General features: G+C 43.6%; 1 protein-coding gene across 1 annotated transcript; it reads right to left on the bottom strand.

Annotated features, from left to right (window-relative positions):
• Positions 1 to 158,826: 158,826 nt before the first annotated feature.
• On the bottom strand, positions 158,827 to 283,158 carry PLPP3 (phospholipid phosphatase 3). Its single transcript, XM_033916693.1, has 6 exons — positions 283,020 to 283,158; positions 209,066 to 209,223; positions 186,010 to 186,290; positions 183,242 to 183,299; positions 175,764 to 175,940; positions 158,827 to 160,759 (listed from the first exon to the last, which is right to left on the bottom strand). The coding sequence occupies exons 1-6, from the start codon at positions 283,156 to 283,158 to the stop codon at positions 160,637 to 160,639; spliced, it is 936 nt and encodes a 311-aa protein (XP_033772584.1). The 3' UTR covers positions 158,827 to 160,636.
• Between the last annotated feature and the right edge of the window lie 5,200 nt (positions 283,159 to 288,358).

Raw genomic sequence — 288,358 nt, 5'->3', positions numbered from 1 at the left:
TTCTTACTTTAATGCAAAGACACCCCTCCCCCCCACGCTCTATTTATTTTTATCTGTAAGTTTCAAGTTTATTATTTATTTTATATACTGCCTATCATTACAATAATTTTTTTTAAAAAACAGTTTACACTTGATATATTATGTAAAATTAATAAATAAATATATATTTTTTAACATAACTAAAAAAACAGGGGGTTTAAAAATAAAATAAAAACATCAGACTGAAATACATAATCAGAGTGACATAGTGACCTCAGACAAAAGGTGGGAGGGGGAAAATACAAAATTTTTAATAAATAAATAAATAATAAAGGTCACAAGTACACATCTATGTCCCAGATTCATTTTAGACTGACACATAGAAAAAACCTTTACTAGAAAGACTTAATAGATAGGGAAGCCGAGTAATGTGATCATAGGTGGTACAGGTAGATGACAGAATGTCTTTGATTATTCCAAGTGATTGTGGATTATGTGTTGATTTCTTATTTTCCTATTTAATGCCTCTCTTCCTTCTGTGAGCTGTATTTGACTTCTTGATAAAGTGCTTATTGTACTGATGCAGTAAAAATTGTAAAGAAAAACAACTTTATTCATCATCTGTTTTAGATTTTCACCCTACATTATGACTAGTTTAAATAGCTAGAAGGTTCATAAATACATTTTTTTTTTATTCCTTGAAGGTGGAGGCAAAAAATGATGGTCACTGGGGGAGGGCAGGGTGGGGTTGAGGAAGAAACGCCAATCATCGGAGATCATGGTTTATATTCAAATATATATGGTATGTGACTCCTTATGAGGCATTCTTACTGAAACACAGCCATGTTAAGCTCTTAATTTCAACTTCATTGATGTATAATTTGGTGTTCGTCATAAGACATATGGGGACAGACTTAAAGATCTCAATCTGTATACTGTACTTTGGAGGAAAGGTGAGAAAGGGAAGATATGATAGAGATGTTTAAATCCCAAAATTTAACTACAAAATATTACTCACCAGAGATGGGTTACACTCCCCCAAAAACCATTTCACAAACCAGTGGAGAAAAAGCCTCAAAAATTTCAATGCAGCAGTAAACAGCTTCAATACTGTTTAAAGTCCAAGCTGCTTATGTACTATCACTGGCAAAAAACTCCACCACCACTGAAATGTAATTATCAAAAAGGTAATATACCCATCACTGTGCACAGGAAAAGCAAAAAAAGTTTTACTTAGCTTGGGACCATGGTCTGAAACGCCGTGATATGCTGGTAGAAAATGTCTGGCCAGAATGTAGGTTTACTGCTGCATTGAAATTTTTGAGGCTTTTTCTCCACTGGTTTGTGAAATGGTTATCGGGGGAAGTGTAACCCATCTCTGGTGAGTAATATTTTATAGTTAAATTTTGGGATTTTTTTCTATTACTCTTTGTTTTTTTCTTGGGAGATGTTTAAATACCTACCTGATGTAAATGCGCATGAATCGAGTCTCTTTCAATTGAAAGGAAGCTCTGGAATGAGAGGGTATAGGATGAAGTTAAGAGGTGATAGTCTCAGGAGTAATCTAAGGAAATACTTTTTTACAGAAAGGGTAGTGGATGCGTGGAACGGTCTCCTGGAAGAGCTGGTGGAGACTGAGACTGTATCTGAATTCAAGAAGGCATGGGATAAGCACATGAGAGGAAGAGATAATGGTTATTGTGGGTGGGCAGACTAGATGGGCCATTTGGCTTTTATCTGTCGTCATATTTCTATACTATACACTAGAGATATGAATTCAGCTTTTGTCCAGAACTTCAGGAAAATCCCCAAATTTCAGGGGTTTTTTCTGAATTGTAATAGAGTGTTGTCTTCCAAAAGAGTGTGGGTTGTGTAGCCCAAAAATGTTTATTCTGTTTAGTTTCTTGTGTAGTTTATAAGAATTTTTATTTGGGGCATGGTTTCTTAATCCCCTCTTTTTATGCTTTGTAAACTCTTTCTCTTCTCTCTTCCCATATTTTTTAAACTCTGTAAACCGTGTCGAGCTCCACTTCAGTGGAGAAGATGCGGTATATAAACCTAAGGCTTAATTTAGTTTAATTTAGTTTAATTCAATTTTTAAAGGATAAAGGGTCATGGACTCGATATACCACTTTACATATTCCATGTAGGTACTTTCTCTGTCCCTACTGGCAGGGCTGGCAAACAGGGCAATTGCCCTGGACCTCCTATCACTGGGGGCCTCAAACCTATCTGAAATTGAAACAACGGCAACCTGCAAGTAAGCTTTGGGGACCCTGAACTCCACAATGGCTAGCACCAGCCCTTCCTACTGGATCATAAGACTCATATTCAGACCGCAGGAGATCACCAGCGATATCCTGTGATCAGTGGCGATATTGGAAATTCAATGCCAGCACTGCATCCAGCTACTGGCATTGAATTTCTGGTCTGTTTTTGGCAGGCTGAGATAAGTATTCAGCAGCTCGCTGGCTAAGTCTCAACACTCTTTTAGGTGGTTGGCTTTGTCTGCCGAACTTAGCCAGTGAGCTGCTGAATATTGCTGGTGACCAGCTATGTCATACAATATAGACATTTATAGACCAATCCTCTAAACCAGATAGTCAGTGGGATATAGCTAGCTACCCCCTTCCCCCTCTTGCAGAATATCAGCAGATGTCCAGCTATGTGCTAGTTAGATGGCCAGGAGCCATTTCTGGCTGTCTAAATAGCGCAGCATATTGGGGCCATAATCTATTTTTGTATCTGGGACAATAGAGGGTAAAGTGACTTGCCTAGAGTCACACAAAGTAGCAGTGGGAATTGAACCCAGTTCCCCAGTTTCTCAACTGGCCGCACTGACCATTAGGCTAGTCCTTAGTTCAGGAGAAGTATTGTTAATAGGGCAAACTCTTTTGGAAAGAGTGCAAACATTTTTGAAAGTGCGCACTATTTGTAAAAATGTGCACTATTGGGAAATAATAAATTCTTAAGAACTTAAGAATTACTATTCTGGGGCTGACCGAAGGTCCATCAAACCCAGTATCCTGTTTCCAACAGTGGCTAACCCAGGTCCGAAGTATCTGGCAGAATCTCAAATAGTAGCAACATTCCAGAACTGAGATTGTGATGTCACAATACCTCCTTCCATCAATGCCTAAGAACTAAACTCATCGGTGATGTCACAATGGCTTGATTTCCTATACTTGGCTCACATAAGAGCATAGCAATTGCCTTACTAGGATAGACCGAAGGTCCATCAAGCCTAGTATCCTGTTTTCAACAGTGTTCAACCGAGGTCCCAAGTACCTAGCTAGGTCCCAAGTAGTAAAACAGATTTTATGCTGCTTATTCTAAGAGTAAGCGGTGGATTTCCCCAAGCCATCTCAATAATGGCCTATGGGTTTCTCTATCCAAACCTTTTTAAAATTCCGCTACACTAACTGATTTCACCACATTCTCCGACAATGAATTCCAGAGTTTAATTCCACGTGTGAAGAAATATTTTCTCCAGTTTGTTTTAAATCTACTACTTAGTAGCTTCATCACATGCCCCCTAGTCCTAGTATTTTTGGAAAGAGTGAACAAATGATTCCCATCTACCCTTTTTCAATAGTGCGTGCATGTGCAAGCAGTGTACAGATTGTGCAGTATCAGGAAAGAGTATGCTCTCTTCTGAAAGAGTGCATACTCCCAAATGTGCACACTATTTCCCAATAGTGCACAGATACGAATACTGTGCACGCTTCCCTAATAGTGTTCGAACATTTGAAAGATTGCAGTCTTTCTCAATAGTTTGTGCATCTTCAAATATTGTGCAGATATATATATACTGTCCGGAAAGAGTATGCACACTTCAGAGTGGAGTAGAACGGGTACAAGTGGATCGATTTTTCAATTACAAAGACTAGGGGACACTCGATGAAGTTACAGGAAAATGCTTTTAAAACCAATAGGAGAAAATATTTTTTCACTCAGAGAATAGTTAAGCTCTGGAACGCGTTGCCAGAGGTTGTGGTAAGAGCGGATAGCGTAGCTGTTTTTAAGAAAGGTTTGGACAAGTTCCTGGAGGAAAAGTCCACAGTTTGTTATTGAGAAAGGCATGGGGGAAGCCACTGCTTGCCCTGGATCGATGGCATGGCATGTTGCTACTCTTTGCGGATTCCCCATGGAATGTTGCTACTCCTTTGGATTTGGCTAGGTAGTGGTGACCTGGATTGGCCACCGTGAGAACAGGCTACTGGGCTTGATGGACCATTGGTCTGACCCAGTAAGGCTATTCTTATGTTCTTACTTCCAAAAGTGCACACTTATAGTGAAGAGTGTGCATTCCTTCCCAACAGTTCACATTTGTTTGGAATCCTTTTTGAAAGAGTGTACACCAGGGCTGCCCAGGTCCGGTCCTCGAGATCTACAGGCAGGCCAGGTTTTCAGGATATCCACAATGAACATGCATGAGAGAGAGATTTGCATACCAAGAAGGCAGTGCAGGCAAATCTTTCTCATGCATATTCATTGTGGATATCCTGAAAACCTGGCCTGACAGTAGATCTCGAGGATCGGACTTGGGCAGCCCTGGTGTACACTATTAAATGATATTGCTCCTGAAACGATAAAACTTAAAACAAACAAGTAAACCAAAAATTCCCATAAATGGCATGAGAAACTAAATGAAATGTACATTTTTGAGCTGCACATCATGATCCAGTGTATAAACATCATATAATCTGGAATAAATCTGTGGCCCATAATTATGTGACTCTGGGTATGATTGTGAAACCAAACTACTGGCTATTTGTGAATGCTTCCTGACTTCTGTGCTTGAGCATATTATGGATACCACTGTGTATTGTCTTCTCACTGTGTGTGGTATTGTACTGGCTCAGGCCTGCTTTCTCTTGATTCACAGCGAAGACCCACCCCCCACCCCACTCGGATCCTGTGCTTTCTCAATTTAACAGTTCGAGTGGGTCCTTTTCAGTCTTGACAGATGAAAACCCATCCCAGCGGCTAAAAAGCGAGCAGGATTTTCTCTCTTTCTTACATCATTACCACCAAAGTTTCATTAAGCCCTGCATGAGAATTCTGAATACAATTCTCATTTGCTTTCTCTGTAATAGTTAAAACCAGAATGCATATGTCTCTTATGTAATAGGGTAAGTGCAATGTTAGACTTTATTTTTTTAACCAAGGGCTATGTTCTAAAAGGCTTTCTTATTTCCAGGTTTGGAAAAGTCCATAGTCTGCTGTTGAGAAAGACATGGGGAAAGCCACTGCTTGCCCTGGATTGGTAGCATGGAATGTTGCTACTATTTGGGGTTCCGGAATCTTGCTATTCTTTGAGATTCTGTCTGGAATCTTGATACTCTTTGGGGTTCTAGAATCTTTTGTTAGTCTTTGAGATTTTGGAATGCTGCTACTCTTTGGGTTTTGACCAGGTACTAGTGACCTGGATTGGCCACCGTGCGAACAGGCTACTGGGCTTGATGGACCATTAGTCCGACCCAGTAAGGAATGTTGGTTGAAATCTCTCCATTTTAACGCAGTAGTGCAGAATAACTACTGTGTAAAAATAAACATGCACTCCCCAAAGTTTTCTTCCCAAGCTTTCAGTTTCTTAAGTTGTAAGCCTACCATATATACAGCAGGTGGTGGTCAGTGAGTACCTGCCCTGAAATCGGGGGTCTTTGGCAGCATCTGAAAGTTTTCAGGGCATGGGTAATATTCAGTGCCCTGCCTATAGACAGGACCTGCAAAATCCTGAGTGTTGTAGAACGGGTATAAGTGAATCAATATTTTACGCCATCAAAAATGACAAAGACTAGGGAACACTCGATGAATTGATTATTAGATCTACACATTACAGAAAAACTTTTTTCTGTGCATTATTACATTAAGTTGCAGAGAAATACTTTTACAAATAATAGGAGGAGGAAATATATTTTCACCTAGTAAATAGTTAAAACTTGTAACTGCAGTTAATGTAGCTGGGCTTTAAAAAGGTTTGGATAAGTTCCTGGAGAAAAAGTCCATAATCTGCTATTGAGACCGACGTAGGGGAAGCCACTGCTTGCCCTGGGATTAGTAGCATGGAATCTTGCTACTATTTTGTTTTTTTTTTTGCCAGGTACTTGTGACCTGAATTGGCCACTGTGAAAACAGGATACTAGGCTAGATCGACCATTGGTCTGATCCAATATAGCTACTCTTATGTTGACCACATTGCTCTTTACTAAAGTTCATTGGGAAATTAGGACCAGATTCAGTACAATACAATACAACAGTGTTCTTCAACCACCAGTACATGGACCAGTGCCGGTCCACAGAAATTTCCTGCCTGTCCACAGGGAGGGAGGTAACATAGAACGCACACTTAACTTACGGGAGCTTAGGTGGATGTTCGATTTACAGACAATGGCTCCATCCGGTCTGAATGAAAGCTCGGACTGGATGGCCCAGGTGGATTCTTAACAATGGGGGGGGGGGGGGGGGGTTTTCTCTCGCTGGGAAGAATATGACAAGTTGTTAGGAGACTAATTGTGACGTCATGGGAGGGGCTTATTTAACGCTCTGGATAGATGCCGCGGCCATCTTTCGATCGCCAGTGGCAGACAAAAATGGGAAGAGTTACTCCTTAATTCAGGTATGTTAAGAAGGGTTTTAGAGGTACAAAACATGGGATTGTGAAATAGATACTAACTAAGTGTTATTTGATTCTGTTTTGTAGTTCCCCCGACCTTGAAAAAGACGAACGACACGCGTCGGGAAGGGGAACCCACAATGACAATAAGATAAGTTCCTTTGATTCTTATAAGCTATAATATAAAAAGAAAAAAGTTTAAAAAAATATATAAAGAAGATGCCATAATAGTTCTGAGGAGACTAACGAAGAGTACCACTACTGCCAACTTCGTAAGAATTGGTGGATTCTGAACTCCCATATAGCTATTATTGGAGTGTTTGAATATTGGCTGGTTTATATATATCAGTATGTCTTTGAAGTTGGATTGATGGTCCACAGGGCCGGCATGTGTATTAGGCCCAAAACAGTGTTTTTCAACCGCTGGTTCGCGGTGCGACTGATGCGGCGTTATCTTCGGGCCGGCTCCCTCTTCCTCACTGACTCAGTGCACAAAGCCACGGGCAGCGGCTCCTACGCACGTCCTGCGCCTGAACTGGAAGCCTTCTCTCTGATGTCGCAACATCAGAGGGAAGGCTTCCAGATGGCCCACATCTTAGCTCAGTGTTCTTCAACCGCCAGGCCGCAGACCAATGCCAGTCCATCAAATAATTATTTTATTTCTGCCGGTCCATAGGTGTAAAAAGGTTGAAGAACACTGCAATACAACACAATTCAATTCTTTCATTCTGTATGATTCTGTTTGATACCTACACAGCTCAACACAGATAACAAGCACAAGAAACTGGAATAACCAGGACAATTACATATTATTAGGCAAATTGTACCTATTCAAAATATAACCTTCATCAAAACCCTAATGTAGATATTCCTTAAAAATAATGGATTTAACCTTCTTTTTAAAAATGAAATAACTGGATACCTACCTCACATATAGTGGGAGACCATTCCAAGCAACAACCGATTGGTACGGGAAATATTATGTAAACAAAATCCTATTATTTGAACTAGACTATAAGCTCCAAGACACAGAGATGGCCTCTGTACACCCAGTGTACGCTGTACCATTTCTAACAATATACCGGTAATATTTTAATGTTGAGGTTCCCAAATCTGCCAGAACTGCCATTAGTAAGGGGCATCACTGGAAACATGACTAACAAGGCAAAATATGACTGGATCCGATTCAGAAACTTTTCTGCAGACAATGGAAGAGGCATCCATCATATTTTCACTAATCTTCCTTGTATCGATCTCTGGTACGGCTGCACCTCGAATACTGTGTGCAATTCTGGACGCCGCATCTCAGAAAAGATATAGCAGAGTTAGAAAAGGTACAGAGAAGGACAAAACGAAAAAAGGGATGGGCTAACTTCCCTATGAGGGAAGGCTAAAGTGGATAGGGCTCTTCAGCTTAGAGAAGAGACGACTCAAGGGTGATATGATAGAGGTCTATAAAATACTGAATGGCCTGGAAAGGGTAGATGTCAGTTGCTTGTTCACTCTTTCCAAAAGTACTAGGACTAGGGACATTTGATGAAGCTACTAAGTAGTAGATTTAATACAAACTGGAGAAAATATTTATTCACACAACATGTAATTAAACTTTGGAATTTGTTACCAAAGAATGTGGTAAAAATCAGTTAGCTTAGCGGGGTTTAAAAAAGGTTTGGATAATTTCCTGAATGAAAAGTCCTTAGGCCATTATTCATAGGATAAGCAGTTTTACTAGTTGGGATCTTGCTAGGTACTTGCTAAGTACTTACTAGGGGTTGAACAAAAAGTAGTATGAGAAGAGACTGGAAGACCTAAATATGTATACTCTGGAGGAGAGGAAGGACAGGGGAGATATGATACAGACATTTAAATACTTGAAAGGTATTAATATAGAACCAAATATTTTCCAGAGAAGAGAAATTGGTAAAACTAGAGGGCAGTAGGTTGTAGGGAGGAAGACTTAGAGCAATGTTAGGAGAGAGTGGTAGATGTCTGGAATGCCTTCCCAAGGGAAGTGGTGGTATCTTTGTCAGCCTATCTTAAAGATGGTCTTCTGTTTAAGCCCAGCAGCGTCAGTGTTGTATATGTGCTTCATGTGGCCTGATCCAAGCTTTTCTTCTGACATATCCTGTCCATGCCATGCCAAAATAGGAATAGGACAGGAAAATGGTAATGGAATTCAAACAAGCGCGGGATAAACATAGAGGATCTCTAATTATAAAATGAAGGATGTAAATTAAAGAACTAAGGCCGGTATTGGACAGACTTGCACGGTCTGTGTCCTATATATGGTGATTCGGTGTAGGACGGACTGGGGTGGGCATCAATGGAACTCCATTAACTTGGAACATGAGTATGTTACTGGTCAGACTTTACGGTAGATGTCCTGCAAACAACAGGATGATTGGATAGGCTGGAGTGAGCTTGGACGGCAGCTTCAGCATTTGGAACCTAGGACAATACCAGAGTTTACTGTCTATGGCCCAGAAATATCAAAGAAGAGATAAGTTAATTTAATCACGTATTTTTTAATGGACTGGATGGACCATTCAGGTCTTTATCTGCCGTCATTTACTATGTTCTTGGCAGAAACCCAAAGAGTAGCAACATTCCAGAGCTGAGATTGTGAAGTCATAATGCCTTACTCCACCAATGCCTAAGAGCCAACATCAGCAGTGATGTCACAATGGCTTGATTAGATGGCAGCTTCAGCATTTGGAACTTAGGACAATACCAGACTTTACAGTCTATGGCCCAGAAATATCAAAGAAGAGACAAGTTAATTTAATCATGTATTTTTAATGGGTATAACTACTGGGCAGACTGGATGGACCATTCAAGCCTTTATCTGCCGTCATTTACTATGTTACTATGTTACTTGGGACCTGGGTTGGCCACTGTTGGAAACTGGGCTTGATGGACCTTCGGTCTGCCCTAGAATGACAATTCTTATGTTCTTATGCTCCTCATTTCCATTAACAAGGGGCATCACTGGAAATGTGAGTAATAAGGAAAAAAATACGACTGGACCTGATTCAGAAACATTTCTGCAAACAATGGGCCTCCTCCATGTTTCCACTTCTGCGACACTTCCTGGGAAAAATAATCCAATTACTATTGTTCTAATTAGATCTGGGAATGGGAGCATCACAAGGCAAAAATATCTCAGCAGTTTCAGAAATATATTAGTCACTGTAACTACAGAGAGCCATGAAATATATAAGAAAGTTATTTTTATTACCGGCTACGGCATTCAGGAAATAGGAAGGTCACTTCTGAGAAGGGTCTAGCTGGGTAATGGAGAGATTAGCAGGCGAAGTCCCCCTGCGTGTGTAAACACAGCCACCAAGCTGTTTGAGGTAAAAAGGCATTCTGACAGCGTGTTTAGGTGATGCGGGAGGGAGGAGGGGGAATGCACAGGTAGAGATACATTTTATAAAGATATTTACGCTTGCATATGACAGCATGCCTGAGAATCACTGCATGGATGCAAAGAGTGTAATTTGCCATGCTAAGGAGTGAAATTGAAGGCCAAAGAAACAGTACATCCAGGTTATACAGATCTGTAATAATAATAATAACAACTTTATTTTTATATACCACAATACCACAAACAGTTCAGAGCGGTTTACAGAGGAAGAGACTGTATACAGACAGCAATATTACAGAAAACTTTTGAAATTACATTAGCATGTTAAGGTTAATCAAATTTGTCTGGAAATGTTTTAGAAATACATCAAGGCAGAAGTGGGGTCAGAGAAATTTATCAAAGAGATAAGTTTTGATCGCCTTACTAAAAGTTTGATAAGAAAGTGTGTTTGAAATTAAGTTGGTTAAACATTTATTCCATTTGCCTGCTTGGAATGATAATGTTCTATCAAGGAATCTCATGTAGATGCAGCCTTTCAAGGGTGGAAAAGCGAACAAGTCAGCACATATGTCTACAAGTTGTGTCTGGAAATTTGAAATGATGAGACAGATAGATTGGGGATGGAACTGTTATGGTTTTGAAGCAGAGGCAAGAATGGTTTACCACATATACTCGAATATAAGTCGATCAGAATATAAGTCGAGGCCCACTTCCCCCCCCCAAAGGAGGAAAAATGGTTGACTCGAATATAAGTCGGGTGGCTTAATATTCAAGTGCCCTGCCCTGTCAGGCTCTGTACCCAGCCTTCTTCCCTCCCTCCCCTATCAGGCACTGCACCCAGCTCCTTTCCTGCCAGGCAACTCACCCATCACCCTACCCTCCCTCCCCTGTCAGGCTCTGCTCCCAGCACCCTTCCATCCCTCCACCTGTCAGGCACTGCTCCCAGCACCCTTCCTTCCCTCCTTCCCCTGTCAGGCACTGCACCCAGTACCCTTCCCTCCCTCCCCTGTCAGGCTCTGCTTCCAGCACCCTTCCCTCCCTCCCCCTGTCAGGCACTGCACCCAGCACCCTTCCCTCCTTCCCCTGTCGGGCACTACACCCAGCACCCTTCCCTCCTTCCCCTGTCAGGCACTACACCCAGCACCCTTCCTTCTTTCCCTCCATCATCAGGCTCTGCACCCAGCGCCCTTCCTTCCTTCCCCTTTCAGACTCTGCACCCTCCCTCCCAGGCTCTGCCCTCTGTCCCCCCCCCTCCCTGCCCTATCCTCATACCTCTGCTGATCCCTATCCTCATACCTCTGCGAGAATTCACGGGAGCCAGTAAGGAAGCCGCTCAGCACTCAGCAGCAGCGCCAAATCACACTCCTGCTGGTACCGCTCACAAGCCAAAGAAACTCGATCTGCGGCAGTGGGGCAGAAGTTCAGAAAGCTTGCTCCTGTCTGCTGCACCTCCACCAGGGATCAGCTGAGGTATGAGGTTAGGGCAGGGAGGAGGGGGGCAGAGCCTGGCAGCAGCAGTGGACTTGATAATTCTGGGAGGGGGCATTAGCTCAGATATAAACTGGGACCCCCCATTTTTGGGCCAATTTTTTTGCAGCACAGTCCCGGTTTATATTCAAGTATATACGGTAAATGTAGTACTGCTTTGTAAATTAATCAAGGTAGCATTAAATGATATTGGCTTTTCTTTGGAGCCTCTGAAAGAATACAAAGTGGGGTATGATTTTTAAGCTGAAAAAATTGTCTTCCAATCAGGTTTTTAAAAGATTTTTTGTAATGATGTTTTATTGTTTTATCGTATTTTAACTGGATGTGGCTTTGTTCCCCACTTAGATTTGTGGATAGGCGGGTTATAAATACTTTTAAACAAATAAATAAATAAAATTAAAAGTATGTAAACAGTGGCATAGTGAGGGTGTGAGGCGCCCAGGAAAGTGGTGCCCCCCCGCCCTCTTCTCCACCCTGCTCCTTCCCTGCTCCCCCCCCCCCCTGCAGTGCATATATGCCCCTTCCGTTCCCCTGTACCTCTTTAACTTCACTGGCACAAGCATCATCTGCAACCTGCTGTTCACGCCAGCCTCGGCTCTCCCTCTGATGTCATTTCCTGGTCCTGCATAGTAAAGTATCGATCTGTGAAGTAGGTGTTTTTTGAACCTTCTCATCTAATATCTTTTCTATCCATGAAATGCTTCAAGGGAGAATGAAGTTTGAGCTCTTAAAGATTTTTGATCTCTTAAACCAGGCATCAGATTATTTGCTTTTTTTTATTCTCGAAATTGAACTAGTAATTTCTTCAAATTCTGCTTTAATGCAATCTTGGATCCATCATTTTCAGAAGGCGTTTGACTAAGTTCCACATGAACGACTACTTCGGAAAATTGCATGCCATGGAATCGTGGGTGAAATACTCACGTGGATTAAAAACTGGCATGAGCATAGGAAACAGAGAGTGGGGGGTAAATGGACAATTCTCAGCCTGGAAGAGCGTCACCAGTGGGGTGCCGCAGGGCTCGGTGCTTGGACCTTTGCTCTTCAACACCTTTATAAATGATCTGGACATTGGTACGAGTGAGGTGATTAAATTTGCGGACGATATGAAGTTATACAGAGTAGTGAAGACACAGGGGATTGCGAAGATCTGCAACGTGACATAATCAAGCTCGAGAAATGGGTATCGACATGGCAGATGAGGTTCAATGTGGATAAGTGCAAAGTGATGCATGTCGGGAACAAAAATCTCATGCACAAATACAGGATGTCTGGGGCGGTACTTGTAGAGACCTCCCAGGACTTGGGAGTTCTAATCGACAAGTCCATGAAGCCATCTACACAATGGGCTATGGCGGCGAAAAGGGCAAACAGAATGCTAGGAATGATCAAGAAGGGGATCACGAACAGATCAGAGAAGGTTATCATGCCGCTGTACCAGGCCATGGTGCGCCCTCACCAGGAGTACTGCGTCCAGCACTGGTAGCCGTACATGAAGAAGGACACAGTACTACTCAAAAGGGTCCAGAGAAGAGCGACTAAAATGGTTAAGGGGATGGAGGAGTTGCCGTACAGTGAAAGATTGGAGAAACTGGGCCTCTTCTCCCTTGAAAAGAAGGAGACTGCGAGGGGACATGATCGAAACATTCAAAATACTGAAGAGAATAGACTTAGTAGATAAGGACAGGTTGTTTACCCTTTCCAAGGTAGAGAGAATGAGAGGGCATTTTCTAAGGTTGAAAGGGGATAGATTCCGTACAAACATAAGGAAGTTCTTCTTCACCCAGAGAGTGGTAGAAAACTGGAACGCTCTTCCGGAGTCTGTTATAGGGGAAAACACCCTCCAGGGTTTCAAGACAAAGTTGGACAAGTTCATGCTAAATTGGTGAGACTGGACTCATTTGGAGCACTGGTCTTGACCTTGGGGCCGCCTTGTGAGGGGACTGCTGGGCAGGATGGACCATTGGTCTAACCCAGCAGTGTCAATTCTTCTGTTGTTATGTTCTTGAGAATGATTAGTTAATAATATTTCTTTAATTTTTTTTGCTTTTGAGGAATTATGTAATTAGATCACTCTTTTCTGTACAAGATGTAAATGCCTGATAAATAATTGAAATTTGATAAATAAAAAGTTTTTTTTTAAAAGAGAAGGGAAAGCCTTAAAAAAAAAAAAAATATCAGAGGTCACATTTTATATTTTGTAACATTTCCAGGGCCAAGAAATGCTTCTACATGCACAGACACACACTCATGACCTCTCTCTCATTTAACCCCCCCAGTTTCTCTCCCATGTACCCCCTCCCCAGCCTTCGCCCAATTTCTCTCTTGTATTCTCCTCTTCAGCCTTAACAATCTCAGTCTCCTTCTCTTTCCCATGTATCCCCCCTCACCTGGCTTTAACAAAAAAAGACTTGTAAATCAAGAATTTAAGAGGTATAATCAGCCTGTACTCTCAGATACCTGCTTGGTAGATCATCAATCTATTATCTATTTATATCTATATATATCCTTCTTTTAATGGGTTTAAGATGGTTTTAATAATATATATATATTTTTTTTTGCGTTGTAGAAAATAGACCCCTGAAGAAGCCAAGTTATGGTGAAACGGGTCCCCGTAGGGTTGCATTAACTACACTACACTAAGATAAGTTCATTTATTTATTTATTTTCAATTCTTAGTTTGAGCACTTTAGTACACTTTTTGAGTTTTCACTCTGTACTCAATGATTGATATCTGAACCTGCAAAATTTGGTCATTGAGATCTTTGATGATCTACCAAGCAGGTATCTGAGAGTACAGGCTGATTATACCTCTTAAATTCTTGATTTACAAGTCTATTTGAATTTTAATCTTGGGATTCCTTGACTTGGTACATTGAAATTTGTGATTTAACAAAAAAAGAAACAGCACGGATTCTTGCTTCCCCGCCATGACCTGACTTCCTGCAAGCTTGACTTGTGTGCAGCTGGAAATTCAGGTTGCTCTCACGGGAAGGGCCCACTGCCCACCCATTAACTCTGGGTGCACGCAAAATACCAGATCCGGCTATGCTACCGGTCAAAAAGGTCAGAGCTTAGTGATAAGGGAAAGCAGTGAGAGATTTGGCAGAGCTTAAACAATTCCCGAAGGTGGCTTCTCTGCTGTCTATCATGAAGCAAGTTCTTGAACTGATCTTCTTTAAAAGCGAATTAAAGGCCAAAGGTTGACTTTTCTACGGCCCTTAATTTACTCTTTGTTGTCAAATGTGGCATATAGTTTGCCTGGAGCCCCAGACAAGGGAGCTGTGCTGGAAGTGCTTCGTCCACAGTCTGTACTGTAACTTCAGATAGTTAGAGATGATGAAGCATGCAGACGGGATTGTTTTTCAGGAGACGCTTCTGCAGTATCTCCAAGGAAGGCACATTTAAGAATATGAAATAATGCAAGGCAATGTTCTACTACTACTATTAATTATTTCTCTAGCGCTATCAGACATACGCAGCGCTGTACAGTCGCAAAGAAGACATTCCCTCAAAACAGCTTACAATCTAAACAGACAAGACAGACAAACAGGATGTCATGGATACAGTTAAGGGGAACAGGTAATCAGCTGGCTGGGTTGGAAGGCAGAGAGGAGTCCAGGACAATCAGTTTAAAGAGACTCACCTCCTATACTTTTATGCTATGTAGATGTTAGAGAATGACAAGGGGACAAATTTTTCCCCATCCCCGCAGGAACTCAATTTCCCTGTCCCCATGAGTTTTGTCGCTGTCTGTGTCCCATTCCTGTAAGCGCTGCTTTAATCACACAGGCCTCAAACAATTATGATTTTAAAGTATTTGAGGCTTGTGCAGATGAGGACAGAGCTTAGGCATTGGTGGAATGAGGCATTATGACATCACAATCTGAGCTCTAGAATGTTGCTACTTAGGATTTTCAAGTGTTTGAGGCTTGTGCAGATGAGGACGGAGCTTAGGCATTGGTGGAATGAGGCATTATGACATCACAATCTGAGCTCTAGAATGTTGCTACTTAGGATTTTCAAGTGTTTGAGGCTTGTGCAGATGAGGACGGAGCTTAGGCATTGGTGGAATGAGGCATTATGACATCACAATCTGAGCTCTAGAATGTTGCTACTTAGGATTTTCAAGTGTTTGAGGCTTGCGCAGATGAGGACGGAGCTTAGGCATTGGTGGAATGAGGCATTATGACATCACAATCTGAGCTCTAGAATGTTGCTACTTAGGATTTGAAAGTGTTTGAGGCTTGCGCAGATGATGACAGAGCTTCCATGAATGGGGCAGGGACAGGAAAAGAACTTGTGGGGCCAGGCCGGGAAAATGAGTTCCTGCGGGGACGGGGAAAATTTGTCCCCCGTGTCATTCTCTAATAGATATTTAATATCGCTATCATATCTCCCCTCTCTCATCTTTCTTCCAAAGTATTACTACTGTTATTTATCATTTCTATAGCGTTGAAAGGTGTATGCAGTGCTGTACATTTAACATGCAATAATATATGGTTCCTGCTCTGAAGAGCTTACAATTTAATTTGGACAGGCAGGACATATAGGGGTTGGGCAGTTTCTTGCAGAGAAAATGATAGGATGGACATAGGTGTTTTACAGTGAGTGGGAGTTAGGAGTTAAAAACAGCCTCAAAAAAGTGTGCCTTTAACTTGGATTTGAATACTGCTAGAGACAAAACCTGATGTAATGACTCAGGCAGTCTGTTCTAAATGAGGTCATAAGAACATAAGCATTGCCGCTGCTGGGTCAGACCAGTGGTTCATCGTGCCCAGCAGTCCACTCACTCGGCTCCAAAGACCAGTGCCCAGAGTCTTGTACAGGGGTATCATAATCTCCTTTTTCCTATTGGCCATTCCTCTCCCTATGCACCAAAGCATCGTTCTAGCTTTTGCTGTCACCTTTTCTACCTATTCGGCTACCTTAAAATCATCACATATGATCACACCCACGTCCGGCTCCTGTTTCATGAACAAAAGCTCTTCACCCCCTAGACTGTACCATTCTCTCAGATTTCTGCAACCTAAATGCATGACCTTGCATTTCTTAGCATTAAATCTTAGCTGTCAAATTCCAGACTATTCCTAAAGCTTCACTAGGTCCTTCTTCATGTTATCCATGCCATCAGTGTATCTACCTTATTACAAATTTGGTATCATCCTCAGAGGCAATCTTTACCAGGTGATTGGATTAGGGGAGTCTTCTCTGGAGAAGGGGGGGGGGGGAGAGAGGGAGAGAGGCTTGAGTTGCAGGCTCCACGCTATTGGCCACACAGGCTTTGCACCTAACATACATTAGTAAAAGACTCCTTAAGACAAATATGAAAAGTCAAGATTAAGAATTGCTCTTGACTACATATATTCAATGGAATCTCTCATAAATGCACATATTAAAAAAAAAGATGAGAACTATTATTAAAAGAACAATGTGTATATTAGGAATCATACAGAATAAATGTAGGCTTAGAATTGTTTTACGCAGAAATTCTGTATCTTTCAATAGCTTAATTATAGCCTGTCACCATAATAACATCTCCAGATCCCTACAGTGGTATTAAGGATTTCCTTAATCACATTTTCAAGCTGATCCAATATTCATAATGCTTAAACCTGTGGTACCTTGGATACCTTGCCAAGAAAGCTTTATGATTTAACAAATTTACATTTTGTTTAGTACTGAATTTAGAGTCATACAAATGGCATACTGTCATGTGATCTTATCCAAAAATTGCAAAAGATTCCAAGGCGTATCTTTCCTTATCAAAGTTAAGTCATTAGGCACATGGGGACAGACTTAAAAATCTCAATATATTTGTATATACTTTGGAGAAAAGGCGGGAGAGACGAGATATGATAGAGATGTTTAAATACCTGTGTGGCCCAAATGTCTAGACACAAATGACTGGTCTACACTGCTTCCACTATCAATCCCACCACGCTGGAAGGTTCTCGTTAGAGAATGACATGTGACAAAATTCATCACTATTCCCGTCCCCGCGGATAACCGCGGGAAACCATCTTCATGTCATTCTTTAAGGAGAGAGGGAAGAATCAGAGTATGAATGGGCACAACCTCTGACCCTCAAGCCTTGCACTGAAGAATGCTGGTGTAGAAGGACTCAGGTTGGGATAGAATGACAGTCTCTGGTATCCAGAGCAGATATTGTGATGTCATAATGCCTCATTCCACCAGTGCCTAAGAGCCAATCACATCAGTGATGTCACAATGGCTTCATTATCCTTGGCTCACATAAGAATCAGAGTATGAATGGCCACAACCACTGACCCGCAAGCTTTGCTTTGAAGAATGCTGGTGTCGAAGGACCGAGGTTGAAATAGACACTAGAAAATGAAATGGGATTATTTCCCGCGGTTATCCACGGGGACGGTGATGAATTTTATCACTGTGTCATTCTCTAGTTCTCGTGCCAAGGAACCGCAGGACTGTCAGCAGCTTCATTAGTTCAGGCACTGCATCGGACTGAGCTGTGGATAAATCAATATCCGCTCTGATCTCCTCACATAGACCTAATATCGCAGGCCCGCTTTCAATGGTAATCATTCACTACCTTCTGGTCTGACATCTGTTCCAAGGCCACCCGCATGCAGTGCGCGTGGGGATGCGCACGCGCTAAAGTCCTCTGCGGCTGCTGTACCTCCCTCCTCCCATCATTATTGCCGTCATGTCCTATCATGCGGTGTCGTCTCATCATGGCAAGTTTCAGAAAGCAGGGGTAAAAATCACCATCCGTAATGTTGTCCGTTGTAGCGGCTCACAAACACATATAATTCATGAGCCGTTTTACAATCCAAACATGCTTGCTTGGCGGACCCTTCTTGCCGTAAAGCAGGGGTGTCCAACCTGCGGCCCGAGGGCCGCATGCGGCCCCGTGAAGTATTTTGTGCAGCCCTTGTCGAGGGCGATGCAGTGTTTTCCTCTGCTGCCCCCAGGCGTTTACCATCTTGCCAGCTCCCTCCTCTGTCTTGCTGCAATGTTTGCATGTTTGTGCGGCCCAGGGAAGCCAAAAGGTTGGACACCCCTGCCGTAAAGCAAGCCCAGTGCCAATGAACGTCATGCACGTGTCTGTCCAGTAGGGGGTGGAGAAATACTGCAAATAATAATGCTTTTTTTATATACCGCTTCTGCGGTACATATATGCTGTCCACCCACCCCCATTTTTGTTTGTTTGTTAAAAAATATTTGTTTAACATATTTTTTTAAACTGAACTTTTCAAACCACCCTCATATGTATGAAACTGATTTGTATGCTCTACCTTCCTAATTTGCCAATTTTAAGGTGAAGTTAAAGACATTTCTCTTTCTTGATGCTTTTGTAACTTAAACTGTCCTTTTAAGGGCGACTTAGATTCAAGAAAGGTTTTTATTTTCAGTTTTCCCTCCCTTTGTTATTCTTCCCCTTGCGTGTTCTCTTTCTCTCTATCAATTGTAGTTCTAACCCTTCTTCCTTTTGTTCCCGTTAGAGAATGACACGGTGGCAGTTTACCCGCGGCCACCGCATTTTAGCCGCGGGTCACCCGCCGAAAACGGGGAAGAAAACTAGCAGTCGCTGCGGCGACGGGGCAAGGCCATTCACCGCCCGCGGGGCGGTGAATGGTTTTGTCCCCGCAGTGAGGCATGAAGGATCGCGCGGTCCCCGCAGTTCACACCCGCCTGCCCAATCGATTCTAGTGTTTAGCCAGCTCTCTCCCTTCTCCTCACCTTAGTTTGTAGATTTTCTTTTTCGGCGACCCGCACGCTATCAGAGAGCCGCGCACGCGCGGTTGCTCAGTGTTCAATCTTCTGCTCTGACGCAACCGGAAACAGGAAGTTGCAGCAGAGCAGAAGATTGAACACTGAGCAGCCGCGCGTGCGCGGCTCTCTGATAGCGTGCGGGTCGCCGAAAAAGAAAATCTACAAACTAAGGTGAGGAGAAGGGAGAGAGCTGGCTAAACACTAGAATCGATTGGGCAGGCGGGTGTGAGCTGCGGGGACTGTGCGATCGCTAGTGTTCCCGGCTCAAATTGGAAGGAGGGAGTGAAAGGGAAAATGATTCTGGGCCAAGGGGATGAAGTCGGAAAGAAAAACCCACAGCAGGAAAGAAAGGGAAGGACTGGCAGGTGAGCCAGATGCTAGAAGCAGGGGGGGGGGGAAGAAAGAGGGAAAAAAGCTAGATGGGGTTGAAAAGAAGAGACACACTGGTATGGAAGAGGAAGATAGGGGAAATCTGGACACAGGAAGGTAACAGAAAGAGGGGAAATTATGTGCATGGGGCATAGGGACAGAGACATAAAGGGGACATGCCATGGGGATGGTATATGGACACAGGGGGGGCAATGACAGATACATAGGGGAGATATTAGAAATGGAGAAAATAGGAGCACAGAAGCGAGATGGTTTGTGGGGATGGGACAGGGACCGAGCTTGCAGGCTCCAGTGGCTTGCCATGAAAATAAGAGGAAGGAAGGTAGATAGGCCACGCGAGAGGAGCTGAAGGGTAGTAGAAAGGAACAGATGGTAAAGGAGGGAGGGAAGGGTGGTGGTGGAAAGGAATAGAACAGACATTGAAGGAGGGTGGAGAGGAACAGACCCCCAAGGGAAATGTGGAAGACAGAGTGGGAAGAAGACAGATGCCAGACTATGCGGGAGCGGAGGGAAGAAGATGGGTGCTAGACCAATTGGGGGGGGGGGGGTTAAGGGAGAGGCACAGTAACAGCAAATGGAAGACGCAGAGAGAAGACACACAGTGGATGGAAGGAATTCAATGAGAAGATGTGGAAAGCAGAAACCAGACAACAAAGGTAGAAAAAAAAATTATATTTATTTATTTATTTTTTGCTTTAGGATAAAATAGTATATTAGTTGTGTTGATAAAAATTTATAAACAAAGCCCTGCCAGCTGAACATCTCTTTCTCTAGTTCAGCAGCAGGAACTTTGATTTATAAGAAAGGAATAAGCTAAATATTACAGTACTAAGGCTTATATGGATGCAGCGGGGACGGTGACGGGGCGGTGAATGGGATGGCAGTGGCGGTGACGGGGCGGTGAAAGGGATGGCGGTGACGGTGACGGGGCGGTGAAGGGAATGGCGGTGACGGGGCGGTGCAGAGGATGGTGGGCCAGTGACGGGGCGGTGACGGGGACAGATTTTTTCCCCGTGTCATTCTCTAGTTCCCGTTTGTCAACGTCTTTAAAAATTGTCATTACCCCTGGTCTGTTTCTGTTTAAAATGTACAGTATTTTATTTGGCACATTGTTTTGGCGTTTTTGTACACGACCTAGAAGGCTTGATTGGGCAGTATAAGAAATGTTAAATAAACTTGAAACCTGAAACTTTGCAAATCTTTCTCATACACAGTCATTACAGATATCCTAAAATCCCAACTGGCTGGTATGTCCCAAGGACTGGGTGTCAAGAACCACTAATCCAGTTTATACATGTTTATTACCATTTTTTTTTCCTGCTTATGAGTAAGCAAATCACAATAAAATGTATACAAATAAAATATACGGTAATTATATTGCCAAAATTAGAACAAACACAACTAAGCAGTCGGCAGCGAGCCTGGATTTTCAAAGCCAGGGTCGTATCTGGCCACCGACACTGAATTTTTAGGTACGAGAGTTAAGAGAAGACAGAGGAAAGCAGAAAGCATAGACTGAATAAAGTACAAAACTCACAACTGAAAGTTTGATATATGATAAGGAAGGGGGGGGGCAGTGCAAGAAAGGATGGGGTACAATTATAGCTTGCTACGGCCCTGACTGCACACAGCAAGCAACCGCCTAGTGGAAAGGCGGAACTGGGGGAGTGGCCAGGGGCAGAGCTGGGGCGTGGCCTTGTGACCTCTTTTTTGACTTCACAAATATGGTAACCCCAAGTCTACCGCAAAGCCAACTTATGACGGTTGTAGACAAAAACAACAACAACCAGTACGTACTTTCTGTTCAAATTAGATGCCAGTGGGAAAGCATATTATTTTGTCTTTAGGGTCAATTCTAATTTCATTGGAAGAGCCAGACAAGTATAAGTTTGCGGTGTGAAAAAAAAAAAATCTATTTAAAGTAATTTTATGCTTGTAAGGCCTCATTATGAAAGCAGACTGCAGGCAACAGCTTGCTCTGGTGGTATCCAATGAACAGCTTTTTGTCACACTCTCCAGCTCCCTAATTTCATGGGATCACCTTGGTTAGAAGGCCTCAATAGTTACCCTAGCAACGTCTTCCTTCCTGGATGTTGACCTGGAATGACTCAGGCATCTAAAACCCAGGAGAGGCCTTGTTTAAACAGGAAAGAACACATAGTTTAATGGACAGCTTTTTCAGCTCTATTCCTCCTCAGTTTATAGTGGTTTGAGGGCAATAAAATTCAGAATGAGTGCCTCTTTAATTTACAGTAAACTTTTGGTTGTGGTTATTGTTTTTTTTAAATGAAATATTATGATTCTGCACAGGTTTAAAAATTTACTTTTTCTGTCTGTATTTTGCACTGTTCAGGAAGAAATGCATTTGTTTCTGTTTCTCTAGGGTCGTACTGCATGTAGAGTTGCATCTTAGAGTTTGTTTGTATATATTAGTAGGTTTTGGTCCTATATTTGCATAGGGATTATCTGTGTTCTGGTAGGAATGTTGAGAAGCATACAGTGTGCTTTGTATAGTTTAATTTTGTGGTTAACCATTATGTGTTGTTAATAAGATTATATTGTGTCTATATATGAAAAATGAATGCAAAACATAGTGTTACAATTAGTACTACTATGGGGGCAGGGTCTAGGGCAGAGATGGGCGGGGTCTGGCCCACAACTTAGCCCAGTGTTCTTCAATAGCCAGTCCGCAAAATTCAAGCGCACACTTCTGAAAAGGGGGCAAGATTATGAGTGGATTGTGGGCAAACTTGTAGGTTGTGGGCAGGTTTTTGACTTTTGTGCTAATGTGTGCTTGCAGGCATTTAGGTTTGGCCTAAATGTGTGGGCCTAAAACTTAGGCCACATAGTGCCCATAAGCAGCGCTAAGCGTGATTCTATAAGCTGCAAATGACTTTTATAGAATTGCGCTAGTTGGAACCAATTATATAGGTAATCAATCATAAGAGAATCCATTATTCCAATAAAATCATATCATTTAATTCAAACAATAATTTAATAAAATCATAATATCATAATATAAAGCAGTAACAATAAAAGAGAACAATTCAGAGGAAGGAACAGAAAAATTTCAGAGCATTTCACAGCATTTACAGACCTATTTTCAGACAGCCATAAATAGCTAATGAATAAATAAATAGTCACTTAGCTTGAAAAGTAGTTAAGATGAAATTCAGACTATTATATTTTTGGTCCGAAAAGGTATTGAAGAGCAGAATGTTCGTCCTTAACCATCTGAGGAATATTTATATTCAAAAGTCTATGGGGTCCTTTTATCAAGCTACGGTAGGGGTTTAACGTGTGTAATACCACACATTAAACCGCCTGCCTAACACCTGCAATGAGCAGGCGTTAGTTTTTTAGCCGGCCACGGGGATTAGCGCGTGATGAAATGTCCGACGCGCTAACCCCGCTAGCGCAGCTTGATAAAAGGAGCCCCATGTGTAATCAGTTATCTAGGTGCCATTTGAGAATTTGGGCCATAACTTTTAAGCTTCCAAGTTAAGATGAATTTTCAGCTGACAATGTATGCTGCTAAATTTAGATGAAAATAGGCACAGATTTGGGATGCATATATTCCTCCTCTTTGATAGCTACATCGCAGCTATGAACCATGATAATTCTCATATGACTTACTTCTCCACTGCCTGGGCTTAGGAGGATCACAATCAATCAAAGATTTTTCAAACTATTATTTAAATTTATATCTTGCTTTATGAAGCAGCTTATAATGCTGATGATGTCATCAGGGGGGTGTATATCATGCAGTAACTGAATGTCGCGGCCATATTTAGATGACATAAGAACATAAGAAACGCCTTCACCGGATCAGACCGAGGTCCATCTAGTCCGGCGATCCGCACACGCAGCGGCCCATTTAGGTACTCCTTTATGGAGACGCGGATTTACCGTATCCCTCAATGATATGCAAGAAGGTGTGCATCCAACTTGCGCTTGAATCCCAGTACAGTAGTCTCCTCCACAACCTCCTCCGGGAGCGCATTCCAAGCATCCACCACGCGCTGTGTGAAAGAAAACTTCCTGACATTTGTCCTGAACCTGCTGCCACTCAGTTTCAGGCTATGACCTCTTGTCCGTGTCACATCTGAAAATGTCAGTAATGCTGCTTCTTGGTCTATTTTATCAAATCCTTTTAATATTTTAAAAGTCTCAATCAAATCCCCTCTCAGTCTTCTCTTCTCAAGGGTAAACAGCCCCAGCTTCCTGAGTCGATCTTTGTAGGTCAAATTTTCCATTCCTTTGACAAGTTTCGTGGCTCGCCTCTGCACTTTCTCCAGCAGTTATATCCTTTTTAAGGTATGGAGACCAGTGTTGGACACAGTATTCCAAGTGCGGTCTGATCATTGTTCTATAAAGTGGCATTATGACATCTTCCGATCTACTCGTAATCCCCTTTTTAATTATGCCCAACATCATATTGCAAGCAGCGTGAGAAAGCAAATGAATGAAATGTAGTTGCTAAGGCACTTCCCCCGTCCTGAGGAAGATACGAAACGCGTTGGTGGGGCGTAATGTAACAGCGACATCGCACTAACAAAGCTAAGTTATCTAGGGGATAAGAACTGTTCAGTATATTACTTGAAAATGAATCAGATAGAATGATAAATTATTGAAATGAATGAAATGGCTGAGAAAACATATGGAAGAGATAAAAATTCAATGAATTGAGATTTTGGAAATGGCTTTAAAGATATTAGCATATTTATTTATTTATTAAACAGCACAGAAACAGTATGAAAAATTAGAATTAGAAACTGTGAAGAATCTAAAAAAGAAAAAAAGAGATTAGAATAGATTAGAGGGCACATTTGAGTGAGCCAGTGACGAGCGCTGCCACATTGTACTGCAGGAGCCAACAAGTGGCATTCAGACAAGTGGCATTCGGAGATTTAAAAGTATTATAAGCTGCTTCATAAAGCATGATATACATTTAAATAATAGTTTGAAAAATCTTTGATTGATTGGGCTTAGGAGGAACATTCTACATTTTATTTTATTTTATTTTTTATATATCTTTATTCATTTTTAAAGCTACACTTGTGCATAATACATTATTTACATATAATATTAAAATTAAAGCACAATACACTTACCAAGATTAATAACAAAAATTATTTTCCCCCTCCCTTCCACTACTTAATCAATGAATAAATTCCAATAAGAACATAACAATATATCCCTTAAACACTTCCGCAAAAACCCCAACCCCCCCACCTCCTCCCAGGATGTGTATGATTCCCCATTTATCCAGATTCTACATTTTAGACGCAGTTGGTATTACGAAGGGGTGCTAAAAAGTTCTCGGCCCAACCAACCAACTTCCTAAATTCTGAGCATTATTTTGCCACTGTAGCTGAAAGAGTATTTTATTTCATTAAGTGTCAATTTGCAGAAACTAAATTTTATGTTTTGACATTGTTTCAGATCATTGATTGAACCATATCCACGTCATGCTCTCCTTAGCTGGGCTGACAACTTTTCAGCACCCCCTCATACTGAGAAGAGTCTCAGTCTCTGGTAGCCAGAGCTGAGATTGCGATGTCATAATGCCTCATTCCACCAATAAGAGCCAACCTCATTAGTGAAGTCACAATGGCTCGATTGAACCATACTTGGCTCACTTTTATTACAAACGAGGGAGTGCTGAAAAGTTCTCAGCCCAACCGAGAATGACGTGGATATGGTTAAATCAATGATCTGAAGCAATGTCGAAAACATATAATTTTGTTTCTAAAAATTGGCACATAACAAAATAAGATCATACTCTTTTCAGCTACAGGGACCAAATAACGCTCAGAATTTAGGAAGTTGGTTGCTCGGGCTGAGGACTTTTCAGCACCCTCTCGTATTATGACTACTTGGCATCATAAATATTGACTCATGTAAGTTAGTTTTCCGAGAGCTCTGCTTATGAACATATTGCTATTGATCCCATGCCAATTTAAACTTCCTCTTTTGTGGTGTTTCTTCTTTCAATATTGAATGTGCATATTTCATATTTGGATTTTGGAGTGTAAACAGCAATAAAAATATTGATTTGCTATTTCTGAAGTGGACTTTAACAAAATAATATTGAATAATGGGGTATGTCTATACAATTCAGAATCACAGGGGGCAAACTTACATAAGCTAAAACTTATTTTATTTTTTTTAAAAACAATACTTACTTGTTTTTTGTTATAAGTTTTAGCTTATGTAAGTTTGCCCCCTTTGATTCTAAATATACAGTGTTCCCCCAGGTCATTCGTGGTTGGCGGTTCGCGGTCCCTGTCATTCATGGTATTTTCCGACCGTGAACTGCTGACAAGGAGAGGACAGCTGGAGAGGCAGGAGAAAGCAGCCGGAGCGCAGACGAGTGATCACTTGCTGTATGCTCCGACCGCCTCTTCCTGCACTAAGTCGGGCCTTACCAATCAGTGGGAGCTCACGGCAGCCATTTCCTATTGGCGATCTACACGGGGCAGGAGCGTAGGAAGATTGTTCCTGCCCCGAAAGTTTGCTAGACCACCAGGGAAGGCCGGGATGCCAGGAGGAAGGCGGGAGAGAGGCGGGAACATGATAAAAAATGGGTTTCCCCCCCCCAAAAAATTGCGAATTTGTGAAACCGCGAGTGTGGAAACCGCGAATGGGGAGGGGGAGAATTTTCAATATTTTTATTTTACTTTCAAACAAAGTTCAATAGAAAAAAAAGTAAAACAGAAGGAAATATTAATTCACTGTATACTAAAATGTGATACTTTTATGACCAGTAAGAAGTGGATTTCATGAGAGTTGCCTCATTTGTTAACATTGTCGCCATCAGCAAAAGCCACAAACATTTTTAAAGTGTCCACATGTAATGGACTTGAGTGACCAGCTATCTGACAGTTATCTGTACTGATCGAGATAAAACCAATAAATCTTCACTACTCAAAACAGGATTCCTGATAACAGCAATCAGAGCTAATCCCTGGATCCTCATCTATCAAATTATGCTTGAAATAATGCAGAGAATCAGTTTGCATCTCCTAAAATCCAATAATGATGGCTTTAAATGCTGGATTAAGGGGGGGGGGAATACAAGTAATGCCTGTAATAGGCAATAACGACATCCACATGAGTATTGAGAAAATATTTGATTGCAGCGGCAAAGCCTAAGAGGTTCCATATCTGTTTACACCCCTAATTGCATCTAATCTCTCAATTCTGAAGAGAAGCTTTAGCAATCCAACTACTGCAAGCATAGTAACCTGTCCCTAACATATCTTTTCACTTACTACTGCAGGGGCTGAGCTAGGTTTACAGGCACCCCCTGCAACCTTTACTGTGCCCTCCCCCCTTCTTCCCATCCTGGCATTTTTGTCACTTTCACTGTCTCCACCTGGGCCTCCCACCACTACTGATGTTGTCACTCCTTCTCAGGTCCATCAGTACTGCCAGAACCTGCCCTTGATAACTTCTTTTCAGCAGAGGCGGGACACACAGCCATGGAACACTGGTCTGGCCCCATTGAAAGCCAAGCATGCAAAAGAGGGGTGGGGGGAGTGGCATGGCGGCAGCCAATGGAAAGTGCCACTAACTTTCAGTACTGGAAAGTTTCTGGCTACCAAAAAAAGGACCCCTTCCATTGGCTGAGCATGAAAATTCTCACCAGCCATAGCAACAGTAGTGCTATAATTTTTTTTTTTTTTTTGGGGGGGGTAGCCTGAACCCAGAGTGGGAGAGACCAGGTCCCCTACCCCCATCATAAGAACATAAGAATAACCTTACTGGGTCACACCAATGGTCCATCAAGCCCAGTAGCCCGTTCTCATGGTGGCCAATCCAGGTCACTAGTACCAAAACCCAAAGAGTAGCAACATTCCATGCTACCAATCCAAGGCAAGCAGTGGCTTTCCTCTTGTCTTTCTCAATGACAAACTTTTCCTCCAGGAACTTGTCCAAACCTTTCTTAAAACCAGCTACGCTATCCGCTCTTACCACATCCTCTGGCAATGCATTCCAGAGCTTAACTATTCTCTGAGTGAAAAATATTTCCTCCTATTGGTTTTAAAAGTATTTCCCTGCAACTTCATCGAGTGTCCCTAGCATATTTAATTGTTGGCACTTACACATATAAATTGATGTTTCATAATCTAGACCTAATAAACTGCAACACTTAGATGTGCATTTCTGCCGTTTTGGAAACCTATTAATTAAATCAAACATAAAAACCACCAAAACGACACTGAAGGCGTTTTTATATAAATATAAGGGAACAAGCCTCAGAACATGGAGTTTCACCCATTCTGGGTTTTCTCAAAGAGACAAACAAATCTGTTCTCTTACTCCTGCTTACATCACCATCTTGAACCCATCCTCCCTACCTTTAACTCAACTAATAATTTATTTCTTTAATTCATTACTTTAATTCCTTACTCTTTAATCTATAATAAAATTCATCTAGTTTAAATCTCTTAATTCATACTAAACTCAACCACTTGACTACTTAATAACCTAACAGCTCATTTAAGTGCTTTTAAGTGCTGTATTAGAAAGTGCATTTGTGTTGTAAACTGCTTCAATTCTTTTTCAGCTTTTAAAGCTTAAAGTGCTTAGCTCCTGCTCTAGCTAACCAGGGCCATTGCTTATTACTTTCAATCATCCTACGCTACACCCTCGCGGCGCCAGCGAAAAGTCTCTCTAGCAACGCTTCTCTGGGCTATAAACATACTCCTGCCGGTTCTGAGCTACCTACACATTGAAATGCTCCCAATTAAATACAGAGATCAGAATCATCTGGCACTATTAATTTTGGGGGTGGGGGGGTGGGGGGGAGAATACTTCCTATAGAGCGCTGCCAAAATAAACTCTTTTACACTGGAGCTGTTGTGAACTGTGACACTGGTCGACTGTAGTCCCCTTCCACGCAGTTTTTGACCCCATCTTAATCCTGCCCAAACCACATCCTCTTGCCATATGCTTGTAGTAGAGAATGACACGGTGACAAAATTCATCACCGTTCCCCAAAAAAACCCCCAAAAAACTTGGCAGGATTTTCTTGACGTTTTGCTACAGCAATGAGCAGCTTCCAGTTGCAGTGGGCACAAAACCACTTGATCTGCAAGATATCCCTAATGAATATAGAGAAGATATTTATAAACAAGTCTTATCTCATGCATATTCATTAGGGATATCCTGAATACCTGAGTGGACGGGTGTGTGTGGAGAGTGGAGGTTGACCATCACTGTTTGTTTTCTATGACATCAAAAGTATTTGGACTACGCAGTGGGCGTGGCCTCCATAAACTCTGCCCAGCAGTTTTCAAGTTTTTGGTTTTTTTAATAATAATTTATATTCCACGGATTACAAATTATTCACATGTTTACAAATGATGTACATGTTTACATATGTGCACAAGTTGTTTGAACAGGCACTTTTAAACCACATGACTGTTTCTGGAGATGGAATTTATGCTGACGTTAAAAATACACATGGCATTTTGCACAGCACAATTCAACTCTAAGAGAGAGGGATTCCCAACCGTGGACCTACAAGAGCCACAACCCTGTGGCATTGCAGCATTTCTGCAATGAATATTCATGAGATCTGTTGTACTGCAGTGGAGGCACAGTAGGCGGCAAATAGATCTCACGCGGATTCGTTCTGGAACTCAACCGGGTTGTGGCTCTCAAAGACAGCTTAGAGGGGGGACTTACACAGTTTCCAGCCTATTTTATGAAAGGCCATTGAACACGTGAGCCTTTTGTCAAATATATAGGCAATGGGCGCAACCGTTTCTAGAAAAACCAGAGCTGCGTCGCTAGGCAGCTTGCACATAAAAACATCATCATATCTACGGAGTTAGGGAAGGTAGAAGTGAAGTGGAGCTTGTAGTTAGATATGGGAGGAGAGGGGTGTTGGGTCTGAACTAAATGTGCAACCTTAAATGCTCACCTAAGCAGCAAGTACATCCATAGTAGTGGAGTGGAGGAGGAGCCTAATGGTTAGCGCACCCAGGCTCGACATCCCGGCGTGCCTGGTTCAAGTCCCATTGCTGCTCCTTGAAAGCCTGGGCAAGCCGCTTGATTCTCCATTGCTTCCGGTACAAAATTAGATCCTGAGCCCGGAAATACCTGGATGTAAATCACCTTGAGTTACTATAGAAAAGGTGTGAACATTTAAGTACCTCACGGGACGTGTTGAAGTGGAAGATGATATTTTCTTTCTCAAGGGACCCTCGGCCACAAGAGGGCACCCGCTCAAACTCAGGGGCGGAAAATTTCATGGCGGACACCAGAAAGTATTTCTTCACAGAGAGAGTGGTTGATCATTGGAACAAGCTTCCAGTGCAGGTGATCGAGGCAGACAGCGTGCCAGACTTTAAGAATAAATGGGATACCCATGTGGGATCCCTACGAGGGTCAAGATAAGGAAATTGGGTCATTAGGGCATAGACAGGGGGTGGGTAAGCAGAGTGGGCAGACTTGATGGGCTGTAGCCCTTTTCTGCCATCATGTTTCTATAATCAGAAAGTTCTATGACATCACAATGCAGGTGTAAAGAGCCTTAGCCTATAGGAAGAGGAGATGCAAATGTTAAGAGCCTTAGCCAATAGGGAGAGGAGGAGAGAGTGGCTGCTGCAGACACCAGAAAGTATTTCTTCACAGAGAGAGTGGTTGATCATTGGAACAAGTTTCCAGTGCAGGTGATCGAGGCAGACAGCGTGCCAGACTTTAAGAATAAATGGGATACCCATGTGGGATCCCTACGAGGGTCAAGATAAGGAAATTGGGTCATTAAGGCATAGACAGGGGGTGGGTAAGCAGAGTGGGCAGACTTGACGGGTTGTAGCCCTTTTCTGCCGTCATCTTCTATATTTCTATGTTTCTATGATGAGTCATTTGGCCTTTATCTGCCATCATGTATCTATAATCAGAAAGTTCTATGACATCACAATGCAGGTGTAAAGAGCCTTAGCCTATAGGAAGAGGAGATGCAAATGTTAAGAGCCTTAGCCAATAGGGAGAGGAGGAGAGAGTGGCTGCTGCAGACACCAGAAAGTATTTCTTCACAGAGAGAGTGGTTGATCATTGGAACAAGCTTCCAGTGCAGGTGATCGAGGCAGACAGCGTGCCAGACTTTAAGAATAAATGAGATACCCATGTGGGATCCCTACGAGGGTCAAGATAAGGAAATTGGGTCATTAGGGCATAGACAGGGGGTGGGTAAGCAGAGTGGGCAGACTTGATGGGCTGTAGCCCTTTTCTGCTGTCATCTTCTATGTTTCTATGTTTCCCGTCCCCGTCGATAACCACGGTAAATAATCCCATGTCATTTTCTAGTGTCTATTTCAACCTCAGTCCTTCTACACCAGCATTCTTCAAAGCAAAGCTTGCGGGTCAGTGGTTATGGCCATTCATACTCTGATTCTTATGTGAGCCAAGGATAATGAAGCCATTGTGACATCACTGATGTGATTGGCTCTTAGGCACTGGTGGAATGAGGCATTATGACATCACAATCTCAGCTCTGGAATGTTGCTGCTCAATGTCAGCATTCTTCAGAGCAAAGCTTGCGTGTCAGTGGTTGGGAATGGTGATGAATTTTGTCACCGTGTCATTCTCTAGCTTGTAGCTCAGAATTTCATGTTTAAAGCCTGGCTTTCTAAAATTGGGGTTTCCACATTTGTTGTGTTGGGCGCCATCGGCTCGTGTTCGAGTCCTAGCGACTTGACGAACATCATCAAGTTTTCGTGGCAGAATACAAAGTAGATTGCTGGGCCTTTTGCGCAGTATAAATTGGATGTTGTTGCATCAAACGCGATCCTGCGCCTCCAAAGCTGCCCATCTGCTGCTGTCCAGATAGATGGCACTTGGTTAGGCCCTGCAGGTAGTGAAACTATCGATGGCATAGCTTTCAGCTTCTCAGATGCGCGCAAGCCCCAGTGGCATGACAAGCCCACGCACCGCATTTATTTGGCGTATACTTTTACATGTCAACCTTTGAAGAGCGCTTTTTCAAAACTCACTCAGTCCATAACAAAAAAAGAATTAAGGCACCTCCAAATTGTGCAAAACACAGCAATAAAATATTACATTTAACGCTAAAAAATATGACCACGTTTCCACCCCCCCCCTCCTCTTGCGCAACGCACATTGGCTACCTGTTGCACATAGAATCTATATATATAAAATCGGATGTATGTATGTATGTGCCGCGATCACGCAAAAACGGCTTGACCGATTTGAACGAAACTTGGTATGCAGATCCCTCACTACCCGGGATGATATGTTCTGGGGGTCTCGCGGCCCACCTGCACACGTGGGAAGGGTGGGTTCACCCAATAATGTATATGTTCTTGCTCCTGGAGGTGAAACTAAAAATGTTGTTTATAATCAAGTTTTGTGTTAGTTGTATTGTATTCATTTTGTCAAATATTTCACATTATAATTTGAATATTGTACTTTTTATAAAGTAAAAAAATATTTTCATTCACCACTATAAAGTATCTTTATTTGAATCCATTTACAGTGTTATTGCTATAATTAAATACCCGTGCAACGCCAGGCCATCAGCTAGTTGGTTATAAAATTCTACTACCTACATTCAAGACACGACAAAGTAATCAACCTGAATTTATCAATTGCCTACTCATTCCTTATTGTCCATCAAAAGCATTCTATTCTATGACACAAAACCTCTTCGCAGTACCATCCTTAAAGCATATTAACACAATAAGATCAAATAACTTTGCAGTGACCGCTCCATCTCTTTGGAAATCTATTCCCAATTATCTTTGTGAAGAATTCTCTCTGCCCAATTTTAAAACAAAGCTGAAAACATTCTTGTTCCAAGATGCCTTTGATACCTAACCGCCCTTGTAAGGGCCAAATACTTGCTGACTGCTGTAGGTAAACCCCTCCCCGTATTTTATCAAAATATTAAAAAAAAAAATCTTTATTAATTTTCAAATATGAACAGTGCATTGCAAAAACTGTAAACATAAACGAATCAGGAAAAGCACTTTAAATATACAAGCTCTGAGACTAATCTACTCATTGAGAAAACACGACCATATTACAGAAGCATACATCAACTCACATTGGCTACCAAGCCAAGAAAGAATACTATTTAAATTCTACTGTATGTTATTTAAAGCCTTAAACGGAGACAGCCCAACCTATCTGAACAACCGCATCATCCAAACCACCTCAATCAGACATAGAAAAACACACACCCCATTCACACACCCCTCGATCAAAGAAGTAAAATGGAAAAAAAACTATACGATGGCCTCCTGGCCACTAGAGATCTGCACGGGAACGGGGATCGCGGGAAACCCGCGGGTCCTGCGGGGTTCCCGTGGGAATCCCCCCCTAACCCACGGGACTCCCACGGGGACCCCACTCTGGCCCACGGGACTCCCACGGGGACCCCCCTCTAGCCAATGAGACTCCCACGGGGATGGAAGGCTTTAGATGCAGGGTTCATCCAAATAATATAATGGACACATCAGCCTTAGTAAAAGAGGGGGTTTATAAGTTAATTACCTGAACAGAAAACAAAAAAAGGGTTCCACCAAAGAGATTCCACAAGGAAAACAGCAGCGCAAACACAAAAGAAACGTGGAATTGATGATCCTGTCAGAAGTAATTGCTGTTTTTTATGGGGACAGATGGGGATGGAAGTAATTCCTTGCGGGGATGGATGGGGACGGAGAGGATCCTGGCGGGGACGGGTGGGGATGGAGAGGATTCTGACAGGGACGGGTGGGGACGGAGAGGATCCTGGCGGGGACGGGCGGGGATGGGTGGGATTTCTGTCCCCGTGCAACTCTCTACTGGCCACTCAAGCAGCTAAACTAGATAACCAAATCTCCAATCTACTGATAACGACACCAGAAAAGAAATAAAAACTACATTCTTTAAGAAGTTCCTGAAACAGCCCTAACTTCAAACTTACTGTCCTTCCCCCCTCCCTCTTACCGCCACACAGAAACTACATAACCTACTCATTATCTCTCTGGAAAGGACAAATGTTCTTCCATTGTAACCCTCCATTTATTTTAAATCTCTTTTGTAACCCACCTTGAACCGCAAGGTAATGGCGGAATAGAAATCTCTAATGTAATGTAATGTAACATTCTGAAAAACAATCATTTTCTCCCCCCCTTCCTCCCATTCATCCATAAAAGTATAACCACATATAGAATTTCAATAAACTAAATACAAGAAATAATGATGCCTTCCCACCTCCCTCCCAACCTGGATGTGTAAGGAAATTAACTAAAAAGAAAAGGTACACGACAACTATTTTATCAAAATATTGTAGTTCTTCCCCTTTTTCCACTTGTTCCCATTTGTTTTTGTCTGCGTTTTTTGTCCTTCTAAACTCCCTTGTCAAGTTCTAACCTTGTTTTATCTGTTGAAAGCTGTATTTTTATTGTACACCGCTCAGAAGTCTGATTGAGCGGTAGAAGAAATTTTAAATCAACTTGAAACTTATTCATTGTTAAAACAGATCTAGCCCAAACGTCCCAATCGTACCCTGGTTGTTTTCTAAAATGTTTGATTATTGCAGAAAAATATCCAAATCATAAGCTCGCCCTAGTCCCACCCAAGCCACGCCCTCTTGAGATTGAGGGGCTCCTTTTACAAAGACGCGCTAGCGGTTTTAGCGTGTGCTTAGCGCACGCTAAAATGCAGTGCATGCTAGCTGCTACCGCCTCCTTTTAAGCAGACGGTCATTTTTCAGCTAGCGCATGCTATAGCACACTATAGCGTGCACTAAGAACGCTAGCGCACCTTAGTAAAAGGAGCCCTTCGACTTACTGCAGACAGCCACCGTAGAAATCTGTCTAGAAAATGGGTTTCACAAATAGCAAATTGGGAAGATTTGGTGAGAAAAACGTTCACTTGCTAGACGTTTTTCTTTTTTTTGAAAATGAACCCATAATGAAATACTATAGACCAGGTACAAAAAATGTCATATACAACGTAAACAGTGCTGCTTTGGTTTAAATAGGATGTGTTTCAAAAAAATGGAGGAAAAGCCTCAGACTGAAGCCCTCCCACCACCACAATGGTGGTCCAAGGTGGTTGGGTGATAACCTCACTGGCAAAAAACCTCCATTGCACTCCCAAAGTATAAAAACCTTAAGCAGGGCTGTCTATGCAAGGCGATAGAAGAAAGAAACTTTCAACTTATCTTCAGTTGATCGGTACACCTGATCAGGAGATACGTTTCGGCGTCCCGTTTAAAAGTTTGATCGGTTTGTTTTACACCCTGAGGCAGCAGACTCGTGAAACGCTGGCCACCGTCGGTGTACCGATGAACTGAAGATAAGTTGAAAGATTCTTTCTTCTATCACCTTGCATAGACAGCCTTGCTTAAGGTTTTTATATTTTGGGAGTGCAATGGAGGTTTTTTGCCAATGAGGTTATCACCCAACCACCTTGGACCACCATTGTGGTGGTGGGAGGGCTTCAGTCTAAATTTTCCTCCATTTCTTGAAACACATCCTATTTAAACCAAAGCAGCACTGTTTACGTTGTATATGACATTTTTTTTGTATCTTTCTTGTGAAAGTGTGTTTTGGAACATTATTGAGTTTTCACATATCCAAGTTTATCTTGCTATATACTATATACCAGGGACATAAAAAAATCTCTTGCATTTTTCTCAGTATGTTGGGATTAGATAGAATGATATCATATATAATTACATCTATTAAGAAGCACCTATTGCATTCTTCAGAAAAACCGTGGGAGTTAATGGTATAATTGACCTAAAGCCATAGATATAAAGTAGGATTGTGTTTAAATCTTATGTGATGGAAGCCTACTTTTATAATCATGCAATGCATTACTATTTACAGAGAAAGTTACAGTAGAGAAAATCCATAAGCACCATGTAATATACACTTTTTTAAGTACGTAGATTTCTTCTGTTGATTATTTGCTAGCTTTTGGGAAAAAGCTGAAAACAAGTTCTTTTTATCTGCCCATATATATTTTTTCTTTATTTAGTTTTTAAAGCCAACAAAAAGTGCAATACAGTACTCCCTCGATATTCGCGGGGGTTCCATTCCAGGATCCCCCGCGAATCTTGAAAAACCGCGAATACGGTTTTTCATGGGGTGAGACTGGAGAGGGCAGCGGGAGAGGCATTAGAGAGCAGCCGGAGCGCCAGCGAGTGCAGGAAATCATTCACTGTATGCTCCAACCGCCTCTTCCTGTACTAAGTCGGGCCTAACCAATCAGGAGCTGCATGTAAAGAGAGGAAACGTTTGCCAGAACTGCTTAAAATTCCCAGTATTTGGCTGCGGGGGGGAGGGGGGGTGATATTCATCAAAGGGTGCTACTGGCTTAGCACATATTAATCAAGTTAGTATGTGCTAATCATATTAGCATGCACTATGGGCCATATTCTATAAACTGTGGCTACATTAGATGCCACTAGGAGTCCTAATTGCAGCCAAACTTAATTTTTTTTAAATTGGCTTAATCGGTGTAGTAATTGACTGCACTGGTTACACTGGACAACACATTTTTACAAATGTTTTGCTTCCTTAAAACAAGCTGGTGATTATAGACCCATTCAAAATAAACAAAATATAATTTCCCACTGACTAACCTTTTTGGATGCCAAAAAATTAATGCAATAAGAACATAAGAACATAAGCAGTGCCTCTGCCGGGTCAGACCAGAGGTCCATCCTGCCCAGCAGTCCGCCCCTGCGGCGGCCCAACAGGTCATGACCTGCCTTAATCACCAGAAGGGGCCCCCTTGCCCCCTAGGTTTCTCTTCGAAGTCCTATCTTCCCATCAATGTCCTAACCCTCCGGCCTTGCACCTGCACGACCTGGTGAGCTATCTATACTTATGCAACACCCCAGCACCTCCCTCAGTACCCCACTATCCCCTTTTCCCTCAGGAATCTGTCCAATCCCTGTTTGAATCCCTGTACTGTACTCTGCCGGGATCACTTCCTCCGGGAGCGCATTCCATTTGTCCACGACCCTTTGGGTGAAGAAAAACTTCCTTGCATTTGATTTGAACCTATCTCCCTTCAGTTTCTCTGAGTGCCCCCTCGTACCTGTCGTCCCTTTTAGTCTGAAGAACCTGTCCCTGTCCACCCTCTCTATGCCCCTAAGTATTTTGAAGGTCTCTATCATATCCCCCCTCATATCATATCCCCCCCAATAGTACTAGAGCTGTAAAGAAATGAGGGCCGGTTTAAACTGCGTTAAGCCTTATTAGTATTCCTTTTTCTTTTTATAATAAGAGATCTCTCTATCTTTCTTATTTGTTTCTCCAGAGTATGGTGTGGTCTAAGGAAGACTTATAATGTTTTTTTCTCACTGACTGTATCACGTAGGAATTTTGGGAAACATGATGGTATCTATAACTGCTTAATGCACAAAGTGCCTGATACGCTGTGATAGTTCACCGCGGCCAAAAGTGTTTTCCTTCTGATTTTCATTTGTACTCAGTGTCTGGCGCTTTTCGTTCCAGTGTGCAACAATAGTCGGCCAACATTGATGGATTCCAGTTGTCCCGATATCTTCTTTTCCACAGTGGCAATGTCCTGATGAAACCTTTCGCCATGTTCGTCGCTGGCTGCACCAAGATTTGTGGGGAAGAAGTCCAAGTTTGAATGTAGAAAGTGCAACTTCAGTGACATGTTGCACTTCATGGTTTTGTATGCTCTCAGAAATTTGTCAACCAGTTGACTATAGTTTGGTGCTCTGTAACTGCCAAGAAAATTCACAACGACATCTTTGAATGCTTTCCAGGCGATTCTCTCTGGGCCGACTAACAGATCTTCAAATCTCTCATTGATGACGTGTCTGATCCGTGGACTGACAAAAATGCCTTCCTTAATCTTGGCATCAAGTTATTATTAATTGCATTTGCCTGAAAGTACAACTAGAAATTGTAAAAATGTACTTTTTTTTGTTAAAAATAGTACGTGATACATAATTTAAAACATGATTTTCATGATCAGCAACTAATAATCTGTAAGATAAATCTGAAGAAAGAAAATCTTTGTTGTCCAGTGTTATAATCCAATTTTAAAAAAACACATTAATTAAGCAATTTAAGAGTTTGGTGCACATAAATTTTCACACCCTATTTGAAAAGTGTAAAACCTGGTGGAAATTATTACCAAAAGATAGGCTCATGGTCACAAACCCTGGCATGTCCTCTTTTTAGAGGACAGTCTGGGCGCCCAGAGGGATTTCCAAAACCTGGCAGTTTGTACGGGTTTTGGAAGTCCTGAGCTCAGAGGCCGCGTCTGGGAAGCCTTTAGACATGCGCGGCCACCATGCATGTGATGTCATTGTGTCGACGTCCGAACTTGCACGAAGGCTTCCAAATGTGGCCTCCTAGCTCGGGGAGGTTCGTGTGGGAGTGAGGCTGGTGAGGAACAGGGTGGAGCCAGGGGTGGAATGGGGCGGGGCCAGGAATTTTCTTTTTTTTCAAAGAGAAATCTGGCAACCCTAGTCACAAGCAAAACTAAGGCTGAATGATGTAATGATTCCGATTGGAGATTGGTTGAATGCAAATGGATTAATGTTGAATATCTCCAAAACAAAGATAATGTTTCTCTGAAGAGATCCAGTTTTAGATCTCCAAATTCCATTAAATGTGTTGGGCACAGTTATGAATCTCTCTAGATAAGTTTGTCATCTGGGTCTGATTTTAGATCCACAGTTAACATTTAAGCTGCATATTTAAATTGTGATAAGAAAGACCTATTTTAAGCAATCTCAGAAAATACATTTCCAGCAGTGCCTATAAGCAGGTCCTCCACGTTGTAGTATTATCCAGCATGGATAATATTGTTGTTCTAGGAATGCCTTCCTCGACTATGCATGCGTTGCAAGTCACTCAAAATTCTATTATTTGTGCTTTGTTTGGAGTGAGAAAAAAATGATCATGTTTCCTCATATTATATCACCTTATATTGGTTGACGATGGAGTATAGAGTTCAATATAAGTTGTTATTGTTAGTTTACACTTCTCCCTCCATATTCGCTGTGATAGGGGATTAACAGAACCGCAAATACAGAAAAACCGTGAATAACTTTTTCATATTTTATTCGCTGTAATATCCCCCTAAGACTCAATGTAACCAGCATCTACTCTGCAACTATCTCGTAAATTTCCAGCTCCTTCCGACGTTCTCCTTATCTTTCCACTTATCTTGTAACCTCTCCTCAAAATTGAATTATGTAACCAGCTCCATTAATTGTAATCTTCTTCCTGGAAATGTCCAGTTTTCTTCTGATGTAATCCGCTTAGAACTGCAAGGTACAGGCGGAATAGAAGTCAGTAATATAATGTAATGTAAAAACCATCGTGAATATAGTGAAACCACGAATAACATGGTGGGAGACCTGGTCTGTTCCTGAAGGAGAGGCAAAACACGGTGAAGAAAGTGCTGGGAATCAGTGATTTTCTCTGTAAACGCTTGGAATCAGCGATTTCTCTATGCAAGCTGATGTAATTTTGGGGGGGAGGAGCCAGCAAGCTAAAAAACGTGAATAATCAAAACCGCGAATGCTGAAACCACGAATACTGGCATTAGTTCTAGAAGCGTAGCATGCGGCAATTTCCTGCGCGCGCTAGAAACGCTAGCGCACCTTAATAAAAGGAGCCCTACAGATGCCCATTATATTCCTAGAGGCATCTTTTAGCGCGCACTAACGCAGTAGCGTCCATTGATGAATTCACCCCTTAGTGGCCACAAAGTATAGTCACTAAAAACATTTTCATATTGCCCTTTATACAGTCAGCCACATAGAGACAAAATAGCATACAGAGATATTTGGAAACGGAATGTACATATATTCAAGGGGCCGCTGAAAACTTCTCAGCCCAACCAAGAAGAGTTAGAGGTGGATCCATGAAACTTACAAGTTATTCCACACTTTTCTTGACACTTCATTTCAATGAGGCAAATGCATCTAGCAAATGGGCACAAGTATAGGGAAACCAAGCCATTGTGACATCACCCATGAGGCTGGCTCTTAGGCATTGGTAGAATGAGGCATTATGACATCACAATAGGAAGGACTCCTGAAAAGTTCTCAGCCCACCTAAGAAGAGAATGATGTGGAGCCATGAAACTTACAAGTTATTCCATACTGTTCTTGACACTTTTTTGTTTCAATGATATGAAATGAAACGAAAAGCGTCAGTAAAAGTGAGGAATAACTTGTAGGTTTTGTGGCTCCACATCATTCTCTTCTTGGTTGGGCTGAGAACTTTTCAGCAGCCCCTCGTATATGGTTTCATTCCCATGACCTAAACATACCCATGGGAACACCATTTTCAAGGTGGCCTGAAATGCATGTGCTGGAGAAGCCTATATGGACTTTTAACTGGGCAGATGTAGGCAATTTTCTGTCAGGGCAATTAATTTACCCCAGTAAATCACTACTTCCCTAGGTAAATAGCTTTGAATATTAAATCTCTGTAACATAAATGCAGAGATCTAGAATAATCAATTGCACGGTGTAGAATGTGACAGCTTATAAAGGTATGTTGACTTTTTAAAGGCGTTTGGCTGTTTTGCGGTTTACGAGGTCCTTTGTGCACGCTAGAACTGGTATGTGACAACATAGCTTTACATAGACCATCAAAATGAAAACATTGATTTTTCAGGCCCTACTAATTTCCAGGCTTCACACTCTTTATGAATTGCTTCCTGAGCTTCAGATCTGCTTCTCAGTAAATGCTTGAATGAAAAAGAAGTACAGTTAGGTCAGTCGAGATGCATTTCAGTTGTGCTGATTTGCAAATATATAACACTTAAACATCTAGAAAGAATGTCAAGAATGTAGCTGGAGAATATATATTTTCGTAACAAATCTAAATAATAATATTAACACACCTAATCAGGAAACAGGCTCACCTTTATATTATATACTGTGTCAAGCCCAGGAGTATTTGTGCCAAGAACCATTTCACATTAGGGATAAGAACATAATATCCTCCCAGACTCATTCCTTTTCACAGTAAATCACACCATGCATTGCCTCCTCCCTCCCCCTGCCTCCTCCCCCCCCCCCCCCCCCCCCCCCCTCACCGCCACCACCATTCTCCCAAGGGTTTAAAAAGAAATAAAGCCCTTTATGGATAAGGAGCGAGGGCTCGGTTCACTCCAAATCTGCACTTATGAAACCTTACCACCATAAAAAAAATCCCCCCCCATTTAGCATATAACCCCCCGCCTTTTACTAAACCGCGATAGCGGTTATTAGCGCAGGGAGCCTCGCTGAATGCTCCGCGCTGCTCCCAACGCTCATAGGAACTCTATGAGTATTGGGAGCAGCGTGGAGCATTCAGCACGGCTCCCTGAGCTAATAACTGTTATCGCGGTTTAGTGAAAGGGGTGGGGGGGGAATCTAAGATGTCTCTTGGGGAGGAAATGTGGCTCAGAGGGTCTGCATAGTTTGAAAATGGCACATTAATACATTTTACATAAGCACAGCAGAGATCAGAAAAGATCACTATATTTCTTGAGCCTATATTTCCACAAAATGTTTCCAAAAAGGATGTATTAAAGCTGCACAAATGCTGGTATTTTATCATTTTTTGGTGTGTGTTTGCCAACATTCTAGGTCACGAACATGTGATGACATCTAACAAGCTCATTTGCATGGGAAGCCATTTGAGAATTGATCGCTGTTGGGAAATCGGACAAAAAAATCGGCCCACAGCGACCCACGCGGTCTTAACAACCATTTTTAGTCTTATGGGACTGTTTTTATTGTTTCCCTTGTTCTCTAAGCATACTGGGCTAGAAGCCCTTTCCGCTCACCCTTTCTCTCTCCATCGGGTCTATATGAATAGTCTACAGCGTATTTCTTCTGTGAACTAAAACTACCATGCTGTAGTATATTTGGGTTGCATGAACCCTTTAAGTCCATCAACTTTACCAATGGAAACATATAAACAGCATTACTTCTCGGTGTGTTGCTGAAAGCACCCAGCCTCTCATTACATGGAGAGAGCTGGCTGAGAACAGACTCCCAGTTTGCAAGGCAAAAACTCTTGCCTAGCACATCTGAGTTGTAAGTTATTTTTTCCTTCTTTGATTTCTGCATTCGAGAAGATAATGGTTCAAGAGTTCAGTGTCTTCTTACAGTAATGCTCTATACCAGCCGGCACATAAACATATATGTTGTTTAGTTGGCTTTGTTGGTATTGTAGACAGTGTCGTTGCAGAATGGGCATTGCTGCCGCTTGGAGCCAGTGCAATACACATCCGTTCTTTCATGCGTTTAAGAAAGATTCATACACCTAATTCAAATTGACTTTAATTGATCATTTTAGAAATGGATCTGCTAATGTTGAATCTTTCTTAAAACATCACTTCAAAAACTTGCGTAACACACTATTCCCTTCCAAAAAGTAGGCTGATGTTAAACCCAAAGATTCATACACCTAATTCAAATTGACTTTAACTGATGAATTAGGATCTCAAGCGCTCGCAGTTACGAGTTAACAGAACTAGTCTTGGCTCATAACTATTTTGCGAGCTATCATCGGTCCTTACTTCTTTTTCATTCAATTTAAAGTGCATGAAAATTTTTCTTTTTTCAATTAAAATTGAAATAAGGATAAAAAATGAACTTAAGAAATAGTATTATACAAGATTAGTATCTAAAAGAATAGTATTAAAAAGTATAGAAAAAGTAATTGAAAAAAGAAAAATTTTCATGCACTTTAAATTGAATGAAAAAGAAGTAAGGACCGATGATAGCTCGCGAAATAGTTATGAGCCAAGACTAGTTCTGTTAACTCGTAACTGCGAGCGCTTGAGATCCTAATTCATCAACTAAAGTCAATTCGAATTAGGTTTATGAATCTTTGGGTTTAACATCTGCCTACTTTTTGAACGGGAATAGTGTGTTACATAAGTTTTTTGAAGTGATGTTTTAAGAAAGATTCAACATTAGCAGATCCATTTCAAAAATGCTAAAGGTATTTGACATATCCTGATGTGGATGTTTCAGTTCTGATACCAATGTTCTATCTAAAATCCACCTTTAAGTCAACAAAACATCAGCACAGTTAAGTTGAGCTTAAACAGGATAGAGTTAGGTAAGTTATGGCTTCTTTGCATAGGCCATTACAGGTGGAAGGTTGAATGATATTAAGATGCTGAAATACCCTGTCTCTGTGTCTTAGGCGTCGGAACAGGGGAGGCCACAGGGGCCATGGCCTCAGTTATGGCTCTACTCCCCCACCCACCTCCTCCCGGCCACTGTAATTTTAAATCTTTGGCCAGCTGCCGCACAGCCTTGCTGCAGAATGAAGACTTATGAGGCAGGCTTACTCGGTGTTGCTGCCAGGCGGCAGCCAGAAGATTTAAAATTACAGCGACAGGGGAAGATAGATGGGGGAGTCGGGAGCTGGAGGGAGAAATTGTGCCACAGGATCCTGCTGGGGCTAGGGCAGAGCCTTTGAGCCACCCCCCCCCCAACGAAAAAGCGTTCCGCTGATTAATGCGCTGTGACAAAGCAAGTATTCTGTCCAACCTGCTTATATTCTGTATACTAGCTGATGCCCCGGCGTTGCACGGGTATTTAATTATAGCAATAACACTGTAAATGGATTCAAATAAAGATACTTTATAGTGGTGAATGAAATTATTTTTTTACAGCTTAATAAAAAGTACAATATTCAAATTATAAAGTGAAATATTTGACAAAATGAATACAATACAACTAACGCAAAACGTGATTATAAACAACATTTTTAGTTTCACCTCCTGGAGCAAGAACATATAAATTGCTGGGTGAACCCAGCCTTGAGCAAGCAACATAGAGTTGTGGGCCGCGAGACCCCCAGAACATATCACCCCAGGTAGTGAGGGATCTGCATACCAAGTTTCGTTCAAATCGGTCAAGACGTTTTTGCGTGATCGCGGCACATACACACACACATACATACACACACACATACCTCCGATTTTATATATATAGATTAGTACACCTTCTAAAATATTTAAAAAGCTACTACTTTACATTACATTACATTACATTAGGGATTTCTATTCCGCCTGTGCCTTGCGGTTCTAGGCGGATTACAATATAGAAATATCTGGGATATTCCAGTAGAGTTACATTTCAGGATAAGAGTAAGTTACAGGAACAGTAATGAGATATGATACTACAATTTCACAGAAGATAATACTTGTTACAGAAGATAATACATATAACGGAAGATAATGCATTTAACAGAGGTAATACATGTTAACTCGATCGGTTGAATCGGGTGTAGTGTAGCAGAATTACAGTACATTCTAGATCGCAGATAAAAAGATAATATAGGTGGGTATTTCCGAAGTCGTTGATTGGGAGGTCATTGGGTGGCGGTTAGAGTGATGGGAGATATTTTTTGAACAGTAATGTTTTTATTTCTTTGCGGAACTCTTTTATGTCTGTTGTTTTGGTCAGTAATTTTGAGATGTCAGAGTCTATTTTAGCTGCCTGTGTCCCCAGGAGGTTGTCGTAAAGTTTCTTACGACGAGTACCGTTGAGTGGTGGATAGGTGAAAAGGTTCTGTGTTCTCCTTTTTCTTGGTGGGTGGTAGTGATGAAAACGGTTAATTAGGTAACTGGGTGCCGTGCCATGGGTTACTTTGAAAATGAGACAGTAGAGTTTGAATTGTGTTCTTGCTTTTATTGGTAGCCAGTGGGATTCAAGGTATGCATTGGTAATGTGGTCGTGTTTGCTGAGTGAGTATATGAATCTGAGGGCTGTGTTCTGGATGGTCTGTAGTTTTTTTATTGTGTTGGTCGTGCAAGGTAAGTAGAGGCTGTTGCAATAGTCTACAATACTTAGCACAAGGGATTGGACAATGATCCTGAATTGCTCTTTATTAAAGAATTTTCTGATTTTTCTTAGATTTCGCATTGTGAAGAATGCTTTTTGGGTGATTTTTTGGATTTGTGTTTGCATTGTGCAGCGTCTGTCTAAATGTATACCTAGGATTTTGAGGGCGCTTTGTATAGGGTACTTGATTGAGTTTACTTCCAGTTCTGTTAGGGATGATTTTTTGTCCTTCTCTAGTAATAAGAATTTAGTTTTGTCGGAATTCAGCTTCAACTTGTGATCTGTCATCCATTTTTCCACTGTTTCCAATGTAGTTTTCAGGCGTTCTGAGGAGATTGGGTTGTTTATGTCGAATGGGAGGAGGATGGTTATGTCGTCCGCATAGCTGAAAGAAGTAATATTTAGGGCATCCAGGGTGGTGCCTAGGGAAGCTATGAATAGGTTGAAAAGTGTGGGAGAGAGGGGAGAACCTTGTGGTACTCCGCATGGATTGGACCATGGTTCAGATAGAATGTCTTTTGATTTGACTCTGTATGTTCTAGTTTTAAGGAAGCCTTGAAACCAGTTATGAACTTTACCTGATATTCCTATTGCGTCTAGTATTTGGAGAAGTATGGAGTGGTCCACTAGATCGAATGCAGCTGAGAGATCAAATTGGATGATTAGCAGTCTTTTTCCTTGGCTGAGGTGACTTCGAGCTATGTCTAGTAGAGATACAATTGCAGTTGAATGATTTGAAAGATTTTCCGCTTCTGCAGTTCCTAATCTGCAGAGTATAACTGATTAAAGCTTTATACTGATATTTTGTTGCATGTGATTGAATTAGTTGATCCAGATAACCTGTTGGATCAAAGGTTGCAGACAAATGTTAAGAGTAATATTTATGGTCATTTCTCCTCCCCCCATTGGAGGTTCCGTGTGCCCGTCTCCTGACTCAAAATGGTCCCTCCTTTTCCCCCATGCAGGTTATCTTCCAGAAGTTGTTTCCTCTCAACAGTATATCCCTATTGCAGACAAAGGGTTCTAAGTTGATCTTGCATCCCAAGAGCATGCGACTCTTTTCACACTGAATTCAGACCATCAAGTATCCAAACCCCCAATTTTCTATAGCTCTCCTTAATTCCATTTCATTTTACAGAAAGTCCTTGTTTATTCTGAAACTGTAAGCAAGTCATTTTGTACATTAAGGAGTGAGTCAGCTGAATAGTTAACATTGAGTCAGATGTTTAATTTTCTGCAATAACTCATGGGGCCAGAGCAGATCGACCATTGTCTTTTCTAAATTATTTCATGCTTCTTTTAAAGTGTTTAATCGTCTTGATTTCAAATGTTGAGCATAATGATAGTGTTCCTGTTTACCCGGTAAAATATTTAGTTCAGAAATGTCACTTAGGGTCTGAAATTGGCACAAGTATCGTGAGAGGCTATGATGACTTGGCCTTGATCCTTTGAGAATTTTATCATTTCATTATGTAATTCAGTTATGCCCTTCCTAAGGGACTGCAATAGGCAGTGAAAAGTCATAGCAGGAAAGCAAACACAATGGACCACTGCTTGCCCTGGATCGGATGCATGGAAAGTTGCTACTATTTGGGGTTTTGCCAGGTACAATGTGACCTGGATTGGCCACGGCGAAGATGGAATACTGGGCTAAATGGATCCTTATATGACCAAATATGACATAAGAACATAAAAATTGCCGCTGCTGGATCAGACCAGTGGTTCATCATGCCCAGCAGTCCACTCACACCGCGGCACTTAGGTCAAAGACCAGTGCCCCGAGTCTAGCCTTACCTGCATATGTTCTAGTTCAGCAGGAACTTGTCTAACTTTGTCTTGAATCCCTGGAGGGTGTTTTCCCCTATGACAGCCTCCGGAAGAGCGTTCCAGTTTTCTACCACTCTCTGTGTGAAGAAGAACTTCCTTACGTTTGTACGGAATCTGTCCTCTTTTAACTTTAGAGAGTGCCCTCTCGTTCTCCCTTCCTTGGAGAGGATGAACAACCTGTCTTTATCTACTAAGTCTATTCCCTTCATTATCTTGAGTGTTTCAATCATGTCCCATCTCAGTCTCCTCTTTTCAAGGGAGAAGAGGCCAATTTCTCTAATCTTTCACTGTACAGCAACTCCTCCAGCCCCTTAACCATTTTATTCACTCTTCTTTGGACCCTCTCGAGTAGTACCGTGTCCTTCTTCATGTACGGCAACCAGTGCTGGATGCAGTATTCCAGGTGGGGGTGTACCATGGCTTGGTACGCGGCATGATAACCTTCTCTGATCTGTTTGTGATCCCCTTCTTAATCATTCCTAGCATTCTGTTCACTCTTTTTGCCGCCGCCGCACATTGCACAGATGGCTTCATTGACTTGTCGACCAGCACTCCCAAGTCTCTTTCCAGGGGAGTCTCTCCAAGTACTGCATCGGACATCCTGTATTTGTGTATAATATTTTTGTTACCAACATGCATCACTATAGAGTGTGTTGCATTTTGTTGGTGGTGGGAAAAGCATTTTTAATATAGATATACATATCAAATGTACCGTTTATGATATATCACCTGCGTTTTACTATTAAAACCTTTGGGTAAAGGACTTCTTTGTTCTCAGCAAAAAGTGAAAGTTCTGTCCATACTGTTTGGGAGATTCAGGTTTGGAGAGACTGAAATGATGAGAACATTTCCCATTTCCCAAAATAGGCAGTTACATAATCCAACTGCTCAAAACAATCTTCAGTATTCTCTCACTTAGCAAATCCACAGGACTCACAGATCAGTTTATCCTTTTATTATTCAGAAAATAGTTCTACACCTTGGGTTTTGGCCAGGTACTAGGGACCTGGATTGGACACCGTGAGAACGGGGTACTGGGCTTGATGGACCTTTGGTCTGACCCAGTATGGCCGTTCTTATGCTCTTATGTGTGCCAAGAATAGGACAATCAAGCCATTGTGACATCACTGATGAGGTTGGCTCTGAGGCATTATGACATCACAATCTCATCTCTAGAATGTTGCTCTCATTGTGGTTCCGGAATCTTGCTACTCTTTGAGATGCTGGAATGTTGCTACTCCTTGGGTTTTGGCAAGGTACTAGGGACCTGGATTGGCCACCGTGAGAATGGGGTACTGGGCTTGATGGACCATTGGTCTGGGCCAGTAAGGCTATTCTTATGTTCAATTCAGTACCCTGCCAAAAATGGCTACCCATAATACTTGGTTTCCTAATTGGCTATTGTTTTACATGCAGTTTTCTGTATACTAATGTTTTCACATACAAGCTGTCCAGTGATGCTGCTATTTTTATTTTTTAATATGTATTTTTACAAGATGCTTGCTCCCATTGAATTATTAGGGAATGCATGTATATTTCCCACTGACATATGAATTTTACAAAAGGCTCTAATGTTCAGTGAACCTTTTGTAAAATAGCCATACAGTTGTAAAGTCCCAACTTGGAGGTCCCATTTTTATAAAAGGGCCTTCTTTATCTGAGGACCGGATTCTGTAACCAGTGCCCAAGTCGGTGGCCACCTTAAAAGCAGCCACTGATCGCCTATCATTCCAGGGTACCGGTTACAGAATTGTGCCAAGATAGATGGCTGAAATGTAGGCCAGGAAAACCCAGGCCTACATTTCAGCCGCTTATTTTGGCCACTAGACCGCAGTAGCCAAGAGTGGCAGGGGGATTCCCTCCTCACCCCCATCAGTTGAGCGGCAGGGACTCCCCCAAAGCTGCAATTCTGTAACTGGTACCCAATTTTGGGTGCCAGTTACAGAATTGCAACTTTGGGAAGTCCCTGCTGCTCAGCTTATGGGGGAGGGGGAATTCCCCTGCCACAATCAGCTGAGAGTGGCCACAGCAGGGAACCCCCGAACCCCACTGCAAGTCAGCCGGCAAGAGAGATTCCCATTCCCTCATACCAGAACACCCCCCTAACATCCCCAGCAGGACAGATGCCTAATCTCTCCTGCTTCCCTCCCCCGCTAACATCCCCAGCAGGAGGGATGTCCAATCCCTCATGCTGCCAACCCCCGTTAACGTCCCCGGCAGGAAGGATACCCAATCCCTCCTGGCACCTCCCCCAAACATTCTAGGTAGGAGGGATGCCCAATCCCTCCTGCTGGCACCTCCCCCAAACATCCCAGGTAGGAGGGATGCCCAATTCCTCCTGCCGCCAACCCCTGTTAACTTCCCCAGCAGGAGGATGCCCAATCCATCCTGCTAGCATCCCCCAGACACCCCCATCCCCCAAAACCCACCCTCCCCGCACCTTTTTGTAGAAGGCCAGCCGGAGGGATGCCCACTCCCTTTGGCCAGCAGGCCCATCTCTTCCAAATGATGGCCTTCCCCTTCCCAGTGTATTATGGGATGCACCCAGGAGGGATTGGCCTAGATGCCTAAGGCCCCTCCCATAGGAGGGGCTATAAGCACTTGGACTAACCGGAGTCTTAGGCCTCCTTCTCACTGCATTCTGGGATTCATTGGGAGTAGCCTAAGACTCCGATTGGCCAGATCCCTAAGACCCCTCCCATTGGGAATGTAGCAATGATATTTTCTTATTTATGCTTAGGGGACAGCCTTGATACAGCCTGTGGGGCAAAACATGTAAGCAAGTCCCCAGCCGACTGAACTTCAGCTTAATAAGATAAGTGTTTAACACATTGGCTAAATGTTTTAAAACACTACAATAGAAAAGTATATTAAGCATATGGAAAAAATATATAAAAGATATACAAAAAGGATTGATGATTTGAGCAGTATTTAAAAAAAAAAAATAGATAGAGGATTACTACGTTAGACGCCGATGATCCTTGAATAGCAATAAAGTGCATGTTGAAAATAATTAAGTTGAGAACGATTGTATAATATTATGATACTACTGCTTAATTAAAGCTATGGCACACACAGACAGTGCACGTATCTGACATGAAATTAGTGCCCTAGTTCTACACCTAAAATGCTGCTTTATGAAAAGAAATGGCTTCTAAAGCCCCTCTAAATTAGCATCTGCATTTTTTTAAACTAATTTCAAACAGATAAAGGGTAAAGGATTTGATATACTCCTTTTTTCTGTGTGGTTACAATCAATGCAGTTTACATATTTTAGACAGGTTCTTATTTTGCACCTGGGGCAATGAAGTGTACAGGGGGCTGTGGTAAGAACTGAGCTCATGACTTTGGGGATGCTGAGATAGCAACGCTAACCACTAGGCCAGTCCTCCACTATGGTGTCGGAGTCAAAATATCACTTTTCTTAACTCTGAATTCTGCCCATCCAGGAAATGTCATGCAAGATTTGTGATATACAAATTGGGATCAATAAACTTCCTAATTAGTGGTCATTATTTTACATTCTGCAGTCAAACCCTGTCATTAAAATGATGTGAACCATATCTTGTGATTTACCTATCATGGAGGTACAGGTTTGGATTAATATGAAGTGATTTGGTTCTTGTGTGCTATACATATAATTATATTTACTGGGATTTTGGGAGAAGATCTTTGGGGAGGGCGGAGAGTGTGGCGTAATGGTTAGAGCTACAGTCTTTGCATCCTAAGGTTGTGGATTCAAATCCTACACTGCTCCCTGTGACCCTGAGCAAGTTACCTAATCCTCCACTGCCCCAGGTACATTAAATTGTAAGCCCATTGGGACAGAGAAGGAAGATGCTGGAAGTACCTTTATACTGCTTTGAGTGGGGTTGTAAAACTACAAAAAGGCAGTATACAAGTCCCTATTTTTCTTTATCTAAGGCAGGGGTGTCAAAGTCCCTCCTCGAGGGCCACAATCCAGTCGGATTTTCAGGATTTCCCCAATGAGTTTGCATGAGATCTATTAGCATACAATGAAAGCAGTGCATGCAAATAGATCTCATGCATATTCATTGGGGAAATCCTGAAAACCCGACTGGATTGCGGCCCTCGAGGAGGGACTTTGACACCCCTGATCTAAGGCATTTCTTCTATAAAAGTTTCAAAAAGGCTTCACCACTCAAACTTAATAAATTTAAGGTTTATCTCTGTTGCAAAATTCTATAGATAACCACCTTAAATAAGCTTTTTTGTTAGACCTCAGCGGTGTAACTGTGCACAGAGCAAACTCCACACTAGAGAGTTGTACGGGGACAGAAATCCCACCCATCCCCGCCAGGATCCTCTCCGTCCTCGCCAGGATCCTTTCCGTCCCCGCCAGGATCCTCTCCGTCCCGACCCATCCCCGCATGGAATTACCTCCATCCCCGCCCGTCCCCATAAAAAGCAGCAATTACTTCTGACAGGATCATCAATTCCACAGTTTCTTTTGTGTTTGCGCTGCTGTTTTCCTTGTGGAATCTCTTTGGTGGAACCCTTTTTTTGTTTTCTGTTTAGGTAATTAACTTATAACCCCCTCTTTTACTAAGACTGACATGTCCATTATATTATATGGACGACCCCTGCTTCCAAAGCCTTCTATCCCCGTGGGAGTCCCGTTGGCTAGAGGGGGTCCCCATGGGAGTCCCGTGGGCCAGAGGGGGGTCCCCGTGGGAGTCCCGTTGGCTAGAGGGGGGTCCCCGTGGGAGTCCCGTGAGCCAGAGGGGGATTCCCGCGGGACCACCATGGGACCCGCGGGATTCCCGCGATCCCCGTTCCCATGCAGACCTCTACTCCACACACAGATTAGCAGCACCAACTTCTTCATCGGTCTAATATTCTTTAAAGTGCTAGCGTTTAATAGTGCATTTAAAGTTTTAAAATTATTTGGTATTAAATAAATAAATAGTCATCTTATAAACATGGCTAGGGGTACATATTCCGACATAGGACTAAATTTCGCCACAAGCTGTTTCAAGGAAATCACCCTCTAGATTGCCGGTTTCATATCACCCATATTGTTCAGTTCTATCAGTGTTGCTAATCTGTGTGTGGAATTTGCTATGCGCACATTTACACCGCTGAGGTCTAACAAAAAAGCTTATTTAAGGTAGTTATCTATAGAATTTCTTCTACATAAACATTCTGAATGCAAGAACAATACAAGCGAAACCCTGAAAAGGACCCTAATTCTAACTCTTCATTTCCGTAGTTGATCTGAGCGGCCTGCAGTTTGTCAGCCAAAGACCTGGGCAGTAACAAACTGGAATAAATTGTCCTAACCTTCCTACCTCCCAGCTAAACAAACCTCTCTGTTTTATTTTCTCTTTTAATTAGAGATTCTGCTTGGTCTCTCCTTTGACCTTGTCCAAATTTTCTGTTTCTGACAGAGAAGCCGTTGTTATGTCAAATAAAGACTATTAATTTTGAAAGTTGTCTTTTCAGCGATACGAATATATATCTTCTGAGTCCAAAGAGGAGTTGTAACTCTCGCTAAAAAATGACAAGAGCTCAAATATTGTATAGCTAGAACTGGAGAGGGAAATGATTAAAAGTTTTAAGGGTAGTCTTACTTAGGCCTACTGCCTCTCTGCAGGCCCCAGTCTACTTTCCAAGCAACTCAAACTGTAAATTATATTTGTATAACCCAGGCAAGTGGCAGACACCGTGATAAATAGAATATGTCCTAGGGATATGCTTTCATTTGTAATGAAATAGGAAATCTCCTATTTCACTTTAGAATTGGTAAAAGTAAAACGATTTTTCACTCTTTCAAAAAGTAAAGTCCAAAGGATACTCAATGAAATTACATGGGAATATTTTTAAAACAAATAGGAGGATATATATTTTTTTTTTCTCAAAGAATAGTTAAGCTCTGCAACACATTGCCAGAGGATGTGATAACAGCGGTTAGCATAGCTCTGTTAAAAAATGTTTTGAACAAGTTGCCGGAAGAAAAGTCCATAGTCTGCTATTGAGACAGACATGGGGGGAACATGGAATGTTGCTACTCTTTTTGGGTTTCTGCCAAGTACTTGTGACATAGGTTGTCCAGTGTTGGAAACAGGTTACTTGGCTAGATAGACCATTGGTCAGAACTAGAGAATGAGACGGGGACAAATTTTTTCTCATCCCTGCCGGAACTCATTTGCCTGTCACGTGCCCACGAGTTTGTTTCCTGCCCTGCCCCATTCCTGCAAGCTCTTTCCTCATCTGCACAAGCCTCAAACACTTAAAATCATAAGGGTTTGAGGCTTATGCAGTTAAGACAAAGCTTACAGGAATTTATTTATTTACCACTTTTACATTTAGGTACTTTATCATATTTCCCTATCTGTCCCAGCAGGCTCAAACTCTATCTAATGTACCTGGGGCAATGGGGGGGATTGCATGACTTGCCCAGGGTCACAAGGAGTAGCAAGGAATTTGAATCCACAACCTCAGGGTACTAAGGCTGTAGCTCTAACCACTGCACCACACACTCCCAAGGCAAGGACAGTGACAAAACTTATGGGGACAGGATGGGGAAATTGAGTTCCTGAGGGGGGTGGGGAAAATTTGTCCCCAAGTCATTCTCTACACTGCAACACTCTAGAAATCAAAAGTGGGTCAAGTACACAAGCCATTGTGACCTCACTGATGAGGTTGGCTCTTAGGCATTGGTGGAATGAGGCATTGTGATGTCACAAAAGCAGCTCTGGTGATGAGAGGCTGAAACTTTTCACAGTATTCATTAATTCAATTTTCTATACTATTTTCCCAAGTAAAGAATGACACGGGGACAAATTTTTCCCCGTCCACGCCAGAACTCATTTTCTCATCCCATCCCAGAGAGTTCTTTTCCTATCCTTGCCCCGTTCCTGCAAGCCTCATAGAAACATAGAAAATGAAGGCAGAAAAGGGCCACGGCCCATCAAGTCTGCCCACTCTAATGACCCACCCCCCTAATTTCTTCCATGAAGAGATCCCACATGCTTATCCCATTTTTTCTTAAAATCTGGCTGGCCTCGATTACCTGCAGAGGAAGATCATTCCAATGATCAAACACCCTTTCGATGAAGAAATACTTCCTGGTGTCGCCACGAAGTTTCCCACCCCTGATTTTCAACGGATGCTCTCTTGTTGCCATGGGTCCTTTAAGAAAAAAGAAAATAGAAACGGGGACAAAGTGCGAAGTTATCAAGTTCGCAGATGACACAAAACTCTCCAGCAGGGCCAGAACTGTTGAGGAATGCAAAGAACTGCAGAGCGACCTGAACAAACTGAGTGAGTGGGCAAAAAAATGGCAGATGAGCTTCAATGTGGAGAAATGTAAGGTCTTGCACATAGGGAAGGGGAACCCCATGTACAGCTATATGATGGGAGGGAGGGTACTCGGGGAAGGCAGCTAAGAAAAAGATCTGGGGGTATTGGTGGATAACACAATGAAGCCGGCGGCACAATGTGCAGCGGCCTCAAAAAAAGCGAACAGAATGTTGGGCATTATCAAAAAAGGTATCACTACCAGAACAAAAGAAGTTATCCTGCCACTGTATCGAGCAATGGTGCGCCCACATCTGGAATACTGCGTCCAATACTGGTCGCCATACCTCAAGAAGGACATGGCAATACTCGAGAGGGTCCAGAGGAGAGCAACGAGGATGATAAAGGGTATGGAGAACCTTTCATATGCCGAACGGTTAGACAGGCTGGGTCTCTTTACCCTGGAGAAGCGGAGACTGAGAGGGGACATGATAGAAACTTATAAAATCATGAAAGGCATAGAGAAGGTGGAGAGGGACAGATTCTTTAGACTAGCAGGGACAACTAAAACAAGAGGTCATTCAGAAAAACTGAGAGGAGACAGATTCATAACGAATGCAAGGAGGTTCTTCTTCACTCAGAGGGTGGTGGACACCTGGAACGCGCTTCCCGGAGAGGTGATAAGACAGAGTACAATTCTGGGGTTCAAAAAGGGACTGGATGACTTCCTGGAAGCGAAGGGGATAACAGGGTACAGATAGAGGTTTACCTTACAGGACATTGAGCGAATAGGGTATGGATATTTTAGGTTAGGTAGGGAACACTTTCAGGTCATGGACCTGGGGGGCCGCCGCGGGAGCGGATTGCCGGGCACGATGGACCCCTGGTCTGACCCAGCAGAGGCAACGCTTATGTTCTTATGTTATGTTCTTCCACCTCGATACGGCCCGTGACATATTTGAACGTCTCAATCATGTCTCCCCTCTCTCTGCGCTCCTCGAGTGAGCATAGCTGCAACTTACCCAGCCGTTCCTCAAACACTTTTAAATCATAAGTGTTCGAGGCTTGTTCAGTTAAGGCGGAGCTTACAGGAATGGGACAGGGAAATTGAGTTCCTGTGGGGGCGGGGACAAATTTGGCATGAATTGGGCAGAATGGGCGTGGATGGGTGGAACTGGGCGGGCCTGGAGGAGGGACCATGGGTCGTGATTGTTGCAGTTGTCCAGGTCTTGTCATGTCTGGATAGATAAAACTGGTGTTTCAGCCAGCAGGCGCCTTTCATGGCGAGAGGCACGTCCTGTAGTCAGTCCGCCTGTGCCTTTCCTCCTCGCCATTGCCTCTCCTTCAGCACCCCTACCACCAGCGTAGTGGCCATGACTGCAGGGCTTCCGCACATGCACAGATGTCGACGTGATGGCATCACACATGCGCGTGACATCATCGCATTGATGGCTGCACATTTCCGGATGCGCTGCAGCTGCGGCCCCGAGCTTACCATGCCACACCGTTCTGTCATCTAGAGCAGTGATTCCCAACCCTGTCCTGGAGGAACACCAGGCCCATCGGGTTTTCAGGCTAGCCCTAATGAATATGCATGAGAGAGATTTGCATAGGATGGAAGTGATAGGCATGCAAATTTGCTTCATGCATATTCATTAGAGCTAGCCTGAAAACCCAATTGGCCTGGTGTTCCTCCAGGACAGGGTTGGGAATCACTGCTCTAGAGACTGACTTGCAACAGACTGGCATGAAATCTAGCACTTCTTACAAAAACAAGTTTGTTGATTTTTGTTCTGGACCACTGACATTGTGAAGCACATTTTTAGAAAAAAAAATGTTACCATGGAGGACCCGCATTAGACGCATCAAACCTGCACGGTTAGGAAAATAACATTTGTTTGTCTTTTCGCAGAAGCCAAAACAGGGAATTATCTTGCAAGCAAGGAAACTACAGAACACAGTAGTTTTTTTAAAAAATGACAGCAGAAACACAGTGGTGGAAAAACTTCATATCAAAATGGGCTTTTTTAACATACCTATTTCATTGTTCAGTTTTACAGTGCTATGGGGACGCCAAACAACTGGGTTTATATCACTGTCAACGAATTGTCGAACAATAGCTAATCTGAAGCCTTGTCAAGTCGCTCCTGTAAACTTTTTTTTATTTATTTTTTTAAATAAATCTTTACTCATTTTAAAGTCAAAAATAACTGCAACATATTATACAGTCATTTTATACTTTAACATCACTTAAATTCAATCAAAATTATATTCTATGATAAATACATATACCACCCCACTCCCCCACTACCTATCCAACAATTTGCACTCAAATTAAAAATATATCTTCCCACCCATCCACCCTGGATGTGTATTATCAATGGGCAAAATGAACAATCACTCCTGTAAACTTTTAACAATATATTTGGACAACCATCTCTTGAGGTTTATTGAACTGCCACTCAATTAAAAAGTAGACAGACCTTGTTAAAGATCTTATTACTTCTCAACAGCTTAATAGCTTATGTCTTACCAAAACCTGGCTTAACCCAATGGAGGAAGGACTGTTATCCCCATGTCTTCCTCCAGAATTTACTTTATTCATAGTAACATAGTACTGTATATACTCAAATATAAACTGAGGTTTTGGGGCCAAAAAAAAAGGCCCCAAAATGGGGGTCTCGGTTTACATTCATGTCATTACCCACACGCCCCCCTCCCAAACTTGTTACAAGCCTCCGCCGGGCCTGCTGTATGGCCTGGTATGGTGAGCCGAGACAGGAGGGATCCCTCCCGTCTCCTGTCCCTACCAAATTTTTTTTACCTCCCTCCCGCCTACCCCCTTTCAAGTGTTCGAGGCTTCTGCGGTTAAGGCAGAGCTTACAGGAATGGGGCAGGGACAGGACAGGGACCAAACTCGTGGGGACGGAGAAAAATTTGTCCCCGTGTCATTCTCTAATTCCACCAGAAAAACCAGGAAAGAACCTCCACATTTCAAACAGAAACAAAAAAACTACAGGAGATATTCAGTAATATTGGTGTGCAATTTTATTCCGCAGTTATTCTCTTGCGTGGTGTAGCCTATAGCAGATGAGAAGCCTCAGCAAAATGCAATGAATGCTAGTGGAGATTCCTTATGGATTCTCGCATATGTAGAAATCCATAAGGAATTCCCACTAGCATTCATTGCATTTTGCTGAGGCTTCTCATCTGCTATAGGCTACACCACGCAAGAGAATAACTGCGGAATAAAATTGCACAGTTATAAAAATTGCCTATTTGCACAAAGTGTTTGCACTACTTTGCTGCTATTTTCTGTGCTTTATATACTTGCACAATCTCATCGTTGCTTATTTGCACAAGAGGTTTTTTTGCTGGTTCACATATTTCCAGTGACTATAAATCAGCTGCTATCTAATTTTTTGCGAGTTTGCACAGTTATAAAAATTGCCTATTTGCACAAATAGATTTATGCTTCTTTGCACTCTCCTTAAATATTTTTTGCAAAATTTGCACAAAGAAAAAGAAATTTTATAAAAATTATTTAAAATATAAAATCATTGTATAAGACAGATATTTATATAACAAGAGTAATGGTTAGATATTTACAATTTAGACAAAATTAGTCATATGTTTATCATGAAGGTTTTATAGATCAATGAAAGAAAACCACGCCACCAATCCATATGTGGGCTATAACAATATAATCCGCAGGAGTGGCATATCTGAGATCATTTTCCTTCATGTAAACTCAAATATATTGGTCAATTAATATTATGACTCTTTAGTTTTTGGCTTTTTTGATTAACCTTTTTTGTGAATAAAATTGCACACCAACATTACTGAATATCTCCACTGTAGGTTTTTTTTTTTGTTTTTGATTCACTAGTTCCAGCCCTGACTGTCTGACCTTGAGATAGCTTGCAAAGAAACACTGAGTTTTACAGACCCTTCAAATCAAAAATATAAATGTTCTAACCTTGAGTTTATGGCTGTTTTGAGAAGACCCTGAACTAGAGAAATAAACCAGGCTGAATTCTGCCAAACTGACTCCAGGTAGGAATTCAACCACGGTGAGGAATCTTGCCACTTTTGGAAACAGGATACTGGATTAGATGGACCTTCAGTCTGACCCAGTATAGAAGTGCTTTTTTGCTCTTATGAACTTAAGCAATCGAGGTGGTTATAGGAACACTAAGGGCTCTTTTTATTAAGGTGCGTTAGTGGTTTTAGCGCATGCTACATGGCCGCACGTGCTAGATGCTACTACCTCCATCGAGCTGGCATTAGTGTCTCTGCGTAGCGATGGGGCTAGCATTCGCTAAAAAAGCCACCGCAGCTTAGTAAAAGGAACCCTAGGTTGAAGAGAAGACTTTTCATATATGGTATACAGTACATCAAGTAATAATTATCCTATATAAAATGGAAAATTGCTCAGAATTGTTAAAAATTGAAACTAGTCTCACATCAGTCAGACTGAGTATGTGTGAGGTAACAGGCTTATTCACCAGTCTCCCACAGTTGTGTGGCCATGGGAGAGGCCACATAATTAACATTTCACCACAGAATAAACAAAGTACCACAAAATACACAAACCGGCTGGTTTTCTGCTGTAAAGCTCAATTCTGGAACCTCTGAAATTAAGACCAACTGCCAGTGCTATGCTGCAATTGGCTACTCTTTCCTCACCGCGGAGTAATATTATGCCACAGGCTAATTGACTTTCTCATGTCCAATCAGATTCCCACTAGTCAGAGCCAATGACTGCTGTCGAGTGAAGAAGTTCAAAGTAAAGAAGCTATTCTCTGGCCTGAGCATTTCACTCCTTCCCTCCCTCCCCAACCCCCCAGTGGTCCAACATCTCTTTCACCCCCTCCCCCCCCAGTGGTCTGACATCTCTCTCCTTCCCTCCGTCCCTCCCCCCCAGTGGTCCAACACCTCTTTCACCCCCTCCCCCCCAGTGGTCCGACATCTCTCTCCTTCCCTCCCTCCCCCCCCAGTGATCCAACATCTCTTTCACCCCCTCCCCCCAGTGGTCCGACATCTCTCTTCTTCCCTCCCCCCCCTCCCCGTCAGGCCTATAGCTGCTGATTCAACAAAAGTAACGATGAAAGCACGCTGCTTTTCCTGAATGTTATTTTTCTTCTTTTTGTGCTTTCTCTACTGCTTGGAAAATATTTTCATTTATATAGACATATTTTATGATATTTGTTTCCCTTTCCTATGGTTTTTCTTTATCCTGTGGTCTCTGACCTCACTTATCTTCCTCAAAATGCTGGCTCATGGGTCAAAGAGTGGCTCATGGGTCAAAGAGTAGTACAGGCTTCACCTTTGAGATGCATCCTCGGTGCTATTGGCCAGTTGGCAAGGGTGACAGTGGAAGCAACTGTATCAATTGTAAACATGCTGGTGTAAGTATGGTTGGAACCACCATTCAGACAAACATGAAATAAAAGACAAAAGTGGAGAAAACCAGACCTCAATACATTGGCTCATGGACTCACAAGGTGTCCTGTGGAACCCATAATAAACTCTACATAACAAAAATAATAATCATTCACAGTAGGGTTACTAGATTTTACGGAACTAAAATCCAGACCCATGGCCCTGCCCCCAGGCCTGCCCAGTTCCGCCCGAGTCATTCTTAACTAACACCCCTGTCAACCAGTGCCAGTTAGAGAATTACCCACTCCCTCCTGCCTGAGCCCCCCCCCCCAACATCCCTCTCCTCTGAGATTGGCAAGAGGGATGCCCATTCCCTCCTGCTGCTGGGCCCCCTCTAACCCCATCACCCCAAACCCCCGACAAGGTCTCATTTTGTATGATTTTGACATATTAAAATGTTTTGATTTTTATGTATTCTAATGTTGTGCATGTTCATATTTTAATTGGCAATATTTTTGTTTTAGCATTTTTATCGTTTTGTATGATTCTTTTATGATTGTCTCTTAGCATAGTGGATGCATACCAAATGGCCAGATTTTCTTCGACATGATTATATGTATTTTAATGTAAATGTTTACATTACATTAGTGATTTCTATTCTGCCATTACCTTGCGGTTCAAGGCGGATTACACAAGAGTTGTCAAGAGGTTACAAGAATTGTAACATTACATAAGAATTGTCATAAGAATTACATAAGAATTGTTGAGAAGTTAAGGAGATACATGTTAAGTTAAGTTAAGTTAAGGAGACACCTGGAACGCGCTTCCAGAGGACGTTATAGGGCAGAGAACAGTTTTAGGGTTTAAGAAAGGATTGGACAATTTCCTTCTGGAAAAGGGGATAGAAGGGTATAGATAGAGGTTTACTACACAGGTCCTGGACCTGTTGGGCCGCCGCGTGAGCGGACTGCTGGGCGCGATGGACCTCAGGTCTGACCCAGCAGAGGCATTGCTTATGTTCTTATGTTCTTATGTTGGATAATTAGAAACATTTTAGATTAGATATGGGTGGAGTGTGTGGTAGGTGGAGTTTGGGAAGGATCTGGTCGTGTTAGATAGGTTTTATGTATTTTTTTGAAGAGTAGGGTTTTGTTTTCTTTTTTGAAGGTTTTGTAGTTTGTGGTCGAAGACAGCAGATTGGTGATTTGTCTGTCTAGTTTAGCTGCTTTGGTGGCCATTAGGTTGTCATATAGTTTTCCTCGTTTAACATTTTTGGTTGGTGGGTGTGTGAATAGAGAGTGGGTTCTCCTATGCCTGGTTGAGGTGGATTGGGTTAGTCGATTGTTCCAGTAGGTTGGGCTTTCTCCATTAATAGCTTTGACTAGTAGGTAGTAGAATTTGAAGTGTACTCTTGATTGTATTGGGAGCCAGTGTGAGTCGTGGTATGCTGCTGTGATGTGGTCATATTTTTTCAATGAGTAGATGAGTCTTAGGGCTGTATTTTGTATTGTTTGTAATTGCTTTATCATGGTCGCTGGGCAGGGGAGGTATAGTATGTTGCAATAGTCTATTAGTCCAAGGATAAGAGATTGTACCAAAAGTTGGAATTGTTTCCTGTCTAAGAATTTTTGGATTTGTCTTAGGCTTCTCATAGTTACGAATGATGCTTTTATTACTTTGTTGATTTGTGGTTGCAGTACTCCAAGAAGTTTTAGTGTGGGTTGAATGGGGTATGAGATCGAGTTTATTACTAGGTTTGTTAAGGTTGGAGTTTTGCTGTTTTCTAGGAAGATGAATTTTGTTTTGTCAAAGTTAAGTTTTAGTTTGTGTTCTGTCTTCCATGTTGCTACTGTTTCGAGTGTTCTGTGTATTGTGCCTGTCATGGTGGATTCTGGGTGATCGAAGGGGAGAATGGTGATGTCATCTGCATAACTGTATGAGGTTATGCCATGTTTGTCTAGGTATAAGCTGAGGGAGGCTATGTATAAATTGATAGTGTGGGAGAAAGAGGTGATCCCTGGGGAACTCCGCAGGGGTTGGACCATGGTTCTGATTTTTCTTTATTTGTTTTAACCCTTTATTTGTTTTAACCCTGGATTGTTTGAAGCCTTTAAATCATAAGAGTACCTTGCCTGAGATTCCTACGGAGTCTAGTGTTTGTAGGAGGATGTCATGGTCTACCAGGTCAAAGGCTGCAGAGAGGTCTAGTTGTATGAGAAGGATTTTCTTGCCTGTAAAGAGATGTTGTTTAGCTGTGTTTATGAGTGTTCCTAGTAGGGTCTCAGTGCTGTAGTTGGTTCTGAAGCCAGACTGTGTGGGGTGGAGTAAGTTGTGGTTTTCTAGGAATGAGGTTCACACATGGCTATGAAGCCTTCCATCAGCTTGACGTACAGTGGGATTGAGGCAATGGGTCTGTAGTGGGATGGTTGGTCCGTTGTTCCTTTGGGATCTTTTAGTATCGGAGTTATGATGATTTCACTGAGGTCTTGTGGGAAATGTCCATCTAACAGTAGAGATTGTATCCATTGTAGGAGCAGGAAGCGGAATAGTGTACTTGAGGCTTTCAATAGATATGGGGGACAGTGGTTAAGGTCACAGGCTGCGTGGCTGTATTTATTATATAGTTTGTTGAAGTCTGGGTGAGACGTGGGACCAGGTTCTGTCTGCTACAACTGATTCTTTTTCTGTGGGGGGAAATGAGGTCTCTTCTATGTGAGTGGGAATTCCATTGAGCGTGGCTCTGATGTTTGCGGTCTTGCTTTTGAAGTATGTGGCTAAGAGGGTGGCTGAGGGAGGAGGGGAGTTGCTGTTGACTAGGTAGGGTGTGGGGTCTGTGAGATCTTTTAGTAGCTGGAATAGCTTTTTTGTGTCTTGGGGTCCTTCTCCTATTTGCTTTGAGTAGTATGTCTTTCTTTTTTCTTTCAGTTTTTGTTTGTATTTTTGGTTCGTTATTCTCCATGCTGTTTTTGTGGATTCTTGGCTGCTTTTTCTCCATTTTCTTTCTAGTTGTCTGCATTGTCTTTTGAGTTGGAGCAGTTCGTTGTCGAACCACTTGTCTGATTTTCTGTGGATTTTGGTTTGGGGTTTTTCTGGGACTAGTTTGTCCAGGGTTGCAGTACTTAAATGATTCCATTGTGAGATGAAGTCTTTGGGTGTGTAGTATTGGATTATGGTGTCTGCTTTTGTCCAGAATATGGTGGGATCAATATGTTTGCATGAGTTGTAGGTTATTTTTTGAGTAATTGGAATGCTTTTGTTATTGGTCCAATTGATTTCGAAGGAGTATGTGTAGTGATCAGACCAGAGGGAATGGTTCCATTTTCCGTTCGGATCTCTGGTTGTGTGGGTTGTTGGGACATGTAGGCTGCGATGTCGAGTTGGTGTCCTTTTTCGTGTGTGGTTTGAGGATCTAAGATTTTATATGTTAATGCCTCGAGGTATGATAGTAAGGTTTCTACATGTTTGCAGGATTGGTTTTCGAGGTGGAGGTTGAGGTCTCCTAGGATTAGGTTGTAGGTTGTCATTAGTGAGTTTTGATATATGAATTCTTCAATTATTGGTTTTGCTGTGTTCCAGTTACTTGGGGTTATGTAGCAGAGTATGCATGTTAGTGTTCCTTTGAGTGATGTGCTTGAAGGTTCACAGGCTAGTAAATCCATGAATGGGTTGGTTGTTTTGTCTTGTATTTTTAGGTTTATGATGTTTCTGGCTATGATGGCAATTCCTCCTCCTCTTTTATTTTCTCTGCAGACCATTGTTAACTTGTGGCTCTTTGGGCAAACTTCAGTTATTCTGGGGTCCAAGTCAGAGGTAAGCCAGGTCTCTGTGAGGAAAGGCAGTCTAGGTTATCTTTTTCTATCCAGTTTTTTATGCATTCTGTTTTGGGGTTTATGGCTCTGATATTCACATATGCACATTTGAGAGTGGTGTAGTCTGTTGGTGTGTTGTGAGTTGTTTTCGGGTATATGAGTGATCTTTGGTGGGGTTGTATTTTGGTCTTGTATGGGTTTGTCGGTTTTCTTCTTGTTGATTGTGGAGCAGGTTGGTATGTGTAAGTCTGATGGTTTGAGTTTCTGTCTATTGTGAGATGCCAGGTTGGTTGGGTAATTACCTTGGAATTTGCGATAGTTGGTATTGGAAAGATGTTGTTTGCAGTTGCTTTCCAATTGATTAGGAGCAGGGTTATTAGTAGGATTGCTTGTGGGTATATTGGTGGTATGGTGCTAAGTGTGGCGACCATTGTATTGGTGGGTAGACTTGGAGTGCCCTCCTGCGCCTCGATGGAAGAGGGTTTCAGGGTACGGAGAAGGCTCAGCGACTAGCAGCGGTGGGGAGGGGCGGAGTTCTCTCCCACTCCCGAGTCCTGTCTCGGTCTGTCGATGGAATGGGGTTGCAGGGTCAGGAGAAGGCAGGAAGTGTTTAAACTTGAGTTGCTGGGCCTTCCACCTGGCTCAGTGACTAGCAGTGGTGGGGAGGGGCGGAGTGCTCTCCCATGCCCGAGTCCCGTTTTGGTCAGTTGATGGGAGAAGGTGGCTGTGTCTGGAGAGGTAAGAAGGATCAAAATTGAGTCTCTGAGCCTTCCAACTGGCTCAGCAACTAGCGGTGGTGGGGAGTCCCATCTCAGTCCATTGATGGAAGAGGGTTGCAGGGTCAGGAGATGCAGGAGGTTCAAAATTGAAATTAGATAAAGTAAATTAAAATTGAAATTAAATGAAGTAGAATTGAAATTAAATAAAGTAAATTAAATGAAGTAAATTAAAGTAAAAATACGAGATGGAGGTGGTAGAAAAAAAAAATTCTGGATACAGGTGATAGAAAAAAGAAAAAAATTGAGGTGCAGGTGATAGAAAAAATAAATAAATAAATAGGTAAATGAAATAAAGTAAGATAAAGTACAAATTCGAGTTTGGTCAGGTAGATGGATCCTGCAGCTTCGATTGGGCCTTCAGTGGGCTTCGTTCCCTAGGTGATGGGCAGGGGCCGCTGCCTAAATCCTCTCCCTCTCTTCCGCGATGGCTTTTCAGTGGAGATCGGTGCTGCTGAAGGTGGCAGTGGCCTCCACGGCGCTTCCGGTTCGGCTCTCTGTCGTGGCGCCTGGGTGCACGGTCGTTCCTCTCAGCCTCAGTCCAGGTTCCTCTGCTCCACGACTGCTCCCGGTTGGAGAGTGATGCTGTTGTGGGCGGTGGCGGCAGCGTTCGGGTGGAGAGTGACGCTGTCGCAAGCAGCGGTGGTCTCCGTGGCATCCTGGCCTTGGTTCTCTGTCGCGCCCCGGTTCTGACTCTTTGCAGTTTTCTGCAGCGGCGTGTGAACAAATGGTTGCCGATCAGGCCCAGTGGGTGGATAGTCGGATAGACGTTAAAGAAGGCTTTGCCGGTAAGCACGAAAGAAAAGATTAGAGGCGGTTAAGTGAACACTTAAATGAAATAAAAATAAAAGCGAGTAGCGCGACTTGCTCATGCGTCCATCCTCAACGCCATTGCAATCTGTGCCGAGTCTTTGCTTTATATTGACTTTTTTTAAAATGGAGTTAACCATTAATTCAAGGCTACATTTTGTGGAAGCTTTCCTTCCCCCCACTTCCTAATTCACTAACAATGGCTAGAAGAGGGCCGGATGCATAGAGCTCCGGCAACCCGGTGGAAAACACTGGGTTGGGAGCAATTTTCATGTGCCGGGCGATGTCTATTCATGATTGTCCTTTTCTTTTGATGTTTTACTGTAAACCGCCTAGAAGTCGCAAGATAGCTGGCGGACATACTGTTTGCTTTTTTGTGTGTTTTTTTAGATTTCATAAGCACACCCCTGAGGAAGGCTTTCATAGCCGAAACACGGAAAGTGTTGGGGTCCAGTACAAAAAGGATAAAAGACTCTCCGATAGGTTTGCATTGTTATTTTTTTGGTAGATGTTTTACCCATTTATATGCTTTTATTATTTAATTTCTTTTTAGCTATATTTATAAAGCAAAATATTAGTCCTACTAATAATAGCAGGACTTTCAAAAATTAAATGAAACTCATTAATGGTCCTTTCGAGGAGCCCAGAACGGGTTACAAGAGTACATTCATAGTATGGTTAGGACAACCTTTAGTGAGAAATACAGACTTTACAGCATTTACAGTATAGACAACTGGGGTTTAGATTACATTATAGACATAACATGCAGACTTAGCGGACATAGGGTAGATTAAATTGCAGTATATTCAATGTACATATCAAACGGAGGTAAAACAGCTTTCTTAGCAAGTAGGTGCATGTTTGTTGTCGGAGAATGTAGTTGTAATTCAGGTCATATTTGCGGTTGCATGCGAGTATTAGGTCATGTCTTTTGAGATCCATCCGCCAGGAGTGAAGACGTGGATCTTCAAAGAGCTGGGTTTGTAGAGGAAGGTTTTCACGTCTTTTCTGAAGTTCCAAAGACTGTCTAGTGATCTAATACAGTGGTTCATAACCCTGTCCTGGAGGACCACCAGGCCAATCGGGTTTTCAGGCTAGCCCTAATGAATATGCATGGAGCAGATTTGCAAGCCTGTCACTTCCATTATATGCAAATCTCTCTCATGCATATTCATTAGGGCTAGCCTGAAAACCCGATTGGCCTGGTGGTCCTCCAGGACAGGGTTGGGAAACACTGATCTCATAGATGGGGGGGATGATGTGCCACATTCTGGGTATGTAGTGAGAATATGAGCATCTGCAGGCTGTCTCAGACGTGAGTGAGCGGGCAGGTGGCAGGACCAGCTGTTTTTCTGTTTGAGATCTCAGTGGTCGGTTGGGGACATAAATTTGAAGTTTTGATGCTATGCAGTTTGGTGTCATTTTGTGGAAAGTCTTGAAGGCCAACTCCAAGGCTTTAAATTGTCCTTGTGGCTGACATACTGTGTCCTTTCCCCACTCTCTTATGCATCTCACTTTGTACAGAGGGCATACATTGCTCCCAAAATGACATCTCCAAAACCAAAATGTCCGTACTCGACATTAGAAATGACACGGAACGAATATCTGCCCATCCCTAGTATAAACATAGTTATGCTAGTGGGCACCTACATTCCTTTATAGAATAAAAATCAGATGCCAGTATGATGGAGTTACCCTTCAATGTGCTTACAAGCATCATCTGTTTCTTCCGAATTTCTTGTGCAATGTATGGATTTTTTTCCTTTGCTGCTTCACAGTTTAATAATGTCTGCAGTCATGGTTTATGGAAATCATTAGAGAACAAAATGAGCAAAGGAAAAAAAAAACATAGTTCTCAGAGGATTAAAACTGCGGGTTGGTTATAATTTCATAAGGAGGCAATTTAACGACAGCTTTAAGACAGCTTTAAGTAACTGCCATAAGAATTATGAATTCATTTTGGAAGGAGGCGAAATTAGTGAATAATCCATAGAAGAAGAGTAAGTAGATTCTACAGAAAGTAACCACTAGAACCTCTGGAATTTTATGCCTGGGTTGGGAGAGAATTTCTAAATGTACATTTAACATTTGTTCTCATAGAGCTGGCAAAATACTGAAGAACATTGGCATGCATTGCGGCTTCCTTCAGTTTCAGATCAGAAGTAAATGTGCTAAATTGCAATGACTTCAACTATCAGTCTTGGAGAACAATCATCTTATTGATAGTTAAATGTCACATCTAAATATGAAGAACACTGGACATTTTTCTGTCTAAACGTTTAACACCATGTGTTCTGAATCACTACCCGGCAACCGCCTTTAAGAGTTCAACGTCACCCTTTGAGCTCATCATTTGATAACTCAAGTTGGAGCCAAGACTATTTTAGAACGACCAAAGAACCGATGAATCCTTCAGTTCTCTTGACACGGGGTACGTTTGTTCTGCTGGATCACCAAAATGGAATTCCTGTACTAAAGAGGCAATTTTAAATGTGGAACAAGAAAACTGTAGATACCAATGAGACGATGACTTTCACAGAACATGAACCTTGTTGTTCAAGAGTTCTCTGGAATGAAAGCCATCATTATTTAGAGTTGACTTTTGGTGCAAAGAAGGTCATAGTAGGAAAGAATATGACCCTTCCCCCCTCCCCCCGCCCGCCTCTGTTTGTCTCCAAATAAGGCATGGAAGAACTATCTACTAACACAGTTTCCTAAGTTTCAATGAGGTTGTATCTTGAACAAGGCTATTATTCCTGATGCATTACATAAGCAAGAGTGTCCACAGGATGGCTTGGTAATGCGAATTAATTATGCGAACAGTCGCATAATGTAAGCCCAAGGCCAGAGTCATTAGCAAGGAGAGCCAATGCCTGATAATGGTTTTTGTCAGGGGTATTATTGTTTTTAGGACACCCTAAAAATATTGGTTTGAGGTTTAAATTTATTTTTTTTTAATTGCCTCTTATGCTCTTAGTTAATGTCCTCTGTGGCTGGAGTGAAACTATGGAATAGGTTGATTGGAACGTTAAGGATGACAACTAACTTATAGCAATTTAAAAAGTTCTTGAAAACCTCGTTATTTGGTTTGGTTTATTTATTTATATCCCGCCCTTATCCAGGGAGAGTTACAAACTACGTACAAAATTACATCTAAAAATACAAAACCGGCAAAATACCAGACAAACAAACATCGGTGACCAGCACCTTCCTATCAGCAATCTGTGGCGCAGTGGTTACAGCTACAGCCTCAGCACCCTGAGGTCGCCCACGCTGCTCCTTGTGACCCTGGGTAAGCCACTTAATCCTCCCATTGCTCCAGGCACATTAGATAGATTGTGAGCCCACTGGGACAGATGGAGAAAAATGCTTGAGTACCTGAATAAATGCATGTAAACCGTTTTGAGCTTCCCTGGGAGAACGGTATAGAAAATTGAATAAATAAATTCATTGAATCTCATGCCCTGTATTTGTTGAAACGTTTTCTTGAAAAGAGGTTGGTTCAATGTATGTTAAGGTATTTTTGGAAAATATTTTCTTGTAGTGATGTGTCATGGGCGGAGAATGGGTGAGAAAGCGTTAACAAGCCAGTACGTTCGGATTACCACATTCTAACCGGCTAACGCAGAGTTAACCCTTTCAGGACCATAAGGATCGTAGGCCAATTTTTGTGGTTTTGACGACATTTTTATGGTAAAAAGGGCTTGCAGATGCCAAAAAATTGATTTTTTTTGTGAAATATCATTATTTTTATTTAAAAAAATCAAACTTCTGGCTTATGGACAGTGTGGCAAGTGAATCTTCTCGTCAATCTAGCAACGACGCTAATGAATGAATGTCGGAACCAGTTTGTTTGCATAAAGGCAGTATCATATGGAATCCGTACATATCAAATTTAGAACTGTAGACTATCCCAATCAAAATTTATAGGATTTTAAAGTTATGGGACAAATATGTCCCTTGGTCCTGAAAGGGTTAAGGCAGGAGCACTATAAACTATTCTATAGGTTTATCAAGTTTTTATTATTTCTTGATATCACACAAATCGCCGAGTAACTAAGCAGCTTACAATAAAATTAACACCATTTAACAAAGTATACAACAAGGCTTTCAATTTTAAAAAGTTAGCGTTATGGAAAAGTCCTGCGTTAAGATGTGCTAAGCCCAGATTCTAACGCACCAAAGTAAAAGGGTCCCTAAGTTCAACATTTGAAAAGGTTGAATCTTATAAACTAGGAAACCTTATTTAAACCAGATGTTGGCCAATGGTATTTGAAAACTGGAGTCGAATTTTCTTTGTTTCTTAAACCAACAACTGAGACACCCTTAATGTTTCATGCACATCTGGCTGCCGCTGACCCCTGGAATCCAAAATTTCATACTTCACTGCTACAGGCGAACATGCCTAGGTTATTCTTGCTGTGTTTATGAAAGATCTGGTCTCTTCGAGACTGGCATGTCTCCCGATGAGGTGCCGATTAGGAAAATACACAGGGGCTGATCCATCAAGTCTCTCTTTTTGAAAATAATTACAGAATTGGTCTAGGAACATGAGAAGAAGAAAAGAAAAAAAACAAACAAACCTGGGACAAAGCGATCTAGTTAATACTGAAGACTGACTGTGTTGTCTGTCAAACAAGAATATACATGTCAGATGAGACGAGACGTGTAGACAGTGTCATCGAACCTCAGCAGTTTTTGGATTATGACTCAGGTTCATGAAGAAAGGAAGCAAATCCCAGAGATAGTCAGCAGTTTGCTTCCCTAATTCATGCAACAAATCTGCCTAGAGAGTTGTTGGAGCATTTTTTTTTCTGGATGACCTGCAGGAAAAACCTTCATTGTTTTCCACAGGTCCATCATCTGCGGAGTACGTGGTCACTAAGAGACATCAATCAGGTTGCTGAATTTTACATTACAGAACCAAGTAACAGACTCTACTGGAGGCCTAATTCTAACAGGAAAATATCTACTGTCCATCAGCACTCATTCGGTACTTGGAAGCTGTAAGGAAATAGGGGTGCGGATGTCAATTGTTTTTTTTAGGATTTTTCTTATCTGAATTTTATTTCATTATTTTTTTTAATTATTATTATTTCATTAAACCGCCCCTTTAACAAAGCCATGCAAGGCTTTTTTTTATCGCTAGTCGTGGTGGTGTTAGCTCTAACGCCCATAGGAATTCTATGAGCATTGAAGCTAATACTGCCACAGCCGGTGATTTTTTAAAAACCTTAACGCAGCTTCATAAAAGGAGGGGGGAAGGTAAATTTTCATTTTTAGTGTGCATAATTTGCAAATAATGCAGATGCTAAAAACATAAACTGTTTAATGATTTTTTTTTTCCTGTTTATTTTTATTTGAAACAAAACAAGTCTGTTTTGTACTTTTCATTTTATTTCAAAATAAATGTGCCTCCCTGTGAGAAAAAATAAACCAGGAAATTACTCATAATGGAGTCATTTTGTCTGGAGAGCTGCAGTATTGTGACGTCAGATAAGAGTTGGTGAATCCAGTCAAGAATGGGCTCATTTTTTTTTTTGTCACGGTTTGGATGGAAGATTGGAACTTAAACCCTCCTTTACACAGCTGTGCTAGCATTTTTAGCGCCAGCTGCCGCGGAAACAACTCCGATGCTCATAGAATTCCTGGCACTGAAAACGCTAGTGCGGCTTTGTAAAGGAGGGGTTTAGAGAGGATAGTTATTAATGCATTTTTTCACCACAGCAAATTTATCATGCCTGAGTATCACAAGTTAGTGACTGGCGTGGTAAATTTAATTTTGCCTTGCTGCGGCTGGGCACATCACACATTCATGGTCTCAACAATGTAAAGCACAAAAAAGAAGCAGAAGGGTCCTTCAAGTTCCGAGCAATCAAAAATCTATTTATTAAAGGACCCAACTCGGTCCGTGTTTCAGCGTGTCCACCTGCATCAGGAGTCAGTCAATGCAATCCGCACAAGATTAGCTAAACAAGTAACACCCTTGTTTGCTTTCCAGTGCGCCACAGCCTCAAGGAAAGCAAACAAAATGTTGGGTATCATTAAAAAGGGTATCACGACCAGGACGAAGGAAGTCATCCTGCCACTGTATCGTGCAATGGTGCGCCCGCATCTGGAATACTGTGTCCAGTGCTGGTCGCCGTACCTCAAGAAGGACATGGCAGTGCTTGAGGGAGTCCAGAGAAGAGCAACTAAGCTGATTAAGGGTATGGAAAATCTCTCATATACTGACAGATTGAAACAGCTAGGGCTGTTCTCCCTGGAGAAGCGGAGACTTAGAGGAGATTGATAGAAACCTTCAAGATCCTGAAAGGCATAGAAAAAGTAGACAGGGACAGATTTTTCAAATGATGGGGAACCACAAGTACAAGGGGGCACTCGGAGAAATTGAAAGGGGACAGGTTTAGAACAAACGCTAGGAAGTTCTTTTTCACCCAGAGGGTGGTGGATACATGGAACGCGCTTCCGGAAGCTGTGGTAAGCAGGAGCACGTTACAGGGCTTCAAAGAAGGTTTGGACAGGTTCCTAGAGGACAAAGAGATTGAGGGGTATAGATAGGAGTAGAGGTAGGTTATAGGGATAGGAGTAGAGGTAGGTTATAGAAATAGTCAGGGACCACTGCTCAGGCAATGGCCCTGATGGGCCGCCACGGGAGCGGACCACTGGGCGAGATGGACCTCTGGTCTGCCTCAGCGGAGGCAACTTCTTATGTTCTTATGTTCTTAATACTGATGCGCTCAACAAGCAGTATCCTTGGCACGGTGAAAATGAAAAGTGCGCACATGCGCACTAACTACTGAGTGGCTGATCTTGTGTGGATTGCATTGAATGATCCCTGACGCAGGTGGACACTCCCAAAACATGGACCATGTTCTTGGAACTTGAAGGCCCCTTGTGATTTTTTGTGTTTCTTGTTTGGTCTTGACTTTGACCTCTCCATTTTGATTGCCTCAACAATGTAAAGACAGTGGGCCCACTATGTTTTAAAAAGTTAGTGCAGGTTCTAAACGCCCCCCTCCCTCATATTCTTTGATAAAAGCCCTCCTATCATTTGCTACCTCTGATCAGAGCCCCTCCACCCTCCTGAAAGCCCCTTCTTAGAAAGCCTCCTTCCTCCAAAATCCCTAGCATCCACTGGGGCTCTCCCTGGTAGCTAGTTGAGGGCAGTAGATGCAAGAGTGATTCCACCCTGTTCACCCATGTATTGTCAGTATCTAGGTTCAAAATGGTGGCCAAATGCCCCTAGTGGTAGTTTTCCAGTTCTACTGCTAGAGTCAAGCTGCAAAAAAGTGGCCCAATGCTCTAAAATCAACTAAACTGAATCAGTCCTGGTGATTCTTCACACCAAGCAAGGTGTTTGTTTGTTTTTTTTTTTGGGGGGGGAGCCTTAAGTGGTGAAAAGGGAGAAACTGAAGACACAATACAAGTACAGTAATTTGATAAATAACTTTTTGAAGTTTCTTCTCGTGCAAAGTACAACTAGGCATGAAATAGATTTTGTTTTCTATTTTGTTAAAACACCCTAGACTAGAGCTTTACCACAGCTGGGAATCCTGTCTTTGCAAATATTTAAACTTTTTTTGTTTCCACTTTGGGTACTTATTCCACATGTCAAGCTCATCACAGTTGAGTTCAAACCACTTCATGAATCAGTTTAAGCATATTTAGTAAAAATGAGAAACAGTTTGCAAGCGCCTTTTGAGATAACATTTAGCCAGACAAACCTCTCGCCTTTCACATTGACGTGAGTGCATATTTGCCTAGTTCTCTGTTTATGTGAAGCTCTCCAAGATTAACTAGTGTTTGTCTACCTCTGCAATTGAAAGCAAAGAACATTTAGATTAACTATTCAGAACAAGGGTTGGGAGTGGATGAGAGCAGAAGAGATGTTTGGAGGAGGCAGAAGATGCTGCAACCTTGAATTAATCATTAATCACAATTTTTTTTAAATTGTGATTAATCACAGAGTTAACTGCACTTTATTTGTAGCCCTATTACTGACATACATGCATTGGCTATACTTTTACTCATTTTTATGTGTTACTGCTCAAAGATTTCCCTCCTTTACCCAAAAGCATGAATTTATATTACAGTATTTACCAACCAAGCACAATATTGTAACGCTTTCCAGCCTCGTAATGGCTCTATCATGTCATCTCTCTCCTTTTCGCTAGTGCATTGGCTCCCAACCCTGTCCTGGAGGACCACCAGCCAGTCAGGTTCTCAGGATAGACCTAATGAATATGCATGGAGTAGATTTGCATGCCTTTCACCTAGAGCAACTAGAGGTATGGGGGAAGGAAAGGGGGCACGCGTGTGGCAAGGGGAGGAGTGCGAAGAGGCGGAGGCAGAAAGGAGGAGGGGTACAGGTACCCCCACCAACATGGCACCCAGGGCAGACCTCCCCCCCTCCCTTGCTACGCCACTGAACAGGGATCCTTGGAGGGATTTAGACATGATTTTGTGCTCAGACAAGTGAACTTGTTTCTGTGTTTTCACGCCTATGAGTTTTGGAGCTCCTACTTGTCCACATTCAATTTAAAGAGGTATTTCCTTGACTATCATTCTCAGCTAGAATTTTAAGTATGAAGTTTTATTGTGACTGATGGTTGAATAAATCCATCCTGGATAGTTTTCATAATGTATTTATTTATTCTATTTTCTATACCATTCTCCCAGAGGAGCTCTGAACATTTTACATTTTTCCCTGTCTGTCTTTGCGGGCTCACAGTCTATTTAATGTACCTGGGGCAGTGGAGGATTAAGGCCCAAATTCTGTAACCAGCGCCTAATGTTAGGCCCCTGTTTTGGAGTGCCCAACTAGATAGATTAACAATCTCAATTAAGCTTTTTAAATCAGGGAGAATGAATTACAACTTAATTTGAGACAGTGGGATGTTGCCCGTACTTTAAGAGCGACACCTGGGGTGACATCTTGTTCATGGTTAAGAGAAACATATTATAGGGTTACATTACGTGCCTATTACACACGAACGCAATTGTTTTATAGTGGAGGTCTTCCTACTCCTTTGTGTCATAAATGTGGGAAGGAAAGTCATACATTAGGTCATGCATTTTGGTTTTGTCCCATAATTCAGCACTTCTGGAAGCGAATAATAAATGATATGTCAAAAATAATTGGTAGATCATTGCGCTGTTCTCCTTCTTTCTTTATTTTGGATTTGCCAGAAGCTCTTGCCCATTTACCAAAAGGAAATAGGGTGTTGTGTAGAAAAATGAGTCTCTTGGCTAGCAAATGTATATTACAATATTGGACGATCCCTGATCCTCCGAGGTTTTGGCATTGGCGGAACCAATTACATCAGTTGGCCATTTGGGAAGCTAGAGATGCAGGAATGGTAAGAAAACGAAAGATGTTATTTATACAAATTTGGGACTCATATTTGCAAGATTTGCATCCTAAGGGTCGTAATGCGATTTTAAGTTGGATTTCTTAATTGGGCTTTTATTAAGTTTCAAGTTTCAAGTTTCAAGTTTATTAGGATTTTATATACCGCCTATCAAGGTTATCTAAGCGGTTTTTACAATCAGGTACTCAAGCATTTTCCCTCTCTGTCCCGGTGGGCTCACAATCTATCTAACGTACCTGGGGCTATGGAGGACTGAGTGACCTGCCCAGGGTCACAAGGAGCAGCGCAGGGTTTGAACCCACAACCCCTGGGTGCTGAGGCTGTAGCTCCAACCACTGCGCCACACACTCCTCCTAAGTTAAATGAAGAGAGTAACATTGGGTAGAGAGTACTATTGGATGAGAAGGGGTGGGTGTGGAGAGGGATGATTAAGGTTCAAATTCATATAGATAAGTGGGTTGTTTTTTTTTATGTATAATAATAATTGATGTATTATTGATGTCTTTTGATGCTGTATTCATTTGCAAGTTTTGTACTCTAAGGGCTGTAATGAGATTTTAAGTTAGATTTCTTTATTTATGAGAATATCATTGGCTAGAGAGTACTATTGGGTGGGTAGGGGTGGGTATAGAGAGGGATGATAAAGGTTCAAACTAATATAGATAAGTGGGGGTTTATTGATATTGGAATTTGTCTTTTATTATGTTTATTAATAAGTGATGCATATTGATGTCTTTTAATGCTATATTTATTGTATTTGATGGTATTTGCGTCAATAAAAACTGTTTGAATCTAAATCAGCAATAATTGAAACTAAGGCGCCTATCGAGAAAGAGCGATTCTGCAATAAGGCGCCTCTAAAAATTTAGGTGGCCTTTAAAAATTTAGGCGTGGACATGGCTACTTGTAAGGCGCCTTGTTGAAGAATCGCTGCTCTTAAGCGTGCTTAAGCGCTCAGCTGGGTGCCTAACTTCTAGTTGTGCCTAGAGCTGGCCTATTTCTTGGGCGCCTCCAAAATAGGTTCCGCTCAGCGTGATTCGTTAAACAGCACCCAATATTACTTGAATTGCGCTGAACAGTGCCGAATTAGGTGCCTAACTTTTGGGCGCTTCTTATAGAATTTGCCCTTAATTGACTTGCCCAGGGTCGCAGAGAGCAGCATGGGGTTTGAACCCTCAATCTCAGGGTGCTGAGGCTGTAGCTTTAACCACTGCACCACTCTAGAAATCAAAATGTTGCAAAAGTGAGCCAAGTTTAGTACCATCAAGCCATTGTGACATCACTGATGAAGTTGGCTTTTATTGGTGGAATGAGGCATTATGATGTCACAATATGAGCTCTGGTTATCATAGCCTGAAGCTTTTTACACTATTTATTTAGGAGCTCTGAACATTTTACATGAATTTATTCAGGTACTCAAGCATTTTTCCCTGTCTATCTTGGTGGGCTCACAATCAATCTAATGTACCTGGGGCAATGAGGGGATTAAGTGACTTGCCCAGGGTCACAAGGAGCAACATGGATTTGAACCCACAACCTCAGGGTGCTGAGGCTGTAGCTTTAACCGCACTTGGTTGGCCTCTGAGGTCTTTTTTTTTTTTTTATCCATATTTGTCATTCTTGAAAATTGATTGATTTGGGGATATAAATGCCAATCATTTTTTTCTGTTTGTATAGCGACTGTAAAATAAACCGATTTTTGTAGCAGATTTTGTGACTTTGCAATTGTGAACATCCCAGCTGGGCCTCCCAATTCCTACATCAACATCCTATGCAAAATGGAGCGCCACATCTGTCGACTATGCACATAATTAACTTTGAAATTAAACATTTTCAGCTGAGTATTTATTTCTGAAAAATAGCTGTCCTGTTCTATCCTTAGATATCACATTTGGTTTGCATCACTTTTTTTTTTTTTTTGCCATCCTTTTTAATTCCCAGAATCACATTTTGAGTGATTTATGTCCATTTAGTTTGATGCGATTCCAGTGGTAAATAAACCGAGACCTTCAAAGAATATGAGCTCATGTTTGGTTAAATGACAGCATATTCCCCTGCTTCCCTTCCGCGTGGGGAAAAATCGACATGACATGTTCTGAATCTTTTCAAAAATCAATGGCAACTGAATTAGACTTTGTTTTTTTTCTCTTTTTCTTGTAACATGTCAAATTAAGAGATTGCATAATGGACTGAGGTTTTATCGTTTCGAGCTTGCAATGAGGTGCCAGTGAGGTCTACAGGACCACAGCTAAATGAATGAAAATAAAACCTTGGCAACTCCTCCTCCTCTGAAACACTGCTTTCTCCGCTTTCAGAAGCATTTTGACATTTAGGCCCTGGTTCTAGACAAAGCGCCTACTGTCAGGTGCCTAGATTAGCACCGCCTAGCTCGATCCAAGCTCCTAGCTTAATTTTTAAATTGGCTCAATTGGCACTGTTAATTGAACGGTACCATTAAAAAAAAAAAACAATTAAAAAATAATAATTGGGGGGTAGGCACCATGTAGGAAGTGGCGTAGGAAGGGGGTGGGGCAGACTATCCTATGCGCCATCTTGGTGGGGGGGGGGTGCCGGCACCTCTCTGCCCCCATGCTATGTTCGCGTCCTCCCTTTCCCGCCCCTGTACCTCTTTAAAAACCTTTTCAAGTGCAAACCTGCTCGCGTCAGCCTGGCTCCCTCTGCAATTGCTTCCAGGTAGAGAGTTGCGCGAGGACAGAAATCCCACCCATCCCCGCCCCTCCCCGCCAGGATCCTTCCGTCCCCACCCGTCCCCCGTCAGGTTCCTCTCTGTCCCCACCCATCCCCGTCAGGATCCTCTCCATCCCCACCCATCCCCGCAAGGAATTATCTCCATCCCCGCCCGTCCCCATAAAAAGCAGCAATTACTTCTGACAGGATCATCAATTCCACGGTTTCTTTTGTGTTTGCGCTGCTGTTTTCCTTGTGGAATCTCTTTGGTGGAACCCTTTTTTTGTTTTCTGTTCAGGTAATTAACTTATAAACCCCCCTCTTTTACTAAGGCTGAGGTGTCCATTATATTATATGGACGACCCCTGCTTCCAAAGCCTTCCATCCCCGTGGGAGTCCCGTGGGTCAGAGGGGGGTCCCCGTGGGAGTCACGTGGGTTAGGAGGGATTCCCGCGGGACCCGCGGGATTCCCGGAATCCTCGTTCCCGTGCTGACCTCTACTTCCAGGTCACGAAGCCAGAAAGTGATGTCAGAGGGAATGCCGGCGTGAGCAGGCTAAACTGGAACGTACGCAGATGAGGCTGGACTCATTTAGAGCACTGGTCTTTGGCCTAGGGACCGCCGCATGAGCGGACTGCCGGGCACGATGGACCGCTGGTCTGACCCAGCAGCAGCAATTCTTATGTTCGTCCAAGTGCAGATGATTGAAACAGGTTTTAGATGTATCTAAAAACAGCTTATGCCTTTTCAGTGCCGCTGTATGCCTAGAGCTGAAAGGGGCATTTTAGGAGGAGTGGTAAGGGCGGGATTTGGGTGGGACATGGGCTGACCTAGACTTAGTCATACTGCAAGTATAACCGAACGTTTAACAAGACTGCCTAGACAGAGAAAGGTAGGGGAGGGTCATTGGGGTGGGCAGACTAGATGGGCCGTGGCCTTTATCTGCCGTCTATTTCTATGTTTCTATAACTTGTACGTTGTGACTTAGGCGATCTAAAAACAGGTCTAAGTGCCCAGAATTTATCCAAAGTGACCAGATAACCACTGCAGACACAAAGTACAGACCTCCACACGCTGCTCCAGTGATCACTGACCCCCTCCCCCCATACCATAAAAACATTCATACCTGCCTGCAGAACATCAGCACCTGGCATTGGAAAGCCTAGTAGAGCTGCACAGAGGTGGCTTAAGTAGTCTGGGGGTGGGCTAGTGAACCACAGAGAGGAGGAACCAGGCCCATAAGCCACTCTAACCACTGCATTCTTGGTGAAACATGTTCACCCCCCCAACCTCCCAAAACACTATTGTACTGCCATATAGGTGCCTCCTGCAGCCATAAGGGCTATTGGGGTGGTAGACAGGTGGGTATAGTATGTTTTAGGGGTATTATAAGGAGTATTATAAGGGGTATTATAAGGGAGTTGTGGTGAGATTTTTATGTGGCACCCTTTTTGTGAAGTTCGCAGCAATGCTATGTAAGGTGTCCCACTACTCTGTTGCCATGTCTGGGTGTCCAGTCCATTACTTTGCTGACCCCGCCAAAGTACAAAATGTCTTGTTCGAGGCGTTTTTGACTTGGACGAATTTTGGATGAGAATTGGGTATAAAGATAGATGACTTAGCGGTCTGGACAATCAAATGGCTGGACGTAGAATAGATGATTCTCGAAAAAAAACAAAAAACAAATTGGACATACTGTGTTTCCTCGAAAATAAGACCTACCCCGAAAATAAGCCCTAGCATCATTTTAGAGGTAGGTCTTAATATAAGCCCTACCCCAAAAATAAGCCCTAGTCCCGGGATTCGCCAGCAGCTCTTCAACCCCCCTCCCCCACCACTACCACGCTGCCGAACCCCTGCTGACCCTTCATCCTTCCCTCCCCGCCGACCGAGCCCTACCTTCAACCAAAGCAGCGTCAGGCCGGCAGCACTCTAAACAGGCTGCTTGGCCTTGTCCCGTTGTAGGCTCGAGAGACCACAGGAACTCACAGCACGGCACAGCACAGCACAGCACTGCTCTGCATGGGGCAGGAGTGTAGGAAGATTGCTCCTGCCCTGCGTCACCACTAGACTACCAGGTAAGGTCCGTGCATGAAGTTGCCACTGGAGCTGCGTCCACGGCTGAGGGCTGTGCTCCTGGGGTGGCTGCTCGCCTCGATCACCTCCTCCTCTTCTGATTGCCCCTTCCTCCTCCGATCGCCTCCTCCTCCTCGCCCCGATCCAAGTCCCAGGGCCAGTTCTGGTCGATGCGAGCTGCCTCCGAGCGATTCTCTAGGCGGGGCCCGGGCAAAAAAATTGTGAATAGTCGAAACCACGTTTGCCGAAACTGCAACTAGGGAGGGGGCAGTGTATTTAGCATCAGGTCATACCTGACTGGTACCTAACTGGATAAAGTTGGAACAGACATTTTGCTGTCCTAACTTTATCCAGACACATACCAAGGTAGCAGTCTGAAAATTGCTGCTGAGTAAATGCCAGTTCCGCCCAGACTCTATCACCAGACCCTCTCACCCCTAACTGGATAGACAAATGCGTTCACGTCAATTGCGCCCTGACAAATGCACCCCGACAATTGCGTGCGCGAACAAATGTGCCCCAACAATTGCACGCATGACAAATGCGCGCACTGAGTGGGAGGTGTCAAATGCGGCCCAACAATTGCATTCCATACTGTCCCGATCACAATCAACATGTGGATACTATTTTGTCTTTTTGGGGGGGAGCCTCCCCACTACACTTAAAAGATTCACATGGTATCTAGAGTTAGGGTAAGGTTTACATTATGATTATGGGAACCCTGTACATAAGTGGATATCTGGAAGGCCGTGATTTGCTCAGACTCCTCAAGCCCCTCCCAAGGGACGGGGCCTGAGGAGTCTGAGCAAATCAGGGCCTTCCGGATATCCACTTATGGCAAATTCAGAGTAGCACAATGTATATATACCTTTCAAACGTACTGGGCATAATTGTCATGCGCGCACTTGTCCATGCACGCAATGGTCAGGGCACATTTGTTGGTATGCCGTGCCATAGCGGTCTGCTCAGATTTTCAATGGCACTATCTAAAACAGAAGCTGGGAAGCATGTGAAGCTGTTCTAGCTATGGAGTTGTTATTGTAAAGTTTGAAGACTTTACCACTGCTAGATTTTTGTTTTGGGGGGAGAGGAGGCTTTTTAATATTTCGTGCACATGTTACAAAAGGACAAACAGAATACATTAAGGCCCGGATTCTATATACATCGGCGGCTGCCTTACAATGGCCGCCAATCGTGGGCCAATCGGGCGATGGCGCTAGTTGGGAGATATATGATCAAGTATTCATTAATGTCCTCCACAAAGGATTTTGGGAGTAATTTTATTGTTTATTGTAAGCTTTTATACCGCTGCTAATGACTGGGGAGTCAATTCTGAGCAGTTTGCATGAGCTTTAGTAAAGATGTTACAATACCTAAGCTAAATATATGTGAATCTGTAAGTTAAAGCACACCTAATTTAGTGGCCTTGTAGCTTTTAATGTTCGAATGGATCTTTAAAGAGAAAGCATTTAAGATTTCCTTTAAATCTATCTAAATTAGTTTCTTCTTTCAAATGTGCAGGCAATGAGTTCCATATATAGGGAGCCGTCACTGAAAAGATCGTATCCCGCCTAGTGTTAATAGTTCTTAAAGAGCGAACTGAGCGTAAATGTTTATCCTCGAATCTTAATGATCTAAATGGAGCATAGGGAGTATTCTTTCCAAAAATGAAGGCGATTTTGACATTTGAACTTTGACAGTTAGTAGGGCTATTTTGTGTGTTATATTCTATGGTTTATGGGCAGCCGGTGTGACATGATCAAATTTCCTCTTTTTGGTGATAATTTTTATTGCGGTATTTTGAATGATCTGAAGGCGTCTTAATTCTCTTTGCATGATCCCCTCATATAATGAATGACAACAAATGATCAGAGAGTGGATTAGCGTATTTAGAGAAGATGTGTCAAGAAAATTGGCCAGCGATCTGATCATCTACAGAACCAGCTTTTGACTACGGCACTAATTTGATTATGGTAGTTTAATTTGTAATCAATGATCACACCTAGGATTTTAATTTTGTCAACTTCTTGAAGTGTATTTAATTTTATCTTCGATTCTGATAGGTGCTACAATTTTTATACTATCTCTCTAGGGAAAAACCATGGATTTTGTTTTTGCGACATTCAATGATAACATATTTTCGCTTAGCCATTGGCAAATTTTGACTAGTTTCTGATTAATATTGGAAATCTCTTCTGCTGTATTTGAGTGTAGTAGATGGATGAGCTGTAAATCATCTTCATAAGCGAAAACTGTAAATCCAATTGATTGGCAGAGTGTTAATAAAGGGGCCAAGAACATGTTGAATAATAGTGGAGACAGTATGGAACCTTAGGGAATGCCATAGTAATTTGGATAAGATTTGGATGATGAGTTATTAAATATAATTTTTGAAGTTCAATCTGAAAAATAAGATTGAAACCATAATAGAACTTGATTGTTAAGCCCATGGATGAGAGTCTATTTAATAAGAAATGATGATCAATGGTATCAAATGCGGCAGAGAGGTCTAGGGATATTAGAAGGACAAATTGATGGCCTAGAAAACAGATGATCGAGGATGTCAGACCGATCATGGAGTGTTCTGCCAAAAACCTATTGAGAAAGATGCCTAAATATACAAGTGGTACTAGCCAGTATGTACTTGCTCAGTATGCATGCTGAGTGGTAGAGAAGTGTCACCATTTACACATGCATGTTACAGAAGTATGTGCTATTACATGTATTGGGCCAGATTATGTAAATGGCTTCCTTCATCTCACTTGTTAACTATGCCAATTGCCATTTAGTCTTCCTTCTTTCTTTTTTAATACGTGGAGTATATTTGGTCTGGGCTTCCAGGATGGTCTTTTAGAATAACATCCATACCAGATGTAACCTTTTGACCTTTGCAGCTGCTCCTCTAAGTTTCTTTTTTTTTTTACCATTCTCCTCAAGTTATCATAGACTTCTTTTTTAAAGTTAAATGCTATTGTCTTGGATTTCCTGTGTGCACTTACCCCAGAGATTATATCAAATCTGATCATGCTATGATCACTGTTATCAAGTGAGTCCCAGCACCGTTACCTCTTGCACAAAATCATGTGCTCCACTAAGAACTAGTCTAGAATTGCTTCTCCTCTTATTTATTGGTGGTATGTTTTGCACAAATAATTTAAGAAGAAAAAAAAAAGTTAATAAAGGATCCAGTGAAGAAAATGACTCATACTATCCTTATATGAATTGCATGTAAAAAAGAGGAGGAGCCAGCTGAGGATGCTACAGAAAAAAAGCATTGATATATATATATATATATATATATATATATAAAGTGGGGTTAAAGTAAGATATGAAATAATGTAAAGATTTGCACTGGGTTGTTGTGTGTTATATAGATCTTTGTGTCTTCCCAGTTGAAAATTAGGCAACAGAACATTGAGCACATTTTGTGTGAAGATCCTTTCAACTGACTGCATGGACAAGCTAAAGTGCTTCTTTAATCAGTGGATTTTTGTGATCCTTTTTTCAAACCCAGGGATGGCTCCTTCCTCTTTTTGAATGAGTAGGGCGCGTCTCACAGTCCCAGGTCCATTTTGAGAGAAGCCAGCTTTTTTGTTGTGTTGCTAAGAAGCGTGGAAGTAACCTGAATAATATGGATCCCCTGAAGTAGCCTGCTTTTAGGCGAAACAGAAAGCCTTTTCTGTCGGGACTAAGAAGTTTTTCATCTCCAAATGAGTGATACATTTTCTTAGAGATATTAATACTCTGGTCTTACAAGCTACGCAGCTTAACCGTTTTTGAATACTTATAGCTGAGCTGACTGCCATAGTTTAGTTAGTTTGGGATTCAGTTACCAACATTTTTGAATGTTGTCATTGCAAATATTGAAAATACTGAAAGTAGATCTCTCTCTTGGACATTTTTTGAACAGTGTCATTGAAAATATTGAACACATTGAAAGTGAGATTATAGAAACATAGAAACATAGAAAGATGACGGCAGAAAAGGGCTACAGCCCATCAAGTCTGCCCACTCTACTGACCCACCCCATTAAGTCTGGGTGCTAATGACTTAGTTCTTTAGCTCGACCCTCGTAGTGATCCTACGTGGATGTCCCATTTATTCTTAAAGTCGAGCACGCTGGTGGCCTTGATCACCTGCATCGGAAGTTTGTTCCAGTGATCCACCACCCTTTCTGTGAAGAAGTACCTCCTGGTGTCACCATTAAAGTTCCCTCCTCTGAGTTTGAGTTCGTGCCCTCTTGTGACCGATGGTCCTTTGAGAAGGAAGATGTCGTTTTCCACCTCGACACATCCTGTGACATATTTAAATGTCTCAATCATGTCCCCCCTTTCCCTGCGCTCCTCTAGAGTATAGAGCTGCAATTTGCCCAGTCTTTCTTCGTATGAGAGACCCTTGAGTCCGGAGACCATTCTAGTGGCCATCCGCTGGACCGACTCGGCTCGAAGCACATCTTAACGGTAATGTGGCCTCCAGAATTGCACACAGTACTCCAGATGAGGTCTCACCATGGCTCTGTAAAGTGGCATTATGACTTCAGGCTTGCGGCTGACGAAGCTTCTCTTGATACATCCCATCATTTGCCTTGCCTTGGATGAGGCCTTCTCCACTTGTTTGGCCGCCTTCATGTCTGCACTGATGATTACTCCCAAATCCCGTTCTTCTGAAGTCCTAGCTAGTGCTACTCCATTCAAGGTGTATGTTCTGCATGGATTTCTGCTGCCGAGATGCATGACTTTACACTTCTTAGCGTTGAAGCCCAGCTGCCATGTTGAGGACCAGTTTTCCAACATGATCAGATCCTGCGTCATACTACCCTTGAGACTGCTTTCACTTACTATATTACACAGTTTGGCGTCGTCGGCGAACAGTGCTACCTTACCCTGAAGCCCCCAGGTTAAATCCCTTATGAATATGTTGAAAAGAGATGGTCCCAGGACTGATCCTTGCGGCACTCCGCTAGTCACCTCCGATGTCTCAGAGAGGGTGCCGTTGACCACCACCCTCTGAAGTCTTCCACTCAGCCAATCATTGACCCATGCAGTTAGTTTCTCACCTAACCCCATCGATTTCATCTTGTTTAATAGTCTACGGTGCGGGACACTGTCAAAAGCTTTACTGAAATCCAAGTATACCACGTCCAGAGACTCTCCCGAGTCTAGCTTTCCTGTCACCCAGTCAAAGAAGCTGATAAGATTGGATTGGCATGACCTGCCCCTAGTGAATCCATGTTGACAGGGATCCCTCAGATTTTCCTCATCCAATATCATGTCCAATTTACCTTTAAGTAAAGTTTCCATAAGTTTACACACAATTGATGTGAGACTCACCGGTCTGTAATTCGCAGCCTCTGCTCTGCAACCCTTTTTGTGCAGAGGGACAACGTTGGCTGTTTTCCAGTCCATATTTCGACGTATGAGAGCGATTTATATCTGTACGGAGTTTTTTTTTTTTAATAAACCTGTGATGATGTGGGGGGCTTAGGGCACTTGTGTAGTCCCGGCAACCCACAATTGAGGTTTATTTTTTCTCCGTTTTTCTTATGATTTTGTCAACAGTTCTTTCTGTCTTTGTGGTATGAATGAATCCCTGCTGCTATATATTATTTACAATACGTTTGCAACCACACTTTGTCTTTGATTAGATACGATTGTACCTCTGGATATATTTAGTTGAGTTTGAAACTACACGTGGGTTTGAAACCAAACACGGCTGGTTTTTCTCCATGACAGGTGATTATTCAGTTTTACGAATCAAACCAAACTCTACCCAGACTGATTAGTTAAGAAAGGAATACGTACTGCACATCTATCCAAGGTAGAGTTAAAGGAAATTTTCCACAGGGGTACCTTAAATTTTTTTTTTCTATACTCTTCTCCCAGGAGAGCTCAGAACAGTTTACATGAATTTATGCAGGTACTCATAGAAACATAGAAAAAAGCAGCAGAAAAGGGCTATAGCCCACCAAGTCTGCCCATTCCAAGTATCTCCTCCCCTGAATTTACTCCCTTAAAGATCCCACGTGAGTATCCCATTTTCTCTTAAAATCCGTCACACTGCTGGCCTTTATCACCTGGAGTGGGAGTCTGTTTCTATAACCATAAAGCCCTATGACCTCACAATGCAGATGTAAAGAGCTTTAGCCAATAGGAAGAGGAGATGCAAATGTTAAGAGCCTTAGCCAATAGGGAGAGGAGGAGATAGTGGATGCTGTGGCCATTTGGCCTTTATCTGCCATCATAGAAACATAGAAACATAGAAAAAAGCAGCAGAAAAGGGCTATAGCCCACCAAGTCTGCCCATTCCAAGTATCTCCTCCCCTGAATTTACTCCCTTAAAGATCCCACGTGAGTATCCCATTTTCTCTTAAAATCCGTCACACTGCTGGCCTTTATCACCTGGAGTGGGAGTCTGTTTCTATAACCATAAAGCCCTATGACCTCACAATGCAGATGTAAAGAGCTTTAGCTAATAGGAAGAGGAGATGCAAATGTTAAGAGCCTTAGCCAATAGGGAGAGGAGGAGATAGTGGATGCTGTGGCCATTTGGCCTTTATCTGCCATCATAGAAACATAGAAACATAGAAAAAAGCAGCAGAAAAGGGCTATAGCCCACCAAGTCTGCCCATTCCAAGTATCCCCTCCCCTGAATTTACTCCCTTAAAGATTCCACGTGAGTATCCCATTTTCTCTTTAAAACATTTTTCCCTGTCTGTCCTGGAAGGCTCACAATCTATCTAATGTACCTGGGGCAATGGGGGATTACGTGACCTGCCCAGGTCAAAAGGAGCAGCGTGAGTTTGAGCCCACAAACCCATGGTGTTGAGGCTATAGCTTTAGCCACTGCGCCACACTCTCCCCCGTTGAAAGTACAGAAACAAAGTACAGTGTACTCTGCATGTCGGCATCGCCAGAAGATATTTCCATGGGAGAAGGCAAGATTCCAAACCAGCAGACCACACCGTGCCCTACCACCAGGGATTCCCCCTTTTTTTTTTTTTTAAAGAACCACAATTATTGATGTAGTCTGGAGCGTGTTATAGAACAGGAGTAAACCTCATCTCTACAAACTGATCTTTAAGTGTGAGCTGCCAAAGAAAAAAGCTCGTTTTTAAAAAATTACTAGTCTGTATTACATGGAGCTGCGCTAAAGCAAAATTACCACAAAATGTCAACCAGGAATCTAATACAGTTTAATCTAAAAATGAGCAATACAAAAATCCTGATTTCCTTTCTGCAGTGCTTCTCCTGAGACAATGAAGTAAAACTAGCTTATAAGATGGATATTCAAGATCACTGTTCCATTAATAGTCTACAGTACAGTTCATCACAACTTCAAAACATCAGTCCTCAATACTAGAATAGACATACTAGGTCAGACCAATAGAAACATGACGGCAGATAAAGGCCAAATGGTCCATCCAGTCTGCCCATCCGCAGTAACCATTATCTCTTCCTCTCCCTAGGAGATCCCACGTGCTTGTCCCGCACTTTCACAAATTCAGACAGAGTCTTTGTCTCCTCCACCTCTACTGGTAGACTATTCAATGCATCTACCACCCTCTCTGTAAAAAAGTATTTCCTTAGGTTCCTCCTGAGCCTATCACCTCTTAAATCCATCTCATTCCCTCTCACTCTGGAGTTTTCTTTCAATTGAAAAAGTCTCATCTCATACATATTTATGCCAGGTAGGTATTTAATTTAATTTAATGTAGTGTCTTATGCTAAATCTCCCAAAGGATTTGAAGGGGTTTACAAAACCATTAAATTGACTTCAGTAATGGCCAAAAATCTAATCAAAGGGTTCACAATCAGCTTCTAATTCCATGTCTCCAATCGAGCCAGGCCAGTACCACAAAAGCGACTTCTCCTCTTCAATTTTGCTGTTCCTGAAAAGCTGGAACCAATCGCTGCAGCTCCGCCAACCCACTCTGTGATGTCAGAACCAAGAGAGGTGGGCTGTCCTCCTATGTGACTCCAGAAAAAGTTGTGAGCTGGGAGCTGGCTGCAAGCGGAGGCTCTGGGCTGAAAGCCAGGTGTAAGAGGCATCCTCCATGCCATTAGGGCAGTGCCGAGGCTGGTTCATTTTAGCTGGTTTGTTAGAAGACCCCCTTTTTGGATTGTAGATCACAGATCTGAGTCCGTCCGTGCTACTGTGTTGAACCAGCTGACAGAATCCCCAGGAAGAGCATCCGTTAGGAGAGATGAAAGAAAACACAGTTCCTTCAGGACCTGGCACGCTTTCTCTCCTTGTCACACGTGACCAGTGGGAGGATCTTAAAGCAGTCCCTCTGTGCTGCTGTGTTCAACCAGCTGATAGAAACATCTCTATCTTCTCTCCCCTCTCCTGCCTTTCCTCCAAAGTATACATGCTGAGATCTTTCAGCCTGTCCTCGTATGCTTTATGACGAAGACCATTTTAGTAGGCCATTTAGTAGACCATTTTAGTAGCCTTTTAGTAGAATGGTCTACTAAATGGCTACTAAAATGGTCTACTAAATGGCCTACTAAAATGGTCTACTAAATGCAGGTACTCAAGCATTTTAGTAGGCCATTTAGTAGACCATTTTAGTAGCCTTTTAGTAGACCATTTTAGTAGGCCATTTAGTAGACCATTTTAGTAGCCTTTTAGTAGACCATTTTAGTAGCCTTTTAGTAGACCATTTTAGTAGGCCATTTAGTAGACCATTTTAGTGGCCTTTTAGTAGACCATTTTAGTAGGCCATTTAGTAGACCATTTTAGTAGCCTTTTAGTAGACCATTTTAGTAGGCCATTTAGTAGACCATTTTAGTAGCCTTTTAGTAGACCATTTTAGTAGCCTTTTAGTAGACCATTTTAGTAGGCCATTTAGTAGACCATTTTAGTGGCCTTTTAGTAGACCATTTTAGTAGGCCATTTAGTAGACCATTTTAGTAGCTTTTTAGTAGACCATTTTAGTAGGTCATTTAGTAGACCATTTTAGTAGACCATTTTAGTAGGCCATTTAGTAGACCATTTTAGTAGCCTTTTAGTAGACCATTTTAGTAGGCCATTTAGTAGACCATTTTAGTAGCCTTTTAGTAGACCATTTTAGTAGGCCATTTAGTAGACCATTTTAGTAGCCTTTTAGTAGACCATTTTAGTAGGCCATTTAGTAGACCATTTTAGTAGCCTTTTAGTAGACCATTTTAGTAGGCCATTTAGTAGACCATTTTAGTAGCCTTTTAGTAGACCATTTTAGTAGGCCATTTAGTAGACCATTTTAGTAGGCCATTTAGTAGACCATTTTAGTAGCCTTTTAGTAGACCATTTTAGTAGGCCATTTAGTAGACCATTTTAGTAGCCGTTCTCTGGACTGACTCCATCCTATTTATATCTTTTTGAAGGTGTGGTCTCCGAAACTGTACACGACATTCTAAATGAGATCTCGCCAGAATCTTATACAGGGATACCTCCTTTTTCCTACTGGCCATTCCTCTCCCTATACACCCATGCATTCTAGTTTTTGCCATTGCTTTTTCAGTCTATATGGCCACCTTAAGATCATTTAGCCCAATATATTGTTTTCATAGTGGCTAATCTAGGTCACAAGTACCTAGCAAAAACCCAAATAATAGCAACATTCCATGCTACTAATCCCAGGGCAAGAAGTGACTTCTCCTATGTCAATCTCCAGGAAATTGCCCAAACTTTTTTAAACCCATCCAGATTAACTGCAGTTACCACATACTCTGTCAACACATTTCACAGCCTAACTCTTCTCTGAGTGAAAATAATAGTTCCTTCTATTGGTTTTAAACATATTTCCCTGAAACTTCCTTGCGCATCCCCTAGTCTTTGTAATTTTTGATGGAAGAAAAGAATCGATTCACCTGTACCCATTCCACACCACTCAGGATTTTGTAGACTTCAATCATGTCTCCCCTCAGCTGTCTCTTTTCTAAGCTGAAGAGCCCTAACCGTTTTAGTCTTTCCTCATTCAAGAGAGTTCCATCCCATTTACCATCTTGGTCGCTCTTCTTTGAACCTTTTCTAATTCCGCTATATCTTTTTTGAGATACGGCAACCAAAATTGAATGGAATGCGCAAGATGAGGTTGCACCACGGAGCAATGCAGAGGCATTATAATATTCTTCGTCTTATTTACCATCCCTTTTCTAGTAATTCCTAGCATCCTGTTTGCTTTTTTGGCTGCCACCACACATTGGACAGAAGGTTTCCACATATTGTATACAATGACCCTTAAAATGGACCCTAGCATCTGGTAATTATGATTTGGATTATTCTTCCCAATGTGCATCACTTTGCATTTGTCCACATTAAATTTCATCTGCCATTTTGATACCCAGTCTTCCAGTTTCCTAAGGTCTTCCTTCAATTTTTCACAGTCTGCAAGCATTTTAACAACTTTGAACAGTTTAGAATTATCTGCAAATTTAATCGCCTCACTTGTCGTTCCAATTTCCAGATCATGCTGTTGATTTTATTGAGCCATGGAAGACCCCAGGCTTACCCACTGCAGTGACGCCACCAATTTGAATAACCAGGCTAAACATTATGGCTGTCCTCTTACCTTCTCCTATACATCCCTCTTTTCTTTATTCAGAAGTTCACCATTCTAAATGTTCTTTGAGGTCTGAAAATCACTCTTTACATTTCTATCTTTGGGTAACCCTTCTTTCAATTTGATTACAAGGCTTTACCCCTGCTAGCAGCACATTCAATTTTCTTCCAATCAAAAGGTAACGTATTGTCAAACACTTTTTTTAACCTATCCCATTCTTACTAGAATCTAGTCCAGGGATAGGCAATTCCAGTCCTCGAGAGCTGGAGCCAGGTCTGGTTTTCAGGATATCCACGATGAGTATGTATGAGATGGATTTGCATGCACTGCTTCCTTGAGATGCAAATCTATCTCATGCATATTTATTAAGAACATAAGAATTGCCGCTGCTGGGTCAGACTGGTGGTCCATTGTGCCCAGCAGTCTGCTCACACGGCGGCCCTCTGGTCAAAGACCAGTGCCCTAACTGAGACTAGCCCTACCTGCGCACGTTCTGATTCAGCATAAACTTGTCTAACTTTGTCTTGAATCCCTGGAGGGTGTTTTCTCCTATAACAGACTCTGAAAGAGCATTCCAGTTTTCTACCACTCTCTGGGTGAAGAAGAACTTCCTTACGTTTGTACGGAATCTATCCCCTTTCAATTTTAGAGAGTGCCTTCTCGTTCTCCCTTCCTTGAAGAGGGTGAACAACCTGTCCTTATCTACCAAGTCTATTCCCTTCAGTACCTTGAATGTTTTGATCATGTCCCCTCTCAATCTCCTCTGTTCGAGGGAGAAGAGGCCCAGTTTCTCTAATCTTTCACTGTACGGCAACTCCTCCAGCCCCTTAACCATCTTAATCGCTCTTCTCTGGACCCTTTCAAGTAGTACCGTGTCCTTTTTCATGTACGGCGACCAATGCTGGATGCAGTACTCCAGGTGAGGGCGCACCATAGTCCGGTACAACAGCATGATATCCTTCTCCGATCTGTTCTTGATCCCCTTCTTTATCATTCCTAGCATTCTGTTCGCCCTTTTCACCACCGCCGCACATTACGCAGACGGCTTCATCGATTGTGGATAACCTGAAAACCTGGCCTCTCCTGGTAATCACATCTGCAAATCAGAGTCTTTTTTTTCTCTTTTTGATGAACCTTCAATGGTCCCTCTTTCTCCTCGATGGTGTCTGCTCTTTTGCAAATGCTTGCGTACATTTTCTCCCCTCTGCACCAGGGCTCTGGCGGGAGATCGTGGTAACCAAAGCCTTGAATTCACTCCTTCCTTCCCTTTTACCTAGGGTTGCCAGATTTTACGATTATAAAATCCGGACACCCTAGACCCGCCCCCAGTCCCGCCCATCTCTGCCCCAGTCCCGCTCCAGCTCCATCCCCCGCTGCCTGCTTTGGTCATGCAGGAGGCAATCCACGCATTCGTGGGTGTCACGCGATGATGTCACGCGCACGCACATGTGCATGTGATGTCATCGCGTGAGACCCGTGCATGTGCAGATTGCCTCCTGCCTGACACGATTGAGAGGAGGCTTTTCAAAACCCGGACAAAGTGCCGGGTTTAGAAAAGCTGTCCGGATCCCCGGACATGTCCTCAAAAGGAGGACATATCCGGGAAAATCCGGACGTTTGGTAACCCTACTTTTACCACGCAGGCAACGGGACCTCTGCTCTTTACTATCCACACACTCATACAACTCAGTGACTGTAGCAAAGGCACTTTTCAGGGAGGCCACGTTTGTTAATGTGCTCTGTCAGCAGAAATTAGACATGAAAACAATATAACGTAAAAAGCAAAACCACTGCGTGGTTAACCAGAACCTTTTCTAAATAATTACTGATAGTTCCAGTTTGTTTTGAAGCTGAGGGCTTTTTCCAATTTGGGGTTTTGGGCCGTTCTGCTTCATTTTTCTGGGGGGCTATTAAGCCGATAATAAGAGTCTGTGCTGCAGAAACGCAGAGTTTAAAGCGGCCTTTGAGCCGACGTCTATGCTTGTTGAGCCTTTGAGGCTTTTTGTGTATTAATTTTCTAGCTCCCTCTCGCATTAAGAGCAGAAATTTAATTCCAGTCTCTGCCACCCACATACTGTATACCTGTACCACATACAAAGTTTTAAACTTAAATACAGTGGTGCCTCACACAACGAACTTAATTCGTTCCAGGAGCAAGTTTGTTATGCGAAAAGTTCGTTATGTGAAACGCGTTAAGCGCAGTGACTAACGACTGCCTGCAGTGCCTGCGCGGAAGGATGCAATACATCGGCAGCGATCGTGGAAGCTCGGGCGACTTCGTTGTGTGAAACGAAGTTCGTTGTATGAATCATGACATGAAGTTCGTTGTGTGCAGCGTTCGCTGTGCGAGGCGTTCTTTATGCGAGGCACCACTGTATATCTATCCTTGTATACAAAAGATTCCTCCCAGAGTTACTAAGTTATCCAGTTCCAGGCTGCTCTCATGTTTCTCAGTTTCTGGTTTTCTCTTTATTTTTTTTTTTTTCTAGTACATATCTGCAGACTTTTACTATATCACTTCCCTCAATAGACTTCTGGGGATTGTATGTGACCAAATTATAGTCACTCCCTTTAACATATCTTTTATTAAAACCTGCTTTTAATTTTTAAAATCAAATCAATCTTTCTGGTTCTGCAAGAGCCATTTCACACATTTCCCTTCCATGGTATTACTAACATCCCCAGAGCTTGCTCGTGTCTTTTGCCCAAATAATTGTGGGCAGCCGCTGCTTCCAGCACATTCTTAACTTGCCATCCTATGAATCACCAAAACTTTACTTGCAAGCCCCACATTCTTACCAGTGGATATGGACCCCGCCCTCTTCATTAGCTAAAACAATGAAAGAACTGCCATAGTCAGAATTATGCACATTTTGGGGATAATTATGTAAAGTAGGCACCAACATTTACATATTAATCAGTGGCGTAGTCCCACAGGCCCACCCACTTTGAACTTAGCCCAAGCCCCGCCAACTGGAGACTCCCAGCATCTCTCCCTCCACTCCCCCAGGCAATCGTGGATCTTTTAACTCCATTTCCCCAACCAGGAGTAGACACTTCCGTGAAACCTTAAGAAGTGAAGCCGGGCAAGGAGACGAGAGTGATCTACGATGCCAAAAGCTGAAGGGGAGATCGAGAGAAACAATGATGGCAGAGCGGCATGCATCCAAAGAAGAAAGGGCAGGGGGGTGGTGTTCTCAAGCCCACCCAAAATTGGGTATCTGGTATGCCCTGATTCCAGTTATGTCTGCAAATGTTTAGACTACCAACATATACATTGCAAATATGTGTTCTATAACCATTCACATATCTTTGATAGCACGTAGTTTGCAGGTGAGTGACACTTGAGTGGGCTCTGGGTGGTACATGTAGAGTTACCAGATGGGATGGAGAGCAGAGGGCAACCACTGGATGGCCCGAGGCATTTTGCCAGAGCTGCTCAATGGTAACTATGCTCCTGCCCATGACACAGATTTCTTCTGCTGGCTGACCTGACCTCTCCGCCACCCTTCTGCTTCCTCCCAGCTCTGCTTTAGGCATAGGCTTGTTTGCACATGCACAAATGGATGGACAAGATAGACAAAGAAAGCAATGACATGACTGAGGCCTGCAAAATCCTGAGTGGTGTAAAACGAGGAAAAGTGAATCAAATTTGTACTTTTTCAAAGAGGACAAAGACTAGAGGCACTCAACGAAGTTATAAGGAAAGACTTTTCAAACAAGTAGGAAGAAATATTTTTCACTCAACGTTGCCGGAGGAACTGGTAACAGCGGTTAGTATGGTCTGCTATTCAGACAGACATGAGGGAAGCCGCTGCTTGCCCTGGAATTGGTAGCATGGAATGTTGCTACTCTTTGGGTTTCTGCCAGGTACGTATGACCTGGATTAGCCAATGCCACTGCCTTAGCATTCAGGGCGCACTAATCTTTGGCATACGCTAAATTGGTTAACACGCCTTAATAAAAGTACCCCTTAGGGCTCCTTTTACTAAGCTGCGTTAGGGCATTAGCGCGCGGAATAGTGCGCGCTACAATGCCGGGCATGCTAGACGCTAACGCCAGCATTAAGCTGGCGTTAGTTCTAGCTGCATAGTGCGGGGTTAGTGCGCTAATCCGCTGCATGCGCTAAAAACGCTAGCGCACCTTAGTAAAAGGAGCCCTTAAAACATTTTTGCTTGCTGATGCTTATTTTTTTAAAATATTTTCCTTTTTATCACTTTAATTTTGCATCACCATAGCAGATTTTAGCTCTTCAGTTCACCTCTTTCCCCACACTTTTATGTTACATCCTAACCCAATTTGGGGTTTCTTTTGTTTTATAGCTATTTTAATATTTTATATAAGCCACTTAGACAGTTTTTGATAGAGGAATATCAAATCTTAATAAAGCTTGGAAACTTGGTAAATGGAACAGGAAATGAGATCATATCTAAAAGGAAAAAGGCACAAATCAAATCCATAACAAGAGTTGTTTTGCAATTTTTGTTGTCCAAAGTAGAAAAGGATTCCAGCCCTCGTCAAATTTTACCATATGATTTTTTAGTTCAGATCTTCATTTTTCCATCTTGTAAATCAACCAAGTCTTACTGAGCCGTTCTATGATAGATAGTGGAAAAGGTCTCAGCTGTCTGGAATTATCATAGCGTTCTCTCACTGATATGGGGATAAATAAGCTCTAGTTCTGGCTACACGAATAAAAGTTCTCTGATATACTGGTGAATCGGATATTATCATTTTTGCTGACCAGGCTCATTCGCTCTGCAGAAACGTAAAGATTTTCAACCACTTGCACAATTTCTCAGAGAGAAAGGAATCGGATACAGATGAGGGGTCCCTTTTGCCATCATTTTTGAGTATAAACGAGATCTTCGGTGAATTCAGAATACTGTCACGCCATTAGAAATCACGGCAGAAAAAATGGGATATAGCACCTAGGCCATGGGTATTAATATATATAGAACCAATGCATACATCATGACTGCACCTAAGCTCATCCAAACTCCACCTCTGGACACACCCACTACACAAGTATGCAACGGCCGTCACCACTTGCATCTTTCTGCATGACCTAATTTTAAAAGAGGCCTTTTATAATAATCTTTATTCTTGTATACCACCCAACCATGAGTTCCATGCAGTTCACATCAAAGAAGGATTGTACAATTAGTGAAACATACATATAAAAGAGATACAACAATAATCAAATTACAAACTTATCAAACAAATAAGTTTTTAATAACTTCCTAAAAGAATAATGTGATTGTGCTTGTGGAATCAGAGAACTTAACCAGGGTGTCAGGTCATAAGCGCGCCGGGACAAAGGCGCGAGCAGACAACTGAGTGCAGCGCGGAGGCGTGCGCCGAAGAAAAAGACTGTTTTTAGGGGCTACGACAGGAGGTGTGGGGGGAACCCCCCCCCCCCACTTTACTTTATACAGATCGCGCCGCGTTGTGGGGGCGTTGTGGGAGGTTTGGGGGGTTGTAACCCCCCACATTTTAGTGAAAACTTAACTTTTTCCCTGTTTTTAGGGAAAAAGTTATGTTTTCACTAAAATGTGGGGAGTTACAACCCCTCAAACCCCCCACAACGCCGCCGCGATCTGTATTAAGTAAAATGGGGGAGCTCCCCAACAAACCCCCCCCTGTCGCAGCCCCTAAAAACAGTCTTTTTCTTCAGCGCGCGCCTCTGTCTTGCGTTCAGTTGTCGGCGCGCGCCTTTGTCTTCCGCGTTACTGTCTATGAACCCTTAACCAGGAATTCATTTTTCCTAACTGAAATGCAAAAGAATTGTTCTGAAATCTCTTATAGTGACAAGCTTTTAAAGATGGATACTTGAACAAACAATTATTTTGAGTATTTTTATTTGACTTATGCAACTTAAATTGGGAGGATAGGTGTCCTGGACCCAAATCAAACAGAGCTTTAAATCAAATGCAACCAGATTTAAACAAAGATCTTGCCTCAAATGGCAACCAATAAAGCCGTTGATAAAAAGGGCTCACATGGTCACATATTTTTAGCCCAAAACCCAAACGCACCACCATATTTTGTATTACTGGTATTCGATTTAAGATTTTTTTATAAGATGCCAGGTAAATGATATTGCAGTAATCAAGGGCAGACAGAAATGACGACTGAACCACTAATCTAAGTCAAAATATTTCTTTTTTAATTCTTTATTGATTTTCCAAACTACAATAGTGCAATATATACATCAATTACATACATTTAGTCAAGAAAAGCACATTCAACTTACAAATATTCATAACCAAAACCATTTTCTCCCACCCACCCAATGATTATTCAATACAACACATAAACATAGATTTTCTCAATAGCCTTATCCTATTCTAATTATTAATAATAATAATAATAATAACTTTATTCTTGTATACCGCAATACCATGGAAGTTCAATGCGGTTAACAATAGAAGAGACTGTACATTTACAGCGATGATACATATTATATTATAGTATACCCTCCCATCCTCCCACCCACCCCAATGTAAATACTCAAAGGTCAAAATTAGGACAGAAATACTGCCCCCCCCCCTTCCCTGGATGCGTACAAAAATAAACAAACTAACAAAATATTTTTTTAATAGTTTGACATTTCCAAAGAATCCCAAAGCATTTTTTATCATTATGCCTACAGTGGCATTGTAAGGGGGGAGGGGTGCTTCCCCCCCCCCCGGGCGCCATCAAGGTGGGGAGCGCTGGCACTCTTCGTCCTCTCCACCTCCTGCCTCTTCCCACTCCTCTCCGCTGCATGCATTCCCCCCTCTTCCCTTCCTCGTACCTCTGACTGTTCACCATATGCTGACATCACTTCCGGATGCCACGCATAGGAAGTGATGTCAGGGAGAGCTGATGCAGTCGTGAGGAGCATGTTAAAGTTGTTGGTCATGGCGATGAACTAGAGGTGCGGGGGAAGGGAAGGGGCGCGCGCAAGGCAGGGGGTGGGGAAAGGAGCATGTGGCAGAGATGAGGGTGGGGGAAGGGAGCCACCACTCTGGATTCCTCTCATCCTCGCTACGCCATTGTATGCATATAAAACAGCATGTTCCCTCAAATTCTATGTCTGGAGGAACTGAATGAGTCCTCCATGAGAACAAATAGAACGTTTCAGTTCATGGCTGACCAGCGAGACGATTTCTCAAATCACAGTGACTTACACAGAAGATTTTATAACTTCACTCATGCAGTTGTGTGCTGTCAGATCGTATGACCCCCGATGTAGACTTCTGATCGTGGAAACACGGTTCTATGTTGGGTCCTAGTGGCGCTAGTGGCGAAGGCAGGAGTCCCGGCATACGCGACGGTAGCAGGCAGTTCCAAGTCAGCTGACGCCGGAGCCTCTCTTCCTGCCCAAAATGCGGGATCGGGTGCTAGACTGCGAGCCGCAAAATAGCACTCGAGGAGCCGTATGCGGCCCATGGACTGCGAGTTTGAAACCGCTGATGTAGAGTCATGAAACTTACAAGTTATTCCACACTTTTCTTGACACTTTTCATTTCATATCATTGATTGGGGTGAGAACTTTTCAGGCTCCCCTTGTATTGTGATGTCATAATGCCTCATTGCACCAATGCCTAAGAGCCAGCCTCACATGTGATGTCACAATGGCTTGGTTTCCCTATACTTGTGCCCATTTGCTAGATGCATTTGCCTCATTGAAACAAAAAAAGTCAAGAAACGTGTGGAATAACTCCACATCATTCTCTTCTTGGTTGGGCTGAGAACTTTTCAGCCTTCCCTTGTATTGTGATGTCATAATGCCTCATTGCACCAATGCCTAAGAACCAACCGCATCAGTGATGTCACAATGGCTTGGTTTCCCTATACTTGTGCCCATTTGCTAGATGCATTTGCCTCATTGAAATTAAACGTGTCAAGAAAAACTTGTAAGTTTCATGGCTCCATATCATTTTCTTCTTGGTTGGGCCAAGAACTTTTCAGCAACCCCTCATATATGGCAGGTGTGGCACTTACTTCACATAACTGCAAAAGCTGATTACACACTAATAAATATTGGTTAAATGCTAAGAGTTGTGAAACCTCTCCCTAATGGCATTTATGGGTAATATTATATATCATTTGATTAAGAGTTTTCAATAGTGTATTATGCAACAGATTCTACATTGCCCAAACATAATTAATATAATTACAGACATTAATAACAGGCAATTCCCTAATATACACTTTTGTGTGGGAATAAAACTATTATTTGCATCTTAATAAATAACAAATTTACAGTAATGTTGGAGGGAGCGAGAGCTGCTGGCAAGAAGATGTGTTTTCAGAGGAGCTAGAGAATGTTTTGCAATCTGCATTTTCAAATATTTATTAACACTCCTTCTTCTTGATTTTTTTTATAGGGGGGTGTATATTTCGGCACACCGATAAATCCGTGCACAATTGCGCCCCGACAATTGTGCACACGGACAAGTGCGGGCGTGACAATTGCGCCCCGTGAAATGGGTTCACCAATCTGAATCTGCGATAGGTGGATATCTGGAAGGCCCTGATTTGCTCAACCCCCCCCTCCTCAAAAAAGGAGGTTACTTTGTCACCCTCAAAAAGACAAAATAGTATCCGCCGTGGATTGTGATCGGGAAGCGCAATTGTCGGGGCGCATTTGATGGGTCATCTCCCATTCAGTGTGTGCTTTTGTCATGCGCGCAATTGTTGGCGTACAATTGTCTGCAAGCATTTGACAGGTCACCCTATGTTTCACATTAGAGAATGACACGGTGACAAAATTCATCACTGTTCCCGTCCCCGCGGATAACCGCTGGAAACCATTTTCATGTCATTCTTTAAGGAGAGAGGGAAGAATCAGAGTATGAATGGCCACAACCACTGACCCGCAAGCTTTGCTTTGAAGAATGCTGGTGTAGAAGGACCGAGGTTGAAACAGACACTACAGAATGACAGTCTCTGGTATCCAGAGCAGATATTGTGATGTCATAATGCCTCATTCCACCAGTGCCTAAGAGCCAATCACATCAGTGATGTCACAATGGCTTCATTATCCTTGGCTCACATAAGAATCAGGGTATGAATGGCCACAACCACTGACCTGCAAGCTTTGCTTTGAAGAATGCTGGTGTAAAAGGATTGAGATTGAAATAGACACTAGAAAATGACATGGGATTATTTCCCGCGGTTATCCGCGGGGACGGGAACGGTGATGAATTTTGTCACCTTGTCATTCTCTATTTCACATATGAGAGTCCTAGCCTGAATCAGGGCTTGAAATGTAAGTTGCAGGCATGACATTTAAAAGCTTCTCCGGATTCTAAACATAGTCAAACTGCTGAGGGAGATAAATGCAGAAAGCGGGTCGGGGGGGGGGGAGTCCAGCTTGTGTTTTCAGTACAGTTGTGTTTGTATACACAACATACACTATGAACTTCAGACCCGGGGAACAGTCTGAGCCAGAAAAGGAGTTCTCTCGAGTTCCTTGGTTTTGTTTTTCAGATGGAAAGCCTTTTTTTTTTTTTTGTTACAAAGTGCTGGAGTGTGAGCTGACGACTGCAGAGCATTGCCTGAGTTTGGAGCAAGTCCAGGTTTTCATTAACCCCCCTCCCTTATAAAGTGAAAACGTGGTGCTGTGAGGCTACATCTGGCAAAAGGAGCCATATGTGATTCATACCGTTTTGCTCCAACAAAATGACAACAGTGTGAAAAAAACTCTTCTCTCTGGTCCGCAGTGAACTGTAAAAGTAATATTAGGAATAGCTTGACACTGGCTGAAAGCAAAACCCACAGCTGCACGTTTTGAACCGGAGCTCATTCGTTCCAACCCTCCAGTCTGGGTCAGAGATAGTTAATGGAACGCTGAGACAGCCCCTCGTAATAAACCGATCTGTTTGTCTAAACATTGCTAAACCAATTACGTAGGAAAAGCCTCGGAAAAGATGCCTGAAATGCAAACAACACTTCCCAGTAAAGTGGAGGCCGCTTGACTTCTGATCCGCATTTTTATGGTTGGGAAAACTGCAGTTTTGTGAAAAGAGACTGCAACGAGAACTCCTAATTACCTGAAGTCAAAGGACAAATTTCTTCTATAATGGCAAGTGCAGCAAAATTGCCATTATAAATTAGAGCATAAGAATATGATCCAAATCTTGTTCAGGTTGAGAGATGGGGGGGAGGGAGTTACCGGGGGGAGGAGGAGGGGATGTGGTGTTGTATGGGGGCACGTTGAAGAACCCACTACGTGCCCCGTTTTTGCAATACTGGAGGGACCGGGTAGGGAGTGGTCTTGGTTGTGTTATACGGGTGGGGGTATGTTTTTTTGGGGGGGAGGGTTGGGAGTTTTGTGCTGGGCAGGGCAGGATTAACCAATAGGCCCAATGGAGGGCATCAACGTTGTTTTTTCCAAACGGCGATGGGCCCCTCCAGCATTGATCACCAAAGTGGGCTCCCCCCCCCTCGATCAGCAATGCGTCTCCTCCCCTCCCCCCATCGACGGAAAGTAAGACAAGCAACGCGGGTAAGAAAGGCAAGGGGAACTGTAATTTTGCAAGCGGTGCTGCTTGCCCAAAGCTTCCCTCTGACGCAGCTTCCTGTTTCCGCCTGGGCGCATGGTGGGGTTGGGCGGGGCAGGGGGCCCAGTGAACTTGTGTGCCTAGGGGCCCTTGATGAATTAATCCTGCCCTGCCCCACTACGTGCCCCCTTTTTGCTGGGTAGGGACTGGGTAGGGAGTGGTCTTGGTTGTGTTATACGGGTGGGGGTATGTTTTTTGTGGGGGACGATTGGGAGTTTTGTGCTGGGGTGATGTTCCTTTGCTAGTCAGGATTTTCCTGTATTAGGTAGTGCTTGTGGGGGTATTGGAGGATCAAGCTTTGCATATTGAGTTCTATTGTATGTGGCATTTGTATTGTTTTTTGAAAATCTTTAATAAAAATGTAAAATATTAAAAAAAAAAAGACTATAGCTGTGCTTAACTTACACCATGTCAAAGGCTGGTGTAAATGCTGACAGCTAGCGTTGGCAGTATTCTGTGCCTGCAACTGCAAGACACGCCCCCAGACACAACCTCGGGCACGCCTCCTTTGCAGTTCCAAACTATTGCATTCCGGAGCTAAGTTTATGAAATAGTACCTAAGTGCAGTTATGCACATAACCACAAATCAGTTCCAATTAGCACCAATTAATGCCACGTAAGGGCTATTATCTGCTTCTTAAGGTCAACTGGCGTCTAATTCAACAAATAAGTTACGCTCACAACTGGCGCACCCGAATTTGTGTGCAAGACAGAAATCAGGGAGCCAAACTTTACAGAATCTGGGGCTTACTGTACAATATTTATAAAATATGCCAAAGTGTATAATTTAGTGAGAAATACATAAATAAGCTCTCCCAAACTCAAGATAAATACCCGTTATCTCTCTTTCTGTGATTGAGAGCTTATATAGATATCTTAGGATTTGGTGAAGTAAGCCTATATGGAGCTCATTCTTTAAATGAGTGTTCCAATTGTAGACAGCGATAAACATCCTACCGCTGTATACCAGCCAATCGGGATGCACGTTTAAAAAAAAAAACCCGGGGCAGGATGCCAACACTGTAGGCATTTGTCATAGTTGAGGGAGATGCGTTGGGACAGTGAAGCTCACCCAAAGCTAGGCATGAGCCTTAGGTGAGCTTAAGTGGCCCTAGGCATCTACCTAGGGCTGCAACAGAAGCCTGAAATGTAGGCCAGCAAAATGTTGGCCTACATTTCAAGTTTTATTTAAAATTTGATATACACGCATTGTCCTAATTTCAAAGCGTATTACAAATCTAAAAACAGGGGAGTAGTAATATACGTGTACAAAATTTGGACAAACATAAAAATAACATACCTGATACAAAAGGAGAAGGGGAGGAACTACAAATGTTATAGTAAAGAAAGAACAAATAGACGTTTCAAATAGACGTGGCAGCTGAGCTGATCGCGGCCAGGAAATTCCCCCCCAAAGTCCCCCGGCAGGAGGCTATGCTCACTTCCTCCTGCCAGGACTGTCAACCCCTCCCCCCTCCAAGATGTCCCTCAGAAGGAGGGATGCCCACTCCCTCCTGCTGCTACCCCCACTGGAATTTCCCAACCCCCCAACCGGCGACACTCTCCCAAACTTATGTTCACCCCCCCAGCACCCCCAAACTTATGGCCACCCCCACCCCCCATACATTACAGCCAGAGAAATGCTTACATCCTCCAAAATGGCAGGCCTTCCCTTTCCTGATGCATTCTGGGATGCACCAGGGAAGGGCTTAAGGCCCCAAATGGCTCATATGTCTAAAGCCTCTACCATAGGAGGAGCCTTAGGCACCTGGGCCAATTGGAGTTTAGGCCTCCTTCCCAGAGCATCTCTGGGTTCTTTAAGGATAGAATACCCTGAAATTTTCCACCCAGTGTGCAGCAGCAGTCAAAACAGCAAGCAGAATAAGACAAAAAATATTATAATGCCTCTGCATCACTCCATGGTGTGACCTCACCTTGAGTATTCCATGCAATTCTGATCACCATATCTCAGAAAATATATAACGGAATTAGAAAAGGTTCTAAGAAGAGCAACCAAAATGATAAGAGATGGAATTTGTCTTATATGAGGAAGGCTTAAGATGTTAGGGTTCTTCAGCTCTGAAAAAGAGATGGATGAGGGGGGATATGTTTGTGATCTACAGAATCTTGAGTGGTATAAAATGGGTAAAAGTGAATCAATTTTTTATTTCTCTTTCAAAAAGTAGAAAGACTGGGGTATACTCAATGAAGTTGAATGGTAATACTTTTTAAATGAATAGGAAGAAATATTTTTCAATCAACAAACAGTTAAGCTCTGGAACTCATTAGCAGAGGATGTGGTAACCTATCTGGGTTTAAAAACATTTTGGACAAGTTTCTGGAGGAAAAATCCATAGTCTGCTATTGAGCTAGAAATGGGGAAGCCACTGCTATCCCTGGAATCAATCGCATGGAATCTTGCTACTCTTTGCTTTACTTTGGGATTCTGCCAGGTACTTGTAACCTGGACTGGCTGGATAGCAAAAGAACAGTGGAGAGGGATCTGTACACATCAACCTATGATGGTATTGAGTCTCAAATCATTTACTGAATACAATGCATATGCAAATGAATAAACAAATAGCAGTTCGTGAAAGGCCCAGCTACGCAGCTCCTTGAGCGATAGTTGAACTTGCGACCGTCCAATATTTTCTCCATAGATGCAAAGTGTTTTAACGCCATCTAGTGGATTGTTTAACCACACCCCTGATGATGGCTTCAGTGTCTTAGCCGAAACACGGACCGTGTCGAGTATAAGAGAGTTTGAAAGGATTGACAAGACAAATTTCTTATACTGCCTAATCAGCCTTCTAGGCGGTGTACAAAATCCTAAAAGCAAACAATAGTTAAAATACAAATTTAAGAAGACAAAGGGGGGCCGACAAAGACTTTTGGAAATATAAAACCATAACAGGTAGAAACAAGAAGATAATGAGTAAGAACTACAATTTAAAGATAAAAGAGTTCTCCCTCATTTATCAACTTTCCATAAAGTTTCCAAGTTTATTATTTTCTGGATATATGTAGACGGTTTACAGTCAATAAAATAAATTTAAAAGCAGAAAAAATTATTTACATTGTCCAATTCGACACGGACAAGAGGACACGGAATGAAGCTAAGGGGGGACAAGTTCAGGACAAATATCAGGAAGTTCTACTTCACGCAGAGAGTGGTTGACACCTGGAATGCTCTTCCAGAGGAGGTTATTGCAGAATCGACCGTCCTAGGTTTCGAAAGCAAACTAGATGCACATCTCCATACGAGAGGCATAGAAGGATATGGATGACTAAAAATTACATCAGGTGTACACCTGGCAGGGCCTCTGCGTGTGTGGATTGCCGGACTTGATGGACCGAACGTCTGATCCGGAGATGGCGCTTCTTACGTTCTTATGAAAATAAAAAAAAACATCACAAAATTTTGTGAGGGGGGAGGTAACATGATTTAAGACTAACAACACGAGGAAGGAAGGTACAAGAGGTGGCAAAAAAATACATCGAGATTCAAAAATATATATAAAAGGAGAGGAGTGGATAGAACATTAGGGACTAGTTTGCCTCTAGAGAGATGTTTGAAGATGAGAACCTGAAGGGAAAATTATTTCAGGGAAAGCAAACGGGATCCTTGATTAGGTATTGTAGGTGTCTTTGAATAAGAAAGTTTTGAGTTTTGTCTTGAATAGTGAGAGAGAGGATTCTTGCTTTATATGTAGGGGAAGAGTGTTCCAAAGTGAAGGCGTCATGACTGAGAAGATGGAATTTCTGGTGGTGTCATAGAAGATTTCTCGGATGGAGACGGACAACAAGAAAATCTTGATCGTTTGAACGGAGTGTATGGGAAGAGGCGTAAGGGATTAGATGTTTGTCTATAAAGGAGGGGTATGGTGTTGTTTGATTTTAAAGGTGAGCTATAGAGTTTTGAATGTAATACGATGGGGGATTTGGAGCTTATGACTATAAAAGATCAAGTTTTTGTTCTAATCCCTTGTATATTTTACATTTTGTTAACCGAGTCGAGCCCTCTTGTAGGGATGAATCGGTAAATAAGATTAAAGATTACATTAGACTATAAGGAGATGCCATATGGACTGATATTTATTTATTCATTCATATATGTGTTGTATTCAATAAATGATTTGAGGCTCAACACCGTCACAGAGAGTGGTAGAAATCTGGGACACTCTTCCAGAGGCTGTTATAGGGGAAAGCACCCTCCAGGGATTCAAGAAAAGGTTAGATATGTTTCTGCTAAACGCAGGTAAGACTAGACTCAAGTAGGGCACTGGTCTTTGACCTAAGGGCCGCCGTGTGCGAGGACTGCTGGGCACGATGGAAAACTGGTCTGACCCAGCAGTGGTAATTCTTATGTTCTTATGTGTCCAGTACCCTCCCCACTTTTCTTTTGCTGTTATTTATCTTGGGGTTGTTGGCTCCTTTTTTGGTGTGTGTTCCACTGCGGTTTTCCCTAGTATGGCTATTCATATTTTCTTTTAAAAAATTGCTACTTATTGATATTTTCACACCTACGGTATCACTGCCAGATACCTTTTTCAGTGGAGTTAATCACATCCAGTGCATTTGTATCACCTAAGAGTCATTAGCCCAGCAAAAGTAAAATAATTGAGAAACAGATACAAAACTAGCCAAAGAGGTGAGAGAATGTACTACGGAAAGTAGCGATTTACAGTATTTATTAAATATCTATTTTAAATATTTATTGGATAACTAGTCTTTAAGCCTGTTTCATTAACGGGTGCTAGAATAGATGTGTCTGTCTGTCTTTCTGTCTCTCTGTCTCCATAGCCGCTGTCTGTCTTTCTTTCTGTCTCTCTCTCTCCTTGGCTGCTGTCTGTCTGTCTTTTTTTTTTTTAAATTTCTCTCTCTTTGGCCTCTGGCCGTCTGTCTGTCTTTCTGTCTGTCTCTCTGGCCCCCTGTCTGTCTGTAATTCTTTCTTTCTGTGTCTCTCCCTGGCCCCCTGTCTGTCTGTTTTTCTTTCTTTCTCGCTCCGTGGCCGCTGTCTGTCTGTCTGTTTGTCTCTCTGGCCCCCTGTCTGTTTGTCATTCTTTCTGTCTGTGTCTCTCCCTGGCCCCTTGTCTGTCTGTCTTTCTTTCTTGCTTGCTCCTTGGCTGCTGTCTGTCTGTCTGTCTCTCTGGCCCCCTGTCTGTTTGTCATTCTTTTTGTCTTTGTCTCTCCCTGGCCCCTTGTCTGTCTGTCTTTCTTTCTGTCTGTCTCTCTCTCTCTGGCCCCCCGAGCAAACCATGATTGCTGCCTGCCCCCCAGCATACCCCTCCTCCCCAAGCAGCTACTTTTCCCCCTTCCACTTTTTTCTGTTTCTCTCCCTGGCCCCATGCCTATCACTCTCTGCTCCCCCCGAGCAAACCAAGATTGCTGCCTGCCCCCCAGTACACCCCTCCCCCCAAAGCATCCCCTTTTCCCTCCCCCCTCCACTTCCCTGTGTAGCAGTAGCAGCTGGACACCTCACAGCACCTCGAAGGGCACCCTCCTGCCGTTGCTCTCACCGCCAAACACGCCACAAGCCACCACGCGTCGCAAATGGAACACGGCACAGAAGCACAAATCATGGCGGCAGAGATCACGCTATTTCAACTGCACATGCACGGGTAAGGGTTTTATTATAGAGGACATTTAAGCCAAAAGCCCATACTGTCTTCAGATTCCACATACAGAATGCCATACAAAGAAGGCGTGGCAATTGATCACGATGGAAAAGCTAGCTCTGTCAGAAACAAGTCAAAGGCCTTTTCAGTTTTTGTTGTTGTGGCTAAAAAAACTTGTTTTTATCTTTAAAGCCTAACCTAGTACTTAACAATTTTACTTGCTTCCATGCCAGTGGATTAACTACTTAAAATTTTTACATTTCTTATCTGCGGCGCTCCTGTTACATTCATAGTGTCACATTGAAAGAAGCCAGCTTTCAATAAAATCAAAGGCAAGAAAGCCAGTGGCTATAACTGTGGATATACTGCAAGAAGCAGAGGCCAGGACTTGAATTCCTCCACAGCCCATCCCCCTATGAGACAGACTGCTATTTTGTTTGCTTAGGTGGAGACAGTCAAACTCATATTGCCAACCGAGTTAGACAGTTCCTTGGCCTACCTCTAAGACGGAGTGAGACTCAGAGCTGGAAGGAATTTGTGGACCAAGCTAATCCTTTGGGAAGGTTTAAGTGTGTTTTGGGGGAGAGGGGTGCAGAGAGTAATGTCACATGCAAGTGTAGTCATTCACAAGTAGAGGGTAAGAGAAGCATTGAAGAACCTGACACGGCCTGTGTTTCAGTGAATCGCCTCCATCATGGCTCATTCATAGGTCTCACACTCAGAATGCTTTCTGTAACAACTACTGACTATATCAATCCAATGTTTGGGAAACAGAGAAGACCAACTACAATGGGCCGCTGAAATGTTATAAGCCCAACCATCAAAGGTGGGGCAATCTCCATCGAGGGCTATACACTCGGTGTAGCGATTTTTTTTTACTTTTTTTTGTTCTGTATTTTTTCCAACAGAATGAAAAGAAGTGGAAAATCACTGGTCTAGGTATATAACCCTTGATGGAGACTGCCCCAACTTTGTTGGTTGGGCTTATAACATTTCAGCGACCCCCTAGTAAAATCATCACTATCACCATTTATTAATAAATAGATTACATCCACCCATCAGTCAGGAAAGTACTCTTTAGTGCTATATTCTGCCCTTGATACGGATATAATTCTAAACCTCTGTGCATACATCTTGGTGCTCAGCACCCACTGGCACCCACAGAGCTGGCACCTATGGCCTCCCAGTAGGATAGAAAAACACACCTGGAATTCCTGGCTTTCTTTGGAAAGTAGCAGTTGATCCAGCCTCAATTTTCTTCAGCTAGGCCGGTTGCCTTATCTCAAGAAAGCGGAACTAGAAAAAGTTCAAAGAAGAGTGACCAAGACGATAAAGGGGATGAGCTCCTCTCATATGAAAACCTCCCTTCCTCTGTCATATTAAAAACAGGTATTTCACTACATATAGATTTTTCATCTAGAGTCCTGGGTGTCATCTTGGACTCATCACTTACATCTCATGAACAGATAAATTCCTTGACTAAAAAGTATTTTTTTTAGTCTGCGCATGTTGAGGAAGGTCAGATCACTATTCCATCAAGAACATTTCTCAGTGTTGGTACAATCCACTGGGCTTTCTCCGCTAGATTATTGTAACTCGGTTTATCTGGGCATTAAGCAGAGCAGTCTAAAACGACTTCAGTTAATACAGAATAATAATAATAATAACTTTATTTTTACATACCGCTATACCACAAACAGTTCAAAGCGGTTTACAGAGGAAGAGACTGTACATATATATACAAAGAGTAATTGTCAAGTGTATTGGTAACCAGTTTTCAATTACAAGGAGAGACAGGAAAAGGAGGGGAGATGGTTAGAGTTTGGTAGTTTGGCCAGGAGGGAAGGGGTTAGAGAAATTTATCAAAGAGGTATGAGTTGAGAGATTTCCTGAAGGATAGGTAGGATGGAGCATATGAAATGAGGGTGGTCAGGCAATCATTCCATCTGTCAGCTTGGAATGAGAGAATACTGCAGTTAAGCTCATTTTTGGGAAACAAAAGTATGATCATGTTTCCCCTTTGTTGAAAAAGCTTCACCGGCTCCCAGTTCTTTTTAGGATCCAGTTCAAATGTGCATGCATAATCTTCAAGCTTCTCTACGGAATATTTGATCCTTTTGTCCCCTTATGTTGGAATACCCTTAGACTTTGCCATTGGAGAAATACGCAAAGATATAAGCTATCCTTTCCTTCTTTTAAGGGAATTAAATCTGCTGGGAAGCTCAGTCGATCTTTTGTTTTCAAGTTTGTAGAGATCTGGGATGAACTTCCCGACTCCATTAGGCTTTTAGGCCAGCTGCAATTATTTCGTAAATCCTTGAAAACTTTGCTGTTCTTGCAATTTTTAAATGGTTTAACTACAGCCTCAACGAAATGATCATATTATAGTTATTTTTCTCATGCTCTTGTACTATGTACTCTAGTTTTTAATTATAGCTCTTCTTTCTCCTATGATTTTTTTTTTGCTATGTACTCTAGTCTTAATCACATGTGAACCGAATCGAGCTCTGAAGATTAGATTAGATATGAGGAAAGAGGAAAGAGGTTAGGCCTCTATAGCTTGGCTGAGGGGAGATATGATTGAGGTCTACTAAATCCTGAGTGGATTGATTTTTTACTCCATCAAAAATGACAAAGACTAGGGGGACACTCTATGAAGTTACAGGGGAATACTTTTAAAACCAATAGGAGGAAATAATTTTTCACTCAGCGAATAGAAGGGTCAGTGTGACACCCTGAGTTTGTGGGTTCAAACCCACCCTGTTCCTTGTGATCCCAGGCAAGTCACCCAATCCAATTGCTCCAGGTACATTGGATAAATTGAGAACCCACTGGGACAGACAGGGAAAAATGCACGAGTACCTGAATAAATTCATGCAATCCATGGGAGAATGGTATAGAAAACTGAATAAATAAATATTATAAACTAATTTAAATTTCAAATATCCTCGGGGACCAGAGAGTTTAACTAAAGTGATTTCAGATGGCTTCAAGAAAACAACTTACATTGGATACTGTATTTGCTACAGACGGGAAAAGTAAAAGACCAAAACCCAACCCTATAACACCATCTAACACCATTCCAGCAGGGGAGAGCCAACGGAGGAGGGCTGCAGTCCGGCCATTGGTCCAACGGTCGGCTCGGGGGCCCGTTCCAGCCGCACCCGACACTGTCTTCGCTCTTCCCCCATGCCAGCAGGGGAGAGCCAACGGAGGAGGGCTGCAGTCCGGCCATCGGTCCAACGGTCGGCTCGGGGGCCCGTTCCAGCGGGGCACCTGACATTGTCTTCGCTCCTCCCCCATTCTAGCAGGGGAGAGCCGACGGAGGAGGGCTGCAGTCCGGCCATTGGTCCAACGGTCGGCTCGGGGGCCCGTTCCAGCCGCACCCAACACTGTCTTCGCTCCTCCCCCATGCCAGCAGGGGAGAGCCAACGGAGGAGGGCTGCAGTCCGGCCATCGGACCAACAGTTGGCTCAGGGGCCTGTTCAAGCTGGACTTCAGTTTTGACTGTTTTGATTTTATTTTCAATTCTTTTTAGTTTATGATATATTTTTTAATCTCACTTATTGTTTTACCACTTATTTTGTTTTATTTTATCATTCAAATTTCATTTAAATTTCCCCAGAATTCTATTGCTTCAACGGTTCTCCCTCTGCATCTATTCTTATCTCCCCTCTTTTTTCAACCTTTCAAAGTCCTTTAGATCATTGTAGTCTTATTAGAATGTTTATTTTCTTATTTTTCTCATCTATTCTCTATTTTATTTCTTCATTACTCTACTAATTGTCATTTTTCCAGGTACTTTAGTTAGATTGTGAGCCTTCGGGACAGTAAGGGAATTTCTAAGTACCTATTTTACTTATAATTTTAATGCACCCTATTGTCTATTTTTCTGTAAACCGCTTAGAATCCTAACGGAGTTTAGCGGTATATAAGAAATAAATTACATTACATTACATTACATAACTTGGAGTCAGCTGAGTAGATTAGACTTTTGGCCTTTAGCATTCAGTTTGTTTTCCCCTTTCTACCATTTGCCTTACAGTTTGTTAACCCTTTCATGCTGTTGGGGGTGGTGAGTGGATTCCTCCTGCAGCAACAAATTTGCAATCTAATATAATAAAATGGTAAGCCGCGCATGCGCACTTCCTTTGTGGGCGCCGGTTTCCCGTGAGCTGTAGCGACACATAGGAAGTGCGCATGCGCGGCTTACGGTTCTTTGAAAGACGCGGCGGTGGCTGCTCTCACGATCCCCGCCTGCGTCGGACTTCCGACGCAGGTGGGGATCCATGAGAGGAGCCACCGCCGCGTCTTTCAACTAAAAAAAAAAAAAAAAATCAAGACGGATGTCGGCCGCCGCGGCTGTCGGCGGCTGCAGGCCGCGGCAGCTGTAGCCTGCCGCAGCCGAGCACGGAGACGAGCCGAAGTTTTTTTTTTCAACTTCAGAGTTAGACTGCTGGAGGCTCGGGCTGTTAGGTCCAACACGCGAAAAGAAAAGAAAACAAAATAAAGAAAACGTTGGCCCCTGCCGAAGAAGCGGAAGGTGGAGGAGGGGCGTGAGGAGCCGGAGAGCTATATGTAAGTGTGTGTGTGCGTGTGTATAGCCGAGGAGGAAGTGCAGCAGGAGCAAGGAGGTGGGGAGAGTGGATTTCCCCTACTTGGATGTCAGGCATCAAGAGGATTGGAGTAAAAGCTTTGGTCCTGTGATCCTCACTCTTTTCCTGGGGCTACTGCTGGACAGAGGGGGGGGGGGGAGGAGGACATAAAAGAGAAGAGCTACTGCTGGACAGGGGGAGGAGGGAATGGCAGGGGTGCTGCTGGACAGGGGGAGATAAAAGGAGAAGGGCTACTGCTAAATGGGGGGAGCAGGGAAAGGGGGGGAGGTGTTGCTGGGCAGGGAGGAGGTAAAAATAAGGTAAAAGGGCTGCTAGCACCCATTAATGTAACGGGCTAAACAACTAGTATCAATATACTATACTACTATTACTACGACTATTTATCATTTCTATAACGCTGAAAGGCATACGCAGTGCTGTACATTTAACATTCAATAGGCAGTCCCTGCTCAGAAGAGCTTACACTCTAATTTGGACAGACAGGAAATCTCAGGGTTGGGGTGTTTCTAGCAGAAGGAATGATACAATGGGTAAAGGTGGCTGATAGTAAGTGAGTTAAGAGTTGAAAAGAGCTATGAGGAAGATTGTTGTACTGTTTTCTGTTAAAAATTGGCAAAACATTTATAAAGCACGCTTAAGGAATGATATAACAGCTCTGCACAGAATTATATCTTAGTTTTGTGCTGCCAGTCCAATGTGGATTGCTCCATGGCTGTCATAATGAATCACGTCAATATAGCTCGTCTTAAGTACTGGAAGATCAAGGAGTTTATAGCAGCTACAAACTGCTGGATTCATTACAACAATTTACTTAAAACACTTAGGATTTTGTAATATACTGAATACCTTTCAACCGCAATATGCACGAACTAATAAAGCAGGCATGCATTCTTAAATATTTGATTGTTATTTTTATTTGACTATTAACGTCCAAAGCTGTACTTTGTCTGGTTTTAGAGTTGTTTATTTATGCTATGCTGATGCAGAAAAGCAATTACAGGGCCCGGTATTTGGGGGTACGTTACGTATTTGGGTAGGAGCAGCATTACTTGGATAAAGCCACTAAAACGTTTCTTTAGCTGCCCTGTCAGTATTGAGATGGTTTAGATGAGGTAGAGCCATGGCCATGCTGGAAATTATCCGAGCCAGTATTCACCCAAAGAAGCAAATCTTCCAGACCCTGCAATCTCTAGCATCATCCATCTTAGACAAAAACAATACCCAGTGCCTCCCTGCAAAAACTCTGGCACAATGCTTCTCTTCTAAAGTACAGACCCTAGAAGCCTCATGTCCGTCCATTTCAGATCAAACACCCCCTCCCCCCCTTTACTTTAAATGCAGATATATCTAGTTCATCCTGGCAGGCACCCAACATCTCTTCTCCAGACACCATTACTACATACTGAGTAGAGTGGAATGAGTAGATGTGAATCACTTGTTTACTCTTTCCAAAAATATTAGGACCAGGGGGCATGTGATGAAACTACTAAGTAGTAGATTTAAAACAAAGAGGAGAAAATATTTCTTCACTCAGTGAGTAATTAAACTCTGGAATTTGTTGCCGGAGAATGTAGTAAAAGTGGTTAGATTATCAGGGTTTAAAAAAGGTTTAGATAATGTCCTAAAAGAGAAGCCCATAAGCCATTATTAAGATGGCTTGGTAAAATACACTGCTTATTTCTAGGGTAAGCAGCATAAAATATGTTTTTGCCCTTGGGATCTTCCCAGATACTTGTAACTTGGGTTGACCATTATTGGAAACAGGATACTGAGCTTTGTGGATCTTTGGTCTGTCCCAATATGGCAACTCCTATATTCTTTTGTTTTTAACTCCATTAAAAATAGAACAGACCTTACACATGCTTACTAGGAATCCATTCACACTCCCACTCTATCATTCTATAGCACGAAAAGTCTCCCACATTGAATGGGAATGTCCCACTTTGGAGGGCCATCTCCCACACAATATGGGAGACTTTGGGGGTCATCCAGTTTCTTCTCTGCCTGCACGTGACCAAGAGCAACTTCAAATCTCAAGGCCACCTAAATTACGGTTACCTGGCCATGTCCTCTTTTTTAGAGGGTGGGTTTTCAAAACCCAGACAAAGGGCCAAGACAGGACTTTGTACAGGTTTTGAACACCATTTTGCTCAGGGCCCCATGTGGAAGGCATCTACGCATGCACAGATGCAACGTGATGACATCACGTGCATGCACGCATGTGCGTAACTTTATCGGGTTGCATCCACATATGTGCAGATGCTCTCCAGATGCAGCCCCAAAGAGACAGGTTTGTGTGGGGCCGGAGTTGGGGGGGGGGTGGAATGGGGGGGGGGGCTGTGGTTAGAATGGGGCGGGGCCACACACCCTCTTTAAGGACAAAATCTGGCAACCCAAACTTAAATTAACAGACAGAAAGCCTCAAGCTGATCTTCTCAAAACGCAAATCTGATCATGCCTCCCCAATCCTTGCCAAACTTCACTGGCTCCCAATAATCCCCAGAATCCATTTCAAATGTTCCTGCCTGGCTTTTAAGATCATTCATGGCATCCTCCCTCCTCTTATCCCACTGTCTTTCAACTCCTCCAGTCCCGACTCCTCCAGAACTGCCTAAAGGTATAAACTTGCCTTCCCCTCCCTACGCGGCATCCACTATGCAGGCAAACTGGGAAAATCCCTTCTCTTCAAAATCACAGGTCTTTGGAACGACCTCACCTCCCTGTTGCTGAACCTGAGCTCCCTTCAGTTATTCCGCAAACAACTGAAAACCTGGCTTTTCAGCAAATTGTAACTCTATCCTTCACCCCCTTCCCCCCCCCTTCTTCATATAAATTCATGTAATCCTTTTTTTTTCTTCCTCTCTACCTACTATTTTAAGTTCTTGTAAACCGTGTCGAGCTCCATACTCATGGAGATGATGCGGTATATAAACTTAAGGTTTAGATTAGATTAGATCTGAAGTTGCTTATGGACACGGTGAAGGCAGAGAAGTGTTGCAGAGGGGTGGAGGATGGGGCATGAGTTGGGTTGGAGGCGATAGTCAAAATCTCTAGCTTATCATTTACAGCTTGGTCAGTTAGGAATGTTTGAGAGTGTAGGCCCAAATATTCAGCCAGCAGCACTGTTGGCATTATCCCTGTAAATGTCCAGGCTCCAGCACTGAATTTCTGGGTTCACGGGGGCAGTGAAAACATATCCAGTTAAGTGTGATCCACATAAAGATAGCACTGACTTTTATGCGCTCCTATATAAGTGGTTACCTTGGCTGGTTAAATACTGAATATTTGAGAGTTGGGAGGTTCGACGTTCACCTAGAAAAACTCGTCTTGAAATCCTTATATTCAGAATCTTTCACCAAGAATAAGAAGTTTGGTTCTCAATGATTTACGATGAAAATTAGGTTTTCTAATTTCATTCCAGTTATTTATTTTAATTCTTTATTTTTGTCAACTTTCATCCGGGGTGAGGGATTTCATTTTGGGGGAAAGATAGGGGGTAGGGGATGGAATTAAGGGGGGTGTAGATAAGATTGGATTAGTTCATATGGAAATTAAATTTGAAGGAATGATATAAATTTGTATGAAATATTATTATTGTGATTCTTATTGTATAGAATGTATTTTTGTATTATCCTATTGTATTGATTATTTGATTCTTTCAATACAAATTAAATACTGAATATAAGCACTTAATCAGCCAACTGCTGACTCTGCCACAGAATGCCCCCAAAATAGCTGGTTTCAGTTTGGGACCTATCCAATTAAGTGACAGCCAATTTAAACAGGCCATTTTAAATTGTTTTAAATATCAGGTTCATAGTTTATGGTCAGTTGAAAGGTAAAATCAGGAGTAACATTCCGAATACAAATATTTTTCTACAGTTCTTTACTGCGCTTTTACTGGATAAGAGATCACAGGGCATCCTGAATGCTAACAGCTTTTTGAAACATTAAGCATTTTTCCATGGCCCATATTATGTTTCCAAAAATGGTCAGGGTCTGACAGAAGAGGAGAAACAGTAAAAGCAGCTTCTCGTTTTTTACTTAATTCCTGCCTGGTCCCTCTTCTGTTTCTAGGAACTGATAAAAAATTAAACTTTTTCACCAAACAACTAGTTGTTTCTGGGAGCAATTTTTATTGTAGCTGGGGACTTTAATTCCTTCTTTTCTAAAAAAAAAAAAAAAAAAATTTTTTCCTTATATGGCCAACTAAATCGAAAAAAAATATACAGTATATAATTGAATATAAACTGAGATTTTTGAACCGAAAAAATGGCTCAAAAATCGGGCTCTCAATTTATATTTGAGTCTTCCCCCTCTGCCCCCGCTGCATGCCCTCCCAAACCATCAGACATTTGCTGCCATGATCAGCACATGCCCGCACCCATGCCCATGCCCCAACCCCCACTGGAGCGTCAGCTAGTGCTCTCTTCCTTCCTCCCTCCCAAGTGAGAGTAACACCTGCACCCCTGCCTGTACCAGAACCCTCACCTGAACATCAGCCAGCATTCCTTCCCGCCCTTCCAAGAAGCGTAACACCCTCCAGGCCTACCATGATTCTCTGGTGGTTTGGCGCCATGTTGAGGCAGGAGCGTTCCCTCGCTCGCTCCTGCCCATTCTTCCTCTGCAATAAAAATGGTGCCGAGGCTTCCCGCAGCAATCTAATTCCATGGTACATTTTCAGAGTGGAAAAGCATTTCTAACAGCTGCAAGGATCTGAAAAAAGGCAGAAATACCAGATCTGCGTGAAAACACACTTACTTGCCCATTTATACAATAATGCCAAAATAAGTAGGTGTCTAACTTAATTAATAAAATGGCTTCGTAATTGAAAAAAAATAAAAATTAATTGGGCAAAAGGTGCCTCTCTTTTAGGTATGATTCTACAAAAGATAGGTGCCTAACTCAAAAGTAGGCATGCTTAGGGACAGAGAAGGACTTAGCCACCACTAGGCGTGATCCTCTAAACAACTTATGTGCCTATAATAATAATAATAGCTTTATTTATGTCCCGTCATACCTTTCATTTCAAGACGGTTTACAACAAGAGAGGCTGCTGGAATGCAACGAAATTACCTCAAGAGCATGAAGTAGGCGTCAACAAACAGGCATGTGACATAATTATATATATCAGAAGGCAGGAGCATGCTAATAGACGTAGAGGAAATCGTTTGAGGAAGTTTAAACAAATTTATCAAATAAATGGGTTATCAGTGATCTTCTGAATGATTGGTGTGACGATGAGTTAAGGAGTAATTATAATAATAATAACTTTATTTTTCTATACCGCCATAGTCAAACGACTTCTAGGCGGTTCACATCGAAAGAAGGCTGGACAATCAGAGAAATACAGAATGCATGAAGAGAAATGTTACATAAGAAATCGGGGGTTACATGGGGAAAGAATAAATGAGGGATTGGAGACACGTGAGAGGTTACATTTGGGTTTGCAGCGGGGAAATAGCATAGTGAGAGAAAGTCATCTGTTTAGGTAATGAATTTGTCAAACAGAGCAGTTTTAATTGGGGCTCCTTTTACAAAGGTGTGTTAGGGCCTCAACGCGCACGCTAAAATGCCCCGCGCGCTAGCTGCTACCGCCTCCTCTTGAGCAGGCAGTAGTTTTTCAGGTAGTGCACGCTAATCCAGTGCGTGCGCTAAAAACGCTAGCGCATCTTTGTAAAAGGAGCCCTTAGAGTATTGTTCCACCTTCCTGCTTGGAAGGAAAGTTTCTTTAAAACTCTGGCCTACTTTACAGGTGCCTAAGTTTTAAGTTAAGCGTGATTCTCTAATAAGCGCCTAAGTGTAATAGACAAGAGCTAGACACGTATATTATAGGCGCCTATCTTGTCAGATGCTATTTACAGAATTCCCCCCCTAAGTGCTGCCATGTGGATCAGCAAAGGCAGTGAGGCCATGAGAGGGGAATGGGCAGGGCAGGATTAACCAATAGGCCAAGTAGGCACCTGCCTAGGGCCTGAAATAGTTAGGGGGGCCCGATGAAGGAGGGCATCAACGTTGTTTTTTCCAAACGGTGATGGGCCCCTCCAGCATCGATCGACAAGATTAAGCGAACAGCGGTGTTTTGTACGAATCTCAATTTTTTACAGTTTTTTGTGGGCTACCCAGGTAGATGATGTTACAGTAGTCAAGGATTATTATTATTATTATTTCAATAGCACCAATAGGTGTTTCTAGGTACTTTTTCTGTCCCTAAGGGGTTCACAAGCTTAGGTGGGGTTTTTTTTTGTGTCTGAGGCAACAGAGGGTTAAGTGACTTGCCCAGGGTCACAAGTGGCTGCAGTAGGAATTAAACCCAGTTCCTCAGGATCTTGGCTCGCTACGCGAACCATCGGGTTACTCCTCCACTCCACTATTCCACCTAGCCCAGTATCCTGTTTCCAACAGTGGCCAATTCAGGTCATAAGTACCTGGCAGAAACCCAAATAATAGCAACGTTCCATGCTACCGATCCCAGATTTTATCCTTTCTTCACCTTCCTGCCCTGCCTGCAGCTTTTTTTCTCTGCCACGCTTCTCAGTATATACAGAACTGCTGAATCCTACTTTATCTACACGAGCTGCAGTGAAATGATGTGAGAGATAAAGACCGCTGGGAAGCTGAGATTTTTTTTTTTTTATGTGCCGATTGTTACATGATACAATTGAATGGATAATTGCCTAAAAAGTTAAACGATCTTAACAAAGGGGTCCTTTTATTAAGGCACGCTAACTGATTTATTGCGCACCAATTTAGCACACGCTAAATGCTAAGGCATCCATTATATTCTATGGGCAGTTTAGCATTTAGTGCGCGCGGGCGCTAAATTGGTTAGCACATGCTAAATCGATTAGCGCGCCTTAACTGTAATACTTGCTCTTTTACATTATTCTTAGGGCTCCTTTTATCAAGCCGCGCTAGCGGGGGTTAACGCGCGTGACTTTTCATCACGCGTTAACCCCCCGCGCTGGCCAAAAACTAACGCCTGCTCAAGAGGTGGCGGTAGCAGCTAGCGCGTTCCGCGGTTTAGCGCACGCTATTAAGCGCGTTAAACCGCTAGCGCAGCTTGATACAAGGAGCCCTTAGTTTATTATTGTGTTTTCTTTTTTCATTTCTGTAAACCGTGACGAGCTCTATCTTTATAGAGAAGATGCAGTATGTAAGCTTAAGGTTTAGTTTAGTTTAATAAAAGGACCCCCAAAGTTTTTTTTTTCAGCTTTTCTCATTTACCGTATTTTCTCGCATATAACACGCGCATTATACATGGTTTTTACAAACCGCGCATACCCTTGCGTGTTATACGCGTGAGCGCGTTGTACAAAATTTTTTTTACATAGTTCCCCCCCCCCCCAACGCCCGATTCATCACCCGGAAGGAGCGCTCGCACTCCCACCCCGAAGGTCCGCTCACACCCCCACCCGAAGGACCACTCGCACCCCCACAGCCTCCCCCCCCATGGAGAAGCTGTCTACCTTGTTTCCGGATGCCAGCCCAGCTGCTTCCTCTGCCGGCGGTCCTGCCCCTTCTCAGAGCCCTGTGCTGCGCTGCTTCCTCTTCAGGAGGTCCCGCCCTTTCTCTGATGTCAGAGAAAGGGCGGGACCGCCGGAAGAAAAAGCAGCACAGCAGGGCTCAGAGAAGGGGCGGGACCGCCGGCAGAGGAAACAGCTGGGCTCGCTGGCATCCAGAAACAAGGTAGACAGCTTCTCCATGGGGGAGGGGGGTGAAGCTGTGGGGGTGCGAGCGGTTCTTCGGGTGGGGGTGCGAGCGGTCCTTCGGGGTGGGGGTACGAGCGGTCCTGCGGGGGGGGGGGTGAATCGGACGTCGGGGGGGCATCAGGCTTTCAGGGTAGGGACAGGACTTCAAGGAGGAAAGGAGAGTCAGGGCGGGCGAAAACAGAGTCAGGGTCTCCAGAGGAGAGTCGGGGCGGGCGAAAGGAGAGTCGGGCAGCATGCGCGGTATACGGGTGTGCGCGGTATATAAAAATTTATGTACATAAATATGTGTTTTTTGCGCGCTATACCCGTGTGCGCGTTTTACACGGGTGCGCGTTATCTGTGTGAAAATACGGTACTCCCTCTGCAGTAGCTACTGCCCAATCCCTCTTGGGCCCTTCCAGGCAACATGCCCTAGTAACTCAAGTGATCCTCAGCAGCCCAAGGGCTGAGAGCCTGCCTCTTTCTATATGTACCCTCAGCCCTGTTTGCTGGCCAGCAGGAGCTGCCATAGTAATGCAGATCTTTTTTGATAGCCAGCGGCAGTAAGAATAAGGTTGAGGATTACCCTTATCTTTTGTTCCCCCGACCTTGAAAAAGAGTTCCGAAACGCGTCGGGAAGGGGAACCGATAAGGATTTAAGATGCGATACACTTTTAAATCTATATCTAAATTAAATAAGCTATAATTAAGCTATAAATTATTAATAAGTTATAAATAAAAGGAAAAGAAAATAAGAAAAAATTAAAAATACAAATTTAGTACTTTCCATCTGTGGGGAATGATGAAGAATCCCAATATCGCTGACTCGTTTTGAGGAAGTGGAATCAGAATTCCCATTGGATTGTACAGCCTGTTCCGAGTGGAATTTTTGTTCAGGTTATTTATTGATAGCTTGAAGTGAGTCAATTAAGTTTGGTAGATAGTAATGCAGAAACATAGAAGCAGAGATCATAACGGCAGATAAAGGCCATATAGCCTATCTAGTCGTCCCATCAATATCATCTAATCTAATCTTCTATTTCTGTGTCGCACATATCTAAGCAGGCTCAAGCCGACTTACAAAGAGAAGAGAGAGAAGAGAGCAGGGAAGGAGAAAAGGGGAAACATGGGGCAAGGGAAGATCTGAGAAGTTTAAGTGTCAAAGAGGCTGGTTTTCAGTTTTTTCCGGGAATGTGGTGTAGTTGGGTTCTGTTCTGGTCATTCTAGGTTTTCACTCCAAGGAAGTTGAGCATGGAGTGAAAGATTTGCTTGTATTGGAGATTCTTTGTTGAAGGGAGGTTCAGTACTATCTCTTCCTCCCTCTGTTAGTGGCCATCTTTCATCACTGGCATACCCAGGCCCAAAAGTCCTCAATACAAGGGATCTGTAGCCAGATCCCTTGCGCCACTGTAACATGAGATGATCAAAGAGCTGAAGCTCAACAGCGGAGTATGGCATAAGCACTCATTCATAATCCGTGGATGAACAAACATTAAACCTAATGCAGCTGCATTTTGGCAATTACCTGCATCAGGGTACACACGATCCTTCGTCTTTGTCACAGATGTCACAGGCACCATGGGGAGGTTAAAATACGTACACACTGTACCGATATTATCCCCCCTTTTACTAAGGTTTGCGATGCTTTTTAGCACGCGGTAAATATTAGCGCACGCTAATCACATGCTAAACGCTAACGCGTGCATGTCATCCTATGGACACGTTAGCGGTTAGTGCACACGCTGATTTAGCGCACCTTAGTAAAAGAGGGCCTATGTTACTTCCCAAAGTTTGATTGTAACTCATAGTAAATATGGATGGTTGTGAGTAATAAATTTTTAAAATAAATACAAACTCCAATTTAAGATAAAGACTTGTTGAGAAGTCAGTAGGGAAGAACTGAAACAAATCTTGGTGAACCTGGAAGATTTAATAAGTCAAGTCAACAAGCTAAAGAACAGTTAATCACCTAGACTGGATACTAAACATCTCAGAGTACTGAAAGACCTCAAAAATGATATTGCAGATCTATTATTTGGAACTAGTGTTTAAGCCCGTTACATTAACGGGTGCTAGAATATATGCCTGTCTGTCTTTCTTTATTTATGTCTCTCTCCCTGCTCCTGTCTCTTTCTTCCTTTCTTTCCGTCTCTCTCCCTCCTGCTATTTTTCTCTCTCTCTCCCTGGCACCCTTTGTCTGTCTGTCTTTCTTTCTGTCTGACTGTCTGGTCCCCTGTCTGTCTTTATTTCTGTCTGTCTCTCTCCCTGGCCTCCTTTGTCTGTCTGTATTTCTTTCTGTCTCTCTCCCCCCCCCCCCTTTCCTTTGCAGAAGCAGCAGCGGTATTTCCCTTCCCCTCCAGGTCCCTGTGAAGTAGTAGCAGCATTTTCCCCCACCCCCCATTTCCTTCTCCCCCCCCCCACACACTTTCCTTTGCAGAAGCAGCAGCGGTATTTCCCTTCCCCTCCAGGTCCCCTTGCTGCCACAAATGCAGGACTCTATTTTTTGGCGATTGTGGTGGCTGATCCTCCTCTAAAGAGCAGCCTGCGATGGTGGCTGGCTTTAGCGAACCTCGCAGGCCGCTCTCCAACTTGGTAGCACGTTCCCTCTGACACAATCCCGTGCGTCAGAGGAAACGTGCTACCGAGGTTGGAGAGCGGCCTGCGAGGTTTGCTAAAGCCGGCCACCATCGCAGGCTGCTCTGAAGAGGAGGATCAGCAGCAGCAGCGGCGAGTGAGGGCGGGAGGTGTGTTCCCTGCCGAGGACGTGGGCAGGGAGAGAGCTTGCCTGGCTTCCATGGTGAGTGAAGGCGGGAGGAGGGGAGTGGCCAGAATGCTCCCTGCCGCCGGGTTGGCGGCCACGGATCACACACCACAGCGGCAGGGAACACGAAATCCTAAGTGCGCATGTGCGCTTTTATTATATAGGATGCTTGTCTTACCAATCTGCTAAATTTTATGGAGGCATGAATACACATGTGGATAAAGGGGAGCCAGTTGATGCAGTATATCTAGATTTTCAGAAACATTTTGATAAATTTTCTAATGAGATGCTCCTGAGGAAATTAAAAAAGGCAGAGGAAAGGAGGAATTGTGAGTTGTGAATTGGGAACTGGTTGAAAGACAGAAAACAGAGAGTACAATGAAATAGACAATTCTTTCAGGGTAGGAAGGTGAAAAATGAAGTGTCGCAGGGTTCTGTGCTGGGACCAGTGCTTTTCAATACATTTATAAATGATCCGGAAGTAGGAATGACAAGTGAGGTGATCAACTCTTCAGATGATTCAAAGTTATTACATTTCATAAAGATTGTGAGAAATTGCAGGAGGGCCTTACAAGACTGAAAGAGTAGGCATCCAAATCTGAACGAGACAAGTGCATTGGATCTCTGAGGGAAAGAAAGGGATAGCAGATGGCATGGATAGGCAGAATAGATAGGCCATATGGCCTTTATCTGCTTCTCTGTTTCAAATGGCAGATGAAATTTCATGTATAGAAATGTGACGTACAATGCAAAGAATAACCCAAATTATAGCTACACGGTGCTAAGTTCCACATTAGGAATCACCATACTGGAAAACAGAGGGGAGGGTATCAGAGGGTTGCTTGGCAGTGGGAGGGAGTGGGCATCTCTCCAGCTGCTGGGCGGGTATTGGGTGGGGCTGCTTGGAGGCGGGAGGTAGTGGATATCTCTCCTGCTGCCGGAGGGGGGAGGGGAGGGAGGTGTCAGGGGGGTTGCTTAACAGCAGTGGTGGGAGGAAGTGGCCACCCCTCCCGTTGCTGGGGGGAGGGGAGGTGTCAGGGGGGGGGTTGCTTAATAGCGACAAAATTTTCTGGCAGGTCTGAGCCAAAAAAGTAAAGCTAGGACAGCTCAAGCCTGCCGGAAAATTTTGCTTCCAAATGTAGAACAGCGAGATTAGGGAATCACTCTTCAATAATAGAGAATCACCCAGAGTGCTTGTTAAAATATTAATGACCTCATTGTAATACATTTGCACGACAGAGTCGGAGACTGCTAAGAAGATGGAAAAGACCATTCTGAGGTGTGTCAGCCTAGTTGGTTTGCTGCTTGAACGCGTTTGGATATATGGATGTGGCAGTGAGAAGATTTTCTCCCTGATGTAGCCTAGATAAGGCGAAACAGAAGTGGGAAGAAGCTGTTTGAAAGACTATATGAGACACAACTAATCCCTTGAGAGAAGTAACTTCAAGATAAGTTTGGCACGCTTGTTCACATCATTTAATATGAACTGAAACTTTTTCTGCTCCAGGCTGTAGTCATTGTAATTTATTTTTGGCAGATTTAACCTCTTGTTCCATTTTATAATAATAATGATGACAGAAATTGAACTCTGAAAAGTGAAGCTTGAATGAATGAAATGAAAAATTGACAATATAAATGAACTGAGTTTTTTCAGACCAGCTATCCAGACCTATGGATAGCTTAGGGTACTGTATAGTCCCGGCTGCCCAAGTATGAGGTCTGTTTTCTCCATTCTTTTTGTATCTATTATTAGTTTTCTGTCTTTTTCCATTTATTTTTGACTAGTCTTTAAGCCCGTTACATTAACGGGTGCTAGAATAGATGTGTCTGTCTGTCTGTGTTTTTTTATCTCTCTCTCCTTGGCCGCTGTGTCCTTCTGTCTCCCCCCATCCCCCTCGAGCAAAGCTATCTGTCCCCAGCACACACCTCCCCCCAAAGCAGCCCCCTTTCCCTCTCCTTAACTATCTCTCCATGGCCCTCTTCTGTCTTCCCCCCAGAGCAAAGCTGTTTGCCCCAAGCACACCCCTCCCCCCAAAGCAACCTCCTTTCCCTCTCCCTGTCTCTCCGTGAACCCTTCTGTCTTCCCCCCAGAGCAAAGCTGTTTGCCCCAAGCACACCCCTCCCCCCAAAGCAGCCCCCTTTCCCTCTCCCTATCTCTCCATGGCCCCTTCTGTCTTCCCCCCAGAGCAAAGCTGTCTATCCCCAGCACACCTCCCCCCCAAAGCAGCCCTCTTTCCCTCTCCCTACCTCTCCATGGCCCCTTCTGTCTCCCCGCAGCACACCGCTCCCCCCAAAGCAGCCCCCTTTCCCTCTCCCCCTGGCCCCCTGTATTGATCCCCTTCTTAATCTCCCTCCATCCCGGCGTCTTCTGGCCTGCTCTTCTTCAAAGCAGCCTGCGATCGTGGTGGCTGGCTTTAGCGAACCTCGCAGGCCGCTCTCCAACTCGGTAGCACATTCCCTCTGACGCGATCCCGTGTGTCAGAGGGAATGTGCTACTGAGGTTGGAGAGCGGCCTGCGAGGTTATTTAAAGCTAGCAACGATCGCAGGCTGCTCTGAAGAGGAGGATCAGTGGTGGCGGCGGCAGCGGTGAGCGAGGGCGGGAGGTGTGTTCCCTGCCGAGGACGCGGGCAGGGAGAGAGCTTGCCTGCGCTTCCGGTTGGTGAGTGAGGGCAGGAGGAGGGAAGTGGCCAGAATGTTCCCTGCCGCCGGGTTCTAAAATGGAACATGGCCACGGATCACACACCACAGCGGCAGGGATCATGCTGTTTTAACAGTGCATGCGCCGGTAAGGTTTTATTATATAGGATGGTATAGTGTGAATATGGTTTCTCTGCTAAAATCATCATACAGTACGTTTTCTTTTTGAGTCTGTGCTTGATATAGACGACTGTACCCTCATACTATTGGAAAGACCATGGTAAGCCATTTTGATAATCCACCGCTAAAATATATGCATGCTAAACTGGCTGGAACCGGTGTAATGACCACGTTAAAGTTTAGAGAGTCTTCCCTTTTATGTTTCAGAAGTGATCCCCAGGAGAGGACAGAGAGTGTGAACGTGTGAAGTTCCTGCGCCATCTGCCTATTTTGGACCAGATTAAATTTGTGTGCGAAAAGGAGCCGTAAAGAGTTCTGCACCGACTCTTCGATCAAGTTTCGATTAAAAGTTCTCGTTATAAATTTGCATCCTGGTCCCAGCTTGATTCCTGGCCAGTAATTAACAATTGGGTTTTACTGAACAGCACTAGAGGTTTTTAGTGTGGGCCGGCAAGGTAAACGCTCCGACGTCCATAGGCGTTCTATGAGCGTTGAAGCGTTTACCTTGCTGGCCAATATTATAAAAACCTCTAGCGCCGTGTAGTAAAAGGAGCCCTGAGTGAAGAACTGAGTGAGTGTGATTGAATCCCGGAATTGCAATCTTTCGGCCTACCGGACTAAGTCCGGCCCCGGCCTATGCCCAGTTCAGTGAACTTTAGGAATTGTGCTCCACTAAAGAAATTCTTTTTTTTTTTTTTTTGTGAACCCTGATTGCGGGTACACCCAGTGGCATAGTAAGGGTGAGCGGCGCCTGGGGCTGTGGTGCCCCTCCCCTGCCCTCTTCCCCACCCCCTGCCGTGCGTGTGCTCCCTTCTCTTTTCCCGTACCTTTATAGCTCCTCTGGCATGAGCAGCATGCCCGCGTCGATATTCGCTCGCCCTTTAACGTCACTTCCTTTCTCTTTATTATTATTCATCATTACCTCTTCCTTTTAGGACCCTGAGGAAGGCGTGTTTGCCGAAACACAGACCGTGTAGGGTCCGGTTGGATTTTTATCACTGTATTTTTTATCATTGTACTCTTTTAATTGAAATTTCATGGTTTTATATGTCAGTGTTTAATAAATTATCTCCAGAACATCTGTATCCACAGTTTTTGTTTTTGTTTTCATTGACGGATCCCAGAAGGGACATCAGAGAGAGCACCAATGCCGACACAGGCAGCAACCTCGCACTGAGGAAAATGAAAAAAGGTAAAGGGCTCGTGTGCACAGCAAGGAGAGGAGCGTGGGGGGTGGGGGCAGCGAGGAGGAGGAGTTCCGCGCCCTTTGGAAGACCGCACCAGGGGTGGACTGCCTCTCCCCCCACACACACACTCCTTACCACGCCACTGGGTGCACCGATTCGTTGAGCTGGCCAGAGCTCCAGACTAGCTGCGAGGTGGGACCAGGGTTGCACAGCTAACTCACTACCACTTCACTTTCACTAAAGTAGTATTACTGTGATTCAGCTAAGTGTAAGCTGTTATGCTTCATCTAGACCAGTGGTCCTCAGGGTTCCTCGGATCAGTTTGCTTTTCAGGATATCCACTATGAATATATATGAGATGTACATACAGGAAATGGAGCGCACACAAAGGCTTCAAAAACGTTTGACTGTAGATATGCCAAAATCCAGACTGATCAATGGATCCCTAGAGATCGGGTTCAGGGCCACTGTTTCAGACTTTTTCTCTTTCTTCTGCTAGATTTTCACTAAGCCACAGAGAGACAAAACCACAAAGTGACAGTAAATTTCAAAAATTGATTAATGAACCTCACTCGACAGGACAAACGAGTGAAAATGCAATATAAGTGAAAGGTCTAAATTGGACATCTTGTAAAAGGGGTCTGTGTTGATGCTGAAGGAGATTTTTTAAAGAATTTTTTTTTTTTTTTTTCTTTCAGGCAAAGCCTGAAAGCCTTTCGTGCCAAAAGGTTATCTGAAATATGGTCCACTTCAAGGCACAATGCTGACAATTGCTCTAGTCTAAGCTAGGTGAAGTGATTTCTACAAATCCTGTTATAAGCATTACCTCATTTGACGGGGAATATTTAGTGCTGTTCCTAGGACGTAACACTCTATCCCTCGGTGCCCCTGACTACTTTGCCTTGCTCTGCATTTCATCTTAAAATAACTTTTCCTGTCATTTGGCTTCGTGAATGAAAATATTAAAACCCTATGGTAATAAAATACAGCTCAGAAGATCTGTGTATCCTACAAAAAAAAAAATAAATAAAACCCCCAGCTATATCCCCTTTGTGCTGTATTTTAAGCCAACTCGCCCCCTCGACCTTGCATCACATAATAAATTATAAGACCCCTTGCAATAGGTATTAGCTTCTTAATCCTTTCCTTGATATGCAATCACTTTCCTGATAGCAGTAACATCTGGATCTGGCAGAAAGTGTTATCTCTGTGCAAAAGAGTCTTTGGCCCTTTGTACCAGGTCTACATATGCAGAGAGCATATGGATAGCCAAGTCAGTACTCTAAGACTAGTAAAGCATTCCCTTGGTTGGTAGGGTGGTCTCTCAGGTGCTGTGACAGCCTTAGCAATGATGTCCCACAGTTGTTCATGAGAGAGAAAAAGGACTGGAGGACAGGAGGGGAGGGAAAAAGGAGGAAATAGCAAAGGGGGAGAAGAAGAGGATTGAGTGGAAGGTAGAGGTGGAAGGAGATGCTGGGATGTGGAGTGAGAAAGGGGGGCAGAAGGAAGGGGGGATAGAGGATGAGAGAGAAAGAAAGAAAGAAAAAGAAAGAGAGGATAGTGGAAAACTGATTGTAGGGAAGCATTCTTGGTTTTGCCATGTGCCATCAAGTACAGGATGGGCCACGGAAAAGTAGCCTGCTTTCTGTGATAGTATGACAAGATGTTTTTATTCACTTACCCACAAGTTCAACAGATGGTGAAAGTGGTCCCCGTTCACGTTTATGCACCTTTGGGCCGATACTGCTTGCACCTCTTCAACAGTGATGCTGGTGATGGTGTTCGTGATGTTTTACTTGAGTTCATCCAGGGTATGTGGATTGTTGGCATACAATTTCTGCTTTAAATTTCTCCACAGATAAAAATTATGAATTGATTTCCGGGGGATAATTGCAATCCACTGCTGATGGAGGCCTCGATTTCTTCATGTTTGCGACAGAGCCGGTTTGACGCCATTTCCGAACCAGACTCTGAATAAAACGTTCAGCTGGTGGTTTCGTTCCTGGGCACTTGCCGGTGAAGACCTCTTGTGTTTCTGTAATCGATCCGCTTCGCACATAGCCTTCCACAATCACTATTCGCTGTTCCAGGGAGAACATCATCTTTCTGGCACTGGTATTAGAGACGGGCTACTTTTCCGTGACCCACCTATATAATGAGATAGAGGAGGGAGGAGAAATAAAATCCAGAGTTTATTACTGTAGAAGTCTGTTGAAGCAGTATCTAGCCACGCAGAGCACTTTATGATGGGATGTAACAGCCTGGACTCCTTGTTACCATGCCTATATTATTGTTAAGTTTGTTTCTGATTAATATGTGTGTTTTATTTTTGTACCCCCACCTCGGGATAAGGCAAGCTATAAATCCTAATAAAAATGAAATGAAAAGAGGAAGAGGTGAAACATCTTTTGCACCATTCTCTTTCCGCACTATGAAGGTGGGATTTGAGAAACTGAAGGGCTGAGAACCACAGGTAGAGACCGACCTGAAAAGGACATGAGTGTCGATGATAGCAGAGAGAGAGAGAGAGAGAGAGAGCAATTGAGTTCACAAAGTTGTTACGACAGGGGATCAGATGGAAAGGGAGAGGAGCCAAGGAATTCAGGGAGGCACCGATGCAAGCAACGTTGATGCCAATAAGGGTATAGGAAGGAGGCTCGGGCGGCACTGTAGGTGGGGGAAGCCAAGGGAGAGCGAGAAAGAAAAGTGAGACGAAAGTGATCGGGATATGGGAGGGGCTTGGTAGAGATGAAGGAGGGCAGGATGTCAAGGCTAGACAAGGTGAAGATAAGGTCAAGGTAGTTACCTGCCACATGCGTCGGGATCATCCTAAGTCACGGCAAGTTAACACGATTCATAGTAGATTCTTTATTTGTATGACACATGCTGCCATGGAATATCACAAACCAGCTTTGTTTACGTTTTTAGACAATGTGGGATCTTTTTCTTAAAGCGCGCTAACTGATTTAGCACATGCTAAATGCTAAGGCGCCCATTATATTCTATGGGCGCCTTAGCATTTAGTGTGCACTACATTGATTAGTGCACGCTACATCGGTTAGCTCAGCTTAGTAAAAGGACACGCCAGCTATCAAGCTATTCAGCTGGGTTATTTTGCCATTAAATCATGCTTTTTTAGCACAGGTTCCATTGTACGCAATGAGACCTAATTACTATAACCAGGGTTAATATGAAATAACATGTCTAAGCAGTAGCCTGTGTTGATAACTCCCCCCCTCAATGACTCTGTGAGTCCAAGCATGGAAGCCACTGAGATGAAGCCAATGCCCAAGTGGCTAAGGGCAGCTGTTTGCTTAGCAAGAAGAGGAATTTTCACACAAACAGCTGGGAAATAAATACCTCCCCTGGGCAGGAGACATAACTAAACAAGTGTAAGCATTTCATTAGGTGCTAGCTGTCTAGTACATTTCCATCACTTTAATCCCGGCTTCTATAAACAGTTCTGTTGCTCTTGAAAATCTGGCCAACCTGAAAGACAAAAGATTATTTTTTTCTTTGTAAACCTAGAAAAAAACTTAACAAACTTCCAGTTCTGTAACCAATATTTCTCTCCCATGTGCAGTGTCTCACTAACCTTAAAACTGAGGGACACTTAAAAATATTAATTAGCCGATAGATGCCTACCACTTTGAGGTAGGCGTCTACACCAAGGCACCTACCAGCAAATAGACATGTTTAGAGGCAGATTCAGGGTGGATTTGGAGCAGAGTTTGTGCGTGGTTTCACATAGGCATACTCATTTAGGCCAAGAAAACCCTGGCCTAAAAGGATCTGGGTATCATCATAGACAATACAATAAGACCTTCCGTCCAATGTGTGGTGGTGGCCAAAAAAGCAAACAGGATGCTAGGAATTATTAAAAAAGGGATGGTTAACAAGACTAAGAATGACCTTGTATTACTCCATGGTGTGGCCTCACCTGGAGTATTTTGTTCAATTCTGGTCTCCTTAACTCAAGAAAGATATAGCGGTACTAGAAAAGGTTCAAAAAAAGAGCAACCAAGATGATAAAGGGGATGGAATTCCTCTCATATGAGGAAAGACTAAAACGGTTAGGGCTCTTCAGCTTGAAAAAGAGACAGCTGAGGGGAGATATGATTGAAGTCTACAAACTCCTGAGTAGAGTAGAACGGGTACAAGTGGATCGATTTTTCTTTCTATCAGAAATTATAAGGGCTAGGGGACACTCAATGAAGTTACAGGAAAATACTTTTAAAACCAATAGGAGGAAATTTGTTTTCACTCAGAGAATAGTTAAGTTCTGGAACATGTTGCCAGAGGTTGTGTTAAGAGTGGATAGCGAAGCTGGTTTTAAAAAAGGTTTGGACAAGTTCCTGGAGGAAAAGTCCATAGTCTGTTATTGAGAAAGACATGGAGGAAGCCACTGCTTGCCCCGGATCGGTAGCATGGAATGTTGCTACTGTTTGGAGTTCCGGAATATTTTGTTACTCTTTGGGATTCCAGAATCTTGTTATTCTTTAGGATTCTGAATGGAAAGTTGCTACTCTTTTGGTTTTGGCCAGGTACTAGTGACCTGGATTGGACACCGTGAGAACAGGCTACTGGGCTTGATGGACCATTGGTCTGACCCAGTAAGGCTATTCTTATGTTTCCCACATGCTAAGCCAATTTCTAACACTATAGGCAGCGGAACACTTTTTTGTTTGGGGGGGGGAGGGGCCAAAAGCTCCATCCTAGCTCCAACAGGATCTTGCAGCATAATGACTCCTCCATCTACCTTCCCCAGTCATTGTAATTTTTAACTCTTCGGGCAGCCGCCGTGCAGCATTAATGAGCAGTCTTCATTCTACAGCGATGTTGCGCAGCGGTTTCTTGAAGATTTAAAATTAAAGCAGCTGGGAGCTGGTGGGTGGGGGAGTAGAGCCATAACTGACTCTTCTGAGTGCCAATTTTGGGAGAGACCATGGCCCCTGTGGCCCCCCCCTTGTTCCGACGCTTATATCTAACACAACAGTATTTAAGGCATCTTCAGTTATTATTTTCAGGTCATTCACTAATGTTCACATTAGCACAAGTTACCTGAAAAAAAGGCAATGCCGGAGCACTTACTGCTCCTATTGAGGAGATGCCTAGTGCTCTTGCACTAACTCTGCTTCAGTGGCGTCTTGGTGGGGGTACCAGCATCCGTCCTCCTCCCCCACCTCCACCTTATCATACACACTCACCGCCTCCCTTCCCCCGTACTTTACACTTTTGCAGCGCGAGGAGCAACCTCAACCACTATTCACGTCAGCATCAGCTCTTCCTCTGATGTCACTTCCTGAGCTCGCACCAAGGAAGTGACATCAGAGGAAGAGCCAACGCCGGCGTGAGCAGCAGGTTGGGATTAAATAACGTTAAAGAGGTCCAGGGGAAGGGAATTGGTTCATGCACAGGAGGGGGCGGGGAAGGAGCAGATGGGGGGTGGAGAAGAGGGACGCCTCTCACCCTTGCTACGCCAGTTAGCATGTGTCAATGTGAGCACACTAGCTGAATAATTCTTCCACGCCCATTCCCCACCCATGACACAGACCCTCCCAAAAACGATTAAAAAATAATAATGCGCAATTACTTTGTTAGAGTTTGACCCGGTTTAGTAAAAGGGCCCTTAATTGATTTTCCCAGGGTTACAAGGAGTTATAGTGAGGATCGAACCCAGTCCTCCTGGGGCTCAGCCTACTGCACGAAGCACGAGTCTGCTCCCTGGACAAAATGACGGTGGCTGTTCAATATTGGGGCTCCTCGGCCTCTATATTGACAGTGAAGTTGGGGAATAACCATGCAAGCAATAAAGCCAGCAGATAACTTGCATTTCCCTTCCTGCTGTAACACAGCATGTATAGATGCCCCTATGAGAGAGGCTCACGTGACTCTGGTATCAGATTGTTACAGATGGCCAAGACTTCTTATTATCCTTGTGATGAAGCCACAGAGCCTGCAAACTTCGTTTTAGGGTGGTCTAGACTCTATGGAGCCACTCGTGAGGTCAACATACAAGAAAATGGAGAAAGGAAGCTTCAGCCAAGAAAATTAGGAATCTTAGAACAGTAAACAACCTTATATTTGTTTCTCAAATTCAGAGGAGGATTTTTTTTTTTTACTATTCTTTGGCTTGAAAGCAAGAAAAATGCCTTGAAAAAAATGACAGGTCTTGCATAAACCTGCTGATGGGGGTTTATAGTATTTTTCAACCTTTATCTCCTGCAATGTTTACTTCCTGTTAGTTGACTGCTGCATGAAGTCCTTAGAAAGAGACCTTTGGCGAAGGAAACCCTGGATTTTTTAATTCACTGCACCAAATAGGATTTCAGTCCCCAGAAAATCTCACATTATCCAACTAGGCACTTCATATTTAATCAGAGTTCTGTTTCATTCCAGAAACCAGTTCCAGAGAAAACACTGGATAATATTTTTGACAAGAAACATTGGATCTCAGGATGGAAAAGGCCCTTCGTGCCGTACAGAAGAAAAGCTTATGAGCACTTTTCCTAATGTGTGAAACATAGATAGTCTATAATGTGTAAAGTTGTTTGTAGGTGGGCGTTTCCACTGTCTTGGATCTGTGTCCACAGAAAGGTTAAGAGTTTCTGCTCATTTGCAAATGACCAGATATCTAGCAGTTCCCTTTTGAAGGTCAGCAAGAGTTTGAGGCTCAAGTTACTGCGATAAAATGATTCCAGATTTTTTAAAAGCAACTTAGCCATGTTCTTCAGTTCCTTTTGTTGCATTTGTGCATCGGCCTATCGGGAAAGTCTGTCCGGGAACCCAGACAGCTCTCTTAAAAGAGGACATGTCCGGGCTTTTCCGGACATCTGGTAAACCTTGGTTTCGCCTATGTTCACAAAGAAAGCAAGCACAAATTTTAAGCCTCCTTTACGAAGCTGCACTACCAAGTGCTGCATGGCAAAAGCTTCGAAGCCCTTTACATCCCTATGGGCTTTGGAGCAGTGTACACAGTGGCCTATGCTAATCGGCTTTGTAAAAGAGGCCATGTGTGCGCACAGTTGCTAGGGATGTGCACTTCAGTGTGGATACAACTTTTTTTTTCAGATCTAGTTTCAGTTTCTCTTTTGATTTTCTTCATTTTTCCTTTGTTTGTGGTTTCTCAGCTTGCTTAGATCTGCCTAAAGTGTCTTAATTTTCAATTCCAAGTGAATTTTCTATTTAGGTCTGCCTTTCTTGGCTTGCTTTTGCTGTTTTAATGTCCTATCCAAGTTCCTTAGTGACAATATAAGCAGCATAATATATTGGCTCGCTCATGTCACCAAGGGTTGATGTTGGAATGGTCTCTAGAGCCTTGTTCCTGTCACGAAGGATTGTAGATAACATCTACTGCTTATTTGCCTTCACACTGGTGGTCTCAGTCTTGATGTCAATTCAGATCATTTTTCTCTGACTTTTTCAGCCAATTCTTTTTTTTCCTTACTCAGTTCAGGTTGCTTGTCTCCACCAATTGCTGCATTTTCTTGCCTAGAAAAATTAGTTTCTTGCAAATCCCGGTTTTCTTTCCAGCTTCCTTTTCCAGACTACAAGAGTCACTATCATGGATTTCCATCTGCTCAGCTTTTTCTATTTGGCTATTTGATTCACGTTCCAATGCTTCTAGTTCCATTTCTGTGTAGCCAATGGTGCAGTGAGTGGGAGGGTAGACTGCCCCAGATGCCGTCTTGGCGGGGGGGGGGGGCACTAGCACCCCTAGCACCCCTCCTCCTCTCCACCCACCCACCCACCTCTTCAAAATCTTTGGTGGCAGAAAGCAGCATCTCCTAGGTGCTGCTCATACCCGCCTCAGCACTCCTTCTGATGTAACTTCCTAGTCGCAGAACCAGGAAGTGATGTCAGAGGGAGAACTGAGGCTGGCACAAGCAGCAGCTGCTCGTCGATGCAGAAGATTTTGAAAAGTTACGTCAGGGCACACAACGCAGAAGAGTACGGGGTAGGGAGTGCATGGCACGGCAATGCCAGGCGCCACCATCCCAGGCACCTCCATCTCTCACTAACCACTGTTGTAGACATTTAAGGATACACCACCATTGATTGACCAACACCTAGAACATAACACCCTAGACATTGCTGTCATTGAAAAGAACCATATTTGGTTTATTGATATAGACATCTGAGCGACAGTAATTCGGAAGAAGTTAAGATTTGCAAATTGAAATTGTGAAAATTTGGGGAAAGAAATCGACAGTGTCATTGGAATACTAGGTGCAATACCACAAGGATTCAAGAATTTTCAACTGTTTAAAATTAAACAATGTGGGTGGTGAGGAAATAAGGGGTGGAAGAGGTTAAGGGGGGTTGGAAATTGAGGGAATGTTTTGAGAGATGTAATAGGTAATTTGAAAAATTTATTTTGAAGGAATGATAGATATATATTAGAAGTTAATATGGTAAATTTAAATGGAATGACTATTTTAATATATTATATCATTATATATTTATGGCAATTCTTCAAAAAATGTTATAAATGAAATAAAAAGAATGAGGGGGAAAAGGGGAAGGGATCAAGGGGGCAGGTATAGAAAGGAATGGATTAGGTATATGGAAATATATTTTGGAGGAATGATAAAAATATGTATGGAAATATTATTATTGTGAATTTAATTGTAATGAATATCTATTTGTATCTTATTATTGTATATTTATTTGATTCCTTCAATAACATGTTATAAATTAAAATTGGAACAAATTACAACGGCCCAGCTATAGACAGCAGCACTGTTGGGCACCTCAAATATTATTGGGTGCTACCTTCATTATTCCAAAGTCCTTGGGTAGGGCTCAAATCATGATGAAAGGAACTGACCAACATTAGCTAGAACACACTATTTGTGAACTGTGGATAAAAACAACAATAATAATATGACCCTTCTCCATGGACTCATCTGATCGTACCTGCTACCAATCTCTCTACTCCACTGTCATTATAACTTTCCCTCTGGCACATCTCTTCCCAATGTTTTTGCTGGTTAATATATTCAAATCCAGCTTTTCGCTCTCTTCTGTACATGTAGTCTACAGCATGATCTCCATGTCCCAGAATAACCTGTAGCAAACCAACACCATCTTGCCCTTGTTCCCAATACCTTTCCTTGGATGGACTCCCTTCAGTGACCGTGACTTCCTGAATCCTCCCTTTGCGATTCCTAAATGAACAATGCTAAACAAATCCTTATCGGCTGGTACTTCCCCTATAGCAAATCTCCTCCAAAGTGGTTTCCTATTGCTTTCAAGTTATTTCTTCCCTTACAGTTTGGAGATGCAGACATGGTGTTTACAGACTTATTATAAAACTTGCAGTAGTTCATGCTTGACTGCAGCAACATTTGTGGGGTGTTGGTGCAAAAGTAGACTGGTATCTCATCCTTCCCCTTCGCTTCGGTTCCTGCTGCCACCCTACTTCTTCCCAGCTGCAACAACGGTACTCAGGAGAGAGCAGGACACAGCAACCCTTGAGCACAGGCTGCTTCGTAAGGGTCCTGCGCTAACACTGAGTACCGTACCTTTGCAGTGCCTGAGAAAAGGTAGGGAAGCGGGAAAGGGAAGTTGCTGGACATGGGGGTTATGGTAGGCATGGGGTGATGGGAGGTAAAGGAGATATGCTAGACCTAAAGGCATGTTAGGAGGGTAAGGGGAGATGCTGGATCTTGTGGGGGGAGGTTGGGAGGGAAAGAGACTGGTCAACTTGGAGGAACAGGTAGAGAGAAAAATGGGATTGCAAGTCACCTGGAGGATGGGGAAAGGAAGCAGTGATACTGAACACCAGGAGGTAGAGATGGGAATGGAAGGTGCTAGACTGGTGGGGTCAGAAGGGGAAAGAGTGATGATAGACCTGGAAGGATGGTAAGGGAAGAGAAAGGCTACTTGGGGAGAAGTCAAGAGGAAAGGGGATTGATGGACCAGGAGGAAGGGCATGACTTTCAGATATCCCTGAGGGTTAGAAGGAGGCACTACCTGAAAATTTGCCTATGACAGGTGTAGGCAATTCCGGTCTTCGAGAGCCAGAGCCAGGTCAGGTTTTCAGGATATCCACAATAAATATGCATGAGATAGATTTGCATCTCAAGGAGGCAGTGCATGCACATCCATCTCATACATATTCATTGTGGATATCCTGAAAACCTGACCTGGCTCTAGCTCTTGAGGACCGGAATTGCCTACCCCTGGCCTAGGACATCTAATACCCTTGGGCCAGCCCTGGCCATTTTATTGCCTTCTTCCTTCAGATTGGGCTTGTGTTCAACTAATCCAAAATATTGCAATTTGATTAACATAAGAATAGCCTTAATGGGTCAGACCAATGGTCCATCAAGCCCAGTAGCCCGTTCTCACAGTGGCCAATCCAGGTCACTAGTACCTGGCCAAAACCCAAGGTGTAGCAATATTCCGTGCTACCAATACAGGGCAATCAGTGGCTTCCCCCATGTCTTTCTCAATAACAGACTATGGACTTTTCCTCCAGGAACTTGTCCAAACCTTTCTTAAAACCTTGTCCAAACCTACTATATAATGCCATAGATAATGATCATGCCACTCTACTACTTAAAGAGTAACACTACAAGCTATTCCACACGTTTCTACTTCTATGCTTTGTCGCCACCATTTTGATCTTGGGTGCCCAACAGAGTAGAAGCAACAAGGGGGTACTTTTGTAAGAAAGAGTTTTGGGAGAGTGAGTTAGGAGCCATTATCTGGTTCCAGAGTAGTGTGAGGGGGTATACAAGGTGCTATTGGGGGGATCCCAGAGAGGGAAGCGGGGTTTAAGAGGTGCTGTGGAGAAATCCAGGGATGAATGATGGGGTATGGTGAATGTTAGAAGGCTCCTTTTCCAGTCTGAGTTGCTGCAGCCAAGCATCCACAGTGTTCGCGAGTGCAGAACACAAAGGTATGGGATGGAGACAGTCTCTTTCAGCATGTCCATTTCTAAAACAATAGCTCCCACATGCACTCCTACAGGTGTCAGGTCAAAAGCGCGCCGGGACAAATGAACCCTACAGGTGTCAGGTCAAAAGCGCGCCGAGACAAATGAACCCTACAGGTGTCAGGTCAAAAGCGCGCCGGGACAAATGAACCCTACAGGTGTCAGGTCAAAAGCGCGCCGGGACAAAGGCGCGTGCAGACAATTGAGCGCAGCGCGGAGGCGCGCGCCGCAGAAAATTACTGTTTTTAGGGCTCCGATGGGGGGGGCGTGGGGGGAACCCCCCAGTTTACTTAATAGAGATCGCGCTGCGTTGTGGGGGCGTTGTGGGGGGTTTGGGGGGTTGTAACCCCCCACATTTTACTGAAAACTTCACTTTTTCCCTGTTTTTAGGGAAAAAGTTAAGTTTACAGTAAAATGTGGAGGGTTACAACCCCCCAAACCCCTCACAACGCCGGCACGATCTCTATTAAGTAAACTGGGGGGGCTCCCCAACAAAACCCCCCGTCGGAGCCCCTAAAAACTGTAATTTTCTTCGGCGCGCGCCTCTGTCTTGCGCTCAGTTGTCGGCGCGCGCCTTTGTCTTTCACGGGGTTGTCTATGAACCCTCCTACATGTCCTTCAGCGTATTATACCAAAGGCTCCACGTCCAATATCATATGTTCTAATCAGTATAATTGCATCTGCTATCAGGAGAAGTGCCACTTGCCAGGGATGTTCATCGATTTTTATCAGTGCTATCCAGATATTGCTACTGAAAATCATTACATAACTTCCAGTGCTCTCCAGATAGTGATGGGATGATATGAAGGCAGTGTAAAATAGTCAGTCTTCTAACCAAATACTGTAACTGGCTTTCCTAACTTGATCCACTTTGCTGTTGGGCTCAATATCAAGTGGCCCCGGCCACTATCGCATTACCAGCACTGAATGTCTAGACTTGTTTGGAACTATGCTACCGATTCTGGTGTCTGGATATTGGCCTGTCCATTTCTGATAGAGTCTTTTTGTAAAATACAGGGGAAACTGAACATCCCGACGTGGATATCTCAATTCCCCTCTCCACATTCTATCTGAAATGAGCCTTCACATGTTGTTCTTGCCCGTAGCGCAGAAGAATTTGAACAAACAGCTGAGCCATAAGCTCGGAGTCCTGTCCAAGGCAAAGTTGTCCTGCATGTGAGCTGGAGCTCTTATCTCAACTTGGCTTCAAATCTCCTTCAGCTATAGACAAAGCATGCAAACTATTTTGTTTTGCTTTTCTCGTTCGCCCCTTTTCTTTAATTAAAACTTGTCCTTGAGAAAGTAAGAAACATGAGTTGATATGAATAGTCCTTTGGCAACAGGCCTGTGTAATGGCAGCAACTAAAGCAAGCCATTCATTCTCTCTGTTACAGGAGAATTAATTCTCGATGCATCGTAGCCGTAACTATTTCTGTACATCTATTATAAGCTCTTTGAAGTAAGGACCTATCACTTGCTTGTATGTGTTTTCTTTATGAATTAGAAATTATTAGGTCAATACCTGAAAAACAACCTGTTATCTAATTAAAGGCTCCTTTACAAGGCCGCGATAGCAATTTTCGGCACGGCAAATGCAAAGAAGCCCATTCAATTTCTATTACCGCTACTATAATTATCATTTCTATAGCATTACCAGGTAGAGAATAACACGGGGGAAAAAATCTGTCCCTGTCACCGGACCACCGTCCCCTTCACCGCCCCATCCCCGCTGTCCCCTTCACCGTCCCTGCAGCATACACCCTACCCTCTCGCCACCTCACCGCCCTTTAGCGGCCTGAGAATCTCCCTCTCTCCTCCCCTTACCTTTGCGGCGTAAAGAAACTTAAGGGAGGGAAGGCGCGCGGTCCCCAATAGCTCGCGCAGACCCTTCCCTCCCTACCTCCGGCTAAATCTATCTCCCTCCCCCTTACCTTCCGGTGCTTTAGAAAAGAAACTGAAGCCAGCGAAGCCTGCCTGTGCTTCCCTGCAGTCGCGTGTGTGTGGGCGGAAGCTTCTTCTCTGACACAACTGGCACAGGCAGGCTTCGCTTTTCTAAAGCGCCGCAAAGGTAAGGGGGAGGGAGGGAGGGAGATAGATTTGGCCAGAGGTAGGGAGGTGGCCGCAAGCGATCGGTGACCTCGCGCCTTCCCTCCCTTAACTGCGAGGACAAGGCCATTCACCGCTCCACAGGGCTAGCCGCGGGTAACTGCCAACGTGTCATTCTCTATTACCAGGCATACGCAGCACTGTACATGGAAGAGATAGTCCCTGTTCAAAAGAGCTTACAATCTAAATAAGACAGACAAAATGGACAAAAAGGAACGTCTATACACAGTGCTTCAAGTTTCAATTTAATAAAAATTTGATTAATTGCCTATCATATATATTTCTATCATTCCTCCAAAATATATTTCCATATGACCTAATCCATTCCTTTCTACACCCCCCTTGATCCCTTTCCCTTCCCTCCTACCCTTCCCCCCCCCTTCATTCTTATTTTATAACATTTTATTGAAGGAATGTATAAGCATACAAAAATAAATACATATTAAACTTATAACAATTCAATTTATAAAACAATTTATTAAAATATTATTGTGAATCTAATTGTAATGAATATCTCTTTGTATTATATTATTGTATATTTATTTTGATTCCTTCAATAAAATGTTATAAATTAATCACCTATCATGGATTCTAGACGATATACAATATCGGTTAAATTAAAAAAACAAACAAATTACGTGAACAACGATGAACAACATACAGGTAAATGAGAGGGAGAGGGTTGAACTACAATAAAATCAAGTAATGAGAACATTAAGAGAGAAGGAAAAGAGGAAGAGGGAAGAGCTTCTTCATGGCTGCCAGTTACTTGATTGCGGAAGGTGGGCTAACATAAGTACTCAAAGGCGTCTTTGAACAGGAAACATTTCAAAGCCCCCTTACATTTTTCCAAATTTATTTCCTCACTGATATGAAGGGGCCAAAGAGTTCCAAGTAAAGGGGGGGGAGGGCAGTTACTGCAAATGTTGTTGTGCTCAGGTGGGGGAATTCCAGTGGGAACGATAAGACAGGTGTGGGTGCTTAGCAGGTGGGTCGGAGTTTGGAATTGAAAACAGCTTCGAGCCTGGATTCAAATACTGGAGTGGAGTTCCCGGGGCAGAGAAATGGGAGAGATTTCTATGGGCTTCGTTGCATTTGCCAGAGCAGGAATCACTACTACAACTTTGTAAAAGGGCCTTAAGTGGCTTAGCTAGTGTGGGTCATGGATTTGATATACATAGATACTTCTTCTGTCCCTAATGGGCTAACAATCTAAGGTGGGGTTTTGGGGTTTTTTTGGGTTTTTTTTTAATACCTAGAGTAATGGAAAGTTAAGTGACTTACCCAGGATCATTGAGGGAGGGGGGGGGGGTGTCCTGCAGTGGGAATTGAACTCCCCTGGGTCTCGGGACATTGCACTAACCATTAGACCTCTCTTCCACTCCCTTGCTAGCTGTTTGATACCACTATAAAGTCTTACAGATCACTGTGGTAGTGCACATGAAGAGCTGGCAGTTATCCACAGAGATTTGATATTCGAACCACTACCCAGATAGCCAACCCAACTAATTCTATAAATGTGTTCTAATGGTAGGGACGGGAGAAAATAAACTGCAGTCATTATTATCAAGATGGAGTCATCGTCTAATGCGCAGTGCAGTTCCCTGAGAAGAAGAGCTCCTTCCGACTCTGAGCAAGTCATAATAAAGCAAAATAAGCACCTGTATATAAACCGCTTTGATTGCAACCACAGAAAGGTGCTATATCAAATCCTATCCCCTTGTCCTAAATGAAACCATGTAAAGGTAGGACCGAGTTGCGTGCAGTCCTTTATGTCTGGTGCAGCCCTTAACTGCCGAAGTGCCAGCTCCACTCTTGGATCACCCTCAAAATCACCAGCTATCCCCTTAGTGATTAGAGCTGATAGTCAATGACACCAATGAGTTAAGTGTTGTCGAGTATCAGCAGATAGCCCCACACAAGAGATTATCCAACCGGGAATATCTCCTTCTTGATTAAATGAATAAATTGCTTGGAATATCAACCGCATCATTGTTTAATCAGAACTGGTATGCAAGGTTAGCAATTCTGACAGAAGTATGTAAGAATCAATAAACATCATGTTTTAGGTGACACCTATTTAATAGGAATAGATATTGACAGTTCTCCTTATTTTCGATGTTGCCTCTCATGTTTAAGTTCAGTGTAGCTTTTCTGTCTCTTCTCTGATCCAGTGAGAGCAGCACAGCTCTCAAAACTAGAACGCCTCGGAAAACTGGGATTGTTCACCCTCAAGAAGAGAAGACTGCGAGGGGATATGATAGAGACTTTTAAAATACTAAAAGAATTCGACAAAATAGAGCAAGAAACATCGTTATTCACATTGTCAAATGTGACTCGGATAAGAGGTCATGGACTGAAACTGAGGGGCAACAGGCCCAGGACAAATTTCAGGAAGTTCTGTTTCACACAGCGAGTGGTGGACGCTTGGAATGCTCTCCCGGAGGAGGTTGTGACGGAGACCACCATTCTAGGATTCAAGGACAAGTTGGATGCACACCTTCTTGCAAATCACATTGAGGGATACGGGTAAACAAGGTCTTCATCAGAGAACACCTAGCTTAGCCTCCGCGTGTGCGGGTCGCCGGACTAGATGGACCTAAGGTCTGATCCGGTGAAGGCATTTCTTATGTTCTTATGTTCTATTGCCTACAACTAGGAGAACTGTTCCAGCAGTCGGTAATGGAACCCACTTGGGATGGTGCCATACTGGACTTGGTGCTTACAAACAGGGAAAATGTTTTTGATGTTATAGTGGGTGATCATCTGGCATCCAGGGATCACTGCATGGTACAGTTTAATATTAAGATGGGTATAGAGAGGGCTCATTCAAAAGCAAAGGTTCTAGACTTTTAAAAAAACTAACTTTGTTCGGATGGGGGTTTACGTCAAGGAATTGTTGTCTGGATGGGAACGTCTGGAAGGAGTGAAAATGCGGTGGGCAAAACTGAAAGGAGCGGTTGTAAGGGCGACAAACCTTTTTGTGAGGCAAGTAAGTAAAAGTAAGAGGAAAAGAAGGCCTCTTTGGTTCTCAAAAGTAGTAGCTGAGAAGGTAAGGAATAAGAGGGTAGCTTTCATAAACCACAAAATTTGGCAGTATCATCCTGTGTTCCAGAATATGCCTAGGTTTGCTTTCTCCAAGGGTCCCCGTTTGAAACAAAGATTGGCAAAGTCTTCATTAGCACCTCTTTCGGCAGCTCTGAACGCTCTACATTGTGTCCATCGGTGTTGTGGTCACTATAAGTGTTTGTGCACAGAGTCTTCCGATTGATAAACTAAAGCTACCCGATTGGGCTTCCAAAAGAGCAACACGATCGTCATCTGATTGCAACACAAGAGGAGTTGTGTATATAATACAATGCCCATGCTGTTTAAACTATAAAGGGCAAACAACCAGAATCATAAAGACACGCATAGGTGAACATTTTAGGTCATAGAAGCTCCGTTAGTCCAACATTGGATAGATCAACAACATAGCACAAATGATCTTCGTTTTTCAGTTTTGGAAGTCCTTGTTATGAAGAGGGCAGGAGGCATTGCTAAATTATTGTGGACCAGTGAAGAGCGCTGGATTTACAAACATGACGCTCTTCAGCCTAATGGTCTTAATTCTGAGATAGAGCGGCAAGCATTTTTGTAGCCTGCCTGCATGAGTTTTGTAACTTCAACGATCCCCTTTAATGTCAATTCCCTCTGGGAAATTTTTTGAATGTGACCCAACTTAAGCGTTATTTTGTGAGCTGGGGTGTTGATCTGACAGTTCTTTGCTAGCTATTTAAAGATGGCATCAGCGCGGCGCTCAGCACGGTGCAGGTTGATGCATGGAAGGGCATAATCAAAAGCTAAGTCCATTTACGTCCATCTCGCAAGTCGTCGAAAGTAAGAAAACAGCTTAAGACACATTTTCGAAAAATACGTCCAACTTTTTTTTGTTTTGAAAATCGTCTAATTATACGTCCTGCCGATCTGAACGTCCAAGCTGCTAAATCGTCCATCTTTATACCACATTTTTGTCCAAGTCCAAAACACCTAGAACAAGCCCTGTTGGACATGGGAGGGGTCTGCAAAGTGATGGACTGTACACCCAAACATGCCACCTAAATAGTGGGGTACCTTATAGGGCAGTGCTGTGAACTTCACAAAAAGGGTGCCATGTCTTCTCCTCACTACAGTTCCCTTATAGGTCATGGTGAGCCCCCCAAACCACCTCCAGAATCCCCTAGACCCACTTATCTACCACCCCAATAGCACTTATGGCTGCAGGAGCCACTTATATGCCAGTAAAAAAAGGGTTTTGGGGGTGTATAGGGGAGTGCACATGTTTCATTATCAATGCAGTGATTACAGGGGCTTATGGGCATGGGTCCTCCTCTCTATGGGTCCCTAACCCACCCCCAAGATGACTTAAGCTGCCTCTGTGCTGGACGACTAGGCTTTCCTATGCCACGCGGCCAGGTGATGATGGTCTGGAGGCTGAATTTTAAAGGTTTGATTAATATTTATATGGGGGGGGGGTCAGTGATCACTGGGGTAGTGTGTAGGGGTCTGTTTTATGTGTTTGCAGTGCTTATCTGTTGAGTTTAGGTGTTGTTTTGTGACTTAGATCATGTTTTACATGGTCTAAGTCACAACGTCCAAGTTCCGTCGATCGTGGGCTGTATAACTTTCGGTTATACATGCTGTACAACTAAGTCTAAGCCGGCCCACATCCCGCCCAACTCCCACCCTCAACACTCCTCCCAAAATGCCCCGTTTACCTTTGGTCATTCAGCGGCACTATGAAGGCCAAGGTCATTTAGAAATACGCCCAAAACCCGTTTTTATTATCGGCACTTGGATGTATTTGGGAAATGTTTGTCTAAGTGCCAACTTAAGCTGGTTTTTGGACGTGTTTCTCTTTCGATTATGAGCCCCAAAGCATTTAAAAACTCACAGCGGCTTTTTCCGTCGGTTGCACATCTTTGAATTAGAAGAAGTCTCATACACATATTCTAATGGCAGGTACCCACTCTACATGATTGCTTTTTATTGATTATACCATTTTTTTTTTTTTTTAGATATTTTAGTCACAATGTAATGTTTTGTTCATAGATTAATCCGCAACCAGAGTGCATCCACCACGCCACTTGTAAGTGGGTTATCAATATTGTGGGTCCCTTGAGAAAGATTGCAAAACGTGGTCCGCGTTGGGACCTTTAAGAATCTTTTAAGAGCTAAGTGGTGTTTTTCACAAATATTTTTGATATTTAGAAAGTAAGATTTGAAAACGTACACTTGAGATTTTGATTTACCACAATTTCAATGATTGGGTGGTGGGTCCTGCTACAGGGGCTAAGGCTCTTGGCAAAGGTACACATCTCTGAGCATTTGGTTTCAAAAGATAATAAGCTATTTTTTCCAGTATATTTACGTAGTAATAGCTATATTTTCATAAGAGATCTCTTAAATAATTACGCAGTATACCTTGGATCTCAATTTTTCACAATAGTGACCAGCATCCATCTGGCTACAGCCACCACCTTGTCACACCATTTTCTTGCAATCAGATCCTCAGACACTATCACCTCTTGGTTCCTCTCCCCATCCGTGCATATAATAATAATAACAGCTTATATACCGCAATACCGTGAAGTTCTATGCTATTTACAGAAGATTAACCCTTTCAGGACCATAAGGATCGTAGGCCAATTTTTGTGCTTTTGACGACATTTTTATGGTAAAAAGGGCTTGCAGATGCCAAAAAATTGATTTTTTTTTTTGTGAAATATCATTATTTTTATTTAAAAAAATCACACTTCTGGCTTATGGACAGTGTGGCAAGTGAATCTTCTCGTCAATCTAGCAACGACGCTAATGAATGAATGTCGGAACCAGTTTGTTTACATAAAGGCAGTATCATATGGAATCCGTACATATCAAATTTAGAACCGTAGACTATCCCAATCAAAATTTATAGGATTTTAAAGTTATGGGACAAATATGTCCCTTGGTCCTGAAAGGGTTAAGCAAAGGTAACAAATTGAATTGACTTTAAGAGGGGAGGAAGAAAGAGAATTAATAGGCATATCAGTTTCTCACCTTTCAGCACACATGGTTCATCTCTTCTGCTCTCACTCTTTTTCTGTGGAGTGTGTGGTGTAGTGGTTAGAGCTTCAGCCTCAACACCCTGAGGTTGTGGGTTCAAATCCCATGCTTCTCCTTGTAACCTTGGGTAAGTCACTTAGGCCTAGATTCACTAAACTTACCATCTGGATCATTATTGGGCGATTTGTGGCCAAGTTCTGCCGGGCGACCGATTCACTACAGAGTCCTCATGCAAATTATCTGATCAGACACGCCCACAAGCGATCCCACGCATGCGTGGACCATCCTGGTTGGCGGTAGATACGATCTGCGCATGCTCTCCACACAAACAAAGTCAAAACAAAGGGGGAGGGGTGGCTGCAGTTTACTTCACATGATGTTTGAATTTAATGAAACAGAACATGCTTTAGCCAGATCATGGAACAGAACGTGCTTTTAACCCGCGGGTTAAAACCACGGGCTCGCACTGCACTGCGCTTTATGCAGAACTGGGGAGTAATGTGCAGTTTTATTTTTTTTTATTTTGAGGGTTGCTTTGTAACCTTGCTACCGGGATTTCAAGGCAGCAGAGAGCAGGAGAGTCGGCAAGGACAGTAGCGACCGGTCCTCGGCAGGGGCTTCATTTTGGATCGGCAAACCCAGTCGGTGTTTCTTCTTCTGTTTAGTGAATCGATGTCTTCCTACTTAACGCAGGCAATTTCCCCTCATCTGCATGGGCGGATCGGGCGGGAGATGGATCGGGCACAAAGTTAGTGAATCGGGTCGGAGAACGATGGCAAACTGGGTCGGGACACGATCGCGTGGAATCTGGCCCTTAATCCTCCACTGCCCCAGGTACATTAGATTGTGAGCCCCCCCAGGACAGATCGGTAATAATGCTTGAAGCAAACCGCTTTGAGTGTGGTTGTATAACTACAAAAGGTGATATACAAGACCCAATCCCTTTCCAGACAGCTGGCCAATCACATAATTAAGCATTACATTCAGGTAAAACTTGACATACTGTGAGAAAGCCAGGCCTTAGCTAAACCAAAGAGCTGCTGACATTAACACAGACATCCTCTCATCAACTTGCAGTAAATAGCCTCAAGCCATGGGAGACAGAGGAGCACTTATCTAATCCTCCTAAGCACTTGAGCAAGGAGCAAGGCAAACAGTGGTAATTTTCTGTGAAGGCACATGTGGACTTATCACATTTTCCAATTGTCAGTGCAGTTACTCAATGTCGTATTGTTTCATTTGCACGGAGGCAGCTCTGTAATGATCTCATTAGACAGCTGGGTCTTGAGGTTCACGGGCAGGAGATGTTCTGTTATTTTCCAAAACGTTATCAGCACACACTCAGGATTCACTAAAGTCCCGAAATCTATCCTATTCGTGTCCAATCCGTTTCCGAAGTCATTGTAGCCGATCGATTCGGTAAAGCTTGTCCATGCAAATGATCCAGTCGTAAACACCGCCGCTATTAGCGCTGAAACATCGATCGACGCGCCTGCGCACTGTATCCTTGTTGGTTTTGAAGCTCATAACGCATGCGCTAGCTCTTTCGGACTTCACTGCGTAGAAATGGGGAGTGGTTTAATCGCAGACGTCATTAGTTATATCTGCCGTGAAGCACGAAGCAACAACTAGCGACACACATCCATGCGACAAACTAGCTGGGCGGAGGGATAGCTGGCCCTTAAAAGTTATATTTGATTTAGGATTTTTTTTTTTGTTATTTGGCATTGATATTTGAAATTGTATTATATGAAAGAATTTTGTTAAAATGTTAGTCTCTTTGTACTATACTCTATTTTTAATTTTGTTCATCGCTTAGTAATTCTAATAAGCGATTCATCAAATATACTAATAAACTTGAAACAATGCGCAAGGAGATCATGGGGTTAATCTGTGATTTTCTCGCCATGCACATTATAAAGCCGAGATTCACTCCCGCGCTTGCTATGCGCATTCCAAAAAAATATATACATTTCTAACGCTTATGTACATGAAAGTTTACATATATTTAAAAGTTTAGATATATTTTGGATTTTTGTAGGGGAAGATATATATTTTTAATGGCGTTCTTAACACGCACGCGTCGGTTGCTAGGCAGAAATAGCCGGCGAAGATGTAAAGCGACTGGTCCTTAGCAGTCGTAACTTTTTGGACAGGAAAGGCCAGTCGGTTTGGACGACTTGAAAAGCGCGTTAAGAAATTTACATGCCTTTTTACTCATTTGCATGCGCAGATCGGATGGGGTGCGGATGGGGTCTGGAGGAAGGTTAGTGAATCGAGCCAGAGTCGGAAAGTGAGCGCAAACCGAGCGGTACACGATCGGTTTGCTTAGTGAATCTAGCCCATGGAATCCTAAAGGACACCCTCAGTGCAAGGAGAAAGACAATCCATGCGGTCTGAATCTTCCTACATACATTTCCTGCCTAATAGGAAAATATACTTTCTAAATCATAACCAAACCTTCTACGTACAGTATATGCTGAAACCAAGAACTTGTAATTCATGTTTTATGTACGTGTTCTAACTACCTATCAAATTGACCAACCTGACCATCCTTGGTGATCTAATGGATCATCGGGCTGTAAAATTGTGCCTGCAGCCTCTAGCCATAGTCTCGTAGTTTTATTGCCTCCCCCAATCCCCTGGCTGTTAATCATATCTCCCTAGAGTTACCATATTTTAGTCTGGAAAACATTGGGCACGTGACCCAGCCTTGTTCTGCCTTCAGCCCCACCTGTGCCACCCCAGCCACGCCCAGCTCCATCTCCAGACACACCCCCATTTAAAAAACACTGTACACTTCTCCCTCCGTATTTGCGGTGGATACAGGCAGACCACAGCGCGAATATGGAAAAAACACTAATAACTTTTTAATGTTATTCGTGATTTTTAGAAAAAGCCGTCGTTTTTATTATTGAAACCGTGAATAACTGGGCTTGGATTAGGCAAGCATGCTGGGAAGAAGCCTTTCTCTCTAAGGATGCTGGGAAGCAGCGTTTTTCTCAGTGCACACTGAGGCGCATGGAAGCAGCGAATTTGTGGGAGAAAGCATGGTAGCAGCGATTATCAGAGTGAATGGTTAAGCGGGTCTAGGGTGTCCGGATTTTACAATCATAAAATCTGGCAACCCTAATGTGGAGGAACGTGAAGCTGCATGCAGAGGCTCATTGCGATGCCTCATTTGCATAAGTCAGTAAGGGCTGAAATATAGGGCCCCTTTTACATGGCACGTGGCACAGCCTGTGCAGTTCCTATGGGGTTCATTGCATTTGCCGCACCGGGAATCATTACTGTGACTTTGTAAACGGGGCCCATAGCAATGAAAAGTGAGGTCATGGGAGAAAAACAGTCGCTCAATGGTAGGGCTAGGCCTGCACAAGGTAGCTGCAGCGCGGGAAGACACGCTAAACGCATGTCTAGGGGGTACCGGATTTCCCCAGACATGTCCTCTTTTTAGAGGGCTGTCCAGGCATCCAGATGGCTTTTCAAAGCCCAGCACTTTGGCCAGATTGTGAAAAGCACTGAGATCGGGGGCCGTGCACGGAGGGCACCTGTACGTTTGCGACACAGTGATGCAACACGCATGCGCACATGTATGTGACATGCACCGATTCCCTCCAGCCGCGGCCTCTGAAGAGATGAGGTTTGTGTGGGGCCAGGGTTGGGGACAGAACAGGGCAGGGCTGGGGGTGGGACACACCCATTCTTTTTTTCGAGGCAAAATCTGGTAAAGCTATGCATGTCTGTCTAAGCCACAGGTGCCAAACTCAAGGCCCGTGGGGCAAATCCGGCCCGCCTGGTCATTTTATGTGGCCCGATGCCCCCAGTGTTACCTTATGGCCGGCTCCCTCCTCCTCACAGCCGTGGCATGCAGTGGCTCCTTGTGTGTCCCACACCTCATCCAGAAGCATTCCCTCTGACGTTGCAACATCAGAGAGAAGGCTTCCATTTCAGGTGCAGGGCACGTGGCTCCGTGCACACTATGGCTATGAGGAGGAGGGAGCCGGCCACAAGGTAACACTGGGCCGCATAAACGACCAGGTTGGAGCAGGGCAGAAGGTTAGACACCTGCCGGAGGGAGGCACAGAATGGAGGGACAGAGACAACAAAGGTAGGAGGAATGATTTTAAATTGGTACCTCGGTTTGCGAGGGCACCGGTTTGCGAGTGTTTTGCAAGACGAGCAAAACATTTGCAAAATCGATACCTCGGAAACCGAGCGTGCCTCGATTTACGAGGGCCCCCCCGTGATCCAGCACCCTCCCCCCGCGATCCGGCACCCTCCACTCTCGTCGCACTCCCTCCCCGCCACGATCCGGCATCCCCCAGGCATCCACCCACCCACCCGATCACATTTCTTACCCCCATTTGGCATCGGCACCAACGCAAAGGACATGCCGGTGCCCAAAGATCTTCCTCCTTCATGCTGGGCCTTGAGCATCTGCGCATGCTCAAGGCCTTCGGGTTCCCGTTCTCTCTGAGATTCTCAGATCTCTGAGAATCTCGGAGAGAACGGGAACCCGAAGGCCTTGAGCATGCGCAGATGCTCAAGGCCCAGCACGAAGGAGGCAGATCTTCAGGCATCGGCACCGGCATGTTCTGTGCATTGGTGCCGGTGCCAAATTGGGGTAAGAAATGTGATCAGGTGGGTGGATGCCTGGGTGATGCCGGATCGCGGCGGGGGGTGGGATGTGTGCAATGCGAGCAGGGGGGGGTCACCAGATCACGGGGGGGGGGGGTGTCGCCGGATTGCAGGGGGGGGGGGGCAAAATGAGTGGGAGGATGGCGGATCACGCGGGGGGGGGGCCTTCATGAGCGGGGGGGGAGCAATGCTGGTTCTTAGGGGGGTAGAGCAGCGCCGCTGGCCTCGAGGGATGGGGGTGGGTGGGAAAGAATCAAGCGAGTTTACCTTAGTTCCTATGGGGAAACTCGCTTTGATATGCAAGTATTTTGGTTTACGAGCATGCTTCTGGAACGAATTATGCTCGTAAACCAAGGTACCACTGTGCTTTCAAGTTAGTATTTGAATTGTGTCAATTTTGAGCATTTTAATCTGCTGTCTATCTTTTGCACGGCTCAGTCATAAAGAAATACATTTGTTTCTTTTTCTCTGGGGGTTGTACTGCATGCAGAATCTTGAATCTTATGATGTTTTTAAAAAAATATATTAGTACTTTTAGTTTTTGGTCCCATATTGCATAGGGTTTATCTGTGTTCTGGTAGGAATGAATGTTGAGAAGCATAGTGTGTTTTGTGTAGTTTAATTTTGTGGTTAACCATTACCATTATGTGTATATTGTGTGTGTGTATATGAAAAATGAATGGAAAAAATGATGTTATAATTAGTATTATTATGGGGGCGGGGTCTGGCCCACGATTTCAGCCCCTTAATGTGATTGAGTTTGACACCCCTGGTCTAAACCAAGTCTATTTGATCTATTTCCTGATGGGAGTGGTAGAACAGGAGGAGAAGGAGAAGTGGGCAGAGTGCAGTAGCTTCGAAATCTCGAGTGATTTTGACAATATGCCCACTTCAGGTATTCCCTTATGAAGCAGCATTTTGTTTTACACATGGGGTTAAGGAACGACCATTTTCCTGGTTTCGAAGCATCCCTCAGACTTTCCCTGTTTGTGTGTGTAAATATCAAATTATAGCAAACTTCACCAGCGCATGGCTTTGTGACATGCTGGGTTCCTAGAGACAAAAGTACTAGTTGAATCTAACTGTTCTGCAGACCAGAAGGAATCCACAAGACCACACAGAAAACCTCAAGCATCTTAGACATCATCAGAGTGCCCAAATCATGTAGGTTTTTACTTTATATAACCAATACATGTAGGGCAGTGGTCTCAAACTTGCAGCCCGGGGGCCACATGCGGCCTGCCAGGTACTATTTTGAGGCCCTCGGTTTATTTATCATAATCAGAAAAGTAAAATAAAATAGTTTCTTGATCATACGTCTCTTTAGCTATAAACTAAAGAGACTTCACCTACCTCCAGATAATTCACCTACCTCCACTGAATTCATCTACCACCAGATCCCACCAGATCAGGTACCACCACCAGATCAGGTACCACCTGATCCCACCAGATCAGGTACCACCAGATCAGGTACCACCAGATTAGGTGTGATACCCAAATATCACACCTAATCACCCTTCAAGTAAACAGACCCCTAAAAAAGATTGTAATCTTGCCTACTCTAACTGTATTCCATTTGCTAATATCACACAGCTAGGCACTGTCAGTTTACTATCCAACCCGTAAGATCCCCTAGAAAAAAAAAAAAATTGTATCCTCACTGGAAAATGTCCAGTAAAATCCTCTGTAATGTGATCATCACTGGAAATGTCCAGTCAAATCTTTTGTAATCCGCCTTGAACTGCAAGGTATAGGCGGAATAGAAATCCGTAATGTAATGTAATGTAAACTATAATATTATTATTAGGACTTAGCCAAAAGGAAAGATTTATAAACTATAAAGAGTTTTACCTCATGCAAAATTGTCATTTCTTTAATAAGACATTCGCTATTTTTTTCTGAGGCCCTCCAAGGACCTACAAATCCAAAATGTGGCCCTGCAAAGGGTATGAGTTTGAGACCACTGATGTAGGGTGACCAGAAACCCGGATTTATCCAGACTTGCCTTCCTTTTCGGGGACATGTCCGGGGGGGGGGGGTCTGGGACCCAGCACTTCGGGCTCCTTTTACGAAGGTGCGCCAGCGGTTTTGGCGTGCGCTAGCCGCTACCGCCTCCTTTTAAGCAGGCGGTAGTTTTTCGTCTAGCGTGCGCTAAAAACACTAGCGCACCTTCGTAAAAGGAGCTCTTTATCTGGGTTTTAAATTGCGTCGGGCATGAAGGCACCTGCGCATGCGCGGATGCCCTCCTGCCCGACGAGAGCAGGCAGTGGGGAGGGGGGGGGGGGGGGGGTCAGAGGTGGGTGGAACTGGGGGGCGAGTCTAGGGGTCCAGATTTTACTAAAGTAAAAATCTGGTAACCCTAAATACATGTGAAACAGAAGAACCTGGCTCTAAATTTATTTCTCAGGCTAAAGGGCTTCAGAAATCACTATTTTAACTGATCGAACTGAAAAATATGTGTACATAGAGCAGACAAACAAATGTAAATTTTCAAACAACTAAATTGGGGGAGGGGGACAGGAAGGAGAGAGGATATTCCTGGCAGTCTTTTTTTTTTTTTTTTTTTTTTTGAGCATGTGAAGAGGTCAGATTGGTCCCAGATATTTTATTTCCTGTTGTCCTCTCTCAATTTATTGTGGTCTATATCAGTGTTTTTCAACCTTTTTTGGGCAAAGGCACACTTGTTTCATGAAAAAAATCACGAGGCACACCACCATTAGAAAATGTTAAAAAATTTAACTCTGTGCCTATATTGACTATATATAAAGTAATTCTCTTGAATAGGAATCAAATAAACACAAAGAAAGTATTTTATAATGCTGCCACCGCCAACAACACCGTTGGCGGCGGTGGCACTCAATGGCTAAAGAGCCGCAGTTTGCCGGCCTAGGGACAACACTGGAGGGTGGCCAGCTGTGCACCCCCTTGGGACGTAAACCTGGGGTGGGGCAGACCGCCCCCCCCCCCCCACCCTGGTATGCCACTATCTGTACCTCACTCCCTCCCTATGACCAAAAGTTCTCCTTTCTTCTATTCCCCGTGTACACAACCATCTCTTTCCCTCCCTTCCTCTCTCCAAAGTCCATACCTTCTGTGTCCAAACACTCATTCCCTCCCCCACCTCAGCATCTCTTTCCCTCCCTTCCTCTCTCCCATTTCTTCTGTGTCCAAAAACGCATTCCCTCCCCCACCTCAGCATCTCTTTCCCTCCCTTCCTCTCTCCCAAGTCCATGCCTTCTGTGTCCAAAAACCCATTCCCTCCCCCACCTCAGCATCTCTTTCCCTCCCTTCCTCTCTCCCAAGTTCATGCCTTGTGTCCAAAACGCACTCCCTCCCCCCTTTTGTGTTCCGTGTTTGCCTCCCAGCCCATCTTTGCAATTTTCTCAGCAAAACGAAGTTCAAGCCGCGAGGCTTGTCTTCTGCTTCCTGCCTGCCCTGCCGCGCACAAATAGCCGAACGGAAGTATTCTCCAACGTCAGCGCTGACGTCGGAGGGCAGGCTTTGCTTAAGCCCTCCCTCCGACGTCAGCGCTGACATCGGGGAACGCTTGCGATCGGCTATATGTTAGCTGCAGGGCAGGCAGGAACAGAAGACGAGCCTCGCGGCTCGAGATGTATTGAACTCCGCGGGTCCCTCGTCCAGCTCTCTCCTGTCCATGTGGGGCGAACCGCCTCTCTCCCTAGACTGGTGGTACTGCCCTGATGGCGGCCCTGACCGTACGGCACACCAGGCAACATCTCGCGGCACAGCGGTTGAAAAACACTGGTCTATATAAATGAATAGATATTTCTTTTTCCTTTGGAAATTATGGATCTGATTCAAGTTGTAATTATACTTGGTTCTAAATAAGAAATGTGATAAATAAAGAATTAAAAAAGAAAAAAAAAAATGATTGGTCCCAGATACTCTTTTTAAGGAAAAAAAAAGAATTACGGCCAAGAGTCCTAGCCTTGGGAGCAAATTTTATGTTGAAATTTCCTTAAAAATGTTTTGTTTCACATCAGAATAAGAATTACTTATTTTTTGAACCTAAACAACTGATAGGATTTATAGAATCTAAAGAGCAAGTAGTGCCTGTAGCTGAAAATGAGTAACCTGCCATGAATGGCTGTAGCACCGCAGAAAAGTGCCGCTTTCTAAGTTGGATAAGATTTGTCTTATTTCTTATTTTTACTTTTTCTTAAGTCTCCCTCAAATAGTTGTGGACTAAATAACTTGAATTATAATTGAGTAACCAAAACACTGTATTAAGTGGATTTGGGGTTATAGATTTTACTTTCAATAATTTTTGTAAATCTGTGTACAAGTATGTTTATTGCTTGTTTGTATTAAATAAATTGAATAAATAAATAATAATTAAAAAAAAAATAGTTTGAAAGAAAAGGGAGATCCGAGAACAGTTACTTTTATTCATATAGTATGTATGTACAGGTTCACGTGAGGCTTGTCAATGAGTAGCCGATTTTACGAAGCAAAACCTCCAGCGGGTGCAGTGGCTGAAAGAATCAAGATCAAAAAAATAATAAGAAGAAACAGATAAGAAGATATTTGTTCTATGTGTTAAGGTTTTCTGGCAATACGGGACTTAAAAAGTGCTGTGATGATCCCGAGAGCTACCACCGCTCGAACCTATTGAGCACATTGGTGGAAGGTCTGAGCACTTCACAAAATTATTAATGTAGGGTTTTGTTCATGAATATGTTCCTCTGTGATTTGTAGTCGGTTGTTAGAATTAGCGTGTGGACATTAATTCAGAAAATGGGAAAAATAAACCAAAGCGGCCTTAGCACGTGGGACAGACCCGTGTACGGAGTGCGCTAAGGCCACTTTTGCCGCGGCTTTAGGCAAAGGGACCATATGTGAGCAATAGATCTCCTATTAATCCGTTAGACAGCAATTACATGTACAACAGCCAGTGAATCAGATTTGTTTAATAATAATAATAATAATAATAACAGTTTATATACCGCAATACCGTTAAGTTCTATGCGGTTTACAGAAGATTAGTGGGGTACAAGTTGAGTTGACGTACAAGTTGAGTTAACTTAAGGGATGTGGGAACAATGGGGAAAAAGGGCAAGAGAGGGGAAGGAGGGAAGTGGGTCAGCTGTTTAGGTATAACATAATGTTATAGGCAAACTTGTAGAAATCTAAAGCAATTAGAGTAAAGCCTTAGTTTGCAAACATAAATTCGTTCCAGAAGCATGCATGTAATCCAAAGCACTCGTATATCAAAGCTAATTTCCCTATAGGAAATAATGGAAACTCAGACGATTCGTTCCACAACCCAAAAATGTTAATACAAAATACTATACGTACTCGTATTGCAAGACCTCACTCATTTAGAACAGTCACTACACTCTTGCAGTGTCAGAGAGAGAGAACAATTGGCTCAGTTGTGCTATGTGTACTTGTATTGCAAGACATTGCTTGTATATCAAGTTAAAATTTAATAAAATGTTTTGCTTGCCTTGCAAAACGCTTGCAAACCAAGTTACTTGCAATCTAAGGTTTTACTGTACTCAGTTATATCCCTTATGCAATGGATAGTAAAACCATATATTTGGGAGTTGCAACCAGGAAGGCGGAGGGGGGAACCCTATCTATGTGCTAGTTAGCTCAGGGGCCCACAAATTTGAGATCTGTCCCTGCTTCTAGTCACACTTGAGTCTCAGGTATGGTTTCAGGTAGGGTTACCAGATTTCCCAGGCCCGCCCCACTCCACCCATCCTCGGCCTCGATCCCGCCCCAGCCCCGCCTCTAATCCCGCCCCCTGCTGCCTGTTCTCATCGGGCAGCGCATGTGTGGATGTGACAAAATGATGTCACACGCATGTGCATGAAACATCATTCGCGGCATATCCGTGCATGCGCGGATACCCTCCTGCTCGAAAGGAAAGGTTTTTCTAAACCCGGACAAAGTGCCAGGTTTTGAAAAGCCGTCCAGAGCCCCGGACATGTCCTCAAAAGGAGGACATGTCCGGGAAAATCCAGACGTCTGGTAACCCTAGTTCCAGGCAGCCCTTAGGAAAGAAAGACTATGGATTTGTAGTACAGAATGACACGGTGACAAAATTCATCACCGTTCCCGTCCCCGTGGATAACAGCGGGAAACCATCTTCATGTCATTCTTTAAGGAGACAGGGAAGAATCAATGGCCACAACCACTGACCCGCAAGCTTTGCTTTGAAGAATGCTGGTGTAGAAAGACTGAGGTTGAAACAGACACTACAGAATGACAGTCTCTGGTATCCAGAGCAGATATTGTGATGTCATAATGTCTCATTCCACCAGTGCCTAAGAGCCAATCATATCAGTGATGTCACAATGGCTTCATTATCCTTGGCTCACATAAGAATCAGAGTATAAATGGCCACAACCACTGACCCGCAAGCTTTGCTTTGAAGAATGCTGGTGTAGAAGGACTGAGGTTGAAATAGACACTAGAAAATGACATGGGATTATTTCCCGCGGTTATCCATGGGGACAGGAACGGTGATGAATTTTGTCACTGTGTCATTCTCTAATTTGTAGCAAAACCCAGAAGGAAGAATAAGTGCTTTAAATCAGGATCTTTCTAGACCAAAAATCCTTTAGCTAGTGCATACTGTCCTTGACTAGCACTGCTTCTTAACAAACAACTCGCTCTTCATTCTGTTCCAACCAGCAGCCTTCCCACAAAAAGGTCCAAACAAACGAAGAAGGGGGAGGGGGAAGAAGGAGGGAGAGGAATGCGAGGGCAATGTGATTTTGAACTACTCTGTGAGAAAAGGCAGAGGTACAGCCTTCTCACAGGATAATCCGGGAAGCTTTATTAATAGATGGTGATGAGTTCTCACAGCTCGACAGAGATTTCTGTCACTGAACGAAACCGCTTTGGTCACCATTATTCCTCAGCTAGAATTCATGCCACCACAAAGAATGGGAGAAAATTTATGGTGCCCCCGCCAGACTTGAATAGCCAGAGACAGTGCCTTGGCTACGGTCTTCTTCTCAGTAGTTAGCGGCTGTACGGCTTTGCAATTTCAATAGCCAACAGCAGTGATTTGGCCACCATTTGTGATGAGAGAAGATAGGACAGAAGTTTATAAAATCATGAGAGGAGTACACTCGTTAAATAGAGATCCATTGTTTTACTTTCAAACAACACAAAAGCTTGAAGATGTGCCATGAAGCGAATAATCAGCAGAGTGAAAACAAATTGTAGGCATTTTTTTTTTTTACCAGACAGCCTGTAATTAAGCTGTGGAAGCTGTTGCTGGAGGATATAGTCAAAGATGACCAACGTAAAGGGATTCAAGAAAGGTTGGGACAAGTTCTTGGAGGAAAAAAAAAATTCATATAAAATATTAGCCAGGTAGATTTGGAAAGGAACTATGGGAAATCTTTTTTAGAATCTGCTGAACTGGTCACTATTACTGGACGCTGGGCTAGGTCAGGGGTAGGCAATTCCGGTCCTCGAGAGCGTGCCTTAGTACAAGAGGGGGTAAGTTAGGTGCTTAAATTGTCTATGCATGCTGATCTAGTCACCTCACTTTAGGCACCATTTATAGAAACTGGGCTTTCACGTTTTTTTTCTTTTCTTTTATCAATTTTAAACATTATCATTTTATACAAATAATAATAAGAAAAGAGAAAAAGAAAAACCAAAATTTTTTACAGACATTGAAGGATATTCCTTACAACATTACCCTTTTATCTCCTCTAATTCACATAGCGGGAGAACATTCCTGATATTAACTTAAAAATACAATGAAATATAATCATGATCTAATCTAAGATCAAATTTTATAGTGCAAAATACTCCTCTTTCACGTTTTTTTCATTTGCCGATAATAGTGTGCATTTCTTTTTCGAAGGAGTGTGCACTTTTTTCCCAAGGGTGCACCAGCTTAGATCATCGTGCATGCCGAACCCCAGCACATAGGCACAATATCGGGAAACAAGTGTGTACTCTTTCCAAAAGAATTTCCCCGGACACATCCTCGGATCCGGTCTGCTTTTCAAAACTCGGCAATTTATCTGGGTTTTGAAAAGATTCTGGTAATGAGCGACGTCGGACGGAATTTGTGCATGCGCTGGCAGAACGCAATGATGTCATGCGCATGCACGTGACAATCACCACATTGCATCCATGCATGCGTGAATGCCGTCTGAAGTCGTTTGTTGCTCATGCAATGCTGCACATGATCTGGGGGTTTGAGAGAGGGAGAATGTTAGAAGTAACAGTAGAGGGGGTAGGAAAGATACCTGGATCTCTCAAGACAGATGGACAGTGAGAGAGAGAGAGAAATTTGTTACCAATAGGAGTAAAGGAGAGAGGAAGAAGAGTTGGACTCATGGAGTGAGAGAGAGATGTTGGTTGGGGAAGGGAATGAGGTCTGGAGGAGAGGAAATGTGCAGGAGGAAAAGTGTTGGATTCATGGAGAGATAGATGGATGGGGATAGAAGAAAGGAGGGAAGGAGAAATGTCTTACTCAGGGAAAGGGGAGAGGGCAGAGAGTAAAAAGTTGAACTCATGGAGGGAGAGAGAGATGTTGGGGGAGGGAATGAGGATTGGGGGAGAGTAAGCGTGCAGGAGGCGGAAAGAAAAAAATATTGGATGCACAACCAGAAGGAAGTGCAACCAGAGACTCATGAAATCACTAGCCAGCAAAGATAGGAAAATGATTTTATTTTCAATTTAGTGATCAAAATGTAAGTTTTGAGAATTTATATGTTGTCTATATTTTGCACTATATTTGTCCATTTTTCTATAGTTGCTACTGAGGCGATATTGCATATTTTAAAGTCATCTGCCTTGACCTCTTTGAAAAAAAAAAATGAATATAAATGATAGGTAACATTTTCTCTGCGTACAGTGTGCTTTGTGTTTTTTTAATTTTGTGGTTGCCATTATATATTAAGATTATAGTGTGTGTATGTGAAAAATGGATTGAGGAAATTGCACTACAATTAGTACTATTAGTATGGGGTGGGGTCAGGGGCAGAGCCTGGGTGAGGATACTCAGTTGATATTTATTAGACTTAGGGGGTACTTGGCTGAAGTTGAGAAACACTGAAATAGAGAATTTGATTTTAATAAAAGGACCAATTCATGAGCATATCTCCCCATTGCTCATTGAGCTTCATTAGCTTCCAGTAGTTTCGAGAATTCAATTTGAGATCTTGGTCTTAGTATACAAAGTCATGCATCAAAGTTTACCAAAAGTAGTTGCTTCCTTACTTGAGTCATATGTGCCTGCTCGCTCCTTGAGATCTCAGTCAAAACAATTATTAGTTGTTCTATCTGTATGATCAATAGTTAAGGCAACCAATCGTTCCCATATTTTTAATATGCTGGGTCCTCAGTTATGGAACACTCTTCCAGATACTGTTCGTCAGATCTCTTCCTTTTTATCTTTTCGTAAGTGTTTGAAGGCCTATTTTCTTTCAAAAGGCTTTCCAGGTTTAGTGAAGGCAAATTATTTTTATTGTTTTTATCATTTTATTTCTATGTGAATGATTTTTTTATTGAGTTATGGAAGAATGTCTGTATTAAGAAATTAAAAGGATGTCTTGTTTAATTCTATTATTGAATGTTATTTTGTAACCAAGCATAGATTCTGGATATGCAGGATATAAATCTTTTCAATACATACATAAAAAAATTTTTTTAATGTGCATACCTGGGCTAACTTTGCAAAAGCTTAATTCTGCACATAAAGCACTGCTAGACCCAAAGAAATGAGTTTAAAAATTGTGCTTCTAATTATCAAAGGTATAAAGAAGAGTGACCAAGATGGTAAAGGGGATGGAACTCCTCTTGTATGAGGAAAGACTAGGCTTGGAAAAGAGACTGCTGAGGGGGAGATATGATTGAAGTCTACAAACTCCTGAGTGGAGTATAACGTGTACAAGTGGATCGATTTTTCATTCTGTCAAAAATTACAAAGATTAGGAGACACTCAAAGTTACAGGGAAATACTTTTAAAATCAATAGGAAGAATTTTTTTAAACTCAGAAAATAGTTAAGTTGTCAGAGGATGTGGTAAGAATGGATAGTGTAGCTGGTTTTAAGAAAGGTTTGGACAAGTTCCTGGAGGAAAAGTCCATAGTCTGCTGTTGAGAAAGACATGGGGGAAGACACTGCTTGCCTTGCATCAGTAGTATGGAATGTTGCTACTGTTTGGGGTTCCGGAATCTTTTGTTACTCTTTGGGATTCCAGAATCTTGCTATTCTTTAGGATTCTGAATAGAATATTGCTACTCTTTGGGCTTTGGCCAGGTACCAGTGGCCTGGATTGGCCACTGTGAGAATGGGCTACTGGGTTTGATGGACCATTGGTCTGACCCAGTAAGGCTGCTACACTTCTCCCTCCATATTTGCTGTGATAGGGGATTAACAGAACCGCAAATACAGAAAAACCGCAAATAACTTTTTCATATGTTATATATAGTGAATATAGTGAAACCGCAAATAACATGGTGGAAGACCTGGTCTGTTCCTGAAGGAGAGACAAAACACGGTGAAGAAAGTGCTGGGAATCAGCGATTTTCTCTGTAAACGCTTGGAATCAGCGATTTCTCTGTGCAAGCTGTTGTAATTTGGGGGGAGGAGCCAGCAAGCTAAAAACCATGAATAATCGAAACCACGAATGCTGAAACTGCGAATATGGAGGGAGAAGTGCATCACATTCTTATGTTCTAAAAAGGAGGTTTATTTCTCCTATTTTATACTTCTGTGAAAATTTTTTTTAAAATCAGGCTCTCCGTTAGCTTGATATATGTACAAGCAAAACACACATAAGCACATGAATTCAGTACAAAGTTCATTAGTCATGTGAGCTTTTATTTAAAAAGCACATTTATACAGCACGGATTTTGCAAATACAAATCTTTATTTTTGTATTCTACAAAAAAGTCTTTCAATAATTTTTTTTTCTTTTTTTTATACAAAATGAAACCTTACAAAAATACTGACAATTTAATATGATTTTTAATACCATTGTCTCTAGCTGCAGTTACTTCCTGGGACTACCCCAGGACTACAGTATTTTAGTTGGCAGTAACACACTAGATCAATGCTTTCATTTTTTTTTTTAAGCAGCACAGGTCAAGACACTGTTTATAATCATAGTGGATATATCTAAAAAAATTATTTCAGAAATAATATTTTACATAGTTAATTTTAATGCTTTATACATTATTTATATAATATATATATATATATATAAAATCATAGCTTGCTATAATTGAAATGATAGGGATGAATTCTGTAATGAGGATGTGCAAATGGACGGTGTAAATGGTTAACAGGATAATCCCTTTTCAACACAAAATGTTAGACCTTTAAAAATGTAGATACATTGGCATGTACAAGAAAATACTTTGAGACATTCACTTAACTAGAGTTAAGTCTAAGGCCTAGATAGGTCTACCTGATGACGAAAAGGGCAAACTGTAATGGGAAATCTAGGTTTGGATGCACTGCCCAGCAGCACATCTGCAGACGGCAGGGCCATGATTTATTGGGAATCAATCCCAATTGTATTGCGTTAGCACTCTACTATAACCTCACGCCAAGTGGCCTCCTAGGGCGACGCTGACAGTACTGAAAACACTCTGCTGCATTGTTATTTTGGAGGGAGAGGATGGATTTCTCCTCTCCTCGTTATAGATAGGATATATGCACTCACTGCTGGAAGAATTCTAGGCGTTGGAAGATGACCTGGGATGAACAGAGAGGTTGCCATTCCTGGTCTGCAGAAGAAGTGAGAGGAAAGCTGCAGGGGAGTTAAAATAAAGTTGGGGGGGGGGTGCGTAACAAACATCAAAAGAAAAATAAGACAGAAACCCAAATAAAAAGTAAAAAAAAATTAAAAGCATAAAACACCTAAAAATATTTTCCTTTTCAATTTGAAAAATTTGGGTTGGTTAAGTTTTCAAAAAATAAAAAAAAATTCACACTTGGATACAGTTAATAAAATTCATGTTAAAAAAAAAAATGTTACTGCAGTCAGAAAAGTGTTACATGTAGGCTGTGAAAGCACAAGGCGTAGAAATTATATTTCTGTGTAGTCAAGATATACGCAGTTCTTCTGTTCTTTTTTTTTACCTTGGGATGCAGAAGCCCCTCCAATAGACTCAGCTGTATGAATTTCTCTCTGAATCAAGGCCACAGTATGCAGCTGAGCCACAGGAAGTGGTGTCGGAAGAGAGGCGACTCTAGAGGAAGCAAATCCCAAATCTAATTCAGTGCTATTTCTAAATAGTGCTATCATTGGATCAGAGTTTCTCACGTGCATAAAAAAAACAAAACAAAAAAAACCTCTTCATCGTGGGATGTGGGTGACTCACTTCAGATCAAAAAGTTAAGTATTCACCATGGCAAGAGCAGTGCGGCATTCATTATAACATGAACACTTCAGCGACTGCACATCCTGAGCAGCAGCTCCACTTTTCCTGTTTTTTATTCAGCCGAATACCACCCATTTCACACAAGGCTGCAAGTTAAAAGGCCTCAGAGCGACACTTTTTGGCTGGGTAAAAAAAAAATAAGTCCCTACATTCTACTGTTCGATGAGATATCCAAGCAGCAAACAGCTGCCGCCAGCAGTCTGTTTGCCATCCGATATGCCAGGTTCACACCATGTTATGGTGATTGTTTCGGTCAATGATGTCCACGGGTGAAATGATTTCCTTTTTGATGGGAAGAGGCAGAGAAATCTTTGTCTTGGGCCTGAAGATGTCAGACACGTAGAAGACCTGCAAAAAACAAAACCACATATCCAAAGAAATTTAGTGATTGCGCTACTGTGGCATCATTTTGCATTTGGCAGTGGTGTGCATAAGACTGATAAGACATGTTCCCTCAAGGCGCAACTCAATTGCTTGTAAAAATACACGGCAATAGCGCGCATAAACCCCCCTCCCCCTTTTTTTTTTTTTTACAAAACCGTAGTGCGGTTTTTAACGCCGGCCGCGGCAGTAACAGCTCCGATGCTCATAGAATTCCTATGAGCGTTTGAGGTGTTACCGGCACTAAAATCCGCGGTACAGTTTGGTGAAAAAGGGGGGGGGGGGGAGAGAATATTATTAGTATACCTTAATGCTCATAAACTTGGACATGAGTTGTACATTTTTTCAAAAAAAGTAATGAATCCAGATCAGGAAAAAGAAGACCCCCCCCCCCCAACATTGCTACTGAGAAGTATCAAACATTTTCTATGAGGGAAAAAACAAGTTTATTCAACATTTGGTTTTAGAAGGGGTAGGTGCCAAATATTGGGGATTAGGTATCTAAATTGATCCTTTAGAAAACTGATTGAGGCTGACCATCTATGCTAAAAAATAGGCAGCCATAGGGGTAGAGTTAAGGCAGAGAAAAAACATTACACATTTGCATTAATTTCCAGCAGGAGGGATACTACTACTATTTATAATTTCTATAGCACTGAAAGGTGTACGCAGTGATGTATATTTAACATGTAATAGGCAGTTCCTTCTCAGAACAGCTTGCAGTCTAATTTGGACAGACAGGACATATAGGGGTTGGGGAGTTTCCTGCAGAGAGAATTGTAGGATGGACATAGGTATCTTACGGTGAGTGGGAGTTAGATGAAAAAATGGGCTTTTAAGTTTGGATTTAAATACTGCCGGAGATGGAGCCTGGCGTAATGACTCAGGAAGTCTGTTCCATGCATATGGTGCAGCTAGAAGGGGCGGAGTCTGGAGTTGGCACTGAAGGAGAAGGGTATGGACTTGTCTAATGAATGAAGTTCATGGGGGAGCATAGGGGGAGATAAGTGAGGAGAGATATTGAGGGGCTGCAGAGTGAATGAACTTGTAGGTCAATAAGTGGAATTTGAATTGCATTTGGAAATGGATGGGGAGCCAATCTAGTGAGTTGAGGAGAGGGGTAATCTGAGTATGGCGGAGCTCATGAAATATAAGTCATGCAGCAGAATTTCGAACAGACTGAAGGGGAAAGAGATGGTTGAGCGGAAGTTGCAGTAGTCTAAGCAAGAGGTGAGGAGAGTAAAGATAAGGGTTTTGGTAGCATGCTTGGAAAGGAGAGGTTGGATTTTGGTAATATTACAGAGGAAGAAGTGAAAGGCTTTAGTGGTTTTTTGGATTTGAGCGGGAGAGAGAGAGAGGAGTCAAAGATGACCCTGAGGTTGTGAGCTGACAAGACAGGAAGGCGGAAAAAGAGAAACGTGACGGCAGACAAAGGCCAAATGGCCCATCAAGTCTGCCTGTCCATATCATCCACTATCTCCTCCGCTCCCTAAGAGATCCCATGTGCTTGTCCCATACTTTCTTGAATGGGTGTCCACAGAGATAGAGAATGGGGGAGCAGGGTGTGGATGGCCATATTTAGTTTTCGACGGTGGTGAGACATCCAAGCGGCCATGTCGGACAGGCAGGCTGAGACTCGGGCCTGGATTCTTGTAGAAGTATCTGGTGTGGAGAGGCACTTAATGCTCCTAATTCTAGGCAGATGAACGTTAGAATTTGCAGCTGAAAAATTCAGGCTCTATTTCCAAATGCATAATCATGCATACTAATGTGCATAAACTTGAGTTAGGAGGGCAAATTGTAAAAAGGCCTCAATGAAAATAAGGAGCTTTGTGTTAATGTGCAAAGAATTATATTAACTGTGTATATGTATACTTATACCCTGCCTAGAATTGAGGATGGAGTGGGTTATTCATTTTTAAATAAAGAATAACACACGTGAGTAAATAGGATTTTAAATTCAGTTGAAGATCTAGTCTCAAAATTTAAGAGTCCGGTTTAGGCACCCCCTCCCCCCCCCCCCCCCGATATTCAAAGCTATTTAACTGGCCAGAACCCACTAACTGCGAATATTCAGTGTGAGAAAACTGGCTATCTCCGAGGAATATTCATGGTTAGCAGTTAAAAGTTAACTGGTTATCTTCCACAATAACCGGCAATATTCAGCACTGATTGGCTGGGTTTAGCAGCCAGGTGGGGGCCGTCTGTGGCTGCTATTAACTTAACCAGCCAGTGCCGGACATAAACTTAGGGTCCTTTTACAATGGCGCGGTAGCGGTTTAACGCACGGAATACCACGCATCAAACCGCCTGCAGCGCTAGTACCTAACGCCTCCATTGACGAGGCGTTAGGATTTTAGGCTGCCGCGGGGGTTTGCACGTGATGAAATGTCCGACGCGCTAATCCCCATAGCGCGCCTTGATAAAAGGAGCCCTTAGCCAATTATGTTATCACCGGTTACAAATAACCGAATATTCAATTCCAAGTCACCGGAAACAGCCCAGCATTGAAAATCTGGGCTCACCCCTGACTGTGGGATTTAACTGGGCTGCCTCCTATGGTCTGAATTAGAGAATGACATGGTGGCAAAATTCATCACCGTTCCCGTCCCCGCGGATAACCGCGGGAAATAATCCCATGTCATTTTCTAGTGTCTATTTCAGCCTCAGTCCTTCTACACCAGCATTCTTCAAAGCAAAGCTTGTGGGTCAGTGGTTGTGGCTATTCATACTCCGATTCTTATGTGAGCCAAGGATAATGAAGCCATTGTGACATCACTGATGTGATTGGCTCTTAGGCACTGGTGGAATGAGGCATTATGACATCACAATCTCAGCTCTGGAATGTTGCTGCTCAATCTCAGCATTCTTCAAAGCAAAGCTTGCGGGTCAGTGGTTGTGCCCAATTATACTCCGATTCTTCCCTCTCTCCTTAAAGAATGACATGAAGGTGGTTTCCCGCGGGGACGGGAACGGTGATGAATTTTTTCACCGTGTCATTCTCTAGTCTGTATATCAACTCCCATTTAATTTTTCAGACTTGAGCCCTTACAGCAGCAGTCTCCAGTCTTTCTTCAAGTAAAGGGCTGCAATGTGAATACAAGATAGCTCTGAGAGCCACCAAAAGATTTCAAGTTTACATATACTACTAATATTGTAAACCACCTAGGCCTGCTCGTTCAGACTGGGTATTTAAAGATTAAAAAATTAATATTGCTCCGACAACACTTCAAGGCTATAGTTTAAAAACTCACAAGAGAATCTACTATTGCTTCCAAAATCAAGACTGATGCAATGTATTCCTTCTAGATATGACACTAGAATTTCTATATGATATGAAAAAAGGTTAGCACGATTAATACCATTTTTTGTTCTCATGTACTTTATAATTATAAATCAACACTTTCACTCCCAACAGTAGTCTAGAAGTGTTTAAACTATATTCTAAATAAAGCAGCGTCTTGGAATGAGTCATGGCTGTCTGGTGTCCTCTGATGTCCCCTTTCTCACCGACACTCAAGGTTCAGTCACCATGACTTGCCAGTTGAAGCCAATGGAAGGAAGAGATATTAAGCCACCTTTTCCTGGATAGCCTATGTTATAAGCTGCCTGCAGGATGTGAAAGGGCCAGTAGTGGACCATTTCAGAGGGCAGTGCTGCAGCAAGAAAACCTAAGTAAATAATGAGAGGAAACCCCCGGCAACCTCTACAAAGCAGTTTCCGAAAGGACCACACTTTGCCAACTGAGCAAGGTTTTGGAATCTCTCTGCGGCCTAATTTATACATCATATGAAAACAAAAACCCACACGTTTGTCTTTAAAGCCAGGATATAAATACCCAATATATTTCTGCAAATGATTATAGGAAAGAAATAAAGCTGCAACTCTATATTGAAAACTAAAATAAGCAAAATCAAACCTATTTTTTAGTTAACCTTTGGACAAAATGGTAAATATATGAGGCAGCCTACTACCTAACTGAACTGGAAGCGACGGGCTGCCCAGTGATGATATACAAGGAAGCTGGGAAGGCCAAATTCTAAAACTGCCTTAAACTGCACAGGAAGACAAATTAGGAGGCCACAGAGGCGTGTACCAGCTTTCCTCAGTCCATAAAGCCAGCCAGGCTTGAAATAGTTAAATTTAACTAATGCTCTAGCCTTCACCTTTTCTTGCAGTCTAACCCACATCTGCATTTTTCCATGCCATAGCCAGGGTTATCCAAACACTCGCATGAATTGTGAAACACAACCTCCCAAGGTTAAAATGCTGTTCAGTATCCCGGGCCCTTGAATTATTCAGCACCGCAATACAGTAGGGCAGAAAAGGTTCCCAGCTCAGGCTTGTTCCCATTTCCTGTAGTAGGTGCTCTCCACCCACAAAGAAAACTGACAGCAAAGGGTTTGGAATGCACTGCAGAAACTAAGCCCGCATCTTATATTTCCTGTAAGCAACTCTTTTCCACTCTGATGTAAAAGGTTAAGTAATCTTGGAGAACTTAAAAAAAAAAAAAAAAGAATGATAAAGGAAAGGAAAAGACACACCCGTCTCTTTAATTAAAGGCTCACATTTTTATCTTCCCCCCCCAAAAAAAAAAAATAGATAAAGGCTATATTTATACAATCCACTACATTTAAAGATGTACATTGAACACACTAAACTGTAAAAAAAATTATGTGGAAAATTTATAATAAAATATTGATGAAGTACTTGAAGATGAGTTATACAGCTTGGCTAAAATTATACAGTAATCACTCCTGAACATGGCCCTTGTGATGATAACAAGAATGAGTTGGAAGTGCCTCCAGCATCCTTGTGAGTCACGGTGTGCATCTATTCAGAAGAATACAATGATGATCACCATCAGAGATCACCATGGTTCACATGAGCTAATGACTCCAGTCTCCAGTCATTATATCAAAATGCATTTCTCAACAAGAAAAAAAAAGAGAAAGGGAATCGGCAATCTAACCCCAAACCGCTTATTATAGGCAAGATATCTCTGACGTATGAGCTTAAGTTTAGGAACTAAAGGATTAAAAGTAAGATTCTTTTTTTTCTCAGCTAGCAAGATGCATTATGAGTTCAATTAATAGAAGGACAATGAACCTAAAGGATGGGGCACTGTTCCCTCTAAGCTGAGTAGAAGTCCTCCAATTGTATTGCTGCCAGTAGGAGGTGGTACTTCCATATTGTGCTTTCAATCACTAGGGGCAGGCAGATTCCCCAGAGTCCTGCGGAGATTGCCCATTACCTCCACTATTGAAAATGTGCTAGTGAAACAGTGCTCCCCACTGGATGGAGGACTCCTGCTCTGCTGAGAGGAAACAGTGGGATAGGGCGTGGAGTTTTTTCTCAGCCATTGGACACAAAGACATTTAATTGCTATATATTTTTTCTGTCTACTTATTAATTTATTTTTATTATTATATATATATTTTTATTATACGAGTACTTCAATTTAAATGTATGAAGTTTGTTTTAATTCTATTTAAGTAGATGAGTCAAGTTATGCATGTGACATATTTTGATGTTTGTATTGTTTTTCACAATTTTTGTAGATGAGTCAAGTCATATATGCAATGTATTTTGAATTTATAGATTCTTGCTTCTACATGTTCAGTTTTTTATATGTGCATCTTTTAGCCATGTACACTATCTGACACGGTTTTATGTCATTTCATTTACATGTATTCATATTTTATAGTTTGGACCCCTGAGGCAGGCATTTTGTGCCAAAACACGGCCCGGGTTGTGTCTGTCAATAACGTGAACTCTCCTATCCCAATCTGTGAGGCCCTTGGTGCTTTCTTTTGTCCTCTGCTTTGAAAGAGACGGGGGACTCTTCCATGTCAATACTCAAGTGCCAGGGTCATTTGTTTTTAAACACTGGACATGGTATTTAATTGTACATGTATATTCAGTGCCATTATCCTCCTGTGTAGTGATGCTCAATATTCATACCCAGGAGTGAGTGATGATGGCTAAATAGACAGTGGTGCTATGAAGCCACTATACAGAAGGCTATGCAGTTAGAGTTACCAGATTTACCCGGGCATGTCCGGGCGTCCGGCCAGCTTTTCAAAACCTAGCACTTTGTCCGGGTTTTCATTCATTCATTCAATTTTCTATACCGTTCTCCCATGGGAGCTCAGAACGGTTTACATGAATTTCTTCAGGTACTCAAGCATTTTTCCCTGTCTGTCCCGGTGGGCTCACAGTCTGTCTAATGTACCTGGGGCAATGGGGGGATTAAGTGACTTGCCCAGGGTCACAAGGAGCAGTGTGGATTTGAACCCACAACCTGAGGGTGCTGAGGCTGTAGCTTTAACCACTGCACCACTCTAGAAATCAAAGCATAGTAAAAGTGAGACAAGTATGGGACAATCAAGCCATTGTGACATCACTGATGAGGTTGGCTCTTATTGGTGGAATGAGGCATTATGATGTCACAATACCAGCTCTGGTTATGAGAGGCTGAGACTTTTCACATTATTTATTTATTTATTCAGTTTCCTATAGTGTTCTCCCAGGTGAGCTCAGAACAGTTTACATGAGTTTATTCAGGTACTCAAGCATTCTTCCCTGGTGGGCTCACAATCTATCTAATGTACCTGGTGCAATGGGGGAATTAAGTGACTCGCCCAGGGTCACAAGGAGCAGCGTTGGTTTGAACCCACAACCTCAGGGTGCTGAGGCTGTAGCTTTAACCACTGTGCCACACACTCCCCTTTTGAAAAGGAAATCACATTGGGAGAGGCATCCACGCATGCAACGCGGTGATGTCACGAGCACGTGCCGTCATTGCATAGCATCCGTGCATGCGCAGACGCCCTTCCCCACCGAGATGAGCAGGCCGAGGGAGCAGGGCTAAGGGTGAGGCTGGAGTGTGGGCGTAATGGGGCAGGGATGGGTGGAAATGAGCGGGCCTGGTGGGCGGGTCTAGGGATCTGGATTTTACACACGTAAAATCTGGTAACCCTATATGCAGCTTAAGTTAGTTCAGTCATTTTGCCGTCTTAATTTTATCCACCTAGCTACCTGGACAGTGAATATTGTGATAGAGAGAGGTAGAACGCCCACATTCCGTCCTCAGTCTGCCTTCAATAGTGCCTGGGTGGTCTCTGCAAAGCCTGAAGAGGTTATTTATCTGGACCGCGGTTGTCACTATCCGGATAAGTGAATATCAGGGTCTTTGTTTCTGGAGTAAACGCTGTTGAGGAAATAAGAAAAAGAAAAGACTAAAGACCGTAAACATCTGTTACTCTTTTTCTCTTGGCCTTCTAACTGCCCTCACGGCTGCAGGCTCTACGTCTCATTAACGCTCTTGAAACAGCAGCAGCTCTGCTCTTACGGAGCTGGAGTTTTACTGCAGCTGACAGGGAGTGATCAGACAGCGATATCTGTAATCGCATACTAATGCTTAGCAAAAGTGTCTCCTACTCAGTGTAAAACTGCAAAAAAAAAAAAAAAAAAAAAAAAAAGCCAGTTAAAAGCAATTCACCCTCCTCTACCCTCAAACAATGTCCCTTTAGGTCTATATTTAGGACTTAACAGGAAATATTAACAACAATTTTCAAATGATTTTACCTAGCTAACTAAACCATACTCGTTTTCTCAGTGGTCAATTACAGAGGCGAAAGCTGGACACTACGGAAATAGGACAGAAAGAAGATTTGGTGCTGGAGAAGGATTTTGTGCGTGCCGTGGACCACCAGAAGAACTAACAAATCGATTCTGGAAAAGATCAAACCAGCAATGTCACTCGAAGCCCAAACGACTGTCTTGTTTTTGTCACACCGTCAGAAGAGAAAGATCAATGGAGAAGGACATCATGTTTGGGAAGTTTAAAGAGGGCAACCTGCAATCAGATGGATGGACACTTTTTTTAAACAACCATGGGGATGACCGGACTAGCGCAAAACGGATTTCTTTTTAGATTTGTAATTCATCAACTCACTAGGACTTAAAAAAAGAGTTGATGGCATCTAACAAATAAAACCATTCCTTGCTGAAAAACGGTGGTTGGAAACTGCCATCACTTGGTAAATACATGCGGCCTTTCCCTATGTGTAGGAAGGACTTTTCATTTGAAAAGAAGGTGTGTGATTTTTTTTTTTTTTTTTAACGTTCCTCCATCCCAGCACAGGGCAAAAGTGTATGATGGGTATTTTGTTCTCATTCATTCATCCACCTCTGGCCTCTGCTACTCTGTTCACTTTCTGAAATCACAGAGGAGAAACGCCTTCGAATTTCTTCCAAACTCACTACTTGTTCCTCTAACTCCATTCTCATTTAGCTCTTTGGTTTTTTTTCACTTCTTCAGTCACTCCGTTCATATCACAGACTCAGTTATCATTCCCTCTTCCTTCACACACAGTGATTACATCACTCCTCAAAAGAACATAAAAACACAAGAATAACCTTACTGGGTCAGACCAATGGTCCATCAAGCCCCAATAGCTCGTTCTCATGGTGGCCACTGTTGCGTAGTGCTTGCTCGTACAAGCACTTTAGAACTCAATTGAAAACTCATCTTGTTCCAAAATATTAAGCAAATTAATTTAAATCATCCTTAGGTTATGTTATTTTTAATCTTTTGTTCACCGCATTGAACTTACGGTTATGCGATTTATACGATGTTATGTTAGGTCACAAGTACCTGGCCAAAACCCAAGGAGTAGCAATATTCCCTACTACCAATCCAGGGCAAGCAGTGGCTTTCCCCCCTGTCTTTGTCAATAACAGACTATGGACTTTTTCTCCAGGAATTTGTCCAAACCTTTCTTAAAACCAGCCACGCTATCCGCTCTTACCACAACCTCTGGCAATACGTTCCGGAGCTTAACTATTTTCTCTGAGTGAAAAAAAAATTTCCTCCTATCAGTTTTAAAAGTATTTCATCGAGGGTCCCCCTAGTCTTTGTAAGTTTTGACGGAGTGAAAAATCGATCCACTTGTACCCGTTCTTGTACTCAGGATTTTGTTCCTTCATTGAATGCTATTGTTCCATCTCCTTTCTCCTCTTCAATATCCAACTGCAAGAACATGCTGTTCACATTCAATGTCCTGACAAAACTGCTCTTGCCAAAGTTTCATCATGCTGCTCTTGATACCATTGATTACCATCTATTCCTTGACACGCTGTAGCCAACTGGATTGGGAGGCTCTGTTTTTTCTTCTTTTACTTCTCCCATTGTGCTTTCAGCGTTTCCTCTGGTGCTTCCTCTTCCCTTGTTATTTTGTAGTGTACCTCAAAGCTTGGCCATAGGCCTTCTTCTCTTTATTTTCTACGCTTGTTCACTCTCTTTATTTTCTACGCTTGATCTCCTCTCATGAAGACTGTGAAAAATTGCAGGCAGACCATAGGAAATTGGAAGACTGAGCGTCCAAATGGCAGATGAAATTTAATGTGGACAAATGCAAAGTGATGCACACTGGGAAGAATAACCCAAATTATAGTTCCAGGATGCTAGGGTCCACCTTGGGGGGTCAGCGCTCAAGAAACAAATTTGGGTGTCATCGCTGACAAATTACTGAAAACATTCGCCCAATGTGCGACAGCGGCCAAGAAAGCAAACAAATGCTAGGAATTATTTTAAAAGGAATGGTTAACAAGACTAAGAATGTTATAATGCCCCTGTATCGCTCAATGGTGCAACCTCACCTTGAGTACTGTGTTCAGTTCTGGTCTCCTTATCTCAAAAAAGATATAGCGGCACAAGAAAAGGTTCAAAGAAGAGCGACCAAGATGATAAAAGGGGATGGAACTCCTCTCGTATGAGGAAAGACTAAAGAGGTTAGGGCTCTTCAGCTTGGAAAAAAGTTGGCTAAGGGGAGATATGATTGAAGTCTACAAAAATCCTGAGTAGTGTAGAACGGGAACAAATGGATTATTATTATTATTTTTTTTTTTACTGCATCAAGATTTAAAGCTACAGAGTAATATTTTTAAACCAATAGGAGAAAATATTTTTTTCACTCAGAGAATTGTTAAGCTCTGGAATGCGTTGCCAGAGGATGTGGTAAGAGCGGCTAATGTAGCTGGTTTTAAAAAAGGTTTGGACAAGTTCCTGGAGGAAAAGTCCATAGCTTGCCCTGGATCGGTGGCATGGAATGCTGCTATTTGGGTTTTTGCCAGGTACTGGTGACTTGGATTGGACTCTAGGAAGACGGGCTACTGGACAAGATGGACCATTGGTCTGACCCAGTAAGGATATTCTTATGTTCTTAGGTTTTTATATATTCAAAGATATGATTTTGTATGCTGTGTTTCTTAATTCATTTTCTCCATCTTAACCTCTCATCAAACTTTACAGGGATAGAAAAGGGGATGGGGATATGATTTGATACTGCTTTTCTATGGTTACAATCAAAACAAGTTCCATAATATGCACAGGTACTTATTTTGTGCCTGGAGCAATGAAGGGTTAAGTGACTTGCCCAGAGTCATAGGAACTACAGTAAGAATTGAATTCAGCTCCCCTGGTTCTCAGGCCACTGCACTAATCATTACGCTACTCCTCCGCTCCTCAATATTTCCTGGAATGTCCACATCATTAGAGATTCTAATGCCATCTGCAAAAAAAAAAAAAAAAAAAAAAACCCACCAAATTTTCCCAAGCAGATCCTCTGCAGTCCCTCCAGATGGAAAGTCTTCTAAGGCCTGAATCTGAGTAAAGTGAGCCTACAATGGTATCTTCACTGTGGATTTGAATGTTTTTTGCAGGTCTTTAGGGAGCTGCTGGTTTAAACATTGAGGAAAAAAATGCATAACCTTTTCAAAATAGTTTAAAAAAAAAAAAACCAAAAAACTCTCAACTAACAGTGTCGTCGTTCCCATGATGCTCGCATTAAACGGTAGCCTATGCCACTTCCAGTTAGAGCTGGACAATTCATTCACCAGAAGACTGCAAGACAGCAACTTGTATTAAAAAAAATAAAAATAAAAAAAAATCAGCAATCTCAGCTTTCGCAACCTATTTTCTCACAACTGTTTTACTATAGCAAAATGGTCCCAGTCAAAACAGCCAACCCATATATCATGTTCCCACAAAACAACCTCAGGTTTAACTATGAAGAGGACATGTACACACTGACAGACTCTTCAGACTGCCTGCTTGGCTATCGAATGCACAGAGGAACAGTGGGAAAACAGAGCCTAGAAATTGGTTTGGCGCTTGCAAATTACAGTGGTTTGCTAGCTCTGGCATCAGTGAAAAAGACAAAATTCTGCTCCGAGTGAATGTGCTGAGCCTCACAGAGAGAAAGTCCCATGACTGTTTATGCTTTAGCATCCCTGGGCTGCCCCGGATTGCGGGGCTAATTTGCCTAGGCTGGCAAGAGTTCAGCTGAATGTTAGTCCCACCCCCTTTCCAGATCCCACTGAATATAATGCAGAAATGAAAATACAGAAAGCTGGTTCAACAGCCAAGACAGGCCTTGATATATACACCTTTCCAAACACAAAGGTGAATCTGTAGAAGGGATGGGATGTCCTTTGTAATGACACAGGAAATACCAAAAATATATCCTTTTTTAAAAAATGTTGTTGCCAAATGAAAATAAGCTGGGGAAAAAAAAAAAAAATCAAAAGAAACTGTGGGAAAAGATGTTCTTGATGTAGGTTTTATTCAGTCAAGGGTCCTTTTATTAATGCGCGCTAATCTTTAGCAGGCGCTAAATCGGTTAGCGCACCTTATTAAAAGGACCCCTCTGAATTAAAAATATAGATAAAATCCACATATGCATAAGGTGAAACGGATCCAACACGGTCTGTGTTTCGACGAACACGTCTTTCACAGGGGTCCTAATGTCTTAGCGGAGCGCAGACTTTGCAGTCCATTCTACGCACTTGGGTTTATGTTGATTTCCCAACCTCCACATTTGTTTTTTGATCCAATAGCCAACATTAGCACCCCTGAGGAATATGCGCTCGTCGAAACACAGACCGTTGGGTCCCTTTCACCTTATGCATATGTGGATTGCTTCTATATTTTCAATGCAGACTGAATAAAAAGCCTGCATCGTGAAAATCTTTTTTTTTTCCACCGTTTCTTTTGTTTTGGTTTCTCCATTCACTGTGGAGCTGCTGGATTTTCTTTTGCTACCAGAAAAAAAACCCTACATGATACCAACACACAAATCACTCCATTAAACCAGTACACACCAACGCCAGAGAAAGCAATTTAAAGCGAAAGAAAAGCCTCAGACACGGAGAGGTGTACTCGCTCTCTTCCACCCAAGCATCACTGGCAAAAAATTTTTCGAAAATAACTTATTACTGGCAGGTGGGAGCTTGAAAATAGTCAGAACTAGCTCAAAAAGAACAAAATAGTTAGAAAAGAGCCAGGCCAACGATCGTTTCATGGCTTACTGCTTCAGGGCCGTGACAATAGCGCTCCAGACTATCGATTCGCAGAGCGAGACTCCTGTTTGCTACCACACCATTTTGGTTTTGTCAGTCACTGACAATAGTGCACCCTATCTGGGAAGAGGGCACACTATTTGAAAGGAGGGCATACTCTTTCCCAATAATGGGATCACCGCGCAAGTGTGATCAACTGCGTTTGTGCAAAGTTGTGCACGCATGCATGCCCTGTCGAGAAAAAAAGTGCACTCTGTCCATATTCCCCCTGATTCTACATATGGCGCCCAAAGTTGCATATGAAACTTAATTAACGAGCCCTTAACAAGCAATTATTGGGCCCCAACAACTTCATTTATAATGCGCAGGGGTGGTGTTTAAACAGAAGCCCCAGCAGCGGGGAAGTGAAGACGACGCCGGACTGACTTCTACAGTCTGTGTCCTGCATATTGCGAGACGGATCGGGAGGGGCTGGAGTTGGCTTTGATGGCGACTCCAGCAGTGGGGGGCCGTTTAGCCGGTGCCGGAAAGACTCCTATGTGGAAAGACGGATCAGGAGCAATTATTCATATTTTATATTGCATCGTCCGAGTATAGGTCTTAACTGTCTCAGGGGGGAGGGGAAGACATTTTATGCAGGAACTTAGTAAGACAAAACCTACGCCTTCCAAGCCGCCAAACTAAACCCTTGGCTAGCTCAAATGGTCCTCCAGGCCTACAACTACCTCGACTTTAGAAAATTACTCAAAACTCACCTATTCCGAGACCAAGACCCTTTTCTACCCTTTTCTACCCTCCTCCTCCCCCCGTCCTGATCTACTCCCCTCCCCCTTCTCCCTCCTCTCCCCCCACTTCGCTCCTTGCTGTTCGCAACTCTATGATCAATTCGATATGCAACCACTTGTAACTACTCTCTCCTTGCTGTTTGCAACTCTATAATCTATTTGATATGTAACCACTTGTAATATCTGTTTAACTAATGTGAACCGCCTAGAACTCTTCGGGGTATGGCAGTATACAAAAATAAAGTTGTTATTATTATTATTATAAAATGAATAATTATTGCTTTGTTGCTTCAGCGGTGCCTTGAAAATGAATGTAACTGTTGAGCAGACTGGATGGACGATGCAGGCCTTTATCTGCCATCATTTACTATGTTACTATGTAATTATTGCAGTTAATTTGCACCAATTAGGATTTTCATGTGCATCTGGCTGTACGCTATTCTATAAAGCTTGACGCCCCACTTTTACAGTGTGTATCTGAAAAGGTGGCATCGCAAAATGTTATGCGCAGATTTAGAGAATACGGCCTGAGCACGCCAAAGCTCGGCACCAGCATTTACACCTGGTTTCTACCAGGCATAAGTCCAGCGCCCAAAAAGTTTGATGTGGAACCAGCGTGAAGCGCGATTCCATAAAAGTGCACACGTCCTTTGTAGAATCGCGCTCAGCGCCAACGCTTTTGGGCACCAAATTTTGAGCACCATTTACTGGATCCAGTCCATAGTGTGCACTGTTTACAAAGAACGCACAGTATTATTTACAACTGACACAACGACAAAATAGCCATATAAAAATGAACACAAAAATTTCCAGAAAATGACCTGGGCTGCCCATCCATAACCTGTAGTTGTATTTGGACCTGGGTCAAAGCCTCTCTCCAAGACCAAATGTTTGAAAGAAGACATCGTATTGGGTGTTAGCTACCGAAATCCACCGCATGTGCTGAGTTTACCACCTTGATTATTTTTCACATGTCAGTAAAAACTGTTTGCATAATAAAAATCAAGCCAGATCCCACAGATCAAGTCAAAAAGAAATGCAGGGGTAACTTGTTCAAATGAAAATTACTATCGAGTGACTAAAGAGGTCAATAGAACAAAAAATAAAGTCACCACTGATTCATCAATACACTTAGAAAACTTATTTTATGTTTAGAACTCTGCTCAGAGACATGAAGGCTGATTACTCGGCCTCACCTACCAATCATTGCAGTGTTCAAAAAAAGATTATTAATTTAAAGTACTTATTAATGCGCTAGCCAAAAAGCTATGCTGAACATATAAATGCTTTCATGAGGTTTATAATGATGAAAGAAAACTTAACTTTGAATAGTGACTGGTTCCGACGTGCACGTTTCGTGGCTGCGTCAGGGAACCGACAATACAGCTGGATTTAGAGCTGGTAGTGAAGTCACATGCAATTGAAAAGCTAGGTCTCTCAGAAAAATATTTCTTCTCAAATGTCTCAAATATTTTTCTGAGAGACCTAGCTTTTCAATTGCATGTGACTTCACTACCAGCTCTAAATCCAGCTGTATTGTCGGTTCCCTGACGCAGCCACGAAACGTGCACGTCGGAACCAGTCACTATTCAAAGTTAAGTTTTCTTTCATCATTATAAACCTCATGAAAGCATTTATATGTTCAGCATAGCTTTTTGGCTAGCGCATTAATAAGTACTTTAAATTAATAATCTTTTTTTGAACACTGCAATGATTGGTAGGTGAGGCCGAGTAATCAGCCTTCATGTCTCTGAGCAGAGTTCTAAACATAAAATAAGAGATCCCACAGATCGGCAAAGGAATTAATACAATACACTTACTATGCAATAAGCCACCAAAGCTCCTTGTGCAAATCCTGCTACCACATCGCTAGGGTGATGCTTGTGGTCAGAAACACGGGAGAGTCCGGTGTACAGCGCCATCATGAGGAGAGTGAATTGAATAAGGGGACGCAGGAGTCGAGCTCCCCTCCATGTGAACCTCGCCTGCAGGTAGAACTAGACAAAGAAAATTTGGAGAGACCAATTAGGATCATCAAAGCCCAAAAGTAATGAAAAAAGAAGCAACACTGAAGCTTTGCGTTCATACGTAACCTTATCCAATGCGGCATGCGCAAAAGACCCTGTTAAAGACAAAAAGTCCTAAATTACAGCTATCCTGCCAGTGGATAAGGCCCGGATTCTCTATAGGGTGCTGATATTAGCAGCCGCCGATCGCATGTCAGATTGTGCAATGGCGCCCTATTGAGAACCGCACCTCCACGAAAAACAGACGCCGGAAATATAGGCCAAGGGTTTTTCAGGCCTACATTTCCTGCACCTATCTTTGTAGTGGATCACACCTACGTAGGCGCTTTATGACGCTCAACACCGTTTTCAGCGTTAGTCACGCCCACAGTGGTGTTAAGCGCCGTAAAGCACCTACATAGGCGCGATTCCAGCGCCTTTTATTTAAGAGCCGGTAGACACTTTAATTTTTTAACATTTTTCACCATTTTAAATGGCCTAAGTTTCAGCGCTGTTTCTAGAATATCCCCCTAACTGTAAACACCTAGAACTGGTACCAATTTTGATTGCAAAGTCTCTGGAGACAGGAAAATAAATGCCTACTTTGCCTGACTATAACTCACCTTGAACTACCACTGGAAAAGACAAGTGCTACCTCTCCCTCCACCCCCCACCCCCGCCAAAGAAAAAGTGAATGCTTCTAAATCACTTAGGGATCCATTCATTAAGCTGTGGCAACAAGTGGCTTTATTGCACCCTTACCTGGATCTTTCCGATATGCTAAGGCCGTTTTTACCGCAACTACAAAAATGGCCTTTTTTTGTATCAACGGCTATGAGCTAATGTTGCCATTAGAACACAGCCATTAAACCATTTGCCATGTGAGGTGTTGCCACTACCCATTTTGTAGGCAATAAGGGCTAATGTGGTATCCGTGTGCTACCAAATTTGTGCACGCAAATCTGTGCGCATCGCCGATTTGTGCGTGCAACTTAACTGGTCTGTTTACTGTGCCAATAATTGCCGATTAACCCACAATTTACTGGCACAAATCAGAATTTATGTGCACAACTTTCTGTGTGTCTCCTGCACTAACTGGCTGGCACAGGAATGCCCACTCTCTGCCCCCCTGACACGCCCCCCAATTTCTACTTCTCATGCCTTCTCTAAGGGCCTGTTTTACAAAGCTGCACTAGCGGCTGCTGTGCGGTAACGGCCCCGAAGCCCATAGAGATTTAAAGGTCTTTGGGGCTGTTGCCGTGCGGCTTTGTAAAACAGGCTGTGTCGTTTGTTTCAAATATTTTTATTATTATTTTATTGGGATTTATGTTTTTATATTTTTCAGACCCCTATTACAGGTAATGACCAAAGTAAGGACATGTTAGGCCCCTTTTTTTTTTTTTTCCAAATCTTTATTCATTTTAACATATACATCAAGTGTGCATTAAAATATGAACACAACATATTACATTATCACTTGATAATTCCATAACAATATATACTTAAAAGATTTATATCCCACCCCCATCTCATATCAATACATGAATAATATAATTCCTATACATATTAATCAATTAAATTATGCACATATATATTAAATTATCATGACCCACCCATCCCCCCATCCCGTCAATTATCATATAAGGAAAAAGAATAATAAATTAAAATTAATCATTATGATAATTTATTATTGGCCTCCACACATCTTTAAATCTATTAAAATGATCATTTTGTATTGCAAGTAAACGTTCCATTTTGTACAGATGACACACTGAGTTCCACCAGAATCTTTTTAAATCAGTTTAGTAAAAGGTCCCCTAACATAACTGAACCTATTCCATAACTACTTGCCAATTGTACACCTAACTTAGGATACCATTCATAGAACTGGAGGTATGTGTTTATTCACCTGTGAAAAGTAGTAACAGTCATTTTAGGACACGTGAAATCTGCTTCCATGCAGAAAATGTTTTATAGAATGATCTCTGTAAGGTGTAACTTGATGAGGAAGAGAGACCAAGATCAGACATAGTGATATTGGAATGGCAGGACCTATGGAGAACATCAGTACAGGAAAAGCCGGAAAGCACAAGAGGAGAAATGAATGCCAAGGCGATAGCTAGCGGCCTCAGTCAAGACAGCAGGCAAAACACGACATGTCAGTGCAAAGAATAAGGGACTTGAACTGCCGAAGTGACGTCAACCGGGTATTGTCCACTGACACTTATCTAGGATTTGTTTTCCGGCGAAACCTCGGACACAACCCACTTCCCAGGTTCCTGTGGGAAACAAGGGACCGAAGGGGAAACACTAACAGGAAAACCACAGCAGTCTATTCCAAAACTGTCTAAGCGCAGCCAACAGAGAAAGTTTAGGGGGAAGCTAGATGGGACACTTTGACAGGCAGCGGCCTTCCTGTGAGCAAGGAAGGAAGAGGAGTGGGCCTAGAGCTGCCCGAGAAAAGGTTGCGCACCAGATAGCAGTGTACTGCTACCTACACAGACACATGGAAAGGGCATGGAAGAAGAATGCCTGAGAAACAGATTCTCACAATTCCTGAAGCAGCGCTCTTACGTAATAAAACTCCACTTAAGACTGGACATGCAGAGAAGCTGTACAACAGCATAAGAACATAAGAACAGCCCCACTGGGTCAGACCTATGGTCCATTAAGCCCAGTAGCCACGCTGGCCAATCCAGGTCACCAGTACTTGGCCAAAACCCAAGGTGTAGCAGTATTCCATGCAACCGATACAGGGCTTCCCCCGTGTCTTTCTCAATAACAGACTATGGACTTTTCCTCCAGGAACTTGTCCAAACCTTTCTTAAAACCAGCTACGCTATCCGCTCTTACCACATCCTTTGGCAAATGCATTCCAGAGCTTAACCATTCTCTCTGAGTGAAAAAAAAAAATTCCTCCTATTGATTTTAAAAAAGTATTTCCCTGTAACTTCATCGAGTGTCCCCTAGTCTTTGTAAGTTTGGACGGAGCAAAAAAAAAAAATCGATCCACTTGTACCCGTTCTACTCCACTCAGGAGCTTAAAGCCTAATTTATTTTCTGAGGAGATACCCATTTCTGTTTAATTAAATGTGCACCGGTGTGCTAACTAGCAACTCAGAAGACCACCTAGGCCACAAAAGCTCCGATTTAAGGGCATTTTCTGATTTTGTGTCTCAAATCCAGCATCTCAGTTGAGGAGAGCTTGCTATATTCTCCCCCACACACATTAACAAACGGCTGAAAGAGCGTGTGTTGTGGGAAAGTAGCCAATGAGAGGATGGCAAGAGGAAACAACTCAAAAGAGAAGAATAAACAGACAAGGGGCAGGGAGACGTCACAGTTTCCATCGGGATAAAAGAAGAAAGCAGAGAGATAAAAAAAAAGATAAAATCAAATCCTGTTGAAAAACCTTGGAGCTAAGAAAGATCAGAATCACGCCAGCAAAGCTGCAGCCGCCTTGCACACGCCAAAGTTTCAAGAAAAACAAACTACACAGCCCCTGGACTCAGATCCCATCACTGGGGATTAACTTCCGTACAAATATACAAACATCTGAATAGGAGCGAAGCTTAGATTCCCATGAGCATGCTGGCATTTTCTGTTCATTTTTTTGACATTTTACGGAACACTTGAAGTGTGGGCCCGACACCGGGGTGGGTGAGGGAGGCAGGAAAGGAGTGTTGTGTCAGACATAACATTAACAACTGATAAAAAGATGGTGCCTGGGTGTCCCTGAAGGCGCCTGGTCAGCGGCAAAGTTTGAAACATGTATTGTTAAAGCGAGAAAGCCGGGTGCTGAACAGAGACACCAACAGTCAACAACCCCAAGGGCAAGAGACCTCCGGGCATACAGGGCTTTGCTTTTTTTTTTTTTTTTTAAACCATATTTATGTATATCCATCAAGTCACGAATCTAGGAGTTGAAATGTCCTATAAAAGACTGGTGGATTCAATCTATTTCAAAAATGTCCTTTTATTCATCCAATGACTCGACATGTACATGTTTCGGCCAAACTGGCCTGCCTTAGGAGTGGCAACAATCGCTGGAGCCAAAATAGTCCTTAGGACTATTTTGGCTCTCCCTCTGATGTCACCTCTGATGTCAGAGGGAGAGCCGAGGTTGGCACGAGCAGCAGGTTGGAGCTGCTGCTCCTACCAGTGAAGAGCTAGAGGTACAGGGGGAGGAATGGAAGGCGCACACTTGGCGGGGGGTGAGGAGAAGAGATGTCGGCGCTCATGGTGGTCCGCTCTACTTCCCCCTCCCCTTATTACTCCACTGTCTATTTCACACTAACGGGTTTTCCACTAAATGCGCTAAATTTTTGCATGTAACATGCCTGAACAGCAAAAATGAACATGCCTTAAATGCAAAAGCTGCACACTCATCTTCTGCAATTACGGCATGTTAACACTGCTTGCAAATATTGAAGACACTTAACACCACTAAACCCATCTCTTCAATTGAACAGTGCTGGACTACCTCCACCCAACTCCCCTTCCTTTCTCCTCTCTCCTCCTTCCTCTCCTGTTCCCTGCTCCCCTTCCTCTAACGCAGTGGTTCTCAAACCTGTCCTGGGGGACCCCCAGCCAGTCAGGTTTTCAAGATATCCCTAATGAATATGCATGAGAGAGATTTGCATATAATGGAAGTGACAGGTATGCAAATCTCTCTCATGCATATTCATTAGGGATATCTTGAAAACCTGACTGGCTGGGGGTCCCCCAGAACAGGTTTGGGAACCACTGCTCTAACGCCTCATTACCTTACCGCACCCCCATCTCTGCCCTCCTCCCCTCCCTTTCTCCCCCTCCCCTTCTCTCTCTATGTCCCCTCACCTGCCTCGTCTTCGAATGCCTACAAATTTTTTGTCCTGTAACTTTACTGTGAATGTCAATTGCAACCCGTTCTGAGCTCCGGGGAGAACAGGACAGAAATCTACTGTGTTGAATTATGTGCATGTGCTAATTTGCTGGTAAGTGCATAACACCCTTTAATTGAAAGGCTCCTAAGTCAAATGAAGATATGAAGATAGGAGGAAAACTGAAATCCTGGGTGTCTTGCATAAGCCTCTGTACAATAATTCTCTTTTTGTTATTTTGTTTCTGGCTCAGGAATACTTGGAGGGGGGTAGCACAGATGTGCTGAACATGGTGAGCGTTTCATCGGCAGGTAATCTTTTACTTATTTTCGCCTAATGTCGTACAAGCATCCATTATGCTGGAAATTGTTTACAGATGTTCTAGAACTCTCAGAGTCATTGTGCAATAGGTTCTTTTCAAGAATGAAGCGGAAAGAAATTTCTAAATGCACGATTGCAAACTTTAGTCGGGGTGTAGACTGGAACCCTATCAAGGCTTGGATGATGATGGAAAATTCAGACCTCCAGGTTTTAGTTATGATCAAAGGCCATATCCATAAAATGGACTGCTACAAAAACAGAATCTTTAATTCTATTTGCTCTAGTTCAGAAGGCTCTTAAAGAAGTTAACCAAGTGCTCGGGCAGCAATACCAACTTTATGGAGGCTAATAATTCTACAGAAGGCTATTTTCAAAACTATTTAGAAACTGTCCTCCCTCAACCCAGCCAATATCCGTGCATCGATCCTCCAATGTCTGGCCTACTTTCAGTGCCACTGAAAAGGGTTCATAGACAACGGCGCGAAAGACAAAGGCGCACCCGGACAATTGAGCGCAGCGTGGAGGCGCGTGCCGCTCTAAATTACAGTTTTTAGGGGCTCCGACGGGGGTTTTTGTTCGGGAATCCCCCCCACTTTACTTAATAGGCATCAAGCCGGCGTTATGGGGGGTTGTAACCCTCCACATTTTACTGTAAACTTAACTTTTTCCCTAAAAAACAGGGAAAAAGTGAAGTTTTCAGTAAAATGTGGGGGGTTACAACCCCCCACACCCCCCACAACGCCCCCACAACGCAGCGCGATGTCTATTAAGTAAAGTGGGGGGGTTCCCCCCCACGCCCCCCTGTCGGAGCCCTAAAAACAGTAATTTAGAGCGGCGCGCGCCTCCACGCTGCGCTCAATTGTCTAGGCGCGCCTTTGTTCCGGCGTGCTTTTGACCTGACACCCTGAAAAGAGGCATGATTAACGTGACCATTTATTTTTTTCCTCAAAATGGGACATCTACTAATTTTCAGGTGGCCGTGAGTACCTGAAGGCTTAAAGGACGCTCTGATCTGCTCGTTGGAATTGAAATTTTTTCCATGCCTTTTTTTGTGTAGTGAGCTCTGCTCAACAATTATAATGCCAAAGAGAAGGGATAGATGCGCCGCTGGCACCTCGCGGCGCCCTGAAAATCCCCCTTCTATTACAATTGATCAGGTCCCGAGTCGTCTTCAGTTGTGACGCCGGGGAATCGCCCGCTAGTTCTGATGGCACAAAGTGACGCCATAATGGAAGCTTCAGGGCTGGAGGTCACGCTGAGCCCCGTAGTGTGAGATCCACCCCCATGCCGCAGGCAACTAGCTCCCCGCGGCGAGAAAACATGTCTGGAGAGGCAGAGCTTTCAAACCGAGAGGCCAATTCAGCTGAGATACTGGAAGAGGATTCTCTGATGGACCTTTCAGGTCCCAAGGAAGGTCCTGAAGTCGGAACAACTATGAGGCAGGAGCAGCAAGCCCAGAGAATGTGGGAAAAGTACAAGGTGAGATTCCTGAAACTAAATATGGAAGCATATTTTTACTACCGAGAACCCTACCGATGCTCTCTTTCTGAAAATGGGACATTTTTGAATTCCGAAGCTGTGCTTGGGGGACAATGGGACGGGCTACCTAAAAATGGGATGGTCCCGTTCAAAATGGGACGTATGATCATGTTAGGCATGATCAAAGCCGGGGAAGAAGATAACAGACATGAATTTTATTTTCAGTGAAAAATCCGCAGAAAAAAAGTGTGTTCAAATGCCCATGGGTATTTTATGTAGGATTACCAGATTTTCTGACATAGAAACCCGGACACATGGCCCCGCCCATTCTTCCCCAGACACGCCTTGTTCCACCTCCAGCCTCTCTCCCACCCCCATATTAGGAATAAGAAGTGGATTTCCCAAAGTCCATCTTAATAATAGCTTATGGACTTTTCTTTTAGAAAATTATCCAAACCTTTTTTAAACCCTGCTAAGCCAACTGCTTTCACCACATTCTCTGCCAATGAATTCCAGAGTTGAATTACATGTTGCAAGTGACTTTCACTTTGAAAACTGCCCTTCGTACAGAGTACTGAAAGTGCTTCTCTACAAAAAATTGATAATTATAAAGAAATGTCAACCACTTACCACCAAATACAGCATGGTGTACATGGAGAAGGAAGCGTGTCCTGAGAAGAAGGATTTTCTGTGAAAGAAGATCAAGAAAGCTATTAACACTCACATGAGGCAAAAGATGGAATAATCCATAGCATGAATGATTAACTATGTCTCCTAGGACTAAAAGGACATAACAGATTTTTCAGGACACCCCCAACTGTATCATACATGTCAGACTTATCTTCAAAGATATGAGTTCAAGAACAACCAAATCAAGTTTACCCCAAGGACTCCTTGCAAGAGGCTTGTACCACCTATTCCAGGGGTGTTCAACCTTGGCCTTCGCCAGGTCAGGTTTTCAGGACTTCCACAATAAATATGCATGAGATCCACATGCATACAGTGCATACAAATAGCTCTCATGAATATTCATTGGAAAAAACTCAACTGATGGCGGCATCGAGGACCGAGGTTGGACATCCCTGAATTATCACTATTTATTATTTCTATAGCGCTGAAAGGCATACGCAGTGCTGTACATTAGACAGTCCCTGCTCACAGGAGCTTACAATCTAATTTAGGCAGGACGTTTCAGGGTTGGGGAGATTATAGTGGGTCTAGGTCTCCGACAGCAGTGAGTGGGAGTTAAGAGTTGAAGGCAGTTTAAAAAAAAAGTGGGCCTTTAGCTTGGATTTGAACACTGCCATGGAACGGAGCACAACGTATTGATTCAGGCAGCCTGTTCCAGGTATACGGTGCCGCAAGAAAGAAGGGATGGAGTCTGGAGTTGGCAGTGGAAGAGAAGGGTACAGATAAAATGGGCTTGCCCGATGAGCGGAGATCATAGGGGGGAAGCATAGGGAGAGATAAGTGAGGAGAGATATTGGTGGGGAGGGCTTCAGAGCGAGTGCACTTGTAAGTCAGCGAGAGGAGTTTAAACTGTATTCGTAAATGGACGGGGAGCCAATGAAATGACTTGAGGAGAGGGGTAATGTGAGAATAGCGGCTCTTACGGAATATGAGTCGTGCAGCAGAATTCAAAAAGAACCTGTTCTAGACATGGTGCACTCCAACATATTCTGTTTCGTATTAGTAAAGCCTCACAACTTTAACTCATAGTGGTTCTAAATACTGTAGAAAGGGTTGCCAGATTTTCCTCCATCCCCGCCCCCAAGCCCACACTAGCCCCGCCCCCCACTGCCTGTTTTAAATGAATAAATATATATATGAGCTTAAATAGGAGTAGGGTTGCCAGATTTTACAATTGTAAAATCCGGACACCCTAGACCTGCCCCCTGGCCCTGCCCCCTGGCCCACCCATCTACACCCCAGTCCTGTCCTAGCTCTGCCCCCCCCCATCCCCCTCCCCCGCTGCCTGCTTTGGTCAGGCAGGAGGCAATCCGCGCATGCACGGATTGCCTCCTGCCCAACGCGATTGAGAGGAGGCTTTTCAAAACCCGGACAAAAGTGACGGGTTTTGAAAAGCTGTCCAGACCCCCGGACATGTCCTCAAAAGGAGGACATGTCCGAGGAAATCCAGACATCTGGTAACCTAAAGTAGGAGTATTAAGCTTCTACAGGCGCATGCGAGGATTGCCTCATGCCCGACCAAACAGGCAGCGGGGGGCAGGTCTAAGGTGTTGTAAAATCTGGCAACCCTACTCCTACTTAAACTCATATATATATAGTTATTAATTTCAAATACCTTATAGATCACAAAAGTGATCAATGAGCAGTATCAAAAGATGCAATTTCATACGAACTCTTTTTCACATTGGAGACGTGCTTTTCACATTGGAAAAGTTTTTCAAAAATTATCCCCTCTATGTTAATAAAATACACTTAAGTTAACTATACATTCCCCACGAGGTCCATTTTCAAAGTCTTTGATTTACTTTAGTCTGCTGTTTTTAGGAATATTTTCATCTTTGGTAGCTACATGCAGCAAGCTCAGAACTAATTACATAATAACATCACGGTTCCCTCTAAGCTGCCAGTAGGGGGTGGTGTTTCAATATTGTGCTTTCAATCGCTAAGGGCAGACAGGTTCCCTAGAGCGTCCTGTGGAGCTCATCTGCTCTTCGATACACTCCCCCCTCCGTATTTACAGGGTTAGGTTCATAGGCCCCTTACGAATCAGAAAAAAAAAAAAAATAATAAATCACAAATAATTTTTAGGGCTGGCTCTGAACCACCCCTGCCTACCGGAGCTTACTTTTCAATCATGGTGGTCTAGCAGTGAAGCAGGCAAGAGTGATCTTCTTACGCTCCTGCCCCTTGCATAGCCACAATCAAAAATGGCTGCCATGAGGTTTGTTTTTTTTTATTCGCCATGGCGGAGTATTCCAAGAGATTGTCTAATTGCTGTTGTCGTTTCTTTCAAAGGCTAAGTTTTTGTTTGCGGTTTGATTCGATACCTTATCCACCTCGAACCCCTGATGAAGGCGTGTTTACTGAAATATGGACCGTGTCGGGTCCTTTGGTTTCGTTCAAAGTGGTAACATTAACCGCATTCATGATTTTGGTTTAATAAATTTAGCCCTGCATCTTTGTAAACCTGTCTGCAGTTTTCTTTGTTTTGGTTTGCGTTCTATTCACTGCAGACTGTGTTTGATTTTTTCCCTTTGTTGTTTGCCATGAGTACATGCTGCAGTCTTGCGAGACTGCAGGAACTCACGGCTGCCACTTTTTTTAAATCACAGCCATCTGGCAGTTAAATCATTTTGAATATTGACCTCTACCTGTATAGTTATCTTACACTGAATATCGGTCCCCAGACATTTAATTTTTTTTTTTACCTGGCTTCCATAACTTTGCTTGCCAGACCTCTGCACTCATAATCTTCCACATAACCCACAGAGCAATTGATCTCAGTGAAATCTGGGTCGCAGACTGCCAGGAAGTGGGGGCGGAGGCGGCCGACAGACACTTTGGCAATATCCGTGAAGGACTGGCTGATGGCACAGCCAAAAGCGAAGCAGCCAACTTGCTTGTAGAGAGCTGAGATATATGGGTTCTGGATAAAGGAATGGGATTTTTCCTTCATGAAGCGGATCCGGTACAACTCACCTATTATAATCTGAAGGAAGATCATTAGAAAAATCATTAGGAAAAAGACTACTGCTCGTTATTTCTATAATGCTACCAGATGTATGCAGTGCTATATACATTATACACAGGTACTTTCTCTAGGGTTACCAGATTTTCTGTTTGAAAAATCCGGACCTCCTTAGACCCGCCCCCAGGCCTGCCCAGTTCCATCCAACCCCATACCCATCACGTCCCAGTCCCGCCCCCTGCAGCCTGCTCTGGTTGGGCAGGAGGGCATGCGTGTCGCGTTGCCCTCCTGTCCAACAGTGATTTTGAGGGAGGCTTTTCAAAACCCGGAAAAGCTGTCCTGAAATCCAGACATCTGGTAACCCTAGACATGGAAAAGCCAGTATAACTTAGACCATCCAAGCCAAATGTTTAACTTATACATAACCTTTCCTTAGAAAACCAGGGATCAATTTGTGATGAGAAGTCAGAAAAATAGTTCAATATATACAAATAGACCGACTCCAAAAATAGAATACTGTCTACAGAGAGTGGTCAAATCATATATACTCCGCTCAGAGATATGAAACTCAAAAAAGGAAGGCTAGAAGCCTTTGTGAAAAGAGTTCAGCTTCCAGTCATTGCGATGTTTACAACAGATCACTCTCCAAGACTAGATGGAAATTTTGTATCAAATGATTCAATAAGTTATATATGCTATAAGCTAAGTGCCTTTATTTACATGCATCTATTTTTTGTCAATGTATCCTATGCATACTATGATTGTTGGAAGCAATTGAAGAATTTCTAAAGCTATTGCCTATTGAAACAGTTGCAATTAACTTTATTGAATCATCTGATACAAAATTTCCATCTAGTCTTGGAGAGTGATCTGTTGTAAACATCGCAATGACTGGAAGGTGAACTCTTTTCACAAAGGTGGCTTTTAGCCTTCCTTTTTTGAGTTTCATATCTCTGAGCGGAGTATATATGCTGGGAATCAGCGATTTCTCTATGCAAGCTGACGTAATTTGGGGGAAGGAGCCAGCAAGCTAAAAACCATAAATAATCGAAAACTGCGATTGCTGAAACTGCGAATACGGAGGGAGAAGTATATTCTGTGTGTGTGTGCTTAACTTAGAAATGCCTGCAGCCTGCCCATGTTCCTCCCCTGACCACACCCCCACAACCTGCCCATGCTCCTCTCCTGACCACACCCCCTTTTGAGATCCACACAGAAGAATCTGCATGTACAAACCTTTATAGGATTCTAATTATTACTGATAATTGCTTGTTAAGTGAAAATGATCAGTGCTGATTGGCTTGCAACCAATTAAGCTCTGCAAGCAAATCAGCAATCTGCTTAAATTTGCATGAGCAACTTCAGTTGCCATATACTGTATATAGGGTTACCATATTTTTCTCTGGGGAAAATGACCCCACTCCATTCCCACCTTGTTCCGCCTCCAGCCCCGCCCCCACAAAGCCATGTCTGGAGGGCCTTGAGCATGTGCGGATGTCTGCAACGTCATCCACGCATGCTCAGAGGCTCTTCAGATGTGGCTGGAGCTCGTTGGAGTTTTCCAAAACCCGAACAAATGCCAGGTTTTGGAAAGTCCGTCAGGGAGCCCAGGCAGTCCTCTAAAAAGAGGACATCCAGGTGTTCCCAAACGACTGGTAACCATATATATATATATAATCCGGGAGTTTATTGCCAGAAGAGAACAGACTTGCGTGTGAAGGGAAAAATCTTCTGTTTCAATTTTGGGGTATTTTGGCCAAGTTTTGGGCATGTTCATTTCATTTCAGAAATTAATAGGTATAAATATTTAGCAAGACGCACACAAAAAAATGTTTTTAACACACGTAAATCAACTCTACTGTAGACGCTATTTCACAGGTTTTATGTGGATAGGGTTAATTCAGGATGCATTCTTTATGGGCACAGCATTTTCCAACCCAAACCTGAAAAAGAGGAATCCCTAAGAGGAAAAGAAAGTGGATGCGCTCCCTCTAATGACAGTGGGAAAGGTCAGCTGGCTGCCAGGAGTTTTAGGGGGAGGGGATCAATGCCTTCTTTGAGACATCAGTGTCAGCAATATTGATTACCTCCATGATTGAGCTTACAAGATGCTGAGAACAAACGCCGAACACAGGCCACCACGCCAGTGTTTGTCCTTTGGGTCATCAAAGACTGATCCCTGAACCCTAGATTACATCAATACTCTTAATGGTGTATTTGGCACTTCTCAAGTCTAAAAAAGCTGCGCAAATACAAGCGTCTTTCTCTCTTTTTCTGTTGTGGCCTTAATCATTTCACTAATTAAGCTGTAGGTGAAAGAATTAGGTCTCTAATAAGTATAACAGTATATAGGTACAATTATAGGTTTTAACTATTTTTTTTTTTTTTTTTTAAAGATTTTTACTTATAAGAGGTTAAACAGAGGTGAAGTCTGATGGCAGATTTTAAAAATAATAGTGTATCCGTGTTGCTTTTCTTGGTGTCTCAGATATTGTGGGATTCTAATTCAACACAGATGTCCTTGAAACCTCATCCAGCATAAACACATTTTAAAGACGGAGTTGACCATCCGCTTATGTTCATTAATTATAGTGTTTTTTTGTTTTTTTTTTTTACTGTACTTACCCATTTTTATAAAAGTTGGCAGCTATTGTGTAAAAATAAAAGGCTTAAAACAATTTTTTTTTTTGTCTCTCTGTGCATTTCCTGCAAGTTTTTCCCTCACGGAACTTCTTGTTATCCGTTTCTTAAATATAGAGGTCCTTTTACAAAGGCGCGGTAGCGGTTTAATGGGCGGAATACCACGCATTAAACCGCCTGCCGCGCTAGTACCTAACGCCTCCGTTGACGAGGCGATAGGATTTTAGGCTACCGCGGGGGTTAGCGCGTGATGAAATGTCCGACGCGCTAACCCCCGTAGCGTGCCTTGATAAAAAAGGAGCCCATAGGCTTTCCTTATACTGTACTTTTCAATTCAGTCACTCTTCGCGGGTCCTAAAAGCTGCTCACAGCTTTTCTAATTCAAACGGAATGACTTTTCTTTTTAGTCTATATATATATATATATATATATATATATATATATATATATATATAAAATCGGAGGTATGTATGTGTGTATGTATGTGTGTGTGTGTGTGTATGTGCCGCGATCACGCAAAAACGGCTTGACCGATTTGAACGAAACTTGGTATGCTGATCCCTCACTACCTGGGGTGATATGTTCTGGGGGTCTCGCGGCCCACAACTCTATGTTGCTTGCTCAAGGCTGGGTTCACCCAATAATTTATATGTTCTTGCTCCAGGAGGTGAAACTAAAATTGTTGTTTATAATCACGTTTTGCGTTAGTTGTATTGTATTCATTTTGTCAAATATTTCACATTATCATTTGAATATTGTACTTTTTATTAAGCTGTAAAAAAATAATTTCATTCACCACTATAAAGTATCTTTATTTGAATCCATTTACAGTGTTATTGCTATAATTAAATACCCGTGCAACGCCGGGGCATCAGCTAGTATTAAAATAAAAATGTGCTCCTGCAATTTGTGGTTTCAAAATTACCACAATGTAATTACATCTTGCAGGCCATTATCATATTTTGCAGAAAATGTGTGTGTGGGGGGGGGAGGGGGGGATAGGGGGCTAACGGGGAAAGGCGTTATACATTTTTGGAATGTTTCATGATGACCAAAACCCATAAGAAAATATTTATATAAAAGGAAGGGTCTTTAGTCAACACATGCGTGGTTAGGGGCACGTTCTTTGACTTTTTGTTTTAAAAGAGCTCCGGGGGTCCAGAAGCCTATAAAAGTTGAACCTGGACCTGCCACTCAAGCCTGATTCGGTTTAATGATGCCTTTCCAAGGCCTAGAGAGTTCAGTTTATTACTTTAAAGGTTGCCTCAAAATCTCCAACCACAGAGCAGCCTTTAACAGCCTCACATACTTCAAATGAATGGTGAGGCATGTGTTCCCTCTTTGACACAGGAAGAATTCATTTTTAAAATCTTGTTATTTTGGACTATACGAGTTGTTTCTTTTTTTTAAAATATATCTTCTGTCACGGAAAGTCTCAGTTAATAAAATGATGGTCAATTTTGGATGACCAAACAGTTTACCTTTGTTGTGGTCATAATGTTACCTGTAAGGAGTTCCCTGAGTTCCAAGCTACTTATTCTAAATGTTTTGTGCTGGAATGGTTATGGATTAAATATCTTAATTAGATTTTCTACCTTCTGTAAGTTTTCTTTCTTGTATCCAGTAAGAAGATAGGTCAGGGCCTTAGGCACTTTGTCCAGGGTTTTGAAAAGCTTTCCTTCGGGCAGCAGGGTATCTGCGCATTCGACACGATGATGTCACGCATGTGTGTGACATCATTGAGTTTTATCCACTAGTTTTAACTTGTCAGTCCTACTCAATTTGTAGCATTTTTAATCATTGTAAACCGGTCCTGTGGTATATAAACTGTTATTATTATTATTATTATCCGCACATGCGCTGATGTCCTGCCTGATGATAGCAGGCAGGGAAGGGTGGGATCGGAGGCGGGGCTGGGGTGGGCCTGGGGGGCGGGTCTAGGGGACTCTGGTTTTTCATTTTTGTAAACCGTGTCGAGCTCTATATTTATAGAGAAGATGCGATATATAATTTTAAGGTTTAGTTTAGTTTGGGTGGTGCATACAGATTGTTCACCCTCTCCAAGGTAGAATGAATGAGAGGGCACTCTCTAATGTTGAAAGGGGATAGATTCCGTACAAACATAAGGAAGTTCTTCTTCACCCAGAGAGTGGTAGAAAACTGGAAAGCTCTTCCGGAGGCTGTTATAAGAGAAAACACCCTCCAGGGACTCAAGACAAAGTAGATAAAGACAGATTGTTCACCCTCTCCAAGGTAGGAAGAATGAGAGGGCACTCTCTAAAGTTGAAAGGGGATAGATTCCGTACAAACGTAAGGAAGTTCTTCTTCACCCAGAGAGTGGTAGAAAACTGGAAAGCTCTTCCGGAGACTGTTATAGGGGAAAACACCCTCCAGGGATTCAAGACAAAATTGGACAAGCTCCTGCTAAACTAGAACGTACGCAGGTGAGGCTGGACTCATTTAGAGCACTGGTCTTTGACCTAGGCGGACTGCTGGGCACGATGGACCACTGGTCTGACTCAGCAGCAGCAATTCTTATGTTCACAGATTATAAACTAGAGTTTGGGGCATTCAATTAGATAATTTCTTGAGTTTGGAGCATCAAGTTAATCTGGTTAGTAAAAAAATATTTTTTTTTTCTTTTAAGGAAATTGCAAGTAGTTCGGAAATATTCTGATTAGGTCAGTTTTTGCACTTGCGGTTCTATCGCTTATTTTTTCCCCAGATAGACTACAGTAAAGCAATGTTACTTACCGTAACAGTTGTTATCCAGGGACAGCAGGCAGCTATTCTCACTAGTGGGTGATGTCATCAGACAGAGCCCCGGTACGGACGTCTCACAAGCACGTGTTGCTTGTAGAAACTTAAAAGTTTCTAGATGCCCGCACCGCGCATGCGCCGGTGCCTTCCCGCCCGGAGGTCCGGGCGTGTCTCCTCAGTTCAGGTAGCTAGCCTGAGAAGCCAACCCAGGGGAGGTGGGTGGGACGTGAGAATAGCTGCCTGCTGTCCCTGGATAACAACTGTTACGGTAAGTAACATTGCTTTATCCCAGGACAAGCAGGCAGGTATTCTCACTAGTGGGTGACCTCCAAGCTAACCTCAGTGGGATGGAGGGGGAGTTGGCGACTTAAGAGAATAAATTTTTCAATACTGTTTGGCCAAACTGTCCATCCCGTCTGGAGAGAGTATCCAGACGATAATGTGAGGTGAATGTGTGAACCGAGGACCAGGTGGCAGCCTTACAAATTTCCTCGATTGGTGTTGATCTGAGGAATGCTACTGAGGCTGCCATTGCTCTGACCTTATGGGCTGTGACCTTACAAGGAAGTGATAATCCAGCCTGGGCATAGCAGAAAGAGATACAAGCCGCCATCCAATTAGAGATGGTGCGCTTTGATACGGGTCTTCCCAACTTATTAGGGTCGAAGGAGACAAAAAGTTGAGGAGTGGTTCTGTGTGGCTTGGTGCGATCCAGGTAGAAAGCCAACGCACGTTTACAGTCTAGAGTGTGAAGGGCCGATTCTCCGTGGTGAGAATGGGGCTTAGGGAAGAATACTGGAAGTACAATGGATTGGTTGAGATGAAATTCTGAGACCACCTTAGGCAGGAATTTCGGGTGAGTGCGGAGGACCACCTTGTCATGATGGAATACTGTGAATGGTGGATCCGCCATCAATGCCTGGAGTTCGCTGACTCTGCGAGCGGACGTAAGGGCTACCAGGAAAAGCACTTTCCAGGTGAGATACTTAAGAGGGGCCCTGTTGAGTGGTTCAAACGGGGGCTTCATGAGACGGGAAAGGACTACATTGAGGTCCCAAACTACTGGGGGTGGTTTGAGAGGAGGGTTAACATGGAAGAGTCCTTTCATAAATCTGGCGACCACCGGATGGGCCGAGAGGGGTTTCCCTTGTAGGGGCTGGTGGAACGCCGCAATAGCGCTCAGGTGGACTCGTATGGATGTAGACTTGAGCCCGGATTGAGATAGGTGTAGGAGATAGTCCAGCACGGAGGATAAGGAAGCTCGCTGAGGTTCCTTTGATTTAGAAACACACCATGAGGAGAATCTAGTCCATTTCTGGGAGTAGCATTGTCGAGTGGCGGGCTTCCTGGAAGCTTCCAAGACCTCCCTCACTTCTTGAGAGAATTGGTGAGGGGTTACGTTGAGAGGAACCAAGCTGTCAGGTGGAGAGACTGCAGGTTGGGATGAAGCAGTGATCCTTGATGTTGAGTAAGTAGTGAAGGAAACACTGGAAGTGGTACTGGTTCCCTGCTGCTGAGTTGAAGTAGGAGGGAGAACCAAGGTTGTCTGGGCCACCGAGGAGCTATTAGAATCATGGTGGCCTGTTCGAGTTTCAGCTTGACCAGAGTCTTCTGGATCAGCGGGAATGGTGGGAACGCATATAGAAATCGTTTCCCCCAGTTCAGTAGAAAAGCATCTGCCTCGAGGCGATGAGGGGTGTAGATCCTGGAGCAAAACTGAGGCAGTTTGGAGTTGTGGGGAGCCGCAAAGAGGTCTATCTGAGGCGTCCCCCACTGTGTGAAGATTTGGTGAAGGGGGCTGGAATGGAGAGTCCATTCGTGCGGTTGTAGTAGACGACTCAGTTTGTCTGCTAAGACGTTGTTCTCCCCCTGAATGTAGACTGCTCTGAGGAAGGCGTTGTGGCGCACCGCCCAGTCCCAGACTCGTAGAGCTTCCTGGCAAAGGAGGGCCGAGCCCGTGCCTCCTTGCTTGTTGATATAATACATGGCGGCCTGATTGTCTGTGCGAATGAGGATCACCATGTCGTGAAGTAGGTGTTGGAAAGCTTGGAGCGCATTGAAGATGGCTCTGAGTTCCAGTAGATTGATTTGGTGTAGTCTTTCCGCACTGGTCCAGAATCCTTGGGTGCGGAGACCATCCAGGTGGGCCCCCCATGCATAATTCGACGAATCGGTTGTGAGAACTTTCTGATGGGGGGGAGAGTGCATCAGCAAACCTCTGGATAGATTCGAAGAGGTCATCCACCAAAGTAGAGACTGCCGAAGAGCAGGTGTGACTAAGATGTGTTTGGATAGTGGATCGGGCGTCTGATTCCACTGTGATGCCAGGGTCCACTGGGGGATCCTGAGATGGAGTCTGGCAAAGGGTGTCACATGTACTGTGGAGGCCATATGGCCCAGGAGCACCATCAGTTGTCTCGCCGGTAGGGTTTGGCGAGAAGACACCGACTGGCAGAGATGAAGAAGAGACTCCATGCGTTGCAGAGGCAGGAATGCTCGGAGTCGGGTGGTGTCCAGGACCGCTCCGATGAAGGGGAGGGACTGGGTGGGTTGTAGATGAGACTTGGAAAAGTTGATCTCGAAGCCCAAATTCTGGAGGAAGTAGGTTGTAGCCAAGGTCGCCGAAGTGACCTCTGGGGCTGACGGGGCCTTGATGAGCCAGTCGTCGAGGTATGGGAACACCTGTAGACCCCTGTCCCGGAGTGCCGCAGCCACTACCACCAGGCACTTTGTGAAGACTCTGGGGGACGAAGATAGGCCGAATGGTAGCACTCGATACTGTAGGTGCAGATTTCCCACCCGAAATCTGAGGAACTTTCGGGAGGCCGGGTGAATGGGGATATGAGTGTAGGCCTCCTTGAGATCCAGGGAGCATAACCAGTCGTTCTGCTCGAGGAGGGGGTATAGAGAAGCCAAAGTCAACATGCGAAACTTCTCTTTGACCAGAAACTTGTTGAGGGCCCGAAGGTCTAAAATGGGTCGCAGGTCGCCCGTTTTCTTCGGGACGAGGAAGTACCGGGAGTAAAACCCTCGGTTCAATTGGTCTGACGGGACCGGCTCGACAGCCCGAAGCTGAAGTAAGGTTTGGACTTCCTGAAGAAGAAGGGCGGTCTGCGTCGAGCTTGAAGGATACTCTCTTGGAGGATGGTCCGGGGGGGACCCGATGGAATTGAAGAGAGTATCCTTCTCTTATGATGGTAAGGACCCATAGGTCCGTGGTTATGGCCTCCCATCGATGGTAAAAAAGATGGAGGCGGCCCCCTATGGGAGAGGCTGAGTGCAGAACGGTGTCGGTTATGCTCCCGGGAGGGGAGTCAAAAGGGCTGGGGAGCCTTAGGTGCAGCCGGTGGCTGAGGTTTTTGCTGAGACTTCTGGGGAGGTTGTCTCTTCGCAGGTTGTCTCGCAGCAGGCGTTTGTCTGGGCATGTAACGCCGCTGGTAAATCGGGGGTGGCCTGGAAGGTCGAGACTGTTGAGGTTTGGGTTTGGGCCGCAGGATGGATTGAAAAGATTTTTCATGATCCGACAGCTTCTTGGTAACAGTTTCGATAGACTCATCGAACAGGTCAGCTCCCGCACATGGTACGTTGGCGAGTCTGTCCTGGAGGTTGGGATCCATATCGATTGTACGGAGCCATGCCAGGCGACGCATGGCTACCGCACTTGCGGCAGCACGTGCCGAGAGTTCGAATGCATCGAAGGAGGATTGCATCAGCTGGAGGCGTAATTGGGAGAGGGAGGCTACCACTTCCTCGAACTCGAATCGAGCTTGGGTGTCTATGAACGGAGTGAACTTGCGGAGCACCGGCAAGAAGAACTCCAGATAGGAAGAGAAAAAGAAATTGTAGTTCAGCACCCGTGACGCCATCATGGAGTTTTGATAGAATTTTCTACCAAATTTGTCCATCGTTCTCCCCTCTCGGCCCGGCGGTACAGAGGCGTAGACCTGGGAGGGATGAGAGCGTTTAAGAGAGGACTCGACCAGTAGGGATTGGTGGGAGAGTTGAGGGCCCTCAAACCCTTTATGGTGCACGATGCGGTATCGAGCATCGAGTTTGCTGGGAATCGCCGGTATGGAGTACGGTGTTTCGAAACACTGCATGAAGGTCTGATCCAGCAATTTATGCAGGGGGAGCCGAAGCGACTCCGTTAGAGGGTTAGGTAAATGCATGGTGTCCAGATACTCTTTGGAGTATCGGGAGCCCGTGTCAAGGGTCACATCCAGATCATCCGCCATTTGTCGGAGGAATGATGAGAAAGACAATTGATCCGCCAGCGTCGGTCTGTGGGACGGGCTGGAGGAGGAGGAGGCCTCCGGGTCCATGGACATCGGGGAGTGGCAAGGAGAATCGGGTACGGGTGTCTCCTCGTACTCCGGTCCCTCCGGAGGGGACACCTCTGATGAGGAGTATCCCATACGTTGCAGTTTTTTCTGCGGTGACACCTCCGAATGGCGTGAAGAGTGCCAGGATGAGTGTCTTGATCGGTGCCCGTCTCGGTGGCGAGACGGGGATCGGGATCGTCTGTGCATCGCATGGTCTCCCGAGGCCCCCAAGTGGTGGATAGGGCTGGAAGCGGTGGATCGCAACTGGGGTTGCGATGCGGATTCTTGCGATGCTACCCAAGTCTGGTAAGGAGTACGGAAGAACTCTTCCTGACTATGCCCAGGGCTTTGAGTATCGATCGGAGGTCTGGTCCCATGTTGGCGCGGAGGCGTAATGGGCTCTAATGGCGGCATATCGGTAAGCGAGGCTTGCCGCATGGGCATCGCCGCCCTCCCCCGTTCGTCCTCGTCGGTTTTCGAGGTCGAACGGCGTGGAGGAGGGGGAGGGGGCGGACCGCCCCTTTGGACCGGTACCGGGAGGTCACCCTGTATGGCAGCGATGAGCCCGGGTCCGATGGTCTGCATGAGCTCAACGAATTGAGCTTCCAGCATGGACCGTAGCGAAGCCGATAAGGAGGGATCCGCACCGAAAGGGGGTCCTCCTGCACGGTCATCGCGCTCCTTCGAGGTCGAGTGCTTCTGCTTAGTAGCTTTCGGCACTTTGATGACCACTGGTGGCACTGTGGAAGGAAGAGGTACCTGAACCGAGGATACCGGGGCAGGCACCGACGTCGAGCTCGTGGATGGTGTCGGGATGAACGATGCCGGTTTCACCACACTCGATGCAGGAGGGGTCGATACCGGTTTCGCCCGAACCGGGGAGGTATCAGATGAAGTGGAGGCTGAGGGATCCTTAGCTGCGTCCATCTTGAACATCGATTCCCACAATAGGCAACGCCGCTTGAATGAGCGTGCCGTAAGGGTAGAGCAAGGCCTGCACGATTTCGGAATGTGGTCAGGGCCCAAACACTGCAAACAGCGCCGGTGAGGGTCCGTGAGTGAAATCGCGCGTTGGCACTTGCTGCACTTTTTAAACCCGGTGATTGGCCGGGACATAGGCCGGAAAATCTCCGCCGCGAGGTCGAAGCCAGTGGGCCTGAGCCACGTGGCCGGCCCGTTCGACCCACCGGAGGAAATAATCTTCTTTTTTTTTTTTTTACTGAAAAAGAAAAGTACTGTTAACTGTAATTAAAAGAAAGCGAAAACGCGGACAAGGAAGGCAAATTTAACTGAATTCAGCTAGCGCATGATGAAGTTGAACTTCTCAGCTCCGCGGAAAGAAAAGAACTGAGGAGACACGCCCGGACCTCCAGGCGGGAAGGCACCGGCGCATGCGCGGTGCGGGCATCTAGAAACTTTTAAGTTTCTACAAGCAACACGTGCTTGTGAGACGTCCGTACCGGGGCTCTGTCTGATGACATCACCCACTAGTGAGAATACCTGCCTGCTTGTCCTGGGATAATATTGTTTATTTAGGATGTGCTAAAGGATTGTTGAAAAGATTACAAACTGTGCAGAATACTGCTTCGAGGGTAATTTTTTCCATCTCTAAATATGATAGAATTACACCATATTTCATTAAATTACACTGGTTGCCAGTAAATGCAAGGATTTATTTTAAGCTTTCTATTATGATTTTTAATATTCTATATGGCCAAGTGCCATACTATTTCGTGGAATTGATTTCATTACTAGCAGGAAGGCCAAGCTATATTGCTCAGAAGCAATTCTATCTTCAATTTCCCTCACCAAAGACAATTAGATCATTTGTTCTATGGAAGGCATCCTTCTTTTTATCAGGCTCCTTTTAATTTGGAATGATCTTCTACTGTTAATGTTCTATTTGAATATTTGTCATTGTATTATGTTAATTGAATCACCTTCCAGCTTTGGAGACCCCCGGATCAACATTAAAACTAAGGGCTCATTTTACAAAGAATCGCACACTAAAATGCCCCGCACGCGTTAAAAACGCTAGCGCACCTTAGTAAAAGGAGCCCTAAGTGGGAGTTTTTCCATGTGGTTTCACATAGGTTGGAATTTTTTGCCACATTAATGCATTGATTTTGTGTATGTGTGAATAAACTAGCAGAAGCAAGAGGTCAATTGATGGACTATATAATTATATTTAAAAATAATAGGAAAAATAAAAAGGATTTAAAGGAATAATAACAAAGAAAAAAGGACATAAGAAAATCAAGTAGTCCTTACAGTATATGCAGAGGGGTTTTTTTTCTGTCTAATGATGGCTCTATACAAGTGAGCAGTACATGAAGGTTATTATGCTTTAAAATGCTATCTCTCTGAGCTCTTGAAGGCTTTTCTTCCTCTGTAGTAATCCTCAAGCGCAATTCCTATGGTTACATTTAATTGTTACATCTGGAGTGTTTCCCTCAAACAGTTACATTTTTTGAGTTTGAAAGCTTTAAGCCAATATTATGTGTAAGCCCGAGAGCCAGTCTCGATGGGCGAAAGTTAATACTGGGCTGGAGGGCCCAGTTATCGCCCGTCGGGAGTAGTCTCGGCAGGAAGAAGTTAGGGTAGAGTTCCCTCCTCAACCGGTCAGAGCCTCTGATTGGTTGGGGCATGGAAGGTTTGAGAGAGGGGGTATAAAAGGCTGGGACCTCCGGGGTCAGGGGGTTCCTGGCTCCTGTGGGCGGTCTTCCCTCCCTCCCTCCCTTCCGTGGGTGGTTCGGTGGGTGCTGGAGTGTGGGATGTCGCAGCTGCGGTGTCCCGAGCTACCAAAAGTTTTGAGGGGCGGGCTCATCAGGCGATGAGCTGTAAGAGGACACGAGCTCGGGGGAAGCGAGCGTCAGAGAATGGCATACTAAGGGGCATCAAGGTCATGCCACCCCAAGCCTTAGCTGAGAATGGCGGGGAATTGGGGATTTAGGTATAAAATTGTTTACATGGTAGCTCGGATGTTATAACAATTTGTGGTTTGTTATTTCTCGTTTAGTCCAATAAACAGGGCTGCAGCCTATTTTTTCCGACAAATTGGTGTCCGGTAGTTATTAAGCGGTGGTGGGGTGGGGAGTTCAAGAGAGGGGATGGGGGTGGGGAAGGGCAATTGGGACCTTCCAGTTCCAGATGTTACTGTTCCTATCCTCAATCAGCATTTATTTTGTATTTTGGGGGTAAAAAAATGTTTTTGTTTAGTAGTGTGGTAGATTGTATTATGTTTAACTGGGTTTGTTCCCTGTAATAGAAATATATTGTTATCTGCCATGAACTTATAAAGGCTTTGGTGAAATATACTACTACTACTATTAATTATTTCTATAGCACTACCAGAAGCACGCAGCACTGTAGAGTCACAAAGAATAAGAAAACAGTCCCTGCTCGAAAGAGTTTACAATTTAAACAGGCAAGACAGACAAACAGGATGTCATGGATACAGTCAAGGGGAACAGGTAATCAGCTGGCTGGGTTGGAGGGCAGAGGGGAGTCCAGGACAATCAAGCCATTGTGACATCACTGATGAGGTTGGCTCTTATTGGTGGAATGAGGCATTATGACATCACAAACTCAGCTTTGCTTCCCAAAGACTGAAACTCTTCACACTACTACTATGAATTATTTCAATAGCGCTACCAGACACACGCAGCGCTGTACAGAGTCACAAAGAAGACAGTCCCTGCTCAAAAGAGCTTACAATCTAAACAGTCAAGACAGCCAAACAGGATGTCATGGATACAGTTAAGGGGAACGGTTAATCAGTTGGCTGAGTTGGTGGATATTGGAGAGTAGGGTTATGTATTGAAGGCTATATCAAAAAGGTGGGTTTTCAGTCTGCTTTTAAACAAGGGAAGGGGCTTGACGGACAAACTCGGGTAATTTATTCCAGGCATAGGGGGCAGCTAGATGAAAGAACAAAGTCTGGAACTGGCAGTGGAGGAGAAGGGTAACGCTAAGAGCGACTTATCTGAGGAACGGAGTTCTCTGAGAGATATGTAAGGAGAGAGAAGCGAGGAGAGATAGAGGGGCAGCAGAATGAACACACTTGGAGGTCAGCAATAAGATCTTGAACTGTATGTGATGGCAGAATGTAATGTAATGTAATTACAAAACACTATAAAATTGCTAATGTATGCTTAAGTGCAAGATTAAGTGCAAGAAAACACAAAAAACGTCCACCAAGATAGTTCCACAAAAACAACCGCAAAGCAGAAGGCAAAAAACAAACAAACATGGAACTGATGATCTTCTTATTTGAAAAGGGTGCAGAAGTACACAAAATAAAATGTGCAATAGCACAAAAGACAGTATAAAATGTGGCATAGACCCGACACAGACTGTGTTTCGGTCATAATAACGACCTTCTTCCGAGGTCCAGTCTTGTTAAGAGCCACAAGTTTAAAAATGCAAAACAATGCAATAAAAAAAATGTGTGCACAACGAACATAAGTCTGTAAACTGACTTTGCAGATTAAGGGCTCCTTTTATAAAGCCGCGCTAGGGCCTTATTGCGTGGAATAGCGTGCGCTGCTAAACTACCGCGCGCGCTAGCCACCTACTTTTGAGCAGGCGGTAGGTTTTCGGCTAGCGCACCCTAATCCAGCGTGTACGCTAAAACCGCTAGCGCACCTTTGTAAAAGAAGCTCTAAGTGCAAGCATTTACACCAGCTCTGTGACCAGTGTATGTGATCACATCTAGAATATGGGTGTGTTTTTGGTAGGTTACACTGGTATTCTATATAGGGATTGGTCACAAAAAATGCTATTGCATTACATCTATACCCAATATAAAGAACAACAAGGAAGTTGAATGGATGATGTTGCTCTAACTGGGCCCTTGATTGGCTGGGAGAGTATGGGGCGTGGCCATGTGAGAGGAAAACCTCTGCAGCCATCTTGGCTGAGCCATGTCAGAAAAGAATGACTGCTCGCTTGGAACGTATTTGGATTAGCAATACGAGTATTTTTCTTTGGGCAGCTTACGTATATTGTGCTTGTTTTTATAGGAGACTTTTTTTCTGGCTGCAGCATCATTGTGAAACATGGATTCAAGTTGAACATGTCTTCCTGAGTTCTGAGTTCTGTATTTCATTAAGAAAAATGCCTTAAGTGAAACTTTGAACCCAAAGTTTTTCGGTAATAATTAAAATATCAAGAGATAAAGAGGAAGAAAATATTGTTTTTACAAAAGAAGAATGCTGAAGCCTGAGTGAACAGAGATTTTACTGTAAATAAGACTACTATATATATACAAAAATAATTTGATCTTATAAAGATAAAGGGCGATTGTTCTCTTTGAGGAGCCCAGATGTGGGATGGAAATCTTACCAGAGTCCACCTCTGAAGGTCTTTAAAAATATTTTCTTCTTTGCATTGAGTACTGGATGTGATACAATAGCATTCTATAATGCATATCAATGCAACGTGCCCAAACTCCACCCATTTGTCTGTAGAGGTCAGTGTTCCGGGGGGAGAAGCTGCTTGCCTTACTATCCTTCAGATCGCCCGGGAGTAGGGTTACCAGACTTCCGGGAAAAACCCAGACATGTCCTCTTTATAGAGGACTGTCCAGGTGCACGGATGGACTTTCCAAAACCCGGCAGTTTGTCTGGGTTTTTAAAAAGCCGCCAACAAGCTCCGGCTACATCTGGAGGGCCTGTGAGCATGCGTGGATGACATCGCACACGTCGATAAGGAGGATTTTTTTCCAGAGTGAACGCGCTGTATTTGCCAAGCGCTAACTGACTAACGTGGAGTTAACATGGAACCATTACCTCCTCCTATATAGGAGGTGTGTTAAGCGGAAACAAATATAATGTACCAATAGATGCTGCATTAAATTTTCAATAGAATCAATATCCAGTCTTCATAAACCACTCTACATAAACTGTTCACGATCCTCAGAGGGCTAAAGATTCCCTTTGGGTCATATGAATATATCACTGAACCCAATTGTCATAGGATTGACAGTTTATGTATATATTTTTTATATTTTTTAGTTTTACTTTAATCTCAAAATTATTTTTAACTTTTTCTTCAATATTGTACTTAGCTTGGTATTAGTAGTCATCAATAATAGTCATCAATAATATGGAGCGCCTCTATTATTGATGACTACTAATGCCAAGCTAAGTACAATATTGAAGAAAAAGTTAAAAATAATTTTGAGATTAAATTAAACTAAAAATATATACATAAACTATCAATCCTATGACGATTGGGTTCAGTGATATATTCATTTGACCCAAAGGGAATCTTTAGCCCTCTGAGGATCGTGAACAGTTTATGTAAAGTGGTTTATGAAGACTGGATATTGATTCTATTGAAAATATTATTGGAATCTGGTCTAGAAATAGCCTTTATTATTGATTCTATGCATTAAATTTTCAGGCATTTTTATGATGTTATTTATATTATGTTATTATTTCAATATTATTTGGTTTTCTTTTGATTTTTATTGTGAAAGTATATTTGTGACAGAGGCTATGAAACCCTGCCCCTTCCTCAGGTTAGTTCAGCTCCTCAGACAGAAGGTTTCCTAGAAGAACCTCCAACACCCCCCTCCTGGCCAGCTGGAAGAAAGGCAAGGACAGCTCAGAAAGGGAAATAGCTTCAGGAGAGGGGGAGGGGAGGAAAGTGTCAAACCAGGAAGTAGAGGAGGAGAGTTTAAAAGGTAGAGCCAGGATCAGAACCAGGGGTTCCAAATTGAAGGAAAGACATGGAGGGAACTATAACTTATTCCCAACTTATTATTTAGATTTATTTAGATATTTGTATTCTGCATTATTCAGACATTCAAAGTGGAGAACAAAATACATCCACAATAAAAATCAAAAGAAAAAACAAACAATATTGAAACAATAACACATATAAACAGCATCATAAAAATGTACAAAAGCATCAGTAAAATAACCTTTCCAGGATTTTATACCATATCATTTACAGCTATATGGTCACTTCAGTGCATAAATGATTACAATACTACCAATGTGGACTTGTACTTAACAGCCTAAGGTAGCTTCCCGTCTATAAAATTATCCTTCACATACATGCGACAGTTCCTTTTATAAAACTCCTAGCACATTTGTTTTGTATGGCTGTCTGTTTTGATTTATGTCAGCAAAATTCACCTCATGTCAAGTCCTAAGTGAGAACTAGTCTGAATTTGGCCTCGAGGGTTTCCATCTCTTCTATATGAATAAAACACCCTTAACCCCCAGAGACCCAAATATAGAAAAAAACGTAAAAAAATGTTTTCGAACGTTCACATGTTGTTATAGGAGGCTTGTGATCCCTAAATCAGTAAAAGTTTATTTGTACTTTACAGCTTATAAAGACCCACCTAAGTTTATGTATATACACAACAACAATAGTATAATAAAGAAAAAAGTAATTTTTATTATCAATTTAATACAAAAAATGAGTATCATATAAAAACGCAAATTTTTCCCTGTGAAGCGCCCATTGACTTCTATCAGCGGTAATCAAGAAATTTCGTGTTTTTGCACAAAAAATTTCATGTTAGCGCAAATACGGGTAAAAACGGCCACGCTATGAAATAGCACTTGTGCTATCTTCATAGCACGGTTTTGTGAATCGAGCCCTATATGTGCATGTTTTATTTGTTCATTTATTCAGTTATGGTAGTTCCAAAAACAGTTATTTTGCTCTGAAAAGCACAGGCGAACATTGCACTTCCTGCAAAGTGTGTTGGTATAGCCTTTTGCACAGTGTCGGCACCGTCCTCTATCGGCTTTGATGGGAAAATGTCCAATCATGTCCTTGCAAACTTCCTTTGGAGGGTGTGCATTTGACTTTTTGGCTGTCATGGCAGCTGAAGAACCTCCATCATCTGTAAACTGCCTCTTTTGGGAAGTCAAGGTGCCCCCTCTTGATGAAACTGGGCTTGCAGATGGTCGCCCTCGCTTTGACACTGACCCAGCCGTTCCGATCAGGATAAGAGAAGATGCCAACTGGGCCTGAAACATTCTCCTGTTTAGCATCTGTTTCTTTGGGATATCCAAAGCTTTGCAGTCCCTTTTGTACAGGAGCCAAGCATTGATCACAGCTAGGTTAATGGTGTGCCAGAAGATGTAAAGGTACCAGCGGTAGGACTTCAGTGGAAACTTGTATTTTGCTGCAAATGAGTCTAACAAATCCACTCCGCCCATGAATTTGTTATAGGCAGCCACGATATAAGGCCTCTCAACTTCAACAAATCTTTTGGCAGTTTTGTCCCAGCGTTGAATCTTCTCCACTGGTTGTGGGCCAGCAAAGGAAGACACAAGTGTAACCTGTCTGTTGTCAAACCATTTCACAGCACAAATGTTGTGATTTGACTCCACTCTGACATCAAAGCTTCCTCTTCCCTTTTTCTTCAAGCTTTTCTCATCCTCAAGATTACAGTTTGGAAGGTGCACTTGTCTGGCTGTTCCTGTGTAATGAATTCCACAATCCAGCAGCCTAACTATCAATGGGATGCTGGTGAAAAAGTTGTCTGCATAGATCTTGTAGTTGTGACTATGTGGAAGTGTGGAAGCAAGTTTCATCACAACATCCCCTGATAGTCCAAGTTCAGATCTTGCCCGTATTCCATTCACACTGCCTTGGTACACATCAAAATCACAAAGTATACCAGAGATTCCAGTCCTTGCCCACAGCTTGAACCCCCATGGGTTTGGCTTGCCACGCATGTACTGTTTGATGCTGCTGAATTTCCCCCTGAAAGGGATCATCATTTCATCAACAGAGTTATGTTCTTCAGGGACCACTTTTAGGCATTTCTCTCTGAAAGCATCAAGCCATGGTCTGAGTTTCCAGAGTTTGTCACTTTTTTGTTCCATCTCAGACACGGTTAGATTGTTCACAAAATGTAATGATGTCAACAGAGACTGGAATCTGTTTCGTGACATTACATCAGCGACAGGACTGTATCTTGTGTCTGCTTCCCAGTACATACGGACTCCAGGCATTTGGACAAGACCCATCTTCAGATACATGCCAATCATCTGCTCTATTTCCTTTGTGTTTGTGTTTATAGATGATCCTTTCTTCTGAAAACTGTACTGATTTGTGTTATCTGCCAGAGCGTTGATCATATCTTCTGTCACAAACTTCTGAAAGTACTCCAGTGGTGTGCAGAGGGAATGGACATCATTACTCCAAAGCAGGCAACAGGGTTGTATGACTTCATGGCCAGATAAACAGACCTATTTACACATTCAACCATCCAATGGTGTTGCAGAACTGAACAATAGGTTCTATTAGTAATGTACATGAAGTTTTAAAAAGAAAAAAAATGGGGGAGGGTTTATTTTGTAGCCTTAAATGTGATGTTGTAATATTACAACACTGGGTCTCAGGGGAGTGCAGACAAAACCTTGCTATCACTTTGACCCACTGTTGTAAAATTACAACATAGAAATAACCAGCTCTAAATCTCTTAAAATCAGTATATTCAATGATGTCATAAAATCTGCATGATCTACACATATTAATGATCACATAAAAAAATATTTCAAGCTTTTTACTTACTTTAGTCCTGATGTATCCCGTCCAAAACAACAAGATGATATACTCCAAAGCAGGCAACAGGGTTGTATGACTTCATGGCCAGATAAACAGACCTATTTACACATTCAACCATCCAATGGTGTTGCAGAACTGAACAATAGGTTCTATTAGTAATGTACATGAAGTTTTAAAAAGAAAAAAAATGGGGGAGGGTTTATTTTGTAGCCTTAAATGTGATGTTGTAATATTACAACACTGGGTCTCTGTGAGTTAACTGGCAGAGCTCTGAATTCCCCTAAGTGATGTTTTACACCACCACCTTTGGCTTACAGGAAGATGCCAGTTAATAAATGTTCAACGTGTGCTGGGATACCCAAGCTGCATCAATAAAAAAAAAACAAAAAAAACAACCAACCATTGCTTTCACTTTGGTGGAATTCCCCTCCTCATCTGGGAACGCTGGTTTCAGCAAGCATTTCACACTGCTTGTAAATCTGGCCTTAAAATGGTCTGTGCAATATATTTAGGGCCGGATTCAAATAAATGGTGCTGAAAAAAAGTGATGCCCAGCAGCAGTGGTCTAGTAAGAGAGGGCATAGGGTGAGGACAGCCCCGGGTGCTGTCTTGTGGGGGCACCAGTGCTTCAACTCCTCTCCACCCCCATGTACCTGTTGAAATGTTTGCCGGTGCGAGCAGCATCTTCCACCTGCTGCTCCCGCTGGCCTCAACTCCCTTCTGATGTCACTTCCTGGTCATGTGACCAGGATGTGACATCAGAAGGGAGCCGAGGCCGGCGCAAGTAGGAACTGGAAGAAGTTGTACTAGTGAATTTTTCAAGAGGTATGCGGGGTTGGGGGGTACACGGAGTGGCAGGGAAGAGTTAGGGGTACACGGTGCGATGATGCTGGACTCCACCACCCCAGGTGCCAAGCTCCCTCACTATGCCACAGCCCAGCAGTATTCTATAAAGGGTGCACCGCAATGAACACTCTTTATAGTTGGGTGCGAGGACTTACACCAACTGAAACCAGGTGTAAATTTTGAAGCACAAGTTTGACGCGAATCCGCAGTATTCTCTAATACTGTGCGTAATTTTCTAGAATGCCCTGGCCTGCCCATGCCCCGCTCACGGGAACACCCTCTTTGCCGTTGTACACTGATACACAGGTGCTTTCCTATAACTGGGTGCATCAGTGTTTTTCCATGGCAATTTGCCATTTCTAATCTAATCTGGTATTTGTGAGCCGTTCTATACCTAAACAGGTTCAAGGCGACTTACAACATTTCAAATTAAAGAGTAAATATACTACATTATAGTTTGAGGAGGACAGAATTATGAATGGGGTAATAGAGAGAATGGAGGTTCTTTGTACTGGTAGAGCACTTGAGTAGAGTGTGGGATTTAGTGATATTAGATATTTTGCATTAGTTGTCTACGGCGTGTATGCTTTCAAAGAAGAGAGATTTTTTTGGGAATCTGTTGTAGAATGTTTCCATCTTGATGTCAGTGGGGAGGTTGTTCCAGGTCTTGGTGCCAAGATACGTGAAGAGCGAGTCGAATACGCGTTTGTATTTAACCCCTTTGGGAAACAGGAGGAGCAGCTGAAGCGATTTCAGTTTTCAGGAGTTGATGAGTAAGTTTTAAGTGGTTCAGCAGTTTTTGCATATAAGATTTGAAACATTATGCATGATAGTTTGAAGGTGATACGAGTTTTGACAGGCAGCCGGTGTAAGTTCTTATAGTAGGGTGAGATGGAGTTAATTTTTTTTTTAGAACGTGTTTCTGTGCCAAAGGCTGGTCATGAAATTTATGCCCAACTTCAAACACCATTTCCAGAATTCCTCCCTTAATTTCCCTTTTGTTCTACCATAAGCAGCAAGAATCAACCAGTCCATAAAGCAATGTACAGTCCAACATCATTCCAACATATCAGCATCCAGGGAGCGCATGAAACACATGGGATAATACCTTAAAATATCCAAATAGTATATTTTTGTTGTCACTGTTTTGTAATTTTTAATGTAAAGCAAATGTCATAGAGAGTGTGTACTTTTGAAGGATTGTAGATTTGGGGGCCAAACAAATCATTTACATAGAAACATGTACATACAACAAATCATTTACATAGAAACATGATGGCAGATAAAGGCCAAATGGCCCATCTAGTCTACCCATCTGCAGTAACCATTATCTCTTTCTCTCTCCGAGAGGTCCCACATGCCTATCCCAGGCCCTCTTGAATTCAGACACAGTCGCTGCAACACTTTTATGCCTAGGTTCTATAAAGGTCACCCAAATTTATGCGCCAAAATTTGGACGCGATCCTGAGATGCGCCTGCATCTTAACTGGTTAGCAAGCCAATTAACAGCAATAATTGGGTGCCAACAATCGATTACTGACGATAATTGGCATCAATTAGGTTGGCTACATGCTACTCTGCAAGACAGTGCACCTAACTCCCATAGTGTGTAACTTGAAAGGGGGCATGGCCATGGGAGGAGCAAGGATGTGTCAGGGACATTCTGAAATATTGCATGCGTAGTTACAGAATATTGGGTCAGTGAGCCTAACTTGGGTACATGAAGTTTCAGCAGGCATTAAATCTGGTGCCCCCAGTTAGGTGTTTTTCTATTAAGAGCACATGTCCATTATAGAATAGCAAAGCGAAAAGGTGGAACAACAGCCTTTGGATGACGCAGGGAAAATTTATAAAAACAATGAAAAGTAATATAAAACCATAAAAACATAGGAACATAAAAATATAAAATACACTGCATAATGCAATACATTTCAGATATACAGCAATATAATGAAACAATGCTCTCAATGAAAAGACAATCTATTCAGCGATGTAATACATATGATTCAAGACGCTGTTTTGTACGATAAAGGCGCTGATTTACAGAATAACGCCAGTTGTTTGGGGGGGGGGGGGGTTTCTGGTACTTAATTTGTCCATTTTATTGCTAATTTTTTTAAGAGATACTACCCAGGCTGTCTCTTTGAAAGTTAGCTAGTACAGAATATACATATAGAAAGGCCATTTTTTACCTGCATTTTGTGTAGGTGGCAGAGCAGAAATGGAAACGTCGCCCATTCATCTGAAAATCAGATGTTTGCAAGTTTGCCTCCCCCAGCCTAGACGCCTCCTGCCCACCAATAACATCTTTTTTTCCAACCTGCATATACATAAATGAGCCACGGAAACTTGAACGTACTCACAGCGAGGCCCATTCAACCAGGGTGGACACTGGCTGATATTTTCTTTCACACTATCTAAGGGCTCCTTTTATCAAGCCGCGCTAGTGGTTTAACGTGTGTAATACCTTGCGTTAAATCACCGGCCGCGCTAGCCGCTAACGCCTGCCTTGAGCAGGCGGTAGTTTTTTGGCCAGCGCGGGGATTAGCGTGTGATTAAAAATCGCGCGGCTTGATAAAAGGAGCCCTAAGTTAGACACTGCGCCCATCCCACAGTGTAGCCCGGTGTCAAAAGTCAGACCATATGGTGCACGAATGTTGCGAATAAGTATTGCACACTTACCGCCAGGATGGCAATTAGAATGCCAACCGCACACAGCACAGCATCATTGATGGTCTCTCCCGATTTGGATGGATACTTGATACTCTCGTCACTGCAGTAAAAACCCCGATGGTATGGCTTGATCATGCTAGTTTCGATAATCAGAAAGGGCAGGCCAGCTAGCAAAAGAGCAGAAGAGAGAGAAAAACCCAAAGGAAAATCAATAACATGGATGAAGGCAAAGAAATATTTATTTATTTAAAAATGTTATATTCCGCTCTATCGACATTTCTAGGCCAATTCCAACAAACATACATAATTTATAGCAAACAAATACATTAAAACAGCAATTACTTAATAAACTTCAAAACACTTTAAAACATTTAGAAAATCAGCATCGATATACTTCTTTAAACAAAAACGTTTTCTTTTAGGGAACTTGCATACATAATTGCCATTATCGAATTTGCACTTAACAAAACACACACTTTAGGCACCTAAATTCAAGTGACTTTTTGGACAAATTCCCAGAGGAAAAGTTCATAGTTTGTTATTAAGACTTGGGGGAAGCCCTGCTTGCCCTGGATCAGTAGCATGGAATGTTGCTACTGTTTGGGGTTCCGGAATCTTTTGTTATTCTTTGGGATTCAGGAATCTTGCTATTCTTTAGGATTCTGAATGGAATGTTGCTACTCCTTGGGTTTAGGCCAAGTACCAATGACCTGGATTGGCCACCGTGATAACGGGCTACTGGGCTTGATGGACCATTGGCCTGACCCAGTGTAGCTATTCTTTTTTAAAAATTTTTATGAAACATTTTTTTTTTGCAAATCTTTATTGACATTTCAAACTTTATAATGTATACAATTGAAGAAACAGAAAAACTGTATGAAAATACATTGTTATCATCACAATTATTGCATTAAACAATTTTTTATCCCCTTCTTATCCTAGTTATAAGCAATAATAATATATATTATACTATCAATATAATAAAAAATAATAATAATTTTATTCTTCCAAATAAAGCACAGTTACTTACCGTAACAGGTGTTATCCAGGGACAGCAGGCAGATATTCTTAACACATGGGTGACGTCACCGACGGAGCCCTCGGTACGGACCTTTTTAACTAGAAGTTTCTAGTTGGCCGCACCGCGCGTGCGCGAGTGCCTTCCCGCCCGACGGAGGAGTGCGTGGTCCCCAGTTAGTATAAGCCAGCTAAGAAGCCAACCCGGGGAGGTGGGTGGGACGTAAGAATATCTGCCTGCTGTCCCTGGATAACACCTGTTACGGTAAGTAACTGTGCTTTATCCCAGGACAAGCAGGCAGCATATTCTTAACACATGGGTGACCTCCAAGCTAACAAAGAGGGAGGTGGGATGGTTGGCCATTAGGAAAATAAATTTTGTAACACAGATTGGCCGAAGTGTCCATCCCGTCTGGAGAATGCGTCCAGACAGTAGTGAGTAGTGAACGTGTGAACTGAGGACCAAGTGGCCGCCTTGCAGATTTCCTCGATGGGCGTGGAGCGGAGGAAAGCTACAGAAGCAGCCATAGCTCGGACCCTGTGGGCCGTGACAGTTCCATCCAGTGAGAGACCGGCCCGAGCGTAGCAGAAAGCAATACAGGCAGCAAGCCAATTGGAAAGTGTCCGTTTGGAGACAGGGCGACCCAAACGGTTAGGATCGAAAGACAAAAAGAGCTGAGGGGATGTCCGGTGAGCTCTGGTACGATCAAGATAGTAAGCAAGGGCACGCTTACAATCCAGCGTGTGCAACGCCTGTTCCCCAGGATGCGAGTGAGGCTTAGGGAAGAAGACGGGCAGCACAATGGACTGGTTAAGGTGAAAAGCCGAGACCACCTTGGGAAGGAATTTAGGGTGGGTACGCAGAACAACCTTGTCATGGTGAAAAACAGTGAAAGGTGGGTCGGCAACCAGTGCATGCAGTTCGCTAACCCTCCTGGCAGAGGTGATGGCAATTAGGAAAAGCACCTTCCAGGTAAGAAGCCTGAGCGAAGTTGTGGCAAGAGGCTCAAACGGAGGTTTCATGAGGGCTGAGAGAACCACATTCAGGTCCCAGACGACAGGAGGAGGTTTGAGAGGCGGTTTGAGATTGAAGAGCCCTCTCATAAATCTGGAAACCAGAGGATGAGCCGTGAGGGGTTTTCCGAGAATAGGCTCATGAAACGCAGTGATGGCACTGAGGTGGACTCTGATGGAGGTAGTTTTGAGGCCAGCATTGGACAGTGAGAGCAAATATTCCAAGACAGTTTCCACCGCTAAGGAGGTGGGTTCCTGACGATGCCGGAGACACCACAAGGAGAATCTGGTCCACTTCTGATGGTAACATTGGAGAGTGGCCGGTTTCCTGGAGGCGTCCAAAATGAGGCGGACCGGTTGAGATAGATTCTCTGGAGAGGTCAGCCCGAGAGAAACCAAGCTGTCAGGTGGAGCGAAGACAGATTGGGATGCAGTAGAGACTGATGCTGCTGCGTAAGTAGAGTAGGAAACACAGGAAGTAGAATGGGTTCCCTGGAGCTGAGTTGGAGCAGGAGTGAGAACCAGTGTTGGCGAGGCCACCGAGGGGCGATAAGAATCATGGTGGCGTGATCCTTGCGGAGTTTGGACAAGGTCCGCAACATCAGAGGAAGTGGAGGGAAGGCATACAGGAACCGATCCCTCCAATCGAGCAGGAATGCATCCGGAGCCAGACGGTGAGGAGAGAAGAGTCTGGAACAGAATTGGGGCAGCTGATGATTGTGAGGTGCTGCAAAGAGGTCCACCTGCGGAGTGCCCCATCGAGCAAAGATGGATAGCAGAGTCGGAGGGTCCAACGTCCACTCGTGAGGTTGAAGGATGCGGCTGAGATTGTCGGCCAGAGAGTTCTGTTCGCCCTGGATATAGACCGCCCTGAGAAAGAGATTGCGGTCCGTGGCCCAGGTCCAGATGCGCAGAGCCTCCAAACAAAGGGGGCGAGATCCGGTGCCGCCTTGCTTGTTTATGTAGTACATGGCGACTTGATTGTCTGTGCACAGGAGGAGGACTTGAGGGCAGAGAAGATGTTGGAAAGCCTTGAGGGCGTAGAACATGGCTCTGAGTTCCAGGAAATTGATGTGATGACGACGCTCCTGTGGGGTCCAAAGTCCCTGGGTGCGTAGATCTCCCAGGTGAGCTCCCCACGCGTAGGGGGACGCATCTGTGGTGATGATCATAGAGTGGGGGGGCAGATGAAAGAGTAGACCCCTGGAAAGATTTGAGGAGTTCAACCACCATTGGAGAGATTGCTGAAGAGATGATGTCACAGAGACGGGATGAGAAAGAAGATCCGAAGTCTGTGACCATTGGGTGGCGAGAGTCCACTGAGGCGTACGAAGGTGGAGACGTGCCAGAGGAAGGACATGCACCGTCGAGGCCATGTGACCCAGGAGGACCATCATCTGTCGGGCAGGAATGGAGGGATGCATGAGCACCTGACGGCAGAGATGGAGCAGGGTCCGCTGGCGATCGGAGGGGAGAAAGGCCCTCATCAGCGTGGTGTCCAGAACTGCTCCAATGAATTGAAGTCGCTGGGTGGGAAGCAGATGCGACTTGGGGTAGTTGATCTCGAACCCCAGGAGGTGGAGGAGAGAGATGGTGTGATGAGTAGCTTGTAGCACGAGTTGAGATGAAGGTGCTTTCACCAACCAATCGTCCAAGTAGGGGAACACCTGGAGGTTGTGAGACCTGAGGAAGGCCGCTACCACTATAAGGCACTTGGTGAAGACCCTGGGGGAGGAAGCGAGGCCGAACGGTAGCACCTTGTACTGATAGTGGTGGTGCAGTACCTGGAACCGCAGGTAGCGGCGAGAACTCTGATTGATGGAGATGTGAGTGTAGGCCTCTTTGAGGTCCAGGGAACATAGCCAGTCGTGTTGAGAAAGAAGAGGGTAAAGCGTGGCAAGGGAGAGCATTCTGAACTTCTCCTTGACCAGACACTTGTTGAGATCCCTTAGATCGAGAATGGGACGGAGGTCTCCCGTCTTTTTGGGAACCAGGAAGTAGCGGGAGTAGAATCCCTGACCCCTTTGATCTGGAGGTACTTCTTCGATGGCGTTGAGAAGGAGGAGGGATTGAACTTCCCTCAGGAGGAGGGGGGTTTGAGATGAGTGTGAAGCAGACTCTACGGGAAGGTTGTCTGGTGGAAGAGTCTGGAAGTTGAGAGAGTAGCCGTGGCGGATGATGTTGAGGACCCACTGGTCCGACGTGATGACTTCCCAACGGCTGGAGAAAATGGTGAGACGACCCCCGATAGGCTGTGGAAGAGGCAGTGAGGGAGGATGACTGGCTATGCCCTGGAGAGAAGAGTCAAAAGGGCTGAGACTGTTTAGCAGGCTGAGGCGGCTTAGAGGGTTGAGTGGCCTGAGATCGAGCCTGGGCATGGTGCTGCTGTTGACGAGGTCGCCGAGATTGTAGGGGGGGCGGATTGAGTGGCCTGGCTGAGAACCTCCGCTGGTAAGAAGATTGAGGCCGATAGGGTCGAGCAGGCGGAGCCTTCTTTTTTGGCTTGATCAAGGTGTCCCACCTGGTCTCATGGGCCGAGAGTTTCTGGGTGGTGGAATCCAGGGACTCTCCAAAGAGTTCATCCCCGAGACAGGGGGCGTTGGCCAAACGATCCTGGTGGTTGACGTCCAGGTCGGAGACTCTGAGCCAGGCTAGTCGACGCATGGCTACAGCCATGGCAGAGGCCCGAGAGGTGAGCTCGAAGGAGTCATATATTGAGCGGACCATGTATTTTCGCATCTGGAGAAGACCAGAGATGTGTTGTTGGAATAGCGGGACCTTGCGCTCAGGAAGGTACTTCTGAAGGGTAGACAGTTGTTGGACCAAGTGTTTTAGGTAGAAAGAAAAATGGAAGGAGTAGTTGTTTGCCCTGTTGGCCAGCATGGCATTTTGGTAAAGCCTCTTGCCAAATTTGTCCATGGTCTTACCTTCTCTGCCAGGAGGGGTAGAGGCATAGACACTGGAGCCCTGGGTCTTTTTCAAAGTGGATTCCACTAAAAGGGACTCATGGGGCAATTGAGATTTGTCAAATCCAGGTATAGGGATGACCCGGTAAAGGTTGTCCAGCTTACGGGGGGCTCCCGGTATCGTGAGGGGAGTTTCCAAGTTCTTGTAGAACGTTTCCCGTAGGATGTCATGTACGGGAAGCTTGAGGAACTCCTTAGGAGGTTGCTCAAAATCTAAAGCCTCTAGAAAGGCTTGAGACTTTTTCGAGTCAGATTCTAGTGGAAGGGATAGGGCAGCAGACATTTCTCTCAGAAATTTAGTGAATGAGGACTGCTCCGGTTTAGAGGTGGCATCGGGTGCCGATGGTTCCTCATCAGATGAGGAGGGATCCTCCTCGGTACCGAGGGGAGTCTCCTCCCACAAATCAGGGTCTCTGACCTCTGGTGCATGTCGAGACACCGGGGTGGAGGGCGCGGTGTGGCGAGTCTTGGACAAAGACTTACCAGAGCGCACTGAAACGGTACCAGGGGAGGACGATCGGCGTCGTTCTCGGTCCCGAGAAGAATGCCGTACCACCTGGTGCCGAGAAGGATCCACATTGGTCTGAGAATGAACCACCGGATCGGCGTGAAGTTGTTGAGCCGAAAGGATCGGCATAGAGGTGTTTACCGGTACCGAAGGAGTGGACACCGGGGGCTCGGTGCGGGGCTCGGGCCGGTCTGGTACCGGAAGGAGCGGTGCCAGGATAGAGGGTAACAGCTGTTCAAGTTGTTTCTTCAACTGTTCCTGAAGCTGAGCTTTGAGAATGACCGAGATACGGTCATCTAGGGGTGGCATCGGAACCGCTTTCTTTTTCTTCGGTTCCTTGGATGCCGCTCCACGCCCCGGCGATGAGGAGGCCGATGACGAGGCACTCACCGATATCGGGGCGGAGCGTTTGCGGGACCGGTGCGATGCCGGTAGGGACGGTGTCGCCACCGTAGCTGGAGGGCGCTCGAGGGAAGAGGAAGGCTTCTTAGCCGGCTTACCTGGCGCCAGAGACGCCGATGTGGGGTCGGGCGGTGTCGAAGTAGACGGTGCCGATTTCTGTGGTACCGCTGTCGATGTCGAGGAGTCCATCGCCGACTCGGTGCCGAAAAGAAGAGTTTGTTGGATTCTTCGGTTTTTAAGCGTTCGTTTTTGCAGAGTGGCACAGCGGGTGCAGGAGTCTGCCCGATGCTCCGGACCCAGACACTGCAAACACCAATTGTGTGGGTCAGAAACGGAGATCGGGCGTGCACACCGCTGGCACTTCTTAAAACCGACCTGCGGGGGCATGAAGGGGAAGATAGCCTCCGCAAAATCGAAGTCCGAGGCCTGTATAATGGCAACAGGCCCCGCCGGGGCAAAAACGAAAGAAAAAGGAAAAATGAAAGTTTTTTTTTTTTTTTTTTTTGCAAATCAAAGAAAAAGTAAACCCGAAGGTAAAGAGAGAAAAAATTAGGAAAAAAACGCGAGCGGGAAGGCGAAAAAGTGATTTCAACGGCCGTTGAAAAAATACACGTGTCTTCTTCGCTCCGCGGAAACGAAGAAACTGGGGACCACGCACTCCTCCGTCGGGCGGGAAGGCACTCGCGCACGCGCGGTGCGGCCAACTAGAAACTTCTAGTTAAAAAGGTCCGTACCGAGGGCTCCGTCGGTGACGTCACCCATGTGTTAAGAATATGCTGCCTGCTTGTCCTGGGATAAATATTCAACCCTCCACCCTCCCACCCTCCCTGGATGTGTAAAGGAATCTAACAAAAAAAAGGAGAATCATAATTTCAATTATAACATAATAATATTAGTTGGTGGACCCCATACCTCATTAAAGGACTTGCTAGTACCTAAATGTTTTATTAATTTTTATTAAACATTTTATAAAGCAGAACAGAATCCAATATAACATACGACATACAGATAATTATTCTCCCGAGCCCACACATCTCCTATCTAATACACAAAACTCACTATACAGGGAAATATATCCCATCTGCATTCCCCCCACCACCACCTTAAGCACTCCCAACTACATCAACCCCCCCCTCCAAGAGAACTTTCCCCGTCCCATCCCCCTACTAGTACTCTGCAGGAAGGAGCATGCAGTTTGTCCCCCCCATACACCTCTTCCCCCTCTCCCCATTATAAACCCCAATAAAGATCAAAGAAGAGCCCAGTGTAGCTATTCTTATGACCTCCACTGTGGACTTCCTAGCATTCAGCGTACAACAATTCTATCAGCATACGCTGAACTTCAGCAGAAGATCCCCTACGATTTCTCAGTTATTATACACTTGATTCCTAAGAAGCCTGGGTGCCAAATTACAAATCACATCGTCTGGTCTGTCTTTGACTAAATAATAATAATAACTTTTATTTTTCTATACCGCCATAATCTTGTGACTTCTAGGCGGTTCACAAAGAAGAAGAGCTGTACAATCAGCGAATTACAGTAGATGAATACAAGGTGGTTGAAAGGAAAATTATACATAGGTTGAATTATAAGAAATTAACTATTTTACATTGAAAATAGTCAGACACCAGCAAATATCAGGATACAATTATGAAGAGGGAATTTTAACAGACAGGGAATGTGGATACCTAGTGTGAGGAAGAAATTCAGGGTAAGGCGTGGAAGTTATATTCGCGGGAGAGTGTCTGGCTAGGACAAGAATTTCTTAAACAAAGTGGTCTTTAATTCTTTCCGGAAGATGCTGTAGGTCAGCCTAGCGGTATCGATGAGATAGCCTAGCCATGATTGCTGTCTACCAGCTTGAAACTTGAAAGTTCTGTCCAGGAAGGTTCGATATCTACAGCCAGCGATTTTCGGGTATGCAAACAGGTTGTGGTTTCTGGTAGATCTAAAGCAGTGGTCTCAAACTCGTGGCCCGGGGGCCACATGCGGCCCGCCAGGTACTATTTTGCGGCCTGCGATCTGTACTAGTGCTGCCTGCTCTTTGCAGCATCTTCCAGCTTCCCCCCTGGCCTCCCGCTCTTACCTTCAGATAATTACTGCAGCCTGCAGAGAGGATTGCAGGTGCTGTAGCGATCCATGCAGGCTGCCATCATCTTCAGCAGCACGTTCCCTCTGCCGCTATCCTGCCCCTGACATCAGAGGAGGGGGCGGGACCGTGGCAGAGGGAATATGCTGTGGAGGCCGATAGTGGCCTGCAAGGAACGCTATAGCACCGGCGATCCTTTCTGCAGGCTGCGATAATTAACTGAAACTAAGACTGGGAGGCCAGGGGGGAAAGCTGGAGGACACTGCAAAGAAGGGGGGAACATGCAGGCCTTCAGGGGGGTGGGGTAAGATTTATAAACTATAAAGAGTTTTACCTCATGCAAAGTTGTCATTTCTTGAATAAGACATTAACTATTTTTTCTGCGGCCCTCCAAGTACCTACAAATCCAAAATGTGGCCCTGCAAAGGGTTTGAGTTGGAGACCGCTGATCTAAAGGGAAAGATCCTTTGGAAAATGCACATGTGAAGAAACTCAGCCTTAAACAATCGTGTTATCATAAAGTGGACTAGATGCTTTTTCATAGTCCACTGTTGTCTGTTATCTTTGCTTAATTGGTTTACTAAATAAAGATGTTTTGCGTGATAGCTCCAGCTCCTCACTAACTAGGAGCCAGCTCTATAGGTGCTGGGGGAGGCTTGAGCCCCCCCCCCCCCCAGTATTGAACGAATTCATTGACTGTGTCCAGGAAGAGGTCATTTCCATCGAGCTTAGCACCCCCAATAATTGGTTAAAAAATGGATTCCTATGCTGCTAACTGTTGTGAAATCAGTTTCAAGTTTATTTAAATTTGATAAATCGCTTATTACATACTAAGTGAGTAACATTAAAATATAAAATAGATCTAGAGTTCATTGTACAGCTTTAAAGGGGTTGAGAACAGACTGACAAAACAGACAAACTCAGATACAAAGGGAAAGGGAAAAAGAAAGTTACAAAATTAATGTTATTCAATTAGGGAGAAAAGAAAAAACCGAGTAAGGAGAGAACATGAGGAATGGGATAAGATTATTAAATATGGGTTATTTAAAGGTTAAATGCGTCTTTAAAGAGAAAAGCCTGGCCTGGCCGATAAGTGCAACTTTTATGGCCAGAAGCATGAAATTATCAGTCTGGTTGCGAAACCCTTAATATCTTGCTGAAAAAGTACTGCCAAAGTTCAGCGCAATCCTGTTCCCCCTATCTGTGTCTGCAACGCATAACGGTCAAGCTTGCAGTCTACCAGGCCGCAACAGCTTGACCTATTGTTTTTCAGGCTCCTCTGGAATAGCTTCTGCTTAGCAGGTCTGTGAGCCACAGTCTCTCTGCACATGACCAGATGCAACAAAATAAAAATCGTTTTAAAAGGAAAGCGGCTGCACAGAAACGGGCCCTGTATGGCAAGTGAAAAAAAAAAAAAAAAGAGACGGAAAACAGCATTAGAACCAGGGCTGTGGAGTCGGTACATAAAACCTTTGACTCCCAACTCCTTTATTTATACACTTCTTCCTCCGTATTCACGGTTTTGATTATTTACGATTTTTAGCTTGCTGGCTCCTCCCCCAAATTATGGGCTCCTTTTACTAAGCCACGTTAAGGCTTTAACGCACAGAATAGCCCGCGCTATATTGCTGCACACGCTAGATCTTAACGCCAGCATTGAGCTGGCATTAGTTCTAGAAGCACAGCGCGCGGTAATTTCCTGCGTGCGATAAAAACACTAGCGCACCTCAGTAAAAGGAGCCCTATATCAGCTTGCATAGATAAATTGCCGATTCCAAGCGTTTACAGAGAAAATCGCCGATTCCCAGCACTTTCTGCACCATGTTTTGCTTCTCCTTCAGGAACAGGCCAGGTCTCCCACCATGTTATTCACGGTTTCACCCTATTCACAATGGTTTTTAATAGAAAACAGCGAGTAACATATGAAAAAGTTATTCGCGGTTTTTCCATATTCGTGGGTCTGTTAATCCCCTATCACAGCGAATATGGAGGGAGACGTGTACATCCATATAGGTGTTGTTTTACATGCAAGGTGTGGCTTCTTTTGGTTTAATTTAAGCTTATCATGTTTGTCAGTTATGATTTCAAATCATTCAACTGACCCACATTGGTAACAAAATTCATGGAGAGTGATCTTTATTATGAAAGTTTTTTGAGACTGAATCAAGCCGTTGTACAAAGCCATGGTGAGGCCGCACTTGGAGTACTGTGTTCAGTTTTGGAGACCACACTACCGAAAGGACGTGCTAAGGATCGAGTCGGTTCAGCGAACGGCCACCAGGATGGTCGTGGGGCTCAAGGATCTCACGTATGGTGAAAGACTACAGAAGTTGCGACTGTACTCACTCGAGGAAAGAAGAGAACGGGGAGATATGATCGAAACGTATAAATACATCACGGGACGCATCGAGTCAGAAGATGATATCTTCTGGCCCATGGGTCCCTCGACCACCAGAGGACATCCGCTGAAAGTCAGGGGAGAGAAGTTTCACGGCGACTCCAGGAAGTACTTCTTCACCGAAAGAGTGGTGGATCATTGGAACAGACTCCCACTCCAGGTGATAAAGGCCAGCAGCGTGACGGATTTTAAGAATAAATGGGATACTCTTGTGGGATCTTTAAGGAAGTAAATTCAGGGGGGGGGATACTTGGAATGGGCAGACTTGGTGGGCTGTAGCCCTTTTCTGCCGCTTTTTCTATGTTTCTAAGCAATATTCTGTGGAGTTAGTGATCAAAGTTTTTATAAAACAACAATGACTGGAAGGTGAACTCTTCGCCCAAGGGAGGTATTCAAGCCTTCCTTACAGAGTTCCACATCTCTGAGTATTTTTATAAACTTTATTTTGATCACTCTCCATGAATTTTGTTACCAATGTGGGTCAGTTGAATGATTTGATATCATAGCCTATTTCTGACCTCAGGTCTGTAATTATTATCCCTGAATCTTACAGCAAATGTCAGTTATGATTTGGCATTTGTGACGAGGCATTTTTGTTAGCATGATTTTTCGGTGCAGCACTTTTTAGTAATTTGGCTTGTTTAGTTGTCTCAATAGTGGAGGGGGAGGGGAGACAGGGGTTTTGTTGATCCTTGATCTATATTTATAAAATGACAGTTGTACAGACTACTGTTTCCTTTTATACTTTTTTTAATAAAATGATTTCAATATACAATCATAACTATTTGAGGCTTGTGCAGATGAAATCGGACAGAGAACATACGAACATAAGAATAGCCGCTGCTGGGTCAGACCAGTGGTCCATCGTGCCCAGCAGTCCGCTCACGCGGCGGTCCCCGGGTCAAAGACCAGTGCTCTAAAATGAGTCCAGCCTCACCTGTGTACGTCCCAGTTTAGCAGGAACTTGTCCAGCTTAGTCTTGAAACCCTGGAGGGTGTTTTCCACCTACAACAGACTCCGGAAGAGCGTTCCAGCTCTCCACTACTCTCTGTGTGAAGAAGAACTTCCTGACATTTGTACGGAATCTATCCCCTTTTAACTTCAGAGAGTGCCCTCTCGTTCTCCCTACCTTGGAGAGGGTGAACAACCTGTCTTTATCTACTAAGTCTATTCCCTTCAGTATTTTGAATGTTTCGATCATGTCCCCTCTCAGTCTCCTCTTTTCAAGGGAGAAGAGGCCCAGTTTCTCTAATTTCTTGCTGTAGGGCAACTCTTCCAGCCCCTTAACCATTTTAGTCGCTCTTCTCTGGACCCCTTTGCAAGGGTGGGGCAGGGACATAAACATCTCACCACAACTCTCATATAAGTAATGCTGAGCCACCCATAATACCCTCCAAACCCACTATACCCACCTGTCTACCACACCAATGGCCCTTATGGCTGCAGGTGGCACCTATATGGCAGTACAGTAGGGTTGGGGGGAGGGGGTTTGGTGAGCACACATGTTCCACTATAAATGTAGTGGTTTAGAATGACTTATGAGCCTGTGTCCTCCTCTCAATGGTTCACTAGCGCCCCCCCCCCCCCCAGGCTTTAAGACCCCTGTGTGCAGCTCTACTAGGCTTTCCTATACCAGGTGCTGGAATGAACATTGTGTTTTGGATGGTACTAAGGAGGGGCTTAAGACATCCAGTTGCTAGCAGAAGGGGATGACCATGTCTATAAAGATGGAAGTCTGTATTTAGACCTAGTATTTGGCACATCCAGGTTACAGAAAGCTGCTCCGATTAAGCAGGTCTGTACTGGTTCTCAGCAGATGGCTCTAACCATTAGACTAAATCAGGGGTTTCAAAGTCCCTCCTTGAGGGCCGCAATCCAGTCGGGTTTTCAGAATTTCCCCACTGAATATGCATGAGATCTATTAGCATACAATGTGTAAATAGATCTTATGCATATTCATGTGAGTGACATCATTGCATCCGGACATGCCCTCCCGACGCGGTCCCAAAGACGAAAACAGGTTGAGGGAGCGGGGCAGGGGGATGAGGCTGGGGTGAAACGGGGCATGCCATGGGCAGAAATGGGGCGGGGCTGGGCAGAAATGGGGCGGAGCTATGGGTCAGATTTTACAGGAGTAAAATCTGGCAACCCTAATCAGACCCTTGGATCTGGAACCTACACAGTAAACACTTTTCTGTATGTTGGAAGACTAGCTATACATCTAAAAAGGGGGATGGGATTTGATATACTGCCTCTCTGTGGTTACAAAGTGGTTTACATATTCTATACAAGTACTTATTTTGTACCTAGGGCAATGCAAGCATAAATGACTTGCACATGGCGGGAATTCAACCTAGTTCTCTAGCTTCTTGGTCTGATGCACTAAGCATTAGGCTCCTTTTCCCCTAAGAAAAGAGTTTTTCAGCAGCAGGACAGTAAATCTAGGCCAGGATGCCAGGCAGCAGAACGCTGGAATGAACTTTGCCTCCTCGTGGATTAGTCACATTTGCTTAGCAGAGTAATTGACAGTACTGCCAGAGTCTGAAGCCACAACAAGTAGGGACTGGAGCCTCTGATGAAATCTGTCATGCAATAAAATCCCAGAGCAAAAAAAAAAAAATCCCAATAACAAAGCCTGCTTATGATGGCCGCGTAATTTCCCAGGAAGCAAAAGCTTTACTAAATCCACAAACACTTTCTGCATAGAGTCTCCTGACAGAGGATCTTTTAAAGCCGTGTTACTAACTACAGTAAAACCTTGGATTGCAAGTAACTTGGTTTGCAAGTGTTTTGCAAGGCAAGCAAAACATTTTATTAAATTTTAACTTGGTATACAAGCAAAGTTTTGCAATACAAGTACATACAGTATACACACATCACAATTGAGCCGATGGTTCTTCTTCCTTCGAAGCTGCGGGAGTGTGGCGATTGTTCTAAATGAGCAAAGTCTCGCAATACGAGTACATACAGTATACACGCGTCACATCATCACAACTGAGCTGATGGTGGTTCTCTCTCTGACGCTGCGGGAGTGTAGTGACTGTTCTAAACGAGCGAGGTCTTGCAATACAAGTACGTATAGCATTTTGTATTAAAGTTTTGGGATTGTGGAATGAATCGTCCGAGTTTCCATGATTTCCTAAGGGGAAATTTGCTTTGATATACGAGTGCTTTGGATTACAAGCATGCTTCTGGAACGAATTATGCTCGCAAACCAAGGTTTAATTGTACAGTGTTCCCCTGGTCATTCGCGGTATTCTCCGACCGGGACTTCCTGTGCTAAAGTCGGGCTTCACCAATCAGGAGCTGCATATCAAAGCAGCTCCTGATTGGTGAGGCCTGACTTTAGTGCAGGAAGAGGCGGTAGAGCATACCGCGAGTGATTTCCTTCCCTTGCTGGCGCTCCAGCTGCCCTCTCCTGCCTCCCCAGGCAAAAAAACATATTTGCAGTTTTTTTATATTCCCGCGAATATCAGGGGAGTACTGTACATGTACACAGGATCAAGAGCACATTAATACTCAGAACGTATGACCCTACAAGTCTCTCGAAATCTACCTCTGCCATTTCCTTTCCTCTACGTTTGTCCACAGCCTCTTTACAGGAGGAGGGATCAAGTAGAAAATGTAATGTAATTTATTTCTTATATACCGCTAATTCCGTTAGGTTCTAAGCGGTTTACAGAAAATATACATTAGGGTGCATTAAAATTATAAGATAGGTACTTAGAAATTCCCTTACTGTCCCGAAGGCTCACAATCTAACTAAAGTACCTGGAAAAATGACAATTAGTAGTGTAATAAAGAAATAAAAATAGAGATAGAGGAGAAAAATAAGAAAATAAACATTCTAATAAGACCACAATTATCTAAAGGACTTTGAAAGGTTGAAAAGAGGGGAGATAAGAATAGATGCAGAGGGAGAACCGTTGAAGCAATAGAATTCTGGGGAAATTTAAAAGAAATTTAAATGATAAAATAAAACAAAACAAGTGGCAAGACAATGAATGAGATTAAAAAATATATCATAAACTAAAAAGAAAGTGAAAATAAAATCAAAACAGTCAAGACTGAAGTCCAGCTTGAAATGACTTCACTGCTTTGGCTGCCAAACTTCTCAAGGTGTCATCTGATCCTAGTTAGCATGAAGAATGGTCTAGAATCTGGCAGCTAGGATTTAGGGCAGTGCATCGCAAACTGTGCCACAGCACACTAAGATTCCAGATGTGCCATGAGACGCTGGCGAGGAGGAGAGGCGGTGGCTGACTGCCTATGTCCTGTAGGCATTAGCAAGTACTCATGCCTCTTGTCCTCACTGTAACCTCTCCTCCGTGCCTCTCCTGCTCCAGCACCCCCTCCCCCCCCCCCCCCGGCGGCTCAGGGCCTTCAAACATGCACAGATGTCAACGTGTGTGTGATGTCATCACATCGACGTCCAAGCATTTCCAGGTGCCCTCCAGCCCCGGCCCGGAATTTACTGTGTTGCCGAGTAAAAAAGTTTGCGGGACACTGATTTAGGGGCTGATTTACAGTACTAAACCATGCTAAGGGTAAAAGGCAGTTCTTTAACTGGTGCTTGCATATTGCATATACCACTTGTGTGCAAAATGTACAGATAACCGTCTCTTTTGTGGGTCCGTAGACACGTACACATGCAAGTGGCAGCAAAGTGACTAAGGGGCGAAGTTACTAACGTGGGCTACCTTTAAGACATGTTATCTTACTATTAACTCCATTTATTAATAACTAGATAAAATGGGACCTGGGCTACAATAGCACGAGTTAGTGGTGAAACAGCATGTCTTAACAGTAGCCCATGCGCCAGCGGTGCACAGTGATGCAGACATCCGGTGCAACCCCCCTAACCACGCCCACTTCCAGGTTTCGCTGTCATTAGGCGCTGCTAGCCACCAGTGACCTAGGATGCTGGTCCCAGAGGCCGTGTAGCGGTGTCTATTTTTTATTTATTTATTTTTTAACGACTGTTTAATTGGGTTTTAATGGCGCATCCAATAACCGCGGCACTTAAACCCAATAAAAACAATTAAGTTTGGCAGCAGTAAGACGGCACCGCCACCTAACTTTCAGCGGCCATTGTAGAATCTGGCCCTTTAATGCACATTCATTTTTGCTGTTAAAACGCATTAAGGGCTCCTTTCACTAAGCCGCGTCAGGGCTTTAACGCGCGGAGTAGCGCGCGCTAAATTTCCGCCCGCGCTAGACCTTAACGCCAGGATTGAGCTGGCATTAGTTCTAGCCGTGTAGCGTGGGTTTAGCGCGCGCTAAAATGCCATGTGCGCTAAAAACGCTAACGCGGCTTAGTAAAAGGAGCCATTGTGTGATGTGTCACAGCTACATCGATTTGTAAGATGATTTTTATTGTTTAAAGAAAACTGTACAAGACACTAGGGCCTCCTTTTCCGAAACTGCGCTAGCAGTTTCTAGCGCAGAGAGCCGCGCTGAGTGGACCATGCTGCTCCCGACACTCATCTAATCTAATATTCGGTTTCTATACTAGGTCATCTCCCGAAGTAGCTTGACTCAGTTTACAAGTAATTTAGATCAGAATATTTAACATAGGAACTCTATAAGCCTTGGGAGCAGCGCGGGCCAGTCAGCGCGGCTCTGTGCGCTAGAAACTGCTAGCGCAGTTTTGGAAAAGAGGGGGTAGGTGTTTGATGTCATAGGAGTTAAATCAACTGATCTTATTTTTTTTTAATTTATATACACCACTTATAGCCTAAGAGGCTCATAATTGAAAGAGAAAAACATCCCAAAAACCGGCCTAAGTTGGCACTTAGACAAACATTCCCAAATACGTCCAAGTGCCGATAATAAAAACGGGTTTTGGACGTATTTCTAAATGACCTAAGCCTTCACAGTGCCGCTGAACGACCAAAGCTAAACGGGGCGTTTCGGGAGGAGTGTCGAGGGCGGGCCTTGGACCGGCTTAGACTTAGTTGTACAGCATGTATAACCGAAAGTTATACAGCTCACGATTGACGGAACTTGGAACAAAAACCCACCTAAACTCACCAGATAAGCACTGCAAACATATAATACAGACCCCCACACACTACCTCAGTGATCACCGACCCCTTCCCATAAAAATATTAATCCCACCTTTAAAATTAAGCCTCCAGACCACCGCCTGGCATAGGAAACCTAGTCATCCAGCACAGAGGCAGCTTAAGTTGTCTTGGGGTTAGGTTAAGGACCCATAGAGAGGAGGACCCATAAGCCCCTGTAATCACTGCATTGATACTTAAACATGTGCATTGCCCTATACACCCCAAAAAACCCTTTTTTACTGGCATAAAAGTGGCTCCTGCAGCCATAAGGGCTATTGGGGTGGTAGAAAGGTGGGTCTAGGGGATTTTAGAGGTGGTTTGGGGGGCTCACCGTCACCTATAAGGGAGCTGTAGTGAGATGAAGACATGGCACCCTTTTTGTGAAGTTCACAGCAGTGCCCTGTAAGGTACCCCACTATTTAGGTGCCATATCTGGGTTTTCAGTCCATCACTTTGCAAACCCCTCCCACGTCCAACAGGGCTTGTTCTAGGTGTTTTTGACTTGGACGGAAATGTGGCATAAAGATGGACGATTTAGCGACTTGGATGATTAGATCGGCAGGACGTATAATTAAATGATTTTCGAAACAAAAAAAAAAATTTTTTTGACGTATTTTTTGAAAATGTGTCTTAGGCTGTTCTTTTACTTTGGACGACTTGCGAGTTGAACGCAAACGGACTTAAGACGTCCCTTTTGATTATGCCCCTCCACATGGTTCACACTCAGGTACTCAAGCATTTTTCCCCGTCCCCGTCCCGGCGGGCTCATACTCTATGTAATATACCTGTGGCAGTGGGGGATTAAGTGACTTGCCCAGAGTCACAAGGAGCAGTGCGGGATTTGAACTCACCACCTCAGGGTGCCGAGGCGGGGGCTTTAACCACTGCACCACACAGTGGGCTTGCTTTCTCTTAAACAGGAAGAGAGTATGATGCAGTAGTCAGAGCTACAACCTCAGCACCCTGAGGTTGTGGCTTCAAATCCCACACTGCTCCTTGGGATTCTGGCCAGGTCACTTAATCCCCCATCCCCCCCAGGTAAACTGCTTTGAGTGTGGTTGAAAAACTACAAAAAGGCAGTATACAAGTCCCAATCCCTTTCCTTAAATAGTAAACCTTTCCAGCCCTTTCTTTCAGGCTGCCCTTTCTATACCCCTAACTAAAATGCATATAAAGTAAACACGCCTTTCATGTAATATCCCTTTCAAGTGATCTGAAGGAAGGAAACCCACTAATCTATCATCCTAAACATTCCAGTTGCTAGATTTCGATCCAGCTCCATCACTTTCTTATTTAGCACTGGTATCTGCCACCTGCATAAACATTGAAGAGACAGGATTCAGTAATAGAATACTAGTACTGAAAGATTAAAAGTTTGAAGGGAAAAAAACTCTATTAAAAATGTAACCTTCTACCTAAAGTTCCCCAATTGTATTTATTTTCTTTTTCACATATTTTCATTACCTGACTTTTTTTTTTTAAGTATTCCAGAAGCAAACGGTACGGTTATTCATTTCCACTTCATCACAGAAGTTGTACGTTCAAGTTTAGAGCTCCTTTTTACAAAGGCGCGCTAGCAGTTTCAGCGCGCGCGCATGCCGCTACCGCCTCCTTTTAAGCAGGCAGTAATTTTTTGGCTAGCGCGCGCTAAAAACGCTAGCGCACCTTAGTAAAAGGAGCCCTTACAGTGTCCGCAAAAATACGTTTCACCGAATGTTGAAACATTACGGGCCCATGCGTGTTTCACATAAGGACCTCTGATGCAGGCGTGTGCTGAAACATGGCGGTGTCAGCGCAGCAATAAAATTAATAGGAAGGAACGATTGCACTTTTCAGAGTCCGACGTCGCCCAACCACTCTATGGCTTGGTATTCTCCCACATGGATTACTGCAATGCGCCATTCAACGGTCTCATGGCGAAGAATGTACGAAGTCTCCAGCATGTTCAAACCGTAGCAATCAGGCTTCTAAAAAAACCTCCGTGCCCGAAACCCCGTCTCCCAGGCTCTAGCGTCGGCCCACTGGCTGTCCATAGCCAAACGCTGCGTCTTTAAGGGCCCGATGCTAGCTTTCAAATCCCTGCACAACATGTCACCAGGCCAAGTGATGGCTAAGCTTCCTCTGTGTGTGCTCGTGCTGCCCGATTCACAATTCGAATCGGTTCACCGATTCAAATCAGGATTCGAATCGGTTCGTTTTTGTTAAAAAATGGACTCACCAATTCAGCCGCAAGACGAGTTCAAGCTATTTCATGCCGCCCGCCGCCGGACTCTTCCCATCTAATGTAACTTCCGGTTTTGCAAAACCAGAAGTTACATTGGAAGAAATGAAAGGAGTGGGAGAGTCAAGTGGCGAGCGAGCGGACCTCGTGCAGCAGCAAATGCTATTTTTGGCTGGCTCTTTCCCTGCATTTTTTCTCTCTTCCCTGCGATTTAAGTTCAAGTTTATTGGTATTTGATTAATCGCTTAATCAATTTGCTAAGCGATGTACAATCATATAAATAGAAAATAGGTTACAAAAAAAAAAACTTACGAAGTAACATAAATCTTACAATTAAAACAAACATGGGACAGGGAGGAAAGGAGAGAAAAGTTACAATTCTTTCTTATAAGGAATAAACAAAGAAGGATAAAACAAAAGGGAGGGGAGGAATTTAAAAGCCGCTGGAATCGACTGTCCCCGCAGATCAGATCCCTTGAAGGACTCCTCAACTTTAGGAAAGCAATAAAAACAGACCTCTTCACCTAACTCCCCTGCCCACAACCAATGGATTACAAAGAAATCAATATATCTGTACCAGAAACAGTAGTATTTTGTCACATAAGGAAAAATCACCCGACCACACAGCGTGCACTTTTTAAACCCGGTGACAGGCCAGGACAAAGGGAAAAAGGCCAGCCGCGGCCGAACGAGGCCAGGCGGCCTGATCGAAACCCGGGGTCCCCCGGGCCGAACGAACGGAAGAAAATAAAACTCTTTAAAAAAAAAAAATAAAAAAAAAGACATGCCGCACAGCGACTAACTTGAAGAAAAACAACAAATCAAGCCGAGGTGCAAGAAGGCACTTAAGATTACACGCAGAGCTGAGAGACAGGGCTTTCTGGCTCCGCGGAAAACTAAGAACTGACCCAACGCTGAGGAGACGCGTGCTCTGACTCGGGCGGGAAGGCACTCGCGCATGCGCGGTGCAGCACTTGCAAACTTTGAAGATCTTTAAGCAAGTTTGCTTGCGAGGCTGTCCGCTACAGGGCTCCGTGGATGACATCACCCACATGTAGAGAATATCTGCCTGCTTGTCCTGGGATAAACAGTAGTATTTTGTCACATAAGGAAAACTTGTAATGTAAAATCTTGCACGGTAACTATGGCAAATCTAACATGTAAGTATCTGTGCATCAAATTAGGATAAAACTGGTACTGAAAACCTTGCACTGTAGCAAATTGTAACCGGTAAACTGTATATTATGTACATTAATGTTGGACCCTAATAATTAATGTATCAAGTTAAGATTAAAACTTGTATCGTAAACTTGCACTGAAATTATAACATGTAACCCGCTCTGAGCTCTTTGAGGACAATGGGAGAGAAAACAAATTAATCAATCAATCAGTGTGGCTCTTGCGACATCATTATTCCCCTGGCCATGTCTACATTTTTGCTGTTTTTGTTAGGCCCATAAATACCTCATAAAGAATAAGGTGAAGGGACGGTTACACATGATTTGACCATGATTGCCCTGCTGATGTAAAAATCTGGCACATGGGCTCAACATGGAAACAGTGATGGTGATTTAATGATTACCCTCCATGGAATGAGGCCACCGACTGCATCTCCTCCGTCTCCTTTGCAGATAAGGATGCAATCCAGCAAGATATGCGCTTACATGTACGCATTAGGGATGTGCATTTGTTTGGACCGGGCAAATGTCAATGGCTTAACCTGTAAGAATAGCCTTACTGGGTCAGACCAAATGGTCCATCAAACCCAGTAGCCCATCCTCACGGTGGCCAATCCAGGTCACTAGTACCTGGCCAAAACCCAAGGAGTAGCAACATTCCAGCATCTCAAAGAATAGCAAGATTCCGGAACCCCAATGAGAGCAACATTCCAGAGCTGAGATTGTGATGTCATAATGCCTCATTCCGCAGTGCCTCAGAGCCAACCTCATCAGTGATGGCTTGATTGTCCTATACTTGGCTCACATAAGAAGAGCCTTACTGGGTCAGACCAATGATCCATCAAGCCCAGTAGCCTGTCCTCACATTGGCCAATCTAGGTCACCAGTACCTGGCAAAAAACCAAAGAGTAGCAACAATCCATGCTACTGGCTCAGGACAACGAACAGAAAAAAAATAAAAATCATGAGAATAATGGGGGGGGGGGGGGTCAATCATGGTGCAGTAAAATTTTGCCTTTTACTGCACCTTGATGTCTTGCAGGATTCACTGCCAGCAGTCAGTTACCCTCCCCCCTCCCCAACCTCCCACATATGGCTCCCCTAGCAATGTTCAGCATTTTGCTGACTGACACTAGCATCATGCACATAACTAGCCATTTGGCCTTTATCTGCCATCATGTTTCTATGGTAGAGGCGATGAAGACAAACACGGACAGAATTCAAGAAAGCGTGGGACAGGCACATGGGATCTCTTAGAGAGAGGAAAAGATAATGGCTATTGCGGATGGGCAGACTGGGTGGGCCATTTGGCCTTTGTCTGCCATCATGTTTCTAAAGGCCACACTTTGTATTTGAATAATTTTACTACTGCTATAATTGTCTATTGCCCATGCTTGACTTGTTTATAGTTTTATTATTTACATCTCGCCTTTAAACAAAGCGGATAACAACCAAACATACACAATTAAAAATAACAAACATAAAAAAACATCAGAATTGCCACTTCATATAAAAGGCATCAACTGTCGTTGATGCAACATGTAAGTTATATGTAATTTGATTTGATATGTAAGTATGTAATTTGTTACAGTGCGTCTCTGAAGTGTTTTCTACGATAAATGTAATTTTTTTATTTTGTATGTTAATATGTAACTTGCCCTGGATAAGGGCGGGTGACAAACAAACCAACCATCATACTTCATCTTACAAAACAGATGACACTTTTAACAATTTTTTTAAATTTGCACAAATCCTTTTGTTGCTCAATGTATTTTGGCAGCCTATTCCACTCAGCTGGTCCCGCACATTTATTTATTTAGATTTCTATCCCATTTTCCCAGGAGCTAAGAACGGGTTACAATTGACATTCACAGTAAAGTTACAGGACAAAAAAATTATAGGCATTCGAAGAAGAGGCAGGTGAGGGGACGTAGAGAGAGAAGCAAGGTGGAGCAAGGGAAGGGAGGCGGGAAGGGAGGGCAGAGAGGGGGAGCGGTAGGGGAACAAGGCGTCAGAGGGAGGGGAGAGGAGAAAGGAACGGGAGCTAAGAGGAGGTAGTCCATTAGCACTGTTCAATTGAAGAGACGGGTCTAGATCTCATGGCCCCTTTTTTACGAACGCGGGTTTTAATCCTACGCTCATAGAATTCCTATGAGCGTCGGAGCAGTTACTGCCGCTGCTAAGCATTCGTAAAAGAGGGGGGAGTGCAGTCTGTAAATGTAATTTCTTATGAGTTGGAATAACCAAATTGTAATGCGCAGCAGAGCGCAATGGTCAAAAGGGCACATAGGGCGTCGCACAATCCTCTAGTTATTTTGGTGATAAATGAGGCACAGTTAAATAAACCAACAATAACAACTTATACGCCACTCTATGAAGAACGTCTAAGCAGGCTGCGGTTATATTCTCTCAAAGAACGCAGAGAGAGGGGAGACATGATAGAGGCGTTCAAATATATTACAGGCCGTACCGAGGTGGAGGAAGATATCCTTTTTCTTACGGGTCTTACGGCACCAAGAGGGCATCCGCTCAAACTCAAGGGAGGGAGATTTCATGGTGACATCAGGAAGTACTTCTTCACCGAAAGAGTGGTTGATCGCTGGAATGGCCTTCCACGCCAGGTAATTGAGGCCAGCAACGTGCTCGACTTCAAGAAACGATGGGATAAACATGTGGGTTCACTTTCGGGAATTGCTTAGGGGGAGTGTTCTTTTAAGGGAAGGGTTCTTTTGAGTGGGCAGACGTGTTGGGCCGATGGCCCTTTTCTGCCGTCATGCTCTATGTTACTCTATATTCCCCAATAGAATGATATGAAATATGAAATAACAGGTTGCTCAAGCGAATCCTTTCAAAAACGCAGTGCATCCAAATAAATAAATACATAAATCAATCCCAACGTGGCAATAGTTTGCATTTCATAGAGCTCTCATGTTCATCGGCAACCCCCAGGCCTGTTTCACCACCCATGATAAAAATGAATGGCTCGTTTGTTTCCATGTCACTTACGAGTACTCTCGACAAGGCACCACAAATATTTCTGTGCTACCGGCCAAAACTCTGGGTTTTGGATTTCTGCACCTGTTGAAGCTTCGGTCCCCCTCCCCCTCTTACATTTTTTCAGATTGGGAATGTAACCATCCCCGCATACTTCTTCAGATGAGAATTCAGCGAGGCCCAATTCCAGCGTCTCAGAGAGACGAGCCAGGCCGCCGTGCGCTTCTGCTCCAGGAACACAGTGGCGTAGGCTGTTCCTTTAAAAATGAAATCTGGAGAGCACCCAGCTTCCCCCCTTTCAGATCTCCGGTAACAAAAGCAGTGGCCCCCGCTACCAAGCGATGTGTGAAATCAATGCAAAAAACGAGGTGAAGAAAGCTGAGGGGGGTGGGGGGAAGCAGCGCTTCTTTCTTGCTTTGCTGTGGCAAATCTCCACAAAGACAGCAGTGTTTTTCTCTCTGGTTTCTCAAGGGCCCAGTGCCAAGAAACATTAGCCCTTTTCACTATGGCACTGCCCTGCAAGCCCACTGGTATGTTTGTCTGAAATTGTTCGTTTTCCATAGCCATTATTTTCCCTGGGCAACAGCCCTCCTGGTCCAATTCAAAGAGAAGAAAGCACAGTAAAAAAAAAGCCTCCGACTGAAAGGCTGGTCTCAGTGAGCGCGATCTTAAGCAGCTCCTCAGACATTTCAGATGGCACAAATGCTGCATTCACTATTGCACAACCGATTTTCTTGAACATTTTGACAGGAAAGGGCAGGTTTTATACATACTCCACTCACAAAACCAAAGTACAACATTTATAGTTCGCTGATAATGCCCAGATTGAGCGCTTGCAAACTAAAAACACAAATAATTGAGAAACAGAACCCATCACTATGTTGATAACAGTCAGTGTCGGTACTCTTGGCTTCAGGCTTTTTTTTTTCATTCAGTTCAGTCTGCGGGAAGCAAAACCCAGACAAGATTGTAGACGATTATTAACTCGGAATCATATTCATGAAGGGCCAGATACAAACCACGGCAGTCAGCACATATCTGCAGATGCAGAGGGAGATTTACACGCTGGAAAATGCCAGCTCAGGCTACAAAGTTTTACGAACCCACCAACGCGGCCGGAAAGCGATTGCTGAAAACGTCTCTTTTTGGTGTCACTTTCCTAATCCGATGCCGTCTCTTTGCCAAGAAATAAAAATTAAAGAATGCGATTTACTCCGCTTTAGTCTAGATACAGAATGGGAATAAGGCCAGAGTAAACCAGTTCCTGTTCACTAATCTATAGACGAGGCGCTTAGCGAAATATCGATACTAGATAAATGGAACCAAATTTTTGCATGCTTCTAATGTGTGTCTCTAGGTTTCTTGGAGGCTTAATTATTCAGAAAACTAGTCCCTTTCAAAATCCTGTCCAAAGAAATGGGTTTACTGCATTTGATTAGGGTTAGTATAGGAAGCATGGAGAGTCTAGTAAACTTCAAAAGCCTCACTGAACGGAGTTGGCGTCTGTCAGCGGTTCATTAGCAGTCCTGGCCTTCCTGTGTGTGGTTTCTAATCACATTCAAACCTCTAACTAAATCCAGGTCTTTGGAAGGGAGGGGAAGGGGGGAGCCAATTAACATTTAGTTAGGATTACGAATGATTCAGAGCGGCTGCTTTTCACCACGAAACCATTCCCTAGCCAGCCTATCAATTTTCATCAATCTTAAGAGGCAGATATGGCCCTAGCCACGGAGTGCAGCATTAAGCCTTTCAGCAAGGAGTTGAATGACATCACAGGCTTTATCCCATCTCAAAGAAGACACTGAATGCTTGGAACGCCATTGGTAGTTGACTACATCAAAGCGTATGTACTGTTATTTTCCACAATAAAGTGCAGATACTGAAGGTTCATTTATAAAAATACTGCTAGATTATTATTATTATTTTTTTTTTTGCATAAAATCTCTTTTTATTTTTGATGACAAGAGAATGTTTTCCTATTCTTTTGTGGTTGTAGCACTGTATTAGTGGGGTTCTAAGGAATCCAAACCCACATGTTATAATAAGCATATTGCATACTACTGTTATTTCTGTACTGATTTATTGTTCTTTTTCAATAAAAAAAAGGCAACACAAAATGTCTTTTTATCAACGTGTCATTGCTGAGTGTGAAAACATAAAGAATTATCCCAGGACAAGCAGGCAGCCTATTCTCACTGATGGGTGACGGCACCGACAGAGCCCCGGTACGGACATTTTAGAATGAATTGCACTCTAAGAACTTAGAAAGTTCTGGCTAGCCCGCACCGCGCATGCGCGAGTGCCTTCCCACCCGACGGAGGCGCATGGTCCCACAGTTTCCGCGGAGCTAAGAAGTCGCGTTTCAACGGCTGTTGAACTTTTCTCACTGTCTTCCCACTCGCGCAACATTTTTTGTCATTTTCTTCGGTTTCTTTTCGGTTCGTTTAAAAAAAAAAAAAAAAACTTTACCCGTTTTTCACTTTTTCGCGGCTGTGGCCCGGCGGAGCCTGTTGCCACGATTCAGGCCTTGACCTTCGATTTTGCTGAGGCCCTGTTTCCCTTCATGTCCCGTCCACAATCGGGTTTTAAGAAGTGTCAGCGGTGTGCTCGCCCTATTTCCCTCATGGATCCGCATCGCTGGTGCCTCCAGTGCTTGGGCCCAGATCATAGGGCTGATTCCTGCACCCGTTCTTCTCTTCAGAAGAGGACCCTCAAAAACCGTCAAATTATACCAAGATATTTTCTCCATTAAGCATAAAATAGCAACTTTTAAGATAAATGGAACTTTATGTGTAATCAGTGGCTTTGAGAGAACCCAGGATAGGCCTTAAAAATTTTTTTTTAAAATTATTTTCTGATCAAACAAAATCAGATTCATGGGAAAAACTTCAATTTGCAATGTTTTTCCAACTTTATGTTTTTCTAGACAATTCTAATGTTACTGTCAGCATCTAGAAATTACACACATAGGACCTGATTCTCTATAGCGTACGCTAAAATTAGGCATTACCGCCACCTAATTAGCCAATGGCAGAGCATGTTTTTTTAAAAAAAATTAGGCGCGCTGTACTAACGTGCCTATCTCAGGCATACGAAGGCACACAGCGACACATAGGTACATATAAGGTAGGCAGAAGCTTGGTTTGTGCCAGAAGTTGCATTACACGTGCTTATGCGTCGCTATGCGCCTCTGCACGCACATGGTAGGCATGCTGGCCTACATTCCACACACCTATACAAAACTGTAGGTGCAATTCTACAACACACGCTTAGCAGCTGATTCACGACTGCAATGTAGGCATGCTAAGGTACGATATAGAGAATCAGGTCCACAGGGCAGATTCTTTAAATGGCGCACAAATTTCCACACGCAAAACTGCGTACTATCCTCAGGTGCACATTTAACTAAATTGAGATTGTGATGTCATAATGCCTCATTCCACCAATGCCTAAGAGCCAAACTCATCAGTGATGTCACATTGGCTTTATTGTCGTATACTTGGCTCACATAAGAATTGATGTAATGGGACAGACCAAAGGTCCATCAAGCCCAGCATCCCGTTCACAACAGTAGCCAACCCAAGTCCCAAGTACCTAGCTAGATCCCAAGTAATAAAACTGATTTTATGCTACTTATCCTAGGAATAAGCTGTGGATTTTTCCAAGCCATCTTAATAATGGTCTGACATCTCATTTAGGAAATTATCCAAACCTTTTTTAAACATTGCTAAGCTAAATGATTTCACCACATTCTCTGGCAATGAATTCTAGAGTTTAATTACACGTTGTGTGCAGAAATATTTTCTATGGTTTGTTTTAAATCTACTAATTAGTAGCTTCATCACATGCCCCCTAATCCTAGTACTTTTGGAAAGAGTAAGCAAGCGATTTACATCTACCCTTTCCACTCCACTCAGTATTTTATGGACCTGTATCATAGCGCTCCTGAGACATCTGTTCTCCAATCTGAAGAGTCCTGGTGGTCCAGCGGTGGGTCGGGAGAGGAGGGATCCCTCCTCCCTCCTGTCCCAGCTGACTCTGACACATCCCACCTCCTTCTCGCCTCCCAGACTTTTACAAAAAAAAAAAACCCCACATCTTTAAAGCCCTGGTAGTCCAGTGGTGAACCGGAGCAGGAGCAATTTTCCTTCCATGCAGATCTGCTCTCTGAAATGGCTGGTGCAAGTTCTCACAATAGCCTGCGAGAACTCGCAGCAGCCATTTCAGATAGCAGCTCTGTACGGGGCAGGAGCGTAGGACGATTGCTCCTGCCCCGGTTCACCGCTAGACCACTCTTGTAACCTCACGCTTAAATTACTGCAATCTACTTCTAACTAGTCTCCTGCAGGTGCTGCCTCACCTCTGCAATCTGTGCAAAACTCTGCTGCACGACTTATCTTCTACCAACCTCACTACACTCATGTCACCCCTTTCCTTAAATCACTTCACTGGCTCCCTAGACGCCCTCGTATACAGTTAAAGCTCCTTTTGCTGATCTACAGGTGTGTTCATTCTACTGCCCCTCAATCTCTTTCCTCTCTCCTTGTATACCTCCCAGAGAACTCTGTTCCTCAGATCAGCTGCTCTTACCCCCTCTTTTACTAAGGTGCGCTAACTGACTAGCGCGCGCTAAATTAATTATTCACTTGCATGTTAGCCTATGGACAAGTTAGCGATTAGCGTGCACTAATCAGTTAGCACACCTTAGCAAAAGAGGGACTCAGTGGTACCCTTCTCCTCCACTGCCAATTCCAGACTTTGTTCCTTTCATCTTGCTGTCTCCTATGCCTGGAACAAATTAACTAAGTTTGTCTGCCAAGCCCCTTCCCTTGTTTAAAAGCAGACTGAAAAACCATCTTTTTGATATAGCCTTCAATCCACTGCTCTCCAACCCAGCCAGCTGATTAATCGTTCCCCTTAACTGTATCCATGACGTCCTGTTTGTCTGTTTAGATTGTAAGCTCTTTCAAGCAGGGACTGTCTTGTTCTTTGAGACTCTGTACAGCGCTGTGTATGTCCGGTAGCGCTATAGAAATAATTAATTGTAGTAGTAGTAGTAGTAGTAGTAGTGTGAAGAGTTTCAGTCTTTGGGAAGCAGAGCTGAGATTGTGATGTCACAATGCCCCATTCCACCAATAAGAGCCAACCTCATCAGTGATGTAACAATGGCTTGATTGTCCTGTACTCCCCTCTGCCTTCCAACCCAGCAGCTGATTAACCGTTCCCCTTAACTGTATCCATGACAGCCTGTTTGTCCGTCTTGTCTGTTTAGATTGTAAGCTCTTTCGATCAGGGACCGTCTTCTTTGTGACTCTGTACAGCGCTGCTTACGTCTGGTAGTGCTATAGACATCATTAATAGTAGTAGTAGTGAAGTGACTCCCCTCAAGGTGATAAATGACTTAGTGGGAGCAGAAGGCTTTAAACCTTGGCTTCCCGGATTATCAGCTCCCTGCCCCACCATAAAATCAACGTTCCATGCACTAAAGCTGCCAGGAATGGAGACAGTCAGGAGCTGGCAAGCCAAATAGGTTCTCATGTCAGCTTGCCTCAGTCTACTGGAAAAGACACTTACTTCTGAGCTATGCTGTTTTAAGCGTTAAAAGTTTCAGTCCCCATTAGAACCGCCTCTCAGATTATTTTTAGCTAAGGCCAGTTGAAGTCTGAGCAACTGGGATGAGGTAGGAAGCAGAAGATAGTTTAACAGTTCCACCCTCTGATATGTATTGCATGATTATTTGAAAAGTATCCATTCTGCTGACAGTCAATTTCTATGCTGTATGAGCTAATCATTTTAGCATCTTCTACTTTCTCTTATTCTGTAAACTATCAGTCAAGATAACAGTGTGCTGACGTTTGCAACGCCATTCCTTTCCCAGTGTCTGCTCGGGCCACTGTCTGTGAAAAAGCTGGAAACACCCACAGATTATACTGTCATACTGCAAAGAGGTAGAAATCCCCTGGCAGATACACAAAGAGAATGGAACCAGATAAGCACCAAAGAGAAGACTGAAAAAAACACCCCCAGGTGGTGCAGCAACCGAACAGAAGTCCTAGGCACGACTTAGGACTTCACACGCTTTCAGTAGGTTGGAACTCGAGTAGAGTTGCGAGTGGCCTGACTCGCAGCAACTAGAGAGTTGCGCGGGGACAGAAATCCCACCCATCCCTGCAAGGATCCTCTCTGTCCCCACAAGGGGGCACTTGGAGAAATTGAAAAAGGACAGGTTTAGAACAAATGCTAGGAAGTTCTTTTTCACTCAGAGGGTGGTAGACACATGGAATGCGCTCCCGGAGGCTGTGATAGGCCAGAGCACGCTACAGGGGTTCAAGGAGGGTCTAGATAGGTTCCTAAAAGAAAAGGGGATTGAGGGGTACACATAGAAGTGGAGGTAGGTTACAGGAATAGTCAGAAACCACTTCACAGGACGTGGACCTGATGGGCCGCCACGGGAGTGGACCGCTGGGCACGATGGACCTCTGGTCTGACCCAGTGGAGGCAATTTCTTATGTTCACCCCGTCCCTGTCAGGATCCTCTCCATCCTACCCATCCCCGCAAGGAATTACCTCCATCCCCGCCCATCCCCATAAAAAGCGCAATTACTTTTGACAGGATCATCAATTCCACAGTTTCTTTTGCTGTTTTCCTTGTGGAATCTCTTTGGTGGAACCCTTTTTTTTGTTTTCTGTTCAGGTAATTAACTTATAAACCCCTTCTTTTACTAAGGCTGACGTGTCCATTATATTATATGGACGAACCCTGCTTCCAAAGCCTTCCATCCCAGTGGGAGTTCCGTTGGCTAGAAGGGGGATCCCCGTGGGAGTCCCGTGGGTTAGGGGGGATTCCCACAAGACCCCCCGCGGGATTCCCGCAATCCCCGTTCCCGTGCAGACCTCGAACAGCAACCAACATGGTCGATCTAGTCTTTGTTTTGTTCCACTACACGCTTGAAATTCTAGTTCTACTCTCCCGATGAAAACTAAGGCCCCTTTTACTAAGGTGCGCTAACTCATTAGCGCGCGCTAAATGCTAACACGCATATGTCAGTTATGGACGCCTTAGCATTTAGCGCACGCTAATCGGTTAGCGCACCTTCATAAAAGAGGGGGTTAGAATACATTTCCACACGTGAATGGGACAAACCAGGCCTGGAAAAAGCTCTTTGGGTTACTACAACTACTGAAGGGAATAGACTTAGTAGATAAAGACAGATTGTTCACCCTCTCCAAGGTAGGGAGAACGAGAGGGCACTCTCTAAAGTTGAAAGGGATAGATTCCGTACAAACGTAAGGAAGTTCTTCTTCACCCAGAGAGTGGTAGAAATTTGGAACGCTCTTCCGGAGTCTGTTATAGAGGAAAACACCCTCCAGGGATTCAAGACAAAGTTAGACAAGTTCCTGCTAAACTTGAACGTACGCAGGTGAGGCTTATGTTCTTATGAAAGGGTCCAGAGAAGAGCAACTAAAATGGTTAAGGGGCTGGAGGAAATGTGAGCGATTAAACTGGGCCTCTTCTCCCTTGAAAAGAGGAGACTGAGAGGGGACATGATCGAAACATTCAAAACACTGAAGGGAATAGACTTAGTAGAGACAAAGACAGATTGTTCACCCTCTCCAAGGTAGGGAGAACGAGAGGGCCCTCTCTAAAGTTGAAAGGGGATGGATTCCGTACAAACGTAAGGAAGTTCTTCACCCAGAGAGTGGTAGAAAGCTGGAACGCTCTTCCGGAGCCTGTTATAGAGGAAAACACCCTCCAGGGATTCAAGACAAAGTTAGACAAGTTCCTGCTAAACTGGAACGTACGCAGGTGAGGCTGGACTCATTTAGAGCACTGGTCTTTGACCTGGGGGCCGCCGCGTGAGCAGACTGCTGGACACGATGGACCGCTGGTCTGACCCAGCAGTGTCAATTTTTATGTTCTTATTATTTCTATAGAGCTACCAGACGTACGCAGTACTGCACAGAGTCACGAAGGAGACAGACCCTGCTCGAAGGAGCTTACAATCTAAACAGACAAGACAGACAAACAGGACGTCATGGATACAGTTATGGGAAATGGTTAATTTGCTGGCTAGGGCAGGGGGAAGTAGGGTTATGGATTGAAGGCTACATCAAAGAGGTAGGTTGACCCTATATCTCACTGTCAGTGTCTCTCAAATTATTTTTTTTGCTCCAACACGCTAAACAGAGCAAATGCTTTTCATGGCACATTATAACTGAAATTATAAAACTGCAAAACCAACAAAAATAAATTTGAGAGCTATTTATTTAAAGTTCTTGAAGCTATGAATGGATAATTGTAACAATGGCGAAACTAGAAGTAGATAGAATAGAACTGCTAATCAATGCGATGGATGTGCTTGTTTTTGAGTGGAAATTAACTTCAAACGCAGCTCGATAGTGAACAAGCAAACACGCATTTCATCATCCACCATCTGCAGTCGTTCTCTTTCTCTCGATTTAATTTCTGTCAGAACTGAAAAGTTCGCAAAGATAAGAAGATTCGCAAGTTCCAAGTTCGCCAATTTCTGTGAGAGATGAAAATTTGCAAGTTCCAAGCTCGCAAAGATAAGAAGATCCATACGGTTACAAAGTCTCAATTGCTTTGTTGCTCAAGTCAGGATAACTACTACATAAAAAATAAAAATAAAATTACTTGTCATTAGGTTTCAAGGAACAATCATATCAAAGAATGATGTTTGTCTGGGAGGTTGTATCCTTATGCACGCAGATGTTCATAACATTGATAGACTCTTGCGTACACAATGTACATGTCATCTATTCTAGTGTATACTTATGAAGGGAATTTTTTAAAATAAAGTAAAATTCTGGAATCTCTTGAAGCACACCCAGAATCTCTTTGGGGCATACCACTGCGACATGGTACAAAATTTGAGAGACGCTGTTATATCTCGTTCAGTTTTGATACTTTGCTCACGATTTCTTCCAAGGTGGTACTGAAGATATTTGATGCAGAGTACGATTTACAGTGTCTGATGCTGTGTTTCTAGAATCTAGCAATTAGGATTCATTTTAATTGGATGGTGATTACAGCATGTTGCTATAACAGCAGCCACAAGTTGAGTGGTTAAAGATGGCCTTTTGGGCTACGTATAACTGGGCTACTTAGACTGTAATCTTGGACTGCTTTGTTTGTAGTATTTTTCAAATATAGTACAGAGCATATTTACTAAGGTGCACTATGCTGTATGTGCATGTTTTAGTGTGCATAGCAGTTAGCAACACGTTAAAACAGCCAGTGTACTTAAGCCAGGGGTAGGGGACTCCGGTCCTCGAGAGCCGTATTCCAGTCGGGTTTTCAGGATTTCCCCAATGAATATGCACGAGATCTATTTGCATGCACTGCTTTCAATGCATATTCATTGGAGAAATCCTGAAAACCCGACTGGAATATGGCTCTCGAGGACCGGAGTTCCCTACCCCTGACTTAAGCTTTGGCATTAATGCCCTAATTTTATAAACGGTTCCTAAAAGATAGGAGAAGGGACTTGTACATTGCCTTTATGTAGTTATACAACCATCCTATCTCTCCCGGTGGGTTCACAATCTATCTGATGTACCTGGGGCAGTGTAGGATTAAGTGACTTTGCCCAGCAGCGTGAGATTCGAACCCACAACCTCAGGGTGCTGAGGCTGTAGCTCTAACCACTATGCCACACTCACCAAGGAACGCTCAGATGAATCGCGCTTGTCAATCTTCATTTAGGCGACGTCAGTGGAATCAAGTCTAGTGGCGTTTAAATTGACATCCAAACCTTAGGCACCCCATATTTACTCCTGGGGTTTTTTTGGCCTAAATACCAGTGCCGAAGTCCAATTTAGGCACCTAGAAGCAAAACAGATCCAAGATCTACTTTCTGTCCTTTCTTTCCTCTTTCCTCTTCCTGATTTCTTTTTGACTTTTTTTTTTCCTTTATTGCTTTTTACCTTTTTTTATTTATTCACTGGTAGAGGAAGCAAGCTCTAATGCATTATTACAATGACGGTCAATGTGCTTCTCTATCTCTTTTACAAGATTTCCTGAGTTACTTTGGATCATCAGTTTCTTAATCATACAAGAGATTATGATCGCGAGTTACAAAGGTGCGTCTGCTGTTGGTTGTTTTACACGGTGGTGGTTATATGCACGTATATTTATTCATTATCACAGTTACAGTCATTTATTTATTGTTGCATAATTTTAATGATAATCTTTTGATACTCTTGTTTTAATGATTTTTATTTTTGTCTGATATTTCCCTTGTGTGTTACATAAGATACCTCATAGAAACATAGAAAATGACGGCAGAAAAGGGCCATGGCCCATCAAGTCTGCCCACTCTAATGACCCACCCCCCCTAATTTCTTCCATGAAGAGATTCCATATGCTTATCCCATTTTTTCTTAAAATCTGGCACGCTGCTGGCCTCGATTACCTGCAGTGGATGATCATTCCAATGATCAACCACCCCTTCGGTGAAGAAATACTTCCTGGTGTCGCCATGAAGTTTCCCACCCCTGATTTTCAACGGATGCCCTCATAGATCATATATTTATGGTTTTATCATTTATGTATGTACAGTATTTTAGGCTCCTGAAGCAGGCCGCACCGGCCAAAACACGTTTGTGTCGAGCCACTGCACAAGACTATGATTTCTTGAATAAAATTGCACACCTTTGTCTTCGAAACGCCACCGTTGTCTGTTGGTTCACAATCCATCATTAACCATGCCCATTTTCTGGTAGGCGCCTTTCCAAAACTGGAAGGTGCCGACTAACCTATTATTTTAAATTTTTTGAAAATTATGAGCTCATTATTGCTTATTAACGGTGCTGATTAAACTTCATGCATCACAGCCAGGACAAAGGAAGTCATCCTGCCACTTTATCGCGCAATGGTGCGCCCACATCTGGAGTACTGTGTCCAGTATTGGTCACCGCACCTCAAGAAAGACATGGCAGTACTCGAGGGAGTCCAGAGAAGAGCAACTAAACTGATAAAGGGTATGGAAAACCTCTCATATACTGACAGGCTAAAAAAGCTGGGGCTATTCTCCCTTGAGAAGCGGAGACTTAGAGGAGACATGATAGAAACCTTCAAGATCCTGAAAGGCATAGAAAAAGTGGACAGGGACAGATTTTTCAGATTATGGGGAAGCACAAGTACAAGGGGGCACTCGGAGAAATTGAAAGGAGACAGGTTTAGAACAAACGCTAGGAAGTACTTTTTCACCCAGAGGGTGGCGGATATGTGGAACGCACTTCCAGAAGCTGTGATAGGCCAGAACAAGTTACATGGCTTCAAAGAAGGTTTGGATAGGTTCCTAGAGAACAAGGGAATTGAGGGGTACAGATAAGAATTAAGGATAGGGATAGGAGTAGAGATAGATTATAAAAATAGTCAAGGACCACTGCTCAGGCAATGGGCCTGATGGGCCGCCGCGGGAGCAGACCGCTGGGCGAGATGGATCTCTGGTCTGACTCAGCGGAGGCAACTTCTTATGTTCTTATGTCTATAAAAACTGGGCATAAGTGCTTAGGGTGGGATGGGGTATGGTGGAGACTGGGAAAAGTATGGGCAGAGATGGGGCATACCCCTATATACAGAGAATTGAGTGATGATAATCTTTTATGGTGTTGATTAAAAATGTGTAGCCCAAGAATTTAGGAGGCAGTAATTGGTCCCATGTTAACTCCAGAATGGAATTTCATCATAGCCAGTCCACTGCAGGACGTTTCGTCGTCACCGCAATGAACTGGCCACGATGAATCATCCATTCAGAGAGGGGACGGGTACTGGAGAAGGAAAGCCGCAGAGGAGTGCCACTCCAAGAAAGGATGGGGCACAGGGAGGAGAGGGGAAGGATTGAATGTGGAGGGGGGGGCATCACCAACCCATATGTTGAATCGCGCAGAACAGGACGCGAGGGGGAGGGTTGAGTGCCTGCAATTTGTGGGAGAGAAGACGAGCTGCGGGACTGGTGATTGCCAACCTCGGGGGGGGGAGGGGAGACACGCTGGACCAAGGACAGCGGAAGAGAAAGGCACAGATGACATGGACCATGCATCAAGGCCAATTCAGCACTGAAAACAGCCATGATGAAATGGCCGTGCTGAATTGTCCTTGGCCCTGTTAACTAGGCAGTTAGTGCAGGTAAATGCAGCTTCTTAATTGTCAAGCCCCTTCCACATGCCTCTCCAGCCATCCAATGTTCCCGACACAAAAAAATATTTAAATGTCCAGTTCACTGCATGCAAACTGCAAAAATACCACAAATTCCCTTAATGCGGCTCTACATTAGCGGTTAACACAACATAAACCGGGCGTTACGGCCTGAATTCTATAAAAACTGTGCCTGAAAAATCTGCACTGGAAAAAAACCCAGCTAAGCGCTATTCTATAAACGGTCACTAAAGCTAAGCACCATTTATAGAGTAGCCTTGGAGCTGCACCTAACCATTTGCATAAAAAAAGGGGTGCAAAACTCTTGCTCGTAAAATTAGGTGTATATGTTCCTTATTCTATAATTATATACATAATTTTGAGGAATGCCCCTGCTCTGCCCATGACCCTCCCATTTCCATCCTTCTTTTTGACGTGTGTGTGTAAATTTTAGGCACGGATCACATGCCCAAATGTAAATTAAAACCAATTAGCACTAATAATTGCTTGTAAAGAAGTCAATTATCAGCCCTAATTGACCTGTTATAGTCAGTTATGTTGCGTATGCAAATTGGCTACATCCTCAAGTTTGCACGTGCCACTCAAAGCCCCAGAATTCAGGGGTTAGTGCTTAGCATGGTTTAACAAAACAGCCCCAGGTTTCAGAAAAGTAGGGTTGGCCCAACCATTAGGCAAAACGTAGTAAGGGGGGGGAGGGAGTCCATCCCAGACGCCAGCACCCCTCCTCCTCTCCGCGCCCTGTCTCTTCCCACTCCTGCCCACGCCACATGCATGTACCCCCTTCCCTTCCCCCATCCCCACGAGTAACAACTTCAACGTGCTCACAACTGCGTCGGCTCCCGCTGATGTCACTTCCGGGTGCCTTGCATAGGAAGTGACATCAGAAGGAGAGCTGACACGGTTGCAAGGAGCACATTGAACTTGTTGGTGAACGACTACAGGTACGGGAGACGGGAAGGAGGGGTGTGCGTGCAGCAGGTGGGTCGGGAAAGGAGTTGGGGTGGGGGAGAGGCGCAACCACCCCTGGCGCCTCTCACCCTCCTTACGCCACTGACTAGGGAGTCACCTAGGGCAGCAGCTTCTTGGGGGGGGGGGGGCAGCAAAGAACAGCTGTAGTCAAAGCAGAACAATAGATCCTAATGGCCACATAAACTCAAAGTGTGCGTATTTTAATCTGATTTTTTTTATAGGATGTTTGTGTGGCGATCATGATCTTTGAGTTTATTTATCAAAATAAGACGGGGAGTGAGGAGGTACAGGCTAGGAGCAGCTTAGTTCACTGGAGGTAAGGCTAAAGGTTCGTCTGGGGCGCCTTGCACTGGCTCTGCCGGAAAGTTCTTTGACTGAACAGCGCTCCACTGGAGGAATTAAGGGAGGTCACCCCCTTAATCCCCCAGTGCTCGATGTCCCCCTGAAAATGAAAATGGCAAAGGATACTAGAGAATGACACGGGGACAACTTTCTCCCCGTCCCTATGAGTTTTGTCACCGTCGCTGTCCCTGCCCCCATTCCTGTAAGCTCTGCCTTAACCGCACAAGCCTCGAAACACTTATGATTTTTAAAGTGTTTGGAGCTTGTGCAGATGAGGACGGAGCTTGCAGGAATGGGGGCAGGGACAGAAAAAGAACTCACGGGGACGGAAAAATTTGTCCCCCACGTCATTCTCTGACGGATACCAAGTGCTGCGACGGCTTCAGGAGAAATAAACTTTTGTGGGTCTAAACTGGCTCCCAAAACGTCCATTTCACCCTGTGTTTTAGAACAGGCTGCAAGTCAAACACCCTGTCTTAAAATACTAGCGGACCTTGGGACATCAGCACTGCAGAACATTTTTGAACTGAAATTGAAGGCTGTTGATCTTCCCACCTCTTGATTTTACTCTGTACAATTTATAACACCTGCATGCATGCAGACCGCAGCTACCTTTTTTTTTTCTTTCCTTACCGCGTTAATGAGCAAATGTTTCACTAAACAACTTCCTTAAAAGCACTCTGGAGTTCGTTGAACTCGAAAGAATATATCCCACTACATAGGATCTAGTCAAGGCAGCTTTGTCTTGTGGGAGGTCATTTCTCAATTTGCATTAATGACTTATTAACTAGATCAGTTTGAGGAACAGGAAAGCATATCCTAGCAGCTGGGATTTCCCTACCAGTAGTGAGAATATTAAAGGGAAGTAATCGCTGAATATCACAGAAGATCCCAGTTAATCTTCACTGTGATGAGGAAAGTTGGGGGGGAGGGGAGGGGGAGGTTTTCCTTTTAAGATCCTTCAAGGATCATGGACAAGGGGCTCTTAGAATGGGAACTTTCCTTAACCTCCCTTCCTCGTCTATCAGTTTGCTCTACTGCTCAAGAGAAATGTTATGGAAACCAGCAGTTTCAAACAGGAAACTCCACTGTAGCACTTCTTGCCCTGCCTTATTTTCCTGCAGCCATCCCTTCCTCTGTCTGAAGTATTTCCCTAGAAATTTACGATTAAAATGCACGTCTCAACAGAGCTCTGCAGCATCACTTATTAGCCATCATGGTATATCAACCTAAAGCTGTTCGCCTTCCCCTCGCTAAAACTTTGTCACCTCAAAAGATCCCTAGGCAAAACCTTCGCCTTCCAAGCAGCCAAGCTGAACTCATGGCTTGCCCAATTGATACTCGAGGCCCCCACTTACCTCGGCTTCAGAAAATCACTCAAAACTTACCTATTCAGCGAACAAGACCCCTAAGGGCCCCCCCAATTTTCATTACACTTTGCCTCCCCTAATTCGCCCCCCTGCTCTTCTCCTCCTCCACGAAAGCTTCTCTATTCCTGACCTTCCCAAATCTCCCCTCCTCCTCTATCAAGTTCGGTCAAAATTTGTTATATAGCTGATAAATTGTTGTAAATCTGCTTGTCAACGCGGATCCTAATCTAACTTGATGTAAACCGCCTAGAACTCGCCGGGTATGGCGGTATATAAGAATAAAATTATTATTATTATTATTATAACATAGGGCTCCTTTCACTAAGGTGCGCTAGCGTTTTTAGCGCACGCAGCATTTTAGCGCGCGCTAAACCCGTGCTACGCTTCTAGAACTAACGCCAGCTCAATGCTGGCGTTAAGGTCTGGCACGCGGGGCTATTCCGCGCGTTAAGGCCCTAACGCACCTTTGTAAAAGGAGCCCATAATCTCTACTAATGAACTGAAGAACCCTGTAAATTTCATTTGAAAGCCAAAATTTAGATTCCCAAATTTATAGTAACCAGTGCTTCTCTCCTCCACCCTCCCTGTGATGACCAGATCTCTCTTCTTATCTCTTCTCCTTGGTTAAGGTGACTTGTCGGTACGGGACCTTGACTTGTGAAGGTTGCGCACCAGCTCAGCGTCATAACTGAGAGAAAGTGTAACAAGAGAGATCTGGTTATCACAGGAGGTAAAGGGTGGTGGAGAGCCATGCCATGGAGGAGGAAGACGATGGTAATACAGTTCAAACGCCTCTCACCTACCAGTGCATTCACTCGGCAGCCCCTCAATCTCTCTCCTCACTTTTCTCCCCCTATGCTCCCTCCCGCAAACTCCGTTCATCAGTCAAGTCCCTGCCAACTCCAGACTCCATCCCTTCTATCCTGCTGTGCCGTATGCCTGGAACAGACTGCCTGAGTCATTACGTCAAGCTCCATCTCTAGCAGTATTCAAATCCAAGCTACGAGATAACTGCTTTTAACTCTTAGCTTCCACTCACTATTTATTTATTTATTTATTTTTCTAAACCGTTCTCTCCCAGGAGAGGTCAGAACGGTTTACATGAACTTATTCAGGAACTCAAGCATTTTTCCCCTGTCCGTCCTGGTGGGCTCACAATCTATCTAATGTACCTGGAGCAATGGGGGGGATTAAGTGACTTGCCCAGGGTCACAAGGAGCAGCATGGGTTTGAACCCACAACCTCAGGGTGCTGAGGCTGTAGCTTTAACCACGGCACCATATTCTCCCCATAAGATACCTAAGCCCACCTTACCATTCTCTCTGTGAGAAACTCCCCAACCCCTTTATGTCCTGTTTGTCTAAGGGCCCCCTTTTATCAAGCCATGTTAGGGTTTTTTTTTTTTTTTATTGCCAGCAAATTCACGGAAGGATCAGTGCTGCTTCTCTGAGAATTCATAGAACATTCTGGAAGAACCTCACTTTTTAAAATATTAGCTATTAATAAATGGTTTATTACTGCGTAACAGTGAACTAAGGGGGTTAATTTTATAACCAAGCACAAGCATAACTAATATGAACATATTTTCAAGTCTGCTTTGAAAGTTATTCCAGAGAGTTTTTGGCCTTACATTTGCATCTGCTCTCTGCCATACAATAATTTTAGGTGTTATTTTATGCACACATAGACACAAATATTTTCAAAAGTATATGCATAAATAGACTCTTATCCTGCCCTCTTCCCTGGAATGCTTCCAGTCACTTGGAGTAAAGTTATGTAAGTTTCAGATACGCAAATTTTAAGCCTCACTTTATGAAGAGGACGAGCTTTTCAAACTGTCCCCACACTGTGCTATATTTTCCAAAGTCCTGCATAGAGCATCTGGATGCTGTTATACAACTTAAGATTCCAGATGTTTGGTTTAAAAGAAAGCACGCACAATTCAGTCTCCAGTATAAGACACATAACTTTACATTCTCTTCAGTATCTTAAAAAGACATCCGTCTTTGTAGCTGAGTTTCACTTTGTCTCACAGTCTAGTTAAACAAAGGTGATTTCTGTTAGGGATATGAATTTATCTGAAATGAGACGGGAAATATCTATGGCACGGTAAAAGCATCAGGCCCAAGATTTGGCCAGCGGCAAATCAGGGTTGTGCTTATCACAGGCACACAAAATGGAACCAGAACTTGGAACCAGAAGATAAATAATATAATACTTTATTAACAAATATAGACTGGGACCTGGACCCAACGCTTCATAGTCAAATGCGTGCAAGACAAATGCGCGCGGCCAAATGCGGGAAGACAAGTGAGTGCAAGACGTCTGAGCGCACAACTGAGCACGAATGGTTCATTGTCAAATGCACGAGCAAGCGAGTGCAAGATAATAGCGCGTAGGACTTTATATCACAAGACAAGCGCGCAAGACAAGAGGCTAGGTAACCATAGTGATTAAAAATGCATTTGCAAAACACAGTCACGTATGATGACAATGACATCTTTACGTGAACGTGCGAGTGATTGTGTTGCTAACCTTTTGTGGCGCCGCCATTTTGTGGTGCGCTCAATTGTCTTGCGCTCACTTGTCGTTGCGATCAATTGTCTTGCGCTCACTTGTCGTTGCGCTCACTTGTCATTGCGATCAATTGTCTGTGCACTTTTGTCTTGCACGCATTTGACTTGCCACCGGACCCAACATGGGCCGTGTTTCGGCAAAAGTTGCCTTCCTCAGGGCTCCTTAGGAAGAACAGAGATTGGATTAAAATAATTAAACATTAATATGTAAAAAAAAACCCAACATATTTAACAAACCAAAATGTGAAATGACGACCAAAGGAATAAGGAAAAGAAAGAACAAAGACAAAAAAACCCAGAAAAAATGGACTATGTAAAGTATTATACAGTATAATCTTGTTATAATGGACTCGCTTATAACGGAATATCATCTATAACGGACGAGGTCCGCTGGTCCTGGCCATGCACCTTTATGAACATGCAGAAAATCACCGCATATAGCGGACTCGTATATAACGGAAAAACAATTTGGTCCCCAGAGCTACTTTTAGCTGTAATTTTCTTCTGCTATAACGGACATGCAGACTCCGCCTACAAGGTGCGTGGTGTGCCGGTGATACAGTATCAAAATGCAGCCCAGAAGAAAATGACAGATTATTTTTCTTTCCAGTACAGTACAACACAATGCTTTAGAATATCTTTTAGTGTTCTGGTTTTGCAATCATTTCGTGCCATACCAATGTTTTGCTGAGTTTTGTTCTTGATGTTGCTGATATGCTTGTGCAGAAACTGTTGTTCATTGATTGAACGTTGTTTCAAGTTGATCTAAATAAAGCTTTTTTTTAAATGTGACTCTGGATATAATGGAATATTTCCAGGTCCTTTGAAGTCTGTTATAACAGGATTATACTGTATTATTTATCTTCTGGTTCCAAGTTCTGGTTTCATTTTGTGGGTTCATAGACAAAAGCGCGCACCGACAAAGGCGCGCCGACAACCCAGCGCAGACAACTGAGCGCAAGGCGGAAGCGCGCCGAAGAAAAACAGTATTTTAAGGGGCTCCGGCGGGGGTTTTTGGTGGGGAACCCCCCCCCCCCACTTTACTTAATAGAAATCGTACCGGCATTGTGGGGGGTTGTAACCCCCCTCATTTACTGGAAACTTTTTTCCCTCTTTTTTAGGGAAAAAGTGAAGTTTTCAGTATAATGTAGGGGGTTACAACCCCCCAAACCCCCCACAACGCCGGCGCGATCTCTGTTAAGTAAAGTGGGGGGGGTCCCCCCTACACCCCCCGTCGGAGCCCTTTAAAATACTGTTTTTCTTTGGCGCGCTTCCGCCTTGCGTTCAGTTGTCTGCGCTGGGTTGTCGGCGCGCGCTTTTGACCTGTCACCCATTTTGTGTGCCTGTGGACACTCGTGTTTTGTGTTATGGAATCTCGGTCCTTTGCTTCTGACTTTGGGCTTGCTGCTGGTGCTATGCGCCCTCTTAGTGGCATTTGTGGGTTGTGCTAATCACAGCCAGCATTATACCTGAATTTCCAGGTATGTGAAACCGGCCAAATTACAGCCAGCTAAGTGTGATATTTGGCACTTAAGCAGATATAAAGATATAAAGAATCAGATAATGATAGGACTCTCTTTTATGTGGTCCTATTTATGTGGTTATGTACTGACTGCCCCCATAACACCCCCAAAAGTAATCTGGTTTCAGCTTGAGCACCAAGGACCAGATTCTCTAAAACAGTGCTGTTGTCCTGCTGATCACATGTCAATCACACAATGGTCCATCAAGCCCAGTAGCCCGTTCTCACGGTGGCCAATCCAGGACACTAGTATCTGGCCCAAACCCAAGGAGTAGCAACATTCCATGCTACCGATCCAGGGCAAGCAGTGGCCTCCCCTATACTATGGACTTTTCCTCCAGGAATTTGTCCAAACCTTTCTTAAAACCAGCTACGCTATCCGCATTTACCACAACCTCTGGCAACGCGTTCCAGAGCTTAACTATTCTCTGAGTGAAGAAAAATTTCCTCCTATTGGTTTTAAAAGTATTTCCCTGTAACTTCATCAAGTGTCCCCCTAGTCTTTGTCATTTTTGAAGGAGTGAGAAAAAAAAAAAATAATCAATCCACTTCTACTCCACTCAGGATTTTGTAGACTTCAATCATATCTCCCTTTAGCAGTCTCTTTTCCAAGCTGAAGAGACCTAACCGTTTTAGACTTTCCTCACACTTTTAAGAGCGGCTTATGGACGTTTCCCTTAGTATGGTACATGCCACTGGGGCTTGCAAATATCTGAGCAGGTGAAAGCTATGCCATTGGTAGTTTCACTACCAGCAGGGTCTCCCAAGGCGGACAGGTTCAGTGGAGATGTCAGACTAAAGATGTACCACCCATCTGGGCAGCAGCAGATGGGCAGCGTTGGAGGTGGAAGGTCGCATTTATTTATTTCATTTACAATTATTTATAGCCTGCCTATCCACAAATCTAAGCAGGATACAATAAAAACATACAAATTCATTAAAAAAATAAAAAACCAGTACGCACAAACAATTACAAACAGCAGAAAGCAAAACACAAGCGATTCTAACTCACATAGTCCCATAGGTAGCACCAAAAAAGCACTCGAATAAAACAGATTTCACCCCCTTTCTAAACTGGCAAAGCATGTTCGATTGGCGCAATTTATACTGCGTAGAAGAAAGGCCTGGCAGTCTACTTCTGCATTCTGCCACAAAAACTTGATGAAAGATCACAAGTCGACGGCACCTAACATGGACTTTTCCTCCAGGTAAATTTGTTTGTGATCTGGTGTTGATTCGCTTATCTGAAGAATCCAGTCCCAAGATATATATATTTTTTAAACTGTGTTTGCTAAATATTTTTTTTGTAAAAGATCACCACTGCTAGGCACTGGTGCCTTTTGAGAGTGCTTTCGACTGTGCATCCCCAACCCTATATGTCTGTTCAAGTTAGACTGTAAGCTCTTCCGAGCAGGGACAGTCTATAAATGTCAAAATGAACAGCGCTACGTAGGCCTTTCAGTGCTATATAAGTGATAAGTAGTAGTAATGACTGAAGACCACCAAGACTTTGAAGATTTACAATGAAAAATCTTCTCACACACAAAAGTAGCTTCTGTTTCAACAGCTATTTCTCTCTCTCACTCTCTTTCAGCTTTCCAGCTTACTATAAGCAAACACAGCAGCAGGAATACAAATCTTTGTAGCCAGGTGGGCATGAGTGACCTGGTTGTAAAAATAGATCCAAACAAACAGCAGTATTAGGATGTGTGTTACAAAATATAGAGTCAAAAGGGTCAGCATTTCAAGCCACACAAGCCTAATCAAACCTCTTCCTTGAATGTAAAAGTAAAAATATAGCCCTGAGGTCCACAGGATGCCAGACAATACAGGTCCTGAAATAGTTTCCTTCCCTTCGTTGCATAAATGCTATTTTTAGATTAGGGAAAAAATTAAAACCTCAGTTAACAGGTATTTCTCAACATACAGGAGCTATGAATTAAAACGGAGATAAGTCAGTTTACATTACATTAAATTAGGGCAGGGGTAGGGAACTCCGGTCCTCGAGAGCCGGGTTACAAATGGATTGTCAGGACATTAGAAGTATTTAAGGAGTAGTTTGTACATTTCTTTGAGTTGCTAAGGATTGCATTTGAATTGTCATGGTATGCTTGGGACATTTCTGATTTAGTTTGGTTTTATGTGTTTTTTGAATAGAAGGGTTTTTATTTCTTTTTTGAAGGTTTTGTAGTCTGTGGTCGAGGTCAATAGGTTGTAGAGTTAGAGGTCGAGTGTTACAGCTCTAGTGGCTAGGAGGTTGTCGTACAGTTTTTTCTTTTGATGTTTTTGGTTGGAGGGTGAGTGAATGGTGCGTGGGTTCTCCTATGTCTGGTTGAGGTGGATTGAATTAGTCGATTGTTCCAATAAACTGGGCTTTCTCCGTTAATTGCTTTAAATAGTAGGCAGGAAAATTTGAAGTGTATTCTCGCTTGTATTGGGAGCCAATGTGAGTCGTGGTATGCCTCTGTGATGTGGTCGTATTTCTTCAGCGAGTAGACCAGTCTTAGGGCTGTGTTTTGTATTGTTTGTAGTTGTTTTATCATGGTTGCTGTGCAGGGGAGATACAGTATGTTGCAGTAGTCTATTAGACCTAGGATTAGAGATTGTACCAAGAGTTGGAATTGTTTTCTGTCAAAGAATTTTCTGACTTATCTCAGGTTTTTCATGAGTGTGAATGATTTTTTTTTTTATTGTTTTGTTTCCCATTAAGAATGTGTAGGAAGGCTCACAGATCCATTGCTACCCAAAACAAACATAGGAGCATAATCTCCTCAGCTTTGCTTAAGATTAAAGCATGGAGTTCAAATCCCACTGCGACCACCTTTGACCTTGGGCAGTCACTCAGGGGCTCTTTTACTAAAGGGTGTTAGAAACAGGCTACTGCAAATCACGTTAAAGCGTTTTGTAGTATTTTGCCTGTTTGCATACATTAACGGGCACATTAGCTATTTTTAAAAAAATATTTTCAGGAGGCAGAGAATGAACATAGATATGTTAACCAGTTAGTGTGTTTTGCGTTAGCAGAGTTCACATACGAGCACTTACCACCTCCTAAATAAGAGGCAATAAGGGCCCACTCATATATATTTTTTTCAGGTACTACTTGCTAAATGAATTTTAGCACAGTAAGAAAATCATAAAATGGGAAATGCCCTAAAAATTACAAGAGTAAATCTGGGCTTAGAATGGGGAAAAGCCCCACATTAGAACAAGTTAAGCCTAGATTTCAGTGCACCTTAGTAAAAGGGCCCCTTAATCCTAACTACATCATGTACAAATTATCAGGGACAGGGAATATAACTCGCATGTAACTATTCGAATGTAACTCGCATTGAGCTAATACTGGAAAAGTGGAAGCTAAATCCAAATGGGTGTAAGACACAGGGGAAGCCTCTCTTTGCCCTGGACCGGTAGCATGGAATGTTGCTTCTCTCTGGGATTCTAGAATCTTGCTACTCTTTGGGGATTCTGTATGGAATGTTGCTACTATTTGGGGTTTCGGAATCTTGCTTACTCTGAGATGAGTTGCTATTCCTTGGGTTTTTGCCAGGTACTAGTGAGGGTGGATTGGCACCGTGAGAACGGGCTACTGGGCTTGATGACCCAAGAAGGCTATTCTTATGTTCTTATGAAAAGAATTTGCATAGCTAAGTCCTACAAACAGGGTACTTTCACCCCGACTGCAATGAGGAAAAATAGCAATTTGCTGCACTTTATATAGGTGGTGGTGACGTAGCAGAAAAACAGCCCTGGCTCAAAACATCCATGATTTCTAGTAGGGTTACCAGATTTCTTCATTTAAAAAAAAAAAAAAAAAGAGGGCGCGTATCCCTGTCCCATTCTGCCTCCGGTCACGCCCTGTTCCGTCCCAGATCCGCCCTGCCACCACACAGACCTCATCTCTTCTTCCCCGTGTCTGGGGCCACATCTGGAGAACCTCTAAGCACGCACGGATATGACACGATGATGTCATGCGCATACATGCGACATCTCCGTGTCGCCTCCGCATATGCTCAGAGGCCCTCTGGACGCGGCCCCCAAGTTCGGGGCCTTCCAAAACCTGGACAAACTGCCAAGTTTTGGAAATCCATCCGGGCACTTGGATAGTCCTAAAAAGAGGACATGTCCGGAATTTACAAGACATCTGGTAACCCTAATTTCAGGTGCAATAAGTTTGTTCAAAGGTTGCAGTTTTTGGCCAACAGTATGGCATTTTAATGTGCAAAGTCTTTTTGCAGGAAACATCCAGCACTCGCTTGCATCAGACCTCTAGGAAGGCATCATGCTACCATTAAGCTTTACATTTGGGGACACCTGATTACTTATCAAAAGTTTGGGGTATCATACAGACCCATTAGAAATTTACATTCTTCCAATACTCAGCAGTTGCCTCTACCTTCAGTTCACCTGGCAAGACAGACTTCAACACAAAATTCTGCCTTTTTTGCTTCTGCACCATATTTAAGGAATTCTCTTCCTATCGGATTGCGTACTGAACTTTCTTATACTAAATTTAGAAGCCTTTTGAAAACCATTCAGTAAATTTTTATTATCTACTGTAATTAGACCCTTTTGGATTGGAACTTAGGGAGGGATTCCAGATTCCAGCTTTTTTATACCCTTTTTTTTTTTTTTAAAGAAGGTTATATTTATTTTATCTTTCCTTTTGATAACGGAGTTCCTTTCTTTTGCTTTTAAATTTGTAAACCGCTCTGCTGTTACTGTGACGGGCAGTCTATAAGTATTAATAAACATAACTACAGTAACCACTTAGATTGCAAGTAACTTGGTTTAGCGCACAAAGTGGAGAAAAAGACCTCGGTACTTCCTGCACATAAGTAACAGATAAAAATAGCAAGTGCAGCTTAATCATAAGTCAAAAAACTCCACTCAATAAACAGTTTGAATTATTGAGTGTTGCTGTGAGCTTCTCTCTTGTGGAATTCTCCTGAAGACGCGACTTGCGAAACAAGAGTACTCCTGTCGAGATACAGGGCCTCTTCTATCAAACTGCGCTAGCTGTTTTTAGCGCAGAGAGCCACGCTGAATGGCCTGCGCTGCTCCCGACGCTCATAGAGTTCCTGCGCTAAAAACTGCTAGCGCAGTTTGATAGAAGAAGCCCACAGTGTGCAGGATCTGATTGCCAAGAAGAATGGCCATCTATGCTGATAAGATAAAGTGCTGGTTTTGTTCCTGCATGCTTAACTGGAAAGAGTTTTTTTTCTGATCTGCCCAAGGGTGGTTTCAGACCGTTTCGCTGCATTTGAACCTGCTTATTGAGTGGAGTTTTTTGACTTATGATTAAACTGCTCTTGCTATTTTTATATGTTAGTTATGTGCAGGAAGTACCGAGGTCTTTTTCTCCACTTTGTGCGCTAAATTTGCAGCGTCAGTCTGGTTACTCCCCTCCCTTCGGAAGAGAGTTTTAAAGTATTTGTTGTTTTTATACTTTCTGATTTTTTTCCTACTCTTGATATGAAAATGCAGAGAGGAACACAAGTCTCTGGATGTCCAGGAGAAAATAGTTTATTCAAAACAATCAAGACCTGTGTTTGTTGAGGAAGATCAGACACTTCTTTCATCGTCATTTTTCCATATTAGTTCAGTCAATTATATTATCTCACCTCACCTCGATTACTGCAATGTTATCTACCTCAGTACCACAAAAACTTGTCTTTATAGATTGCAACTGATTCAAAATACTGCTGCGAAATTGATCTTTGGGATACGTAAATTTGATCACGTGACTCCGTTGCTCCAGAGTCTCCATTGGCTCCCGGTTTATTTTAGAGTTCAATTTAAATATGCTTGTGTTTTTAAAATCCTATATGGTATCTTTACTCCTCTCCTTCCTTTATCTTGCAATTTTTACAGACTTTATGTTGCAAGAGGTAACCAACAATTTAAATTATCTCTTCCTTCCAAAAAAGGAGTCAAGATTTTTAGTCAATCTCTGATCTTTAAGTTTTCTCAACTTTGGAATGATCTTCCATTTCTTTTAAGGCGTTCCGGATCACTTCAATTTTTTTTGCAAATCTTTAAAAACTACTTTATTTGCTAAACACTTTGAAAATTAATTTCCCGAAATTTAGTCTTATTTTTTTATTTGTTAATTATTGTAAACCGAGTCAAGCTTTCTTAGAATGATGACTCGATATATAAAGCCAAGCCTTAGTTTAGATTAGATTAGATTAAAGCAACCTCAAGGTGAATTAGATAGAATGGTACATGCTCACAAAAGGTGAGACTCAGACCCAACACGGTCCGTGTTTTGGCAAGTGATCAGCCTTCATCAGGTGTCCTTCTCGTATCTTGATTTTAAATGCGATTATTTTGAATAAAGTATTTTCTCCTGGACATCCAGAGACTTGTGTTCATCTCTGCGTTTTCATATCACAACTTGTTTGTGGAACACTGGTCCTTTCTCTTTGCTCTTTTTTCCTACTCTTGCCTCAAAAAGATATTTTACTGTGCGCCAAGACACATTCATGCCCCATCCACATGTACACATCCTTGCAGTTACACACTACACACATGTAACTGCAGACACCCAATTACAGAACTACCTTTATGGAACCCACTCTCATTCTCAGCTTCTGCAGGGAAAATACTCCTCTTGAAAGAGGCAGTGAAAGTTCCAGATTCGTCAGTCCCTCCTGGTTTCTTTATTCTATTCAACAGGCAAAGTACAGTTGTGTTAAGAAAGTATACACGTTCCTGCATCTCTCACGCAGCATCAGGGTGCTCTGCTAACCTAACCCACTCCCCAGTAAAGCCGAGCCTCAGCCCCTCTCTTGAAAAGCTTCTTTGTTTCATCCCTTCTCTCTTTGCAAATCAGCGTGTCCTCCTGAACTTGAACGTTCAATGCCTTGAATGTTGAGAAGCTTTGGCAGCACACAAGAGCGCGGCAGTGGGATTGGCGGACCTCAATAGCCCTCAAAACCATAGTGATGCAGTAGATTCACTTCCAAAAGCAATTTTGTTTTGAATAATGAAGGCGAGAAGGGGGTGAATGAAATGGGGTGGTGGTGTTTTTTTAATTTAAAAAAAAAAAGAATTATCATCACAAAGTGATTTGCAAAACCTCTTTAAATCATTAATTGTTCCCAGAGCAGCATTTTTTTTTTTCTTTTGGCAGCTCTAATTGTCTTTAGGTGAGACATGCAGGGTTAGGCTCTCATGCCAACCTTATGGAGAAGCTGAAACACATATTAGGAAAAAAAGCACAAAGCTTTAGAGACAGACATATTTGCTTATTAAAAATAAACTTTAGAGCAAACTAAGCTGCATTTCCCTTCCCAAATTCTCTCAATTTTTTTGTATTTATTTTACCAACAAGTGTTTTCAACAGAGAACATTACGACCGAGCGGGTAGGCTGGAAACTGGAATGGCAGCCCCTTGGATTGGTAATTAAATCATGGAGTTGGAAAAGGATCGTCTGTACAGCAGATGCCAATCAACAATAACAGGAGGGTCAGGCGAATGAAACAAATTAACCACAATTATAATTTCTCATGGTAGTTTATGTTCGATTGTGAAATGCTAACAGGATGAAGTTTTCCCACCAGGCATTTTCGAATTTAACCCATCACCTACCTTGCAGAAGAACCAACTTACTATTAACTGCCTAGTGTAGAATGAAATGCAAGCAAAGCCATTGTGGGCTGCTTTCACGAAGGTGCGCTAAGCGTTTTAGCACGCGCTAGCTGGAAATCTACCGCCTGCTCAAAAGGAGGCAGTAGTGGCTAGCACACGCTATTCCGTGCGTTAAGGCCCTAAAGTGCCTTCGTAAAAGGAGCCCTGTGTGTAGAAGTGTCAAATTGCATTCCAGCTACTGTCCTCTACAGGTAGGAAAAGAAAAGGAGCAGATGAGGCAAGATGTGTGGCGCAGCTGCAGCCTCAGCACCCTGAGGTTGTGGGTTCAAACCCATGCTACTCCTTGTGACCCTGAGCAAATCACTTAATCCCCCCATTGCTCCAGGTACATTATGATTGTGAGCCCACGAGAACAGACAGGGAAAAATGCCTGAGTACCTAAATAAATTCATGTAAACCGTTCTGAGCTCCCCTGGGAAAACAGTATAGAAAATAGAATAAATAAATAGAGTGAAAAGCTTCAGCCTCTGATAACCAGAGCTGGTATTGTGACATCATAATGCCTCATTCCACCAATAAGAGCCAACCTCATCAGTGATGTCACAATGGCTTGGCTCACCTTTACTACATTTTGATTTCTAGAATGGTGCAGTAGTTAAAGCTACAGCCTCAGCACCCTGAGGTTGTGGGTTCAAATCCATACTACTTCTTGTGATCCTGGGCAAGTCACTTAATCCCCCCATTGCCCCAGGTACATTAGATAGATTGTGAGCCCACCAGGACAGACAGGGGAAAAATGCTTGAGTACCTGAATAAATTCATGTAAACCATTCTGAGCTTCCCTGGGAGAAACGTATAGAAAATTGAATAAATAAATATTGTTGAACGTTTACTTTTATATCCCATCCTCTCCAGGAGCCCAGAACAGGTTACAAGAATATATACACAGTAGATTACACAGTGGTGTAAGGGACATCTTACAACAGACACCACTAGACAGCGAGGTAGTAGGCAGCTGGTGCCCTAAGTGTCACCAGTGGCCATGCCAATCAGGCTAAGCTTTGGTCCGGAAGATCATAGATGGTTTATATACCGTATTTGCCGGCGTATAAGACGACTGGGCGTATAAGACGACCCCCCAACTTTTAGTTAAAATATAGAGTTTTGTTATATACTCGCCGTATAAGACTACCCCTTCTTCCGCACACCTTCTCTACCGCCCCGGGTGTAGCACAGCCGGCCAGGTCCCCTTACTTTTGTGGCACTTCCCCGACCGACCGACAACAGCCCCGGTCTGACAAACCTCCCTGCCCTTAACCGCGAATCTAAATTACCTTCTTACAGCTGCTGTAAGAAGGTAATTTAGATTCGCGGCTACAGGGCAGGGAGGATTGTCGGACCCGGGCTGTTATCGGTCGGTCGGGGAAGTGCCACAAAAGTAAGGGAACCTGGCCGGCTGTGCTGCAACCGGGGCGGGGCGGCCGCCCCTCTCTCTTGGTAGCCACTCGAACCGCGAGGCTACTCTCCTTCTCCTTATCTGCCCTGCCTGCAGCACAGAGCCGAACGGAAGTCTTCCCGACGTCAGCGCTGACGTCGGAGGGAGGGAGGGCTTTGTTTAAGCTTTGTTTAAGCCCTCCCTCCCCTCCGACGTCAGCGCTGACGTCGGGAAGACTTCCGTTCGGCTCTGTGCTGCAAGCAGAGAAGGTAGGGAGAAGAAGAGCCGTGTACATCCAGAAGACTGAGCATCCAGCCCCGCAGGAGCCCCGCGACCCTCGGAGGCGTCCCCATGGGATCCCCGCGACCCTAGGGGGCGTCCCCACGGGATCCCCGCGACCCTAGGGGCGTCCCCGTGCAGCTCTCTAATGTAAAGTAAGGGCATGTAAACAGTACCCGGCGTATAAGACGACCCCCGACTTTGGGGAGGATTTTAAGGTACTGAAAAGTCGTCTTATACGCCGGCAAATACGGTACTTTGTGTTCCAGGTGGCTTCAAGTATCGCTGGTTTGCCATGGATGAGTGGCTAGGGTCTTAAGGTTGGTCTGTGCTGGTATGTGTGCGCTTTTCGGAAGCACAACTGGCCATCTATTGCTCTGGCAGCAGGGGGGGGGCCGATTCCACAGTTTGGGTACGCTGTGGGAGTATGATCAACTCCGGGCAGCTTCCAGGCGGAAGCGGGTGGCTGGCGGAATGCTCAGCCAGAGTTCTTGCTGGGATCGGAGAGATCTTAGTGAGTGGTACATGGGAAGCTTTTCTGCCACGTAATGGGGGGGCTCATGCCGTGGAATCACAGATTTGATTGTATTTTATGTATTTCTTTCTGTAGCCCGCTTAGGTTTAAGCGGGATGTGTTTGTTAAATAAATAATAAAAGAGCCTTGAGCCAAAAATATTTTAGCTGCATAAAAAGCTCTGGCTGTTCACCAGCCATTCATAAAACAGGTGTCCCTATGCAGCTTCCCCTCTTGAACACAGAATAAAGTTACTGAACAGATTCTTTGTAAGCTGGGACTGCCCCACCTCCAACGCACCACAACACAAAACTCCCAACTCTGCCATGAGTTTGCATCTGTCAAACTTTCAAGGCCGCTCTTTCAACAAAACACACAACAGGCCATTAAAAACAAAAACAAGACAAAAACAGAAAGAACGCTGTCCTCTAAGAAAAAAAAAGGCCAAGAGATACGCTTCCAAAGCTGGCTCCCATGCTAATCACACTGCCATTCGACTGCTGGATGAATAAAGCTCCGACAATAGCTGAGAGGCTGTACTGATGCCTTATGGCTGAAATAGGGCCGTTACCTCTGAGTTTTAACTTCATTGCGGAAAGTTTTGTAATTACAGCAAATAGACTGCCTTTAATAACTACGCTGACCATACACTCGTGTCAAAAATTAGCCTGCCTTCTCCTAAGAGTTTACAAGAAGGAGAAAATCTATATTTTCTTTAAAGGAAAAAAAAAAAATCCAATATTGTTATCGATAATCTGATTACTAACCCCTCCCCCCCCCCCAATTTTTTTAGTCAGTATGTTAATAAACGTTAAGAGTGAGCAGCCCCAAAATTTTCATTTTGCTTAGTTCCCAAATGTTGTTTATGGGAAATTTTTAAATGTTATTCATTTTGGAGGACTTGGCCAAAACCCAAGGAGTAGCAACATTCCATGCTACCGATCCAGAGCAAGCAGTGGCTTACCCCATGTCTTTCTCAATATGGACTTTCCTCCAGGAAATTGTCCAAACCCTTCTTAAAACCAGCTACGCTATCCGCTCTTACCACAATCTCTGGCAATGCGTTCCAGAGCTTAACTATTGTCCAAGTGAAACAAAAATTTCCTCCAATTGGTTTGAAAAGTATTTCCCTGTAACTTCATCGAGTGTCCCCTGGTCTTTGTAAATTTTGACGGAGTGAAAAATCGATCCACTTGTCCCCGTTCTACTCCACTCAGGATTTTGTAGACTTCAATCCTATCTCCCCTCAGCCGTCTCTTTTCCAAGCTGAAGAGCCCTAACCGTTTTAGTCTTTCCTCATACGAGAAAAGTTCCATCCCCTTTACCATCTTGGTCGCTCCTTTGAACCTTTTCTAGCGCCACTATATCTTTCTTGAGATAAAGAGTCCAGAACTGAACCCGATACTTCAGATGAGGTCACACCACGGAGCAATACAGGGGCATTATAGTCTTGTTAACCATCCCAGGGAGTTATATGGCCCGATTTTTTCGGTTTAAAAATCAGACGAATTGCTGTGTTCTGTATTAATCAGAGTCGAACCAGATTTCTTTTGGTTACCAGCCAGATGAACAATATTGCAACAGGTGCTGCTCAGCATGGATGTCAATCAACCACTAGACGCAGATTCTAGAATCACGTCTAGCAGTACCTAAGTGGACTTAGACATCACTAGGTGCCACTGAGGTAGGCGCCAGTACATTAGGCCAGGGTTTACCGGGCCTAATTTACTGTTGCCTAACTCAATCACCTAGCCTTGCCTAAGTCAACCACACCTACTTTTCAGGTAGGCGTCGTCAGACACTGGAGGGCGCCTTGGCGTAGGCATCGCCAGAGGCCGCTCTGAGTTCCATGCGGAACTCTTAATTGTTAATTTTTTTTAAATTTATCAATTAACTTCAATGGCACTGTCAATTACCACGCCATTTAAGCTAATTGAAACCAATTTGGGTCGCGCGCAGATTTTAATTAAGCTTCGCAAGGCGTCCGCAACTAGGTTGCCTAGCGGCATCTAACATAGGTGCCCTCTATAGAATCCGCTCACAACGGCTATTTGAGGGAAACAGGTAAGGAACAGTTTTGGTTTTGGTAGACATTAGCTACAACAAGGCTCTCTAATGATGCACGAAGAACCAAATTCCACTACTATCCCCCCCAGTCACAAGGAATTACATATTGCATAACTCTTTTCTTCAGCAACACCCAGCCAAATCTATGTTTTAGCTTTCCAAAACTAATATGAACTATCTGTATCTATAGATATAGATCTAAATAGAAATATACACATACTATAACCCCTCATCTACCCTCCCAGAGCTGTCTGACTCTGCCATGGGAAGAAGTGTTTTGGGGCTCTTGGCTTGTTGCTATAGAGACACTTACACAGTAGCTATTGTGCAGACTTTCAAAAGCACTGGTGGGAAAGTGTAACCGGTACACATCGTCCAGCATCCAAAGACCACTCTCCAGGAAAAAAAAAAACAAAAAACTTGAGCCGAGAGTACCACATCTGTATTCACTTTGCAAATCACAGCAAACGAGATCAAGGAGCAGGCTTTTATCCTCATTTAAGCAATCTACCGTGGCACCCCAAAACCTCTCCCGTGTCTTCCAAACAATAATAATAATAAAAAAATAACCCAGTGTTCAAGGGGGAAAGCAGTTTAAAATCCAGAAGTTACTCAGAGGCACGAAAGGACTCTGCATTAACCAGCTGTACCAGCCTTATAGATTTGTCTTTCTATGTATGGAGGTGAGGAGTGGGCTTAGTGGCGGAGCTGCTACCTCCGCACCCAGAGGTTGTGGGATCGATTCCCAGCGCTGCTTCTTGTGACCCTGGGCAAGTTACTTAATCCTCCATTGCCCCCGAGTACAAAATAAGGAGCTGTATATATGGAAACTGCTTTGAATGTGTTATCACAAAAAGGCAGTATACAAGTCCTAACCCCTTTCCCCTACGTACATGTAAAAATTTGGTCTAGGTAGCTTTGGAATGTGTATTAGAGTTCCTTGTTGGAAAAAAAAAAGCATTATAATGTTATCTGTTAGGAATTGTTGTCCCGAGTTATAGGCGCTCGACTTAAGTACGGCTCGTACTTAAGAACGCGGTCGCGGCGGCGTATGATTTCACTGAGCAGTATTTCCAGTGGCCTAGACTCCTACACTTCTCCTGCAGCAAATTCAGGAATGATGCAACTCAGTCACTCCCCCATGTTCACTGACAGGCTTTCAGCCCTTACGAATCCTCAAGGCCACTGAGATCTTCTAACCAACATCTCCCGAGTAGTCCCTCAATTAGACAGCTATTTTATGATACAATGCAAAAAACCATTTACTCGTCTGTTCCTGACATTCCCTTTCTCTTGTCGTTTTTTTCCTGTACCCTTTCTTTTTATTTTCGTTATCATATCCTTACCCTTTTATTTCAACCCTTCTTTTTGTCCTGATTGTCAGAATTGATTTGCTTGTCTTTCCCCCAGGTTTTTAATTAATTTTTAAGATTGTAAAGTTGTAAACTGCTTTAAGAATTGCCGCTGCTGGGTCAGACCAGTGGTCCATCGTGCCCAGCAGTCCGCTCACGCGGCGGCCCCCCCATGTCAAAGATTAGTGCCCTAACTGAGACCAGCCCTACCTGCGTTAGTTCTGGTTCAGCAGGAACTTGTCTAACCTTATCTTGAATCCCTGGAGGGTGTTTCCCCTATGACAGACCCCGGAAGAGCATTCCAATTCTCTACCACTCTCGGGTGAAGAAGAACTTCCTTATGTTTGTATGGAATCGATCCCCTTTTAACTTTAGAGAGTGCCCTCTCGTTCTCTCTACCTTGGAGAGGATGAACAACCTGTCTTTATCTACTAAGTCTATTCCCTTCATTATCGATCATGTCCCCTCTCAGTCTCCTCTTTTCAAGGGAGAATAGGCCCAGCTTCTCTAATCTCTCACTGTACAGCAACTCCTCCAGCCCCTTAACCATTATAGTCGCTCTTCTCTGGATCCTTTTGAGTAGTACCGTGTCCTTCTTCATGTACGACGACCAGTGCGGGACGCAGTATTCCAGGTGAGGGCGTACCATGGCCTGGTACAGTGGCATGATAACCTTCTCCGATCTGTTCGTGATCCCCTTCTTAATCATTCCTAGCATTCTGTTCACCCTTTTCGCCGCGATATATCAAGTCTGAACAAACTTGAAACATGCATGGCCACATGAAGAACAGTGTGTGGTTGTGCATGCTGTACCTTAGAGGAAACACTGGTAGGAACAGTTGGCTCTTTGGGAGCAGACACAAGCAGCAAGAATTTTAAAATCTACAGGTTCTGAGTTACATACAAATCAGACTTAAGAACAGCTTTAAAAATGTAACTCGTTCTTAACCTGGGGACTGCCTGTACATATAATTCATATTAATAAACCCTCCTTTTAATAATTTAAAAAAAATTAAAAGCAGCTGGCAAGGTAGCAGTGGTCTGTGTCTACTGGGACTTAGCCATAACAGTGATCTCTGAGCCACATGGATCAGGATGGCTTCGTGGGCAGTACAGACTTTGCTCTCTTTTTCAAAGATCACATTTGGAAGATGGGAACAGCTAAACCTCCCAAGGAATATGTCTGTCTCTCTCCTGTTATCTCTTCATTCTGTTTCTCTGTAAACTCATCAGAAGATCATCTATTCTTTTTTGGTGGAAAACAATCCTGTCACTTCCTTGTTAGTGGTAAGAGATTTGAACCACTTTACAAGCCACTGATGTTGGTGACTAGACTCCTGAGGGATCTGTATCCACCACATTTCATAACGGAGTTATACCCACAACCACTAATCAGAGATTCTGGAAGCTTTTCTGTTTGACCTCGAGGAAAAAAAAAAGACTGTGTCTGGTCCTGCGGTGCTGCTGACCAGTTCTGATGTTGCATCCTGGGCTGTTTCATTTCCAAACTGCTGTCTGGGCCCTAGGAGTACAGGCTCTTTCATTCTCCTAATGGTGAAGGCCGTCTTTGCCCAAATATGGGTCTCCTCATTTCTCTTATTCAGAACAAATCTCCTGAAAACCAGGAAAATAGCTCCAACACTGAATTTGTTCAGCAGAGAGTCAAGAACTGCGGTACCTACACGTTCACGTTGCACATTGCACGCATATTGACTTGCAGGAGGCATTCAAGAGAAGAAACTGCTGGCGAGCAGGTCAGAAGCCTGGACATAGTGGTGTAGTAAGGGGAGAGGGGGGAGGCAGACCACCCTAGCTGCTGTGTTGGTGGGAGCACCGGCAGCTTTCCGTCCCCCATGCCACGCTTGTGTGTCCCCCCCCCCCATACCTCTTTAAAATCTTTGCCGCTGCAAGCAACTTCTCCGGCCTGCTGCTCGTGCCAGAATGGCTCCTCTCCAAAATCTCCTCCTGGTCACAGGGCCAGGAAGTGACATCAGAGGGAAAGCCAACGCCGGCACAGATTTAAAGAGGTATGGGGGAAGGGAGGGAGCGAGTGTGGCATGGGGGGGGGGGGCAAAACCACCGCCCCGGGCACCTCTTACCCTCGCAACGTCACTGCCTGGACCAGGGGTGGGCAACTCTGGTCCTCGAGGGCCGGAACCCAGTCGGGTTTTCAGGATTTCCCCAATGAATATGCATGAGATCTATTTGCATGCACTGCTTTCAATGCATATTCATTGGGGAAATCCTGAAAACCCGACTGGGTTCCGGCCCTGAAAACCCGACTGGGTTCCGGCCCTCGAGGACCGGAGTTGCCCACCCCTGGCCTGAACACATTAAAAATAATAATTAAAAAATGATTTTACAAATTTGATGTTTATGGAAAATAGTGACTAAGAAAAGAAGGGCCAGGCATACATGCCAAAAATCAATATGATATTCTTTAAATTCTTCTGGCAAATTCAATAGCTAAAGTAACAGTATGATATTCTAGAGATATGCATTCATTAGACCAGTGATTCCCAACCCTGTCCTGGAGGAACACCAGGCCAATCGGGTTTTCAGGCTAGCCCTAATGAATATGCATGAGAGAGATTTGCATATGATGGAAGTGATAGGCATGCAAATTTGCTTCATGCATATTCATTAGGGCTAGCCTGAAAACCCAATTGGCCTGGTGTTCCTCCAGGACAGGGTTGGGAACCACTGCATTAGACAGCCTATAAATGGACCACGGTCAGAGCAAAGAAGTTAAGACCTCTTCAAATGTCATTCAGTGGGCATGTTAGAAGACAAAATGCTAAAATGTCTGTTACTTTAGCTATTGAATTTGCCAGAAGAATTTAATCCACATCAAGGATAGCGAAAAGCCTTTTTGTTTCAGGCTACTCAAGCTCTGCCTTCAACCCCACCCTACCATCCCATAGTGTCCCTATGGCATCCAGCATTTCTCTCCTTCCATACTCCCTTCTCCCCCATGGTCTCTAACCTTTTTCTTTCCTTCCCTCCCTCTCAACCTCATCCCATAGTCTTCCCTTCAGCATCTCTCTCCTTCCCTGTTCTCCCCACCCCCACCTTCAGCATGTCTCTCCATTGCCATGGGGTGTCTAGTCTCTTACATCACTCCCTACATTACATCCTCAGCAATTCTTGGCATCTGCATAAAAGACTTTGTGTGGCAAGCTGGCACAAAGCCTTGAGCACCTGTACATGCTCAAGGTCTGCCAGCTACTGCCTACTCTAAACCTCCTGTTTTGGAGGGGACAGAAACCGGTGGGTCTTGAGCATGTGCAGATTCTCAAGGACTAGTGCCAGCTGGCCATGTCTTATGCAGACAGTCACCACTCTATGGCAAAAGAAGCAGGGAAAGAAAATTTTGTAGGTGCTATGGCACCTGAAGCTCCCCACCCCCATCCCCGTTCCAATGCCTGTAGATCAGGGATTCTCAACCCAATCCTCATGACATACCTAGCCAGACAGGTTTTCAGGATTCCCACAATGAGTATACATTTGAAAAATCTACATGTACCACCTCCACTGTATACAAATCTATCTCATGCATATTCATTATAGGTATCCTGAAAACCTGACTGGCTAGGTGAGTCATAAGGATTGGGTTGAGAACCCCTGATCTAGATTATGATTTTAAATACTACTACTATTTCTATAGTGTTACAAGACGTACGCAGTGCTGTATAGACTCGCAAAGAAGACAATCCCTGCTCAAAAGAGCTTACAATCTGAACAGACAAGACAGACAAACAGGATGTCATGGATACAGTTAAGGGGAACGGTTAATCAGCTGGCTGGGTTGGAGGACAGAGGAGAGTACAGGACAATCAAGCCATTGTGACATCATTGATGAAGTTGGCTCTTATTGGTGGAATGAGACATTATGACATCACAATCTCAGCTCTGCTTCCCAAAGACTGAAACTCTTCACACTACTACTGTGATGAATTATTTCTATAGCACTACCAGACACACGCAGCGCTGTACAGAGTCACAAAGAAGGCAGTCCCTGCTCAAAAGAGCTTACAACCTAAACAGACAAGACAGACAGGATGTCATGGATACAGTTAAGGGGAACGGTTAATCAGCTGGCTGGGTTGGTGGGCAGAGGAGTAGGGTTAAAGATTGAAGGCTATATCTAAAAGGTGGGTTTTAAGTCTGCTTTTAAACAAGGGAAGGGGCTTGATGGACAAACTTGGGCAATTTATTTATTTAATTTGATTTCTAGCCCGTCCTCTCTGAAGCTCAGAACGGGTTACATAAGGACATTCACAGTGCAGACATTTTACAAAAGCGAAGGTCATGACTGGTCATAGGGTAGAGGGGACATAGGGGGGAAAATGTTGAAATTTCACAGAGCTTAAGGGGCTCAAAGGAGGGTTACTGAAAGGGGGGGGGCAGTCTGTCAGAGTCTATTTATTCCAGGCATAGGGGCAGCTAGATGAAAGGAATGAAGTCTAGAATTGGCAGTGGAGGAGAAGAGTAACGCTAAGAGTGACTTATCTGAGCAACGGAGTTCTCTGGGAGGTGTATAAGGAGAGAGAAGCGAGGAGAGATATTGAGGGGCAGCAGGATGAACACACTTGTAGGTCAGCAATAAGATCTTGAACTGTATGTGATGGCAGATAGGGAGCCAGTGCAGTGACTTAAGGAGAGGAGTGACATGAGCGTAACGAGGCTGGTAGAAGATGAGTCGTGCAGCAGAGTTTTGCACAGATTGCAAGGGGGGAGAGGTGACACTGCGGGAGACCAGTTAGAAGAGGTTACGAGAGCCTTGACAAGGGTCCAGGTAGTGTGCTCAGAGAGGAAGGGGCGAATAAACTTTAAATCCTAATTTTATTAGCTTCATCTGGAACAGGGTTGGGCAAGCGTGTTCCTTGAGCAACATAACCCAATCAGGTTTTTCAAAATTTCCACTAATACGCACGAGATTGATTTGCATATACTGCTTCTGCTGTATGCAAATGGATGTCATGCATTTGTGGCCATCAAAGACCATTGTTGCCCACTCTGATCTAAAACCTCATTAGTCTTGATACAGAATCTCATGTATACCATTTAGCAACATCTGAGGAAGCAAAAAAAATAAATAAATAAGATGGGATACTTCAAGGGCCTGGGAACAAGGATATAACACTTTAAGCCCACAATCAAAACTCTTTTTATGGCATCCTCCAGAAACCACAAGTCTTACAGGAACCCACATGCTTCAGCACTCGGAAGCCACAACAGCGTTTTGGTCAAACACAGCTAACAAAAAAAGAAAACATCAAGCATAATCAGTTAATACCAGGAGTCAAAGTGAAAACTGATTATTCTCATACTGATCTACAGAAACAGCAAATGTTACTTCAATGAATAAAAGGATAATGAGCCAAATGTCATGCTTCAAGTTACCCAGCACCTAGCATCTCCAATGCCTGTATATGTTTACATGATCAGTTTTAGAAGGAAACCAATTAAACCGAGTGCACTGCATGTTATGAAGAGACAGTTACAGCAAATTTCACTTCCTTGTAAAGCCTGCTAGGCCTATAATTTAAGTCAATTCGTAGCTAACCACAAAACCCAGAGCATGCTTGCCACCGGTCCCCCTTCTGTTTAAGAGTTTGAAGGTACTGCTGAAATGGAAAAATCCCTGTTTCATAAAGCTCTAACCCCCAAACGGGTACAGTAGATAAGAAAGGCCTCTATTTACACAGAACTATTTTCCTAGGTACTTCTTGAGGAATAAATGCTAGTTTTGTCGCTTAGGGCTCACTTTTGAAAAAACCGTGGTAGCGATGCTGCGCTGTAAATTCCCTGAAGCCCATTCAATTCCTAAGGGCCCTTAGTGAATTCATAGAAAACTTCTTAAGGCAAGGAAGAAGACCCAGGTGCAGGCTGGGACTGAGCTCACAAGATCAGGGTGCTGAAGCAGCAGCTGTAACCACTAAGCCACTCCTTCTATATACGGATGACTCGTGGACTTACTGGCCAATCAGAACACTTGTCTCTTGTGATAGTCACATGATTTGCTACAGGTCACACAATGATTATATGCTGCTTTGGTTGCAACTTCTGTGTACATATCCTTGTAACTCATTCAAGGCTCCTGGGGAGGACGGACTCTAAAACTAATTAAATAAATCTAGGATGAAATAGATTTTTACAGTTTTGTGATGTCTTAAGGCTAGATTCACTAAGCTCACCGATCGTGTCCCGACCAGTTTGCGAGCCTTTTCCGACCATGACCTCATTCACTAACCTTCTGCCCGATCTGATCCACACATGCAAATGAGGAGAAATGCATGCATAAGTAGGAAGGCAATGATTCACTAAACCAACGAAGGAACACTGATTGGGCTGGCCGATCCAAAAAGAAGTGACTGCTGAGGACCAGTCGCTCAAGTCCTGCTCTCTGCCGCCTTGAAATCCCAGCCCTGCAGCCATCAAAATAAAAAACATCTCCCTTGTGCAAAATGCGCCCTGCTCTCTGCCTCCCTTCATCTCTGCGAGCCCGTGTTTTTAACCCCCGGGTTTAAAGCGGGGTTGCACTATGGCGTGTTCTGCTTAGTTGTTCCAGTCTGGCTGCAAAGGTGAAATGATTCTCGTGGGGCCAGCGAGTGCAGCCACCCCCCCCTTTTGTTTTGACCTCAAGCGCATGCGTGGATCGCCAGGCAGAGAGGATGGTCTGAGCATGCGTCTGGATCCTTCTGCAGCGATCCGTGGGATCGCTTGTGGGCGTGTATCCGATCAGATCATTTGCATAGGGACTCTTTAGTGAATCAGTCGCTTGGCAAGACTCGGACACAGTTCGCCCCAAAAAAAGAGTTTAGTGAATCTAGCCCTTAATTGGCAGGAATATTCTAATGTCTCTTTAAGACATTCTTTCCTTCTTGAATGTAAAATTTTGGCCTACCTTATGGGACAAAATGGAATATACCGTACCTCATTTTGCAGCAAAATAAATCTTGCATGCTCAGAACAAGAAATCACTCTTCACACCTTTTTGAAATGCTCATCTTTTTCCCTGACGTGGAGATTTCCATTTCAAGAGACAGAAAATGTGCCATTGAGGAAAGAAAAACATCTAAGAAGTCCCCGACTTCTGCTGCCCAAATTTCAGCCACAAAGAAGGTTCAGCAGGGACCTGCTGCTTCAAGGGGCTTGCCACTCCAGGAAGGGTCAGGTTTCTGTTTGGCTTGCATCACACCAAAGACACATTTTATTTCCATCCACCCTGCTCTTGCAACCCTCCCCTGACCCACACTGCTAACCTTCTAGAATTATTCCAGATGTTTTTCAAAGGACTTGGGCTGCTGTAGAGTAGAAGAGTGAAATGCTGCTTTAAATATTATTAACACAAGAAGATTAAATTAATCCCATCTGTGAGCCAAACTGGTAGAAGAGTAGCCAACATTTTTTTTTTTTTTGGATCCTCTCACATGCAGGAAAGTATTTTGAGCTTTTAGAAATGCAAAAGAGTAATCCAGCAAGACAGTGCAGAACACAGGAAACTGAGGAGTAGGAAGGAATCCTAAAATCCCAAAGTCCTGGATTCAGGCCTACCTGTCAGGCCATGTGAATGCAGAATTTATTTTGACCATTGTGATTCTCCTGAAAGAAGTTGGGGAGGGTGAAGGAGGGAAGGAAACAGAAAACGAGAAAAGCAAAACGCACTACGAGTAGACAATAGAGCAGGGATAAAACGAAAAGAAACCAGCATTTTAGAAAACAAATTGTGAAAGTAGTTTTTATTGCAGCACATAATTAAACTGTAGAATCTATAGCCAGAGGGTGTGGTGCAGATGACCAACAGATCAGGATTCAAAAGAGGACTGAACAAATTCCTGGAAGAAAAGTCTTAATGGAAAATTGTTAGGGTTATTGGATGATTACAATTTTTAATTATGATTAATCTCACGACTAAAAAATTAAGGCCTCCTTTTACGAAACTGCATGGGAAGCCACGCTGAATGGCCCGCGCTTCTCCTGACTCTCATTGAGTTCCTATGAGCGTCGGGACCTACGCGGGCCATTCAGCGCGGCTCATCATGCTAGAAACTGCTATCGCAGTTTCATAAGAGAGGGGGGTAAGTCAAGCACTTACTGATTGCTGACGACTATTTGAAAATTGGGGAGCCATGATTATGGACGTTGAACTTATATTTAAGATAAGTATTGACTATTTAAAATATTATCACCAAATGGATTAAAATTTAAAGTATGAGGTATATAAGTACCATTTGCTGAAAGGAATAGAAAAGGACCAATGAGGAATGGAGGCGTGTCATTGGAATTCTTATTTCAGAAGCTATGAAATTTTGATGGTCCATAAAAACTAGGGCCTTTAGTGGGAGGTTATCTGAATTGTACTCATGTACTATATTCTCGACTTTTCTGCATATGGCAAGACTGTCTTTGATGCAGGCATTCCTAAATTCTTGGAAGTCAGCAACTTGATTATTAAAGTCCAACTTGATTACCTCTAAGGACTTGGTCAAATCAGTGGCCCAGCGAAGGTGACCGGTGCCCAGGGCGGTGGTGTCCCTCTCCCCTGCCCCCCCCCCCAGCCTTGCACACACCTGTGCCCCCTCTTCATATATTTTTCACTTTGGCACGAGCAGCCACGAATGTGAGCCCACGTCAGCTTTGGTGCTCTCTCCGACATCACTTCCTCCAGAAGCCGACGTGGGCAGCATGTTTGTGATTGCTTGTGCCAAAGTTAAGGTACGGGGAAGGGGCGCAGGCATGGCAGGGGAAGGAGGAGGAAGGGGGGGGGTGGAGAGGAGGAGGGGTCCTGGCAACCCAAGGAAAACCGCGCCTGGGGCGGACCACACTTCTCTTAGTACGCCACTGGGTCAAATCCTCCATTTTCTTTCCCAAAGCCACTATTCACTGTTACTCTATCAAGCTGTTGTAAAACAGCCCAAATGGCTTCAAGTGTTTCCTCTGTAATGGGCAGCTGAACCGCTGCCACTCCTACAGTTCCATCCGGCAAAAAAAAACTTCCATCCTGGCGCCCTCCTTGGTTGCACCGCTTGCAGCCACTTCGGCAGCCAGTACTTCCTCACCCAGACAGACATTAAGGGCTCCTTTTGCAAAGGTGCACTAGCGTTTTTAGTGGGCGCACTGCATTAGCGCTAGTTGAGATTTTTGTAAAATTATAAAAATAATTTTTTTTTTTTTTTAACAAATGCACTCATGTACATTTAAACCTGCTCAGAGTTTTGTGTAAATATACATACATGAAGAACACACATAATTTATAAAATATGCACATAATAATGAACACCCACTACCTAACCTAAACTCCTCCCTCCTCAGGCCATATAAAAACAGGTACAAACATTCTCTGTGTTTACTTTACAAACAGGTAACCCCTGGGGTAATTTAATCAAATGTCTTTCCTGGGTTAAAACAGCATTTACCCATGAGTTGGAAAGTTTATACGATTACCCCCTAGTAATCTAACTTAAGATGCCATACTAGTAAGGAGGGAAATGTGATTTGCAGGTGTAATTCACCAAAACATGCAAACAAAGCAGGACAGCCCTAAATATCAACCTTAACACTGCAGGCATACAAGGACAAGTTTGTTGCCTGGATAATTACCCAGCATCCTTTGCTGACACAAAATACAACAGAGCGTGTGCAGGAATGGCACGTGCTTCCTCATTGCTGAGCTAAACATCTGTGTGGAATCATTTCCATTGGTTGAAAAGAAGCTAGCATTAAAATCCAAACAAGCCTCAACAACTAACACAGCTAACAAAGGCAATTAGCTTCCTACCTAAAGAGGGCAAGGTGAAGATTAGATTGTGATCAAAGCGCTTAAAGTTACTGAGGCATACTATGGATCTCCTAGTCCAGCTGAGCTTTCAAGCTCGATCCCCAGATGCTAATAACTTCAGACCTCTGTCCTGCTTTTCTCAGACTGTCCTAGGCTAATTCACTACTCCCTTCTGGTCATTTTTCTTCTCTAATCTGCAGGGGGAGACCCACCACACGCTCATGCTCAGTTATGCTCACTCTAGAGCATCTCTTTCATTCTTGGCAGCTGTTTGCATCTGCAGGTGATTAGGGCAAAGCCTCAGCCCACTTTAATCTATGCCATATAATGTAAAAGACTTATTTCCCACAAGATTAATGCTAAAACGAACCACCCAAATCCTCTCTCAAGTAACCTTGCAATAACAAGAAGCAATGTAGGTGGACATGCCACAAACACACCCAACACTCATTGTATAATTTAATCCATGATGTAAAGTTTTGCACTCCCACGGTTTGCTTTCTTACAACAGTACTGAGGGTAGGAACACAACTGTTACTTTAAAACTGCTCAGTACATTTTTCTGAAATTATCTACATGCCGTTTTCTGTGATAAAAAAAAGGCAAGGTAACTTGTGGTCTGCAGTTCTTGTCTCTTAATAAGAGACTAATTAAGGGGGCTTGGTTTCAGGACCACTCTATGTTAGAGTGTAAAAAGGTTTAACCCCCCCCCCCCCCCCCCTGGAATCTGAATAAAGACTTATGCTTCTCTGTATGTTTTTATGTTTTGCACACAAAAAAATAATAATAATTACTACAAGACAAAAGAAAATAAAACCCAAAAACCTACAACCCAAATTCCCATGAGAGAATAAACAGAAAAATGATGCCTCTCCTATAACACAGACCAGATGAGCTGAAAATGAAATCAGACTGGCAGAGCCTTAAGCAAACTTTGCTCTAAGTGGAAATACATGGTTTAGAGACAGTGCTGTGGAACATTAGACTCATGTGTTGTGCTATTCATTTGCTTTTGGAAGTCAGTTAAGACTTAAAAAAAAAAAAAATCTGTGCTGTCAGTTTAGCTTAAGAAATCTCTACTTTCCAATTATTCAGCATTCCACGTTTTAATGTGACTTCAAGTCAGCACCTTCATTCTTCATTTTTTTTTTTTTTAAGTCAGAGCAGTTGGGTTAAAGGTAAAGAATCTTATAGTCTATTGTTAGGTCACTGAAGTTGTGGGTCCAAACCCACGCTGCTCCTTGTGACCCTGGACAAGTCACATAATCCCCCCCATTGCCCCAGGTACATTAGATTGATTGTGAGCCCACCGGGACAGACAGGGAAAAGTACTTGAGTACCTGAATAAATTCATGTAAACCGTTCTGAGCTCCCTTGGGAGAATGGCATAGAAAATTGAATGAATAAAAAAAAAAATATATTAAGACATCTATGCAGATACTCCAAAAAGTGTTAGGATGTAAATGATCCCCAAACTATATAAGCAATACATTACTGTACGCACTATTCTTGGCCCTTGTAACATGATGCGGATCTGCGGCATAAAATCAATTTTATTCCTTGGGATCTTACCAGGCACTTGTAATCCGGGTTGATGGACCTTCAGTCTGTCCTAGTAATGGCAACTCTTATGTTCTTATATTATGAACTTTCCAGGGGCATAACCCTCAAATTCAATAAATGGAAAATTTGAGTTGCAAACACAAATTTAGGCAGGTGCAACCTAACTGCATAATGAGCCGATTAATACTGATAATTGGCTTAACAAGCAATTATTAATTTGTTTTAATGTATAATGTGCGTAAATTTAGGCTCTGCACCTAAAATTTATGCGTGGCATCAAAAAGGGGTACAGAAATGGGAGGGTCGTGGACAGATTGGAGGCATTCCTCAAAGTTACATGCATAATTATAGAATAAGCGGCATCCGCACCTAAGGTTTTGCACCTCATTTTAGTACAAATACTTACAGTGCCTAAAGAATAGTTAAGCTCTGGAACTGGTTGCCAGAGGATGTGGTAATAGCACTTAGTGAAGCTAGGTTTAAAAAATGTTTAGACACGTTCCTGTCTGCTATTGAGACAGACATGGCGGAAGCCATTGCAGGGGGAAGAGTCTGACGCAGAGGTTAAAGCTACAGCCTCAGCACCCTGGGGTTGTGGGTTCAATCCCACGCTGCACCTTGTGACCCTGGGCAAGTCACTTAATCCCCCCATTGCCCCAGGTACACTAAATAGATTGTGAGCCCACCAGGACAGACAGGGAAAAATGCTTAAGTACCTGAATAAACTCATACAAACCATTCTGAGCTCTCCTGGGAGAATGGTATAGAAAATTGAATGAATGAATAAATAAATAAATAAATTGCTTGCCCTGGGATCGGTAGCATGGCATGTTGCTACTGTTTAGGATTCCGGAATCTTGCTTACTCTCCGAGATTCTGGAATGTTGGTACTGTTTAGGATTCCGGAATCTTTGAGATTCTGGAATGTTGCTACTATTTGCGTTTCTGCCAGTTAGTTGTGACCTGGTTTGGCAACTGTGGAAACAGGATACGGGGCTAGATTTATTATTTATTTAAAAAAAAAATTTATTCTCCACTTAGTACCTAAGCGGATTACAATAAAACGCACATATTCAAATACATACTGACATAAAGACAATATAGTCTCATCAAATCTTGCTCATCAATCCTGCACACAGCTAGTACAATAACATGCAAACAATAAAAGCATACTCTGCCCAAAAGTTCTAAGATAGCCCTCATAAAACCCAGCTAATGAAAGGCTTTTTTAACAAATAAATAAATTTTCAGGTTTTTTGTTTTTTTTAAAACACCTCTTATCTCTACACAGTCTCAGATACTCCGCTACTGAAATGGCTGCCATTTGTGTAGATGGACCATTGGTCTGACCTAGGGCTCGATTCACTAACCCGTTTTTCCTGGGCGATCCGTGGCTGATCCTAACAGGCCCGACGAATTCACAAATTCAAATGAGGGCGACTAGAGGAACGCCCTCATCTGGCCGACACAGATCGCTAGTGTGCGATCCCGTTTATGTGCAGCCCATCTGTAGATGGTCTGCACATGCGTCAAGATCCCTCTGAGCCGTGACTTTTTTTTTTTTGGGGGGGGGTTTAAATTTTAACTTTGTTTTACTTTTTTTGTAGCCCAGCGAGCCCATGGTTTTAACCCGCAGGTTAAAACCACGGGCTCACAGTGCGGGGAAGGACAGGAGAGATTCAGGGCAGCAGGCAGGAGAAATCCGGGGATGAGCATCGGGGCGGCAGGCAGGAGAGATCTGGGGTAGCAGAGAGCAGGGCGTGCAGAGAGCAGGGTTTCAATGGAGCTGGAGTGTCAGAAAGACGTCTGCAACTGGCCCCAGCAGTCGCTTCTTGGATTGATCGGTCAGCCCAGTCGGTTTCAAAAATTTCTTTGATGAATCGCATTCCCTGTCTACTCTGCATATGCTTCCCCTCATTTGCATGCACAGTTTGGAAGCGGATCGCAGGAGAGGTTAGTGAATCGGGCCGGAGGGAAATCAGGTCGCAAAGGGGTCTCAAACCAATCGGTACACGATCAGTTTGCTTTGTGAATCTAGCCCCTAGTATGGCTGTTCTTATATGGCCCCCAGGTATAAGTTCTATTCTATAAATGGAACCTAAGTTTAGGCAAGTTTTTTCAGCACCGATATTTTAGGGGTAATATATAGAATTCAGTTCATAGCATGTAACTGTAATGGAGGGGCATGGGTGCGTCAGGGGTGTGCCTAGTTCTTGTGCGCATGTTATAGAATGTCTCCCAAATTCTATAAATGGCGCCTTAAGCTGTGAATGCAAATCGATGCACACAACTTAAATTGTTTAACAAGCCTATTTGGCACAGAAAACTGGCAATTAACACCTCCTGATTGACGCTAAATGAGAAGTTTCAAGAGCACAACTCGGTAGAAGCAGTAGTGTAGTAAGGGGTTGGGGGATGGGGCAGACCTTCCCAGGCACAATTTCGGCAGGGGTTCCGGAGGATGCCAGCATCTCTACTCTCTCTGCCCACCCACCTCTTCAGATCTTCACTGGCAGCAAGCAGCATCTCTTTTCTGCTGCTCACGCCGGCCTCAGCCCTCTCTCTCCGATGTCACTTCCTGACCCCGTCAGAGGGAGAACCGAGGATGGAGCAAGCGGCAGGTAGGACAATAGGCCATCGGGTGGGCACATTCTATAAAGTGGTTGTGGTTGGTGAATCTGAAAAGGGGGCGTGGCCAGAGAAGGCGCACGAGTAGATCAAAGGCATTCCTAAAACATATGCGCACCGTTATAGAATATGCCTGATCTGCGTACAAGTTAGGCGTAGGTATTCAGGCTTGGTTTCCCTTGGCCTCAATGGGTGTGCCTAAAAGTTATGATACGCACTGTTAACTTAGCATAAATCTATAAGGTGCATTTACCTTTTAATAGAATTGTGTTAAATGCCATTCTAGATGACATAGAATACGGCCCCTATATACAGTTATGCACTTAACTGCTAAAGTTGAGCATGAGCACTTATCCCAACTTTTGAGCTGGTTTAAATTCTCATGCCTAAAGTTAAGCATGCCAGTGATAGAATTCTGTAATGGCAGCTCTGCAGGGAAACTACTGTTACAGAATGGATACGTGGAGGGGCATTTCGATAGGACCTATAAGTCTAAGGTTGGACGTTTTGGGCAGGGACGTCCGCAAAACCCAGGAGAAAAAAAAATGCCCATTTTCAAAGTGAAAATGACCTAGGTATAAGTTTTGGTCCCTAGGACGTTTAACTTTTTTGGCCATTTCCAAAAATAAAAACGTCCACGTGAAAAACGCACAAAAGCAAGTTTTGTAAGACGTCCCCACAACTACCTTGTCCGATTGGGGCAGCGAAATCCCCATCAGCTGAATCAGTTTCGGGGGATTCCCCCATGCCAGGATCAGCGAGAGCCCTACACCCCTCCCCCCATCCCCCAACATTCCTGTCCCCCCATCACCGGACACCCTCGGCATCAAACACCCCACACATCACCAGACACAATCCGACTTCAGGCGACACACCTCTCACACACACATATCACCAAACATCCCAACTCCAGTAACCCACCTAGAATTGTAGGATGGATAGGATATAATTTTTTTTAATAAATATAAATAGCCTGTTAAAGATTCAATTCAAAGATTCAACATTTGTAGCTTGTAAGACTATCTCCTTCAAAAAAAAAATTGTTCTCAGAGCACTTAAGTGTATCCATTACATGTGGCTTCCTGTCCAATCTGTTTTAATCTTTTTTTTATGTCTAATTTAGCTGCCAGGCAATCCAGCCTAAACCCGATATTGGTTGCAGGTACTTTGTGTGGTGGGTCAGATCCATTGAAGTGCAATCCAAGTTCTGCCATTTGGATGTCCTGCCACTAGGTGGAGTAGGCATCTGGTTAGGGAGGCAAGCTTCAAGGGGGCGGCAATGCAGCAACAGCATAGGGCAACAAACCAGCAGCAAGGAAGCCCTTTAAAAGCCACATGCTCACATTGTTTTAAAGGGCTTCCCCTGTCACTTTTTGTGTTGCTTGTGGTGTCACCTCCCTCCATGTATTTTATTTGGGCTCTCGCAGGGGCAGAGTAGTGAAGATGGCAGCAGCAGTAGTAGGGAAGAGGAAAGGGGGGAGATGCTGGGTATGTTGAGGGGGTAGCGAAGGAGAAAGTTTATGACACCTAGGAAGGGGGTAGAGAAGGGGATATGCTAGACTCTGGGAACAGGGTGCATGGGTGATGGGTAGCCTAAATTGTCCGATACCTTTGGACAGGCCCTGCATTCGATACATCACAATACTCCGTTTTGTATTTATCATACCTCCAGAACACTTAAAAATATCCTTCCTTGGCATAACTTATAGCCAGGACCGAACCATTAGGCATGTCTAGGCAGTTGCCTAGGATGGCAGGTGACAAAGCTACAGCAAAAAGTAGCTGCGATCATGACAAAACCCAGCAAGTTCTGAAGGCCTCACAAACTGAAAACAACCATCGGGGGGGGGGGGAGGGAGAGAGGGGGGTCTATTATTTCCTGCAAAACAAAGTTTCATATTTAAAAGCACGACAGTCAATGATGTGTTTTTGGAAAATTGTGATGATGATGATCATGAGTTTATAGTTTAATTAGCAAAATCTTGGAAGGGGAGCCGACAAGCTCAGAACCTGAAAACTGAGGGACCAGGAGGGCAAAAGGCTGAAAGTTTTCCTACCATACCGAGGGCTCTTTTTACGAAGCCGCATTAGTGGCTTTAATGCGCGCAACTTTTAATCACACGCTAACCCCACGCTAGCCGAAAAACTACCGCCTCTCAAGAGGAGGCAGTGCTCCACGCACCTTCGTAAAAGAAGCCCTGAATGAACACTTGCACCAGTCCTGAATGCAGCTACCATGAAAAGTGTATTTCTTAATTATTCATATGTCAACTACGAGAAACAATCGAGGATTTCCTCTTGGATATTTTTAAAGTCACAAATCTCTGTGGTCTCTCCACCCCTGCGCTTCATGGCTATGTACTTATTCTCTAAAATAATGTTTACGATTGTAACAGTTCCCAAGCTACATAAACGGTAGGACTAACAAAGTGTGCTTATAGTAAAGGAACACACACACACACACACACACACCTTGTGTTCCAGCACACTAAACAGGAGAATCTTTCCACATACTGAGTGATAAGGGTCAAGCATATGTCTTACCCTGTAAAAGGAGACGCCTCCTTACTGCTATTGCTAATGCATTTTAAACGTATTTATTTCAACATTTATTTTCCGCTCTATCTATAATAGTCTAGGCAGATTGCAAAAGATACGTCCATAATGGTAAAAACAACTCTCTGAGCCTGGGGCTATGAAAGATCAATCAATGACAATAACTTCTCAGATGTCGGCCGCCTAAGAAAGAGCAGATGGGATGCACTGCCTTGCGCTTCACCCAGTCCGACCATTGTCAGAGCCGCAGCGTGATCGCCCCCTTATGAAAAAATACAGGCGCAGCAGCGGGTCCCGTCCCCCCCCCCCCACTCCATTTATGGTTCTGAATTTCTGTCCAGTTCGCCTAGGACTGGTCTTGTTCGCTAGTCGAATGCAGCGTCTATCGAAACGGCAAGGGTCCATTCGTAATGCAAATAAACCCTTTCTAGGGCGATGGCTAAGCCCTGGATTTAAGCACGATCGTAAAAAAAAACAAAACACATTTGATTAACGCGTCAATTGCATTATTTGACTTTTCTATAAAAGTAGAAAGTCTTCATCTGCAAATCAGCTAAGACATCTGCTCTACTTTGATTTTAAAAAAAGAAAAGGATAGCTTTAGGCTAAATTTCGTGAAATAGGAGATCAATAAAATAAAATTTGTTATGAGGAAAAAGAAAGATCTCCAAAAATATAGAAAGTATATCAACATACTTATATATCTAGTAGAATTCACATACACTCAGAAATGTGTAATTTGGCCAAGAGCCAGAGCTCCTATAGCCAAACCCAGCATCCAATATGCTCTTTACGAGACGATGAGAAAGTAATCAACAGCCGAACCATTAAGAAAATATCTAAAGACAATTGTTAACATTTTCTATAGCTTTTTGTTTTTTGTTTAAGAGCATTCCCTACTTGGCAACTCCCCCCTGATTAATGGATTAGAGCTGGGGACAGGCTTGCAAACAGATGTCTCACTTTGCTTACCACACACCATCAAGCTCAAGTCTGCTATCAACTTTGCACTACTGACTAGGTACCCTTTAGACCAGGGGTCTCAAAGGTCCCTCCTTGAGGGCCGCAATCCAGTCGGGTTTCAGGATTCCCTAATAAATATGCATGCACTGCTTTCAATGCATATTCATTGGGGAAATCCTGAAAACCCGACTGGATTACTGCTCTCAAGGAGGGGACTTTGAGATCATTGCTTTAGACTCTGCTTAAAGCTTCATCCAAACACAACCCATAGCACCCCCTCCCCCATTTTTTTAAACTTCTCTTATAGTTGGGGGGAGGGAATGTATTATTATTCGCTATACTTAATTAATCTATATTATTGAGATTAAATATGTACTACTTATATTAGTTAAGGGGAGGGGGGGAGAAAATGATTTTTTTTCGAATTATTGTGTATTTAAAGTGCATTTGTGAAGTGTTTATGTTTAAATTCATTGTATTGCACTGTTAATATTTGAAGATTAATAAAGATTAAAAAAAAAAAAAAAAACACCACCACACGCTTCTCTTATACACACACTATCCACCTCCTTAAACGCAAGACAAATGTTTGAGGTCACCGCAAAGGTATCAGTGGGCGAGGAGCTGCCAGGCTGGGAAGGCATCGCTCAGGCTCGTGTTTGGATTGAGCAGCGCGCAAAGCCGGGCCAGATCGCAAGCTTCAGCAGATAGCCCGTATTTACATAGGGAGGCGGGGGATTAAAGTCCGACTTGCACAGAATTTTAGGGGGAGGGGAGACCAGCCTAAACTATCTCTCCCGAGAGGCTCCAGTTGCCTTATCGAGCGCTTTAATTAAGGCAGCCCGGGCTTTTCCCAGCAGCAAGGATCGTGAGCAAATTATAGCCCGTCTCCTACCTATTTTATAAACTAATTATGGATTTAATCCCCGTCGGAAATGTCCTTTAATTACACAATCGCGGAGTGAAATTAGTACCTTAGGAAAGCGAAAAACCAATGAAAGACAAGATGTTGCAACTTTTAACTTGAGAGAGAGAGAGGAAAAAAGTTGCAGAAAGCAGATTATTATTATTGCAAAATGTGCGTTTTGCTGCTCTTTTATACTTAAGCCTGCTGTAACTCCAAAAAAATCTCGCACCGCAAACCCTGAAACGAAAAGAAACTTTTAGGCTCGCGAAAAAAATAATTAAAAAAAAAAACCCAGTAGAAAGTGGAACACGGTTAAAACCAGGATTTGCCGGATTCTCGGATCTCCAGGACGTTGCTAGACCAGGCTTTACAAACTTGCACCGCGTATTCCGTCATGTGCAAAAGTTGCATGGAAAAAAAACCCAACAAAACACCCCCCGAAAGACGGTAAACTTAAATAAGCCCAAGAACTAAAAGGGGACTCGAGCGTTGGACTCACCCATGAGCAGGCAGAAGAGGTCGAGCAGGATGAGCACCACTTTCTTGCTCCTGCTCTTGCCCGTGTTGTTGTTCAACGCCGGGTTGCCTCCGTTCCGGCTCTCCGGGACCATGGCCTTGTCATACTTGTAGCTCTGCATGCTGAGGGAATAGTGGCGATAAAGTGGCGCCGATCGACTCCTTCCCTGCCAGGACAAAAAGAACGCGCCGCCGCCGCCTCCTCTCAAAACGCTCTTAAGAAGTTAGCGAGCGGGGCAAACTTTTCCCAGGCAGGGTCGCTGGAAGGGGCTGGGTCCTATCGGTGGCCGGGCTGAATGAATGGAGGAGGAGGAGGAGGGTTTGGGGAAAGCCAGCCTCTCGCTTGAAAGCTCCGCGCCGAGGGTTCTTGTCGCTTGCGGGATGCGATCTGCTCTTAAGCGCGTGGATTTTGCACTTCGCCACCCCTCTCTTCCACCCCTTTAAAGTAACTAGCCTCGGTTCTGATGGGATCTCGACGGACAGCCCCCTTCCTGAGGCTGACTTATGCATATGGTAATTAACGCCACATATTTTTTTTTTCCCAAAACTCAGGAAAAGCTCGAGAAAGCGGCGCTCGTGAGTCCCTAGCGGTCACCTGGGGTAGGACGTAAACATCAGCTTGAAAAAAAGAACAGGTTGGAATCCTGGTAGCTGCTGTTAGAGAATGACACGGTGACAAAATTCATCACCGTTCCCGTCCCCACGGATAACCGCGGTAAACCATCTTCATGTCATTCCTTAAGGAGAGAGGGAAGATTCAAGAGTATGAATGGCCACAACCACTGACCCTCAAGCTTTGCTTTGAAGAATGCTGGTGTAGAAGGACTGAGGCTGAAATAGACACTAAAAAATGACATGGGATTATTTCCCGCGGTTATCCGCGGGGACGGGAACGGTGATGAATTTTGTCACTGTGTCATTCTCTAGCTGCTGTGAGCGACGGATTAAGGACAAGGGAGAACAGGAACGATTGAGAAAGGAAAGTCAGAAAGGCTCCTTTTAGAAAGGTGAGCTAGCGGTTTAACGAGCGTAATAGCAAGCGCTAAACCGCCAGACGCGCTAGCTGCTACCGCCTCCTCTAGAGCAGGTTAGCGCGCGTAATGAAAAGTCATGCGCCTTAACCCCGCTAGCGCAGCTTTGTAAAAGGAGCGGAAGACTTTTACATTTATGTTCAATAATTTTTTTGTATTGAGTTTTAAAAATAAAATATACATAACAAAAATCTTACAAAGAATAGCATCTCAACTCAGTTAATACATTGTAGATATATAAATTCAAAGAAATCAACAATCAATTATCATGGCAATACAAATATGATAAAGTAGGTACCTCCCAACACACCCTCCTCCCTTCTGACTTTTAAATTTATAACATTTTATTGAAGGAAATAAAATATAATATACATAGATTTTAATTTCAATTAGATTCACAATTATTATATTTTCATACATATTTTTATCATTCCTTCAAAATAATTTTCCAAATGACCCATTGCAAAACATCTTACACCCACCACTCCCCTCCCCCCTTCCCTCCTCCCCTTCCCCACTTCCCTTCCCTCCCCCTGAATGGAAGATGACACATATTACTAGGTATTGTGATGCAATGAATGTATACCAAAGCTTCAGTGTAGAATATTAATAATCATACTTCGTCCTCTGGGAGAAAGATTTTGAATATAGGGGTCCCATATTTTCAAAAAGAATCGTGTTCTTCTAGGAAACTTAATTAAAACGATGGAGTTTGTTCCTCCAAAGCCCAAAACTAGGAGGATCTTGCTGTAACCAATATTGCAAAATACATTTGTGACCAATCGTGCATGCCTTTTGAAATAAAATACATCTACCTTGTCCATAAACCCCACAAAGACTTTTAAACTTGCGGATCTCTTCACGGTGGCATGCAGGTGCAGGGAGGGGGAGACATATGCGAGGAAGGCCGATGCAGGGGACAGCTACAAATGCTGGAAAAAGAGGTGCCTGCTACCAGTGCGGACAGCCAGGACTTTTGAAGCGCGACTGTCCCAGCACCCCTCCTTACCTTCCAGCGGCCCTAGCACATTCCTTTCCTCTCCCTCCTCCTCCCTGTACTGATAACACTACTCAGGGAGCGTAGTTTTATTCCGGCAGGGGAACACTAACTGGCAGGGCATGAGCACCCCCTCCAGCCAAGAACTAGCTGCCATAGTGTTGGAGGGGCCTCAGCCTAACTTGGGGGGGGGGGGCAGACCTAGGGTTTGGGATTGGGGGCTATAGATCAGAATTTACCAGATTTTACTCCTGTAAAATTCAGATATATAGCTCCCACTCCCGGGCCCATCCAGTTCCACCCAGCCCTTCCCCGTCATGCCCTCCCAATGTGGTCCCAAAGTGAAAGCTTTTCAATACTGGGACAAAGTGCCAGGTTTTGAATAGCCGTCCGGATACCCGGACATGTCCTCTAAAAAGCTAATTTTTTCCAATTGGCCTTTTCAAGACTGGGCAATGTGTAATTTGGCAGTTATTTGGCCTTATTTCTAGGGCACCGGTTTCAGGTTGTAAGTTGTATGTGCCGAATGCTCCGCGCTGCTCCCGATGCTCATAGAGTTCCTGTGAGCGTCGGGAGCAGTGCAGAGCATTCAGCACACCGGCCTGCCCTTAAAAAACACTATTGCTGTTTTGCAAAAGGAAGGGGGATGGGGTAAATTTTGTAATTATTTTGTGTCCATGGTAGCATTATTCCACCATAAAATATATTCTCAATGATTACAGTCTTCCTCTCATCCTAAATATTTTAGCTACACTTGAGCACAAGGAGTGTGCATGGGCTCTTCATCGTCATACATTGACACAGTTCAAGCCAATTTTTTTGCCTCTCTATATAAGAAATTCCTCAAAGGCTTAACCATTATGCCATAGCAACTGATTGTGTTGGTGGCATTCTTGTTAAAAGGAAGATGCCAGCCTTTAGGTCTTCGTTGAGTCTTAATTTGTAATGCTTTAGATGAGCCATGGCTCTTTTTTCTTAGTCATTCACAAAAGGCCCAGTTCAAACCTTCTCTTTGATTAGCAATTCCATGGAAGGGTTTTCATGCATCAGAAAGACTGACTTGGCTAATACAATTGGCTACTTCGGCCTCTGTTAATTACATAAAGGCCTTGGGAATCCGCCGTACACAGCTGGGAAAAGAAAATAGTACGGAGCATGGTACGGCCTAGAATGATAGGACAGCGTGAGTGATAATTAATGAAATAAATAAATGGCAAACCGCTAGCTCTCTCATGAGAAATGGTTTCAGACGTCTCCTTTACAGACATCTTCATAAGTCCCTTCTTTCCTGTCAAGGAGCAATGTGGTTGGCATCTTCCTTGGCATAGCCGGAACTTATTTCTTTGGTGGGGCAAGAGGTTTGGTGAACACTTGACAATAAGGATAAGCTGAGGGAAGTTTCTGCTTGTTATTTATTGTATTGTTATCTTTGTTCGCCACCTAGGGCCCGATGCTCTAAAATCGCTGTTAAAATCCTGTGTGTTGCAGTGGTACCGGTAAATTGGTGTCAGGTCAAAAGCGCGCCGGGACAAAGGCGCGCCCAGACAATTGAGCGCAGCGCGGAGGTGCGTGCCGCTCAAAAATACTGTGTTTAGGGCTCCGACGGGGGGGGGGGGGGGGGGGGGGGGGGGGGGGGGGGGGGGTGGGGGCGGGGAAACCCCCCCACTTTACTTAATAGACATCGCGCCGCGTTGTGGGGGGCGTTGTGGGGGGCTTGGGGGGTTGTAAACACCCACATTTTACTGAAAACTTCACTTTTTCCTTGTTTTTAGGGAAAAAGTTAAGTTTACAGTAAAATGTGGAGGGTTACAACCCCCCAAACCCCCCATAACGCCGGCGCGATGTCTATTAAGTCAAGTGGGGGGGTTCCCCAACAAAACCCCCCGTCAGAGCCCCTAAAAACAGTAATTTTGAGCGGCGCGCGCCTCCGCGCTGCGCTCAATTGTCCGGGCACGCCTTTGTCTTTCGCGCCGTTGTCTATGAACCGGTAAATTATCCATTTTGAAATTGGCGATCAGATGAGATTGCGGCTAGGATTACCAGACGTCCGGATTTCCCCAGACGGCTTTTCAAAACCTGGCACTTTATCCGGGTTTTGAAAAGCTTCTGACGTCGGGACGGCATCCGCGAACGTGTGATGTCATGCACACACGCGCAAAGTCATTGCCCTGGATACATACATGCGCGGATGCCGTCCCGACGCACAAACAGGTTAAGATGGTAGGGATGGGGACGGGACAGGGCATGACGGGCAGAACTGGGCGGGCCTTGGGGGCATGGCTATGGGTCCGGATTTTCACCAAGTAAAATCTGATAACCCTAATTGTGGCAGACCTTCTGGAAGTAGAAGTGCACATTTGCATGCAAAACTGTTTCAACATCAATCGCCATTTTCAGATCAGACCATTTACCGGCACCATAGCGACCCACAAGATTTTAAGGGTGATTTGAGAGCATCCAGAACGCTAGTGAACAGTTCTGTCTCAGATACAGTCCAACTTTTTACAACTTCTCCTAGACGCCACAAGTTTATTGCTTCATACTCCCAACCAATGGGTTAGTTGATGTGTATTATCAACACACTCCCATAGAATACAGTTTGGGATATGTTTCACTGGTCAGTTGGTCTGACCAAAAGACAAATATATACCACCCAAATCCAGGCCTTAAATCTCCTCTGGAGTGCAGTCATTTCTTAAGACCACCCTCCAGGAAGTCCAAGAGCTGGCTTGGCTTCTCAAATGGTTTTTCTTAGGCTTCTGGAAACTGCTGGAACTCCTGTCCCGAGTCCCTGGCCATTTATAGAGGCGCCTGCCTGTCTGCACATATACTGTGGCTCGCATGGAGGCCCAGGTGCATAAGCTTTATTTAAACTCCCTAGGTCACAATTAGCACCTAGGGTTCCACTCCAACTGCCAAACTGTGCAGTTCTAACTGTTAAGGCCTAACTGTTAGGGCTGCCCAACATACACCAGTCCAAAAACTTAGGGCTAGATTCACTTACCTTCCCGATCGTGTCCGATCCGTGGCAGGTCGACGAATTCTCAACGCATCCTCATGCAAATGGGGGCCATCGAAGGCACGCCTCTCCCCCCCCCCCCCCCCCCGACTGCACGGATTGCTCTCCAGCGATCCTGACGCATACGCAGACCATCTCCTTTGCGCGAAGATAGAGCTTGAAACTTTTTTTTTGTTATCACAGAGCTGGAAACTTTTGCGAGCCCGTGGTTTCAACCCGCAGGTTGAAAGCGGGGCTGCACCGCGGCTTAAAACCATGGAGTCAGGGCAGAGAGC

Source organism: Geotrypetes seraphini, chromosome 12 (assembly GCF_902459505.1).
Source record: "Geotrypetes seraphini chromosome 12, aGeoSer1.1, whole genome shotgun sequence".
NCBI lineage: Eukaryota > Metazoa > Chordata > Amphibia > Gymnophiona > Dermophiidae > Geotrypetes > Geotrypetes seraphini.
The sequence above is the reverse complement of the archived record's forward strand: the minus strand, read 5'-3'. Positions and strand labels throughout refer to the sequence as shown.

Bases quoted from the DNA above. Each gene is read 5' to 3' on its own strand.
- PLPP3 (XM_033916693.1), bottom strand. From the start codon at position 283,158: ATGCAGAGCTACAAGTATGACAAGGCCATGGTCCCGGAGAGCCGGAAC. The intron at 186,291-209,065 runs GTAAGTGTGCAA...ATCTTCCTTCAG, and splicing joins TTCTAATTGCCATCCTGGCG to ATTATAATAGGTGAGTTGTA. The intron at 175,941-183,241 runs GTAAGTGGTTGA...TTCTTTGTCTAG, and splicing joins ACACCATGCTGTATTTGGTG to TTCTACCTGCAGGCGAGGTT.